This window comes from Zonotrichia leucophrys, chromosome 3 (genome assembly GCF_028769735.1).
Source record: "Zonotrichia leucophrys gambelii isolate GWCS_2022_RI chromosome 3, RI_Zleu_2.0, whole genome shotgun sequence".
NCBI lineage: Eukaryota > Metazoa > Chordata > Aves > Passeriformes > Passerellidae > Zonotrichia > Zonotrichia leucophrys.
Window position 1 is genome coordinate 112,946,754 of NC_088172.1, and position 263,588 is coordinate 113,210,341.

Genomic DNA, 263,588 nt, shown 5'->3' on the forward strand with positions numbered 1-263,588 from the left:
CAGCCTCAGACACTCCAGTCTGAGGCTCTCCAGCCTCAGGGGCTGCCTGTCCTGGGCTTTTCAACCCCAGGTCCTGCCTTGGCACCTCCGTGCCCCCGCCAGGCACAGTCCCAAGCCCTGCCTGCTGCTCCAGTGGGGGCTGTCCTGGGGGACCCTTGTCCTGGCCAGGCAAGGGCACCTCGGGGGGGTCCAGCAGCTCGGAGGGGTCCAGCAGCCCGTCCCCATTGAGGTCCTGCCTCGCCAGAGCTTTGTCCACCAGCGCAGCCACCTGCAGGGATGGGGATCAGATGAGGGCTGGGCCCAGGGCTCAGGGGGGTGTGAGGAGCCATCCCTTGGCACCCACCGTGTCAGGGTCTGGCTGCCCCCCAGCCTGTGCCAGCACCGTGCCAAGCAACTGCAGCAGCTCCAGCCCGTCCAGGCGCCTGCTCTGGTCGTGGTCGTGGAGCACAAAGAGGTAGAGCAGGGCTGTGGGGCACGGGGGGCTGTGGGGCCGGGCTCCCTGGCCCTACCAGCCCCTCAGCCCCCATCACACCCCCGTGGCCTTACCCTGCTCCCGTGTCATGGCCTGCACGTCCTGCTCCGGGGGCCCCAGGCTCTGCACGGCGCTCCAGAGCAGCCTGGGGGAGCAGGGCTGGGCTGGGGAGCACGGCAGGGCAGGCTGGGCACAGTCCCTGCCACCCCCGGGCTGTGCCCCCAGCCCCACGCTCAGCCCCGGGCCGGGGTGGGGGTCCCTGGGGCAGGGACTCACAGCAGGACAGGGATTAACACCAGGGCAGGAAATCACACTCACAGCAGGGCAGGCACTCACACTCACACTCACACTCACAGCAGGGCAGGCACTCACACTCACAGCAATGCAGGCACTCACACTCACAGCAGGACAGGCACTCACACTCACAGCAGGGCAGGCACTCACACTCACACTCATAGCAGGGCAGGGCAGGCACTCACACTAGGGCAAGCACTCACACTCACAGCAGGGCAGGGCAGGCACTCACACTCACACTCACACTCACAGCAGGACAGGCACTCACACTCACACTCACAGCAGGGCAGGCACTCACACTCACAGCAGGGCAGGACAGGCACTCACACTCACAGCAATGCAGGCACTCACACTCACACTCACACTAGGGCAGGCACTCACACTCACAGCAGGGCAGGCACTCACACTCACACTCACAGCAGGACAGGCACTCACACTCACAGCAGGACAGGAAATCACATTCACAGCAGGACAGGCACTCACACTAGGGCAGGCACTCACACTCACACTCACACTCACAGCAGGGCAGGGCAGGCACTCACACTCACACTCACAGCAGGACAGGCACTCACACTCACACTAGGGCAGGCACTCACACTCACAGCAGGCACTCACACTCACACTAGGGCAGGCACTCACACTCACAGCAGAGCAGGCACTCACACTCACACTCAGGGTAGGGCAGGCACTCACACTCACACTCACAGCAGGACAGGCACTCACACTCACAGCAATGCAGGCACTCACACTCACACTCACAGCAGGCACTCACACTCACAGCAGGACAGGCACTCACACTCACAGCAATGGAGGCACTCACACTCACACAGCAGGGTAGGGCAGGCACTCACACTCACACTCACAGCAGGCACTCACACTCACAGCAGGACAGGCACTCACACTCACAGCAATGCAGGCACTCACACTCACAGCAGGGCAGGGCAGGCACTCACACTCACAGCAGGACAGGCACTCACACTCACAGCAGGGCAGGACAGGCACTCACACTCACACTCACAGCAGGACAGGCACACTCACAGCAGGACAGGCACTCACACTCACACTCACAGCAGGCACTCACACACTCACAGCAGGACAGGCACTCACACTCACAGCAGGGCAGGCACTCACACTCACAGCAGGACAGGCACTCACACTCACAGCAGGGCAGGCACTCACACTCACAGCAATGCAGGCACTCACACTCACAGCAGGACAGGCACTCACACTCACAGCAATGCAGGCACTCACACTCACACTCATAGCAGGCACTCACACTCACAGCAGGACAGGCACTCACACTCACAGCAATGCAGGCACTCACACTCACACTCACAGCAGGGCAGGCACTCACACTCACACTCACAGCAGGCACTCACACTCACAGCAGGACAGGCACTCACACTCACAGCAATGCAGGCACTCACACTCACACTCACAGCAGGACAGGCACTCACACTCACACTCACAGCAGGGCAGGCACTCACACTCACAGCAATGCAGGCACTCACACTCACAGCAGGGCAGGCACTCACACTCACACTCACAGCAGGCACTCACACTCACAGCAGGCACTCACACTCACACTCACAGCAATGCAGGCACTCACACTCACACTCAGGGCAGGGCAGGCACTCACACTCACAGCAGGGCAGGCACTCACACTCACACTCACAGCAGGACAGGCACTCACAGCAGTGCAGGCGGCTCCGGGCTCAGCGGGTCGGGATGGGGATCCACGGCTGTGGCCACGGGGGGCTCAGGCCTGGCCGAGAGACAGGGGCTTGGTTACCTGTGCCCTGGGGGCTGCCCACCAGGCCTGACACCCCCCACCCACGGCTCCTGCAGATCCAGGGGTGCCAGCCCTCGCTGTGCAGCTCGGGCTCCTGTGCTTGCCCCTGCCATGGCCACCCTGAGCTCCCCCTGCACCTGCGCCCCTGCAGCCATGAAAACACCACGGTTCTGCCTTCCCTTAACTATCTGCCACAGCTCTGCCTTCCCTTGTACCCCCACAGCTCTGCCCTTCCCTGTGCCCCACAGCTCTGCTCTCACTCAGCTGTGCCCCACAGCTCTGCCTTCCCTTCCCTGTGCCCCACAGCTCTGCCTTCCCTGTGCCCCACAGCTCTGCCTTCCCTGTGCCCCACAGCTCTGCCTTCCCTGCATCCCACAGCTCTGCTCTCACTCAGCTGTGCCCCCACAGCTCTGCCTTCCCTGTGCCCCACAGCTCTGCCTTCCCTGCATCCCACAGCTCTGCCTCCCCTGGCTGTGTCCCGGTACCTGTAGGTGCCCGCCCTGGGGGCAGCCCACGCCGCTGGCCCCAGCACCAGGAGCAGGAGCAGCATCCCCGGCTCGTTCCTCATCCCACGGCCCCGGGCTGCGGCGGGACGAGAACAGCGGACTCGACAACAGCGGGCTGGGGCTGGCGCTGCCGGGGGTCGGGCCCGTAGGAACCCGGCAGAGGGGCGGGGGCTCCGGGAGCTGCTCCGGTTCCCGCACGGCCGCGGGGACGCGCTCGCACGGCCGGGAGGGTGCGCAGGGCACGGAGAGCGCGTGGGACCGGCAGGCGCTGCTCACCCAGCGCAGCCCCCGGTACGCACTCAGCCCAGCCCGGTACCGTCGGTGCCCCCGGTACGCACTCAGAGCGCACAGCCCAGCCCGGTACCGCCGGTGCCCCCGGTATGCACTCAGCCCAGCCCGGTACCGCCGGTGCCCCCGGTACACACTCAGAGCGCACAGCCCAGCCCGGTACCACCCCTGCCCCCGGTACGCACTCAGCCCAGCCCGGTACCGTCGGTGCCCCCGGTACGCACTCAGAGCGCGCAGCCCAACCCGGTACCGCCGGTGCCCCCGGTACGCACTCAGAGCGCACAGCCCGGTACCGTCGGTGCCCCCGGTACGCACTCAGAGCGCACAGCCCAGCCCGGTACCGCCGGTGCCCCCGGTACGCACTCAGCCCAGCCCGGTACCGCCGGTGCCCCCGGTACGCATTCAGAGCGCACAGCCCAGCCCGGTACCGTCGGTGCCCCCGGTACGCACTCAGAGCGCGCAGCCCAACCCGGTACCGCCGGTGCCCCCGGTACGCACTCAGCCCAGCCCGGTACCGCCGGTGCCCCCGGTACGCACTCAGAGCGCACAGCCCAGCCCGGTACCGCCGGTGCCCCCGGTACGCACTCAGAGCGCACAGCCCAGCCCGGTACCGTCGGTGCCCCCCCGTGCCCACTCACCCAGCCCCGTTCGCGTGTCGGTGCCGCCCGCCCCGCCCCGGGGCCACGTAGCCGACACGTCCCGGCGCTGCCACCGCGGCCGGGAGCCGCCCCGCCCGGCCCGGCCCTGCCGGGACTCAGCCGCACGCAGGTGCCCCGGGGCAGCGCCGGGATAACCGGGACCTGGCCCCTCCAAACGGGCCCGGGATCGGTGCTCACAGCAGGGACGGGGCCAGCCGGTGGGTGAGACCCCCCCAAAGACTCCCACGGTACCGGGCAGAGCCGGGCCAGCCCAGCGGCACCGAGCCCCAGTGCGGCAGCAGCACGGTCGAGAGCCTGGGTCAGCCCGTGCCAGTACACACGGCCCCGCCGGCCCCGGGAGCCCCGGACAGCCAGCCCCCGTGCCAGACCGGCCCCGGAGCACGATGGGCAGCCGACCCCCCGTGCCACCCTGCCCAGAGCATGGTGCCCTCAGCCCCAGGCGCGCTCCCCCAGCACACGCGGACAGCACTGCCTTCATGCTCCAGTTTATTGGCAGCAGCAGGGCAGGGGCCAGCAGGACCCTCCTGTCCCGGGTTAGGAGATGGCCCTGTCCCGGGCCAGCCCTGCCCTGCTGCCAGCACGGTCCCACAGGGACAGCGCCCTGCGTGCCTCCCTGACCCGCGCCTGCTCCCCGAGCGCCAGCGGGGACAGCGGGGCCAGGGCTGGTCCCTCGTGTGCTTCACAGTCTGTGTGGGGTGGGGGGAGGCTGGGGGGTCCCTCCCGGTGCCAGGGGGTCCCTCCTGGTGCCAGGGGGCTACAGGAAGCCCGGGAAGGCGAGCTGCAGCAGCAGGATGGCGGCCACGATGAGCCCGGCACAGAGCAGCAGCAGCAGCCAGACAGGGAGGGAGCCTGTGGGACAGGACGGGTCAGAGCAGGCTGCAGCCCCCAGTGCAGAGGGGTCAGAGCAGGCTGCAGTGCAGTGCAGCCCCCCTGCACGGAGGAGCAGAGGAGCCCCAGGGGCAGCCCCAGACGTACGGCGGGTGGGCAGCAGGTGCAGCTTGCAGCGGCTGTCCACGGCCACGCTGAGCAGGGCGGCCTCGTGGCCCCCCAGCAGCTCCCGCCCGGGCCGGCTCTCGGGGACGAAGGCCACGTCTGTCACCACGATGCCGTGGGCCTCCTTCACGTAGTACAGCCTCTGGGGGCACACGGGAGGTGAGGGGCTGTGGGGGGCCGTGGGGCTGCCCCCCAGCCCTGCCCCACTCACCTGCAGCGAGAAGGCAATGTGGATGGCCACGGAGCCCGTCACCGTGCCCAGCCCCAGGAACGTGCCCGAGTCACTGCGGGGGGAGGACAGTGAGCGGGGCTGCCACGGCCCCCAGCCCGCACCCACCGGCCCCGGGCTACCTGATGGAGAGGCAGGAGACCACCTCGGAGCCGCAGGGCCGCGTCAGCAGCGGCAGGAAGCTCTTCCCATCCCACTTGGTCAGGTAGCAGGGCGGGGGGCGGCGCTCCCGCTTGTGGGGCACCTGTACCGTGTAGAGCCGCAGGGCCCCGGCACTGCCCTCCACGGCCCCAAACCTGCCACAGGGAGATGGGCATGGGGGGCACGTGGGGTGCAGCCCCTCATCAGCATCACTGTCCCAATCCCCACATCGCCCCAGCCCCTCCACAGCCCCAAACCTGCCACAGGGAGAGGGGCACGGGGGGCATATGGGGTGCAGCCCCTCACCAGCATCACTGTCCCAGTCCAAACCTGGCCTCAGCCCCTCCACGGCCCCAAACCTGCCACAGGGAGAGGGGCACGGGGGGAATGGGGCACGTGGGGTGCAGCCCCTCACTACCATCACTGTCCCAATTCACACCTAGCCCCAGCCCCCTCCCCCTACAGCTGCCAGCAGAGCCCAGGAGACCCCTTCCCACAGATCCAGTAGGAACAGTGACAGGGCAGGGCAGCAGCCAGGGGTGGACCGTTCCCAGCCCCATAGCTCCTCCCCACCTCCTGCCCCATGACCCAGCCCCAGCCCTGATGCCCACGGCCCCAGGCCCCTGCCCAGTCCCATGCCCTGTTGCCCTGCCCAGCCCCAGTGCCCAGCCCTACCCCTCTGAGCTGTCCCCAGCTCTAGCTGCAGCTACCCAGCCCCATGCCCAGCTCCAACACCCCTGCCCTGTCCCCCTGCCCAGCCCCACTGCCCAGCCCCGTGCCCAGCCCTCACCGGCATGCCTGGTAGCGATAGGCCTTGTCGGGGATGCCGGGCAGGTTCTCATGCCAGCGCAGCCCTGTCACCAGCTGGTCCTGCTGCCACACGCAGCACTGGAAGTCCCTGCCCGCCGTCACCACCTGCTGCACACAGCACAGGGGTCTGAGGCCCCTCTCCTGCGGGCCCAGGGAGCTGGGGAGACCCTGACACCCACCTTGTTGTCAGGGCCCAGAGCGATGTCCTCAATTTCCCCGTCGTGGGCTCTGAACTCCAACGTCTTCTTCATGCTGGGGAACTGCAGGGGCAGAGCTGGTGTGGGTGCTGGGCAAGGGCCAGGCCCCGCCACGGTACCAGGCAGGTGTGGGGAGCAGTGTTAGGTCCTGCCCAACGCCTGCTGCCATCAGCACGGCAACGGCAGCCACTGCTCTTCTGGGTCTGTCCCAGCTCCCCCTGCCCAGCCTGGTCCCTGTGCCCAGCCTGGCTCCCCATGCCTGGCTTTCAACCCACTGTGCCCACATCCATTCCCCCATGCCCCTTCTTTGCCCCCCCACATCCCCCCAGCTCCCTGCGCCCACCCTGGCTCCCCATGCCTGCCCTTCAACCCACTGTGCCCACAGCCATTCCCCTACATCCCCCCACCTTGCCATGTCCTCCCAGCTCACTGTGCCCACCCTGGCTCAGCACGCTCCCCTCCGACCTGCTGTGCCCCCAGCCCCGCTGCCCAGCCCGTGTCCCCACGGTGGCAGGCCGTGTCCCAGCCCCGCCGTGCCCCAGCCCCGCCGTGCCCACCTCCCAGAGGCGCAGGAAGCCGTCGGCGCCGCCGGTGGCCAGCAGGGCTCCGTCGGCGCTGAAGCGCACGGCCTTCTGCAGCGCGTCGGGGCTGAAGTCGGTGCGCACCCGCTGCAGGCTCTCCACCCTCACCTCGCGGGCCCGGCCCTGCGCGCCCTGGGCCCCGCCGCCGCCGCTGCCGCTGCCGCCCCGCCGCCGCCGCGGGCCCTTGTCCCCGCTGCCTGCGGGGCACACGGCTGGCACCGGCCTGACAGGGCTGCCCTCCCCAGAGCGCCCTGCAGCACCCACAGCCTGCCCCACAGTACCCATGGCTCCCCACACCCTGCCCCACGGCCCCACAGCTCCTCCCCGCACCCTGCCCCATGGCTCTCCATGCCCTGCCCCACGGCACCCACGGCTCCCCACACCCTGCCCCACAGCCCCATGGCTCCCCAGGTCCTGCCCCACAACACCCTGGCTCCCCACAGCACCCCGGGCAGGCACAGGGGGCAGGTCCATGACAGTGATGGAGGGGTTCAGGGCAATGCCCATCCCCAAGCCACCCCACAGACCCTCCCAGCTCCCCCCCACTCACTGCCCTCCAGCACCCAGGGCAGGCACAGGGTGGGCATGGGAGGTCCACAGCTGTGCCCCGGCCCCCAAGCACCCCACAGCCCCCCACACTCTGGCCATAGCATCCAGCGATGGGGGGCACAGGGGAGCCCCAGGGCACTGTCCCATCCCCAAAGCTCACCATGGTACCCACGGCAAGCACAGAGAAGGTTCAGGACAGGCAGGCAGAGGTTCAAGGCAGTGCCCCATCCCCAAGCCACCCAACAGACCCCACATCCTGCCCCATGGCACCCAAGGGGAGGAGATTCAGGGCAGGCACAGAGGAGACCCAGGGTGGGCACGGGGTTGTTCACAGAATGCCTTATCTCCACAACACCCTTCATCCCTCCCCACAGCATGCAAGGCAGACAGGAAGGGAGTTCAGGGCCATCCCCAAGGCACAGCACAGCCCCGGGGCACGCACTTCACACGGAGCAATGTCTCACCGTCCTTGCCGGCCGCGCCCGGAGCCTCGGGCTCCTGCAGGCTGAAGCGCAGGATGTGGCAGCTGTTGTCCTGCCCGGCGGCAATGACGTCCCCGGCCAGCGCCATGGTCATGGTGGCGCGGGTTTCGGTGTCGTGGCAGTGCAGCAGCGAGGCGCTGAGCTGCCCGCCGATCTGCTCCAGCTGCAGGAAGTGCTGCGGGCCGGGAGGAGGCGGCGGGAGCAGCGGTCACGGCCCGGCCGCGGGGGCTGCCCGGGGACACCTACGCCTCCGCACCGCACAGCGCGGCCCGCACACCGCAAACCCCCCAGGCCCGCCGTGTCACACCCGTCCCCGAACCCCTCCGCACCCCGCACAGCACAAACCCCTCAGAACCTCCCCGCGTCAGACCCCCACACACACACCCGCACCCCGCATCCCGCAGGCCCCGCCGTGTCAGACGCCCCCACACACCCGGGCCCCTCCGCCCCCTGAGCCCCCCGCAACCCTGTCCCCACAGCCCCGTCCCGCTCCCCGCACCACGCCATTGCGGATGCCGGTCTTGGCGGCGCCGCCGCCGCCGGCGGTGATGGCGAGCGGGCGCCGCGGGTGCAGGCGCACGGTGTAGAGCGGGAACGGCGCCCGGTACAGCTCGGCGGGACGCCGGGGCGCCATGGCACGGACGTGGCGTCAGCGCGCCGTGACGTCACGCGCAGGTGCGTCACGCCCCGGCACCAGCCGGGGGTGTGGCTAACAGGGAGGGGGGCGTGGCCACGAGGGCACGGGGGGCGGGGACAGCGGGGCTGGGTTGGGGGGCAAGGACCGGGAAATCCCGGGGGGACAGCGGGGACAGCCCGGGACTGGGGTGGGACACGGACCGGGGAATCCCGGGGGGACAGCGGGGACAGCCCGGGACTGGAGTGGGACACGGACCGGGGAATCCCGGGGGAATAGCGGGGACACTCCGGGACTGGGGTGGGACACGGACCGGGGAATCCCGGGGGGACAGGGCCCGAGGGATCCCGGGGAGAACCCGGTGCCGGGGGAGGACACAGACCGGGGGGACACGGGGGACAGCCCGGTGCCGGGGGAAATGGCGGCTCCTGGGGGGCAGTGGGACCCCCAAACCTGGGGAGACAGCGGTGCTGTGGCCCCATAGGGACCCCAGTGACTGTAAAAACGGGGCTCCTGTGGGGGACGGTGGGATCCCCCCGTGTTTGGGGACACGGCAGTCTCGGGCTCTTCCTTGGCACCCCACAACGCCTGTGCCCCAGAACCATTTATTGGGGAACACCGAACACAAAGACAGGTGCCAGGGCTCGAGGGCACACAGCCCCGGCCCCGGAGCGGTGTGTAAGGCACGCGGCTGGCCCGGGGGCACCACACAACGTCCCGGCCTGCACAGGGCGGGGGGCACCGCTCCGACCCCCGGCCGTGGTCCCAGAGCCCCGGGCGGGGCAGCCCAGCAGCGTCCCGCCGTTCCTCGGCACCGCGGGCATGTCCCGAGGCGGTGCTCCAAGGGGGTGCCAGGACCCCCGGCTGTGTGAGGATGCCCGGAGGGCAGGGGGCGCCAGGACCCCCGTGCCGGGCTGTCAGAAGGAGGTTTCCTGCACGGCGTAGAGCGGGGCGCCGGCGCTGCGCACGTAGCCCTGTCCCCCGTCCCCTTGCAGCTCGGGGCCGGGGGCGGACAGCCCGTTGGGCACCCCGTGGCTCTTCTCCGAGCTGTCCCCATGGCCGGGGGCCTGTGGGGACACAGGGGGGCACAGGGGGGCAGCAAGGGCAGGGGGAGCACAGGGGGGCACAGGGGCAGGGGGGACAGCAGGGGCACAGGGTACCCCCATGTCCCCCCTTCCCCCGGGGTGCTGGGGGGGGTCTCTCCCTCACCTGGGCAGGGTCGGCTGCCCCACAGCAGAGCCAGTGGCGGACTTTGGGGGGCAGGCAGCAGAGCAGCCAGGGCAGCACGGGGGAGATGGTGCGGGGGTCCAGGGCCGCGGCCGGCGTGGGGCCTGGGGGTGCAGGGCCGTGAGTGGGGCGGGGGCACCAGGGCAGCCCCCCAGCACCCCGCACTCACCGGTGAGCAGGCTGACCAGCACCCCCACCACGATGACGGTGGTGGAGTTGTGGGCACTGTACCACATGTAGGACAGGCTGTAGAAACGCTGCAGCCCCGTGGGGCTGGGGGACACGGTGTGAGCAGGAGGGGTGGAGCAGCCCTCTGAGACCCTGCACACCCACCTGAGACCCTGCACACCCACCTGAGACACTTCACACCCACCTGAGACCCTGCACACCCTGCACACCACCCCACACACGCCACATACCCTGCACACCCACCCTGCACACCCACCCAGCACCCACCCTGCACACCCAGCACTCACCTCGGGGGCGGTGCTGAGGTGGGGGGCAGCAGCGTGGTTGCCAGCACAGTGCTGAGGTTGCCCACGGTGGGGAGCGCTGTGCTGTTGGCCGGGGGCGCCCCGCTGGCCCGTGCTGTGCTCTGCAGGAAGCTGCCAATGCCCACCCAGAAGGCCATGGCCAGCCCGGCCAGCAGCCCCACCACGGCTCCCTGTGACAGGGACAGACAAGGGCACTGGGGTGCCCCACAGCTCCCCACACAGCCATGCAGGGCTGGGGAGGCTGGCCAGGTGGGGATACTCACCGTGGGGTTGGCGCAGGGGAAGAACATGCCCAGGCAGAAGAGCCCCAAGAGCGGGCCCCCCACCATGCCGAAGATGCTGATGGCTGCCTGTGGGGACACGACCTCAGCACCAGCCCCGTGCCCTGGATACCCCGGGGGTCCCTCGCCCCTCTGGGGTGCCAGGGCCGGGGTCCCTCACCCCTCTGGGGTGCCACAGCCCGTGCCTACCTGCAGCACGGGTCCCAGCATGGAGGACACGTACGCCATGCCCAGGCAGAGCAGCCCATAGCCGAGAGCTGGGGAGGGGAGGGGGCTGTCAGGGCAGTGCTGGGGACCCCCACAGCACGCCAGCCCCGCGGCTGCCCCCCGGCACCCCCCATCGCTCACCCAGCAGCTTGGAGAGCAGCGTGGCCCGCGACTCCGAGAGCCCGGGGAGGTGCGGCCGCACCAGGTCCTCCATGGTCACCGTGGCCAGCGAGTTGAAGGCGGAGGAGATGGTGCTGGGGGGGAGAGGGAGCAGGAGGGGGCTCGGCCGGGACCCCTGAGCACACTGAGCAGAGCTGAGCCCCGCCCAGGGCCGGCACTCACCTGAGGGCGCCGCTGAACAGGCAGGCCACAAAGAGCCCGGGCAGCCCCGGCAGGTCCCGCAGCACGTCCATGACGAAGAACAGCACCAGCTGTGGCAGGAGGGGAGCTCAGTGCAGGGCTCGGGGCAGCGGGGGACACGCGAGGGGCTCTCAGCTCACCTGGTCAGAGGAGGCAGGGCGCTGGCCGGGCGCCAGCGGGTGCTCCAGGTCGTACACGAACATGACGAGGCCCGTGAGGCAGCTGAGGCACAGCACGATCTGCTGGCAGGGGAACACGGCGTAGCAGGAGCTGCGGGGCCGTGGGGCCGTCAGACAGGGCACTGGCGGGGCCCATCCCGGCTGGGGGAGCCCGGCCCAGCCCCACTGACAGCTCGGCCCAGCCCCACTCACAGCCCAGCCCCACTCACAGCCCAGCCACACTGACAGCTCTGCACAGCCCCACTCACAGCCCAGCCACACTGACAGCTCAGCCCAGCCCCACTCACAGCCAGCCCAGCCAGCCCACTCACGGCCCAGCCCCACTGACAGCTCGGCCCAGCCCCACTCACAGCCCAGCCCAGCCCAGCCCCACTCACAGCTCGGCACAGCCACACTGACAGCTCGGCCCAGCCCCACTCACAGCCCGGCCCAGCCCCACTCACAGCTCGGCCCAGCCCCACTCACAGCCCAGCCACACTGACAGCTCGGCACAGCCCCACTCACAGCTCGGCCCAGCCTGGCACAGCCCAACCCAGCCCAGCCCCACTCACAGCCCAGCCACACTGACAGCTCGGCCCAGCCCCACTCACAGCCCAGCCACACTGACAGCTCGGCACAGCCACACTCACAGCCTGGCCCAGCCTGGCACAGCCCAGCCCAGCTCCATTCACTCACAGCTTGGCCTCGCGCTCGCTGCGGGCGCACAGGTAGCGCTGCACCTGCGCCTGGTTCACCCCGTACAGCGACAGCATCATGAAGATCCCGCCCACGGACAGCGACCAGAAGGTGTGCCGCTCCAGGGGGTTGGGGTCCAGGCTGTGGGGAGCACGGGGGGGGTCATGCTGAGGGTCCTCACTTCCTCCCCATACCCCACGGGAAAGAGGGTAACAGGGGTGGGCAACACCAGCATTGTAGGGTCCCATTCCCCCAGCCCAGCTGCCCCAGGTGTCCCAGAGCAGCCGAGGGCTCCCAGACCAGCCCAGGTGCCCCAGGGGTCCCAGACCAGCCCAGGTGTCCCCAGAACAGCCCAGGGCTCCCAGACCAGCCCAGGTGTCCCAGACCAGCCCAGGTCTCCCAGACCAGCCCAGGTGCCCCAGGGTCCTAGACCAGCCAGGTGTCCCCAGACAGCCAGGGTCCTAGACCAGCCCAGGTGTCCCCAGACCAGCCAGGTGTCCCAGAGCAGCCCAGGTGCCCCAGGGGTCCCAGACCAGCCCAGGTGTCCCCAGAACAGCCCAGGGGTCCTAGACCAGCCCAGGTGTCCCAGACCAGCCCAGGTGCCCAAGGGGTCCCAGAGCAGCCCAGGTGTCCCCAGACCAGCCCAGGGGTCCCAGACCAGCCCAGGTGCTCCCAGACCAGCCCAGGTGTCCCAGACCAGCCCAGGTGCCCCAGGGGTCCCAGAGCAGCCCAGGGGTCCCAGACCAGCCCAGGTGCCCCCAGACCAGCCCAGGTGTCCCAGACCAGCCCAGGGTCCCGGGGATGGCTCACTCAATGCCGGCGATCTTGCCATGCTGCTCGGCCACGCGCCACACTCGGGCCATGCCCCCCACCCGCCAGGCGCCCACCACGATGACGGCCACCTGCCCCGCCAGCATCACCAGCGTCTGGAACACGTCTGTCCAGATGACAGCCTTGAGGCCACCCTGTGGGGACACAGGAGCCGTCAGCACGGGGTGCAGCGCTCACCTGGCATGGCATGGCATGGCACAGGGAGCAGGGACTCACCAGTGTGGTGTAGAGGGTGCAGACCAGCCCCATGGTGAGCACGGCGCTCCAGAGGTCAAAGCCCGTCACTGGAGGTGCAGAGGACATTATTGGGGTGAGGGGCAGCACCCCCAGCACAGCCCCACACCTGTCCCCATCATACCTGCATTGAGGGCCAGGGCAGGAGCGTAGAGAACCACCCCCATGTAGATGACCTGTGGGGAGGGAGAGCAGTGCTGAGCTGTGCCCAGCGCCCCAGACCCTGCAGCCCCACGGCCCCGGCCCCACTGACCATCTGGAAGATGAAGGTGATGGTGCCAAACATCCGCACGGTCTTGTTGAAACGCAGCTCCAGGTACTGCCAGGAGAGAGGTCAGGGCACCTGACTGCAGAGTGCTCTGTGCTCCCGAGTCCCCTCTGCCCTCCCACGTCACCTCTGTCCCCCCATGTCCTCTGTGCCCTCCCCGTGTTCCCACCTGCGCTCCCATGTCACCTGCCCTCCCTGCGTCCCTCTGCTCGCATCATGTGCCCTGTGCCCTCCCGTGTCCCTCTGCCCTTCCTGCATCCCCCCTGCCCAGCTGCATCCCCTCAGCCCTCCTCATGTCCCCCTGTCCCCTCCCATGTCCCCTGTCACAGCCCGTGTCCCTGCCCACCTCGTAGGTGCTGGTGATGCGCAGGCGGTAGAAGACGGGGATGAAGATGTGCGCGGGGATGAGCAGCCCCAGCAGGTAGGAGCAGCCCAGGAACCAGTACTCGGTGCCGAAGTTAAAGATCTCGGCGGGCACGCCCAGGATGGCCACGGCCGACTGGAAGGAGGCGAGCAGGGACAGGGCCACGGGCAGGCAGCCCATGTCACGGTTGGCCAGCAGGAACTCCTGCACCGTGCGCTGCCGGTCGCCGCTCAGCGCGTAGAAGAGCCCGATGGCGGAGGAGAGCACGAGGAGCAGCGCGAAGATGCTGTAGTCGATGGCCGTGAACTCCATGCCGAGCGCGTCCCCGCTGTGTCCCCGTCCCGCCGCTGTCCCGCCGCTGTCCCGCCGGCCGCATGGGCGCACCGGAGCCCGCAGCGCGTCCCGAGCGGCACCGGCGCGGCGCTGCCAGCTGCGGGAGCGCCGTGTCAGTGCTGCGGGACCTTGGCTCGCTCTGCTGAGCCCCAAGGAGCCAGAGCGGGGAAAACGCCCGTCCCTCCTCCTCTTCCTCCTCCCCCCTCTGGGCCGGGCTCGTCCCCCCGGGCCACCCCACCTGCCCCGCCGAAGGAAACTGGAGAGTCTTCAAAGAGCACCGAGACAATGGCTGCACAAACAGTCCCACCCGGACCCCCGCAGCACCGGCACCGCCGGTCCCGGCGGAACGGGCCAAGCCCAACACGGCCGCCTCCGGTGCGGGACAGCCCCGGTGCCAGCGAGCCAAAGGCAACAGGACCACCCCCGGAGCCGAACAGCCTGGAGCCCGCAGCGCCGCTCCCAGCGCGCCAAACCCAGCCTGGCCCAACCACCGAGCCCTGCACGGCCCCACCAAACCCGGCAGCACCGGTCCCACCGGCAGCCAAGGAACCCAGCCCAACCGCTCCAGCAGGGCCCCGTCAGAGCTGCCCCGGCACAGAGGGACGGACAGGGGGCGGCTGGCACGGACAGACGGACAGGGGGTGGCTGGCACAGACAGACAGGGGGCAGCTGGCACGGACAGACGGACAGGAGGCAGCTGGCACAGACAGACAGGGGGCAGCTGGCACGGACAGACGGGCAGGGGGCGGCTGGCACGGACAGACGGACAGGGGGCGGCTGGCACGGACAGACGGACAGGGGGCGGCTGGCACGGACAGACGGACAGGGGGCGGCTGGCACGGACAGACGGGCAGGGGGCAGCTGGCACAGACAGACGGGGCAGCTGGCACGGACAGGGGGCGGCTGGCACAGACAGACAGGGGGCAGCTGGCACGGACAGACGGACAGGGGGCGGCTGGCACGGACAGACGGACAGGGGGCGGCTGGCACGGACAGACGGACAGGGGGTGGCTGGCACGGACAGACGGACAGGGGGCGGCTGGCAGCCTTAGGGCAGCAGCCAGGTGGGGCAGACACCTGAGCATCCACCCTGAGCCCTCTGACAGGGATCCATCCCCCAGAGCCCCCTGTGCTCTGCCCCCGGCCTGGCTCCTGAGGAACAGGAGGGCACATGCTGTCCCTGCCTGCCCCCGCACCCAGAGGGCACCCAGAGGGCACCTGGGAGCAGCAGGTGCCACACGGCTGTGGCAGGATACCCCCTGTCCTGGCCTGGGAGGGGGCGCAGGCTGAGGGGACCCTCTGTCCCAGCAGGGCAGCCTTGGGGGCACAGGGAGGACAAGCCTGGAGCGGGGGCGGCAGCCAGGGAGTGGCACGGTGCCCACCGTGTGCCATGGTGATCCCTGCAGGAATGCTCGCCTGGGGAATGCTTGGTGGGATTAGGCTGAGCCCCTCCTGGCAGCCCTGGCACAGCCTGCCCGGGCCTGCCCGCCCCACAGGGCCGGGGGCAGCGGCGCTGGCACGGGGCTGGCACGGCGCTCGGAGCGCCAGCAGTGCCAGGGTGGGGAATGGGGTGAGAGGGCAGCGCCTGTGCCGCCACCAGCGCCGGCCTGTCCCTGACAGCACAGGGACAGCTCATGTCCCTGACACACGTGTGGCAGCTCATGGCCAGGGTCCAAGGTCGCTCCCCGCATTCCCCGTGCAGACTAAACATGGGCCGGAGGTCACGGCACAGCCCAGCCCAAGGCTCGGTGCCCCACAGACCCCTCGGTGCCGCCCGCAGCCCCGGTGCCCCCACACCCCCTCCGGGGTGACCCCCAGCCCTGCTGCCCCTCATCCAGAGTGTGCCCCACAAACGCAGCAGTGCCAGCCCAGGCCCCGCTCTCCCGGCCCCAGGGTGTCCCCAGGGTGTCCCCAGGGTGTCCCCAGGGTGTCCCCGCGTGGTGAGCCCGCTGCCCTGTCCCTGCCGTGCCCAGCCCGCCTGCCCCGGTGCCCCGCTCCCCACGCTCCATCACAGCTTCCCTGTCACCCCGTGCCACCTGCGCTGTCCCCGGTGCCCTCATCCCGGGGCTCTCAGGGGCTCTCCTCGCCTTCCCCGGTGTCCCCGGTGTCCCTAACACGGGGCTCCGCTCCCCGTCCCCGGTGCCCCCATCCCGGGGCTCTGCTCCCCCTCTCCGGTGTGCCCGGTGGCCGCAGCCGGGGGCTCTGCTCCTCGCCTCCAGCGCTCCTAACCCGGGGCTCTGCTCTCCATCCCCGGTGTCCCCATCCCGGGGCTCCGCTCCCCGTCCCCATCCCGGGAGCCCCGGTCCCCGCCGCCCGCAGAGCGCCCGGTGCCGGTGGCGGGAGGCGGCGGTGACCTTGTCCCGGCGGCCCCGGTGCGACACTCACCGGCGGCGGCAGCACTCTCCACATGTGCCGCCGCAGCCGGGGCGCGCCGGGATGACGCCGGGGCAGGCGGGGCCGCTCCCGCCGCCGCTTCCGCCGCTGACGGCATCACCGCGGGCCCGCGGGGCTCCGCTCCCGGTCCCCATCCCCATCCCGGCCCATCCCCGCCCTCAGGCGGTCACCGCGCCCCGGTGCCCGCGCTGCCGGCGCCTGGCTCGGGTCCAGAGGGCGCCCGGGCCGTGCCGGTGGGGCGGGAACGGGCACGGAGCCGCCGCCGCCCCCGCTCGGGGTGCCCGGTGCGCGGGGATGAACGGGGCCGTGCGCGGGTTCGCGCTGCTGCCGCTGCTGCTGCTGCTGCTGCTGCCCCGGGCCGCCCGCGGGGCCGCGGTGAGCACCGGGAGCGGGGCCACGGAAACCGGGGAGGGCCGGAAACGGGGGCTCCGGTGGGCACAGGATGCCAGGGATCAGGGGTGCCCAGGGGTCAGGGAGTGCCCGGTTCGGGAGGTGCCGGGGGAACCGAGGGTCGGTGAGTCCCCGGTCGGGGCTGTCCTGAGGCCGGGGGTGCCCGGTTTGGAGGTGCCCGGTGTCGGGGAAGCCGTGGGTCGCCCTAAGGGGATGTTCTCCGGGGAGCGCCGGTACCGGGGGTCGGGCCACGCCCGGGGACCGGGGATGGCCGGGGGTGGCGGGATGCTCGGGATTCGAGGGATGCTGCCCGTGCCCCCTGCACCCAGGGGATGTTCCCCATGTCCCCTGAACCTCCCCAGGTGTGCGGGCTCTGCCCGGGGCCGCCGCGGAACGGCTCCATCGTGTCCCGGTTCTGTGAGTCCCGGCGGGACACCGAGAGCGACGGGCGCTGCTGCCGGGAGCGGGGCCCGGCCCCGGGGCGGCTGCTGGGGTACGGGGGGACGGGGAGGGCGGGGACGCACAGGCTGGGGGGATCCGGGTGCTGGGGGGTCGGGGGCTGCATGGAGGGGGATGGAGGGCGCCGGGATGGGTCTGGGGCTCGCAGCGGTGCCAGGGGAGTGGCGGGGCTGGGCAATGCCCGGTGGGGCATCCTGGGTGGTGGTGCGGGGGGATCGGGTGCAGACCGGGGCTGAGATGGTGCTGGGGGTCACAGGGGCCTCAGGGGAGGTGTGGGGGACAGGCACTGCTGCTGTGTCCCCAAGCACTGCCCCTTCCCAGGCTGGACCTGAGCAACTGCTCCCTGCAGAGCGTTCCCCCGGGACTGGCCGAGGCCGCCGCTGCCTTCGTCCTGTGAGTTCCTCCTGCCCTGCAAGGCGCTGGGCTGGGCTGGCACAGGGCTTGGGACATTGCTGTGGGCCCAGCCCAGCACAGGGCTTGGGGCAGGTTTGGTGGGACATTGCTGTGAGCCCAGCACAGCACAGGGCTTGGGGCAGGTTTGGTGGGACATTGCTGTGGGCCCAGCACAGCACAGGGGTTGGGGCAGGTTTGGTGGGACATTGCTGTGGGCCCAGCCCAGCACAGGGCTTGGGGCAGGTTTGGTGGGACATTGCTGTGGGCCCAGCACAGCACAGGGCTTGGGGCAGGTTTGGTGGGACATTGCCATGAGCCCAGCACAGCACAGGGCTTGGGGCAGGTTTGGTGGGACATTGCTGTGGGCCCAGCACAGGGGTTGGGGCAGGTTTGGTGGGACATTGCCGTGAGCCCAGCACAGCACAGGGCTTGGGGCAGGTTTGGTGGGACATTGCTGTGGGCCCAGCACAGGGGTTGGGGCAGGTTTGGTGGGACATTGCTGTGGGCCCAGCACAGCACAGGAGTTGGGGCAGGTTTGGTGGGGCATTGCGTGGGCCCAGCCAGCACAGGGGTTGGGGCAGGTTTGGTGGGACATTGCTGTGGGCCCAGCACAGCACAGGGGTTGGGGCAGGTTTGGTGGGACATTGCTGTGGGCCCAGCCCAGCACAGGGCTTGGGGCAGGTTTGGTGGGACATTGCCATGAGCCCAGCCCAGCACAGGGCTTGGGGCAGGTTTGGTGGGACATTCTGCTGGTCCCAGGGGCACTGGCTCTCCCTGTCCTCGTGGCTGCCAGTGACAGTGCACAGGGTGTGACCAAACAGAAACCACCCCCGTTTCTGAACAGGGAGCCCTGGGACCTGTCTGCCCAGGCAGCCTCAGGGGCAGCAGGGCACAAATCCTTCTGGAGCTGGAGTGGTGCACACTGTCACAGGACAGCCAGGGGGGCCATTCTGGCACATTAGATGAGCCACATGGTCACACCTTGGCTTTTGCCACAGTCCCACGGTGTCCTCATCCCCGGGCTGGGGAGACAGCAGTCAGGGAGCTGCCACGTCCAGGGCTCAGTGTCCAGATGAGCCCAGTGAGCCGTGCTGGCCCTCAGGTCACCGTGACACCTCGGCTTGGCAGGGTATTTGTTAATGGCCAAGCACCGTGACACCTCAGCTTATCACTGTTTTTGTTAATGACCAAGCACCGTGACACCTCGGCTTATCAGTGATTTGGTTAATGACCAAGCGCTCCCTCAGCAGCTCTGCAGAGACCTTTGAGCCCTGTGGGGCTGCAGGGCTGCACTCCCAGGGCCTCGGGCGGGCAGGGGGTGCTGGGGGCATGGGCACCGCCTGAGTTCAGTGCGGTGCCAGGGGTACTGTGGTACAGGATGGCACTGAGGCTCCGTGTGCTCGCAGGGACCTGACAGAGAACCCGCTGACAGCCGTCCCCAGTGCTTCCTTCAGGGGCTTCACCCGCCTGCAGAGCCTGTGAGTGCTGGGGGAGCGGGGCTGGGGAGCACCGTGGTGCCCGTGCTGGGCTGTGCCCGTGCTGGGCTGTGCCCACACTGAGCTGTGCCCACACTGAGCTGTGCCCACAGCACGGTGCCGCCAGCGCTGGAGTGCCCGGGTGGGAGTGATGCCTGGCAGGACGTGACAGTGGACAGGAGCAGCCGGCTGTGCCAGGGACAGAGGAACGCCTGCAACAGCTCTGAGCAGCTTGGTATGGTGCGGGGCTGGCACTGGGTGTGTGGGGCTGGCACTGGGGCCTGGCATTGGCCCTGATCCCCTGCTCTGCTCTGCCAGCCTGGCCATGTCCTGAAAACTCCGTGTGTGCCCCCGACGGCCCCGGCCTCGTCCAGTGCCTCTGTGAGGGTCCCTTCCATGGCTACAGGTGCCTGCGAGAGGTGAGTGCTGTGGCAGTGCCCTGCCCCTTCCTGTGTGAGGTGAGTGCTGTGGCACTGCCCCTGCCCCTGGCTGTGTGGGGTGAGTGCTGTGGCACTGCCCCTGGCTGTGTGGGTGCTGTGGCACTGCCCCTTCCTGTGTGGGGTGAGCGCTGTGGCACTGCCCCTGGCTGTGTGGGGTGAGTGCTGTGGCACTGCCCCTTCCTGTGTGGGGTGAGTGCTGTGGCACTGCCCCTGGCTGTGTGGGGTGAGTGCTGTGGCACTGCCCCTTCCTGTGTGGGTGCTGTGGCACTGCCCCTGGCTGTGTGGGGTGAGTGCTGTGGCACTGCCCCTGGCTGTGTGAGGGCACTGCCCGGCTGTGTGGGGTGAGCGCTGTGGCACTGCCCCTTCCTGTGTGGGTGCTGTGGCACTGCCCCTTCCTGTGTGAGGTGAGTGCTGTGGCACTGCCCCTTCCTGTGTGGGGTGAGTGCTGTGGCACTGCCCCTGGCCCTGGCTGTGTGAGGGCACTGCCCTGGCTGTGTGGGTGCTGTGGCACTGCCCCTGGCTGTGTGGGGTGAGTGCTGTGGCACTGCCCCTGCCCCTGGCTGTGTGAGGGCACTGCCCTGGCTGTGTGAGTGCTGTGGCACTGCCCCTGCCCCTGCCCTTGCTGGCCCTGCCTGCAGCAGCAGGGCAGCCCTGGTGCTCACTCCTGTCCTGGCAGGGCACGTTCCCGATGCTTCTCTTCGGAGGAATCCTGGGCACCGCCACCGTGTCGCTGTCGCTGCTGCTGTGGGGCACGCAGCGGAGGAAGGCCAAGAGCCCCTGAGCAGGGCAGGGCGCCGTGCCTGGCCTGGAGGCTCTGGGCACCAATAAAGCTGCAGGTCCTCGCTGTGTGTCCGTCTGCTTCCTTCCCAGGGGATGGGTGTGGGGTGGAACCCACGGGAGGGGGACTGTGCAAATTCCCACAATGGGTTTGTATGGGCAGTGTTAAAGTAACTTTGTGATATAGTTTTTACTTCTGTTAATAATTAAGCTTAGACATAGTAGTGCAATAGCTGATATCAGTGTGGTTGTGTTCAAACGCCTGCGGGGATAGGATAACATCCGATGAACACAGGATGAGCACACCTGACACAGATCTGCCAACCATCAGCACTCACCGTCTGAGGACACCATGGACCGAAGCCCAAACTGAAGGAGATAAGAAGGAGCCAAAAGCACAGCCAAGAAACACACACGCTCTAGAAAGGCAGATCAAAGGAGAGGCATGTAAAATAGTTCCTGGAAAATGGAAACTCGTTTATGGATATGCATAAGGGCCATGAATATTCAACAGGCTGATGTAATTAAAAGGTATTTCCGGGATATCCCCGAAGATAACAGGGTGCTCTTGGCTGAGTGCAACCATGCACCTGGCTGTATTAACCTTTGCTCCGCGGTCCTCGTCTCCCACTGTCCTTTATGAAACTTTTTAAATTTTCACAGGGAGTGAACGTGCGTTCCACAGCTCGCTCCCCACGCTGGCTGCGCGCTCGGGGCTCGGGTCAGAACGGGGGGGAGCGGGAGGAGCGTCTGCACTGGGAGGTGCCGGCTACGGCCGTGGGGAAGGGGGGATGGCCGGGAGCCGGGGGGGCTCCAAGAGCCAGCAAGGTAAGGAATTGAGCGACCGGAACATACGCTGTGTTCATTAATAGATTAAATCTGTTATTAACCAAAATGACCAGGGGAGAGCGCGAACGCAGTCCCCCACTACCACAAATTATGCAGTCGAGTTTCCCGCATTTGGGGAAATCGCAGGGGTCAGCACACCCGGAGTGCAAGGGATGAGCCTCGCCCTGGGAAAACCACCTGCTTGATCATGGTGTCTCCCCTGCCAGGTAAGTATGCCCGACCAGCCCCACACACCGCCTGCCCCGCCCCACGCACGCCCGCCCAGCACACGCCCGGCCCGGCCCGGCCCCGACCCCGCCCGGCCCTGCCGCGCTGCGGCCCGGCCCGCACGGCCCGGCACGGCCCGGCCCGCGCCAAGCCCGCGGACGCGCCGGGACAGCGCGGGCTTGGCGCGGGATCGGGCCCGGCATGCCGCGCGGCGGGCATCTCATTTGCATGGACACGCCCACGACTCCCCGCTGGCCCCGCCCCCTGCCCGGGGCTCGGGGCCGCCTCTCCCGCTGCCGGAGCTCCCTCTCCCCGGCGCTGCCGGTGCTGCCGCGCCCCTCCCGGTGCCCCCGCTCCTCCCGGGGCTCTCCGCTCCCTCGGGCACGACCGGGCGGGCGAGCGGCGTTCGGGGCGCGAAAAATGCGGAGTTTATGGTTGGCTTTTCGCAAACATTCAAATGAATATTGTATGTCTTATATTAGAAAGTTACGTTGTATTGATTTTCTTAAGTAGTGTGTTAAATCTAGTTTTAGGTTATAACATAATGTTAAAATAGAAACTATGCTATTTAAGATACTTTTTTTAAAGAAAGGACTCGCAGTGAGATAGCAGCCACAGGACACCCGAATCTTTCAGAGAAAGAGAATTTATTGCTCCCTTATCAGAACAAACGAACTTCTTCCTGCCTTGCTCAGCCCTGGTGACACCGTCAGGATTCAGAGGAAGAAGCTGACACTGCCCAGACAGAATCCTGTGTTTGAATGGAATTTATGCATCATGGATGAGCTGTATGAATATGCAACAGGCTATGGCTTTTAAGGGTTAATCCTCTGTGAACGTGGGTCCTTTTTCGGGCTTATTTTGCCCAGAAAAGGTACCTGGACCATCCATAACTCTTTGTTTTTATTGTCTCATATTATCCTAATTCAAATTGTCCAAATTATTATTACTCTAATTGTATTGCTATTTTTATAACCATTTTATTACTATTAAACTTTTAAAATGTTAAAACAACTGATTGGCGTTTTTCTCATCAGCAAACCCAGAGTTTATGTGTAAAAACAAATCTCATTTTCCATCCATCAATCAGCACAATCCTTCCCAGCGTTTGCTCTGGCTCTGCCCCCGTGCCCTGCCCCGTCCATCCCTGGGGGGATTGGGGGAAACTGGGGCTGGCAATGCCCCAAACTGCCCCAAAGAGCCTTTCCAGGGGTAAATTTGGGCTGGCAGTGCCCCAAACTGCACCAAAGAGCCTTTCCAGGGGTAAATTGGGGCTGGCAATGCCCCAAACTGCACCAAAGAGCCTTTCCAGGGGTAAATTGGGGCTGGCAGTGCCCCAAACTGCCCCAAAGAGCCTTTCCAGGGGTAAATTTGGGGTAAATTGGGGCTGGCAGTGCCCCAAACTGCAGCAAAGAGCCTTTCCAGGGGTAAATTTGGGGTAAATTGGGGCTGGCAATGCCCCAAACTGCAGCAAAGAGCCTTTCCAGGGGTAAATTTGGGGTAAATTGGGGCTGGCAGTGCCCCAAACTGCACCAAAGAGCCTTTCCAGGGGTAAATTGGGGCTGGCAGTGCCCAAACTGCACCAAAGGCCTTTCCAGGGGAAAAACTGGGGCTGGCAATGCCCAAACGCACCAAGAGCCGTTCCAGGGGTTAATTTGGGTAAATTGGGCTGGCAGTGCCCCAAACTGCAGCAAAGAGCCTTTCCAGGGGTAAATTTGGGGCAAATTGGGGCTGGCAGTGCCCCAAACTGCACCAAAGAGCCTTTCCAGGGGTAAATTGGGGCTGGCAGTGCCCCAAACTGCAGCAAAGAGCCTTTCCAGGGGTAAATTTGGGGTAAATTGGGGCTGGCAGTGCCCCAAACTGCCCCAAAGAGCCTTTCCAGGGGTAAATTTGGGGTAAATTGGGGCTGGCAGTGCCCCAAACTGCACCAAAGAGCCTTTCCAGGGGTAAATTGGGGCTGGCAGTGCCCCAAACTGCACCAAAGAGCCTTTCCAGGGGTAAATTTGGGGTAAATTGGGGCTGGCAATGCCCCAAACTGCACCAAAGAGCCTTTCCAGGGGTAAATTGGGGCTGGCAATGCCCCAAACTGCACCAAAGAGCCTTTCCAGGGGTAAATTGGGGCTGGCAATGCCCCAAACTGCAGCAAAGAGCCTTTCCAGGGGTAAATTTGGGGTAAATTGGGGCTGGCAATGCCCCAAACTGCAGCAAAGAGCCTTTCCAGGGGTAAATTTGGGGTAAATTGGGGCTGGCAATGCCCCAAACTGCAGCAAAGAGCGTTTCCACCCTGCCAGGCTGTGGAACCCAGGGAATCCTCTGCAGGGCTCCAGACCCTGCCCAGGGGGCTCAGGGACCCTGGCACAGAGCCCCAGACCCTGGGCCTTTGATTGAGCCCTTGGAAAAACAATCACCAACCTTTATAGGGGGGATTACAAGCCACGACAGGTTAAATAGAATGGCAGTGGATTTATCACAGGGTGAAAAATAGATTTTGGGGTTTTAGAATGGGGGTTCAGGGGCAAGATGGAGGAATCTGGGCATGTCCTGTCCTTTCTCCTTCTTCTTCTTCTTCTTGGCCAAAGGGTCCCCAGAGCCCAAACCGGAGCTGTGAGGGCACCCAAAGGTGGGAATGGGCTCTCTGTTGAGGGAGGGATTAAATCATTCTGTGTCTGTTCAAAAAGGCAAAAAGCCCAGAAGATTCTCTCCCCACTTTGGTAAACAGACACCTCACAGGACCTTCAAGACTTCACCTCAAACCTAAGGTTACCTAATTAGACTCAGGCTAAAAAGTCTCAGGTGATTCACTAGAAAAAGAAGAGAACAAAGGAAATAATCGCTTTTGTGGGGTGTTTTAGTAGGAGTAAGAACATCTTGCCCCTGGCTCGGTTTTTCTCTATAAGAGCTTTGTTATTTTGCCCTTTATTAAACCTTTTTCTGTTTCCAAGAGTACCTCAGAAGCCATCCTGCTGATTTTATGCCATTTAGAGTACTAAACTACCTCAAGTATAATAAGTTCTCTGAGAGCTCCTAAGACCTCACTCAAAGAGAAACCCTAAAACTTTCCTGGGTGAATGGGCAGAGCTGCCCTTTCCATCCATTTCCAGGGGAATATGCAAACAGAGTCCTTTGGGAACTGTTAATTGTGCATTTACTTTGGACAAGTTAATTGTGCATTTTGCACAGCAAACCCTGCCCCAGCAGTGGCAAAGGGCACTCGGGCACGTGGAGAAAGCGATGGGGTCATTCTGCATTCCCAGACCCGAATTCCATGGGATGTCCGAGGGATTTCCTGCCCGGAGGGATTTCCTTCCCTGAGGATTTCCTGCCCCGAGGGATTTCCTCCCGCTGCAGGAACAACAACAATGCCCCGTTACTCCAAGGTCCCTCACAGCCAGTAACTACAGACCAGGATATTCCAGCGTCCACTATAAAATCCACGGCTCCATTCCCGGCTCGAGCGGCCCCAAAGGGCTCAGGGAGACGGGAGATGCCCGTGGTCCCCTCCAGCCCAGCCCTGATGCTTCCTCTCCTGCTCTTCCCTCGTGTCCGTGCCCAGCCCGAGCTGCCCGCAGCCCCCACTGTGATATTTGGGAGGTGTCAATGCCAGCCCAGGAGCTGCCCCTGCACAGGGCTCGCCGTCTGCCTGTGCGCTGCCCTGGCACAGGTTTGGGCATTGCTGTCCCGGGCACAGATTTGGGCATTGCTGCCCCGGGCACAGATTTCGGCATTTCTGTCCCTGACACAGATTTGGTCATTTCTGCCCTGGCAGAGATTTGGGCATTTCTGCCCCTGGCACAATTTGGTCATTCCTGCCCTGACACAGATTTGGTCATTCCTGTCCTGACACAGATTTCGGCATTCCTTGTGTCTCTTCTCCTCCCCTGGAGCTCCCTCCCGTGTCTTGGGCACCCCCTGGGCACTGCCCATCCTCTGTGCCCCCCGTGTCCTTCCCGGAGTTCCCATCCCAGAGCTGGCACCGAGTGCGAGCAGCGCCGTGTGAGAGAGACAGCGCCGTGTGAGACAGCTCCGGGCCTGCTGCCCGTGCCGGGTCTGGGACCCTTCGGGGACTGGTTCTGCTCTGGATCTGACTCCGTTCCGGGTCCGGTTCCGTTCGGGAGGATCGGGACGCGCCCGGGCCGGGCGGGGGTGGCTCCGCCGCGCCGCCAGGGGGCGCCAACACGAGAGCGAGACACGAGGCGGGGCTGGGGAGGGGCGTGGCCATGCAAATCACAGCGGGGCAGAGGGCGGTGCCAGGATGCGGTACCAGTGAGGGGGCGTGTCCATGCAAATGAGATGCCCGCCGCGCGGCATGCCGGGCCCGATCCCGCGCCAAGCCCGCGCTGTCCCGGCGCGTCCGCGGGCTTGGCGCGGACCGGGCCGTGCCGGGCCGTGCGGGCCAGGCCGCAGCGCGGCAGGGCCGGGCGGGGTCGGGGCCGGGCCGGGCCGGGCGTGTGCTGGGCGGGCGTGCGTGGGGCGGGGCAGGCGGTGCGTGGGGCTGGTCGGGCATACTTACCTGGCAGGGGAGACACCATGATCAAGCAGGTGGTTTTCCCAGGGCGAGGCTCATCCCTTGCACTCCGGGTGTGCTGACCCCTGCGATTTCCCCAAATGCGGGAAACTCGACTGCATAATTTGTGGTAGTGGGGGACTGCGTTCGCGCTCTCCCCTGGTCTTTGTGGTTAATGATAGAATGAATACTATTACTACTGAATAATTACGTACTTACATAAATTTCGACAGCCTCACCTGTCGCGGTAATTTGGGATACTCAAGCTGTCTCCCGCCTGTCCCAGCCCGTCGCTGTCCCGTCCGTGCCGAACCCCCAGCAATCCGCAGCCCCTCGGGAGCTGTTCCGGCTCTCGCCTCTCTCGCTCCCCGCTCGGCTCGGCTTTAGGGCGCACCCCGCACCCCGCTGCCATCGCTGGCACGGATGGCAGCAGAGATTCCGTCCGGATCGGCTTTGGGCATTGACACCCAGAAATCAAATGGAGAACCGCAGCGCCTTTGGGTGCTCGTTGAGCAGGAATTGTTCATTACGGCATGCCAGGCGCAGGAGGAATAACTCCTGCCTTTCGTGCAGGCCTTGGTCATGAGAGGAAAGATGTGTGGAAATGTCTTTACAATTTTATGGGTGAAGCTATATGGGGTGTTAACGTCCCTGAAATGGCTCCGAATGCCTCTGCTGACCTTGGGCAGCAGGTTTGCTGCAGAGCCCAGGGAGTTTGGCTCCTGAAGGACACAAGGGTCTGCACGAGGCTGAGCTTCTGAGCTCTGGGGTAAAATGACGGTGCAAGGGGGGAAGATGTGGGAGGTGGGGCGGGAGGGCTGCGCCTTCCTGGAGCCTCTGTCAGTGGGGAAAGGAAGAGGGCAAGGTGCAGCTGGGAGCTGGGATAAAAGGAGGCTGCACCCTCCAAAACCCGAGAGAGAAGCCCCCACAGACTCTGCCTTTATTCGAATAAAGCTGAAGAACTCCTCTATTGGAATATTACCAATATTGTGAATGGGACGTGCCTTGGCTTGTCTGGCCCTTGGTGCTGAACCAAATAGGGACAACTGCGCTGTTTCACCCCACAGACACTTTGGGCTGTGGGTGTGTGGTGTTTCACCCCAGGGACACTTTGGGCTGGCTGGGTGCTGCACTGGGCCCGTGGGGACAAGGTCAGGCCTGCCGGGACTGCCGTGGTGCTGGGATGGAACTTCCCCCATGGAGGAAGGTCTTCAGGTTTCCCTCTGGCAGAGAAGCTTTAAGGGGATGGTGAAGGAAAGGAGTCGGTTCTGATGGAGGGTTTGGATGCAGAGCTTTATTCTGGCCCACAGGCCTCTGAATGCAGCACCAGCTCCAGCAGAACTCCCTGAGCCCGTGGTTGCTGCTCCTTTAACCCCGGGAGAGGGGCAGGGAAGGGGCAGGGAGCCACCAAGCAGGGACAGGAGGGACAAAGGGACAAAGGACACCTGGATGGGCCAGTGCCCCCCAGGGGTAGAGGGCATCCTTTGGATCTGCCAATCACTCGAGGCCCTTCTGGAATGGCAGGACTGACAGACAGCGCTGGGAGGGGAAAGGAGAGGGGACTGACACACCTGGGAGGGAATCTTCAGGGGAGAAACCCGGGGTTCTGGGGTGACCTCTGAGATCACAACGCAGGTGACTGTGCAGGTGCCACCCTGTCAGTGTGCGGTCCTGGCCTGCCCTGAGCCCGGCACAAACCGTTACACCCAGCGCGGTCCCGCGCAGCCCCGCTGCCCCGCCGGTCTCTCGCAGCCCCGTGTCCCTTTCCCCGGGCCCGGCGCTGCCCCCGGCTCCGCTCCCGCTGCCGCTCCCTTGCTGGCCGCGCTCTGCTGTGGCTGCGGCTCCGCTGCGCTCTGACACCGAGTCCCGGCAGCGTCACGGCACCGGCACCGGGACCTGGAACGGGACCAGGACCGGGAACGGGACCAGGACTCGGCAGCCGGTTCCGGTCGGCGAGGGGGCGGGGCCTGGAGTGGCCGGGTGAGGGGGCGGGGCATTAGCGGCGCGGTACCGGTGAGGGGGCGTGTCCATGCAAATGAGATGCCCGCCGCGCGGCATGCCGGGCCCGATCCCGCGCCAAGCCCGCGCTGTCCCGGCGCGTCCGCGGGCTTGGCGCGGGCCGGGCCGTGCCGGGCCGTGCGGGCCGGGCCGCAGCGCGGCAGGGCCGGGCGGGGTCGGGGCCGGGCCGGGCCGGGCGTGTGCTGGGCGGGCGTGCGTGGGGCGGGGCAGGCGGTGTGCGGGGCTGGTCGGGCATACTTACCTGGCAGGGGAGACACCATGATCAAGCAGGTGGTTTTCCCAGGGCGAGGCTCATCCCTTGCACTCCGGGTGTGCTGACCCCTGCGATTTCCCCAAATGCGGGAAACTCGACTGCATAATTTGTGGTAGTGGGGGACTGCGTTCGCGCTCTCCCCTGGCTTTCCTGGTTAATGACAGAATCAATGTAACAACTTTTGCAAGCGTACCGAATTTCGTTAGCTTGTTTTCTTGCGGTTACTTTGTTCTCATTTGCTCTTCCGCTCGCCCTTTTCAGACCGGGTTTTTGTGTATTTGCAGCTAAAAGCCTCCTTTGCTGCGCCATTCCGTTTGTTACGGTTCAGCACTCTCGGGGGTCTCTCTGGTCATGATGACCCCGAGATGTCTCAGGGAGTCCCTTTTCCCAGCCCGGCAGCCGAAGAAGGAGTCAGCATTCTTCTGTTCTCGTTCCAAAGTTGTTTATTATTTCTTATCTATAACATTCTTTCTCTGACCCGCCGAGGTCTCTCTGGCAGGTCGGGTTCAGGCACAGTGACCACCTTCAGGGCAGTGTTATCTTTGCTATTGTCATGGTTTGAGCCTGGCACAGAGCCAGTGCCCCCCATGAAAATGCCTCACCCTGGTGTCTGCTGTGAGATGTGACCAGGAATAAGCAAAACAGGCTCTAACTTAAACATAAAGACCACTTTATTACTTAAACTACAGGGAAATAGGGAGAGACTATAAAGAAAAGAAAAAAAAATTGAAAACCTTACAAAACCACTTTTCCTCCTCCCCACTCCCTGACTTTCCCAATCCAATACATTCTCTCAAAAATACCAACTGCCCAGCCCGGCACGACACTTTAGTATACTCAAACTGCAGTTCATGAAGAGGAAAAGGAGTCCTTCTTGTTCCATAGGCTTCTGGAAACACACTGAAATCCCGGATGCTTCCTTGTCACTTCGGCACCGCCCGGAAAGTCCATTTGCCGCTTGTGACATGTTCCCTCCATGCTCAGTGCTCTCACCACCGAGACATGGCCAGAGCTGCTTTTAGGGTGGTCTTTCAAGGATGCCTTGTCTCACTCCAAAAAGGCACAGTCTCTGCTTTTGGGACAACTGTCCCCCCCATATTTTTCCAACCCCCTGGGGCCGGGGGGTCCTCACAAATGAACCCTCCTGGTTTTGAGGCACTGCCTCCCCCTAAATGCAGTCTGTGTCACAGGAACAACTGAGTCCATGGCTACAAGAAAAAGTCCAGCCAAAAGGCCACTCCAAATCATCTCTCCCCATCCAATCATCTCCACAATCTCCGGGCCAAAGTCCTTATCTCATCTCATCTCCCTTCTTATTCAGCTTCGAGGAGGATTAGCATTTTTGTAAGGCCCCAATCATGAAAGGAAAGGGTTAAAAGTTTTCAGTCTCTGTCTGTCGGTCCCGGAACGGCTCCCACGGGAACGGCTCCCACGCACGCTGCCCACACGCTGCCGCTGCGGCCGGGCAGTCTTCCTCCCCCCTCTCGCTGGCTGCTCTCCTGGGGGGGGAGGGGGGGGGAAAAGGGGGGGGCTGGCTGCCCGAGGGCTGACTCTCTGGGACCTTCCACCCTTTCATCCTCGAAGCCCCCTCAACACCATCTCTGTCCAGGCCCCAGGCCTTACCGCATGGCTGGCCCCTCCCCCGCCCAGCAGCAGCGGGCCGGGCGGGGGAGAGATCTGAACTCCTCGCCCGACGAGGTCCAAAGAGGAAGTGCCAGGGCAGTGCCCTGCTTTTAACCCCTGTGTATTCTCGGAGGTGTGTCCAAACCCCACTGGCTACACCAGGTGTCAGTATGAAACCCAAAACCTTCATTGGTTTGACCACAGCTTCCCAGAATTCCCAACTTCTTCCTGGTCAAACCATGACAGATATTAAAAACTACGTGTACATTATTTACAATAATTTCCCCATACCTATCACCTATGTTAGACAGTCTGTCTCTGCCCTGAACCAATCGAAAAGTGCCACCATCACAGCAGAAGACGGAGGCCAAGAAGAAGGAGAAAGACTGGACATGCCCAAATTCCTCCATCTTGCCTCCTGACCCCCCTTCTAAAAACTCCAAAATTCTGTATTTCACCCTGTGATAAACTATCATTCTACTTAAACTTTCGTAAAGGCTTGTGAATCCTCATACAAGGTTGGCAATTGGTTTTTCCAAGAGCTAAAATCGAAAGCACGGGTGCTTTTGACTCCGTGTCAAGGTCTCCGAGCCCCCTGTCAGGGTCTCGATTCCTCCAGGTTAGCCAGAGGAATTTCCTGCGTTCCGACAAAGCACAACATTGTACGCAGTTTGTTCTATTCAGCAAGAAAGGGGTTGAATTCCCTTTTATATCAACTCTCGTGGTTCACAAGGACAAGTTCCCGTCGCTGGAAGTGCGGCAGCACTCGCGGACCCGATCGGTGTGGCCGGGACAGCGATCACCGAGCGGAACCGGCATCTCTGCGCCTCCTGCCCGGCTCGGACCGCTCGGACCCGCTCGGAGCCGCTCTCCGCCGGGTGTTCCCCTGGGCCCGCAGGTCGGGGTGGGACCGGCCCGGATCATCCCGGCTCCAGACTCGGCATTCCTGACCCCCTCGGGAGCCGCTCTCCAATTCCAGCGGGGAATAACCGGGGCTCCGGCAGCGCTCGTTTGCAGAGGGCACGGCAGCGGACCGTAGGACGACAAGGTCCATATAATACGGGGACAAGAAATGACATGGGCGCCGCTCAGCCACGATTGACTGACATCTTTTTTTTAACCAGTAATACCAGGGGAGAGCGCGAACGCAGTCCCCCACTACCACAAATTATGCAGTCGAGTTTCCCGCATTTGGGGAAATCGCAGGGGTCAGCACACCCGGAGTGCAAGGGATGAGCCTCGCCCTGGGAAAACCACCTGCTTGATCATGGTGTCTCCCCTGCCAGGTAAGTATGCCCGACCAGCCCCACGCACCGCCTGCCCCGCCCCACGCACGCCCGCCCAGCACACGCCCGGCCCGGCCCGGCCCCGACCCCGCCCGGCCCTGCCGCGCTGCGGCCCGGCCCGCACGGCCCGGCACGGCCCGGCCCGCGCCAAGCCCGCGGACGCGCCGGGACAGCGCGGGCTTGGCGCGGGATCGGGCCCGGCATGCCGCGCGGCGGGCATCTCATTTGCATGGACACGCCTACTCATCGGTACCGCGCCGCTTCTGCCGCGCGCTCCCACTGCCTCGCCCCCCCCACCCGGCCACTCCAGGTCCCGCCCCCTCGCCGACCGAACCGGCTGCCGTTCCTGGTCCGGGTCCGGTTCCTGGTCCCGGTGCCGGTGCCGTGACGCTGCCGGGACTCGGTGTCAGAGCGCAGCGGAGCCGCAGCCGCAGCAGAGCGCGGCCAGCACGGGAGCGGCAGCGGGAACGGAGCCGCGGGGCAGCGCCGGGCCCGGGGGTGACCGGGGCTGTGTCCGGGACACCGAGAGCTCCGCCGGTGGTTGGGCCTGCCCGGGGAAAGGGACACGGGGCTGCGAGAGACCGGCGGGGCTGCGGGACCGACCCGGGGCGGCAGCGCTCGGCAGGGCCCGGCAAACGAGGGACCGGCCCCGGCAGGGAGAGTGTGAAAAATGGTTTTTTGTGATTCGTGTCAATGGGCAATGGAATCAGCAAATGCTTGTATCTGCTGCAGATAAAGTTATCCCAGTCCCCTGGGGTAACTACAAAGAACGGTTTTGAAACTTTCTGAACAAATAAAGCATTGAACAAAAAAAAATAGAAGTATAGTAAAGAGATGAGGAAGCAGATTGATGTTTTGAATAAAATAGAGGAAGTGGTGGTTAAGCTAAGGGATATTGCAACAAAGCAATGAAATGCTTGTGAATAATAAAAAGCTTGATGCCCTGGTACCAGACAAAAATTCTGAAGGGGACACCGGTGAAATGCCCCCCTTCAGCTGCCACAAGGACAGGGAGCCAACAACTGCTCGGAAAGACGATGAAATGGCCGATGCCAGCTCATTGATATTTGCTGGTTCGGACTAACCAAGCACACGGAAAATGCGTTGTAGCCTTGGAAACAGCTCACACCCCTGGTGAACTTGTGAGCGGCGCCGTGAGGGGAGCGGTGACTGCCCGGCCGCCCAGCGCTGCTCGCCTGCTTTCTTTAAAATGAAGAAACAGAGAAATGAAATTCGGTTTGGCTGTTACATTTCGTATCAAGAGGCAGCGCTGGAGCCGTCCGGGTGCCCCTCCCGCGGGTCCGGCGGGCGCGGAGCGGCTGGGGCGTGTCCATGCAAATGAGATGCCCGCCGCGCGGCATGCCGGGCCCGATCCCGCGCCAAGCCCGCGCTGTCCCGGCGCGTCCGCGGGCTTGGCGCGGGCCGGGCCGTGCCGGGCCGTGCGGGCCGGGCCGCAGCGCGGCAGGGCCGGGCGGGGTCGGGGCCGGGCCGGGCCGGGCGTGTGCTGGGCGGGCGTGCGTGGGGCGGGGCAGGCGGTGCGTGGGGCTGGTCGGGCATACTTACCTGGCAGGGGAGACACCATGATCAAGCAGGTGGTTTTCCCAGGGCGAGGCTCATCCCTTGCACTCCGGGTGTGCTGACCCCTGCGATTTCCCCAAATGCGGGAAACTCGACTGCATAATTTGTGGTAGTGGGGGACTGCGTTCGCGCTCTCCCCTGGTATTACTGGTTAATGATAGAATGAATACATGGCATGAGACGTTATCCGCGGCTCTACTTGCCCGCTCCTTTCTATTCGGGAGTCGTTCTTGCGGTCCAGGACCGCGAATTCCCTATCCAGCCTTGTGCCTGCCGTGATACCGGTGGAGCTCCGGTGCTCGCCTGTACCAGCATCTCCAGCCGTGCCCATCCAACCGGCTGTCAGGCCCTGGCTCGATGCTTCCCGCCATCGCCGGTGCTCCAGGTGCCGCCGCCGTCCCGCCCCGGGGGCGGTGCCGCTGCCGCCCCGCCCCGGATCCTCCCGCCGCCGCTGCAGCCGGGCGGGCTCTCCCTGCTCGGTGGCCGCCGCGGAGTCCCGGAGCGGAGCGCACGTGGCGGCGCCATGGCCCGGCTGGTGCTGCAGGACGGCTCGGTGCTGCCCGGCCGCCCCTTCGGGGCCGTCGGGGCCGCGGCCGCGGGGGAAGTCGGTGAGTGTGGCCGGGGGCCGGGATGCCGTGGGGCGGCGCGGGAGCGGGAAGGAGCGGGAAGGAGCGGATCCGGCCGGGCCCGGTGCCTCCCTCCTCTCGGGGCCCGCCGTGGGGCCTGTCCGGGGCGCGGGGCCGGGATCGGTGCCCCCATCACCCCGTGCCCATCCCCGCAGTGTTCCAGACCGGCATGGTGGGGTACCCCGAGGCCCTGACCGACCCCTCGTACAAGGCGCAGATCCTGGTGCTCACCTACCCGCTGGTCGGTAACTACGGCGTGCCCCGCGACGAGCCCGACGCCTTCGGCCTCAGCAGGGTGAGCAGCGGGGCTGCGCGTCCCGCCCGCTGCCGCTGTGGCGGTGGCACTACGGGACGCTGCAGGGTGGCACGGGTGCCAGGGCGGGACGGTGCCAGGGCACAGCGAGCGGCACATGGTGGCACGGAGAAGTTTGGCTCCGACGTGCAGGGCTGCAGTGGGGTCTGACATGGGGAGGGCCGGGGCTGGGCAGGGGAGAGCCCCGAGCGCTGGGGTCGGGGTGCCCTGGCAGCCCGTGGGGTGCTCTGGGCCGTGTGTGGGGTGCGGGCTGTGTCCCTGTCCCTGGCAGCCCGTGGGGTGCGGGCTGTGTGTCCATTTCAGCCCATGGGACAGGCTGTGTGTCCCTGTGTGTCCCTGGCAGCCCATGGGACAGGCTGTGTGTCCCTGTGTGTCCATTTCAGCCCATGGGACAGGCTGTGTGTCCCTGTGTGTCCCTGGCAGCCCGTGGGGTGCGGGCTCTGTGTTTCCTCATCAGGACTCTGTGGCAGGGTGGGAATCTCGAGCCCCTGTGCCAGAGGGGCTGCTCAGGCCCCAGCCCCCTCCAGCCCCTTGGCCTCCACGCTGTCCGTGCTGGGGCAGAGTCCAGCGCTGCTGCAGCCGTGCCCCGCCGGCCTCCCCACGCCCACCCTGCGGGGTCTCGTGTCAGCAGCCCTCCCTGGGCCGTGCTGGGTGGGTGCCAGTGCCCTGATCCCATGGCACGGGACATACCGGTGTGGTCGGTGGCAGTGGTGCTTCCCCACAGGCTTGGTTTGTGCTGCAGCTGTGCCAAGCTGAGGGCTCCCATGGCATGGACCATATGGGCAGTGTGCTGCAGTCCAGCATTGCTGTAGGAGCCTGAACAACCCATTCTTGAGCTCCCTGATCCAGAGGGACTTGGCTGGACTAAGGCTCAGCCTCGCTGCATAGGTGTGGGCAAGGTGGAGGCAGGTGCAGCCCAGCAGTGGGAGGGCTGGTCCTGCGCTCTGGGAACGGGGTCTGTGTTCCATGGGGTTCTCCTGGGCTGGTGACCCTCTGCCTCTGTCCCTGCAGTGGTTTGAGTCCAGCAAGATCCACGTGGCCGCGCTGGTGGTGGGCGAGTGCTCAGAGACCCCGAGCCACTGGAGCGCATCCCAGTCCCTGGACCAGTGGCTGAAGGAGCAGAACATCCCCGGGCTGGAAGGTGGGACTGGGGAGACGGCAGGGTGGGGTGGGGGCTGTGGGTCAGCACGTTCTGAAAGCAGACCCGTCTCTGTTGAGCTTTGCCCACCTGGGGCTGGAGCCTCTGTTGGGATTTGGGGCGATGGCGCTGCTGGGGCGGGCCGGGGCCGCGGGGCCGTGTCTCACAGCCCCTCGCAGGGGTGGACACCCGGGCGCTCACCAAGAAGATCCGCGAGAAGGGCACGCTGCTGGGGAAGCTGGTGCCGGACGGGACCCCCGAGGGCAGCGTCGCCTTTGAGGACCCCAACACGGAGCACCTGGTGCGGGAGGTGTCGCTGAAGGTGTGCGGGGCTCCGAGCGGGGCCGGGGGCTGCGGAGGGGCTGTGCAGCCCCGGCTGTGGGGCTGCCCCAGCAGCGGCCCCGCTGATCGCTCCCCTCCCGCAGGCTCCGCGAGTGTTCAACGCGGGCGGCTCCCTGCGTGTCACCGCCCTCGACTGCGGCCTGAAGAACAACCAGATCCGCTGCCTGTGCCGGCGGGGAGCGGCCGTCACTGTGGTGCCCTGGGACCACCCGCTGGACCCTGCAGGTGAGGTGGCAGTGCCTGGGGACAGGCTGGGGTCCCACAGGGCAGGTGGGGGGAGTGGGATCTGGCACTGTCTGCGTGTTTGGTGCTGGGGACAGCAGGCACCTGTGTCCTGCTCAGTGCTGTGCGCTAGGGAGCCTTGGTGCCATCATTCCTGGGTGGCTCGGGCCCTCAGTGTGGCACCTCAGGAGCAGGGCATGGGCTCGGGAAGTCTTGCTGTGGTTGGCATGGGGGACTCTGGGCTGTGGTATTGGTGAGGCTTGGGGCACCACAGGGGACTGGCAGGGCCTCGCTGGCACCTGAATGGTGCTGTGGGCTCAGAACACCTTGGCTGTAACCCTGCTGGGTGTCTGGGGAGCCACAGGCTCAGGGTGCTGCTCTGCCAGGAGTGCCTGCAGTGAGCCTGTGGGCACCTTGGGAGCCCCTCTGTAATGCTGAGGGGCTGGGGGCCCCGCTCTGACCCTGCTGCTCTCTGGACACAGCCTTTGACGGGCTGTTCATCAGCAATGGCCCTGGGGACCCACAGCTCTGCCAGGAGACAGTGTCCAGCCTACGCCAGCTGCTGGATGCGCCCCAGCCCAAGCCCATCTTTGGCATCTGCCTGGGCCACCAGCTGCTCGCCCTGGCCCTCGGTGCCTCGACCTACAAGATGAAGTGAGTGGGTGTGGTGGTACATTTTAGTTAAATGGTTTGCTCTGTCTCATCCCTCGAAAATGTACGGTTTATTCCAAGCCTGTGATCCTCCCCTGCAGTATCATGGATCTGTAACCCCATTGGCCCAAATCTTATTCCGTGCCCACTTTGAATCTTCCTGTTGGGCTGTGCTGGAGGGACCAGGATCTCTCTTGGCCTTTCCCTCTCTTGGCCCTTTTCCCCCAGGCTCTCCCTCTCTCCCCCTTCTCCCTCAGAAACCATGCTGCTCCCGGGGCTGGGACCCCCAATAATTAGCATCCTCATCTAATGAGCACCCTCAGAAGCCGTGTGGAGTCTTTGCCTGCCTGCTGCTACCAGCGAACACACAGCTTGGGGACCCCCAAACCAACTGCAACAAGTGTGGGTCCAGAGCTGGCGCAGGGCTTCTGGCTGTGGGGCTGGCTGACAGCTGTGTGTGTGCCTTTGTGATGGTGTTCACAGGGGTCCCAGGATGAGGGAAGAGAATCTGACTTCGGGTTTCAGAAGGCTTGATTTATTATTTTATGATATATATTATATTAAAACTATACTAAAAGAATAGAAGAAAGGATTTCATCAGAAGGCTAGCTAAGAATAGAAAAAGAATGATCACAAAGGTTTGTGTCTGACCAAGACAGTCCAGACAGCTGGGCTGTGATTGGACATTAATTAGAAACAACCGCATGAGACCAGATGCACCTGTTGCATCCCACAGCAGCAGATAACCATTGTTTACGTGTTGTTCCTGAGGCCTCTCAGCTCCTCAGGAGCAGAAACCCTAAGGAAAGGATTTTTCAGAGAATGTCACAGCTGCATACCCTGCCAGGTACGGGAACCGCGGGCACAACCAGCCGTGCGTGCACGAGGACTCGCGGCGCTGCTTCATCACGGCGCAGAACCACGGCTTTGCGGTGCAGGCGGGCAGCCTCCCGCCCGGCTGGCTGCCGCTCTTCACCAACGCCAACGACGCCTCCAACGAGGGCCTGGTGCACCAGAGCAAGCCCTTCTTCAGGTGGGCCTGGGGCTGTGGGGCTGGGGGGCTGTGGGGCTGTGGGGCGTGGGGTGTGCCCTGCCTGACCCTCTCCACAGTGTCCAGTTCCACCCCGAGCACTGCGCCGGCCCCACGGACCTGGAGGGTCTCTTTGATGTCTTCGTGGAGGCGGCACGGGACCTGCGGGACGGGCAGGGCGGCGCCCGCACAGGTGGGTGTGAGGGTGAGGGGCAGCCGGGACCCTGGGCCGAGGGCTGCAGGACGGGGCCGTGCGTGTCCCCAGCCCTGTCCCCAGCGTGCCACATCCCCCCCACAGTGCGGGAGCGCCTGCAGGAGTGGCTGACCTACAGCAAGGCACCAACAGGGGACTCGGAGGCAGCCCGGCCCCGCAAGGTGCTGATCCTGGGCTCCGGGGGCCTTTCCATCGGGCAGGCAGGCGAGTTCGATTACTCGGGGTCACAGGTGAGTGCCAGTCCCAGGGCAGGGGGGTGGTAGTGGCCTCAGGGGCCCAGGGCCACCAGCAGTGACCCCTCTGCTCCCCATGAGGCCATCAAAGCGCTGAAGGAGGAGAACATCCAGACGGTGCTGATCAACCCCAACATCGCCACCGTGCAGACCTCCAAGGGACTGGCAGACAAGGTGTACTTCCTGCCCATCACCCCGGAGTACGTCACCCAGGTGAGCACCGGGATGCTGGCTGGGAGAGGGCGATTTGGGAATGCAGGGGTGGCAGAGCTGGGGGATCAGAGTGGGGCTGGGCTGGGGCATGGCCCAGAGCCTGGTGCAGTGGGGCTGGGTGGGGTTGGAAGGCACCTGGGGGGCAGCACAGGTGAGGAGGCAGCTGGAAAGCACAGGACCCACCGTGGCCTCTGTCCCCCTCGCCGTGCCCCAGGTGATCCGGAACGAGCGGCCCGATGGGGTGCTGCTGACCTTCGGGGGACAGACAGCCCTCAACTGCGGCGTGGAGCTGACCAAGGCGGGCGTCCTGGAGCGGTACCGCGTGCGGGTGCTGGGCACCCCCGTGGCCTCCATTGAGATGACGGAGGATCGCAAGGTCTTCGTGGAGAAGATGGAGGAGATCGGGGAGCACGTGGCGCCCAGCGAGGCTGCTGCCTCCCTGGAGCAGGTCTGGGGGCTATGGGGTAGGGTCCTGTCCCTGCTGTTCCTGACCCTTCCTGTTCCTGCCCTTCTCTTCCTGACCCCTTTGCTCCCTGCAGGCACAGGCAGCAGCTGAGCGCTTGGGGTACCCGGTGCTGGTGCGCTCTGCCTATGCCCTGGGAGGGCTGGGCTCTGGCTTCGCCAACAACAGGGAGGAGCTGGTGGCTCTGGTGAGCCAGGCCTTCACCCACACCTCCCAGGTGCTGGTGGACAAGTCCCTGAAGGGCTGGAAGGAGATTGAGTACGAGGTGGTGCGGGATGCCTACAACAACTGCATCACGGTACGGGATGGAGGAGGCCCTGGGCTGCTGCAGGGGGATGGATGTGGGGCAGGGGATGGGGGCTCGTGCTGCTCCTTGTCCCCAGGGAGGGCTCCCCAGTGCCTCTGGTGGGGCTGGCACAGCTGCTGTGTGCCACTGGGAGCTGCACCCTGTGAACAGAGCCCTGCACCCTATGCCGGGATGCCCACCCCGTGTATTCCAGTCCTGACTGGGCAGGGGAGGATGTGCTGGGAACTGGGAGGAACGCACCACGGACAGCACGTGGAGCAGTGACCCCTCTGCTGCCAGGTGTGCAACATGGAGAACCTGGACCCGCTGGGGATCCACACGGGCGAGTCCATCGTGGTGGCACCCAGCCAGACCCTCAATGACACCGAGTACTTCATGCTGAGGCGCACAGCCATCAAGGTGGTGCAGCACCTGGGCATCGTGGGCGAGTGCAACATCCAGTTTGCCCTCAACCCCGAGTCAGAGCAGGTACTTGCAGCCCCCTGTGGGGATTCTGCCAATCCCCAGCCTGGGGGATCTGGCTCCTGCCCCAGCTGTCCCACGAGGCTGTGCCACAGCAGGCCCCGTGCTGCAGCATCCCTGGGACACTGTGGGCCTGGCCGTGTCACCGTGTCCCTGTCTTGGCCTGTTCCATGGCCCCCCTGACCCTGCCCGCCTGCTGCCCACAGTACTACATCATCGAGGTGAACGCGCGGCTGTCCCGCAGCTCGGCCCTGGCCAGCAAGGCCACTGGCTATCCACTGGCTTATGTGGCTGCCAAACTGGCCTTGGGCATCCCCCTGCCCCTGCTCAGGTGAGGTACCACCAGTGTGGGACAGGGTGCTGCCCTGGTGGGACGGCCCCAGCCGCTGACCCCGTCACCTCCTCAGGAACTCCGTCACCAACTCCACCACGGCCAGCTTTGAGCCCAGCCTGGACTACTGCGTGGTGAAGATCCCGCGCTGGGACCTCAGCAAGTTCGTGCGTGTCAGCACCAAGATCGGCAGCTCCATGAAGAGCGTGGGTGAGCACAGAGGGACGGCACTGCTGGGCACGTGGCGGGCACGGGACCCGCCTGCTCACCCCACCTTCTGCAGGGGAGGTCATGGCCATTGGGAGGAACTTTGAGGAGGCATTCCAGAAGGCTCTGAGGATGGTGGACGAGAACTGCGTGGGCTTTGATCACACGGTGAAGCCGGTCTCAGACATGGTGAGCGCTGGTGCTGGCTGTGCCATTCTGGGGGCAGAGGTGCCCACCTGCATCCCTCGGCCACCCTCACCCCTTGGCCTGGCAGGAGCTGGAGACGCCAACGGACAAGCGGATCTTCGTGCTGGCGGCGGCGCTGCGGGCCGGCTACTGCATCGAGCGTCTCTATGAGCTGACCAAGATTGACCGCTGGTTCCTGCACAAGATGAAGAACATCACGGACCACGCGGTGCTGCTGGAGTCCTACCGCGGCCAGCAGGGCACCATGCCGCCCGCCGTGCTCCAGCGCGCCAAGCAGCTCGGCTTCTCCGACAAGCAGGTGGCCCTGGCCGTGCTCAGGTGAGGCGGGGAGGGGACGGCCCTGCTCTGCTCCCTGCCCGGCTCCCGGCGCTCACCCCGCTCTGTGCAGCACCGAGCTGGCCGTGCGGAAGATGCGGCGCGACCTGAAGATCCTGCCGGTGGTGAAGCAGATCGACACCGTGGCCGCGGAGTGGCCAGCCCAAACCAACTACCTGTACCTGACCTACAACGGCTCTGAGCACGACCTGGCCTTCCGTGAGCCCCACGTCATGGTCATCGGCTCCGGCGTCTACCGCATCGGCAGCAGCGTGGAGTTTGACTGGTGTGCTGTGGGCTGCATCCAGGAGCTCCGCAAGGTCAGGCGGGCCCCAGCTCCCTGTGCAGGGAGGGGTGGGTGTTCCTGCTCCGAGGATGAGGCTGGGTAGTGTTGGGGCTCTGCGCTCACCTGGTGCCACCTCCACCCCATGGAGTGAGGGGTGGGTGTCCCTGCTCCGAGGATGAGGCTGGGTAGTGTTGGGGCTCTGCGCTCACCTTGTGCCACCTCCACCTTGTGGAGTGAGGGGTGGGTGTCCCTGCTCCGAGGGTGAGGCTGGGTAGAGTTGGGGCTCTGGGCTCACCTTGTGCCACCTCCACCTTGTGGAGTGAGGGGTGGGTGTCCCTGCTCAGAGGATGAGGCTGGGTACGGGCTGGGGGCTCTGCGCTCACCTTGTCCCACCCCCACCCATGGAGTGAGGGTGGGTGTCCTGCTCAGAGGTGAGGCTGGGTAGGGCTGGGGCTCTGCGCTCACCTTGTCCACCTCCACCCTATGGGAGTGAGGGCTGGGTGTCCTGCTCAGAGGTGAGGCTGGGTAGGGTGGGGCTCTGGGCTCACCTTGTCCCACCTCCCCATATGGGTCAGGACAGTTGGTGTCACCCTGCTCCTGAGGGTGCATGAGGTTCTTTACGGGCTGGTGCGGCTGTGCTCAGCTTGTCCCACCTCCACCCCAGGTGTGAGGTGGGTGTCCTGACTCCAAGAGTGGAGACCGGGTAGGTTGGGGCTCTGCGCTCACCTTGTGCCACCTCCACCTTGTGGAGTGAGGGGTGGGTGTCCCTGCTCTGAGGGTGAGGGTTGGTTACGGGCTGGGGGCTCTGCGCTCACCTTGTCCCACCTCCACCCCATGGAGTGAGGGGTGGGTGTCCCTGCTCCAAGGATGAGGCTGGGTAGAGTTGGGGCTCTGGGCTCACCTTGTCCCACCCCCAATAGATGGGCTTCAAGACAATCATGGTGAACTACAACCCTGAGACAGTGAGCACCGATTATGACATGTGTGATCGCCTCTACTTCGATGAGATTTCCTTTGAGGTGAGGGGCTGGGGCCTGCCAGCTGCGGGGCTGGGTGGGGGCTGCCATGGCTCCGTCCCAGCCCTGCCCCTGCCCCACACCGTGCTGCAGGTGGTGATGGACATCTACGAGCTGGAGAACCCTGAGGGTGTGATCCTGTCCATGGGCGGGCAGCTGCCCAACAACATCGCCATGGCCCTGCACCGGCAGCAGTGCCGCATCCTGGGCACCTCCCCGGAGGCCATCGACTCCGCCGAGAACCGCTTCAAGTTCTCCCGCCTGCTGGACTCCATCGGCATCAGCCAGCCCCTCTGGAAGGAGCTCTCCAACATGGAGGTGGGCCCAGCGAACAGGACAGGGCTGCCCCAGGGTGGCTGTGTGTGTGTGTGTGTGTGCTGAGTTCCTTCTGTCCACAGTCAGCCAAGCACTTCTGCTGCAAGGTGGGCTACCCGTGTGTCGTGCGCCCCTCCTACGTGCTGAGCGGGGCTGCCATGAACGTGGCCTACTCGGACAGCGACCTGGAGAAGTTCCTGAGCAACGCTGTGGCTGTGTCCAAGGAGCAGCCTGTTGTCATTTCCAAGTTCATCCAGGAGGCCAAGGTCCGTGCAGGAGGCTGCTCCAGCCCTGGGGTGCCCCCTGAAAGCCCCAGCCCCCAGCCCAGGGACAGGCTGTGACCGTGCTCTGCTCACAGGAGATCGACGTGGACGCGGTGGCCTGTGACGGCGTGGTGGTGGCCATCGCCATCTCGGAGCACGTGGAGAACGCTGGGGTGCACTCGGGGGATGCCACGCTGGTGACACCCCCCCAGGACATCACCCCCAAGACGCTGGAGCGCATCAAGGCCATTGTGCACGCCATTGGGCAGGAGCTGCAGGTCACAGGGCCCTTCAACCTGCAGCTCATCGCCAAGGTGCCTGGGACTGGGACTGCACGGCCAGGGGAGAGCAGCCCACACCCCCAGCCCTGCCTCATCCTGTCCCCTCTCTCCAGGACGACCAGCTGAAGGTGATAGAGTGCAATGTTCGTGTCTCCCGCTCCTTCCCCTTCGTCTCCAAGACCCTGGGCGTGGACTTGGTGGCTCTGGCCAGCCAGGTGATCATGGGTGAGGATGTGGAGCCCGTGGGGCTGATGACGGGCACGGGCATCGTTGGTGTCAAGGTGAGTGGGGGCTGTGGGGCCGGGCTGGGGTGCAGGGCCGGGCAGCCCCTGAGCATCCCCTTGCCCTCAGGTGCCCCAGTTCTCCTTCTCTCGCCTGGCGGGCGCTGACGTGGTGCTGGGTGTGGAGATGACGAGCACGGGCGAGGTTGCCTGCTTCGGGGAGAACCGCTGCGAGGCGTACCTGAAGGCCATGCTCAGCACCGGCTTCAAGATCCCCAAGAAGAACATTCTGCTGACCATCGGCAGCTACAAGGTGCGTGGGGTCAGGCTGCTGCGAGGCCGGGGGTCCCTCTGTGCCCTCTGACCAGCCCCGCTTGGTTCCAGAACAAGAGCGAGCTGCTGCCCACGGTGCGGACGCTGGAGAGCCTCGGCTACAACCTCTATGCCAGCCTTGGCACCGCCGACTTCTACACCGAGCACGGCATCAAGGTCAGGGCTGGGGCCTCCCTGCGGGGCCGGTCACTGCCGGGGCGCTGCAGGGCCCTGACGGGGTCACTGCCCACAGGTGAAGGCCGTGGACTGGCACTTCGAGGAGGCTGACAGCAGCGAGGCCGGTGCCCGGGAGAGCCAGCGCAGCATCCTGGACTACCTGGCCGAGAACCACTTTGAGATGGTCATTAACCTGTCCATGCGCAACTCGGGCGGCCGCCGCCTCTCCTCCTTCGTCACCAAGGGCTACCGCACCCGGCGCCTGGCCGTCGACTACTCCGTGCCCCTCATCATCGACATCAAGTGCACAAAGCTCTTCGTCGAGGTGGGCTGGGGCGCCTGGGGACCGCGGGTGCGAGCAAAGGGAGCAGAGCAGGGCTGCAGAAGCTCTGCTGTGGGTGCTGTGGGGCAGGCTCTGTGTGTGGGTGCCGCTGTGCAGGGGTTGGTTTTGGGGGGCACCTAGACAGGCATCATCCCCTGGCCCCTGCCCCTGCTCCTGCCTCACGGCTGCTCTTTCTGCAGGCACTGGGCCAGATTGGGGCAGCGCCCCCAATGAAGATGCACGTGGACTGCATGACCTCCCAGAAGCTCATCCGTCTGCCAGGTGGGTGTTCAGTGGCCCCAGGGCACAGCACAAGAATGGGCACAGTGCTGGTAGCCAGGCTGGGCACATCTGGAGGTGCTGCAGAGATGTTTCCATGCTGCACTGGGGGGATGGCCTTGTCCCTCGTGTCCCTGTGGCCAGCAGCTGCCAGTGCTGACACTGACACTCCCCAGGCCTGATCGATGTCCACGTGCACCTCCGTGAGCCGGGTGGCACCCACAAGGAGGACTTTGCATCAGGCACAGCAGCTGCCCTGGCCGGGGGTGTCACCATGGTGTGTGCCATGCCCAACACCAGCCCTGCTGTCACCGATGCCACCTCTTTCGCCTTGGCACAGAAGGTGAGGAGCTGCTGCCAGCCTGGTGCTCCCATCCCCTCCTGTAAGAGCCATGGTGGGCTCACATCCATGGTGGGCTCACATCCATGGTGGGCTCACTGCCCATGGTGGGCTCACTGCCCATGGTGGGCTCACTGTCCACAGTGGGCTCACATCCATGGTGGGCTCACATCCATGGTGGGCTCACTGCCCATGGTGGGCTCACTGCCCATGGTGGGCTCACTGTCCATGGTGGGCTCACATCCATGGTGGGCTCACATCCGTGGTGGGCTCACATCCATGGTGGGCTCACTGCCCATGGTGGGCTCACTGCCCATGGTGGGCTCACTGTCCACAGTGGGCTCACATCCATGGTGGGCTCACTGTCCATGGTGGGCTCACATCCATGGTGGGCTCACATCCATGGTGGGCTCGCTGTCCACAGCGGGCTCGTTGCTGGTGGCAGGACTGGTCCCACCGCAGCACCCACTGCCTCTTGTCGTGCAGCTGGCTGAGGCTGGGGCCCGCTGTGATTTTGCTCTCTTCCTGGGGGCTTCCGTGGACAACGCTGGCACTCTGGGCCCCCTGGCTGGGGCAGCCGCCGGGCTCAAGATGTACCTGAACGACACCTTCTCCAGCCTGCGGATGGACGACGTGTCGCTGTGGATGGAGGTGAGCAGGGTGGCCGGGGCTGGCAGGGGCTGGCACGGGCAGGTGGCTCCTGGCCCCGGTGCCCACCAGCTCTGTGCCCCCAGCACCTGGAGCAGTGGCCGCGGCACCTGCCCATCGTGGCGCACGCCGAGCGGCAGACGGTGGCCGCCGTGCTGATGGTGGCCCAGCTGTACCAGCGCCCCGTCCACATCTGCCACGTGGCCCGCAGGGAGGAGGTGAGCAGGGCGAGCTCTGGGCTCCAGGGATGGAGCACGGGGCCCTCTGGGTTCCCCACCTATTGGAATATTACCAATATTGCCAGATGGGACGAGCCTTGGCTTGTCTGGCTCTGCACTTGGACCAAATAGTGGCACTGTGGTGTTTCACCCCACAGACACTTTTGGCCAGCTGGGTGTGTGGTGTTTCACCCCACAGACACTTTGGGCTGGCTGGGTGTGTGGTGTTTCACCCCACAGACACTTTTGGCTGGCTGGGTGTGTGGTGTTTCACCCCACAGACACTTTTGGCTGCCTGGGTGTGTGGTGTTTCACCCCACAGACACTTTGGGCTGTGGGTGTGTGGTGTTTCACCCCACAGACACCTTTGGCAGCGGGTGTGTGGTGTTTCACCCCACAGACACTTGGCTGTGGCTTGTGGTGTTTCACCCCACACACACTTTGGCTGTGGGTTGTGTGGTGTTTCACCCCACAGACACCTTGGCCAGCTGGGTGTGTGGTGTTTCACCCCACAGACACTTTTGGCCAGCTGGGTGGGTGGTGTTTCACCCCACAGACACTTTGGGCTGCCCGGGTGCTGCACTGGGCCCGTGGGAACAAGTCCAGGCCTGCAGGAGCTCTGGCGGTGCTGGGATGGAGCTTCCCCCCATAACAGGGACTGCTCCTCAGGTTCCCCTCTGTGGAGAAGCTTTAAGGCGATGGTGAAGGAAAGGAGTCGGTTCTGATGGAGGGTTTGGATGCAGAGCTTTATTCTGGCCCACAGGCCTCTGAATGCAGCACCAGCTCCAACAGAACTCCCTGAGCCTGTGGTTGCTGCTCCTTTGAACCCCAGGGAGAGGGCAGGGAGGGGGTAGGGAGCCACCAAGCAGGGACAGGAGGGACAAAGGGACAAAGGACACCTGGATAGGCCAGTGCCCCCCAGGGGTAGAGGGCATCCTTTGGATCTGCCAATCACTCGAGGCCCTTCTGGAATGGCGGGACTGACAGACAGCGCTGGGAGGGGAAAGGAGAGGGGACTGACACACCTGGGAGGGAATGATCATGGGAGGAACCCGGGTTCTGGGGTAAACCCTGAAATCACAGCAGAGCACCCACTAACCCGGGCTGCCCCAGATCCTGCTCATCAAGGCGGCCAAGCAGAGAGGGGTGCCGGTGACGTGCGAGGTGGCCCCGCACCACCTGTTCCTGAGCCAGGACGACCTGGGCCGCCTGGGGAAGGGCCGTGCGGCCGTGCGGCCCGAGCTGGGCACCCGCCAGGACGTGCAGGCGCTCTGGGAGAACATGGACATCATCGACTGCTTTGCCACTGACCACGGTTAGTGCCCAGGGGTGGTGGCCGTGGGGAAAGCAGTGGGGACAGCCCCGGTGAGCAGCCCCGTCCTGCAGCTCCTCACACGCTGGAGGAGAAGCAGGGGCCGGAGCCGCCCCCTGGGTACCCTGGCCTGGAGACCATGCTGCCTCTGCTGCTGACGGCCGTCTCTGAGGGGAGGCTCAGCGTGGAGGACATCGTGCAGCGCCTCTATGAGAACCCTCGCAAGATCTTTGGGCTGCCTGCTCAGGAGGACACCTATGTGGAGGTGTGTCCTTGCCCTCCCGCCCCAGGTGCAGCCCCCACCCTTCTGCCTCTGACCCGCTGTCCTGGCAGGTGGACCTGGAGCAGGAGTGGATCATCCCCAGCAGCACAGTGTTCTCCAAGGCCCGTTGGACCCCCTTTGAGGGCATGCAGGTCAAGGGCACGGTGCGCAGGGTGGTCCTGCGTGGGGAGGTTGCCTACATCGATGGGCAGGTAAGGTCCTGGCTCCTTTCCTTCCTGTACTGAGGGTGCCCCCATCACAGAGGGGGTCTCCCAGTGCTGACCCCATTTCCCTACTCCCATCCCTGCCGTGGCTGCAGGTGCTGGTGCCCCCTGGCTATGGACAGGATGTGAGGAAGTGGACTGCAGGAGCTGCACTGCTGCCACATGTGGCCCCCACCAAGGAGACTGTGAAGGTACCGGGGTGCACAGCTCTAGCAGGGGGGTCCCTCATGCCCTGGCTCCAGCCTGGTCTCTGTTGCAGCCCCCTGAGCAGTCCCGGCCTGTGGCTGGTGACATGCTGAGACTGTGAAGGTACCGGGGTGCACAGATCTGGCAGGGGTCCCTCTGTGCTCCATTCTGGTCTCTGTTGCAGCCCCCCGAGCAGTCCCGGCCCGTGGCTGGGGACGCGCTGCGTGGACGGGCGCCCAGCCCGCGCCGGCCCGGCCCCGCGGGGGACACGCGCTTCCACCTCCCGCCCCGCATCCACCGAGCCTCGGACCCCGAGCTGCCAGGTACGGGCTGGGCGGGCGGCGGGCGCGCTCCGGGGCCGGGTGGGACCGTGGCTGGGCGCCCCGCTGACGCCAGCCCTTGTGTCCCGTTCAGCGTTCCGGAGGCTGGGAGCCGCGCACCGCCCGGGCGCCCGAGGCACCGGTAATGTCGGGGGGCTCAGTGCTGGCATCACGTGCAGCCCATGAGTGCATCCCCTCCCCCAGGTGCCCTGCAGGCCCCGGGCTGCCTGCATGCCCCCCGAGGGCCCCTTGTGGCACCCAGCACCAGGGCTGGGTGCTGTAGGACAGGGCACGGCCGTGCCGCCCGCTCCCTCCCGCCCCAGCCTGCGTGGCACCTCGGGGACCCTCACTGCCAGTGTGACCTGGGGGTGGCCAGCTGGGAGCTGCGGGGCGAGCAGGGAGAGGGTCACAGCACAGCGTGGGGCTCGGACTGCCTGTCTCTGGGTCACCATCACCCTGGCGTCACGCCCATCTTGGTTTCACCTGGTGTTGCCACGTGCCCGCAGGGCTGTGCCACACTGGCGGCACGCTGGGACAGGAGCAGGGCCTGGGGTGCCACATCCCTAACACCCCTGCTCCCCTCTCCCACCCAGCTGAGGACACTCGAGAGAAGGGCGGCAGGAAGGCAGCGGAACCAGGTGAGTGCAGCAGGGGCCCACAGTGGGGATGCAGGCTCTGTGCCTGGTGGCTGGGCCCCTCGGGGCACCCCCGTGGGCTGACTGGCTGCTCTCGGTGCCACAGATTCGGCAGCGATCCAGGACAGCCACTTCCACCCGCTGGGCCCTGTCCCGCGCCAGACGTCCCCCCAGCGCGCCCCCCACTTCCAGACCTCGCCGCTGCTGCACCCCCTGGTCGGGCAGCACGTGCTCTCTGTGCGGCAGTTCTCCAAGGAGCAGGTGCCCGGCCGGGCGGGCAGGGGGCTCTGGGGGCTGTGGTGCCTCCTGTGCCCCCGCTGAGCCCCGGGTGCCGCCTGTGCCCGCAGCTGTCCCACCTGTTCAACGTGGCACACACCCTGCGCATGCTGGTGCAGAAGGAGCGCAGCCTGGACATCCTCAAGGTGAGCTGTGCCCGGAGCACCCACCTGTGCCCTGGGCACCCCGAGGAGCCCCATGCACCCCAAGGGGGCTCCGGGCACCCCGAGGAGCCCCATGTATCCCAAGGGGGCCCTGTCCCATGCACCCCAAAGAGTCCCATGCACCCCAAGGGAGCCCCGTGCACCCTGAGGGAGTCCTGTGCACCCCGAGGAGTCCCATGTATCCCAAGGGAGCCCCGTGCACCCCGAGGGAGCCCTGGGAACCCCGAGGAGTCCCATGCACCCCAAGGGATCCCCCGGCACCCCGAGGAGTCCCATGCACTCCGAGGGAGCCCCATGCACTCCGAGGGCTCCCTCGGGGTGCATGGGACTCCTCGGGTGCCGGGGATCCCTTCCACTCCGAGGGAACCCCGTGCACCCCAAGGGACCCCCATGTCGGGCGGGGTGCCAGGGCTCCCCGAGCTGACAGCCCGGCCCTGCAGGGGAAGGTGATGGCCAGCATGTTCTACGAGGTGAGCACACGGACCAGCAGCTCCTTCGCGGCAGCCATGAGCCGGCTGGGGGGCTCCGTGCTGTCCTTCTGCGAGGCCACCTCCTCGGTGCAGAAGGGCGAGTCGCTGGCTGACTCTGTGCAGACCATGTGCTGCTACGCTGATGTGCTGGTGCTGCGGCACCCCCAGCCCGGCGCTGTCGAGGTGAGAGGCTCAGGGCAGCTGCCTCCTGCTCTGGGGGCACCGGGGACTGCCCCGAGGGCTGAGCCGGGCTGGGCTCCCCTGCCCTGGGGCCATGGGAATTGTGTCCTGCCTGCCCTCACCTGCCCTGCCTTGCCCAGCTGGCCGCCAGGCACTGCCGCAAGCCGGTGATCAACGCGGGGGACGGCGTGGGCGAGCACCCCACGCAGGCACTGCTGGACATCTTCACCATCCGCGAGGAGCTGGGCACGGTCAATGGCATGACGGTGAGCTGGGGGGCAGAGCCACGGCCGGGGGCTCAGGGGGCCCCGGGCAGGCCGGGCTGACCGCTGTCCCCAGATCACCATGGTGGGGGACCTGAAGCACGGGCGCACGGTGCACTCCCTGGCGCGCCTGCTCACGCTGTACCGCGTGCACCTGCGCTACGTCACCCCGCCCGAGCTCCGCATGCCCGCCGACATCACCAGCTTCGTGGCCTCCAGGGGCATCCAGCAGGTGAGGGGCACGCCGGGGGGTGGCCCCCCACACATTCCAGCCCTGTGTCCCCCCCAACCTCACGGTGCCGTGCAGGAGGAGTTCGGGAGCATCGAGGAGGCGCTGCCGGACACAGACGTGCTGTACGTGACCCGCATCCAGAAGGAGCGCTTCCAGCGGGCCGAGGACTACGAGGCTGTGAGTGAGGGGAGCCTGGCTCCTGCTGCCCTCGGGGGGCCTGGGCACTCCCCTGCCCTGCTCAGGGTCCTGTCTGTTCCCTCAGTGCTTCGGGAAGTTCATCCTCACACCCCACATCATGACCCGGGCCAAGGAGAGGATGGTGGTGATGCACCCCCTGCCCCGTGTCAACGAGATCAGGTGGGGAGGGGGCAACGGGGCTGGGGAGGGTGCTGGGGGCCAGGGGAGGTGTGGAGGGGGTGTCTGGGAGAACAGGTAATGAAATATACAGGGCAGAAGGGGTGTGCACAGGGCATGGGGGCTGTGGGAGGGCACTGGGGTCCCTGGGGCAGTGGTGCTGCTGGGGCACCGGTGTCACTGGGGTAGTGGGGTCGCTGGGACACTGGCAGGGCCATGGGAGCTGCGGTGTGCTGAGGGTGTCTGGGAAGGCACCGGGGATCAGGGCTGGGAGGACTGCGGTGTGCCGGGCAGGGCTGGGGAGAGCTCGGAGCCGCGGGGGCTGCACTTGTTGGGCTTGGGGGAGCCAACCCTCGTTGAGCAGTGGCTGCCGGGTCCGGGGGGTGTCAGGACATTCGCGTGGGTCTGGGGGGTCTTGAGAGTCCCAGGGGGGTGCCAGAGGCCCCGGGGCGGGCGGGCTCGGGGACCCCGGGAGGGTTTGCTCAGGAACCTCGGGGCGGGCGGGCTCGTTCGGGGGTCCCGGGCCTGGCTCGGGGGCCAGGGCCGGGTTTCTCGGGGGCCCGGGGCGGCGCACGCTGATGCCGCGTTTCCGCAGCGTGGAGGTGGACTCGGACCCGCGCGCCGCGTACTTCCGGCAGGCGGAGAACGGCATGTACATGCGGATGGCGCTGCTGGCCACGGTGCTGGGCCGCTACTGACCAATAAACGCCCTGGGTCGCGACACGGCATCGCGCCGCGACACGCGTCACCGCGCCGCGACACGCGGGGCCATGGCGGCGCTCTGGAGGGGCTGCGGGCGGCTGCTGGCGCGGCGGCCCGGGGCGGCGCAGGCGCTCACGGCCGGTAAGGGACGGGCCCGGCCCCCGCGCCCTCAGACCCCCGGCCCAGCACACGGACCCCCGGAACACTGCCCGTACCGCCCTCCCGGCACATAGCCCCTGCCCTGCCCCGGCACACAGCCTGCGCCGGAACACTGCCCCTGCCCCGGGGCACAGACTGCCCGGGAGCATTGCCCATACCCCGCCCCCGGAACACTGCCGGTACCCGGCTCCCGGTACAGCCGGCCCCGGCACACAGCCCCTGCCCTGCCCTGGCACACAGCCCCCCGGAACACTGCCGGTACCCGGCTCCCGGTACCGCCTGCCGCGGCACACAGCCCCTGCCCTGGCACACAGCCCTCCGGAACACTGCCGGTACCCGGCTCCCGGTACAGCCGGCCCCGGCACACAACCCCTGCCCTGCCCTGGCACACAGCCCCCGGGAACACTGCCGGTACCCGGCTCCCGGTACAGCCTGCCCCGGCACACAGCCCCTGCCCTGGCACACAGCCCTCCGGAACACTGCCGGTACCCGGCTCCCGGTACCGCCTGCCCCGCACACAGCCCCTGCCCTGCCCCAACACACAGCCCCTGTCCTGCCCTGCTCCTGGCACACAGCCCCTGCCCCGCACACAGCCCCTGCCCTGCCCTGGGCACACAGCCCCTGCCCTGGCACACAGCCCCTGCCCTGCCCCGCTCCTGGCACACAGCCCCTGCCCTGCCCTGGGCACACAGCCCCTGCCCCACTCATGCCCCTCCTGGCTGCCCCTCCTTGCCACAGCCACAGCCTGCCCTGGCACACACCCCTCGCCCTGCTGTGCAGGCACCGTCATGGTGCAGGAGGCAGGGGGTCTTCAGTGCCTCAGGGGTCTGTCTTAGGGAGAGGAGGTGCTGCCATGGCCCGGGCTCAGCAGGGACCCTGTGTGTCACACCAGGGAAGGGCCGTGGCCCACTGCTGGCTCTGGAGATCTGTGCCAGGGCTCTGTGCTGGAGCTTCCAGCTCAGGACAGCTCTGTCAGGGCTCTGTGCTGGAGCTTCAGACTCAAGACAGCTCTGTCAGGGCTCTGTGCTGGAGCCAGAGTGCTCGTGGGGACTGTCAGGAGGCGCAGCCCTCACACCCAGACCTGGGGGGACACTGTCCCAGGGGGACACTCACCCCCAGACCCGGAGGAACTGTCCCAGGCCTCCCTTACCTGGAGGGATGGATGCTGAGCTGCAGCCCTGGGCAGTCACAAGGGCTCAGCTCTTTGTGCTTGCCAGCACTCAGCAGTGAAGGCACAGAGCTGCTGCTGCTGCTGCTGCTGCTGAGGAGAGGGCTCTGCACAGGCCATTGAATGTCCCTAACGCTGCTGCTGCTTGCAGAGCTGTGGGGTGCCAGGAATCTGCCCCTCGTGGCTCTGCTGCTCCAAGGATTTGTAGCCCTGGGGCGCCAGGCAGCTCTGTCCCTGCTCTGCTCCCTCTCCCCGGCGCACCTGAGGCTGAGCCTGGGTGGGGGGAGAGCGTGTCCTGCTTGTTCCGTGTGCCCTGGGGGCTGAGCAGGGGCTGTGCTGTGGGTGGGTGGGAGCTGGGGGTCCCTGCGTGCTCCTTGCTGCCCCCCCTGTCACCCCTGCCCTGCCCCTGCTGAACTGGGGGTGCCCTGCTGAGCTGGAGAGGGGGCTCTGGGGTGCCCTGCTGAGCTGGGGGCTCTGGGGTGCCCATCCTGAGCTGGGGGCTCCCCTCCCTGTGCAGCCCCTGGCTCTCAGCCCTGATGGCAGCAGGGGGGTGGCACGGTGCCCCCCATGCCTGGGGCGCTGCCAGGCCGCTTAGCTGTTCCTGCTGTTATTTTTATCGGCTGTCACGGAGCCGATTGCTGGCAGCACGGCCCGCTGTGCTTGGCGAGAGGCCGGGGCAGAGCTGGGAGGGGCTGGCCCTGCCCTCGCCTCCCCTGCCGGCCTGGCTCCGGCCTCGGCTGTGCTCTGCCTGCTGCTGCTTCACTGGGAGCTGTGGCACAGCCCTGCCTAGGGCTCTGCCAGCCTGCAGGGCTGGGCACGGCCTCTGTGCGTGCTGGGCTGCTGCTGGACATGGCTGCACCAGCCTCGGGCTGGGCTCTGCCTGCTCGGCTCTCCCTGCTCCAGCCAGGAGGGCAGGGACGCTCCTGCTCCCCTCGCTCCTGCTCCCCTCGCTCCTGCTCTCCTTCCTTCAGCTCTCCCTCTCCTGCTCCCCTCACTCCTGCTCCCCTTCCTCCTGCTCCCCTCACTCCTGCTCCCCTCACTCCTGCTCCCCTCGCTCCTGCTCCCCTCGCTCCTGCTCCCCTCGCTCCTGCTCCCCTCGCTCCTGCTCTCCTTCCTCCAGCTCTCCCTCTCCTGCTCCCCTCGCTCCTGCTCCCCTCACTCCTGCTCCCCTCGCTCCTGCTCTCCTTCCTCCTGCTCTCCTCTCTCCTGCTCTCCTTCCTCCAGCTCTCCCTCTCCTGCTCCCCTCGCTCCTGCTCCCCTCGCTCCTGCTCTCCTCACTCCTGCTCTCCTTGCTCCAGCTCTCCCTCTCCTGCTCCCCTCACCCCTGCTCCCCTCGCTCCTGCTCTCCTGGGAGCTCCCACAGGTGATCCCCACCACGGCCAGGCTCAGCCCCTCACCTGCTGCCTGTGCAGTGTCCGTGCAGCTATCCATGCCCTGTGCCAGCTCCATCCCAGCCTCCTGCCTTGTCCTGCTGCTCCCAGGGACCCCCGTGCTGCCAGCTGGGGCCAGGCCAGGGCGCTGCTGGCAGCTGGCCATGCCCTCTGTGCCCGGGCACCCTTGCTGGCCACGCTGCTGTCCCAGGGCTGGGGGTCAGCAGGGCTCTGCCTCCTGCATGCTGGGCCTGGGCCAGGCTGCCAGCAGGGCCTGCACACAGTGGGCAGCAGCAGCACGTGCCTGCAGCCGTGACCTGCTGTCCCCTGCCTGTGGAGAGCAGTGCCCGCCCTGCTCCTGCCAGGGCACTGCCAGGGCCAAGGAGATGGAGGTGCCCTACTTAGGTCTGGGCCCCGTTCAGAGTCCTCTGGTCACAAGAACATCGACCTGGGGGTCGGCTTGGCACCCTGGGCATGGGGTTAGGCTGGGATGAAGGCTCCAGCCCCACAGGAGCTGTGCTTGGGCAGTGCTGGTGGCACCCTAGGCACGGAGTGAGGCTGGGATGAAGGCTCCAGCCCCACAGGAGCTGTGCTTGGGCAGTGCTGGTGGCACCCTGGGCAGGCACTGCTGCCAAAGTCTTTGCAGAGGGCTGGATCTGGCTGCATCCCCAGCCCCAGGAAGGGATGCACAGACAACTCCGTCCCTCCCCACAGCCTCAATCACTTGTGGGCACTGTACCCGGAGCCTTCGGCGCTGGATGAGTAACAGCAGTGCCTGCTGTGGTCTCCATGAGTGCTGTGCCCCTGCTCCTGGGAGTGCAGCTCCATGGAATGCAGCTCCAGGCAGTGCAGCTCTGGGGAATGCAGCTCCAGGGAATGCAGCTCCAGGCAGTGCAGCTCCAGGGAATGCAGCTCCAGGCAGTGCAGCTCCATGGAATGCAGCTCCAGGCAGTGCAGCTCCATGGAATGCAGCTCCAGACAGTGCTGCTCCAAGGAATGCAGCTCCGGGCAGTGCAGCTCTGGGGAATGCAGCTCCAGGCAGTGCAGCTCCAGGGAATGCAGCTCCAGGGAATGCAGCTCCAGGCAGTGCAGCTCCAGGCAGTGCTGCTCCAAGGAATGCAGCTCCAGGCAGTGCAGCTCCAGGGAATGCAGCTCCCGGGAGTGCTGCTCCAGCAGTGCAGCTCCAGGGATGCAGTCAGGCAGTGCTGCTCCAAGGAATGCAGCTCCAGGCAGTGCTGCTCCAAGGAATGCAGCTCCAGGCAGTGCAGCTCCAGGGAATGCAGCTCCCGGGAGTGCTGCCGTGCAACCACCGGTGCTCTGGCTGTGCTGGCCTGGAGTCCCATGCCTGCCTCCATCCCCTGCCCGGTGCCGTTGTGGCCCCGGAGCTGGAGGGGCTGCTCTGCCGTCATGGGGGGTGCGGGGGACAGACCCCCAGATCCTGGGGCTGGTCGGGGCTGGGACATGGAGCCTGTGAAGCAGCAGTGGTGCTCTGTGGGGCTGCAGAGCCCGGGCTGGCACTGCCGGTGAGCTTCAGGGACCACCTGGCATGGTGTGGGGACAAGGAGCTGGGCCCTTGTCCGTGAGGAACTGCTGACCAAGTCCCTGGAGCAGGGCTGGTACCACAACCCTGGGGCTGTCAGGCTGGGGCTGCACCCCTCAGACCGAGGGTTTGCTGGGCCCAGGGCTCCCGAGGACGGAGCAGAGCGGCAGCGGGACTGGAGACCTGCCAGGGAACCGTCCCGGGGGAGTGGGGAGAGGGAGCAGGAGCCGCCGGGGCCGGGGAGCAGCTGCAGGGGCAGCACCGGGCCAGCTGAGTTGCGTCGAAGGGGTCAGGGGTGTGGGATGGAGCAGGAGCTGCCAGAGCCCCAGCCGGGCAGCGCCCCACCAGGACACTGATCAGGAACGGGGCCAGGAGCTGTGCCAGCTGCCGGCTGTGGCGAGGGGCTGGGGCAGCGGGGAGCACACACTCTGCCCAGCCCGGCTGGTGGGGCGGGGGACACGGGCAGGGAGGGGATCGCAGTGGGCAGAGCCTGCCTGGGTCTGCAGAGAGGGATCGCAGTGGGCAGAGCCTGCCCGGTGCCCAGGGAGAGGCTGCGGTGGAGAACATGGGCAGCAGCTGGGCAGGCTCTGCTCTGAGAGCACCGTGGAGCCTGGCTGATGGGTCAGCCCCATGTCCAGGTGCAGCTGGACACGGTTTTGAGCAGAGATGCTGCGGTGAGAGCCCTGAGGCACTTGGCAGGGTGGGACTCCTGTGCCATGGGGTTTGGTTAGGCCATGGAGCTGCAGCTGGGACAGCCCCACCAGGGCTGAGCAGGCTCAGGCAGCCTGGGCAGGGGGCACACGGGGGCCTGGCCTGCCTGAGTGGGCCGTGCTGGTTGCAGGGGCCCTGATGGGAGCTGGGGATGTGATTGCACAGCAGCTGGTGGAGCAGCAGGGGCTGCACGGGCACCAGTGCCCCCGCACCCTGAAAATGATGGGCATTGGCTTCTGCTTTGTGGTGAGTGGGGATGGATGGGGTGGGGTTATGGCATGGGATCATGGCATGGGAGGGCTCCTTCAACAGGGTGGGACTGTGGTGGTGGGCTGTGAGTTGGGCCATCCTGGTGCCACCTCCAGGGCCAGTTCCATGGAGCAGGAGCAGCATAGGATGAGCTTGCTTTGTGGTCCAGAGCTGGAGCAGGGCCATGTAACCAGCCCTGGAGGCCCCAGCCCTGACCCCTGAGGACAGAGGCTGCTCCTCACCCCCTGGCTCCTGCAGGGCCCTGTTGTGGGCAGCTGGTACAGGATCCTGGACTGGCTCGTCCCAGGGAACACAAAAGTTGTGGCTGTGAAGAAGGTGATCCTGGACCAGGTTGGTGTGACATGGCGAGGGTGCTGTGTGGGGCTGGGCAGTGGGCACAGGACAGACCTGTGCCAGGTGTCCAGCCTGCTCTGGGAGCCCAGTGCCTGAGCTGGGCCCAGCCCAGTGCCATGGAGGGCTGGGTGGGCATTTTCTCAGAGGCTGCCCGTGGCCAGCCTGGCTCCAAGCACCACAAGCTCCTCATTCATGGGCCCGGGCTCCTCTCTGGCAGGGGGGCTTCGCTCCGTGCTTCCTTGGCTGCTTCCTGGCTGTCACAGGGGCCACCAACGGGCTCTCACTGCAGGAGAACTGGGCCAAGATCCAGCAGGTGAGTGCAGCTGCTGCTGCTGCCCTGGGCACTGTGGGGCCCTGGCAGCTCCTCCTGGGCTGGCCCTGCTGGCTGCCCCCGTTTGTGTCCGTGCCCAGGCATGGGACCCACGGCCCTGGGGTGGTGGGTGCCCAGTGCTGCCAGTCCAAGTGCTGGTGCCAGGGCCAGTTCCTCTGGCACGGGTGTCCTGTGGGCGAGTGCTGGGTCCCACCTGGGCCAGACACGGGTGCCACGGGCGTGCTGTCCAGCCCTGCTCTGGCTGGGGCTCCGGAGCAATTACCGAGATGACTCCCCATTAACGGTAATTGCTGGAAAGCGGTGTGGACACTGAGTCAGCGTGTGCAGGGTGAGTCACTGGGGAGTGGGTGCCCACCTGCCACAGGATGAGGCACCGTGGGGTGGTCGTGTGGCTGCCAGGACAGCCACACCAGCCTCTCTCACTGGGGCTGCCTGTGAACGGCCCAGCCTGGCTGGAGCTCTGCCTGGGTTCATTCCTCTGCATTGGATGCGCCTGGACTGCCAGCATGTGCCCCTCATCCTGCCCCAGAGTGCAGGAGACAGATCGCGGGGCAGGATCACATCAGCTCTGCTTTCCTCAGGCTCTGTGCAAGCCACAGCCAGGGCATGGGGTGCTCTGAGCTCCCTGAGGGCACACATGAACAGATCATGGGCACAGGCAGCGCTCTGAGCGCTCCATCCATCTTGCCCTGCTGATCCTGACCAGCTCATGCCATGGATCTTGACATGCATGAGCACTCCATGAACACTCCATCCATCTTCCCTGCTCATCCTGACCAGCTGATGCCTTGGATCTTGCCTTGCCTTCCCCAGGGCATCCTGCTGTGGCTGGTGGTTGGTGCAGGCTGTGGCCCTGGGATCCCTGGCCAGGACGGGGGTGCTGGCTGGGCTGGAGCAGCGCTGGCAGCACCCTCAGCCCTGGCTGGGGCCGCATCCGCCTGTCCCCACGCAGAGGAAGCGTCAGCAGAGCATCCATCACCCCAGCTGGGCTGCTGCCAGCGCCTCCAGGAGCCTGCCCTGCCGGCTGAGTCACGGCCAGGCTGCCCGGGGCTCATCCTGTTGTCCTGGGACAGCGCTGGGACACGGCTGGGACACGGCTGTGGCTGCCCAGGGACAGGGCTGTGGCACCAGGACACCGCAGCACCCTGGGCTCCCAGGCAGTGCCCAGCTCAGTGCCCTGCTCCATCTCTGCTGCCCAGGAGGGGCCTGGGGAGCACTGAGCTGGGAGGGGGCTCACAGCCCACCCTGGGGGACAAGCCGTGTGCCCTGGCTGTGGCACAAAGGGCTCTCGGGGGGGATGGCTCTGGTCACGCTCAGGGCTGTGGAGGGCATGGCCAGGGCTGCAGGGGCTCCGTGCCCAGCAGCGGAGCTGGGCACCAGTGGCAGGGATGGGGCACTCTGAGTGCTCACACCTCCTTTCTCTTCCAGGACTACATGGATGCCCTGGTGACCAATTACTGTGTGAGTGCTGGCACGTCCCTGCCCCTGTCCCTGTCCCTGTCCCGTGGGGCTGCCGTGGGCTCTGTGGGGCACCCTGAGTGCCAGGCAGGGCTGGGTGTGGGACGGGAACCCTGGCAGGGCTCCTCACCTCTCCCCTTCTCTGCCCAGATCTGGCCACCCGTGCAAATTGCCAACTTCTACTTTGTACCTCTGCAGCACAGGTAGGGTTGTGGCCCTGGTGCCCAGTCCCTGCCCCCTGAGCTGGCAGCTGCAGACCCTGTCCCCTGTGTCCCCTCTGTGCCCAGGCTGGCTGTTGTCCAGTGTGTTGCCATCGTCTGGAACTGCTACCTGTCCTGGAAGGCGAATCGGATGTGAGGCAGGAGCTGAGTCCCGTGGCAGTGCCCAGCTGTGCCCTGCCTGATCCACAGGAGCCCTGAGCCCTGGCAGTGCCCAGCCCGTACCCTGGCATTGCCCAGCTGTGCCCTGCCTGATCCACTGGAGCCCTGAGCCCTGGCAGTGCCCAGCCTGAGCCCTGCCTGATCCCACAGGAGCCCTGAGCCCTGGCAGTGCCCAGCTGAGCCCTGGCAGTGGGCACACATGGCATGGGCAGGCCGGGGCACACAGGGTCCTGCAGCAGCCCCCCTGCTCCTCTCTCAGGGGAGCACCATCCCCTGTGGGCACAGCTGCCCCGGGCAGGGGATGGTGCCAGGAATGCCAGGACAGGCCTGGCTCTGCTCTCGATGCTCTTCTCCACCTGTGCTCAGCCCTTTCCCAGCCCTGCCCACAGCGTGCTCCTGCCCCGAGTGTCGCTCTGACCTTCTCCATGGCTCATCCCGAGGGAAGAGAGGAGTGCAAGTGGGGCAGGGCTGGCCCTGGCTGTGCCAGGGGCACAGAGCTGGGCACTGCAGGCTGGGCATGCTCCCCCTGAATGCAGCGTTTGCTGTGCCTCTGCTGTGGGCAGGCAAAGCATCAATAAACAGAACCTTCACTTCTGATTGCCACGGCCCTTGTGGCCCAGCGTGTCCCCAGGCCCTGAAGGTGCTGTTCCAGAGCAGCTGTGCTGTTCTGTTCTGGATCAACAGCTCCTCTCTGCCTCATCTCGAGACACCCAGCATGGGCAGGGGGCTGCAGGCTGCTGGGGTGGGCTGCCCGGGGGCTGGAGAGGGGAGGGGGCTCTGGCAAAGGGGGGAATGGTGCTTTGGGGGTCATCAGATCCTGCTGGAGCTGTTCCACGGGCTGTGATGGTGCCTCCACAGCTGCAGAGCAGTGAAATGAGGTCCATGGAGCCAAGTGATGCTGGGTACAGAGTTCCCCCAGGGTCAGGGCTCGCCTGATGCAGGGCTGTGCATCCAGGGAGGGTTCAGGAAGGGTGAGGGTAGGGCTGGAGCTGGGTCTGGGCCAGGGCCACAACCCACCTGTGCCATGAATGAGATACCCTGCCTGTAGTGCCTGAGAGAATCCCCACGGGGCTGCTGCTGCTGCCTGCTGCCCCTGGAGTGTGTGTAGCCGTACACTGGGATGTGTGTCCATGTCTGGGATGTGTGTCCATGCCCTGGGATGTGTGTCCATGTTTGGGGATGTGTGTCCATGTCTGGGATGTGTGTCCGTGTCTGGGATGTGTGTCCATGTCTGGGATGTGTGTCCATGTCTGGGATGTGTGTCCATGTCTGGGATGTGTGTCCATGTTTGGGGATGTGTGTCCATGTCTGGGATGTGTGTCCATGCCCTGGGATGTGTGTCCATGTGTGGGATGTGTGTCCATGTCTGGGGATGTGTGTCCATGTTTGGGATGTGTGTCCATGTCTGGGGATGTGTGTCCATGTTTGGGATGTGTGTCCATGTCTGGGATGTGTGTCCATGTCTGGGATGTGTGTCCATGCCCTGGGATGTGTGTCCATGTCTGGGATGTGTGTCCATGTTTGGGATGTGTGTCCATGTCCTGGGTTGTGTGTCCATGTCTGGGATGTGTGTCCATGCCCTGGGATGTGTGTCCATGTCTGGGGATGTGTGTCCGTGTCTGGGATGTGTGTCCATGTCTGGGGATGTGTGTCCATGTTTGGGATGTGTGTCCATGTCTGGGATGTGTGTCCATGCCCTGGGATGTGTGTCCATGTCTGGGGATGTGTGTCCGTGTCTGGGATGTGTGTCCATGTTTGGGATGTGTGTCCATGTTTGGGATGTGTGTCCATGTCTGGGGATGTGTGTCCATGTTTGGGATGTGTGTCCATGCCCTGGGATGTGTGTCCATGTCTGGGATGTGTGTCCGTGTCTGGGATGTGTGTCCATGTCTGGGATGTGTGTCCGTGTCTGGGATGTGTGTCCATGTCTGGGATGTGTGTCCATGCCCTGGGATGTGTGTCCATGCCCTGGGATGTGTGTCCATGTTTGGGATGTGTGTCCATGTCTGGGATGTGTGTCCGTGTTTGGGATGTGTGTCCATGTCTGGGATGTGTGTCCATGTTTGGGATGTGTGTCCATGTCTGGGATGTGTGTCCATGTCTGGGATGTGTGTCCATGTTTGGGGATGTGTGTCCATGCCAGGGGATGTGTGTCCATGTCTGGGGATGTGTGTCCATGTGTGGGATGTGTGTCCATGTCTGGGGATGTGTGTCCATGTTTGGGGATGTGTGTCCATGCCTGGGATGTGTGTCCATGTCTGGGATGTGTGTCCATGCCATGGGATGTGTGTCCATGTGTGGGATGTGTGTCCATGTCTGGGATGTGTGTCCATGTCTGGGATGTGTGTCCATGCCCTGGGATGTGTGTCCATGCCCTGGGATGTGTGTCCATATCTGGGGATGTGTGTCCATGTCTGGGATGTGTGTCCATGTCTGGGATGTGTGTCCATGTCTGGGGATGTGTGTCCGTGCCAGGGGATGTGTGTCCGTGTCTGGGATGTGTGTCCATGTCTGGGATGTGTGTCCATGTGGGATGTGTGTCCATGTTTGGGATGTGTGTCCATGCCCTGGGATGTGTGTCCATGTCTGGGATGTGTGTCCATGTTTGGGGATGTGTGTCCATGTCTGGGATGTATGTCCATGCCCTGGGATGTGTGTCCATGCCCTGGGATGTGTGTCCATGTTTGGGGATGTGTGTCCATGTTTGGGGATGTGTCCCTGGGAATGCTCACCCTACAGTGGCAGCAAGCACACACCGTGTCCCATACAGTGTCCAGCTCCCACAGTGTCCCTGCCCAGCATATCCAGGGCCTCCAAGTGGATCTGGTGGCCCCACGATGGAGCTGGTGGCACCACGGTGGATCTGATGGCACCACGGTGCATCTGGTGGCACCACGGTGGATCTGATGGCACCACAGTGCATCTGGTGGCACCACGGTGGGTCTGGTGGCACCATGGTGGATCTGATGGCACCATGGTGGATCTGGTGGCACCATGGTGATTCCTCCCAGCTCTCTGCAGCCCTGGCCCCCTCACCTGCACTGCTGCAGCCCCACACAGCTGGACAGAGCCATCCCCATGCTGCAGCACCCCCTGGGCTCTGCCAGCGTGGCCTTCAGGAGGGTATTCACCATCTGCCCTCCTCCCTCCTCATCCTCCCCACAGTCTGGTTCTGTGCTGAGCCAGCTTTGGGGCTGCTCCAGCCAGGTGGGTACAGCCTGGCACACAGAGGGGGCAAACCCTGCCCAGGCCTGGGGGGTGAGGCAGGGACAGGAGGGGCTGCAGCCCTGTCCCCCCCAGCAGTGCCTGGTGCAGCAGCACAGGGCTGGGGCTGTGTGTCACACAGGGATGGGCGCCAGTGCCTGCGGGCCCGGTTCTCTGTGGGGCTCAGGCTCTCTGCAGCCAGCGGGGCGGGTGCTGGGGGCGGCAGGGATTTGCAGCTCTGAGCGCTGATCCTCTTGCAGCTCCCTCTGATCGTGCAGGGGGCTCTCTGTCAGCAGAGAGAGCGCTGCGAGCACGGCAGGAGCCACGTGGAACGGGCCACTTGTCCCCAGGGCAGCGGGCACAGCACGGGGCTGCTGCGGGGGCTCGGGGTGAGCCCGGCCCCTGCCGAGGGCTCTGCCCGCCGCCGCGGGAGCGGGGCCGGTGCCAGCCCTCGGTGCCAGCCTTCGTGCCGGATCGCGTCACGGGGCACGGCACCGTGTGCTGCTCGCTGCGGGCGGGGCCGTGCCCGCCACCCCCGTGCCCCGGGTGGGACACACCGTGCCAGGGCCGGGTGAGCCGGGTGAGCCGGGTGAGCCCCCGTGCCCGGCTCTGCCCCGCTGATCCGGGCTCTGCCCCATTGATCCGGGCTCTGCCCCGCTGATCCGGGCTCTGCCCCGCTGATCCGGGCTCTGCGAGCTGATCCGGCCCCTGCAGCACCGGCGCTGGGTGTCAGCTCGGCTGCGCTCAGCGGGCACCATGCCGGGCACTCGGGGGGCTGTGGGCACCATGCGGGGCAATCCGAGGGGCTGCGGGCAGGGGTATGGATCACTCGGGGGGAATGCCAGCACTGTGGTGCACTCGGGGGGCTGCTGGCACCATGCGGGGCCCTCGGGGGCAGTGCCAGCAGTGCGGTGCACTCGGGGGGCTGCCAACAGGAGTGAGGAGCCCCAGCAGCCACCTCACCGTTTGGCAGCGGTGCCGGTGCCCCGACGGAACACCCTGCATCGAGCGCGGCGCTGCCAGCTCCGGTGCCTCCATCCTATGACTCACAGGACTTGGCCGGTGCCGCCGCTGCGCTCGGGGCGTCTGCGGCCCCGGCCCCGCGCTCTGACCTCGGCACCGGCGGCCCTGCCCGGACACCGAGCCGCGACCGGGTTGGGGGTCCCGCCGTGACCGCCCCGTCCCGGAGCTGCCGGTGCTCGGGGCGTCCCCGCTTCCGCCCCGGGATCCCCCCGCCGTCCCGGCCCCGGTGCCGCCCCTGCTCGGCGCGGCCGTTCCGCCCGGGAACGCGAGGGCTCCACGCCGAGAAGCCGCGGCTCAGCCCGGTACAGCTCACCGGGGGCTCACCGGCCCCGGTGCCCCAGCGCGTCCCGGCCGTTCAGCACCGCGGACAGCGGCGGAGAACGAGGCTGGAGATGCGGCAGAGCCGCGAGAGGGTTCGGGGGGACCGGGGAAACCGGAGCACCGGGGAAGCGAGGGTTAGCACGGCCCGAGGCACCTGCTCTCACCGGCCCCGGCCCCGCCGTGCCTCTTTGGTGGGCGGCAGAGCAGAACCGGAGCGGCGGCTCCCGCCACCGAGGAGAGCGGGCTGTGCCGCTCACCCCCGTCCCCCAGCCCGTCCCGCCGCCGGGGGCCCGCTCCCCGCCGCTCCGGTGCCCCCCGGTCCCCCGCCCCCGCCGCCCGGTGCGTGCCCGGCGCTGACGTCAGCCCGGGAGCCCGGGCCCATATAACCCCGGGCCGCGCCGCCGGCTCAGCTCCCGCGGGACCCATCGCGCTCTCCGCGCCGCCGGCACCGGCACCGGCACCGGCAGGAACAGGGCACAGCGCACCGGGTACGGGCCGGGGCTCGGGAACCGGGCAGGGGCGGCACCGGGGCCGGGGCGCGCGGAGGGGCCGGGACGGGGCGGCCGGGAACGGAGGGGCCGCGGTCCCCGTCGGGCCTCCGCCGCCGCCCCGGTCTCTGCCGCGGCGCTGAGCCCCTGCCCCGCAGGTGCGGAGGGACCGAGGATGCGGCGGGCACTGCTCACCCTCCTGCTGCTGCTCGCCCGCCCGCCGCCCGCCGCCGCCCGCCCCGCCAGCACCGACGGCTCCGTCCCGGCGGCTGGGACCGGGGACCAGGACCCGCCGCTGTGGCCGCCGCTGGCGCCGCCGCCCCCGGGGCCGTGGCGAGGGCGGCGGGACGAGCCGCCGCTCTCCATCGACCTCACGTTCCACCTCCTGCGGCACCTCCTGCTGCTCGCCCGCGCCCAGAGCCAGCGCGCCCGCGCCGACTCCAACCGCCGCATCCTCGACGCCGTGGGGCGCTGAGACCGGGACACCCCGGGACACCCCGAACCCTCCGGGACACCCCGGACACCCCCCCGGGACACCCCGAAACCCCCCCGGACCCCGGGGCTGCGCCGCCTCCAGCCGCCGCCTCGGCCTCCGCGCTGTGAGCGCTCGGCACCGAAACCGGCACGGGCCGAACCCGCCGCTGCCCCGGCGCCGGGGCGAGCGGGAGCGGAACCGGGAGCGGAACCGGGACCGGCCCGCAGCGGTTTTGTAATAAAACGTGGTGGAAACCGAGGCGTGAGCGAGTGCGGGGCAGCTGGGGCTGTGCAGGGCCAGGGACTGGGCAAACTGGGAACGGGCTCACCGGGAATGGGGAATAGGGAATGGGATCAGTGGGAATGGGGAATGGGGAAATGGGCTCAGTGGGAATGGGGGAATAGGCTCAGTGGGAATGGGGAATAGGCTCAGTGGGAATGAGGGAGTGGGGTCACCAGGAACTGGGAATGGGCCAATTGGGAATGAAGAAGGGGCTCTCCAGGGATGGGGAAACAGCTCACTGTGAGTGGTGGAATGGGTTTACTGGTAAGGGACAAACACTGGGAACAGGGAAAGGGCTCACTGGGAAGGGACCGAGGGCTCAGGACAGGGTGAGCTGGGCCAGGGCTGGGCCAGCAGCACAAAGCCCCCCAGGCCGTGTGTGCTGTGGGCCAGGAGTGACACACGGCGTCCTTCGGGGGCAGGAGATGCTCACAGCCCCCGGTGTGGGAGCAGAGGGAAGCAAACGGGGCAGAGGGATGGGAACAAGGGGTCCTCAACCCTCCCCTGAGCCAGGCACAGGGGGCTGCACCCACTGCCCACAGGTGGGACACGAGCAGGGAAGCAATCCCTCCCCAGGACGGGGGAGCTGCAGGAGGGACAGACAGACAGACACAGGCCCTTTGTGGGGGGACGTGGCCAAACCCACGTGGGAGCTCCAGGAGTGGGGGGAAGCCCTGAGGGACCCTCGGTGCTGCTGGGTGGGTCAGGGCTGGAGTTGTGGGTGGGACGGGGGCCCTGTGGTGGGCTCTGGCTCTTGAGGACAGGGATGAAGATTCTGAGGCAGCTGGGGGAGGTTCAGGCTCCTGCTGGGAGCCCTGGCCCTCACCGGGGTCTCCAGCTTGGCCTGTGGAGCTGTCCCTGCCTGTGGCCGTGGATGGGACTGGATGTCCCCACCCAAACCAGGCAGAAATTCCTTGATGACATCCCAGCACCTGCAGGAAGGGCAGCAGGGCTGGGGCTGGTGGGGATGCGGCCCCATCACCTTCTCTGCATCCAGAGTGTCCTCTGGCACCGCTGGGGAGGGATCTGCTGTGCCAGCTGTGCCAGCTGTGCCAGCTGTGCAGGTGTTTACTGACAGAATGGAGATGGGAAATGGGGGCACACTGTGGGCACTGGAAAACAATCCACTGCCTCCAGAAAACCAGACTGGGAGCTCTCACTTGGGCCCTGCCATTGGGCTGAGGACAGGAAGAGATATTAAAAAAATAAAAATAAAAATAAAAATAAAAATAATTAAACATGAAAACAAAAACTAAAACTAAAACTAAAACTAAAACTAAAACTAAAACTAAAAATAAAAATAAAAATAAAAATAAAAATAAAAATAATTAAACATAAAAACAAAAACTAAAACTAAAACCAAAACTAAAACTAAAACTAAAACTAAAACTAAAAATAAAACTAAAACTAAAACTAAAAATAAAAATAAAAATAAAAATAAAAATAAAAATAAAAATAAAAATAAAAATAAAAATAAAAATAAAAAATAAAAATATTTATACCAACTCAAAACCTGCCTTTGACACAGCCCATGCTCGTGGAACAGTTTGGGACCAGCAAGGAGCTTTGACCTCACAGGGAAGCTCAGAAAAATTTGTAGCTGAAATTCCAAAGACAGGGAAAGCAGTTATTCAGGCAAAGAGCATCACAATAACGCACTACAGAGCCCCCCAGAGAAAGAATCCAAATATTGAAAAGGGAAACAGAAGAGCAGATCCAGCAGTGGAAGAAGCTGCATTGAGGAAGCCAAATTGTGAAGGAGCTTTGGTTCCACAAACCTGTGTGGATTCACCTCCAAGAAATTGTACCACAGGAGAGAAACAAAGAGGGGAACAGCTTGACTGTACTAGAAATAAAGAGGGGTGGTGGAAAACACCTGGAAAGCAGCTCCTGGAGATAATGGAAACCCAGCTTAAAAGGCTGCATCAAGAGACACACGCAGGAGCAGATGCATCCCTGCTTTCAGCCAAACATATTTTGGATGCAAGATGTGAAATTTTGCACACAAGAGTAGTTAAAAATTTATCCTTTGCTGTGTTAATCACCCCAAAACAAGAGAGAAAATACAGGGAGGAAGCACAAAGCAAGGAATAACCCCTGAGAAACATTGGAAAATGGATTTTACAGAATCACCCAGCTGTAATTAATGCAAACATTTATTGGTGTTCATCAGGCACTTTTCTGGTTGGCTGGTGTTGCCAAACATTTCATATTCCTGAAAAAAAAGCTTTGGGGGCCCAAGTCTGTCTGTTGGATAGAGCAGCCTCAAGCTGCACCAGGGGAAATACGGGTTGGATACCAGGAAAAAGTTCTTTACAGAAAGGGCAATGAAGTGTCGGGACCCAGGACATTCCTTGGCTGCCCTGGGTGAGTCCAAACCCTTGGCACGGAGTCACAGACACCAAAACCACCTGTGCATTGATTTTAACCATGGAAACAATTCCCAGCTTTGTGTGAGGAGTTACAGGCCACAAGGGTTTGAGTAGGATAATAGTTGATTTGTCGCAAGGTGAAAATGTAGAATTTTGGGGGTTTAGAATGGGGGTTCAAGAGGCAAGAGGGAGGAATCTGGGTGTGTCCTGTCCTTCCTCCTCCTCCTTCTTGTCCTCCATCTTCTGCTGTGATGGTGGCACTTCTGGATTGGTTTAGAGTAGAGACAGACTGTCTGACATAGGTGATAGGTATTGGAAATTATTGTAAATAAAGTACAGGTAGATTTTAGTATAAAAAAACGAACACCACACCAAGGGCAGGGACTGTGCCACAACCCAACCTGCAGGACAGATCTCAGCAGGTCAGAGAAATAATGGAGAGATAAGAGAAAATAAACAACCCTGAGAACCAGAGCCGAGGAATCCTGACTTCTTAATTGAGTGTGGGGCTGGGAAAAAAAGACTCTTTAATGCCTGGGGAGCCATTTCAGCAGCAACAAACCCGAGAATAAAGTTCTGGAATGTTCTGCCCGGGGAGGTGGTGGAGTCCCCACCTCTGGGTGTGTTTAACAGAGCCTGGATGTGGCACTGGGTGTGCCAGGGTTGGGCTGAGGGGCTGGGGATGGGTGGGACTCGATGGAATTGGAGGTCTCTTCCAACCCAGTGATTCTGTGAATTCTGTGAAATCTGTGAATTCTGTGAAATCTGTGAATTCTGTGATCCTGTGAATTCTGTGAAATCTGCTGCAGAGTCCTGAACCTGGAGCAAAAAGATAAGAGATGTGGACAGTGCAGGACGAGTTTGGGATGCAGAATCCATCCCTGAGCAGGCGCCCTCAGCCAAGAGGGGCTGCAGGAGACTCTGGAGAGAGCTGAGGGCAAATCCTGCATGGATGGGAGCAGCTCTGGGCGAGGTGGGAGCTGCTGCAAGGCAGGAATGCAGCACTGACTGCCCTAGAGCAGCAATGCATCGCTGGCTGCCCCAAAGCAGGAATGCAGCGCTGGCTCAGCATGGGGATAGCATTGCTAGCTCAATGTGGCTCTGCAGGATTAGGCAGAGCTCTGACCCCAGCGTGGGCTCAGAGAGCAGAGCTGGAGGCTCTGACAGAGCCCTGGATTCCTGTAAATGGATGTGATAGCAAAAAATTTTAAAATCACAGAAATTTTCAGGGAGCTAGAAAGAAAGTCAGGCTTAGTGGGCCCTGGGAAATGTCAGTCCTTGTACCATGTGAAACTGCACCCGTGGAGTCAGTACATGATAAATTATACAATTGTTAGATGTGATTAAATATAATTATTGTTTAAAGAATCATGAGGAACTATGTTAGGGGTTTGAGAGGGATCATGAGAAACCCATGCCTGGATGAAATCAATGTATACAATAGAACAGTGTCAGTTTAATAATTAATATGTAAGTTAAATATCAATAGAATATAAAAACATGCTTGGCTGGAAACCATGGTGGGTCAGATTTGGGTCTGTGCACCCCTGACACCCAGAGCCCTTCAATAAAAGCACCTGCATAGAATCATTCTGTGATTATGTGTTCCTGATGCTGACAGAGGGGTTGGCTCCAGGTGTGCTCTGGGAATCCCTGAATGGATGGGCTGGCTCCAGGTGTGCTCTGGGAATGCTGTGAATGGATGGGCTGGCTCCAGGTGTGCTCTGGAATGCTGTGAATGGATGGGCTGGCTCCAGGTGTGCTCTGGGATCCCTGAATGGATGGGCTGGCTCCAGGTGTGCTCTGGAATGCTGTGAATGGATGGGCTGGCTCCAGGTGTGCTCCAGGTGTGCTCTGGAATGCTGTGAATGGATGGGCTGGCTCCAGGTGTGCTCTGGAATCCCTGAATGGATGGGCTGGCTCCAGGTGCGCTCCAGGTGTGCAGAGGCAGTGCTCTGTGCCTGTGGAGCCCTTTGGAAGGAGAGAGAGGGCTGTGAGCCCCTCAGGGATCCCCCAGGAACATGGACAGGTGTCCTGGATTGCAAGGAATGTGTGTGTTCAATTCCCATCTGTCAGAGATGGGGCAGTTACCCTCTGCTCATGGGGCAGTTTTCTTTATCCCTTCCACACCAATCCTCCCTCCAGAAGATCTCTTCCGTCCATGAGCCATTAATTATTAATTATCTTTTGTTAATGGGCCATTAATTATTAATTATCTGCTGTCCATGGCCAGTGAGTGTCCCTGCATGGATCATCCAATCCCAGCATCCCATGGGGAGATGCTCCGCCCAGGGGAGGAGCCAAGCATTCCTACCTGGATCCAATCTGAGCTTTGGGACACCTCAGCAGCCTTTGCCCATTGCAGTCCCAGAGGAGCAGCTTTATTATATATTTATATATATTATATATATTATATATATTATATATATATTATATATATAATATATATATATATTATATATATTATATATTATATATATTATATATATCATATATGTTATATATATTATATATATTATATATATATATATATATATCATATATATATGATATATATCATATATATTATATATATTATATATATTATATATATCTTATATATATATAGATATATCATTATATATATATAATATCTCTCTTATATATCTCTCTCTTTTTTATTATATATATTGCATGTTTTTTCCCCTAATTAAGAACTGTTTTTATTTATTCCCTAATAAATAACTATTATTCCTGCTCCCATATCTTTCCCTGAGAGCGTCTTAATTTCAAAGCTATAATAATTCAGACGGAGGGGATTTACATTTTCTGTTTCAGGGGAGGCTCCTGCCTCAGAAAGTGGCAATAATGCAATGCAAAGCTCATCCACTCAGAGAACCCCAGTGAATATTGGAAAAGGCCTGGCTGACAATGAGAGAAAGTGGCAAATTTAGGTCCTGAAAACAGCCCTGGAGGGTGGTGGATTGCATCCAGCAAACAGGTGACAATTCCCCAACACCTGATGAGGAAAATGGGAGAGGAGAACACAGGGGAGCTCGCTGGGAAATGGAGTCTCTGGCAGAAGCATGGAGGTTTTCAGAGTAAAAATAATATTTCAAGTTTTGAGTGTAAAAATAACAGTTATCATAAAAAGCAGCATTAAAAACTGCCTTTAAACTCTTCTTGTTTAAAGTTTATTAAACTTATGGTTTAAAGAACAACACACATCAAATCAGAGGGGCCACACCCAGGGCTGTCAGGAAAGGCAGCTGTGACTGAGTCCTCTGCTCCCTTATTAATTTATATTAATGATTAATATGCACTAGCCAACATCTCAGCTTTGGGAGCAGGGATTGTGTGTCAGAACAAAGGATGATAAGAGAAGTTCCTTATGACCCCACCACACGTTTTAAATACTCTCAAGGAGAAAAGATTCATCAGAATATCTGGAACCACACCAAAATAATTTTCTCAGAAATTTCTCAGTAATTTCCTCAGAAATCATTAGCATACATGTTTGTATTCAGGAGCTGTGATGAATATTGTTAGTTTCAGGAATATAACCTGGTCTGTGGGGTTACTGGGCATGCTTTGGGGAGAATCCCCCCTGCATCCAGCACTCCTAATAAAGCTGTGTTAGCTTTCCACCCTGGAAAATTGGTTGGAGAGTTTATTTCCCAATTTTGTATGACACCAGGGCTCTCCCCATTGCACCAACCAGGGCAGAGAATGATCAGGGTTTGTTAAAAGAAACAATTCCCAGGTTGGGTGTCCCAGAAGGAATTTCTGCAGATGGTGAACCCAGTTTACAGCAGAAATGGTGCAGGAAATATAAAATTTTCACTGTTTATTTGGAAACCGCATCCCTCACGGGTCCTACAGTCCAGTGGAAGGCAGGAAGGATGAACCTGAGGGGCAAAGGGGCAAATATCAAATTACAGCAAGGGCAAATATCCAAATTACAATAAAGGGGCAAATATCCAAATTACAGCAAAGGGGCAAATACCCAAATTACAGCAAAGGGGCAAATATCCAAATTACAACGAAGATGGGAAGGTGGGAAGGTGCTTTCCCAGGAGAGCTCAGGGTGTGCACTGCAGGGAAAAGGGAGAAGGACAGGAACCAACCCCTGGATCCATGGCACGTGTGAAAAACATCCCTGAGCCTGGACAGGATCCATGGAATTCACACCAAACTGGAGACCTGAAGTTCCATTCAGACACAGAAGCGTGTTCTTTAATTTTTTAATCTGATGATGCAAATTAATTTTGCAAGTGAAGTATTTATATAATATGTTGCTACTTTATGGTGATCCACTATATAATACATTGTTATTTTATGGTGATCCACTGTATAATATATTGTTATTTTATGGTGATCCGCTATATAATATATTGTTATTTTATGGTGATCCATTATATAATATATTGTTACTTTATGGTGATCCACTATATAATATATTGTTATTTTATAGTGATCCACTATATAATATATTGTTACTTTATGGAGATCCACTATATAATATACCCTATGGTGGTCCATTATATAACATATTGTTACCTAATGGTGGTGCATTCATTATATTGCTACTTTATGGTCATCTATTGTATCATATATTGTTATTTTATGGTCATCTATTATATCATATATTGTTATTTTATGGTGATCCACTATATAATATATTGTTATTTTTTGGTGATACATTATATATTGTTATTTTATAGTGATCCACTATATAATATATTTTTATTTTATGGTGATCCATTATATAATATATTGTTACTTTATGGAGATCCACTACATAATATATTGTTACTTTATGGTGGTCCATTATATAATAGATTGTTATTTTATGATAACTCTCTATATAATAGATTTTTACTTTACAGCTTGTCCAAAGGATCAAGAAAACTCCAACTCCAGCAGTAAAACTGATGGATTTCCCAGTGTCACAATCAGTCCTTTGGATTGGGGAATTTTAATTTCAGATTTAAATCTGACATTGCTCCTTAGTCCCAAATCCCTGTGAGGATTTTCCCTGGGGTCTAACCTAAGCCATGAGGAAGGTAATTGGCATTACAGGCGTGATGGATTGACCATGGCTGGACACCAGGTGCCCACCAGAGCTGCTCCATCCCTCCCCCTCACTTGGACAGGGAAGAGAAAATACAAGAAAATCTCATGGCTCAGGATAAGGACAGAGAAAGTTCACCCATCACTGTCCTGGGGAAAACAGACTTGATTCGGAAAAATTATTGAATTTATTTTAATATAGTTTAATTGATTATCAATCACATCAGAGTAGGGTAACAAAAAGTAAAATAAATTCTAAAAAAAAAAAATTAAAAAAATTGAAAAGTAAAATAAAAATAAATTCTAAAAATACTGGGTTTTAGTTCCTCTCACCCCAGGCTCAGCTTTACTCCCTGCTCTGCCCCCGTCCCTCCCAGGAGTGCAGTGGGGCAGGGTTGGGGTCACACTCGGGCCCCTCGGGGCTCCTGCTCCTGCTGAGGGAGAGCAGAGCAGAGGAGTGATGAGCATCGGCTCCACCACTGCAGGGGGCTCATCAACCCCTCCATCCTCCTGAGCCATTCTATCCTACCAGGAAAACCCATCCCCCTGGCAGACAGACACCACACACACGTGGGTCCAACTAGATTGGATCCAATCAAAGAATCCAAACACCCTCTCCAGAGTCCAGTTAGGGATTTACCCTTTGACAAACGATCTCCATAACACATTCCACATGGGCACAACAGCAGGTGCAGCAAGGGGAGATAGACAAGAAGAGAGATAAGAATTGTTTCTCCCTATCTCTGAGCTTTCTCCCAGCTTCCCAGATGGCAGAATCCTGGGCAGAGCCGTGTCTCTGTTCAGAGGATGTGTGATTGCACGGGAGAGCAGCCCCTGCCCTGCTCAGGTGTGGGACAGGCACAGCCCTGTGCCGGCTGCTCCCTGCCACGGGCTGGGCCCCTCTCAGGCTGTGTGTGCCCTCCATGGGGACAGTCCCTCAGGGGCTGCTGCAGCCTGAGCCCCCACAGGGCCACAGATCCTGCCAGGACCCTGCCAGGACCCTGCCAGGACCTGCTCCTGCATGGGCTGGTCCTGCCAGGACCCTGCTGCAGCCTGAGACTCCCACAGGGCCACAGATCCTGCCAGGACCTGCTCCTGCATGGGCTCCTCTCCCCACAGTCCCTGCCAGGACCCTGCTCCAGCCTGAGACCCCCACAGGGCCACAGATCCTGCCAGGACCCTGCCAGGACCTGCTCCTGCATGGACTCCCCTCCCCATGGATCCCTGCCAGGACCCTGCTCCAGCCTGGACCCCCACAGGGTCACAGATCCTGCCAGGACCCTGCCAGGACCTGCTCCTGCATGGGCTGGTCCTGCCAGGACCCTGCTGCAGCCTGAGACTCCCACAGGGCCACAGATCCTGCCAGGACCCTGCCAGGACCCTGCCAGGACCTGCTCCTGCATGGGCTCCTCTCCCCATGGATCCCTGCCAGGACCCTGCTCCAGCCTGAGACTCCCACAGGTCCTGTCAGGACCCTGGGGGGGTCCTTGCTGCCCCAGGCACCCCAGGCTGTGGGGAATCCCTGCTCCAGCTCTTGGATCACCCCCTCTCGTTCCTGCTGCCCTGCCCTGCCCTGCCCTGCCCTGGGGGCTGCAGGGCTGCTGCTCTCTCGTGCCATCATTGCTCTCTGCTGCACTTCCCTCCACACCAGGGCTCTTCTTTCCTCCCTAAAATCATTGTCCCTGATAATGCACAATTGTCAGAGCGTCGGGAGATAGGACAGTGGGGACGGACGGAGACGAGAGATCTCTAAAGCCAGGGCTGGGATTTGGGGTTCATTGCAGAGGGCCTGGGTGCAGGGCCCTGCTGGGATTTGGGGTTCATTGCACAGGGCCTGGGTGCAGGGCCCTGCTGGGATTTGGGGTTCATTGCACAGGGCCTGGGTGCAGGGCCCTGCTGGAGCTGCAGCCACAGCTGGGGCAGGACTGACAAGAGAGGGGCAGAGAGGATGGGAGGGTGAGAGAGTAAAAGCACAAAGAGTAAAAGGGTAAGAGAGTAAAAGGCAAGAGCTAAGAGGCAAGAGGGGGAAGAGCTAAGAGCTAAGAGAGTGAGGTCCCATTACAATACAACAAATCTTCTGTGTTGAATACTCTGATTCTCACTAACCAATCTAGTACAAGATACAAATCCTCCAGCATTTACATACAGCCTATAAGAATCACTACATTACCATCCTGTGTTACATTTTTAACCCTAAAAGCTCCTCTTTGGGCCTTTCTGCCAAGCTGTAGGGTCTGCTCTGACCCCTGGGCCTGTCTGCAAGCAGAGGGTGTTGTTTCATCAAAAGGGGATCACCTTCAGCTGGCCACACCATTGTTTTCCCTTTGTTCAGTAACTGAGGGATCTCAAAGCTTGCTTTCATTTCAATCTCGCTTATAGTTTCCATATTCTCAAAACCTTTTGCCAGACAATCATATTGATAGTTTCTGTCAGCTCCTCACAGAGGCTGCCCCGCCATCTCCCCACCACCAAAACCTTGCACACAAACCCCATACAAACCCAACTAAATGGACAATATTCCACAAATGGGACGTGTAGCTGGGTAAGCGACCACAGCAGGGGGACAACCCACCTGCGTTTGTGGGGGAAAGTGAAAAGGTGTTCTTCAGGAATGTTAGCATTATGCTCCTTATGGAGAAAATAGCCTCTGGAAGCACAGTTATGGAGAATGATAAAGAGAAATAATTGTGCTTCTTGTCCCTTGAACAGCAGCTGGAGCAGGCTGCTTGCTGGAATATGCTAGAATGTGTTAGAATCCATGCTCAGTGCAGAGATTTCATTCCTAGGATCTCAGGAGGGGCTGGACTTTAACTGGACGAGCAGAAGAGTCAGCAAATCCCAGGGGTTTTGGGAGGGCAGTGACAGGGCCTGAGCATCTGGACACAAAGCATAAGGGAGAAAACTGCCCAAAACAGAAGAGAACCGGGCCGGGGCTCTCCTGAGACCTCTCAGGCTCTGGGGAGGCACCCGTGGCACCCAGCTGGGGGGCTCTGAGTGCTGGGGTCCCTCTCAAGCTGGGGGGCTCTGAGTGCTGGGGTCCCTCTCAAGCTGAGGGGCTCTGAGGGCTGGGGGTCCCTCTCGGTCACCTCTGCAGGGTCACAGCCACAAGGGAACATCCCTGAGCAGGGGGGGAGGTAAATGCTGCATCCAGGAAGGGCTGGGGAGGGCACGGGGCAGCCACAGCCCCTCCAGCTCCCCGGGATTGCCCGAGCCCACCCGGGCACGGTCCTGGTGGGTACAGGAGCAGCCGGGCTGGGGCTGGGCTTGGGGTGACAGCTGGGGGACACGGAGAGAGAAATGTCCCGTCTGCCGCCTCGGGGACACACAGAGAGCAGAGCTGTCCCCTCTGCAGCTCGGGGACACAGAGAGCAGAGCTGTCCCCTGTGCCACCCTCGCCCCGCCTCTGGCCGCAGTCTGGGTGTCCGCAGGTCTCAGCCGTCGCTGTCCCCAGGCTGGGCACGGTGTGGCTGCGGGGACCTGGCCAGGGGAGCACAGCCAGGGGACCCCCATGGCCCGGGACCACTTGGCCATGAGCATCATCATCTCAGACCCCTGGCCATGAGCATCATCACTCTGGACCCCTGGCCATGAGCATCATCCCGGACCCCTGGCCATGTGCATCATCATCCCAGACCCCTGGCCATGTGCATCATCCCGGACCCCTGGCCATGTGCATCATCCCAGACCCCTGGCCACGTGCATCACCAGCCCAGGACCCCTGGCCATGTGCATCATCACTCTGGACCCCTGGCCATGTGCATCATCCCAGACCCCTGGCCATGTGCATCACCAGCCCAGGACCCCTGGCCATGAGCATCATCCTGGACCCCTGGCCATGAGCATCATCATCTCGGGACCCCTGGCCATGTGCATCATCACTCTGGACCCCTGGCCATGAGCATCATCCCGGACCCCTGGCCATGTGCATCATCACTCCGGACCCCTGGCCATGTGCATCATCATCTCGGGACCCCTGGCCATGTGCATCACCAGCCCGGACCCCTGGCCATGTGCATCATCCCAGACCCCTGGCCATGTGCATCATCATCTCAGGACCCCTGGCCATGTGCATCATCCCGGACCCCTGGCCATGTGCATCACCACTCTGGACCCCTGGCCATGAGCATCATCATCCCGGACCCCTGGCCATGTGCATCATCACTCTGGACCCCTGGCCATGTGCATCATCACTCTGGACCCCTGGCCATGAGCATCATCATCCCGGACCCCTGGCCATGTGCATCATCACTCAGGACCCTGGCCATGTGCATCATCATCTCAGGACCCTGGCCATGTGCATCATCATCCCGGACCCCTGGCCATGTGCATCATCATCTCGGGACCCCTGGCCATGAGCATCATCATCCCAGACCCCTGACCATGTGCATCATCCCAGACCCTGGCCATGTGCATCATCACTCGGGACCCCTGGCCATGTGCATCATCAGCCCGGACCCCTGGCCATGTGCATCATCATCCCGGACCCCTGGCCATGTGCATCACCAGCCCGGACCCCTGGCCATGAGCATCACCGGCTGCGCTGCCGCCTCGGCTCCGGGCCGGCGGTGACGCAGCCGCGGCTCCCGGGGGAGCGGCCCCGGGCAGCGCTGCGGTGGCTCCGTGTGTACCCAGCCCATCCCTGCCGTGTGTACCCAGCCGGCTCATCCTGCCCGTGTCTGCTCCGGGCCCATCCCGGCCGTGTCTGCTCCCATCCCATCCCATCCCATCCCATCCCCTTATCCCATCCCCTTATCCCATCCCGCCCGTGTCTGCTCCGCGCTCCCGGCCCATCCCGGCTCCCGGGGCTGCCGCGGGCACCGGGCGGGGCAGTGGGATGAAGCACCGGAGGGTCGCCGCCCCCCGGCAGGGGCTGTGGGCAGGGCAGAGCCGCTCACCGGGCCCGGGGCTCAAAGCCCGCCTTGCACCGGGGCTCGGGGGTCTCAGCGCCCCGCCCGAGGCCCGGGGGCACTGCTGGGTGATGGGGCAGGGGCTGCGCCGGGCCAGATCCTGAGAGCGGCCCTGGCTTCCATCCCACCCACGCAGCGCACGGCACAACGGGTCCTCACACACTTTTAATGTTGGAGAGAGACAGCGCCCATCGGGGCAATTCCAGCAGCAGGGATGGAGAGTGCGGGATGGCCACAGCCAGGGACAGGGATAGCCGGGTGTGACAGGGACAGGCAGAGCTGAGGGCATGCCGGCCTTACCCCAAGGCCTCACTTCAGTGCTGACCTGTGCAGAAAAGCAGCCTGAGCCCTGTGACCCCGGGATCCCCTTCCCACCCCCTGCAGCAGGGACACAGGGATGGCCTGGGGGAGCCTGGGGTGTGACCTGGCCCTGCACGCCCCCATCCCCACTCCCAGGGGGTCTCCTCTGCCCCACAACCCCCCGTGGCCGTGCCCATCTCACTCCCCACGGGGGTCTCACCATGGGGAGAGCTCGCTGGCTTCTGCCTCGGCCCCACATCTGCGGAGGGAGAGAGGGACAAGGTCGAGGCAGGGATGTCCCAGCACCCTGAAGGAGCCTGCTGCCCCACGGGGAGCATGGACACTGCCCTGGGCAGTCATGGCAGACACTCACCTTCAGCAGCCTCGGGCACCTCCAGGCTGTCCAGCCGCTCCTCGTCTGCTGCAGCCTCGCTGCCATCCCCAGGTGCATCCCCCTCATCCTCGCCCAGGGGCTCTGTGTGCAGGGAGAGCTCAGGTGGGACCTTCCCGCATCATGGGACACCCCAGGACACTCCAGGGTGTTCCCAGAGGAATGTGACCAGCCCAGTGCGGGAACCAGGGAGAGCCTGGGGCAGGGCTGACCCTGGGTGGGGCTGCAGGTGGGGGTCACATCCTCAGACAGGGCATGTGGTGAGGGGGCTCTGCCTGGGGCCCTGGCAGCCCTGGCAGCCCCAGTGCCCCTGGGGCAGCACAGCCATTTGCCCAGGGCAGGCACCTGTCTGGAACTCGATGGTCCTCAGCATCTCAGCCACGTAGTCCACGTTGATGGAGAAGTGGTCCATGTTCTCGTAGCCGGGCTCAGGGCGGCTGCTCATTGATGCCTTGGACATGTCTGTGATCCTGCAGGGCAGAGGCACCCCGGGGGCTGCAGGGCCTTTTCCAGCCAAGAGCCTTTTCCCCCCATTGTCCCCACTCACTTTTTCAGGAGTTCCTTGGAGTGCTGTGAAGGAAAACGAGGGGGGATCAGTGTTTCCCGGACATCACCCCCAGCACAGGTGCACCCCTGCACATCCAGGGGCACCCACAGATCCTTTTGGGTGAGCACAGCCCCTGTGAGCAGCCCCCTGCCCCTCAGGGCGCCACGGCCCCACCACCCTGCCCCCGGGCTGCCCCAGCCCCCGATCCCCGGCAGCACCTGCAGGTACACGGCCATCTGGGGCTCCTCCATGGCCTGGATGGCCGACTCCACCAGCTTGGAGGAGGCCTCCAGGTGGTCTCCGTACTGGCGGATGAGCCCGCGGACCCGCTGCAGCTTGGCCTCCTGCTCGGCGGCGATGCTCTGCAGCAGCTCCTTCTTGCGCTCCTCCAGGATGCCGTAGAGCGCATCGAAGCGCAGCCCCAGGTGCTGCTTCTGCCGCCTGCCGTTCTCCTGCGGGACGGGACGGGACGGGCCGGGGCTGCTCGGTGTGCCCGGCACGGCCCCGGGGATGGGCATTCCCAGTGCCACCGGAGCTGGCACTGCCCGGCTGCAGGGCTGCTCCGTGTGCCCGGCACACCCCTCCATCTCGGCCCGGCTGCAGGGCTGCTCCGTGTGCCCGGCACGGCCCCGGGGCTGGGCATTCTCAGTGCCACCACATCCTTCAGCTGGCACAGCCCGAAGGCAGGGCTGTTCCGTGTGCCCAGCACAGCCCCAGGGATGGGCACTCCCAGTGTCACCGGAGCTGGCACTGCCCGGCTGCAGGGCTGCTCCGTGTGCCCGGCACGGCCCCGGGGGTGGGCAATCCCAGTGCCACCACATCCCTCAGCTGGCACTGCTGCAGGGCTGCTCCGTGTGCCCAGCACATCCCTCAGCTGGCACTGCTGCAGGGCTGCTCCGTGTGCCCCAGCAGAGTGCCGGGGCTGGGCACTCCCAGTGCCACCCCCTCCCTCCGCTGCATCCCTCGGTGCCCACCTCGATGGTGTGGCAGATCTCCTCCATCTGCGTGATGATGGCCTGGATGCGGTCGTTCCCCGCCACCAGCATGGCGATGCCGTCGCTGAGCTCGCTCTGGGGGTGAGGGTGGGTGTGAGGGTGGCTCTGGGGGTACCCCCGGCCCCCCGAGAACCCCAGGGCCGCCCCTTCTACCTTCTGTCGCTGGTAGACGGCGGGCAGCGGGGCCACCTCGCAGTCCTTGTGCGCCCCGAACACCTTGCACAGCGAGCAGGTGGGCGCCTCGCAGCGCAGGCAGTAGATGTTGATGCGCTCGTCCTCGTGCTCCTCGCACATGAGGTGCTGCTCAGCCTTGGCGTGAAGGGGTCTGCAGGGGTTGGGGGCGTCAGGGAGGCACCCCGGCCCCAGAGACACCCCGGCCCCAGAGACACCCCGGCCCCAGAGACACCCCGGCCCCAGAGACACCCCAGCTTCAGAGACACCCCGGCCCCAGAGACACCCCGGCTTCAGAGACACACCCCAGCTTCAGAGCCAGCGCCAGCCCCGGGTCCTGCCCAGCCCTGAGACACCTCCGGCTCCCCGGGACCCTTCAGCCCCAGGGACACTGCTGGCACCAGAAACGCCTCTGTCCCCGGAGACAGCCGCGGCCCCAGGGATATTCCCTGGCCCTGCACGGCCCCCATGACTCCCCAGGTCCTGTCGCGATCCCACCCCAGCCCTCTCGTGGGCTCGCTGCCCCCCGCAGGTACGGCCACCCCGCCCCGCCCCGGGGTCCCCGCGCCTCCGGACCGGGCCGACTCCTGCTTGTAGATGTCGATGATGTTCTCCACGAGCAGGTTCCGCTGCAGTCCGTACACCCCGTGCCGGTCCAGCACCACCTCGTGCCGGCACGACGGGCACCGGAACCGCCCGCCCGACGGCACCGCGCTGGAGCCCCGCGACTGCCACAGCGGGTTGGAGGCCTGGGGGGGACGCGGGGGGTCACGGCGGCGGCACCCCCGGTACCCCCGCACCCCCGGTGCCTCCCGCCCCCCCCGGATCTCCGCTCCACAGCCCCCGGCACGGACCCGAGCGCGGCCACGGGCACGGAGACAGAGATGGAGACAAGAGCACGGCCACGGGTGTGGGCACAAACCGGGGCTCGGACACGGCCCCTGCTCCCCGTTCACCGTCCCCTGCCAGCGGCTGCTCCCGGGGCCGGGATTCCCGGCGCCAGCGCCAGACCAGGCCCCCGTGAAGAGGATCCCGGTGCTCCTGGTGCCGCCCGCCCCTCGGCCCCGCTGGCCGGGGATCGCGGGATAACGGGGCCAGCCCCGCCGGGCTGGGGTCCCAGGGACCGAGCTCCCGGTGCCTCCCCCCGCCCCACCGCGGCTCCCACCTGGAAAACGTCGTTGGCGCACTTGCGGCAGAGGTTGTGCTGGCAGGGCAGGATGACAACGGGCTTGGAGAACATCTCCAGGCAGATGGGGCAGATGAGCTGCTTCTCCAGGCTCTCCATGCTCCGCGCCTCCGCCAGAAGCGGCTTCAGCCCCACGGCGAAGTTCATGGCCGCGGTCCCGGCCCGGCCCGGCCCGGCTCTGTCCCGCCGCTCCGCTCCGGCCGCCCGCTGCCCGCTTTGTTTCGGCCCCGGCCCCGGCCCCCCGCGCTAATTTTAGCCGCCCCCGCCCCGCCGGGGCCGCAGCTGTCGGCGGCGTCGGGTGACACTGAGTCACCGCTCCTGCCCTCCCTCGGGACCGGCCGGGCCCGGCACCGGACACCGGCTGCGTTCCGGACCCGCGGATCCCTGCCCGGGAGGAGCGGCCGGGGTTCGGGGGAGCAGGGCCGGCTCGTGCAGGGGCTGCAGGGTTGGTGCAGGGGCTGCAGGGCTGGGGCTGCAGGGCTGGTGCAGGGGCTGCAGGGCTGGTGCAGGGGCTGCAGGACCGGCAGGACTGGTGCAGGGGCTGCAAAGTTGGTGCAGGGGCTGCAGGGTTGGTGCAGGGGCTGCAGGGCTGGTGCAGGGGCTGCAGGGCCGGTGCAGGGGCTGCAGGGCTGGTGCAGGGGCTGCAGGGCTGGTGCAGGGGCTGCAGGGCTGGCCGGTGCAGGGGCTGCAGGGCTGGTGCAGGGGCTGCAGGGCCGGCAGTCACGCTGAGGACAATGTGCCCCGCTGTGCAGGCAGCAGGGCTGCGCGAGGCTGGGGTCCCGCTGATCCCACCGTGCCAGCCCCCCTGAAGGGCAGAGCAGAGGGGCTGGTGCCAGGACACTCCATCCCCACTCGCCCTGGCACCCTGGCTATATTTAGGGAGTGAGGCAGAGCCCATGCAGCCGCGGGCAGAGGCAGTGACCGACCAGAGATGGGAAGAACGAGCAAGCGGCTCCCCGTGTCCCTCGGTGCCACCCCTTGGTGCCGGCCCTCCGCAGGGAGCTCCACAGGGAGGGGGGCAGGAGCAGGGGCAGGAGCAGGGGCAGGAGCAGGGGGCAGGAGCAGGGGGCAGGAGCAGGGGGGCAGGAGCAGGGGGCAGGAGCAGGGGGCGGGAGCAGGGGCAGGAGCAGGGGGCAGGAGCAGGGGGCAGGAGCAGAGGGCAGGAGCAGGGGGCAGGAGCACGGCTCTGAGACTGCAGCAGCAGGAGTGGGGAGAGCAGAGCTGCAGAAGCAGCAGCAGGGCACAGAGAGTGGCACCGGGTGGGGGACAGGACACAGGACACAGGTGGCATTCACTCCATTCCACACCCCGGTTAGTCCAGCACCCGCAGGATCCATGAGCACAGCCCCAGCATGGAAACACCGGGCAGAGGCACATCCTGCTGCCCTGGACAGAGCCCAGGCACACACACACACATGCTCCCCTCCCGTCGGCCTTTAATGGTGCCCACAAAACCCAGACAATCCCAGAGGGCAGAGAGAAGGGGCACACGCAGGAGCACCCCAAGCCCACAGCAGCGTTTGGCACCCAGCACCCGTCGGGAGGGCTGCAGAGGGGCGGGCTCAGCCCAGCCCCGAGGTTACAGTGCTAATGGTCTCACAGAGCTACAGAGCTCGGCCCGGAGCATCTCTGCTCGTGCCCGGGGCTCGGTGCCCGACCTGGGCACGGGCAAGGCACTCGAGGGGCCACGGCAGCACGGGCTCCAGGCCACTGCCACCACCACTGCTGGACACGGGGGCATTGCCCTGGAGTTCGAGCAGGGGCCCGGCAGCCTGTGCATTGATGCTGGCCAAATTAACCTGAGATTCTATCCCTCCGAGGCCGATGAGGCAGCCCGGGGGCGGGACCGTGGTCCCGGAAAGTGACAGTCCCAAGGGAGGAGGATCCTGCCCAGCGCTGGGAGCCGGCGGGGTGGGGCCGGCCTCAGGCATCGCTCCTGGCGCTGGCTGGCAGCGGCTCCGTGCTGGCAGGCGGGGGCTGCGCTACCACAGGGCCCGGAGGATCTGCAAAGGAAAGCTCACATCAGTGCCTCAGCCCCAGCTGGAGGTGCCAGGGAGCAGGAATGCCACAGCACTGCCTCCCACAGCCCAAAGCCCCCACAGCCCTGGCCAGTGCAGAGTGCCCCGACCCCAAGGGAAGCTGCAGGAGCCACCCAGCCCCACTGACACCCGTATGGCCAGTGCCAGGAACACAGCTGCTCTTCCCGTGCTCTGTGCCCCAAAGGGTCTCTAAGCTTCAGGCCTGTTCAGGGGGCCTTTGTCCAGAGAGAAGGAGAAGGTGCACCCACGGCCCATGCAGGGGCTCCCTCTGCCACTGCCACCAACCCTGGCCCACGCAGGAAACACCAAGGGCTGTCTGGAAGTAAGAGCTGTGGCTAAAGCCAAACCAAGGCCTGAGCAAGAACTCTGTCCCCACACGAGATGGGACACGGGAGACCCCAGAGCCCCCACAAAGCAAACACAGGCGCTCCCAGCTGCCGGGCTCCCGCCTGACTCACCGCTGTCCTCTGCCCGCATCTGCGCCTCCAGGTCCTTGGGGTCCACGTACTTGTAGGACTCATCCTCCTTGGGCTGGCAGCACTTCCCACAGCAGAAGAAGCAGCAGCAGCAGCAGCAGCAGCAGGTGAGGGCCCCGCAGCACAGCACCAGTGCCTGCATCAGGGACAGACGTGCTGTGAGCCCACCCGAGCCCCTGACCCATCACACCAGTCCTGAGAGCCCAGTCCAACACCAGCCTGGCAGCAGGGCAAAGCCCTGAGCTCACCCAGCCCACCAGCCCCACCAGGCAGCCCCAGGGACACCGGGCTCACCTGGAACCACCACTTGGACATGAGGAAGTAGTGCCGGACAGCATCGTCGCCGAACTGCTCGGCCACGTAGAGGCCGAGGGAGCCGTACTGGTCGTACAGGCGGCGCTTGTCCACATCGCTGAGCGTGGCGTGGGCGCTGTTGATCTCCTTGAAGCGCTCGGCAGCCGCTGGATCATCGGGGTTCTTGTCGGGGTGGTACTTGAGGGCCAGCTTCCTGCGGGTGCAGCGGGGGGACCCCCGGCATGGGCTCACAGTCCTGCTGCCCAGGATACCCCCACAGGACCCCCGGCATGGGCTCACAGCCCCGCTGCCCAGGACACCCCCACAGGACCCCCGGCATGGGCCCACAGCTCTGCTGCCCGGGCAGCCCTCAGCCCCTGCATGGAGCCGTGACCCCCGGCACAGGGTCACAGCCCCACTGCCGGGACAGCCCACAGCCCCGCATGGAGCCAGGATCCCCGGTACGGGCTCACAGCCTCACTGCCTGGGACAGCCCACACCCCACAGGACTCCCGGTATGGGCCCACAGCCCTGCAGGACCCCCGGTATGGGCCCACAGCTCTGCTGCCCAGGCAGTCCTCAGCCCCTGCATGGAGCCGTGACCCCCGGCACAGGGTCACAGCCCCACTGCCGGGACAGCCCACAGCCCCGCGATGGAGCCGGGACCCCCGGTATGGGCCCACAGCCCCGCAGGACCCCCGGCACGGGCTCACAGCCCCGCTGCCCGGGACAGCCCACACCCTGCAGGGCCCCCGGTATCGCGTCACAGCCTCACTTCCCGGAACAGACCCTGGCCGCCGGGACGGGACCGGGACCGTCCGGACGGGATCCCGGCCGCGCTGGCGGGACGGCCCCTCGTGCCGGGGCTCCCAGACCGGCCCCGCCGGACCCCCCCGTACCGATAGGCCTTCTTGATCTCCTCGGGGGAGCTGCCCTTCTGCAGCCCCAGCACGCGGTACAGGCTCTCCCCGACCCGGGACAGCTTCCGCTGCGGCCGCGGGGGCTCCGCCATGGCCGCCCGAGGCTCGCGGGGTCGCACGGGACGCGGCAGCGACCGCCACGGGCCTGCCCCGCCGCTACGGGCCTGCCCGCCGCCGCTTCCGCCGCCGCTCTGCGCAGGCGCCGCCCGCGACCCGGTACAGGGCACGGCCCGGCCAGGCGACACTCGGCATAGGGCCCGGCCCGCCCGGAGACACCCGGTACAGAGTACAGCCCGGCCCGGCGACACCCAGTACAGGGCACGGCCCAGCCTGGTGACACCCGGGGCACGGCCCGTCCCGGCGACATCCGGTACAGGGCACGGCCCAGCCCGGTGACAGCCGGCACAGGGCACGGCCCGTCCCGGCGACATCCGGTACAGGGCACGGCCCAGCCCGGCCCCACCGCCCGCCCCGGTCCGGCGGCAGCAGGAGGCGGCACACGGGCATCGCGCTGCTCCTTTATTGGTACAAAACGGCGGCGAGGGGGGGACGGCGGCATGGCCGGGCCCGGGACAGAGCCCCGGACCTTCCTGCTGCCGCCGGTGGCGGGGCGAGGGGGACAAGGCTGCCGCTGCCCTTTGGAAAAAGAACCTGAGCAACAAGGGCAGCACCGGGGACACCTCAGCGCTCCCCGGGCACCAGCAGCACCGGGAAGGCAGCCAGCCCCATGCCGGCCCCCAGCTCCTGGGGCCATGGATGGAGTGTGGATTGCAGGGACGGGGTGGATCCGCGAGGCCCAGTCCCTGATGTCAGAGGGTCCCGCTGGAGCCGGGGGCTGCCCACAATAAATACAAATAAATACGGATTCCAGGCATGGAGCTGGCCTGGACTGCACCGTTCCCCTGGGCAGAAGGTGAGCACCCCTCAGGCACAGCCGCGGGGAGGCCACCTCTCCCTCTGCAGGCACGGCTGGCCCAGCCCCAGAGCCAGGGCTCTGGGAGCAAGGAATGTCCCTAAATATCCCCTCTCCGTGGTCCCAGGAGAGGCCATCCCTCTCTTGTCCTCCTCCCTGGGGAGGATTGGTCCTTGGGGGCAGAGCGAGACCAGCAGCAGGGCCTTGTCGTGCAGGTCTGGAGAGCTGGGGCTGGCAGGTGGGCACGGCTGCAGCTCAGGGCCTCTCCTGGGGGCAGGGATGGAGCCAGCCCTGCAGCCAGCCCTGCAGCCAGCCCAGCCCCCGGTCCTGAGGCCAGCCAGTTCAGCAGTCCACGCTGTCGCTGTCACACCAGGCCGAGGGGCCGTCGGTGCCAAAGTATCTGTCTCCAAAGTTACCTGGCAGGAAGACAAAGGGACAAAGTGAGGGGCAGCAGTGCCAGCCCCACCGGCGTCCCTCTGGTGTGGCTGCAGGGCTGCCCCCAGGGCTGCTGGCCCCAGGCAGAGGCGCAGCACACCCCGGCCCCTCACCGATGCCCGGGATGATGTGGAACTCCTCGTTGACCCGCTTGTCCACGGCGGTGGTGATGATGCGGACGCGGGGAAAGGCGTAGGCCACCGAGTGCACGCCCATCTCCGCCATCAGCAGCGAGAGCAGGAAGATCCTGTCCTCCTGCACGTCGTGGTCCTGCGGCACAGGGGGCTGTGAGAGCCCGGCGGGGCACAGGATCCCTGCCCCAGCCCCAGCCCCAGCCCCAGGCCGGGCCTCACCAGCAGCACGCGCACGGCCATCATGGCCGCGGCCCCCGTGGACACCGTGCTGTCCATGAGGATCACGTAGTCCTCGCTGATCTCCTTGGGCAGGCGCAGGTAGTGCAGCTGGCGAGGGAAGGAAGGGTTGGTGGCGTGCCAGCAGGGCACGGCTGTGCGTGCCAGGCTGCAGCAGGACTCACCTCGGGCTCCCCCGTGTCCAGGTTGGTCTGGATGAGGATCTTGCCCAGGCGGATGTCCTTGCACACGGCGGTCAGGGCCTGCTCCATGGTCTCACCTGCCCGCAGGATGGACACGCCCGTGATCTGGGAAAGGGCAGGGACACGTGCTGGGTGCTCCTGGTGCCTGCTGGGCCAGGAGCAGTGCTCCCACGGGAGCAGGAGCTGGGGTCGTGCCTCACCCGCTGCCTGTGGAACCGCTTCCCCTCGTACGTGGTGCCCTGCGGCGTCTCCACCGTGACCGACTGCAGGAGGGGAGCACAGAGTGGGGGCAGCCAGAGCCGTCAGGGGCACCCAGAGGGGAGCTGGGCTGGGGCTGGGGCTGCCCCCAGCAGTGGGCACTCACCTTCAGGGGCAGGAAGGACAAGGCATGCTCGATCAGCAGCCGCATCAGGCGCTTGGAGTAGAAGATAAACTCGTCCCTGGTCGTGTCCTTGTTCCTGGGAGGGATGACACAGGTGAGGTGGGAACAGAGCTCCTGCCATCCCTTGCAGACCACACGTGGGGCTCCAGGGGCCAACCAGCATGGGCAGCAGCCCCGGGCTGTGGGAGCCAGAGCACTCCTGGAGTGACAGTCAGTGACCACCAGCACTGTGGGGCTCACTGACACCTCAGCTTCTGTCCTAGACAGGACTACAGAGGCAAGAGAGTGGCTTAGCTACCCTGGAGGGAGGTGCAACACCACTCAGAGCCATCAGAGAGAGCAGGGAGAGAACGGGGAGTAGGGACAGGTCAGGCAGGACCATCAGGGGCAGCACAAACTCAGGAGCAGTGGGTGAGGGCTGGGGAGCCCGGGGTGGAACAGGAGCAGAGCCAGGATAGGATAGGACCCTGCTGTGGAAGGGGACATAGTGCACCATGGCTGAGCACGCTGGGTGACAGAAAAGAGTTGCACATGTCCCCAGCTCCCCCCTCTATGTCCCGAGTCAGAGATAAAGCACTGCTAAGAACCAGGTGACTCTGAAATACCCATGGTGTGCCCTTCTCACAGCTCTGATGCACTGAAGGCACCGAGATGTAAAACAGACACAAACCAGAACAAAGCTGCCATGGGGCTGCACTGCCCAGGAAACCTCTGCCCTCGCCCAGGAGGGGTAAGCCAGCCCTGCATGCAGGGCACTAACCCCACAGCAGAGGGAAAGTAGATGACTGCTCCTACTAGGAGTACCCTGGCCACCAGCCTCGTGGGGAACACGAGGACAAAGAAGTCTCACAGACACCTGCCCGTTCCCAGATGGAAGAAGTGGAGCTGGCAACACTCCTGAAGAGGCAGAAGGATATTGAATATTTTTACTCTGTATTTTAAGACATCATCTGCCGTTTCTTACACCTCGGTGGATGACAGACAGCCCCGCTGAGGCGTGTGGAGGAGGACGAGCAGTCACTGCTGTCCTCGTGTGCTCCTGCAGCCATTCCAGGGTCACTCACAGCTGAGCATCTGCAGTGACCATGGCACACAGACACCCCCAAACCCCTGGGCACAGCCAGCACCCCAAAGAAAGGCAAATAAAACAGCTCTGGTCTGGAAGAGCCTGCCTACGGCTCCCAGTGTGAGCTGTCAGCAAGCACTCACGGGTGGGCTGCACCCACACATCCACCCACAGCAGCCTGGGAGCAGCACGAGCCAGAGCCTCCCCTGCAGCCTGTCCTGTCCCAGCTGTGCCCACTGGGACCCAGCCAGCTGTGCTGGGAGCAGCACGGGCCACAGCCTCCCCTGCAGCCTCCCCTGCAGCCTCCCCTGCAGCCTCCCCTGCAGCCTGTCCCAGCTGTGCCCACTGGCACCCAGCCAGCTGTGCTGGCCCCTGCCTGGCTGGGACAGGCCCCACACTGCTCCTGCAGAGATTCCTCTGTATGGAGGGGCTCAAACCCTGATGACATCTCACATCCAACCTAACAGTGACACCTCTGGGGATGGGGAACCCCAGCGCAGACACAACCATGAAGCTTCTCCCTGCCCAGGGCACAAGCAGGGCAGGGGAAGGGCTGTGCCAGGGAGGGCAGCCCCCACACACTGGGCAGCAGCAGGTGACCAGGACCCCCGTCCCACCCAAACCACTGCGTGATGTTGAACTTCACATGTTGAGAATTTTAAATTTTCTGTGCTAAAAGGCACAGACGCGTAAGAGAGTGCTGTATTTGACTTGAGGTTGTGGAGAAGACTTTTAAAATTAATTAATAGCACTAGGATTATGAGTGTGTAGTTGGTTAGAAGTGTGTAATATAACAGGGTGAAAAACAGAATTTAGGGTTTTAGAATATAGAAATTAAATATGAAGATGGAGGTTTTAGGGCAGAAGTAAGTTGTTCTTTTTTACCTTTTTCTTCTTTTTCACAGGTTTGGGTGATGCTTTGTAATTAGACAGAAAAGTCTACATTGTAAGCTTTGAGAGAGTTACTAGGTTAAAAGGGAAAATAATCTCAGTATTATTTTTTAATTAGATAATTTAGTCTTAAAAGGCTTTGTAACAAAAGACAGCTAGCTATTTTGTGTTTTGCTAATGAAAGACTGTAGAACTCACAGTTGCGAGGTTGTTTCACTGATAAAAAATAATAAAACACATGAGTCTAAACATGAAATACATTAATAAAGACACGACACAGATCTGCTAAGATGCAATAACTAACTGCACACGGAGGTGCAGCAAATGCGGCTCACGGATTAAGGTCACCAAGCACTTGTGCTACCAAGGTGGAGCCACAGCCCAGGGGAGGGACAGGGCACTGGCACAGGGCTCTGCCTGGCACACCTGAGGTGCCACATCACCGCTCCTACTGCCAGGACCTGCCCTGGGGCCTGTGCTTCCACAGGAGGAAGGAGTCAGGAGAAGGAAAGGAGGTGTCCAGCCTGGATGTGGCCATGAGCATCAGAACACCATAAATTGGGTTGGAAAAGCCCTTTGAGATCCAGCTCAGCTGCTCCCCAGCACTGCCAAGGCCACCACCAGCCCACACCCTCAAGTGCCACTTCCACAGGGTTTCTGAATTCCATCAGGGATGGGGACTCCATCACCACCTGGAGCAGCTGTGCTGAGGCTGGAAAACTCTTCCCATGAAGAAACTGCTCCCAATATCCAACCTAAATCTCCTCTGGGGCAGCCTGAGGCAGCTTCCTCTTGTCCTGTCCCTTTCTCCATGGAGCATAGCCTGACCCTCACCTGGCTGCATCCTCCTGTCAGGAAGCTATAGAGAACAAGAAGGTCTCCCTTGAACCTCCTTTTCTCCAGCCTGAGCCACTTCCCAGCTCCCTCAGCCCCTCCTGGGGCTCCATTCCCTGCCCTGGACACGCTCCCTCAATGTCTCCTTTATCAGGAGGGGCCCAGAGCTGTCCCCAAGCCTGGAGGTGCCCCAGCAGTGCCCAGCTGGCACAGCCCAGGTGCCAACGGCCTCTTGCCCACCTGGGCTCATGTTGAGCCACTGTCCACCATTGGCCCCATGGCCGTTCCAGCCCCTCTGCCCCAGCCTGAAGTGCTTCATGGGGCTGCTGTGACCAAGGGCAGGGCCTGGCACTTGGCCTTGGTGACCCTGACCCTGCTGGTCTCAGCACATCAATCCAGAGTGCCCCAACCCCTCTGCAGAGCCCTCCTGCTCCCCAGCAGATCCACATCCCACCCCACCTGGTATCCTCTGCAAGCTTACTCAAAGTGCACTCAGTCCTGTCCAGGTCCCTCACAAACCCATGAGCTGACACCTTCCAAACCAAGACAAAGGTGCCATAGGAGGACCTGACTGAGCTCAACATGCCCTCTCTGCCGTGGGGAAACACGCCTGGGGCTGCCAGGCTCTGCAGCTGCAAAAACAATGAACCTCTCCATGGTCCCAAAGGCCTCAGCCCTTGAGCCTTCACTAACTGATGCTACTGTCACCTGGAAAAAGGAGCACCAGAAGGGAAAGAAAAGATCAGGAGTGGTGAAGCCACAGAAGCAGCTGCCCAGATCCCTTCTCTAAGCCAGCACTAAACCAAGTGCCCTGGGAGAGGGGCAAGGGGTACCCTGCTCCATGCCACCAGCTGCTCTACCTGTGCCCCAGTGAGCAAAGAGCCAACCAGTCCCCTCCCACTGCAGGAAAGGCCTGTCTGTGGCTCAGGAACCACCCAAAGCAGAAGGGCAGAGCTCTGGTCACCAGAGAAGAGCCCATGGGGCCAGGGCCAGCTCCATTCAGCCATTCTGCTCCAACCATCCAGCTCCATTCAGCCATTCTGCTCCAGGCCAACCCCAGGACTGCAGCCCCAGGGCAGAGGGCAGACACTCACGCCAGGCCCTGTGGTGTGCCAGGGCAGGGGCTGGCAGGGATGTACCTGATGATGGTGTGCATGCCCCGCACCTGCGGCGTGCTCTCCAGGACACTCAGCGTCTTGGGCAGGGGCTGTCCTTGGTGGGCCGAGGCCAGGGCTGCCCTGCAGGGAGGAAGGGGCTCAGAGCTGTGCAGCACACACACACCCACAGCCCTGGGCCACCCTGCCAAAGGAAGGCTCCAGAAACACCCCTCTGAAAGGTCAGCACCGTGCTTGGCCTTCCCTGGATCCTGAGCAACACCCCAAGTCTGGTAGCAGGCATGAGACCCCAGAGCTGGACTGCCCAAAAACATTGGGGTGAACCTCCCAGAGCACACCCACAGCTGCTGCAGCCTCTGACCGGGCTGTCACCACAAGGGACAAGGGCTGTCCTGCCCAAAGGGAACATGAAGTGCCAGGAACAGGGACCATGCAGGGCACTTCTCCCACAGAAGTGAGCAGCCCAGGGTAAGTCAGCAGCCAGGAGAGGAGCCCTGCTCCAGACAGGGACAGGAGCAGGGCAGGCAGCTGGCCACAGGCAGCAGCCACAGTGTGGGGTGTGTCACACAGAGCCCAGGGCTGCAGCCAGACAGGCCCTGAGGAGCTGAGCACAGCCCTGGGGAGGAGCAGCTATGCTCAGGCACCTCAGCAAACCTCTGCCAGCAGGAACACAGAGCCCAGTGGGTGCCAGCAGCCCCCCAGCCCAGAACAGGCTCCTGTGCAGCCCTGGATCCCACGTACCTGACTGTGATCTCCCGCTGGTGGTGCAGAGGTCACGGCGCAGCGCAGGGGAACAGGAAGGACAGACACCCTGTCAGTCACTCACAGGCCAGCACAGCCACCCCAACAGCCCAGCTACCCACCCTCCTCCCCAGTGCCCACTGCACCGATCTGCTCCCCCAAGCTCCATGCCGGGGCCTCTTGAGAAGAGAGAGGTGACGCCAACACCCCCCAGGTGCTCCCAGAGCACAGGTCTGTGTGCAGCCACATCCTGCCCTCCGCATGCAGGACCCCTCCCCTCCTCAGCCCCAGCTCACCTTTTCCAGCTGGCTGTGCACGTGCTGCACAATGAGGTCCAGTGCCACGGAGTTCTCCCCACCTGCGGGTGGAGCAGAGGAGGCAGGTGGGGCGGGCGCTGACCCACCTGCCCCACAGCACCCGCTCCCCATGCCAGGCTCAGCTCGGGCCTCACCCCTGGGCACCACGATGTCGGCCACCTGCACGGTGGGCTCGATGTACTGCTCGAAGGCTGGCTTCACAAACTTGTTGTACTGCTTGATGACGCCCGCCACGTCGCGCCCGCGCTCCATGATGTCGCGCTGCAGCCGCCGCACCAGCCGGATGTCCGAGTCCGTGTCCACAAACACTTTCATGTCCAGCAGCTGGAAAACTGGGAGGGGTGAGCACCCCCTATGCAGCTCCCATCACACCTGCGTTAGTCCCTCCACCACCCCGCAGCGGCACCCAGCATCACCTCCCGAGGCCTCTGTCAGCAAGGGCGGTGAGCTCTCCCTCCACAGCCCCACTGCTGTGGCACCCAGGGCCGGTGCCTGCCCTGCTGCAGCACAGCATCCCCTCGGGCCAGCGGCCACCTGAGGCAGCGATACCTTGAGCAGCTCCTTGTTGGCGAAGGCCAGGATCCCTTCAAACACGATGACGTTGGCCCCATACACTGTTTTCTGCAGGCAGACAGCAGCTGGGTTTGTCCTGTTTCTCTCACATGCCACAGCAGCACCAACACTGACACAGGGCTCTGACCCCCCTGGGGTCTCACCACTCTGCTGGGGCTCCCCATAACCATCCTGCAGCACCCAATGCCTTGGAGCTGTAGTCAATCCCTGTGCATGATGCTCCAGGCCAGGACGGACCCCGAACCTTGCTCCAGATCCCAAGCCTCTGCTCAGTGCCATCCTCCCAGCACCTCTGCCCACCGAGTCCCTCCCTCATATCTGCACCGGCCTGTTGGCACATCTCCCCACAGTCTCCCATGAATGAGTCCCCCATTCCTGATGACCCCAGCCACCCCCTCCCTTTGGCCCTCCGGACCCTGCAAGGCCCAGAGGCGTTCCCCGTTCCCGGGACCCTGCCAGCCAGACTGAGCCCGGCCCCCGGCACCCACCCACTCGCGGCGCCGGCTGTGTGTGGTGAAGTCGTACACCGGCACCTTCACGCTCTTGCCCTTCTTGAGCTTGCGCAGGACATTGACGAGCAGCTCGAAGTCAAAGGCATCGGGGTGGTCGAAGTTGTAGTCGCTGCGGGCTGCCAGCGCCTGCTGCCCCTCATCCAGCACCTGCAGGCACCGGCACTGCTCAGGGCCGTGCCGGATCCCGGCATCCACCGGCACCCCAGCCCTGCTCAGTGCCGCACCCGATCCCCGCAGCCCGAGCACCGGCACCGCTGAGCGCCGTGCCGGATCCCGGCATCCACCGCACCCGATCCCCGCAGCCCGATCCCCGGCAGCACCCAGCGGTACACTGGAACCGGCGTGTCGGCCCGGCTCGGCGCTGCCCGGGGCCCGTCCCGCACCTTGTAGAAGGAGTCCATGGAGAGCAGCACGACCCAGGGCACGTCCAGCGCCTCGATGATCCGCGTCGCCACCGTGGTCTTGCCGGAGGCGCTGCCGCCGCACAGGCCTGCGGGGAGCGGCGGGGGCACCGCCCCGGCCCGGATCCGTCACGGGCCCGGATCCAGATCCGGCTCCGGCTCCGGCCCGGTCCCAGCCCCTCCCTCGGGGCCTCGTTCCCCGATTCCCGACCGCAGCCCGACCCCGGCCCCGGTCCGGCCTCCATCCCTTCCACAGCCCGCTCTCGGCTCCATCTCCTTGCTGATCCGGCTCCATCCCCTCCCCGGCCCCGTCCCACCGCTCACCGATGACAAAGGCCTCATCTACGGGCGCGCCGGTCTCGCTGTACCACGGCGGCCGCCCGGCCGTGTAGATAGTGCGCTTGCTGGTGCGCAGCAGCGGCGGCTCCGGCTTGCACTGGCTGGCGGTGCGGCGCCGTGGGGCCGGGGCGGGCGCCAGCGGCAGGCGGCTGAGCAGCGAGCCCAGCGGGCCGGGGCCGGGAGCGGAGCTGTGGGCGCGCTCCGGCCCCGCCGCCCCCCGCCGCTCCTCAGCGCCCGCCGCCGCCATCGCCGCGCGGGCCGCGGGGGCTGCCGGGACAGGACGGGCTGCGCACGGCACGGGGAACAGGCCCCGCCCCTGAATGGGGGCCGCCCCTGAGTGAAGCCACGCCCCGATCGAGGCCCGTCCTGTGATAAGTCCCGCCCCTGAACGAAGCCCCGCCCCCATCGAGGCTCCGCCCCGACTGGTGCCCCTCTTCCTAGTGTGACCCTGGCTGAGGCCCCGCCCCTTACCGAGGCCCCGCCCCAGACGCCCCGGGAGAGCGGGGCTCACCGGCAGACTGGGGCTGTCACACCGGGGCTCACCTGCACAGCCCTCCCTGGGGCTGTCACACCAGGGCTCACCTGCACAGCCCTCCCTCTGGCAGGTCAGAGCCGCTCCAGCCCTGCAGCATCACGGGCTGCTCGGGGCTGTCCCCAGCCTGTCCCTGCCCCTGTCCCAGGTGTCCTGGGTACCCAGCGCTGGGCCCGGCGTCGCGGAGCGGTGTCCAGGACACGCCAAGGGTGCGTTGTTGGTTCGCGGTCTGCCGGGTGTCTCCCGGGATCCCTGGAGCCTTTTCCCAGCCGGCTGCCCCTGCCCGTCCTGAGGTTGTTCCTGCCCGGTCAGGACCAGCCCTGCCCAGGCTCCCGCCCCGGCTCCGCAGCCCATCCCGAGTCTCTCCGCAGCACGGAGCAGCACGTTCGGTGTCATTTGTCGCCGCGCTGAGGGGGCTCTGCCTGGCCGCAGTCGGGGCCGGACTCAGCGCCGAGCCCGGGCTGCGCCGGTGGTTCCCGGGCGCTGAACGCCCTGCTCTGGGCTCGGCCATGCCGGTGCAGCCCCTCCGGCTCAGCCGGCCCGCGCTCCCGCCGCTTCTCTCGGAGGATCGCGGGGGGACAGCGCCAAAACCCTTCCTGCAGCCCGGGCAGACGCTGTGCCCTGCGCTGCCCTGTGCACCGGCTCCGGCACCGCGGCAGGCGATCCCCGCGGTCAGGCACGATCCCCGCCGGTGCCCGCTGCTCCCCAGCTCCCCTCGTGTCCCTCCCGTGCTCAGACGGATCCCAGGGTCAGTTCTGTCATCGCCCGCCGGGGACAAGAGGAGCCGCCGAGCCCTGGCCCCGAGCAGCTTCTCCCGCGAAAGCAGCGCCCTTACACGCATCTCCGGTGTATTCTCCCGCAGATCCGCGGGTCCGCAGCACCCGCACCCGCCGGGCCGCCCCCGCCCCGAGCCCGGAGCGGCGGCACCGGGGCGGGACCGCCCCGCCACCCGCGTGTGGGCGGGACCGGGGGCGGAGTCACGGCAGGGGCGGGGCTCGGCGGTGCCGGTGCCCGCGGTGCCGGTGCCCGCGGCGCCGCTCGCTCCCGGGATGGAGCCCCCGACCGGCACCGAGAGCGCCCGCCTGGTCAGCCCGCGGGGTGGCGGCGCCGACGGCAGCCTGCGCCTCAAGAGGTACCGCCGGCACCGGCAATCATCACCCCGGCATTCCATCACCGGTACCCATCACCGGCACCCATCACCGGCATCCCATCACCGGCATCTCATCACCGGCACCCATCACCCCGGCATCCCCACCACCGCCAGCACAACTCCATCACCGGCGCCTCCGGCACCGACGGCGCTCCCATCACCGGCATCCCCGACACTCCGGTCACCACCGGCACACCATCGTCCCGACAGCCCCATTACCGGCGCTAGCACGTCCATCACCGGCACTCCGATCACCCCGTCACCTCCAGGCTCCCCGGCAATTCCTCGCACCGTCACCCCCATTATCTCCCGCATCTGCAACCCCCGGTCCTCCCGCACCCGCTCGCCCATCACCCCCGGCACCTCCATCGCCCCCATCGCCCTCGGCTCCTCGGGCACCCCCGCAAGCCCCCGGCACGTCGCGCAGCTCCCACCGCCGACACCGGCACCCCCGGCACGTCCCTCCCCGGCCGCCCCCGTGCCTTCATCCATCCGAGCGGACACCGGCACCTCCGCAGTCCCCGCGCCAGCGCTGCCCGCCCGCCGCCTGCGCCGCCACCCCGCCACCGGCACGCTCAGCCGCCGCCGGCACCTCCGCTCGAGCGGAACCGGCCCCGCGTGCGCCAGCCCCGCTCCCCGCTCGGGTGTCCGTCCCGCACCTATCGGCGCCCGAACGTCACCCACGCACACCGGTACCATCCATCCATCCATCCATCCATCCATCCATCCATCCATCCATCCATCCATCCATCACCCGCCCACACCGGCGCCGTTCATCCCTTAGCCCCCGTCCCGGTGGGCTGCCCGTCCCCGCTCCCGCACTGCTGCCCCACGCACGGGGACCGGGACCCTGCCCCCGCCGTCCCTTCCCCACACCCCGCGTCTCCGCACCGCTGGCCGGTCTCGCAGCCTTGAGTGCAACACCTCGCTCCCAGCCGCGCCTCCCCGCGGTACCCGCGCCAGTTTTCGGTTCCGGCGGGAGCCCCGTGCCACCGTCTCCGGCTGCTGCCGCCGGTCCGTGGCTGCTCGTCCCACCGGGAGCGGGGGTTCCGCCGGTGCCCGACGTGGCCGCATAGCAGGGGGCGGCAGCAGGACCCTCGGGGGGCCTGGGCAGGAGCCCCCAGCCGGCGCTGCCGGCAGTGACCCCCTGCCCCAGTCTCTTCACAGGCTCTGGAGATCCCTCAGCACCGGCGGCCCCAGATCCGCGCTGCCGCTGCAGCCCCCCGAGCCCCAGCCCCGGGCAGGGCCGGCTCCAGGCCCGCCGGCAGCTGAGCGTCGCCTGCGCCGTCTGCTGCCTCTTCATGGTCGGGGAGGTGATAGGTAACACCTGTCCCCCAGGCGGGCCCCGGGGTGCCAGCAGGGCGCGGGGTGCCAGCAGGGCACGGGGTGCCAGCTGCTCTGTGCCCGCAGGCGGATACCTGGCACACAGCCTGGCCATCATGACGGACGCAGCCCACCTGCTGACGGACGTGGGCAGCATGTCCGTCAGCCTCTTCTCCCTCTGGGTGTCCAGCCGCCCGCCCACCAAGACCATGACCTTCGGCTGGCACCGCTCGGGTGAGCCCAGGGCGCGGCCCTGCGGGCTCCGGGGACCCCAGGCCGGGTGGGCGCTGATGGGTGTCACCCCGCAGAGACGCTGGGTGCGCTGGCCTCCGTGCTCTCCATCTGGGTTGTGACCGCGGCCCTGGTCTACCTGGCGGCCGCCCGCATCATCAGCAACGACTACGAGATCGAGGCGCGAGCCATGCTGGCCACGTCGGCCTGTGCCGTTGGTGTCAATCTGGTGTATGTGCCATGTGTGCAGCCGTGCTCCCCATCATCAGCTGAGTTCTGCCCCCTGCGACCCCGACTGTGCCCCCAGGTCACTTTGTGCCCCTGTGCACCAGCCGTGTGTCCCCAGGCGCTGCCACCGCCACTTCCTTGTCCCTCATACACTCAGGGCTTCCAGTCCATGTGCCCACGTCCCCACTCCCCACACTCCGGGTCCCTCAAGCAGCGCCTCCCAAGCCCTGTCACAGGCCCAGGACCAAACCCCTGCCCTGTTCCTGCACACCTCCCAGCCCTGCTGCACCTCCAGCCCCACTCCTCCCACTGTCCCCAGCCCCAGGTGTGACACCTGTGCCCCCTCTGCCCAAGCAGGGCCCCCCCACAGGCCCTGTCAGTGTGGCACTGAGCCATCCTGCTCCTTGCAGCATGGCCTACATCTTGCACCAGTCCCCTGCTGGCCATGGCCATGGCACAGGAGCCTACGAGCAGCTGGAGAGCTCAGTGTGCTGCCAGCCCAGCCCCGTGCCCGGCAGCACCAGCGTGCGGGCAGCCTTCGTGCACGTGGTGGGTGACCTGCTGCAGAGCGTCAGCGTCCTCGTGGCTGCCACCATCATCTACTTCAAGGTGCCCGGGCTGGGCCCCAGGGCTGCCCATAGGAGCAGGGTGCCACGTGGGCTCTGCCCCCAGCCTCACAGAGACCCCTCTCTGCAGCCCCAGTGCAAGATCGCAGACCCCATCAGCACCCTCTTCTTCTCCGTCTTCGTCCTCGGCTCCACCATCACCATCCTCAGAGACGTCTTCATGGTCCTCATGGAAGGTGAGCAGTGGGTGAGAGGGGAGTGAGACCCGGGCACAGGGTGGGCACAGGAGCTCCTGGAGCTCCATCTGCCGCAGCACTTTGCCATGAGGCAGCTCCCCTCCTCTGTGCCTCCCCCTGCCCTACCTGAATGCTCCCAGTTCCTCCTCTCCAGCCAGCCAGGTGCATTGGCCCCAAGGTGAGGCCTGTGTCACCCCAAAGCCACCGTGCCCAGCCTGGCAGCCCTGGGGGAGCCCCCAGCCCCAGCCAGGTGGGTGCTGTGTCTGGGGGCCGAGGGGGGCCCGTGTGACCGGGGGTGCTGCTGGCAGGGGCCCCGCGGGGGCTGCACTTTGACACGGTGAAGGAGGCGCTGCTGGGAGCCCGCGGCGTGCGGGGCGTCCACGACCTGCACCTCTGGGCGCTGACGCTGAACCACGCCGCCGTGTCGGTGCACGTGGCCGTGGGTGAGTGACCTGCACGGGGCACGGCTGGGGGGTCCCATGGCTGTGCCAGGAACGAGCCCCTGCCCTGCTGGGCTCCCATGGCCACACCAGGAACGAGCCCCTTCCCTGCTGGGCTCCCATGGCTGTGCCAGGAACGAGCCCCTGCCCTGCTGGTCTCCATGGCCACACCAGGAATGAGCCCCTGCCCTGCTGGGGTCCCATGGCTGGGGTCCCATGGCCGTGCCAGGAACGAGCCCCTGCCCTGCTGGGGTCCCATGGCCATGCCAGGAACGAGCCCCTGCCCTGCTGGGGTCCCATGGCCACACCAGGAACGAGCCCCTGCCCTGCTGGGCTCCCATGGCTGGGGTCCCATGGCCGTGCCAGGAACGAGCCCCTTCCCTGCTGGGCTCCCATGGCCACACCAGGAACGAGCCCCTGCCCTGCTGGGGTCCCATGGCTGTGCCAGGAACGAGCCCCTTCCCTGCTGGGCTCCCATGGCTGTGCCAGGAACGAGCCCCTGCCCTGCTGGGGTCCCATGGCTGTGCCAGGAACGAGCCCCTTCCCTGCTGGGGTCCCATGGCCACACCAAGAACGAGCCCCTGCCCTGCTGGGGTCCCATGGCTGTGCCAGGAACGAGCCCCTTCCCTGCTGGGGTCCCATGGCCACACCAGGAACGAGCCCCTTCCCTGCTGGGCTCCCATGGCCGTGCCAGGAACGAGCCCCTTCCCTGCTGGGCTCCCATGGCTGGGGTCCCATAGCTGTGCCAGGAACGAGCCCCTGCCCTGCTGGGGTCCCATGGCTGGGGTCCCATGGCCGTGCCAGGAACGAGCCCCTGCCCTGCTGCTCCTAGATGCCGGCGCTGACACGGAGATGGTGCTGCAGGAGGTCACTGCCCGGCTCCAGAGCAGGTTTGGCTTTGCCCTGTGCACGGTACAGGTGGAGCAGCACCAGGAGGAGTCAGCAGGCTGTCCCCACTGCCAGGACCCCCGAACCTGAGACCCCCACCCACTGCTACGTTGGGCCAGACGCGGCCCTGGCCCCAGCTCCTTGTGCTAGAGCAGGGCAGCGCTTGAGATCCCATCTCCCCTCTACCCACCCCACTGCTGCTGCAGAGCCCTGGGGTGGGACAGTGACTCCAGTGTGGTGTCCTGGGGGGAAGGACACAAGGCCTGGCCTGTGGAGCACAGGGGCTCCCTGGAACCTTCACTCCCCGAGGAGGTGGAATCCTGCCCCACCACGCGGCCCCCAGGGAGCCTGTCTGTCCTGGCAGGAAGGGACATCTCCCATGGGGGCCCTCAGACCTGGCCTTGGCCCCAGCCCCCCGTGCTGCTGCCTGGGCTCTGTCTGAACCCTCCTGTGCCTGGCCCTGACCCATTCCCTCTGCTGAGTCGTGCCTGTGCCCCTGGTGTCCATCTGTCCATCTGTGCCAGCAGCGGTGCCAGCGCTGCCAATAAATGTGTTGGAGCAGCAGCAGCAGCAGCAGTGCAGCAGACAGAGGGGCACGGGGAGGGAAATGGTGGAGTTGGGGGTGGGCCCCTACAGCCACACCTGCCCTGGCGCCGGCATCAGCACAGCCATACAAAACCAACCACGTTTATTGTGCACAGCTGAACACAGCTCAATGTGAGCGACTCCACGGCTCCCGGCCCTCCCCGCCCTCACTGGGCACTCCCTGGGGATGGAGGCGAGCACAAGCACAGCTCCAGCTGGTGGAGCCCAGGGGCTTCACAGGGTCACAGCTCAGCCCTGCCCAGCTCAGACCAAACGGTGCAGACAGACCCTTCCAGGCCCAGAGCACGCCAGGGAACGGCTGGGAGCAGCTGTCCCCCTGCAGCAGACACCCATCAGGAAAGCAGCACCACCAGAGAGGGCCCACAGCCCCATGCCAGCACAGCTGGCCCAGCCCCAAGCCCCAAGCCCTGCCCAGGGTGAGCACATGGCAGCAGCATGGTGAGGCACTGACGCCCTACTCCCCTGGCAGCAGGGAGGGCTCAGGGGGACCAGGGCTGCTGTGTGTGTCCCCATAGAGGACGCTGAAGCGGGCCTGGCACTCTGGGAGCAGCTGGCGGCCCACGGAGGCCAGCCCTGCCAGGCAGTGTGCCCGCACGATGCCCGCCTGCCCGCCCGACAGCAGCCAGCCCTGCGAGTCCAGGTTGGGGCTGAAGCGCACCTGTGGAGAGAGGAGCCCCTGAGGGACAGGGCTGGCTGCTGGGACTCGGCCCCAGGGCAGAGCAGAGCCAGCTGAGCGCTGGGCTGGGCTCACACCGTGCCACCCACCTTGTGGAGGGCCTCCAGCTGCAGGCGGTCCAGGCTCAGCTCTGCCTTCAGCTCCTGCACGTGCATGCGCCGCATGGGCTCCCGGCTCGGCAGGTTCTGGAAGCTGCGCTGCAAGGGGGGCACCACCTTGGGCTGCGGGCCCAGGCAGGAGCAGGGCATGCACTGTGCCCTCAGCCCTGCCCCAGCAGCATGTCCAGCCCTGCCACAGCCCCCCAGCCCTGCCCCAGCAGCATCTCCCACCCTGCCCAGCCACAGCCCCCAGCCCTGCTCATGCCCAGACCCTGCCCAGCCACAGCCCCACCATTCCTGCTCAGGGTCAGACCCTGCCACCTCCTGCCCAGCCACAGCCCCCCAAGCCCTGCCCCAGCAGCATCTCCCACCCTGCCACCCTCTGCCCAGCCACAGCCCCACCATTCCTGCTCATGCCCAGCCACAGCCCCACCATTCCTGCTCATGCCCAGACCCTGCCCAGCCACAGCCCCACCATTCCTGCTCATGCCCAGACCCTGCCCAGCCACAGCCCCCAGTCCTGCTCATGCCCAGACCCTGCCCAGCCACAGCCCCCGTTCCTGCTCGTGCCCAGAGCCCGGCTGCCCCAGCCTCCCGTACCAGGTCGGTGTCCTGGAAGCGCAGGTAGCTCCTGGCTGCCATCTCGCTGTAGCGATGGGTCCGGGGCAGGCCCTGCTCGCTGCCCTGGGGCCCCTCAGGGCTGCACGGCAGCAGGTCAGCTTTGTACACGGGCTGTGGGGAGAGGCGGCTCAGGGCAGGGCGGGCACAGATCCTGCTGCTGCTCTGCACACAGGCACCCCCAGGCTCCGGTGGGATGGGGGTTCAGGACACGTCTCCTGTGGTCCCCTGTCCCCGCTGGCCCTGTGTGCTGGGCTGGGCCCCCCGAGAGGAATGGTCTCTTACAAATCTGCGGTCCGAGGAGCGCTTGACGTTGAGGGGGTTGACAGCCAGGTCAGGCAGCACGGCCGCCACCAGCTCGCCGGTGATGTCACCTGCAGCCACCGTGTTCAGCCAGTCCGAGCCAGAGATGCTCTGCAGGGACAGAGGGCTGGAGGGCACGGGGCTCCCGCCACCAGCCCTGGGCCCAGCTGGGCCTGACCTGGCCACGGGGACAGAACAGCCCTGCCCTGGCCCTTACCCACACAGTGCCCTTGCGAGGGGCCACAAAATAGGCCTTGAAGCCCAGGTACCCCGCGTCGATGTAGTGGATGCCACAGAGCCCGTACCTGTGGGAAGGCACAGAATGAGGCCTGGGTGCCTGACTGCTGTCACCAGGGGTGTGAGAGCCAGGCACAGCCACCTCCCACAGAACTGGCCCAGGGTGACGGGGCTGTTCCTGCTCCAGCAGCATGGCACAGAGTCCAGAGCAAGCACAGGCAAGGCAGCTCCCAGAGGCCAAGGACTCACTGAGCTCCCAAACCCCTTTAGCAGCACACCTGTTGCCCAGTCCATGCCCTGCCCACCCTGCCGGTGCCTAGGGTGGCATGGCAGAGGGGATGCCACGCTTTGCTGCTGCAGTGTGACACAAAACAGGCAGAGCCTGCCCCTGCCACGGCACAGCTGCACAGCCCCAGGGAGGGGGAGGCTGGAGCAGGCCTGGCAGCACTCACGGGGCGTAGCAGTTGTCCTGGGCCACGGTGATGCCGTTGTAGGGCAGCAGCCAGGCCACCTCGGTGCTCAGGAAGCGCTTGATGCTGTTGATGGGCTCGTAGAGCCGCCGCAGGTCCCAGAACTTGATCTTGCGGTCGCTGCCCACCGTCACCAGGAAGTTGCTGAGGAGCAGCAGCACAAAGGCAGCGCTGAGAGCCCAGCACGGAGCTGTGCCCTGGCCCAGCACAGGGCCCAGGTGGCCCCAGCCTGGCAGCGGCTCCGCTGCCCTCACCCTGCAAAGCCAAACCCCTCTGGTGCTGCCATTGGCACCACGGCCTCTCAGGCCCCTCTTGACAAAAGAGCTGCTCCTGCAGGAGGAAGCTGCTCTCCTGGCAGCACCTGCGGCTGCTCCTGCCCTCACCTGTCAGCCTTGCACCACTCAATGCTCCGGACTGCCTGGTCATGGGCCAGGAAGCAGCGGAAAGGGTAGAGCTTGAGGGAGGCGTCGGGCTGGTGCACGCACTGCAGCAGGGATTTGGTGAGCAGGTTCCACACTGCCACGGTGCCTGTGGAGAGACTGTGTCCATGAGGCACTGCCAGTGGCACGGGTGCTTCAGCAAGGGACCAGCAGCAGCACAGGCAGAGCTGGGGGAGCTGCAGAGCACAGGGGCCAGGCTGGAGCTGGGGCTGGGGCTGAGAGTGGGACAGGGCAGAGGGAGGACACAGGGGCCAGGCTGGAGCTGGGGCTCCAAGCAGACATCATGGCAACAGGTCCTGACAACACAGCACAGAGCTGTGGATCACTGCAAGCCCAGCAGAAAACTCCACGCAGGCAAGTTCAACAGATGTGGACAAGCCAAGAGCCACAGACAGGGATGACCAGTGACCAGCCTGGAGGTGTGTCAGAATGACAACAGCCAGCCCAGAGGAGCCTCCCCCTGAGCAGGGCTGGGCAGAGGTTCCAGCACCAGCTGAGGCTGCAGTGCCTCTGCCAGGGCAAGGGCTGCTCCCCGAGTGCTGCTGCAGGGCACAGAGAGAGACTCACCGTCATAAAAGCCTGCTGCCAGGTGATGGTGGGGCTTGGAAGGCATCCAGGAGAGGCTGAAGCACTGCCCACACTCAGGGGCGTGACCTGCCTGGACGGAGCCCACCTGCAGCGTGGCGATGCACTGCACCTGGGGGCCAAGGAGAGCCCTGGGTCACAGCCCTGCACGGTGCCAGCCGTGCCCAGGGCCTGGGGTGGGCACGGCACTGCTGTGCCCCTCCAACGCTGGGCAGGTGCCTCGGCTCCCCAGGCTCTGCCACCTGCACGCTGGGGAAGCTGGCAGGGATCACCATGGCAGGAACACTGACCTTGCAGATAAGGTGCTTGTGGAGGGACCCATCTAGAAGAGAGCAGAAGGGGGTCAGGGCAGGCTTTGGCTGTCCTGGGAGCTCCCTGCCTGGAGCCTGGATGGCAGCTCCTCATGGCCCTGGCCAGGGCTCCCAGCCCCTGTCCCACCATTCCCCTGAGCAGTGCCCCAGCACAGCAGGAGCCGAAGCACAGGGAGGAGCAAACAGGTGGCACAGGCCCCAGGAGCCAGGCCTGCCTCTGTGCTGGAGGAAGCACCCCCTGAAACACCCTCAGGCAGAGATGATAGGCTCCTGCTCCACCATGGCTGCACTGAAGCTGAGGTGACACGGCGACACACAGGGGCCAGACCTGACTCTGGGCACTGCAGGGAGGCAGCACAGAGCAGCTGTGCAGGGCATCTCTCCATGGCTGACAGCACTGCAGCAGCCAGGCAGCACTGCAGGGCAGGGCAGGCTGCAGAGACCCCACACCCAACAGCTCAGGGCAGGACACCCATAGGAGCACCACGCACCTGTCTGCCAGAGAATCCTGCCCCTCAATGAGAGGGGAGCTGTGGGGACCTGTCCCACATCCATCGGGCCCGGGGTCCCTGACCCCCAGTGTGGGGCTGTCCCCAGCACAGTGACAGGCACGTCACAGCCTGGAGCCTGGCAGCCATGAGGAGGGACACAGAGGAGCTGTGCATGCTCCTGGGCACAGCTGTGACAGCCAGGATGCAGCACAGAGACCAGCCCCAGCTCTGCCCCGCAGGAACGCAGAGATGGGGGTCCCCAGTTCCAAAGGGACAGCACAGGGATGGGGGTCCCAGTGCCACAGGGATGGGGATCCCAGTGCCACAGGGACAGCCAGCACAGTCTGGGAGCCCCCAGCAGGGCCTGTCAGCACAGCCTGGCACTGCTGCTGTGGCTGGAGAGCAGCCCTGAGCACAAGGAGTGTGCGTGCAGCCGCAGCCAGTGATGGGGGGGCCCTGCACGACGTGCCCCGGGGGCTGCGGCAGCGCCTGGCACCCGCAGCAGCGCGGGCACAGCCAGCTCGGGGGGCACAGGGAGCCATTCCCACTGCCAGGGGGAGAGTGCTGCCTGCTGGTCACAGCTCAGTGCCCACAGCAGCTCGGGGGGGCACAGGGAGCCGTTCCTCACTGCCAGAGTGGGAGTGCTGCGTGCTGGTCACAGCTCAGTGCCCACCGCCAGCACGCGCCGGCCATCAATCCCGCCCAGCCCGGCACAGTCATTACAGGCACCATTAGCCTGAGCTGGCCCAGCACTCCCTGTCCTGTCCTCACACACACGGAGCAGGCTGGAGGGAGCAGCAGGGAGATGGGGAATGGCTGGGGACACGGTTTGTGGCTGCAGTGCCACACCCTGCACTCACAGTGATGCTGCTGAGAGCCCCCTGGCAGTGCCCAGCTCCATCCCAGCCAGGCTGCTGCAGTGCCCCTGAGACAGAACCAGAGCAGCCCTCGGCACGTGGCCTCCTCTCACACAGGCTCTGAGCCCTTCTGGATGAGCCCCAGGTGAGGCTGGAGCCCTCCTCCCCTGGAATTCCACAATGGAATAGTGAAAGCTGCGGGAAGCAAGGCTTTGGCACTGGGGCTTGGATCTCTGGGCACAAGGGTACTCAAAGCAGCCCCCAGCACCAAAAAGCAGCCTGGGATCCCACACTATGCCTGTGGCAGATGCCAGCTTGGATCCCACACTATGCCTGTGGCAGATGCCAGCCTGGATCGCACACTATCCCTGTGGCAGATGCCAGGGTCCCAGCCCAGGGATCAGGTGGGCCCATTCCCCACCATCAAGCCCCCAGACTGGGCACAGCCCCCTGGCACAGCAGGCTCCTGTGGGCAGAGGTGCCCAGCCAGGGATCAGGTGGGTTCATTCCCCACCATGCAGCCCCCAGACTGGGCACAGCTCCCTGGCACAGCAGGCTCCTATGGGCAGAGTGCCCAGCCCGGGGCTGGCAGTCCCACCCTGGCACGGGTGGAGGAGGGCCAGGACGCCCCTCTCAGCAGTGTGGCTCTTCCTACCTTTTACCTGGGTTGCCTTGGCGTGGAGCAGGGCCTCGGGGTGGGGCAGGGCGTACACCACCACCCTGCCGTCCGAGAAGGCAGCGGCCAGCAGGCCCAGCCGGCTCATCTCCGGGTGCTGGGGATGGACAGACGGCTCAGACATGGATGGGGGCACTGAGCAGCACCCCCGGGGCAGCCCTGAGCAGCACTCACCACACGGGCTGCAGTGGGTGGCTCCCAGGCACCGCTGGGGCAGAACTTCATGTCCCACACACAGCCGTGGTCAGCAGCGATGGCATAGGCCAGCCTGGCCTTGCTGGGAGAGCTGTGGGAGTGAGTTTGGCCATGAGCAACACGGCAGCTGGTGCCCAGCAGCTCCAATACCCTCCAGGGCACACCAAAAGCAGGGCTGGCCAGCAGCACAGCCCCCTTGGGGCTCAGGCTGGGGCTGGTGGCTCTGGAGAGGACCAGGCTCACCACCCACACAGCCATGGAGGGACACAAACCGAGGCAGGGCCCAGCCCCGGGCCTGGCCACTCACCCCTGCTCCGTCTGCAGCGTGCCCAGGTCCCAGAGCTGCAGGAGGGCAGGCCCTGAGTGCAGCCCAGACACGCTGTGGGTCTCCTCCATGCTCCTGTGGCAGGACACGGCCACGAGCTGCGGGGCTGCGGAGCCCTCGGGCGTCGGGCACCACGCCATGGCCCACACCGGGCCGCCCACGAAGAACGAGACATCGCGGCGCTCGGGGTGGGGCTGCAGGGAGCTGAACCTGGGGGGCACAGGGGGGAAAAGCTTCTGAGAGCTGAACCTGGGGGCACAGGGGGAAAGGAGCTGAGAGCTGAACCTGGGGGGCACAGGGGGAAAGGAGCTGAGAGCTGAACCTGGGGGCAGAGGGGTGAGGGCTGCTGAGAGCTGGGCCAGGGGCTGGTGGCACCCCAGGGCACAGAACGGGCTGGCTGCCCAACCCATGGGATCAGCCCTAGGGTAACCCCTGGTCCAGACAGGCCCGGGGACACCGGACAGCCACTATCCCTCTGGGCCTGGGGACAGCCTGACAGGCACTGCCACGCCAGGCAGGGGACAGCCTGACAGGCACTGTCCCTCTGGGCCTGGGGACACCTGACAGGCACTGCCATGCCAGGCAGGGGACAGCCTGCCAGGCCACAAGCAGCCTGCTGTCCTGGGACACCCCGTCACACACCTGTTCAGCCTGTACAAGGCACCGTCGTCCTTGATGCCCTCGCGCTGGATGGAGAACAGGGGAGACTCCTCCTCTGCGGGCAGGTACGGGGCAGCCTCGCTGTGCAGGCACAAGTGAGAGCAGCTCTGCCACCCCTGCCAGCCACCCAGCACAGCCCCGGGCCCCAGCACCACGCCAGCCCCCACACAGCCCCGCTGCTGGCCGTGTTCCTCCACAGCCAAACCCGAGACCCCAAAGCCCACAGCAGACACACAGAGGGGTGTGGGAGCACAGGCCACCCGTCCCCTTGCTCACCCCAGCCACTTTTCCCTTGGCCCTGCTCCCTCCCTGCTCCCAGGGTACCTGTCAGAGAGACACGTCCACCTGTGTGCCACTGGGATCCAGTCAGGGAACTCCCACTGCGAGTGCTTCTGCTCCCGCCTGCAGGGCACGGCACTGGTCAGCCATGGCCCTGCACGGGCATATCCAGCACCCTGCTCACAGCCCCTGCTCACAGCCCTGCCCAGGCACGAGCAGCACCCCTGCCTGCATGCTGGGCACAGCCTCCCCTCCTGCAGCACAGCCCCTGCCCTTGGCAGCCCTCTCATCCCAGCAGAGCAACGACATTCCCGAGGCAGGTGCTCCTTCACCCTTGTACCTGTGCCAGGGTGGCACCAGGGCACACACACTGCCCCTGCCGCCCCCCTGAGCCTCGAGCACCCCGAGTTCCCACTCACAGGCTGCAGGTAAGGCTGGAGCTCTTCTCCACTGGGGCCATGATGGAGTTGTGGAAGCCGTTGGGGGCGAGGCCTCGGCACTGGGGCTTGGATCTCTGGGCACAAGAGCACACTCAGAGCAAGCCCTGGGGGACCACCTGTCCCAGAGGGAACCACCACAGCCCCCGGGAACAGAGCCCTGCCCAGCCACTGCCAGCATGCCACACTGGGCTGCAGACACACAGCACCTGGGGGGACTCCCAGGAGGCCAGGAGCCCTCAGGACCTGCCTCCACCTCCCCCTGCTCCCTCCCCCAGAGCTCCTGTCCCTGCTCCCACCACCCAGGGCTGCCACTGCCCTTGTGCCTCCCCCTGTGCCACCCCTGTCCCTGGCAGCAGGGCCCCTGTGGGACAGCAGGGTCATGTGGAGCTGTGGGTGCAGGGACACAAACAGGGGACAGCAGGGCCATTGCAGCTGTGGCAGCAGGGCCCCTGTGGGACAGCAGGGTCATGTGGAGCTGTGGGTGCAGGGACACAAACAGGGACAGCAGGGCCATTGCAGCTGTGCAGCAGGGACCCCTGTGGGACAGCAGGGTCACGTGGCTGTGTGGGTGCAGGACACAAACAGGGACCCTGTGGGACAGCAGGGCCACTGGAGCTGTGGATGCAGGGCCCCTGTGGACAGCAGGCCATGTGGAGCTGTGGGTGCAGGGACACAAACAGGGACAGCAGGCCATGTGGAGCTGTGGTGCAGGGACACAAACAGGGACAGCAGGGTCTGTGGAGCTGGGGTGCAGGGACACAAACAGGGACAGCAGGGTCATGTGGAGCTGTGGGTGCAGGGACACAAACAGGGACCCTGTGGGACAGCAGGGCCATTGCAGCTGTGGGTGCAGGGACACAAACAGGGACAGCAGGGTCATGTGGAGCTGTGGGTGCAGGGACACAAACAGGGACAGCAGGGCCATTGCAGCTGTGGGTGCAGGGACACAAACAGGGACAGCAGGGTCATGTGGAGCTGTGGGTGCAGGGACACAAACAGGGGACAGCAGGACCATTGCAGCTGTGGCAGCAGGGACCCTGTGGGACAGCAGGGCCATTGCAGCTGTGGGTGCAGGGACACAAACAGGGACAGCAGGGCCATTGCAGCTGTGGCTGCAGGGACACAAACAGGGACAGCAGGGTCATGTGGAGCTGTGGGTGCAGGGACAAACACGGACCCAGGAGAGCCCCAGCCTTGCCCTCACCCCCGTGGCCGCCGTCCTCCCGCCGTGCCCTCGGGGTGCCTCCAGCTCTGGCTCCGATGCCTCGCTGTTGAGCGTGTCGCTGCCCTCCTCCTCCTCCTCCTCGGCCTGCAGCCCCTCCTGCGAGGGCACGAAGTCAGCGTCGCGGGCGGGGTCGTCGCTGTCCGTGTCCTCCTCCCTCCTCCTCCTCCTGCGGCGTTTGCCCGGGCCGCGCTCGGGCTCCTCGGCGGGGGCAGCGGGCTGGCACGCCGGCATCAGCTCCTCGGCCAGCTCCTGCAGGTACAGCAGGGCCCTGCATGCCAGGGCAGCGCCTGCAGGTGAGCACGGCCCGGCTCGGCACGGGCGGGCCAGCCCTGCCTCCCCCGGGCCGTGCTCGGGGCAATGAGCAATGAGCCTGCTCTGAGCACCGGCCTCCCCCTCCCTGAGCTCGCCCTGCTACCACCAACAACTCCTCCTGCTCTGTCAGGAAGCAAGGAAATTCCTCCTGCCACAGGCAGCTGCTGCGCCCTGCCAGGGGCTCCCGGATCCAAACACATTCCCTAAAGTGGGGAAGGATTGGTCTGTGAGGAATCAGTAAATCCCACCAGCAGGGGACAAAGTGCTACAGGGCAGACACTGAGACCCTCTGGGGACACAGATCCTTGAATCATGGAATCAGGCAATGGCTTGGGGTGGGAGACACCCTAAAGCTCATCCAGTTCCACCCCCTGCCATGGGCCGGGACATCTCCCACCAGCCCAGGCTGCTCCAAGCCCCATTCAACCTGGCCTTGAACACTCCCAGGGACGGGGCAGCCACAGCTTCTCTGGACAGCCTGTGCCAGGGCCTGCCCACCCCAAAAGGTGGGATTTATTCCCAATGTCCCACCTAACCCTGGCAGTGGGGAGCCATTCCCTGTGTTCTGTCCCTACAGCCCTTATCCAAAGCCCCTCTCCAATTATTCTGTGCCCTTCGGGCACCGGCAGAGGCTCTGAGCTCTCCCTGGAGCCTTTCCTTATGCAGCCGGAGCACTCCCTGCTCTCCCACCAGAGCACAGGGGCCCCCGGGCCACCCGCACTCACACTTTGGCCGCCCTCCTCTTGGGCCGCCCGCCCCGCGGGCTCTCGGCGCCGTTCCCGTCCTCGCCGCCGCCCAGCGCCTTGTCCGCCCGGAGGGGCTCCGGTGCCCGGGACAGCTCCAGCAGCAGCACCTCGGCCTTGCCCTTCCTGCCGCGCCGCCCGCCGGCCCGCGGCGCCGCCACTGCCCCGTTGGCGGAGCTCTCGCCGCGCCGCTCCGCCGCGCCGTGGGCACCGGCTCGGGGCCGCCCCGGTTTCCTCGGGGATTTCGCTGCTGCTCCATCCTCACCGTGCAGGGCTCCCGCCGGCAGCTCCTCCCCTGCCCAAAACACCGCGGTTAGCGCAGCACGCAGCAAGGCCCCGCGGCACGTCCCGCAGCACCGGGCACGGCGGCAGCCCCTCGCACCCCGGGGAGCGCCCCCGCCTCGCTCCGCCCGCCCCCGGTACATACGGAGCGCTCTCTGTTCACCCTCCCGCTCCCCACTACGGCTCCGGCTCCGCCCGGCAGAACCCGATCGTCGTCCCGGCCGCTCCCGGCCGCTCCGCTCCCGGCACGGCGGCCCGCGGGCGGCGCCTGACGCCATCGGGGGCTCCCAGAGCCACGGCCCCGGTGCGGGCCGCGCCGACAGCACCGAACCGGAACCGGGGACGGCCAGTTGATGACGTCAAAAGGACGCGCCGAGTGTGGGCTGAGCCCGTCAATGAGCCAGCCCTTACAGGGCGTGTCCATGCAAATGAGATGCCCGCCGCGCGGCATGCCGGGCCCGATCCCGCGCCAAACCCGCGCTGTCCCGGCGCGTCCGCGGGCTTGGCGCGGGCCGGGCCGTGCCGGGCCGTGCGGGCCGGGCCGCAGCGCGGCAGGGCCGGGCGGGGTCGGGGCCGGGCCGGGCCGGGCGTGTGCTGGGCGGGCGTGCGTGGGGCGGGGCAGGCGGTGTGTGGGGCTGGTCGGGCATACTTACCTGGCAGGGGAGACACCATGATCAAGCAGGTGGTTTTCCCAGGGCGAGGCTCATCCTTTGCACTCCGGGTGTGCTGACCCCTGCGATTTCCCCAAATGCGGGAAACTCGACTGCATAATTTGTGGTAGTGGGGGACTGCGTTCGCGCTCTCCCCTGGTATTCCGGTTCAAAAACAGAAATAGCTTACGTTGGGTCACTCAGGACAGTTACAAGCTCTTTAACGCTGCCAATGTCGGCCCCTCAGCGGCCGCGGTCCGGCGCGCAGATGCGTTCAGCGGACGGGGCACATCTCGATCGCAGCTTCCCCGTCCCGTCCCCGGTAGGTGGCTCAGGGATAGCCGCGGGTCCTGAAGGGTCCGCGGGTCCGCAAACGAGCGCTGCCGGAGCCCCGGTTATTCCCCGCTGGAATTGGAGAGCGGCTCCCGAGGGGGGTCAGGAATGCCGAGTCTGGAGCCGGGATGATCCGGGCCGGTCCCACCCCGACCTGCGGGCCCAGGGGAACACCCGGCGGAGAGCGGCTCCGAGCGGATCCGAGCGGGTCCGAGCCGTTCCGAGCCGGTCCGAGCCGGTCCGAGCCGTTCCGAGCCGGGCAGGAGGCGCAGGGATGCCGGTCCCGCTCGGTGATCGCTGTCCCGGCCACACCGATCGGGTCCGCGAGTGCTGCCGCACTTCCAGCGACGGGAACTTGTCCTTGTGAACGACGAGAGTTGATATAAAAGGGAATTCAACCCCTTTCTTGCTGAATAGAACAAACTGCGTACAATGTTGTGCTTTGTCGGAACGCAGGAAATTCCTCTGGCTAACCTGGAGGAATCGAGACCCTGACAGGGGGCTCGGAGACCTTGACACGGAGTCAAAACCACCCGTGCTTTCGATTTTAGCTCTTGGAAAAACCAATTGCCAACCTTGTATGAGGATTCACAAGCCTTTACGAAAGTTTAAGTAGAATGATAGTTTATCACAGGGTGAAATTTAGAATTTTGGGGTTTTTAGAATGGGGGCTCAGGAGGCAAGATGGAGGAATTTGGGCATGTCCAGTCATTTTCCTTCTTCTTCTTGGCCTCCGTCTTCTGCTGTGATGGTGGCACTTTTCGATTGGTTCAGGGCAGAGACAGGCTGACTAACATAGGTGATAGGTATGGGGAAATTATTGTAAATAATGTACACGTAGTTTATTGTATAAAAGATAAAGCCGCCACTGAAGGTGGTCACTGTGCCTGAACCCGACCTGCCAGAGAGACCTCGGCGGGTCAGAGAAAGAATGTTATAGATAAGAAATAATAAACATCTTTGGAACGAGAACAGAAGAATGCTGACTCCTTCTTCGGCTGCCGGGCTGGGAAAAGGGACTCCCTGAGACATCTCGGGGTCATCATGACCAGAGAGACCCCCGAGAGTGCTGAACCGTAACAAACGGAATGGCGCAGCAAAAGAGGCTTTTAGCTGCAAATACGCAAAAACCCGGTCTGAAAAGGGCGAGCGGAAGAGAAAATGAGAACAAAGTAACCGCAAGAAAACAAGGTTATGAAATTCAGTACGCTTTCGGAAGTTGCTACATTGATTCTGTCGTTTACCGGGAAAACCAGGGGAGAGCGCGAACGCAGTCCCCCACTACCACAAATTATGCAGTCGAGTTTCCCGCATTTGGGGAAATCGCAGGGGTCAGCACACCCGGAGTGCAAGGGATGAGCCTCGCCCTGGGAAAACCACCTGCTTGATCATGGTGTCTCCCCTGCCAGGTAAGTATGCCCGACCAGCCCCACACACCGCCTGCCCCGCCCCACGCACGCCCGCCCAGCACACGCCCGGCCCGGCCCGGCCCCGACCCCGCCCGGCCCTGCCGCGCTGCGGCCCGGCCCGCACGGCCCGGCACGGCCCGGCCCGCGCCAAGCCCGCGGACGCGCCGGGACAGCGCGGGCTTGGCGCGGGATCGGGCCCGGCATGCCGCGCGGCGGGCATCTCATTTGCATGGACACGCCCCCAGCCGCTCCGCGCCCGCCGGACCCGCGGGAGGGGCACCCGGACGGCTCCAGCGCTGCCTCTTGATACGAAATGTAACAGCCAAACCGGATTTTATTTCTCTGTTTCTTCATTTTAAAGAAAGCAGGCGAGCAGCGCTGGGTGGCCGGGCAGTCACCGCTCCCCTCACGGCGCCGCTCACAAGTTCACCAGGGGGTATGAGCTGTTTTCAAGGCTACAACGCATTTTCCGTGTGCTTGGTTAGTCCGAATCAGCAAATATCAATGAGCTGGCATCAGCCATTTCATCGTCTTTCCAAGCAGTTGTTGGCTCCCTGTCCTTGTGGCAGCTGAAGGGGGGCATTTCACCGGGGTCTCCTGCAGAATTTTTGTCTGGTACCAGGGCATCAAGCTTTTTATTATACACAAGCATTTCATTGCTTTGTTGCAATATCCCTTAGCTTAACCACCACTTCCTCTATTTTATTCTAAGCATCAATCTGTTTCCTCATCTCTTTACTTCTATTTTTTTTTGTTCAATGCTTTATTTGTTCAGAAAGTTTCAAAACCGTTCTTTGTAGTTACCCCAGGGGACTGGGATAACTTTATCTGCAGCAGACACAAGCATTTGCTGATTCCATTGCCCATTGACACGAATCACAAAAATCATTTTTCACACTCTCCCTGCCGGGGCCGGTGCCTCGTTTGCCGGGCCCTGCCGAGCGCTGACGCCCCGGTCCGTCCCGCAGCCCCGCCGGTCTCTCGCAGCCCCGTGTCCCTTTCCCCGGGCAGGCCCAACCACCGGCGGAGCTCTCGGTGTCCCGGACACAGCCCCGGTCACCCCCGGGCCCGCCGCTGCCCCCGGCTCCGTTCCCGCTGCCGCTCCCGTGCTGGCCGCGCTCTGCTGCGGCTGCGGCTCCGCTGCGCTCTGACAGCGAGTCCCGGCAGCGTCACGGCACCGGCACCGGGACCAGGAACAGGACCAGGACCAGGAACCGGACCCGGACCAGGAACGGCAGCCGGTTCGGTCGGCGAGGGAGCGGGACCTGGAGTGGCCGGGTGGGGGGGCGAGGCAATGGGAGCGCGCGGCAGAAGCGGCGCGGTACCGATGAGTGGGCGTGTCCATGCAAATGAGATGCCCGCCGCGCTGCATGCCGGGCCCGGTCCCGCGCCAAGCCCGCGCTGTCCCGGCGCGTCCGCGGGCTTGGCGCGGGCCGGGCCGTGCCGGGCCGTGCGGGCCGGGCCGCAGCGCGGCAGGGCCGGGCGGGGTCGGGGCCGGGCCGGGCCGGGCGTGTGCTGGGCGGGCGTGCGTGGGGCGGGGCAGGCGGTGTGCGGGGCTGGTCGGGCATACTTACCTGGCAGGGGAGACACCATGATCAAGCAGGTGGTTTTCCCAGGGCGAGGCTCATCCCTTGCACTCCGGGTGTGCTGACCCCTGCGATTTCCCCAAATGCGGGAAACTCGACTGCATAATTTGTGGTAGTGGGGGACTGCGTTCGCGCTCTCCCCTGATAACGTGGTTAATGACAGATATGAAAAACAGTGAGTGGTATGTTTTGTTCTTTTACTTCATCTGTATTTAGTGCGAGCCTTGAGCCGCGGGCGCCGCTCGCCGTGGTTGGTGACCGGGCAGTGTACACCGGGCCCTGCATTCAGGATGGGGCGAGGGACACCGGAGCCGTGGGATCCGGGACCCGCGAGGGGTCTGGGATTCCCCGGCAGGACGGGAAAGCAGCGAGGGCAGCCCGGTCCGGTGGCGCTCTCGGTGTGCGGTTCGAGGATTGCGGTGGCTTCAGGGGCATCCCAGGGCGCTCTCCGAACAGGCCGTGCCGGTGCCCAGGAGACAGATCCCATTCCCGGCAGTACTTGGCAGCAGATCCCTAAAGGGGGTCCAAGGACTGCTGCCATCGAAGGGGGCATGATCCCGGCCTGTCCCACGTCGTGTCTGCAGGAGCAGGGAAACACCCCGGTCAACGGGGTGCTGTTCGGTGAGCACCGTCTGGCTCACACCCGGCCCAGTCTGCGAGTTCAGCCGGACTTACAGACAGTGGGAATTTGGTGCACCCCGAGTCGGACCAAGTCTCTGCCCGTTTGTCCCTCCCGCGAGGTCGGAGGGCTGGCTGGGATGCCAGCCCGAGTCTTGCCGTCCCACCGAGCGCTCTGTGGGGCCGCTGGCGCTTCTGGAACCGCAGGCCGGAGCCTGGAGAGAGCCTGGGACATTTAAGCAGAGATGGAGATGGGGCAGGGACTGGACACTGAGGCCCCGTGCAGTCGGGCTTGCAACACTGCTGCTGTACAGACTGCTGCTGCGTCTGTAAACGATCCCTGCGGCTGCAATTGGGAATACCAACAAACAACGTGTGCACACTACCTGTAGCTAGCCAGCCCTGATTTCAACTCTCCCTCCAAACAAGGATATCAGAGACTACCAGCACCATCTCCTCTAACACAAATTATGCAGTCACGCTGCAGTGGTGATGTCGCACAGGCCAGCACACTCGGACTGCAGCAATCTGCCCGGTGTAATTCCTTCCGTGCGCTGTGAGCCCGCAGCTCCCGCACGGCCCGGCCCGGCCCGCACGGGCGAGGGCAGCGGGGTCCCTGAGCGGGCTGTGTCCCGTCATGCCGCGCGGCGGGGCCTCATTTGCATGGACACGCCCCATGAGGGCGCTGCTGGCCCTGCCAGAGCAGCGGTGCGATTTGCATGGCCCCGCCCCCGGAGGCAGGCCCCGCCCCCAGTGGTCTGGGAGCCCCGCGCCGGTGCCGGTCCCGCTTCCCCGCTCGGGCACCGCCGGTCCCGCTTCCCTGTCCCGGGCACCGCCGGTCCCGCTCGGGTCCCGGGCTCTCCCCTGCCAGCCCAGCTCGGGGTCTGCCAGAAGCACAGCCCGAGAGCCACCAGATCTCCGAGGAAAGTAAGCCAGGGGCCATCACCACACTGTCATCGCTTCCCCACAGGAGGAGCCTAGGGACAGGGAAGACCCGTCTATGCTGCAGCCTGGAGTGGGAGGACAGGCACCAAGGAAGGTGCAGAGCTGTGCCAGCTCTGGATGACTTGGATGACACGGGTGCCAGGGCTCTGCCACACCACAGATGGCACACACAGAGTACTGGGGCCTGGTTTATTAGTGTCCATGCAGCTGCTCCGACTACTGATCCACGTTCTTCACACGCAGGACCACAGGCACTGAGGTGCAGGGGATCATGCCCAAGTCTGTGATGACCAAATCCACCAGGTCTGGGGGCGTCACATCATAGACCAGGTTAAGCAGGCGCAGGGACTTGTTCTCTGCCCAGCCCCCAAGCTGGGCCTGGCCCTTCCGGAGCACAATCAGGTCATCAGGGTCATCTGCAGAGAGTGGAGAAGCCATCAGGATCAGGGGGGGACAGCACCTCTCCATCCTGCCCCTGGAGCAGCACACACCACCCCTGCCTGCAAGGGGTGCCCAGGAGGAGGGATGGCAGGGCCGAGCAGCCTGTCATGGTCCACAGCAGGGACCGGGAGAGAAGGTGCCAGGTGGGGGAAAGGGACAGAAGGCGTACCCAGCTCGTTGGAGACAAAGGAATCTGTCTGCACCCGCTCGCAGAACTTGTACGTCTCGCAGCAGACGAGGACGGGCACGTTGTAGGCCTTGGAGACCAGCGCGATCTGCGAGGTCCCCACGCGGGACATGACAGAGCCATTGGCCAGCAGGGCGTGGGCGCCCAGCAGCACCTTGGACACCTGCCGGGGAAACACAGGCTCTGTCACACCTTTGGTCACGCTGCAGCCTCCCCTGTCACCGTGGTATCAACTGAAAAATCCCTTTGCCAGGATTTCTTCTCCTGGGAAGCTTCAGCTCCTCCCTGTTTTGCTGCTTTGGAATGTGATTTGGAGACTGTTCATCCAGCATGCAAATTGTTTTAATTTAATGACCAATCATGGCCCAGCAGTGTCGAGGCTCTGAGGAGTCACGGGGTTTTATTATTCATTCTTGGTATGCCTTCTGATGTATCCTTTCTCTTTCTTCAGTATAGTTTTAGTATAGCATAAGATGTGATATGATATGATATGATATGATATGAGCCTTCTGAGAACTTGGAGTCAGATTCTCATCTCTCACCTTGTCCTGGGGTGTGACCATGTTCACAAGGGTATTAGAATGAGGGAAGAGATGAAGATCTGACTCTATGTTTCAGAAGGCTTGATTTATTATTTTATGATATATATTATATTAAAACTATACTCAAAGAATAGAAGAAAAGATTTCTTCTAAGAAATCCTTAAGATAAGAATAGAAAAGAATAGAAAGAAAGAATAGAAAGAAAGAATAGAAAAAGAAAGAACGACAACAAAAGCTTGTGGCTCGGACTCTCTGTCCGAGCCAGCTGATTGTGATTGGCCATTAATTAGAAACAACTAACATGGGCCAATCACAGATGCACCTGTTGTATTCCACAGCAGCAGATAACCATTGTTTACATTTTGTTCCTGAGGCCTCTCAGCTTCTCAGGAGGAAAAACCCTAAGGAAAGGATTTTTCATAGCAGATGTCTGTGACACTGTGGGCCCTGACAGACGCCCCCTCCCCAGCCCATGGCAGCCCCTCACCTCGGGCAGCACGTAGGAGATGGCGTTGATCATGACGTAGGTGCAGTGGATGCCGTGCCGCACCAGGCGCCGCAGCGTCTCGCGGCCCTCCAGGCGCGGCCGGCTGTCCACCACGATCACGCGGAACGCGCGGCCCTGCTTGGCGTGGGCGTCGCACAGCGTGCGGTTCACCAGCGACGAGCTGCAGCAGAGCGCCGCCTGTCAGGGGCTGCCCTCCTCCGGAGCAGGCTCCCGCCGGGCCACGATGCCATCCTCATGCTCAATAACCACCCTCAATGGCCACCCTCATCCCCAACGCCCACCCTCATCCTCAACGCCCACCCTCATCCTCAATAACCACCCTCAATGCCCACCCTCATCCACGCCCACCTCATGCTCAACGCCCACCTCATCCCAACGCCCTCCTCATCCTCAATAACCACCTCAATGCCACCTCATCCCCAACGCCCACCTCATGCTCATAACCCCTCATCATCAATAACACCCTCATGCTCAATAACACCCTCAATGCTCACCCTCATCCCAACGCCACCCTCATCCTCAACGCCCACCCTCATCCTCAACGCCCACCCTCATGCTCAATAACCACCCTCAATGGCCACCCTCATCCTCAATAACCACCCTCATCATCAATAACCACCCTCAATGCCCACCCTCATCCCCAACGCCCACCCTCATCCCCAACGCCCACCCTCATCTTCAATAACCACCCTCACCCTCAATGCCCACCCTCATCCCCAACGCCCACCCTCATCCTCAATAACCACCCTCACCCTCAGCACCCACCCTCATCCCCAACGCCCACCCTCATCCTCAATAACCACCCTCAATGCCCACCCTCATCCCCAACGCCCACCCTCATCATCAATAACCACCCTCAATGCCCACCCTCATCCCCAACGCCCACCCTCATCCCCAACGCCCACCCTCATCCTCAACGCCCACCCTCATCTTCAATACCACCCTCACCTCAATGCCCACCCTCATCCCCAACGCCCACCTCATCATCAATAACACCCAATGCCACCCTCATCCTCAACGCCACCCTCATCATCAATAACCACCCTCAATGGCCACCTATCCAACGCCATCTCATACTCACGCCCACCCTCACATAAATAACCACCCTCATGCTCAATAACCACCTCAATGCCCACCCTCATCCAACGCCCATCCTCATACTCAATAACCACCCTCACCCTCAGTACCCCCCTCATCATCAACGCCCACCCTCATCCCCAACGCCACTCTCATCATCAATAACCACCCTCAATGCCCACCCTCATCCTCAACGCCCACCCTCATGCTCAATAACCACCCTCACCCTCAACGCCCACCCTCATCCCCAACGCCCACCCTCACCCTGGTGAGCGCTGCCCCTCCAGAGCCCTCCTGCCACGACGGCTCCCAGGGCACAATGTCTCCCTGTCCTCGCACAAGGACACACCCTGGGAAAGGTCTCAGCCCTCCCTGGAAGCAGCACTGAGCTCCCTGTCTGTGACAGCACAAGGGACTCTGCCACCCCACAGCCTCTCACCAACTCCTGCCCTGCACTGGCCTCCTGCCCCTGCTCCTTGCTCTGCCCAGCACACCCAGACTCCTGCTGCACCAATCTCTGGTTCTTTTCCCCACCTCTACTTCTTGGGATGCAAACTGCTGTATTTTTGCTTCCTGGCATTTGACTTTGTTGCAGTTTGTTTAAAATCCACTGAACAGCCCTGGTTTCTCTGTAAGTGCCCTGGGTGGAGGGAGCTGCGGCTTTGGGGTTCTTGGAATCCAACTTCACACCAGGCAGGACCAGCACAGCCTCACCTCCCACGCTGCTCCATTCCCTCCTCCTACCCACAGGATGTGCTCCGTGCTCACCATCCATACACCAGGATCACGTCGTGGTCATTGATCTTCTCAAAGGCAGACCTTGAGATGGCCTCAGCTGCCAGGACAATCTTCTCTCGCAGGTATTTGTCGATCACGTCCTGGAGCTTCTCCTTTGCCTGGGGAGAGACATCACATGCAGACTTTCTTGCTCTCAGCCCCTCCCTGATTTGAGCCAGGTTGGCATCAGGCTCTTCCCCCTAGTAACAAGCTTTCAATTCCACCGTTCTGAGTCTGCATCCCATCCCTGCTCAGCTCCTTCACCCAGGGCCTGGAGCCTGCCACGGAGCGAGGCCACTCACCTCATCCTCTCTCAGGGTGTCAGGCAGGCACGATATCTCCTTCTTGAGGAACTTGATGGCATTGCCCATGCTGGCTGAGAGAGGCCGGCACTGGTTCAGGAAGCTGCACAAGAAAGGGGCTTAGCTCCAAAGCAGCCTGGAGGGCCAAGGCAGGGAGAGGGACGGTGGGCAGGAAGGCAGCAGCCTAGGAAAGTCAGCCAAAGTTTGGGTGGACACCGACCCAGAGATGTGAACAATGGACCACACTCTGCGGAGCTTTGGTCCCTCTGCTCTGGCACTGGGAGCCCTCACCTGATGTGTGGCTTCAGCTTGGCCACCAGGTCCCGCGACAGCTCCTCATTGGGGGGAGTGGAGTAATCCCGGATCAGCTGGGACGAGAAGAAAGGGAGTGTGATCTCAGGGCACAGGTGTCGGGGCACACACGTCCTGCACAGCCTGACACGCTGCCTGGAGGGGCAGGGGCTGCTCCAGGCACACAAACAGCAGCGGCAGCGCCACACAATTCCCTGCCGTGCACGACCCAAAGGAGGAGGCTGAGGACAACTGACCACAGACACAGCCCCAGCAGTGAGGGTACAGAACACACTCCTGCACGCAGCACAGAGCCCCTGCTGCCAGGTGGCTGCTCAGGTACCTGTTTGAAGACCTCGAGCAGCGCGATGCAGCGGGCGTTGGAGCCGTTGATGATGCCCTGCGAGTACTGCAGGCCCAGGCGCATCACTGCGGGGTGGATCACTGTGGAGGGGATGCTGCAGGGACCAGGGGAGGGAGCTGTCAGCACCTCTGCGGCCCAGAACACCCAACATTTATGAGCCCCAGCCCAACAACCCAAGGGACAGCCCAGGAAGGGGGCTGGCAGTAACCTGAGGAGCCAGGCTCACCCCACAGCCCCTTCTCCTGTGGCTCTGCACTCTCCCCATAAGAAAGATACTGGGCTGTCCCTACTGCCAGTCCCCAAAGCAAGCAAAATGTCCCCCACCACTCCAACAGGCATATCCCACATGCAGGACTATGACAGCCCTCGTGCAGAGCCATTCTGCAGCCAGGCCAGCCAGAGCAGAGCCCTGGGCTGGGGAGGCCCTGTACCTCATCTGCTGCGTCAGTGGCTTCTTGCGGCTGTACTGGTGGAGGTGGGAGAACAGGTTCACCTTGGTGCCATAGTCCTGCCTCAGAGGTACCTGCAGGCAAGTGTGGTGATGGCTCACCCTGTGCTCTGCTCGTTCCAGGGCCACCGGTCACACCCAGCACTTGCTCAGGGCACGCAAAGTTCCCCTGTGCCCTTCAGAGAGCAGGCTCTGGTCCCACCATGTGCCCCCCCAGGCCCTCTGCAGCACAGCTGCCCCAGTGTGCAGCCTGCCACCCAGTCCTCCTCCTACCTGCTGCCTCTCCAGCTTCTTGGCCAGTTTCCTCTGGGCAGCAGGGTCATCCACCTGCACATGCTCTGGCAGCCGCTTCACCACTGCAAGGATGGCTGGCATGAGACCAAGCTGCTTTGGTGCCCCCCAAATTCAGGGAAGGCAGGGCAGCACCCTGGGACAGGCAGAACCCAGAGCACGGATGGATGACACGGGCATCCCTCGCCCGAGCCCACAGCAGACCCTCCCGTCCTGCTCGCCCGCCCTCTGCTCCCCACACCGTGGTGCTGACAGCCTTACTGGACTGCGGCTCGGTGGGGCTCTGCCGGGGCTTGGCCGCCGTGGCTGCCTGGCTCAGCTCTGCCTTCCTGGCCAGCTTCTGGGCCCGCTCAGCCTCCTGCTTAGCCCGGCGCTCCGCTCGCAGCTCCGCTTTGCTCTTGCCCCCCGCGGGTTTCTCGCCGTCACCGGGGCCATCAGCGGGGGCAGGGGGGGACGTGGGCTGAGCAGCTGCTGCGGGGAGGAAAGGGGAGCCTGTGCCCAGCCTGGCCGGGAGATGCAGCCCAGTGCGAGGGGCAGCCCGCGGCAGGGAGAGCCCTCCGGGCCCTAAGGGGCTCCAGGCCCTCGGCACGGCGCAGCTGACTCGGCACGCCGGGGGCACGGCACGGCACGGCACGGCACGGCACGGCACACCGGGGCAGCCCCGCGCTCCCGGAGCAGGGGACTGGGCTCTCTGTACTGCAGTCCCCACGGCAACACGGCCGGCCGAGGGCCCGAACCGGGGCACGGACCGGGTCTACACCCCAGGGGTCCCGCTGTAAGACCCTGCGGGCTCCGGGCGCTGCCAGCCCGGCGCTGCTCACCCCGCGGCTGCCCCGCTTCGGGGGGCGCCCCCAGCTCTGCGGGCTCGGCCGACGGCCCCTTCTCGCTCCTCTTCTTCTTCTTCTGCTGCTTCTTCTCCTTCCGCAGCTGCAGCTTCTCCTCCCGGGAGAGCTCCGGCGCCTGTGGGCACACAGCGTCAGCGGCCCGGCCCCGCTCCGCAGCCCCGGCCTCACACCGGCCCCGGCCCCGCTCACCTGCGGTCCCGCCGCCACTGGCGCAGCTCCCTCGGGGTTCGCACCTAGAATGACGGGAGTGTGAGCGCGGCCGGGTCTCGTCCCGGTGCCGGTGTCCCGGAGCCGGTCCCCGTGTCCGGTCCCGCACTCACCCTCACGCTCACGCTCCGCCATGGCGCCGCCCTCAGCGCCTCCTGCCGGCCAGCCGGCGCCACGTGACCGCGCACGTCCGCCGCTCTCCGTGACGCGGTGACGTCACCCCCGGTGCGGGCCGGTCCGTTCCCGGGGCTCCCTCCGGGCCCCGCCCCCCGGTCCCGTCCCGCCGCGGGCACGCGCTGCGGGCGCGCCTGCAGCCCCGGCGGGGCCGCTCGGGGCGGGGCGGGCACGGCACGGCGGGGCGGCCCCGGGGCGGGCGGAGCGGGGCCAAGCGGGGCGGGCGGAGAGCGACGGCCCCGGGCGGGGCGGAGCGGGGCGGCCCTGGGGCGGGCGGTGCTGCCGGCCGCGCCATCGCGGGGAGTGCTGGCCCGAGATGGCGGCGGCGGGAGGCGGGTAGCGGGGGCGCGCTCGGCCCGGCCATGCACTTCTCCATTCCCGAGACCGAGACCCGCGCCGGGGACGGCGGCGCCCCCGCCTACGTGGTGAGCGAGGCCGAGGGAGCGGAGCTGTCCCGCAGCACGGAGCCGCCCCGCAGAACGGAGCCGAGTGGGTGGCGCGGCTCCTCGGCCCGGGTGCGGTGCGGCCCCGCTGGGGCCGTGCGGGTCCGCAGCCCCGGCGCGGTGGCGGGTCGGGATCAGGACCGGGACCGGGACGGGGGCCGGGCGAGGCGGGCAGGTCCCGGCCCGCCGCCATCCCCGGCCGGCGCCCTGTGCCAGGGCCGAGCAGGGATCGGGCCCCGCCGCCCCCGCGGCTCCGGATGGGGCGCGGGAGGTCCCGGAGCAGCCCCGGGTGTCCGGACCTTGCCCTGCCCGGTGCCGCGGGCGGGGGCGGGCAGCCCGCGCGGGCCCCGTCCGGTCCCATCCCAGCCCCGGCTCATCCTGGCCCGCCCGTCCGTCCGTTTGTCCCGGCTTCCTGTTTTGGTCCGTGCGCCGTGAGCGCCTCCGGAGCGGGGCCGGGACTCCGAGTGCCCGGAGCCCTTCCCGGGGCCGGCAGAGCCCCCAGGCTGGCGCAGGGTCCGGATCGCTGCTCGCTCTCGGGGGGAGGGTGGGCAGCCCTGCGCTCCAACACCCACGCTTGCCCCGGTGCCGAGATCGCTCTCCGGGGATGCCCCGGGACCCGCGGTGGGGCACGGTCCCGATGGAGCAGCCCGGTCCCGGTGTGAGCGGCGATGCAGAGCCCCGGCCATCCGCGGGAGCTGCAGTTGCTCACGGGCCGCAGGAGCGGGCAGCCCTCGAGGCATTTCGTCCTTGTGACCCCCCTGCCCTTTGCCCTCCGCCGCTGCCGGGGCTCCTCGGGCCTGGGGCAGAGCCCGGGGCTGGGCAGGAGCCGCGGCTGATGGAGAGCCCTGATGTGGGCAGGTGCGGGGCTGCCCGTCCCTCCCGGTGCCCCGCAGCAGCCCCGAGGCGCCGGGCTGGTTTGGGTGGCGAGGTGCCCGTGTGAGCCCCGGCCTGGCTGGGCGGTGCCCAGGAGCAGGAGGGCACTGGGGGCATCCCTGGAGGCTGGGCTGGGCTGCCGTGGCTGGCTGCGGGCTCATGGCCATCCTCTCGCCCTCCCAAACGGTGCTGTGGGGGCGGCAGGACACCGCTGTCCTTGAAGGAACTCTGTGTGTAGGGTGAGGTGCTGGGAGCTGGACCATGGGGGTGCCAGGTGTTCCCTGTGTGCTCAGCCAGGTGTTCCCTGTGCTCTGCACTCCCAGCTGTGCTCAGCCAGGTGTTCCTGTGTGTGCTGCACTCCCAGCTGTGCTCAGCCAGGTGTTCCTGTGCGTTCTGCACTCCCAGCTGTGCTCAGCCAGGTGTTCCTGTGTGTGCTGCACTCCCAGCTGTGCTCTGCCAGGTGTTCCCTGTGCGTTCTGCACTCCCAGCTGTGCTCAGCCAGGTGTTCCCTGTGTGTGCTGCACTCACAGCTGTGCTCTGCCAGGTGTTCCCTGTGTGCTCAGCCAGGTGTTCCTGTGTGTGCTGCACTCCCAGCTGTGCTCAGCCAGGTGTTCCCTGTGCGTTCTGCACTCCCAGCTGTGCTCTGCCAGGTGTTCCCTGTGTGTGCTGCACTCCCAGCTGTGCTCAGCCAGGTGTTCCCTGTGCGTTCTGCACTCCCAGCTGTGCTCAGCCAGGTGTTCCCTGTGCTCTGCACTCCCAGCTGTGCTCAGCCAGGTGTTCCCTGTGCGTTCTGCACTCCCAGCTGTGCTCAGCCAGGTGTTCCCTGTGTGCTCAGCCAGGTGTTCCCTGTGTGCTCTGCACTCCCAGCTGTGCTCAGCCAGGTGTTCCTGTGCGTTCTGCACTCCCAGCTGTGCTCTGCCAGGTGTTCCTGTGTGTGCTGCACTCCCAGCTGTGCTCTGCCAGGTGTTCCCTGTGCTCTGCACTCCCAGCTGTGCTCAGCCTGTGGCATCAGCAGGGTTTGAGCCAGAGCTCAGCCAGGACCTGTTCCTTGTGAAGCCCTGGCAGTGGGGAGGGCTGTCCCTGTCCGTGGGGCTGCAGCGTGGCTCTGTGCTCCCCAGGGCTGGGCACACAGGGTCAGACCTTCCTGCTGTCCAGTGGCACATCTCCTGGGTGTGCTCATATTCCTGAACCATTCTGCCCTCGGGCAGGGTGCTCAGGGATGTTGCCTTTTCCTGGGGGCTCCCTGGGCATCTCCTGGGGGGCTCCTGCAGCTGGCAGTGCTGGCTCTGAGCGGCCTCTCTCCCTGCAGGCCTACAACATCCACGTGAACGGGGTGCTGCACTGCCGGGTGCGCTACAGCCAGCTCCTGGGCCTGCACGAGCAGGTACGGGGACACCGGGGCAGAGCTCGTGCTCCTCACCTTCCTGCGGGGCTCAGGGTGCTGGGAGCTCTCTGCTCCCCTCGCTGGCCCTGGGGGTCAGCGAGGGTGGGGATGCTGCAGCAGCACTCTGTCCTCGTCCCAGCTAAGGAAGGAGTATGGTGCCAACGTGGTCCCAGCCTTCCCCCCAAAGAAGATCTTCACGCTCACCCCAGCAGAGGTAGAGCAGCGCCGAGAGCAGCTGGAGAAGTACATGCAGGCTGGTAAGCTGTCCTCCCTGCCCTGCTCCGTTCCCTGCGGTGCCGCTTGCACCTCCCAGGGCAGCCCTGGCGTTTGATGGCCTTGTCCCCTGGGTGCCAGCTCCTGTGCCAGCCCCTGCCCTGCTCTGGCACAGTGGGGCTGTGCAGGGGGGTTCCTGGCTGGCCCCAGGCAGTGCTGTGTGTCCCTGTCCCTTCCCGCGGGATCCCTGACCGCTCGTGCCCCTCCTGCAGTGCGGCAGGACCCGACGCTGGGCGGCAGCGAGACCTTCAACAGCTTCCTGCGCAAGGCCCAGCAGGTGAGGGCACACCTGGGGCAGCTCTGTGCCCCCGGGCTGTGTGAGGGGCTGGGTGCCAGTGCTGTTCTCTGTGCAGGAGGGGCTGGGTGCCAGTGCTGTTCTCTGTGCAGGAGGGGCTGGGTGCCAGTGCTGTTCTCTGTGCAGGAGGGGCTGGGTGCCAGTGCTGTCCCTCTGTGCACGAGGGGCTGGGTGCCAGTGCTGTCCCTCTGTGCAGGAGGGGCTGGGTGCCAGTGCTGTCCCTCTGTGCAGGAGGGGCTGGGTGCCAGTGCTGTCCCTCTGTGCAGGAGGGGCTGGGTGCCAGTGCTGTTCTCTGTGCAGGAGGGGCTGGGTGCCAGTGCTGTCCCTCTGTGCAGGAGGGGCTGGGTGCCAGTGCTGTTCTCTGTGCAGGAGGGGCTGGGTGCCAGTGCTGTCCCTCTGTGCAGGAGGGGCTGGGTGCCAGTGCTGTTCTCTGTGCAGGAGGGGCTGGGTGCCAGTGCTGTTCTCTGTGCAGGAGACGCAGCAGATCCCCACGGAGGAGGTGCTGCTGGAGGTGCTGCTCTCCAACGGGCAGAAGGTCAAGGTCACCATCCTGACGTCGGACCAGACAGAGGATGTCCTCGAGGTGCCACAGCTGTCCTGCTGGCTGGGACCAGCCCCTCTTGCTGCCTCCTGGGCTTTCCCACATGGCTGGGGCTCTCTCAGCCTGGTAGCCCCCCTGCCCTCCCCTGCCATCTGCCCACCCTGGAGCAGGGCTGACCTGGTGGGGCTGAGAGCTGGGAGCTGGAATGGGTGTGCTGCAGGGTGTGTCTGGGTCCAGACTGGTGTTTGGGGTCCCCTCGCTGTTTCCTGGTTGCCAGGAGCCCAGGCCTGGCTCAGGGCAGCAGAGGTGCTGCCTTCCTGCTGTTGGGAGGATGCACATGGGCTGGGTCTGGCCACCATGTTGGGACTCTATTGGGACTATCCTGCTCTTCCTCCCAGGCTGTGGCCTCCAAGCTGGATCTGCCAGATGACCTGGTTGGCTACTTCAGCCTCTTCCTAGTGAGGGAGACCAAGGATGGAGCTTTCTCCTGTGAGTGGAGCCCGCTGTGGGTGGGACACGTGCTGTGCCCCTGCCTGGAGTGAGGGCTGTGTGCTTGGGCCCTGCCCTGGCTGGGGGCACAGCTGTGCTCCTGGGGGCACCCTGGTGTGGGGCCAAGGGGCTCCTGCTGCCCAGAGGGGCTGCTGAGCTGCTGTTTCCCCGCAGTTGTGAGGAAGCTGCAGGAGTTTGAGCTGCCCTACGTGTCAGTGACCAGCCTGCACAACCCCGAGTTCCAGATCATCCTGCGCAAGAGGTGAGCGGGGCTCTGGGGCAGCACTGGGGTGGTGCCCAGGGCTCCTGGATCCACACAGGGACCCTCCCCTGCTGCCATTGCTGCCCACACAGGGACCCTCCCCTGCTGCCATTGCTGCCCACTGGTGCTTTGGCCCCCAGGAACGCACCTGAGCATCCCTGACCATGACACTGGAGCAGGAGCTGCCCTGCTGTGCTCAGCTCATTCCTGCCTTCCCATGGCAGCTGGTTTAGATGGGGAGCAGGGCACGGTGACTGATGGCTACCAGCCCACAGGAGGGTGATTTTCTCCTCACTGCTGGAGCAGGCTAACCCCTGTGGTTCCCTTCCAGCTACTGGGACTCGGCCTATGACGACGATGTGATGGAGCACCGTGTGGGGCTGAACTTGCTGTATGCACAGGTGAGGGTTGGTGTGGCACAGCCAGGTGAGGACAGACACTGTGCAGGGGCTGGGGGGCTCCGGTCCCAGGCGCTCACCAGCCTCTGCTGCCTGCAGACGGTGTCAGACATCGAACACGGGTGGATCCTTGTCAACAAGGAGCAGCACCGGCAGCTGAAGTCCCTGCAGGAGAAGGTCTCCAAGAAGGAGGTAGGAAAGGGAACAGTGCCACCACGACCGGGGCAGCTCTGGCTCTGCACCAGCCTCTCTCCTGTGTGGTACCGGGTTGGTGCCCTGTTGCTGAGCACCCCTGCCCTGCCCGCAGTTCATCCGCCTGGCGCAGACCCTCAAGTACTACGGCTATCTCAAGTTCGACCCCTGTGTCACGGATTTCCCCGAGAAGGGCTGCCACGTCGTGGTCAGCGCCGGCAACAACGAGCTCAACTTCCAGGTGCGGCTGCCCAACGAGCAGATCAAGGAGGGCAGCTTCAAGGTCACTCGCATGCGGTGCTGGCGGGTCACATCCTCGGTGAGTGACGCCTGGGGAGCAGGGAGGGCGCTGGGGGGCACCTCTTCCTAGGAAAGGTGCTGGCTCTGACTCCAGCCTCTGGCCCAGCAGGCCTGGAGAGGGTCTGAGTCATGCCTTGGGGCTGAGGGGATCATTGGTGTGCTGGAGGGGACCTGACAGTGGCAGAGGACTGGTGGGCACTGGGCAGGTGTCCCACACTTGGCTCGGTGCTGCACTGGTGTCTGGGGAGCTGCTCCTTCCCCTCTGGAGGCTCCCAGCCTTGGTGTGTGTCCGTGCAGGTGCCCATGAACAATGGCCCTTCGGGGAGCAGCCCAGGGAAGTCCGAGGTGAAGCTGGAGCTGGCTTTTGAGTACCTGATGAGCAAGGACCGGCTGCAGTGGGTCACCATCACCAGCCCACAGGTAGAGCTGCCTGCATGGCGGGCTGGGGGTGGCTGTCAGGGGAAGGGCTGGGCCCTGCACAGGGTGTGGGAGGGCTGTGGGGTGCACAGAGCCCCTTGACACTTCTCCCTTGCAGGCCATCATGCTGAGTATCTGCTTGCAGTCCATGGTGGATGAGCTGATGGTGAAAAAATCTGGAGGCAGCATCCGCAAGGTGAGGGCTGGGGCTGGATGATGGCTCTGGAGTGGGACCCCAGCCTGGCCCTGTGACTTCCTAGGGCCTGGGCTGGGTCCTGAGTGCTCCCCTCGGGATGGGGCCAGCATCCCAGGGCTGCTTTGGGCGCTGGGGCTGAGCTGAGCTGCTCTGCAGATGTTCCGGCGGCGGGTGAACGGGGCCCTGCGGCGCTCGGACAGCCAGCAAGCCGTGAAGTCACCCCCGCTGCTGGTGAGTGTGACCCTGAGCCGTGGGCAGGGGACACGTGCAGTCGGTGCTGACGGGTTGTGAACCAGAACTCACTGCCTCCAGAGGAGGCACTGCCCCGGGGCAGGGCTGGGGCAAGCCCAGAGGACAGCAGGGCTGTGGTGCCCTGCTTCCAGAGCCCTGGGATGGGAAAGAGGCCCTGCAGTGAGCCAGACTCCCTGGGGATGGAGAGGGGCAGGTGGAAGGAGGGGTGGGTGTTGTGTCCCATGTGCTGCCCAGCTGTGCTGCCCTCACAGGACTCACCTGACGCCTCCTGGGAGCCCATGGCCAAACTCTCGGTGAGTTGTGTGCGGGTGCAGCAGACACCTCAGGCTAAGTGGGTAGGGGAGCTAGGGCTGTCCTCCCTAACGTCTCCCTTCTCCACAGAGCAAGCTCACTTCTGTCAGCCTGCGTGGGATCAGCCACTCCAGCTCTGCTAACGACGTGGGCGCTAACGACTTCCACGGCAATTACGCCTTCGAGGGCATTGGCGATGAGGATCTGTAGTGCCCCCTGCCCAGGACAGCCCCGGCCTGAGCGAGGGCCTTCGCTGAGGAATGTACGACCTGCAGCCAGGTTGCAATCGACGTGCCTCTCACCTGCTCCATCCACCTTTCCCTGCTCCCCGGGGCTGGGAGCTGCCCCCAGCCCGCCACTGCCTTGGGGCGGGGGCAGCTGAACTCCTCCCGCTGCTGGCTCCAGCTGGGAGAGGGCTCGTTTGACCTGAACAGTTGGCCCGGGCAGAGCCCTGGAGCTGCAGTGCAGGGCCCGGCCCGGCCTGGGGGCAGAGCCAGGCAGGCTCCATAATGCCAAATTAGCATTTAGGTTCGTGCTCCGAGACAGAGTGCAGTAAGCTGTCTCGGGGGCTCCGCGCAGAGTCCCCTCTAACCCGCTCATAGACGCCAGCATAATCTAGGCTTGTAACCACGTATCTCCTGCTGCTCAGCCCGACAGAGCATTAATGGACAGTAACTGATGTTTACACACTGCAACAATGATTAAAACGGATCCTGATTGGTACCAGGCTGTCTGTTGGGGGGGGCTGCTGTCCCTCCCCTCTCCGTGCCAGCCCCGTGCCCTCCTCAGTAGCAGAACAAGGCCCCCAGGGTGAAGAGCCGATAACAAAACCAACTGTTTAATGCTTTTATACACAATATAAATTACACCGACCAGCACGGCGACCGCCATGGAACCAGTCCTGTTCCCCCCTCCCCCCTTGTCCCCAAACGCCGGCAGAGGAAGGCTCCGGCAGGCAGAATCAGGCAGCTGGCGTGGCTGGGGACATGGCCGTGCTGCCACACGGGCAGGGCTCAGAGCCGCCGGTCGTCGCTTCACCCTGCCCAGGCAGGACAGGGCTGCCGAGGCCCCAGCGTGCCTCTGGGCCTGCTGCAAGGCAGCCCTGAGCCCCCTGGGGGTGCCCGCCTGTCCTCCCTCCCCCAGGGAGGGCAGGCACCCCAGGCCCCCGCCGGGCTAAGTGCTGTCTCAGGGCAGGGCCGTGCCCACGGCTGGGGGGGCCAGGAGGGCTTTGGCATTGCGCGGGTTCACCCAGCTCTCGGCCGTGTGGCCGTGGATCTTCTGGTGGCGCTTGTAGTTGTCCCAGTGCCCGGTGGTGTAGGAGCAGTCCCGGCACTGGAAGGGCTTCTCGCCCGTGTGCCGCAGCATGTGCCGCTTCAGGTTCATGCTCTGGTTGCAGCTGTAGCTGCAGAGGCTGCACTGGAAGGGCTTGTCGCCTGAGTGGATGCGCCCGTGACGCTTGAGGTTGGCCAGGTTGCCGCAGGCGTAGTCGCAGAGCTGGCACTTGTAGGGCTTCTCGCCCGTGTGCACGCGCTGGTGCCGCTTCAGGTTGTCCAGGTGCGCGGAGGCGTAGGGGCAGAGCGGGCAGGCGAAGGGCTTCTCCCCGCTGTGCGTCTTCATGTGCCGCGCCAGGTGGTTGGGGTAGTGCGTGACGAAGGGGCACAGGCTGCAGGCGAAGCCCTTGTCCCCGGCGCCCTTGCGGGGGCTGGCACCCGGCTCGGTGCCCAGCACCGCCAGGCTGCAGCGCCCGCACACCTGCTCGGCCAGGCCCTCGTCCTGCGCGAAGCCGTCGTCCAGCACCAGCCCGCACATGCGGCACGTGAAGGGGAAGAGCAGCTCGGGCAGCGCGGCCGCCTCCTCGCCCCGCAGCCGGGCACAGCCGGGCAGGAAGGGGCCGCTGCCGCTGCCCACGTGCAGGCTCAGCTCTGGCAGCAGCGGCTCTGCGGGACAAAGAGACGGGGCTGTGAGCTGGGCGGCACAGTGCCAGCGAGGACTGGCTCTGTGAGCCCCAGTGCCAGCGAGGACTGGCTCTGTGATGGGCCCCAGTGCCAGCGAGGACTGGCTCTGTGAGCCCCAGTGCCAGTGAGGACTGGCTCTGTGAGCCCCAGTGCCAGCGAGGACTGGCTCTGTGAGCCCCAGTGCCAGCGAGGACTGGCTCTGTGAGCCCCAGTGCCAGCGAGGATTGGCTCTGTGAGCCCCAGTGCCAGTGAGCACTGGCTCAGTGATGAGCCCCAGTGCCAGCGAGGACTGGCTCTGTGAGCCCCAGTGCCAGCGAGGACTGGCTGTGAACCCCAGTGCCAGTGAGGACTGGCTCTCTGAGCCCCAGTGCCAGCGAGGACTGGCTGTGAGCCCCAGTGCCAGCGAGGACTGGCTCTGTGAGCCCCAGTGCCAGGAGGATTGGCTCTGTGTGGGCCCCAGTGCCAGCAAGGACTGGCTCAGTGAGCCCCATGCCAGTGAGGACTGGCTCATGACAGCCCCAGTGCCAGCGAGGATTGGCTCTGTGAGCCCCAGTGCCAGCGAGGATTGGCTCTGTGAGCCCCAGTGCCAGCGAGGACTGGCTCAGTGAGCCCCAGTGCCAGCGAGGACTGGCTCAGTGACGAGCCCCAGTGCCCCGGTGAGCCTGGCAGTAACATGACTTAGGGTCAGTGGCAGGATCCGTGCCCTGCACCAGCCCCAGAGCCCCCCACGGTAGCTCTCCCCACATCCCCACACCCTCCCACCTTTACCTGGGTCCTTGTCCCGCCGGTGCGGCCCCTCGCCCTCGGGCAGGCGGTGGCTGAGCATGTGCCGCTTCAGGTTGCGGCTCTGGTTGCAGCGGTAGTCGCAGGCGGCGCACTGGAAGGGCTTGTCCTGGCTGTGGACGCGCTCGTGGCGTTTGAGGTTGCCCAGGCTGCTGCAGGCGAAGCTGCAGCCCGTGCAGCGGTACGGCTTCTCGCCGGTGTGCGTGCGCAGGTGCCGCGTCAGGTTCACCAGCTGGGCGGAGGCGTAGGCGCACTGCGGGCAGGCGAAGGGCTTCTCCCCGTTGTGTGTCTTCATGTGGCGCTTGAGGTGGCTGGAGTAGTGCGAGGCGAAGGGGCAGAGCTGGCAGGAGTAGACGATGCGCTGGCTGCGGCCGCCCTCGGCGCCGGCGCACTGCAGGCAGCTCTGGCCCAGGCTGGCAGCCAGCTGCAGCCCGCACTGGCGGCAGGGCAGCGCCGCGGGGCCCGGCTCGCCGCCCTCCTCGGGGTCGCTCTCCACGCTCAGCTGCTGGTACCCGGACGAGCAGTCGTCGTCGCTCAGGGCGTACGCTGGGATAGCGATCTTCCCCACCAGGGTGTCTGCTGAGAACACCGCGGGCACGGGGCGGCGTCAGCCAGGCTGGCCGGGGCACTGCCCCTGTGCCTGCACCCCCCGGGGCACTGCCCCTGTGCCACCCCTGGGCCTGCCCCGTGTGCCCCCCGGGGCACTGCCCTCGCTGCCCCCCTGTACCCCCTGGGCACTGCCCCTGTGCCTGCCCCCCCGTGCCACCCAGGGGGCACAGCCCAGCTGCCCCACGCCCGCGGGCACCTGGTGCCTGTGCCCACTTCCTGGGAGGCCCCGCCCCGGGTGGGCCCCTCATCCCCGGCCGCGGGCACTGCCCCTGTGCCTGTGCCACCCCGGGGCACTGCCCCTGTGCCACCCTGGGGCACTGCCCCTGTGCCTGTGCCACCCCGGGGCCCTGCCCCTGTGCCACCCCGGGGCACTGCCCCTGTGCCCCTGCACCCCCCCGGGCACTGTGCCTGTGCCACCCCGGGGCACTGCCCCTCAGCCTGCGCCCCCTGTGCCACCCCGGGGCCCTGCCCCTGTGCCTGCACCCCCCGTGCCACCCAGGAGGAGCCCCACAGCCACAGGCTGCCCCAACGCCCTGCTGAGGCCTGCTCTGGGTGTCTCGGGAAACCCTGACACTTGTGCATGGCTGGGCAGGACCCCGGCACCAGCAAGGGTGGGAGGACAGCTGGGTCCATCATCCACACTGGCACTGCTGGGCCTGGGGGGTAGAGGGTGGTGGGCACAGCCCGGCCCAGGCTGGAGAAAGGGGTGCCCTTAAAGCTGCTCTGTGCCCCTCTCACTGTGGCACTGCCCCAGCCCCGGGGTGGCAGCTGGTCACACTGGCATGGCTGGCACAGGGAGCTCCAACACCAGCCCTTTCCACCCTGCAGGAAACATTCCCCTGCCCCCACAGAGCCACTGTCCAGTGGCAGCAGGGAAGGCTGTGCCAGGCTCTCAAAGGCACAGACTCAGCCTGCTGCAACCCCTGGGCTCCACAAGTGCCCCAGGCTGGTGCTTGGGGCTGCAGGGGCAGCTCACCAGGACCAGCTGAGAGCCGTGCCCTGCTGGCCCCATTCTGTGCCAGGGCAGCTCACCAGGACCAGCTGAGAGCTGTGCCCTGCTGGCCCCGTTCTGTGCCAGGGCAGCTCACCAGGACCAGCTGAGAGGGGCCCCGTGCCCACTGTGCCGGGCCCATCATATCTGTGCCCTGTGCAGGGCAGCTCACCAGGACCAGCTGAGAGCCGTGCCCTGCTGGCCCCTTCTGTGCCAGGGCAGCTCACCAGGACCAGCTGAGACTTGGGTGTTCTGTGCCAGGGCAGCTCACCAGGACCAGCTGAGAGCTGTGCCCTGCTGGCCCTGTTCTGTGCCAGGCACTCACCAGCTGAGAGCCGTGCCTGCTGCCCATTCGTGCCAGGGCAGCTCACCAGGACCACTGGAGCTGTGCCCTGCTGCCCGTTCTGTGCCAGCCCGGCCTCCGACCGTGAGGCTGTGCCCCTGCTGGCCCTGTGACTGTGCCTGTGGCAGCTGCACCCCTGGCTCAGCAGCTGCCACCCTCTGGACCCCTGCAGTCCCCACTGCTGGAAACACAGACACCAGAAAAGGGCATCCTGCCAAGGCCTGGCTCTTACGGGGGAGCTCCTGGCCCTGCCCCAAGCCCTCTGCCAAGGGAGCCCCTTTCTCCTCAGCTGAGCCCCAGGCACACCAAGGGAACCCCTGTCCCCTCGGGCCAGCAGTGCCCCAGCATCCCCAGAGCAGTGTCCCCTAAAGGGCCATCAGTGCCCACATGGCACAGCGTGTCTGTCCTGCCTGGGTCAGTGGGCTGAGCTCCTGATCCTGCTCCCGGGCTGGGGCTGAATGGGAGGGCAGGAATTGCTGGTGGAATTTGGAATGAGAGAAATTCCCGGTGGAATTTGGGAAGGACAGGAATTCCTGGTGGAATTTGGGAAGGACAGGAATTCCTGGTGGAATTTAGGGAAGACAGGTATTGTAGAATTTGGGAAGGACAGGAATTCCCGGTGGAATTTAGGGAAGACAGGTATTGTAGAATTTGGGAAGGACAGGAATTGTGGAATTTGGGAAGGACAGGAATTGTAGAATTTGGGAAGGACAGGAATTCCCAGTGGAATGTGCCCCCAGACCCCCGGCAGGCTCCCAGCAGCCGTTCCGGGGCAGGGAAGCAGAGCCCTCGAGCAGCCCCATCCATCCCTCGGTGCCAGAGCAGGACACGGCACAGCCCAGGCGAGCACACGGAGCAGGGCACGGCCCCGGGGGCAGCGGGGGACGGGCACGGGGCCGGACAGTCCGTGCCCTCCTCTCTGGCCGTTCCGTTCCCGCGGTGCCCGGGGCGGGGAGCGCCTCCCGCCAGTCCCGTGGGCAGCTCCCGGAGCTGAGCAGCGCTCGCTGCTCCGGCTGCCTCGGCCGGGGCTGACCCAGGCTCGGCAGCCGCGGCGGGACAGGCGCTGCCCGCGGCACCGGGGCTGAGCGCGCTCGGTTCGGCCCGCAGCGCCGAGGGGAGCGGTGGAACGGGACCGCGGTGGAACGGGACCCGGGGCTGAGCGCTGCGCTGGCTCTGGGATGAGCCCGGCCGCGGGGCGCGGCCCCCCGGCGGGAAGGGGCGTTCGGGGATCGGTGCCGGGGGTCGATGCCGGGCGGGCGGAACCCACCCCGGGGCCCCGTCGGGGGCCGGGCCTCCCCCGCGAGAGGAAGCTCGGCCGGAGCCCGAGCCGGGCGGGCCCGTGGCAGGGCGGGCCCGGCCGGATGCGCCGAGCGCGGGCCCGGTACGGCCCGGCCGGGCCGCGTCGCCGCCGGCGGGGCTGCCGGAGAGGGGCGGCGTCCCCGCGGGGCCGCACGCACCTGGCGGTCCCTTCTCGGAGGCCGGGCCACGGCCCAGCAGCAGGTCCCCGGGCAGCACCACCGCCGCTCTTGCCGTCTCCTCGGTGCCATCCTCGGCGTCCGCTGCAGCGCTCCGAGCGCCGCGGGTCCCCGCCGGGCCGCCGCCGCCGCCCCCCGGGCCCGCCGCGCACTCACCCTTCACCGGCTGCGGGTGGCTCTGCTTCCGCCGGGGCATCGTGGCGGGCCCCGGCGCCGGCCCGGCCCCGCCGCCCGCCCGCCCGCGGCCCGCCAGCCGCCCCCGCCAGCCCGGGGCGGCCGCCGCCGCCCCGCCTCGACCGGACACTTCCGCTTCCGCTTCCCCCGGGCGCGCGGGGGCTGGCCCGGAAGCGCCCGCGCGACCCGGAAGCGGGGCGTGCGCGTGCGCAGAGGCGGCCCCGCCCCCGGCCCCGCCCTCCCGCGGCCGCGGCATGAACGGAGCGGGCCCGGGCCCGGCGGGGGCGTGCGGCCGGAACGGGACGGGACCGAGCACGGCGCTCGGGACAGGCGGGCAGCGCCCGGGGCTCGGGCGGGGCGGGACAGCAGCGGCTCCGCCCCTTCCGGCCGGCGGGAGGCGGTGGCACCGGCGGCACCGGGGCCGCTGCCGGTCGCTACCGGTCTCTGTGCCCCGTCAGGGGCGGCTGCGGCTCTTCCCCCGGTGCCCTCTGGGTCCGGCCCCGCCGAGCAGCGGCGCGGAGGGCAGGCCCCGGTGAGTCCCCGCCGGTGTCCCCGCGCGGTCACACCGGGCACACCCGGGGCTGGGCCCGAGCGCCGCTGCCCGACCGGTCCCGCCGGGCTCTGGCCGGTACCGCCGCTGCCCGGCCGGGCCCGCAGGTGGCCGGTGCAGCCCGGCCGTGTCCCCGGGCTGTGCCGTCCCCACCCGCTCCCTCGCGGGGCTCTCCCGGTGGCTCCGCTCCGTGTCCGGGCTGCGTGAGCCGCGCTCGGGCCCGTCACGGATCGCCGCTGTCCCTCCGCAGGTGCCGCGGGCGCTGCGGGTGCCGGGCTGGGCCGTCCCGGGGGAGCCGTGGCGGTGCCGTGCTGCCGGCGATGATTCCCCGCTGACAGGTACGGCCCGGGCCGTGTGCCCATCCCCGGTCACCGCGGAAATTCCCCGCTGCCCGGCTGCCTCTGGCCTCTCCCTGGGAATTGCCGTGTCCCCTGTGGGACGCAGAGCCCCCGTGCCCGGCCCAGCAGAGCAGCTGTGCTGGGGCTCCCCAGCCTCACCCGAGTGTCGCTGGTCCTGCCCCTGGCACGGGAGAGCTCCGTGGGCTGTGGCAGTGCAGGAGGGCAGGGGGCAGCTCTGGGGGGGACAGAGGGAGGGACCACGGGGACAGGGTGTGCTGTGGCCATGGATTGGTGAGCTCTAAGCGAGGGAAACGGACAGATTGACCCCGCTGCAGGAATCGCCTGGCTCCTGGGCACTGAATGAGCTGGGTCTGGGGTCCCTGCAGTGAAAGGAGCTTTAGCCTTGTGTCACCCTGGGGAGGGGCTGGGTGTGAGTGTCACCCTGCCCTGTCCCCCTGGATGCGCACTGGGGCAGGGACAGGCCTGGGACAGGCTGGGATGGATGCACACTGGGACAGGCCTGGGCTGGCCGTGCCGGTGTTGCCGCTCTCTTCCCCACACTGGGGGTTTGGGACCTCTGTGGTCCTGGATCTGTAACGTGGAGCTGAAGGAGGCAGGATGGGGCAGAACAGGCTCGGGGGTTGTTGTAGACACAGACTGGCTCTCAGGGGCTGTCCCAGGGCACAGACGCTGTCCCGGCACAGGCCGGCTCTCAGTTCTCTCTCTCTGCTCTCCGCAGGCCGAGCGGCACCGCCTGCCCCTGTCCCCGGGCATGGCTCCGTTACCGCCCGCCCTGAGGCCGGCTAGGAGCCGGGCCATGGGGGCCGCAGCCGGGCCAGCTGCTCCCCGCTGCCCTCGGTAGCTCACGGCAGCGCCCCGGGGCACCATGGAGCAGCCCACGCGTGTGCCCGGGCCCCGCCGCCTCCTGGGCTGCTTCAGGAGGAAGCCTCGGCCCGCCGCGGGGGAGACACCGCCGGAACCGGAGCCCGCGGAGCCCGCGGAGCCGCGGGTGGCGCTGGCCCTGGGCGAGGCGCTGCAGGAGTGCCCGCTGTGCCTGCTGCCGCAGCCCCCCGAGGCGTTCCCCGCGCTGGGCTGCTGCTCGCACCGCTCCTGCCGCGGCTGCCTGCAGCAGTACCTGCGCCTGGCCGTCACCGAGAGCCGCGTGCCCGTGGCCTGCCCGCACTGCCCCGCCGCCATCCCGCCCCACGACGTGCACCGGCTGCTCCCCGAGCCCGCCCTCCGCGACAAGTACGAGGAGTTCCTGCTGCGGCGGCTGCTGGTGGCGGACCCCGGCACCCGCTGGTGCCCTGCCCCTGACTGCAGGTACCGCGGCCCGGGCGGGAATGCGGGGCGGGGCGGCAGCAGCAGCAGCAGCAGGCTGTGCCCGTGTCCTGTGAGCCCCTCCTGCAGCAGCAGCAGCAGCAGCAGGCTGTGCCCGTGTCCCGTGAGCCCCTCCTGCAGCAGCAGCAGGCTGTGCCCGTGTCCTGTGAGCCCCTCCTGCAGCAGCAGCAGCAGCAGCAGCAGGCTGTGCCCGTGCCCCGTGAGCCCTTCCCAGGCCGGGCTCCCATCGCTGTGTCCTGCCTTGGGCCGGCTGTGCCCAGGGAGGTGTCCAGTCCTGGTCTGGCTGTAGAGCCTGTGCAGCTCTTGTCTCCTTGGCTGTGCAGCTCTGTCTGCCAGGGCCAGTGCCCTTGGCTGTGCTGGGTACTCTGTGAGCCCCAGGGCTGCTGGACAGGGGCGGGTCCCAGCTGAGGGGGGTCCCAGCTCAGGGTGGGTCCCAGCTCTCCTGAGCCGGGGCTGTGGCTCCAGCTCAGTGCAGGACCAGGGCTGGCACGGCCTGGCCTGGCTGTGTGGGGAGGGGTGCCCTGCTGTCCCCCAGCCCCAGCTGGTTCCCTGCTGTCCCCCAGCCCCAGCTGGTGCCCTGCTGTCCCCCAGCCCCAGCTGCTGCCCTCTCCCCACAGCTACGCCGTCCTCGCCCATGGCTGTGCCGAGTGTCCCCGCCTCACCTGCGCCCGCGAGGGCTGTGGCACCGAGTTCTGCTACCACTGCCGGCAGCCCTGGCACCCCGAGGGTCCCTGCGCTCCACCGACCCCCGGCCTGGCCACGCCCTCAGCACAGCCCGAGGAGCCCGCCCACGGTGAGGCAAACCTGGGCAGGGGTGGGAGCTGTGGGGCTGGGGCTTGGCACAGCCCTGTGCCTCTCTGTGCCTCTCTGTGCCCCTGTGCCTGCTGCCTGGGGGGCTGCTCCAGCCAGGATCCAGCCAGAGCTCCCTCTGCTGCATCTCACAGCCCCTGTGCCACTTGGCCCAGGGTGTGCAGAGGGCCCTCGGCTCCCCCCATGGTTCCTATGGGGTGGGGAAGGCTGGCATGGATGCACACAGGGACAGGGACAGGCTGGCATGGATGCACACAGGGACAGGGACAGGCTGGCATGGATGCACACAGGGACAGGGACAGGCTGGGATGGATGCACACTGGGACAGGCTGGCATGGATGCACACTGGACAGGCTGGCATGGATGCACACGGGGACAGGGACAGGCTGGCATGGGTGCACACAGGGACAGGGACAGGCTGGCATGGATGCACACTGGACAGGCTGGCATGGGTGCACACTGGACAGGCTGGGATGGGTGCACACTGGACAGGCTGGCATGGATGCGGACAGGGACAGGCTGGCATGGATGCACACTGGGACAGGGACAGGCTGGCATGGGTGCACACAGGGACAGGCTGGCATGGATGCACACTGCTCTGTCCTGCTCCCCCATCCCATCTTGTCTCCCCCCAGCTGAGGCCGAGGACATCAAGGTCTGTCCTCGCTGCAGCGCCTTCATCATGAAGATCAACGATGGCAGCTGCAACCGCATGAACTGCACCGTGTGTGGCTGCCTCTTCTGCTGGCTCTGCCTGCAGGAGATCTCTGACGTGCACTTCCTGAGGTCAGTGTGGGGCCTTGGGGCTGGGGGCTCTGACAGGAGCTGGGGCTCTGTGGGACTGCCCTGGCCGAGGCTGGGGGCTCTGACAGGATGGGGAGCTGGCATGGGGGCAGGCAGGCCCTGCCCCAGGTTTGGGGTTAGCCAGGGGAGCAGGGTGCTCTGTGCTGCTGGCTCTGGCAGGGCTGGGGCTGCTGCTGGCAGCCCATGGGAGGCAGCTGGAGCTCGGGGTTGGGGATTCTGGCTGCCTGCCCTCAGGTGGGCTCGTGGGTGTCTCTGACATGGGGCCAGGCTGTGCTGGCCTCTGCTGCCACCTTGGCTCTGTGCCCACAGCCCCTCTGGCTGCACCTTCTGGGGGAAGAGGCCGTGGTCCCGGACCCGCAGGATCCTGTGGCAGCTGGGCATGGTGCTGGGAGCGCCCATGGTCATCTCCCTTGCTGCAGGCGTTGCTGTCCCTGTCATCACCATTGGGATCCCCATCTACATGGGTAGGAAGGTACTGGCAGCTGTGGTCCTGCTCCCTGCTGAGCCTGGGAGCCCGTGGCTCTTGGCCTGCAGTGCTCCTTGCTGCTCACAGCACGTCCCTGTGCCACCCTGACTGCCCTCAGCACATCCCAGTGCCACCCCTGAGTACCCTCAGCACATCCCTGTGCCACCCCTGAGTACCCTCAGCACATTCCTGTGCCACCCCTGAGTACCCTCAGCACATCCCTGTGCCACTCTGGACTATCCTCAGCACATCCCTGTGCCACCCTGACCACCCTCAACACATCCCTTGCCGCCCTGACTGCCCTGTGCCACCCCGACTGCCCACAGCACGTCCCTGTGCCACCCCTGGCTGCCCAGTCCTGCCTTGCCAGGACCTCCTGCTGCCCCCAGCAGCCCCTGCCAGTGCAGGTGTGCCCAGCCTGGGGAGTGGGGTCAGGGTGGGGGAAAGGAGGAGGGGTCCTAGGGGGGCTCTCCAGGGACACCTGTGCTGTGGTGGCAATGCTGGGGTGGCACTGTCCCTGTGGTGGCAGTGCTGTGGGGTGGCAATGCTGTGGGGGCAGTGCTGGGATGGCAGTGCTGTGGTGGCACTGTCCCTGAGGTGGCACTGTCCCTGTGGTGGCAGTGCTTGGTGGCAGTGCTTGGTGGCAGTGCTTGGTGGCACTGTCCCTGTGGTGGCACTGTCCCTGTGGTGGCACTGTCCCTGTGGTGGCAGTGCTTGGTGGCACTGTCCCTGTGGTGGCACTGTCCCTGTGATGGCAGTGCTGTGGGGCAGTGCTGTGGGGTGGCAATGCTGTGGTGGCAGTGCTGTGGTGGCACTGTCCCTGTGGTGGCAGTGCTTGGTGGCAGTGCTTGGTGGCACTGTCCCTGAGGTGGCACTGTCCCTGTGGTGGCACTGTCCCTGTGGTGGCACTGTCCCTGAGGTGGCACTGTCCCTGAGGTGGCACTGTCCCTGTGGTGGCACTGTCCCTGGGGTGGCAGTGCTGGGATGGCAGTGCTGTGGTGGCAGTGCTTGGTGGCAGTGCTTGGTGGCAGTGTCCCTGGGGACAGGGAGGGTGTCTGGGTGCCTGTGGCTGGAGCTCTGCCGGGCTGTCCCCTGTCTGTGTCCCTGGGGCTGTGCCGAGGCCCCTGCAGAGCCTTCACCGTTGTGTTTGTCCCCGAGGTGCTGGGCCAGAGCCGGCGGAGCAGCCTGTCCGGGTGCCAGCAGTGCCTCTCTGTCACCAGCAGCGTCCTCCTGTCCCTCTTTGTGTCCCCCATCATCACAGCTCTCACTGTGGGTGAGTGCCGAGGGCTGGGTGGCACCGAGGGCACGTCTGGGGCTGGCAGTGACCCTGGGTGCCCCCGCAGGTGTCGGCGTGCCCCTGGTGCTCACCTACGTGTACGGGACCGTGGTGCTGTCGCTGTGCCGGAGCCGCTGGGGCTGCAGGGGCGGCCGCGCCCCCGGCGACCTGGGCGTGGTGGAGCTGGACAACCTGGCCAAGCGTGGGTGCCTGGGAGCTGGCAGGGCCGGGCTGTGCCCCGTGTGCCGCGGGCAGGCTGTGCAACGGCGTGTTCTCTCTGTCTGCAGTGAACGAGCTGTGGTCGGCGCTGCCCAGCCCCAGAGCGGCCGAGGACGGAGCTCCGGACGCCGCCGCCTCCCTGTCCCTGCCCAGCAGCGGCCGCAGCCAGCGCCCGGCACGGCCACAGCGGGACAGCCAGTCTGCCAGCACGGTGGCCCTGGCTGGGAGCATGCTGAGCGAGGGCCAGGACGCCTCCGACAGGTAGGCAGGGTGCCGAGGGGCTGGCACATCCCTTCAAACAGCTGTGCTGGGCAGGGACGGGCTGTTCCCCTTGGGGCCGCTGCCCTCAGGCCCATGTCTGTCTGTCTGTCTGTCTGTCTGTCTGCAGGGAAGGTGTCACCATCGAGGTGGAGGTGTCGGTGGAAGCAGTGCCACGTTCTGCCCGGCAGCAGAGCCTCAGCAGTGCCCTGAGTGGGCAGAGCCTCTCTGGGGACTCCCTGGGCGCCACCAGTGACAGGGGCAGCTCCGTGGGTGTCCCTGTGGAGTGATGGGGGCCTGAGGGGGGGTCCTGACCCACACACGGGCCCTGTGCCCTCTGGGTGCCAGCTGCACCCAGCACTGCTGCACCCTGCACTAGCCCTGCCCACCCTTCCCAGAGGCACCACTAGGAAATAAAGCTGCTCTGCTTTCTTTTCACTAGGAAATAAAGCTGCTCTGTCTCCTGTGGCAAAACTCCCCCCTGGCAGCTCACTGGTGTGCACAAGAGGCATCACATCTGACCTGGGTGAGGAAGAGGCCCCCCAGGCCATGCTGGGTTATCTGTGTGGCCTCTGCCCTGCCTGTACCAGCCGATCTGCCCCAGAGCAGGCTGCAGGGTCAGGGGAGGGCAGCAGCCCCCAGCTCCCATCTCTGCTCTGGTACCCTCGGGGATCCATCCTGCAGCCAGGCCGGTGTGCAGGGAGCACCTTGGGCTGAAGGGAACCCAGTGCCAGGTGGGATGCATAGGCTCAGGCCCTGGGATCCTTGCCACTGACTGCACTGCAGCATCGTGGGGAAAAGAAGCTGCTGCTTCTGAATGCTTTGCTGCTCCTGAATGTTTTGCTGCTCCAAGGTGGGCAGTCACAGAGTGAGTAAAGGATTTGGGTTGGCAGGGAACTTAAAGCCATGGGCAGGGACATCTTCCACGAGACCAGGCTGCTCCAAGCTTCATCCAACCTAGCCTTGAACACTTGCAGGGATGGGGCAGCCACAGCTTCTCTGTGCCAGGGCCTCACTAGGGAAGGATTTCTTCCCAATATTCCATCTAACCCTGCTCTCTGGCAGTGGGAAGCCATTTCCCCTTGCCCGTCCCTCCAGGCCCTTGGCCAAAGCCCCTCCATGTTTCTTGGAGCCCCTTAGGCCCTGTGACTCTCAGGTCTCCCTGGGTCCTGCTCTTCCCCAGGCTGAGCATCCCCAGCTGTCCCAGCCTGTCCCACAGCAGGTGAGCTTTGTGAGCTGTCCCACCTGCGCAGCCTCCTCCAGCTGCTCTGGGACTCCCATGTGATGGGGCTGTGCCTTTGACAGTGCTTGCACTACAGATCTTCCCTTTCCCAGGATGAACTCCACCCCTCTGGTCCCGGGCTGCTCTCTTGGCGTCTGCAGTTCAGGCTGTCCCTCCCCAGCCCAGCTGCTGCCTCTCCTGGCACCTTTCACCCTTCCCTGGCACCCCAAGCCACAGCTCCCCACCCTGCCTGGTGGCTCTGCAGTGAATTGTCCAGCCCTGGCCTGCTGTGGTGTCTGCAGTGTCCAGCTGGATGTGCTGCTCGGGCTGTTTGCACGTTCCCCTGGAATGGGGCTGCCTTTTCTCCTTTGCAAAATGGGTTTGTTCTCAGCACAACTCCCACTTGCTGATGCTGGGTTTATCTCGGGGTCACTCTGGGAAGGGACCTCACACTTCCTCCCTGCTATCAACATCCTGCTCAAGGCTACTCCAGATTCTGAGCAAACAGAATGAACAGTCACAGGGACAAGCAGCCCTGAAGTATTAGTTATTTCTGCAGTCCCTGAGAGCCTGAGCTGAGGCAGCTTTGCTTGGTGACATTAAAACCAGTTTGCCTCAATTGCCATGTGCTGTCATCCCATTCCAGCTGCCAGGCATCCATCTCCAGAGGGTTTGGTTTTAAACTTTGTTCCTGGTCATCAAGGTTTGTGATGCAGTCTCCAGTCTCTGTGCAGTCCCCAAAATGGCTCTGATTCGTGGTGACCTCACATTAGTCACCACGATGACCATTTCCTGTGTGCTCCGTTGATGTTTTACCATGCTGATTTTGCTCAGAACGCTCTGTGGTGTGTCCTGTGCCACAGCAAAGGCCCTCAGAGCTGCAGGTGTGTGCCTTGCCTTGCTGCAGCTGCTCAGGGCGCAGGGGTGCTGTGCCTCCCTGGCAGGCCCAGTGCTGGCAGCTCACCAGGCAAGGGGAGCACAGGGAGCTGGGGCTGGGCAGGGAGGTGCCCTGGTCACCTCCAGTGTGGCTCTGGCTGGCACAGGGGCCCAGGATGGTCAGACAGGGGCTCCCTGCAATCCTGGGGCACGTGGGACAGCTCCAAGCTCCAGGCTGTGGGGAAAGGAGGGACTGGGCGAAAGAACAAGTGTGGGAAATGCACATGAAAGGCACCAGCTGTGTGTGTGTGACAAGGAAAGAAATAATGCACCACCACAGAGTGCTCAGTGGGCTCTGTGTGGCACACAGGGAGAGCCCACCTGCATGGCCCACACCCTTCCATCAGGGGTTCACAGCCCACGGCTTCGCTCCTGCAGGTACTGAACCCCCCTGTCCGAGTGTGCATCGGAGGAGCTGCCTCCTGACACACCTGGACAGAAGGTGCAGCTCTGGGGGTGCTGTGGGCAGGGGAGCTCAAGGCCTGCCTGGTGCCCCAGCCCTTGAGCAGACACAGACTTTCTCCAGAGGCTCAGGTCCACTCTGTGAGACACCTCAGAAGAGCCAGCCTGGGGAAACTGGGAGCCACAGGCCAAAACCCTACACTCATCCAAGACCACAGGGACAAACGTTCTCCTGCCCACCCACCCTCCTCACCCTCCTCCAGGAAAGAACCAAGGACCGAGACCACACCTGTATTTTCTGGTCTTTTAGTTTGAAAAAAGTATTGATTGAAAGTGTACAACTGAACACGGTGTGGCCGCAGCACCACCGCCAGATTGTTTCACAAAAAAAACCAGAAAGGGCCTTAAATAATCGGGTGCAGATTAAAAAAACCTCAACAGTGAAAAAGTTCTTCCCTCCAAACAGAAATTCACAGGCACAGAAATGGCAACAACCACATGGAGACAATGGGGGGACATCTCCTCCTGCTCCTCGGCGCGGCGCTCCCGGGCGCGGCTCATCCCGGCTCCCTCTTTGGAATGGTTACGGATGAACAGTGGACATGCCCTCGCTAACCAGACCCGCCCACCCCCCACCAGGACACGGACAAACAAGGCCTCTGCTAAGGCTAAAAAAGGGACAAGACCTGCAGTCTTGAGTTCAGCATGGGTAAGAAACGAGAGTCTGGTGAGCACAGCCCAGTCCCCAGGCGGGCCCTGCTACTCCAGCTTGGCCTTCTTGGTGCTGTCCCCACCGTTCTCCTCTGCTGGTGCCGCTGCCTCGCCCAGTTTCCGCTTCCCGCTCTCGGCAGGCGGGTGTGTGTTGCGGGGCTTGAAGCTGATAATGATGCACGTCATGTTATCGCAGCCGGTGCCGTCCCCCGAGGTGTCCGGAGCCAAGCACTGATCCAGCAGCTGGGGAGGGACAGGGCAAGTGAGGACAGAGAGCAGACACACACTGGGACACCACCCTGAGGCACCGGGCCCGCTCCAGACCTGACAGTGGCCGGGGGGCCAGGCCAGACCTGTGCAGATGGAGCCCAATGCTGTTCCCACCGGATAAGCTTTGAGATGGGCTTGGCAGCCCCAGGTTTGTGAATGTGGGCACAAACTCCCTGGGCTGCACAGCACCCCTGGGTCAGACACTGGCTGGAGTGCCCAGGGAACCCTCTGAGGGAGTGGGAGGGCAGAGCCAGCACAGAGCAGGGATGCAGGGATGCAGGAATGCCACATTGCTCCCCCCTTACCTCTTCTACAATGGAGGAGAGTGGCCGCAGGACTCCATTCTCATCCTTCTGGGTGATCTTGGACTGGATGAAATCCACCACTTCCTGGCTGCTCATCACGTTCCTGCAGAGCAGACAGGTCAGGAAGGCAGGCAAAGGGAGCACACGTGCCACAGGGTCCAACAGGCCTTCCTCAGGCTCAGCTCTGCAGCAAGGCTGGAGCAGTGATGCCCCCGAGGCCCCACTCACCAGATTCCATCACAGGCAATGACCATGAAGTCGTGGTCATCGTTTATTGTCAGCACTTTGATGTCAGGCAAGGCAGAGATCATCTGCTCCTCTGGAGGCAGGTTCTTGTTCCGCTTGTAGAAGTGATCCCCTGTGGTGGGGAGGAAGATGTCTGGGCACAGGCAGTGTGTGCCCGGCCACAGGGCATTCCCAGTGGGATCAGAGGTGCTCCCACAACCTGGCATCAGGCTGTGGGCCACCAAGCAGAGGAGCCACTGCAGGTTCCAGGTGTAAGCTCTGGCAAGCCCAGCCAAGAGGGGTCTTGGCCAGCTCAGCCTGTCTTTACTCCAAACCAAGTGTCCCTTCCCCTGCTCCTGGGGCCAAGAGCACACAGCCCCTGTCCCCTCTGCAGGGGCTGGGGCTGCCCCATCCCTGCAGGCGTGTAAGGCCAGCCTGGATGGGGCCTGGAACAACCTGCTCTGATGAAGGTGTCCCTGCCCGCGGCTGTGGCTGGAATTGGTTGAGCTTTAAGGTCCCTGTTCCCACCCAAACCATTCCAGGGTTCATTGTATGATTCAAAGTTCCCTTGAGAAAACTGGCCCTCAGCTCTGACTAGCAGCTTATCAGGAATCATCCTATGAAGGGATTTCCAGGGCCACCACAAAATAGCAGGTAGGAGTGCCAGTGTCTCCCTAGATAAACTCCTTATTTCCATCCTAGAGGTTTTATATCTTTTACACTGAGAGAATGATTTCAGTGGTTTGGGTCCTTCTGTACACACTCAGACAAATAAATGGGCTCAAACTGCCATGAAGCCAGGTCCCCAGGAAGCAGCACACCAAGATTCCTCAACAACCCAGTAGGCAGGAAAGGTCCTGCTCCAGAGGCAGCAGTCTGGTTTTGGGACAATTTACACGAGGTGGTTTTTGACAACCCAGCTGCTGGCACAGCAGCCTGGGATGTGTCAGATGCTGCTTTCCACTGGTGTCCAACTGCTTCACGGCCGTTATCTCCAATTAGACTAAATCTCCCATCAAACACTGAAGAGGTTTCACTATCTCATTAAATATTGTCCCACAGCCTCGGAGGCTGGCAGTGCTGCCAGCACTGTGGCTCTGCCGAGGCCAGCCCTGCCAGCACCCCCTCCTGCTCACCGATGGCCCTGGAGAGGTTGAGGCCGCCGTTCACCCTCCCGTCCATGGTGACCTTGCCACCAGCGTTCTTTATCCTGGCCAGCTCCACCTCGTCCTCCGGCTTGTGGTCGTAGGACATGTCCACGGCCTTGCCGCCCTCGGACACGACGCAGCGCGAGTCGCCGGCGTTGGCCACGATCAGCTGCTTGCCGCGGATCAGCGCCACCACCGCCGTGGTCCCGCTGTCTGAGCCAGGCTGGACAGAGGAGAGAGGTCTGGTCACATTTATTTCTCTGTCTCCCTGCCAGGTCATTAGGGACACCAGCAGCAGCTGCACAGCCCCAGCAGTGTCCCAGATCCAGGGTAAGGTGCTTGCCCCGGATGAGCCCCACCACTGCCATGGTCCCGCTGTCTGAGCCAGGCTGCAGAGACAATTCTGGTCACATTTATTTCTCTGTCTCCCTGCCAGGTCATTAGGGACACCAGCAGCAGCTGCACAGCCCCAGCAGTGTCCCAGATCCCAGGGTAAGCAATGGAGAAGGCCCAAGGGATTGGGAAACACCAGGAGTGTGTTCAGCGAGGGGCAGGGGTAGGCAGCACCTCTATCCCAGTCCCATGCAGCGTGCTGGGCCAGGATTCTGTGGCGTTCCACAGGTCTGTACCCTCTGCTCTGATGTGCCAATTCCAACCCCAGCCCAACTTGAGCACATCCTCATTTCAGGTCAGGACATTTCCCCAAAGGGAGAAATTGGCACCTTTGGGAGCCACGTCCCCTTTTGCTGACCCCTGGCTCCCTGGTCTGCCCGGCTGCACCATCGTGGGCTGAAGAGCCACAGCCCTGCCCGGTGAGCAGCTGTGCTGTGCCCTGGAGCAGAGGTGCCAGCAGAGCCCTCCTGCTCTTGCCCACGCTCTCCCTCCACAGTGCTTTCCAAGCCCCTCACACCCAGCAGCAGGATCAGCCTCTGGTCTCAACCTGCCGTCCAGACCCAGGCCCATCCCTCAGCTTCTGCACAAACCCAGGCTGCCAGCAGCTCCCCCAGCCCCAGGAGAGTGCACAGGGTGTTCTGTCCCCACCTGAACAAGAATAACCCCTAGCTGAGTCTCCCAAGTGCCCCTGGCTCCACGCTAAGCTGCAGAACACAAAACCAGGGTCTGCACCTCCTCTTTCCCCTCCATGCCCGGTAACAACATTTCCTCCTCTTCATCCTCATCCTCCTCTGCTTCTTCAGTGTCATCTTCATCATCTTCATTCTCTGCCTCTTCGCTGCTGTAACCGTCCTCATCCTCACTACATTCCTACAAGAAAGGAGAGACACCACAGGAGTCACACAGGCCCCTTGGTGCTGTCCCCCCTGGTCCCTCCATCCTGGGGACCAATGCTCAGTCCCCCAGGGGTGTGAGGTGACCTGCCACGTGTCCCCCACACCGATGGCTACAACCAGGGCAGCTGGTACCACTACAGCAGTGGATGAAGGGATGGTGCATGCAGCAGGACCAGGGGCTATCAGCTATGGCTGCTGCAGGATGAGGGCGTGTCCTTCGGGGTTAGCTCAACAATCCCAAACATTCCCACGGGATGGCCTCAAGGGATCAGCCTGAAACACCTGCTCCTAGGAACACACCTAGGAAGAGCCAGAGGCTCGTCTCAAGTACCGCCATAAGCAATGCATTCTGCCCAGCCACAAGGCCACTCTGTTCCAGTGCTGTTTCCTACCTCACTGTCTTCCTCCTCTTCCTCAACCTCATCTGACTCATCCTCACTGTCCTCAAAAAATTTGGATTTGGTTGTGCGCTGGGGCTTTCCCGTGGAGGAGCAGGAGGGCCCGGCCTCCCCAGTGGAAGAGGTGACGGCCTCGTCACCTTTGCCTAGGTCAGGCTTCTGCAGAGCAGGGCTGTTGCCTCCAGCGCTGGCTTTGTCTGAGGTGGAGGAAATACCCGTGACTTCTTCGTCTGGCTTCCCGTTCTTCCTCTCCTTGTGGTCGGGAAGCTCCCCTGGGTCAGCCTCTCCATTCATATTTGACTCCCCATCATGCTGCTTGCCTGTCCCCTCCACAGCGCCATCCCCAGCTGCAGCTACAGACTTGGCTTTGAGGCTCTTGCTGCAGTTTTGTCCATAGCGTGTGAGAAGCTCCTCGATGGTCATTGTGGCTTCTTCGTGCAGGAGAGCAGCTTCCTCATTGTCCACTGCAAACGGAGGAGGGAGGGGACAAGGACAGGGAGGGTGAGAGAGCAGGACCCCAGCACGCTGGGTGCTGTGCTGAGCTGCCCCAGCTGAGGCTGCTGCCCAGGCTGGCTCTGAGCACACAGGCAGGCTGTGCCCTCCCACAGCTCCAGGAACGCAGGATGGAGCAGTTCTGAGCACAGCACAGCCTGACAGAGCCCCAGAGCCGTGCTCCTGGCCCACTGACAGCACCACAGAGTGTTTGCATCAGGCAGGTGAGCAGGATGGAACAGTTCTGCGCACAGCACAGCCTGACAGAGCCCCAGTGCCCCAGAGCCGTGCTCCTGGCCCACTGACAGCACCACAGAGTGTTTGCATCAGGCAGGTGAGCAGGATGGAACAGTTCTGAGCACAGCACAGCCTGACAGAGCCCCAGAGCTGTGCTCCTGGCCCACTGACAGCACCACAGAGTGTTTGCATCAGGCAGGTGAGCAGGATGGAGCAGTTCTGAGCACAGCACAGCCTGACAGAGCCCCAGAGCTGTGCTCCTGGCCCACTGACAGCACCACAGAGTGTTTGCATCAGCCATCACGGGGCTGGTGGGAGCACAGTGTGCACATCAGGTGTGAGCCCACGGGGCACAGCCGCACTTGCCCAAGCCCAAGCTCCTTGGGAGCTGCAGGGAAGCAGAGCCACCACTGCCATGTGCAGGTTTGGTCATTATTGCTGCAGCTAGGAACAAGAGAACAGCTCAAACACCCAGGGATCCCCACCAGCTGTCATTTGGACAGGTACAGCAGGTGAGAGCACAGCTTTGGCCATCTCCCAGGTGGGACTGGACAGAAAGTGGGATGACTTTCCCCAGTGCCCATGGGCCAAACACCACTGCTCCCTACTGACATCCCCTTGCATATGGTCTGCTTTGCTATTTAATCCCAAAAGGAAAACAAATACAGATATCCCAAATGCTCCTGAAAATACAGAACAAAAAGAAAACCCAACCACACATTTCATCTCTGTCAGCTGGAGAAAAAAAAAACCCAACAAATTCAGCATTTCCAGACTGACATATTGTTCCAGGTGACAGGATCACCTTGCATCTGTCTCAAGGCTGGTCACAAGGTACCCAGTGGGAGCAGCACAGGATTCCACCCCAGGAAGCACCTCCTGGGCTGGCAGCCACTTGCTGGTGGACCACTTGCTTCTTTGTGGGAAGAAGAGCTGCTGAAAAACCAAGCTCTGCTTCAATCCTGTCTGCACTTGGTGGCTGCCACCAGCCAGGGGGAGCTGAGCACTGCACACCACATCATTCCCCTTCCACATCTGAGGCCAGCTCAGAATTCCTGACATACCCTGGAACCCTGCAACCCATGGAGGAAGCTCTGTAGCAAATGGGGACAGGCTGTTTTGTTATCCATAGCATCAAGCTTGGAAATGGATAAAGGTTCCCCCCCTAGCCACGGCCAATGCTAAGGGGCAGTAGCTCAAGTGAGCCAAAACTTAACTGAGAAACTGGGACAGAAAACCTTGTGCCCAAGGAGACTTGACCCTGCTGCTCTACATCCCTGTCCTGGAGCTGCAGCCTTGTCTGTGCACTGGCATCTGACTTACCATCATCTTCATCAGCAACCTTCTCCTTCTCATCTTCATCGTCCTGCGGCCGCCCAGCCATTTGAGAGAGCTCCTTAATCACCTCCTCTGTGGTCAGCTTGGCATCAATGGCCAAGAATGCATCTTCCAGGGCCTGTGTGTGAGCAAAGGCACGAGTGGGCAGCTGCCCTTCCCCACAGGATGCCATGTGCACGATGCAGTCTCTTCAGCTTGCACACTGTAACTAACCACAGCCCTGCTGCAGCCAGCAGGGACCCAGGGCTTCTCCTGCTCCAGCAGGGACACCCAGGACCCTGCCCAGCTCCAGGAATGGAGACTCCATAACTCCCTGGAGAACCCACACCCAGCTGGGGACTGACACAGGGGCTTTCCTCTGCGCTGGCACTCAGTGCAGGGCACAGCTGGCTCCTCACCTTTTGCAATTTGCCTTCCTTGTAGGCCTTCTGGTCTTTGATGATCTCAGGGAGGTACTTGGCACAGTACAGGGCAACTTCTTCTCCTGAAAAAGAGCAGAAACTATTTAAAGAGGCTGCTCCTTCCCTTGAGCAGCTGAACTGCTGAGGCAAATCCTGGGACAGAAGGCAGAGCTGCCCCAGACACAGCAGTGACACAGCAGCTGAGTGTGGGGATCAGGGGACACCTCCCCGGTGGGATGTGCAGATGGCCCTGGCACACACATCCAAAACACCAGTTCTGGCCAATGCTGTGACTTTCTGAGAGGGAGCTTAGGCTGACTCTGTATGTCCAGCCTACCTGGAAATCTTTAATTTCACATGCCAGTGGAAGCAGAAGGAAAGGGAAGCTTTTGCTCACCGTAGACTCTATTGGAGCATTACCAGTGTGCAGTGAGCACATAAAAATGTTCTGTCTCTGTCACAGACACCTTTTCATAAAAATCCTTTCTTTAGGATTTTTCTCCCTTATGAGAAGCTGTGGCCACAGCAACAACATGTAAGCAATGGTTATCTGCTGCTGTGGAATGCAACAGGTGGATCCGTGATTGGTCTCCTGGGGATGTTTGGATTTACTGACCACTCACGGCAGAGCTGCTGCTGAGACACAGAACTTTGTTATTCATTCTTTTCTCTTCTTAGCTTAGCTAGCCTTCTGAGAACTTTCCTTATATTTCTTTTTAGTACAGTTATAATGTAATATATATCATAAAATGATATATCAAACCTTCTGAACATGAAGTCAACATTCTCGTCTCTCTCTCTCACCCCGAAGACCCTTGTGACCACTGTCACATGTCTCCTAGTGTGTGCTCCAGAGCAAGGGCAGTGAGATCCCAGACTGAGATGAACCTCTCAGGGACAGGGCAGTCCCTTGGTACAGGAGAGAGCACAGCGAGACAAACAGCAGCCAGAACACTGCTGAGAGCACAGGGCTAACAGTGCTGAGAGAGCTCCAGTGCTCATCTAGAGCAGCTGAGAGATTCTGAAAAGCCACAAACTCCCCCAGCTTGGTAAGTAATGGTGTCAGGTATGGAATAGGGCATGGGGGGCATTTGTTTAGATCCTGAGGGTGCTATTAAGAGAGAAGGAAGAGTAAACATTGAGGGATGATGAATTTCTGTAGTTTATCTTGAACAGGGCAAGAAAGAGTAGTGTGAGTTGTAAGAGACCACACTTCACCAAGGTTTTTACATGAGCAAAGAACAGTGTAGGACACAGGAATGTGGACGTGGCTCACGTCTCACAAAGAGGAAAAATTAGAGGCAGAAACTGAGAAACAAATGAAATGACTGCACAGAGAGAGGGAGAGGAGCAGGGCAAGCTGCAGGGTCCAGGAACATCCTGAGGCTGTGCTGGACCAACCATTCCCTGTGACAGTGCCAAGAAGCAGCAGGGTGGGTGGCAGGGCACAGCAGGGCAGAGCCTGCCTGCACCTGGGCCTTTCCTGCGGGTACCACCAGAGCCTGGGGGCTCCTCTCCTTGGGGCTACAGGGGGTTTGTGACAGGATGGACCAGCCACTCAACTCCTGATCCTCCTGCTGCACATCCCCACCTCCCTGCCCTGCTCTGAGCCCAGCAGGGACCGCATGGGCAGCTGGGCATTGGGAGGAGCTGTGCAGGCAGGAGCAAGGCAATGAGAGGAAAGCAGCAACCAACCATCAGCTCAGCAAAGGGAACATAGTGGGAAGCAGAGGAGCGGGGAGATTTGGGAGAAAGATAGACAAGGGACTTTTCCAATGCACCTGCAGAGAAGGGATCAAGTGGCCACTGACAGAGAACAGGAACAGCTGAGTGGCTGCTGCTACCCAGTGCTGCAAAGCATTCCATGGCACAGGGAACAGAGAGACTGGCTCTGACCTGGGGACACTGGAGAGCGCCTCTGACAAGGGGAATGGCTCCACACTGACAGAGGGCAGTGCTAGAGGGGATGTTAGGCACAAACTCTGGCCAGTGAGGGTTGCGAGGCCTTGGCCATTCCTTGTTTTCTCCAAAAACACCTCTTGGAGGGAGGTGAACAATTGTTAGTTGTCTCCATGAGATAGAAGCTGAAGGACAGTGATGTGCTCAGTGCAGAGCCCAGGTGCCAGCTGAGGCTCAAGGTCAGTGTTTGAATAACAGATCTTGAATAACAGACAACAATGACAACTTGGTCAAACACCACTAATCACTGCAGAGCCCAGCAAAGAGCAGGAACCAACAGCAGCCTCTGACAGGCACAGCACAGAACAGAGCGTGGTGTGGGTCAGGTAAAGTGACCTTGGGCACACCAACCCAGCACAGTGACCTGCAGCTGTGACAGACACAAACCCCTCTGGCCCTTGGGAACACGGAACCAGCACAGTGACCTGCAGCTGTGACAGACACAAACCCCTCTGGCCATTGGGAACACCAACCCAGCACAGTGACCTGCAGCTGTGACAGACACAAACCCCTCTGGCTCTGGGGAACATGGAACCAGCACAGTGACCTGCAGCTGTGACAGACACAAACCCCTCTGGCCATTTGGAACATGGAACCAGCACGGTGACCTGCAGCTGTGACAGACACAAACCCCTCTGGCCTTGGGAACATGGAACCAGCACAGTGACCTGCAGCTGTGACAGACACAAACCCCTCTGGCCCTTGGGAACATGGAACCAGCACAGTGACCTGCAGCTGTGACAGACACAAACCCCTCTGGCCATTGGGAACATGGAACCAGCACAGTGACCTGCAGCTGTGACAGACACAGACCCCTCTGGCCATTGGGAACATGGAACCAGCACAGTGACCTGCAGCTGTGACAGACACAAACCCCTCTGGCTCTGGGAACACCAACCCAGCACAGTGACCTGCAGCTGTGACAGACACAAACCCCTCTGGCTCTGGGAACATGGAACCAGCACAGTGACCTGCAGCTGTGACAGACACAAACCCCTCTGGCTCTGGGAACACAACCAGCACAGTGACCTGCAGGTGTGACAGACACAGACCCCTCTGGCCATTGGGAACATGCAACCAGCACAGTGACCTGCAGCTGTGACAGACACAAACCCCTCTGGCCCTTGGGAACATGGAACCAGCACAGTGACCTGCAGTGTGACAGACACAAACCAGCAGGACCCGCAGGTGTGACAGACACAAACCCCTCTGGCCATTGGGAACATGGAACCAGCACAGTGACCTGCAGCTGTGACAGACACAAACCCCTCTGGCCATTGGGAACATGGAACCAGCACAGTGACCTGCAGCTGTGACAGACACAAACCCCTCTGGCCATTGGGAACACCAACCCAGCACAGTGACCTGCAGCTGTGACAGACACAGACCCCTCTGGCCATTGGGAACATGGAACCAGCACAGTGACCTGCAGCTGTGACAGACACAAACCCCTCTGGCCATTGGGAACATGGAACCAGCACAGTGACCTGCAGCTGTGACAGACACAAACCCCTCTGGCCCTTGGGAACATGGAACCAGCACAGTGACCTGCAGCTGTGACAGACACAAACCCCTCTGGCCCTTGGGGAACATGGAACCAGCACAGTGACCTGCAGCTGTGACAGACACAAACCCCTCTGGCTCTGGGAACATGGAACCAGCACAGTGACCTGCAGCTGTGACAGACACAAACCCCTCTGGCTCTGGGAACATGGAACCAGCACAGTGACCTGCAGCTGTGACAGACACAAACCCCTCTGGCCATTGGGAACACCAACCCAGCACAGTGACCTGCAGCTGTGACAGACACAAACCCCTCTGGCCATTGGGAACATGGAACCAGCACAGTGACCTGCAGCTGTGACAGACACAAACCCCTCTGCCTTGCTCTGTCCAAAGCTGCTCCACCCTTCCAGCCCCACGGTGGGGGCCAAGCAAGGATTGCTGGGGTTTGCCCATCTCTCAGGGAACTGGGGAATGGGCTGGAAGAGTAAAAGGGAGGAAGCCCTTGAGTCCAGAGAAGTTTAAAACAATAATTTTTTAAAAATAGTGAAAAGGCAAATAGCAAAGAGAGAGAAATAAACCTCAAGACAGACAAGCAATGCAAGATGCCTGTCAGTGAAGACACATTATTAAAATAAAGGCTAAAGCACAAGCAGACAGCAATAGGGACTGAGCAAACACTGCCTGCCCTCCACCCAAGGGGCACAGTGCCCAAATATCACCCTCCACAATCTGGGGGCAGGGAGGCCACAGCACATCAAAAAGGAGCTGGGGAAGGCAAAAAATTGGCCCAGCAGCATCCTTCAAACACTGGAAGGCTTGCCCACAAGAGGGAAACATGAGAGAAAAACTGATCAATGAAATGGAAAATGCTAACATGTAAAAAAACCCCCAAACTCACCCTTTTTCAAGTAAGACAGTAATAAAAACTTTTCCCAAGCTATCTGGAGCAGGAAGCTCACTGGAGTGTTCCAGGCTGAGAGATGAGCAAGGTAGATAAGAGAAGCTAAATTCAGTTTCTGCTCTGCCAGCTAACAAAGCTTAGCAAGGTTCCCACCCAAAACCCTACTCTCACATGGGACAGACCTGAGAAATTGCTTCAAACTTAAGAACTAATGCATCAATAAAATCACACAATAGTAGGGGGTGGGCAAAAGCTGTCTTCTAATTCAGATTCAACTATATCCATGACATAGTTGAATCTACATACATCTATCTATGAATATAATGAATCTATCTACATATATCTATGTCCTTCCTGATACAGCTTGTCCAGGGAGAGCTGTACAGATTCAATCACTAAAAATCTAAAATACGAGTTAGAAACTCATGCCAGTGCTTTGCCATCCCATGTCTATCTCAGATCTTCCCTATTGTATTTAAGAACCCCAAACACAATAGTTAATGTCCTGTCCAAAGCCTCTGTAAAACCCAGCACGTGGTGTAAGACCTTGGCAGCTGAGAAACCAACGCTGAGCTCAGAGGAGAGCAGATGGTTTCATACTCCTCATTCCTGACCCCTTTCTGGTAGATGCTCCTTGTCTTTAGTTCTGCCTGACACACACACAGAGTTTCTGAGGGGAGTGGCTCCTGATCCCTACATCCCATTTGCCTCTCAGCACCAACTCATCATCCCCACGCTCTCAAAGAGACCCCTCAGGACACCAGAGACTGCTCCACAAGGGTCTCTGCACACTCTAAGGCGAAGTTCAGGAAAAAAGTAATTTCAGGATATGAAATACACTCTTCAGAGTGGGGTGACCTCTTTGGAAGAGCTGCTTGCTGCATCCCAGCAGTGACAGTCACAAACTGGGCACTGTCACAGAGCCAATGAACAGGAGGAAACAGGCAGCTCAGTTCTGCACACAGATTTCCAAACAGCCTTCAAATAAACCATCAAACGTTTTCCATACTAAGCTGCCACAAGAAAAGCAGGGAGGACAGATAGGAGCAGTTTTCACAATGAGGCATGGCCACTGGGAGAGCTCCTTGGAAAGCTATGGTGTTCAACATCTACATAAACTAGCAGGAAAAGAGGTCAGGAAATCATGATGGATCACTCAGGATGATCAAAATGAAAATAAGTTGCAAGATTTAACAGCAGGATCTTGAGCTCTTACATTATACTGGCAGAGCAAATTCTGTAATAATATCAGCAATAATACTTAACAGCAATATTCAGTATACAAGCAAAGAGAAGCTGTGGACTCCTCTTGACTGGAAAAAAAAGGACACAGAATTCAAAAGTAAAGTGAAAAGTATTAGCAGAGTGATTATTCACTCACTCCTTGTGTCATGGATACTGCAGTGAAATTATCAGGCAGCAGATTTAACCATATCTTTATCAAATAATGATTCTATGCAAAATGCACAGTGTAAACAATCACCAAACACAGACCCGTCTTAAAATGCAATCAGACAAATCTGTGAAGAGTTAGCTCATCCAGAAGACTCCACCATGTCTCCAGGATGGAATGGCTGCAATCTCCAGTTTAAGGAACCCTTACAGGAATGGATCTGCCCATCTGTTTTGATTTTCACTCTTTCCTTGGGGAACCACTAGAACACACTGCTAGAGTCAATCTCAGGTGATTTTTCTTACCACTTTTCCTTCTGTGACTCTCCTGCCCAGCTTATCCACAATAGAACCAGCCATTCTCAAAAGGTATAAAAGATGGAACACAAATCTGATTCCAATTTCAGATCAAACCCTGACCTTCCTCCCAGGACCCCTAAGAGTTCAGACCCTCCACTGATGGTATCCATGAAAGAAGATGCTTCCATTGAGGAGCAGAGCTCCTAACACCAGATGGGTGCCCCAGGGTCCCACAGAAGGACAGACAGACAGAGTGGTGCAGTTACCTCCGTGTCCATCGTAGACAGAGAACATGGCTGTCTCACTGTCCAGCTCGGGAATGCAGTTGTGGGCATCCTGAAAGAGAGAGCAAAGGGATTGCATTAGACCCACAGGAAATCAGGGCAACACAGATTTGTTTGGGTTGGAAAGGCCCTCTGAGCCCAACCATTGCCCCAGCACTGCCAACCCAAAGTGCCACATCCACACTGCTTTTAAACCCCTCTAGGGATGGGGACTCCATCCCTGCCCTGGCCAGCCTGTGCCAGGGCTGGACAAACCTTCCCATGAAGGAATTGCTCACAGCAGTCAACCTGAACCTGCCCTGGCACATTTGGGACTGCTTCCTCTTCTCCTGTCCATGATCCCCACCTGGCTGCACCCTCCTGTCAAGGAGTCACAGAGAGTGGGAAGGTCCCCCTGATCCTCCTTTTCCCCAGGCTGAACCTTCCCCAGGCTCCAAACCCTTCCCCAGCTCCGTTCCCACCTCTGGGCAAAGCTCAAGGCTCAACACCCCCACAAGCCATGGCCAGAGCACAGCCCTTCTCTCCATAAGGGCTCTGTGGAGCAGCCAGCTTTGAGGGAGGCACCCCTGTGATTTTTACAGCCTGAGCCCCTTCCCCTACGGGCAGGCAAACCCACCTGGGCTATTGCAGAGCTGGAACAGATGGCCAGGCTGAGCCTCCTCCCAGGCCCTTCCCCTGCCCAGCTAACCCCAGACATTCCTTCAATCCCTCCCCGCCTGACACATCCCACACTCCTGGTCAGGGAGAACACGGGTCCTGTAATATGTTCAACAATGGGATCTCTTCTGTGCTTCATCACCCTCAATGTGCTCCAATTGCCCCACAACACTGGGCTTGCACCAAGACAGCGGTCTCAAATATCTGGACACGTCCATGCTGCCAGCAATATTCCAAAATTTACGCACACACACACAGACAGAACTAGATCACAGCCCAGCAACCACTGAGCTCTACTGCTTTTTTAGGTATGACTCCTTGGACAAGGTCTCCTCACTCCCCAGAGTTGCAGTTTTCTGTAAAAAGAGAACTTTGTTCCTTGCTCAGGAAACAGGAAGAGCGAGGTTCTGGGTTTGTGCAGCACTCTTTGCAATGGAGCTTCTGAACAGGCCAGCGACCATCTGAGCTCAAAACCAGTAATGACTGAAAGGACCTGCAGGAAATCTCCCCAACCCTCACTGGAGAGCAAATCAAAACAGAGACAAACCAAGCAGCAGCATTTTAGTGCTCACTTTTCTGAGCACTCACAGAAGCCACTGAGACAGAGAGTGAAACCCCAACACCAGAACTGGGATAAACCCCAGGTGACCAAACAGCAGTGTCATTAAAGAGATGCAAATGCTGCTGCTGCAGAGGAAACCCAGCACTGGCACCAAACCCAGCCCGTGCTGCCCTCGCTGAGCCCCGCGGGGCCTGTCCTGATGTGTCCCCTCAGCGAGGGCACACGGGCAGGACTGGCACACGGGCAGGCCTCAGGCCACAGCACCGGGGGCACAGCCAGGTCTCCTGGCACTGCCAAGGCCACCAGCAGGGCTCTGAAGGCTCCAGGTGCTGCCAGAGCAGCCAGCCCTGCCCAGGGAGCTGCAGGCACTGACTGCCCTCTCATTTGGAGCTCCCAGAGGCTCCAAAGGCAGCTCCTGCACCCTGGGATCCCTCACTCTGTGACACTGGTGAAAAACTGTCTGAAACATCAAACACCCAATTCAGCTGAAATGAGCAAGCCAATTAATAAATTAACCTGAGCGCTCATTTAACAAATCTCCACATTTTGAACCAAACTCTGTCAGTTTTTGCCCTGAGCCTGGGAAAGGAGTGAAGCTGCAAACTGGGGCCGCTGGTGTCTCACTGGGGGGGTACAGGCAAAGCAGGGGCAGAGTTTGGAAAAGCCCAGCCAAGCACATCCCCTGCCTCCCACTGTATCCCAGAGCACTGCTCTGCACCATAAACTTGACTTCAGCCCTTTTCTCTGTTGCCCCTTTGATACAATTTGTTCTTGCACCCTTATCCTTGGGGGCCCTCACTGCCCCAAACATTTCCTCACTCCCAAAGCGACCTCTCTGGACTCAGCTAGAGGGTTTCCTCAGAGCCCTGTGCACCCACCTCACTCGAAGGCTCCTAAAACCCAAGGACAAGGTGACAAAAGCTCCTTTACACCCAAACACCTGTGTCTCACCAGGTGCACACTGACTGACCTCACCAACACACAGAACCACAGCAATGAGCACAAACATCAGCTCAGGGCTTTCTCCAAGCCTGGTAAAGAGCAAAACAGAACAGGAAGAGAATGACAAAACAAAACAAGGTAAGACAGAGTGCTGGAATGCAAGAAAACTGACTGCTCAGCTGTGTGTACAACACACATTTCTCTCCCAGAAATTCCCATTTCCCTCAGGCTCAGAAGCAATCTGCAGCAGGTTCATCGACTGCCATCTGCTTCTTTCTTGGGATAACTCAACTAAACCAGGGCCACACTGATGGCCTCAGAGCTGCCTGTGCCAGCAGGGATGACCCAGAGGTGTTGGGGAGTGCAGAATCCCCTGCAGCTGGGGCCGTGCCCAGCCTCTGCTCAGGGACAGCCCTGGGCAGTGAGGGCGCAGCCCTGGCCCAGCTGGGGGAGGGCTGGGTGACCCCAGCACACCATAAACCAGGGTCAGTCTGCTCCCCCTCACCCCAGCCGGGCCCCCGAGACACCCCAGCTCTGAGCACAGGGGTGCTGGGTCCCCATCACACACCCCAGCTCTGAGCACAGGGGTGCTGGGTCCCCATCACACACCCAGCTCTGAGCACAGGGGTGCTGGGTCCATCACACACCCCAGCTCTGAGCACAGGGGTGCTGGGTCACCCTGACACCCCAGCTCTGAGCACAGGGGTGCTGGGTCCCCATCACACACCCCAGCTCTGAGCACAGGGTGCTGGGTCCCTGGGACACCCCAGCTCTGAGCACAGGGGTGCTGGGTCCCCATCACACACCCCAGCTCTGAGCACAGGGGTGCTGGGTCCCCATCACACACCCCAGCTCTGAGCACAGGGGTGCTGGGTCCCCATCACACCCCAGCTCTGAGCACAGGGGTGCTGGGTCCCCATCACACACCCCAGCTCTGAGCACAGGGGTGCTGGGTCCATCACACACCCCAGCTCTGAGCACAGGGGTGCTGGGTCACTGGGACACCCCAGCTCTGAGCACAGGGGTGCTGGGTCCCCATCACACCCCAGCTCTGAGCACAGGGGTGCTGGGTCCCCATCACACACCCCAGCTCTGAGCACAGGGGTGCTGGGTCCATCACACACCCCAGCTCTGAGCACAGGGGTGCTGGGTCCCCATCACACCCCAGCTCTGAGCACAGGGGTGCTGGGTCACTGGGACACCCCAGCTCTGAGCACAGGGGTGCTGGGTCCATCACACACCCCAGCTCTGAGCACAGGGGTGCTGGGTCCCCATCACACACCCCAGCTCTGAGCACAGGGGTGCTGGGTCCCCATCACACACCCCAGCTCTGAGCACAGGGGTGCTGGGTCCATCACACACCCCAGCTCTGAGCACAGGGGTGCTGGGTCCATCACACACCCCAGCTCTGAGCACAGGGTTGCCAGGGCTGCTCACACACACATTAACCCCTTGGAGGTCACACTCAGTGCCCCAGCAATGTCCCTGTGCCACTGGACACACTCAGACCCTGCCAGCCAGCCCCACACACACCCTCTGAGGGAATCTCAGGAGCACAGGCACCTGAGTGTGCATCTCAGCACCAGTTCTGCATCTTCTACCCAAAAACCAGAGCCCAGGGCTGCACACACAGGAGGAGGGAGCACCTCTGGTCACTGATTTGTCACCTGTGTGGCTGGTCTTGCACTCCAAGACGCAGAGAATATCTGACAAAATGGCTTATGGACCAAGATCAGCAAAAATTCAATGTCTCACAGCCCGAATGGGACATCCTCTCCAAACCAGCCACAGGGCTAGGAAGCAAACACAGAGATGCCCCTGGGGTGGCTGCTGGGATTAATCCTTACTGAATTCAGCTGTGAGCTGGCCGCCCCAAAGGGAAAACAAAGCAGCACATTACTGGTACTCACATTGGGTCTGAGGCTCACAGAGCTGCAGGGCCAGCAGCCCCACACTGCCCTCAACCAACCGAGAGCTTTAAGGGCAGTTCCTGCAGCCTCCTACACTGGGGAATGCAGGAAAGCACCTGGATCCTCAGCCAGGTGTGGGTCTGGGGCAGCTCCTCTGCCCACAACGAGCCCAGCAAAGCCAGGAGACTGAGAGCAGCCAGGAGAATCCTTCCTACAGATTTCCCTATAAATAAATAAAAGCAGGGAGGAAGCACAGCAAGGTTTCATTTCAGGGGACAAAACCAGGCATTTCCCCTGAGAATTTCCCACTGCTTTCACTCAATCGCTCCCTCCCTTCGTTTTTTTGCCCCGAATTCCTAATTTTCGCAGGGATTCCCCCCGCCGCACGTGTCCCCCAGCACTCGGGGGACTCTCCGGGCAGGGGCCGGAACACGCGGCTGCCGTGCGGGATTCGGGAAGGGCAGGGGCGGCCCCAGGAGCGCCAAAGTGCCCCCGCCGGCCTCGCGAGGGAGGCACGGCGTGACCGAGAGCCCCGGACCGGGCGCCGGTGGGGGCAGGAGCCCGAGGAGCGCCGGGCGCAGACGCCGCCGCCCCGGCAGCCTCACCCCCTCACCTCCATGGAGACGCGCCATCCCTGCATGGCGCTGAACCCGAAGTGCAGCGGGCGCGGCCCGAGCCCGGCGCCGTCCCCGGAGCTCTTCACCGTGTTGGGCTGCGACAAGTAGGCGCCCATTGCGGCCGCGGCGGCCTCGGTCGGCGGCGACCGGACCGGACCGGGGGGCGCGGGCGGACTGCGGAGGCGGCGGGACCTCGCACCGGCGGGCGGCGACCGGAAGTCGCGCGGCCGGAAGCTCGGCGGCCGGAAGCGCCGACCATAGAGGCGCGGCTAGAGCGGCACCGCGGCCCGCTCCGCCCCGGGACTACCTACACAGCCCGCAGGCGGCTTCGACCTGCCCTGAGGCTCCTCCGTGGGAACAGCGCACTCGGGACCGGCGATGCCGCTGCCAGCCGGTGCCGCGGGCGGCCGCTCGCACAGATAAAACCGCGCAGACTCACAACTAGGGGAATAATTGCCCAGCCCCTCTATATGAGAGGCCTTTGCGCACACAGCGCCTTATATAGGCTGAGTCACGCCCACCGGCCAATCAGCGACCCTGAGGGCCCGCTCTCGCTATCTCATTGGCTGTTTCACGGGGTTGCCCCGCCCCATTCACGACCCTTCACGGCCCTTCGCGCAGGGCGCCCCCTGCCGTGACGCAGCTCAGGGCCCCGCCCGCCGGCCATTGGCGGGTGCTGACGCGCCGCTCGCGGCGCTGATTGGCTGCGGCGGAGGCCCCACCCCGCTCGGCGCGTTACGCAGCGCGGCGGTTGCGGCGGGGCCGTGCTCGGGACCGGGAGGCGCTGCGGGCCCGGTAAGTGCGCGGCTCCCACCCCTCGGCCCCCGCCTCGCCCCGGGACCAGCCGGGTCGGCCGCCGCTGGCAGGCCCGGGGCGCGGCCCCGGCTGACAGGCCCGACGGGCGCGGCCCTGTCCGGCCCGCTGGGCCCGGCCCGGCCCGGCCCGGCCCGGCGCCTCACGGAGCGCGGCTCTCCCGCAGGGTGTGCGACCGCAGCATGTCGGAGGGCGAGTCCAAGCAGGTGCCCAGCAGCGGCTCCGACCCCAAGCCGGAGCCCGCCTCGTCTGGCCCGGGGATGACCTCGGTGTCTGCGCCGGTGACTTCCGCGGCGCCCCCAGAGGAGGAGGAGGAGGAGAGCGAGGACGAGTCCGAGATCCTGGAGGAGTCGCCGTGCGGCCGCTGGCAGAAGCGGCGCGAGGAGGTCAGTGCCCGGAGCCGGTTCCCGGAGCTGTGGGGAGCCCGGGCGGGGCCCGGCGGGCGCAGTCCCACCTTCCCCCCGATCCCCGGTCCTCCTGCCGCTGTTCGGGACAGCCCGGCCCCGCAGCGGAGCCCGCCGCGCTCCCGGCGGCGGGGAGGGGATGCGGGGCCCAGCTCCTGCCGTTCCTCGGCCCGGAGCGTGCGGCTGGAGCGCGGCCAGGGATGCGTGCCCTGCCGCAGGCCGCTGTCACGGCAGCTGCTGGGAGCGGGGAGTGGCTCCGGCCCTCCCGGTGCAAGATTCACCGATCTGTCTCTCCGGGAGTGGCGAGGAGCGGTGGCTGGACAGCCCTGGGTGTTCTCTGGGAGTGGGTGTACCTGCTGCCGGTTCTCGAGCCGGCTCCTCGGCTCTGAGAGCTCGCTTTGCTCTGTGGTCTGCAGCCAGGATGCAGCACAGTGAGCTCGCACAGCCAAGTTCCTCGGCCTGTGCTGGCAGCGTGCTGTGTCAGGGCACGCGGAGATCACACCTTGGTGTTTGGGACCTCTCCTGTTCTCCGCTCCTCGCTGGGCTCTGTTTTCCTTCCTGGGGGCTGTCTGCACGGACTGGTTCTGCTCTGTGCTGGCACGGTGCCTCTCCCTGGCTGGGCAGGCTGTGCAGCCCTGGCAGGTGCTGACAGCCACACAACCAAGTGCTGATGGGGCTTTTCTCAGCTGGCTCGGGCTGAGCGCAGGGGTTTGTCTGCTTTGTCCACCACTGCGAAAAGGGCAGTGCAAAGCCCGGGGGTGGTGAGAGAGGCGTTTGTTCTGATGTAAATTTGGAGGTCAGAGTAAGGTCAGGGATTCCCTGCAGTTCTTCACCTTTGCTTGCTGAGGGCTGTCATGGTTTGGTTTAATGTGAGCCAAACGCTGGCTTGGGGTGCTCAGGATGTGCCTGTTCTGATGTGGCTCTGCAGATTGGTTACAAATGTAGCTTTAACAGGAAAAAAAAAGTTTCCTTTTTCTCTTTTTTTAGAGAAGTGTGAATGTCTGGCTGTGTCCTTCACAGTATATTCCATACCTGAAGTGCTTTATCTCTTGCTCTGCACTGAAGGGGCACGTGCTGGAGAACAAAGCTGGCTTGTTTGTGTTGTCTTTTCAATGTGTTTTATTTAGTACTGATCATTTTGATGCAAAGAGACACAGGGTTTTCTGTGCTCTCCTACACCTCAAGTAACATCTGGGAGGCTGTAACATCTGGGAGGCTCTAGTGTTTGTTTTCTTTGGTTTTCAGTAGGCCCTCAGCAGGCAAATGAAATTCATTGACATTTCGGCGTGGCTAAATGATTGTCTTACAGCTTCAGGTTGCCACTGTGGAGGCCAGAGCTCTGCTGTACCCCCAGAGGCTGAGGGGTGGGTGTCAGGGCTGCAGAACTCATCATTGTTGGGTGATCTGGGTGAGCTCAGGGCTGCTGCTGCTGCTGGAGCCTTCACTCAGCTCAGACTGGGAGCAGCCCCAGCTTGTGGAGAGGCTTTTGTTGCCTGAGCTGCATGGCAGCACTCTCTTTGCTGTCACAATCATTTGGGCTGCTCTGCTCTCTGGAGCAAACTGTGGCACTGCAGCTGTCCTGACCTGGGGTTTATTTGGTGTAGCAGCTTTGCTGCCTGTCCCAGAGCAGAGTGCCCTTTTTCCCCTGTCCACACTGGTTATTCCTGTCTGTGCAGTGTGCTAACAGGCTCTTACTCACTGCCGCTCTCAGGGAGATGGTGTCACTGTGGAAAAAGCGTTTGCCGACCTTTTCCCAGTGATGCAATCCCGATCTTTTATTGTGTCAGTGTCTGCTGGATGTGGGATGAGCTGGCACCGTGGAAACAATGAGACATGATAATCTGGAGAGGAATGGGTGCACACAGGGTTGAGACAGCGTGTTCTGCCTCTGCTCTGGTACTTCCTATGTGTGACATCCTTTCCTGCTTGCTCCGAGTGCCGTGCTCCGGCTATAGGTTTTGTAATGTAATGGCCTCGCCTTTATATTTATTTATTTTTTAAAAGATAGTTTTAGCATCCATGAGCGATGCGATGCGCTCGCTGCAGCAGAGGTGGAGCTGTGCAGACAGTGCAGGGAGGGGCAGGCTGGCTGTGCGCCGGGGCTGTCGGTGCCAGCTTACCGGAACGCGCAGCTCTGGGCGGGACGGTGCCCGCGCCGCCGGTCCCGGCACGGTGCCGGGGCCAGGACGGCCCGCGCTGGCCGTGCCGGCCCCGCACGCCCGGGCTGCCGCTCCCGGTTCGGGGAAAGCGGCCTCGGGCCCTCGCTAGCGCCCGCGGCCCGTCCGGAACCGGGATCGGGATTGGGACCGGTACCGGGACCAGGGCCGGTCCCGGGGCAGCGCGGGGCGGGGCCAGGGCGGGGCCCCCGGGTCCGCCTCGCCAGCCAATGGCAGGCGGCGCGGAGCCTTACATCACCGCCGGCCCCGTCCATTGGCTGCGGCTCGCTCTGGCCACGCCCCGGGGCGGCCACACCCTCGGGGCTGCGCCGGGTTCGGGGAGGGGAGCGGGACCGAGCGGGGCCGAACCGAACCGTGCCCGCTAACGGAAACACACCGGCTCACGAGGGGAAATGATGCGGGGAACAGGGCTGAGCGGGACCGAGCGGGGCCGAACCGAACCGTGCCCGCTAACGGAAACACACCGGCTCACAAGGGGAAATGATGCGGGGAACAGGGCTGAGCGGGACTGAGCGGGGCCGAACCGAACCGTGCCCGCTAACGGAAACACACAGGGGGAAATGCTGCGGGGAACGGGGCTGAACCGTGCCCGCTAACGGAAACCCACAAGGGGAAATGCTGCGGGGAACGGGGCTGAGCCGTGCCCGCTAACGGAAACACACAGGGGGAAATGCTGCGGAACGGGGCTGAACCGTGCCCGCTAACGGAAACACACAGGGGGAAATGCTGCGGGGAACGGGGCTGAACCGTGCCCGCTAACGGAAACCCACAAGGGGAAATGCTGCGGGGAACGGGGCTGAACCGTGCCCGCTAACGGAAACCCACAAGGGGAAATGCTGCGGGGAACGGGGCTGAGCGGGGCAGGAGCGGATGGAGCGCAGCCCTGCAGAAAGGAACCACAGGGATCGGTCCTGGGTGGCAGCAGCTCGGCTGGAGCGAGCGTGTGCCCTGGCATCGAGAGGGCAAACCTCGTGGGACGGCACAGAACCCCATCCTGGGGCTGTTACACACAGCAGAGCCAGATGTTCATGAGAGGGGATGCTCCCTGTATAGATCTTCTCCCTGGGATCCAGGGCAGGACACCAGGGAACAGCTCCAAGCTTCATCTGGGGAGGCTCAGGCTGGACAAGAGGGAGCATTTCCTTACGAGGGGTCACACCTGCCCCAGGCTTGTCCGTGTTTGGGGCATTTGGACAATGCCTCAACATTGCTGTGACATGGGCCAGCCCTGATTGGGTTCAACAGTGGAACCAGGAAATCTGTGGAGCTCCCTTCCAGCTGGCTATTCTGTATTCTATTCCTGCTTAAATTTCAGATATAAAAAAGGATTGAGTGTTGAGTTCATTGATTGTAATTCTTCCTTTAAACAGGGAGCTTCTGTAGTGCAAAGAATGTAGTTCCCATGAAAGTTCAGAGAAGTTTTAATAAAATCAAATGCATCTGTGACATTTTTAACTAGGAACCCTTTTTAACAAGATAGAAAATGCTTGTGTTCCCCAAATTCCATTTTTTGTGGAACATGTGGTTTCTGCAGTGTTGTGGAGTGGGCTGCTTTCCTCCCAGAGCTGAATCTGGCTCTGGACTGTGCCACATCCCTGGATTCTCTCCTGACCAGCGCACAGGTGAGGCTTTACAGAGTGTCTTGTGCTGTGGCTGGAGCAGAGGGCAGGGTGGTCACAGGGCTGGTGGGGTCTCCAGCCTGGGCTCACCTGGCTCTCTTGTGCTTGCTGTCCATGAAAACCTCTGTTCGTGCTGCCCTGCTGTGCCAGGACATTTCCATTTCTATTTCCTCCTTGCAGTCAGCATGATCATAGCTTGCTTTTCTTGGGTTGTCCGAGTATCTCGAGAATCATCTGCTGTGCCTCCTAGGAATAGAAACTCCCTAATGGAGCAGGCATGCAGCACCACGTTGGCAGGTCAGGTTTAGCTCCTGACACAGAGCTGGGTGCCTGTGTCCCTGCTGGCAGCTCCGTGGGTGACACACGGCTGCAGGAAGAGCTGGGCACCGCTGCAGCACAGCCTTCATTAGCCAGGGTTAATGGCGTTGGGCTTGGCAGGCTCGTGTGAGTGGGAGAGGCTCAGCCCCTCCTCGATGGCCCTGTCCTTGGCTTTGCTGTGTGTCAGGGCTGCCTCTTGAGCAAGGTTCTTCTGTACGTGTTGTGGGGAGGAGAACGCCGTGTGACTGTGTGAGCCGAGGCTTTATGAGAAGTACTTTGTTGGCATCTTTGTGGTGTGCTTTGGAGAGAAAGAGTGTGTGCCACGTGTGTGTGGGCACAAGCAGGTCCCCTTCCGGGGTGTGTGAGTGTGTCTGTCAGGGTGAGGAGGGCAGAGCTGGGCCTGGCTGCCTGTCTGTCATTTGGATTGGCACTCCTCAGCTGTTGGTGGCTGGATGTTACAGCTGGATTTCAGTGATCTATGCTGGAACTATCCCATGTTAAGAAAAGAGCTGTGACTCATGAGGACCTGAGCTCAGAGAGACAGGAACTGAAACACTGGGTCTGCTGCATCTTTATCTCTTTGTTGTCTTCTCACTTCTAGGGGGAGTCTCAGTTGCATGAATAATTTTTCATTTGAAGGCAGTTGGTGACTTTTGTACCTCTGGATTTCTTCAAGAGGACAGAGTGCAGGATTCTTGGAGAAAAAATGCTAATAGACTGAGTGTTTGGATTGTGGGATGCTGGAGCCTGATTTTCTCAGCCTTTGTTGTGACTGGAAAGAAACTTGCTGAGGCAGTAAAAGATAAGCACCAGTCCTCCAAGCAGGCTGGCACTTACAGGGCTGCCAGCTCCCTGACAGGCTTTGACAATGGCTCTGTTCTTTTTCCAGTTGGTGCAGAAAACGAATGCCATGCTGTAGTTTTTACAGCATTCCTTGCCCACAGGGAAGGTATTAAGAAGAAGGGAGTTTGTGAAGCCTTTTAACATTTTTATTGGCTCATGTGGGGCTTCCTGACAGAAATGGGAAGTGCCAGAAATGGCTGAGGGGCAGCTGAGGGTGCAGAGCATTTGTCACAGCCCCGTTGTGTCGGTGCTCACAGGCTGTGACGGACAGCTGGCACTCATCCTTGCAGCATGCCTGGAGCAGGGCTGGCTGCTCCTGGGGCTGGGCTGAGCCACGGAGCTCCCTCTGCCTTCCTCACAGAGCTGTTCCAAAAATGCCCTGGTCTGCAGCAGCGCCAAAGCCTGCCCTGGCCAGCCCTGTGTGTTGGGAAGGACACGTCCCATGGTGTCCTGACAGCTGCCCTGACATCCCTGATCTGCAGCAGCGCCAAAGCCTGCCCTGGCCAGCCCTGTGTGCTGGGAAGGACACATCCCATGGTGTCCTGACAGCTGCCCTGGGATCCCTGATCTGCAGCAGCGCCAAGCCTGCCCTGGCCAGCCCTGTGTGTTGGGAAGGACACATCCCATGGTGTCCTGACAGCTGCCCTGACATCCCTGATCTGCAGCAGCGCCAAGCCTGCCCTGGCCAGCCCTGTGTGTTGGGAAGGACACATCCCACGGTGTCCTGACAGCTGCCCTGAGATCCCTGATCTGCAGCAGCGCCAAAGCCTGCCCTGGCCAGCCCTGTGTGTTGGGAAGGACACATCCCATGGTGTCCTGACAGCTGCCCTGACATCCCTGATCTGCAGCAGCGCCAAGCCTGCCCTGGCCAGCCCTCTGTGCTGGGTGCCCAGGCAGCCATCGTGGTGTCGTGCCAGCTGCCACAGCTCTGGGGGAGCTTGGGCTGCCTGGGGAGAGGCTTCCTGCCTGCTGGGCCAGCACAGGGAGCAGAATAACAATAAACAGCAAAATAAACAAGGGAGCAGAGAGGCTGTGTGGGGCTCTGGCTGCAGGTCCTGCCGGCAGGAAGGGCCTGGCAAATCCTGATGGACAGAGGCACAGCCAGACCTGGGGTAGCCTGAAAGCGTGGGGATCTTCAGGCGTCCCATGGTGACATGGATGGCAGGACAGCTGCCCCCTGTTTCTCTTGACCGGTGCTGAGGAGAAATCCCAGCTCAGGTGTGTGGTATCTCCCTCCCAGGCCCTCTTTCTCTGCAGAACCCAACCCCGAGAGCTGTTGTCCCAGCTCTGGCTCATGTGGTGTGAAGGTTGCTTGCAGATGTGTGCTTGCCTGTGCACACGCACAGACATTGAGAAGCACATTGGCACAGACAATGGTTTGAAAAATAGTTTAACATAAGGACAGTACAGGTGATGGTGACAAGGCTGAGGGCTTGGCTTGACACTTGTCTTGATTGTTCTTGTTGTGTACTTTTGGAAGTTCCCTCAAACATCCCATGAACAGTGTACCCAAATACAATTATTCCATTTCAGAATTACTGATAATCTCACCTTGCAGCCGTTTTTACTTCTGACACCTTATGGCAGTCAGCTTTGCCATTTAGAGATGCGTGTCAAGATCAGGTGGTCATGGTCCTGTTTAAAATATGATGTTTGCTCCCCTCATTGCCTGCTTTCTCCAGTATTATCAGAAAACATGAAATAATAGCTTTTCAGGGATTGTTTCCAAGACTGGTGCTTCCACAGCATACCAATTTTTATGGCATTTTCTGTTCAGAGTACTGATCTTTCAGCCCCTCCTGCATGGCTGATGCTGTTCAGAGTTACCTGCAGTGATTTGAAGGTCTCTCTGCCAATGAAAGTGTCACAGAAGAACAGGATGGGCTACAGCAGACTGGGGGTTTGTCCTGTCTGGTTTTCCCTCTCTCCTTGGAGTGTCACACTGCTGGCACTCTTTCCCAGTGCAGTTACAGAACCTTCCTGATGAACTGTCTGAATGGGCTTATTCACAGATATTGGGGTTTCTTCCACACTCCCTTGTTTATTTTGCTGTTTCTGTTTCCCCTTGGGAGTTAGGGATGAGGAATCATTGCCTCTTCCTCTTGTCACAGACCAGCTCAGTGTGGCTGAGCTCTTGGACTCCATTGGATTCCTTGTTTGTTGTGAAGCACCGAGTGAAACTGAGCACTCCTCCCTTTGGTCTTGCAGTTTGTATTAATTTCTGGTATCCATTAAATAGGTGGAATGATGCTTCTTTCCCTCTGGGATACTTGGCACTGATGGGGCTGCACCTCAGATTCTGGGCCTCTCCCAGCAAGAGAGATATTGAGGGGCTGGAGAGTGCCCAGAGCAGGGAATGGGGCTGGAGAGTGCCCAGAGCAGGGAATGGGGCTGGAGAGTGCCCAGAGCAGGGAATGGGGCTGGAGAGTGCCCAGAGGAGGGAATGGGGCTGGAGAGTGTCCAGAGCAGGGAATGGGGCTGGAGAGTGCCCAGAGCAGGGAACACTGAGGGGCTGGAGCACGTCCAGAGAAGAGAACAGAGCTGGGGAGGGAATGGAGCCCCAGGAGAGGCTGAGGGAGCTGGGAAGGGAATGGAGCCCCAGGAGGGGCTGAGGGAGCTGGGGAGGGAATGGAGCCCCAGGAGAGGCTGAGGGAGCTGGGAAGGGGCTCAGCCTGGAGAAAAGGAGGCTCAGGGGGGACCTTGTGGCTCTGCACAAGTCCCTGACAGGAGGGGACAGCCAGGGAACAGGGACAGGACAAGGGGAAATGGCCTCAGGCTGGGCCAGGGCAGGCTCAGGGTGGCTGTTAAGGAAAACTCCTTCCTTTAAGCCATGTCCAGCCTTGGCCCAGGCTGAGCAGGGCAGGGTGCAGTCCCCATCCCTGCAGGGATTTAAAAGCAGAGTTCCCCATCCCTGCAGGGATTTAAAAGCAGTGTGGATGCCCTGGCACTGTGCAGGATGGGTTAGTGGTGGCCTTGGCAGTGCTGGGGGAGTGCCTGGACTCGATGATCTGAGGCTGCTTTTCCAATCTCAGTGGCTGTATCCAGAGGAGGGCTGTTTCTATTCCGAGTATCTTGACTCCTGGCATAGTTCTGTGCTTTTGTAAACTGCTGATGTGCTGCCTGGGGAGTTTCCTGGTGGGAGTTTGTGGTTAGGTCTGTCCTGCAGTGAGGTGTAAGCCAGAACTGTCAGAGTGCTTTTGGAGAGGCTGGATGGCCACTGGGTGACAGCCTGCAGAACGGTCGTGTGACATGTAGGGGGACACAATGTGGGTAAATGAAGGTAATGTAGAATGTAATTATCCCCCAATGAGTTGCAACTGGACCCTATTGCAAAAGATTAGGATGGTAACAGGCAGCACCTGTAGCAAATAAGAGCTAGTGGTATAAAAGAGTGGATTGGTGGGAAGAGAAGTCAGATGGCTGCTGCACGGACCAAGAACAGTCAGTCCTAGAGGAGGTATGAAACTGAGGATATGAAATCCTTGCACCATAATGGTAATAGAAGTGTTGTGATGTATAAGACAGCAGTGACACCGTGCAGGGGTTCCAAACCTGTCCCTTTCCTGTAGAGCAGCTGCAGCCCTGGCTGGCGGGAGGGCTCCGTGCAGGGTGTCCAAGGTAATAATCAATACCATCCTTTCCTTGCTGCTGTTCAATTACACTGGTTATTTTCATTTTCTTGTTGAATTAAAGCCTTTCAGCTTTTCACTACTGTAATTGCCAAGGCCAACGTGTCAGTTTAATTAAAACATGAAGTAGAGCTGTTTCTTTGCTTTGTTGGATTTCTTTTGCCTTTGCCTGCAGTGGACCTGACATTCTTTATTGTGTTACATTCTGGATTAGCCTCAGATGCTAGAGAGCCCTTTTTGTTCAATTTCTGTTGGTAAATCTGCTGCTTTTAGTTTCCCCACAGGTCACAGAGAAGCTGAGCGGCTCATGGCCCAGCTGCTGGCTCTGGGGGTCTGTAATCTCTAGTCCCAGCCATTTCCCAGGTGGTTGGACAGAGCTTTCACCTTTTTCTGGCTTAAACTGGGTAACACATTCATGCTGCTCTGAACCAGGTCTGGGGCTTCTTGTGAGAGTGGAGCCTGGTGTGCTGCCTCTCCCCAGCTCTTTTTCAATGTGCAAGTCCATTCTGTACTGACACCCTAGTTATTGTGATCTTCTCCCCAGTTTTTATACCTTTTATCCCTAGATTGTAAATCATCACTGTGACTTGTGATTTAGGCTGGTTTTTTTAATGGACAGATCATGTGAACTGCAGAATGTCTCTCCAAAGGTCTGTGCTCTTTCAGCAACAGATACACAGATGTTTGAGAGCTATAGAAAAAATATGCATTGGACAATGGAATAACTTTCCAAAGGGAAATTTAACTTCCAGGCTTTTTCCCCCTTGGAGCTATTGTGCCACTTCACCCATACTCCTTTAAGTATTTAATATTCTCGCTGAGTTTCCTTGCCTTTTGCTTACGTGGACTCAGAGCTGTGTCTGCTCTTCTGCAGTGCTGTGCTGCAGAAATTGGGCTAAGCAGGGCTCAGATCACTTCCTCCCTCAGGGTGTAGGAGCTGCCTGCTCTGGGACAAACACCAGAGTGATAAATTATCCCAGTGCTTTCACGAGGGCTCAGGATTCTGCCTTGCCGAGCACGGGAGGGGATGTGCAGAAGGGATTTGGCAGGCAGCAGGAGTCTGCTGTTGCCTTTCAGCTGTCTGCCTGCATTTTCCCCTTTTGCTCTTCTCCCCAGGCTGTTGAATCTCCTGAGGAACAGAATTGCCATGGGTGATGTCAGCTGGGTTTGGTGTCCTGAGTCATATCTGGAGCTCTGGGATATTGCCTATGAGTCATGGAAATCATTCACGTTTGGGCAGCTGGGCCACAAGTGGGAGATGTGGCAGGTCCACGGCCCCAGCTGCATCACTGGGGCAGAATTTCAGCAGTTGCTGGTGCCTGAGGATTTACTCAATGCAGTAAAGCTGGATGCCTTTGAGCAGAGGGCCTTTAGCTGTTGGACTCCATCACTTATTTAGGTGTTGCTGTGAGCAGGCAGCAGGTGGGATGAAGAGGGAGAATCCAAAGAGATGCCCTGGGTGTCAGTGCTGTCACCTTGTCCTTGCACTGCTCACACACCTCAGCTTTCCCCTTGTTCCTCTCTGCTTTTATGGAGTTTCAGGTGTCATCACCTTTCAGAGGATTCCTTCACAAAGTTGTATCTGTGTTATTGAGACATTTCTGCTGCCTTGGGCTTCTTTAACCTTCCCTGAAGCTAAAGCCTTTTGCCATTCAGCTTTAGTAATTGCGCTGGGTGATCTTACGCAGTTGTCATCCCCAAGATATTTGTTATTCTAAAATTTGAAGGAATAAATCTTCTATCCTTAATTACTTTTATTCCTTCAGCTTTCTTTAATGGTGAAACATAACAGGCCTGGCCTGTTGGTATCAGTGTGTTTATATACACATATATACATTTAAAAAATCAAGATTTTAGGATCAATATGAACGCCTTCCTAAACCAAACCTCAGTCCTTTCACCCCTCAGTTGTGTAGGCAGCTCAGGTGGAAGGAGGTGGGGTGGTTCATGCTGGGCTGTCACCTCCTGTGCTGATTTTCCATAGCTGTCCTCTGTACTCAGCTCTCCCGGTGTAATTGTGGCCTGTACCCCTATTCCTGCCCGTGCCACACCTTGCAGCTTGTGTCATTCTCCTTTACTGCTGAGTTTCCTGCCAGAGAACTCTGTATCACTCTGATTTTGCTGTGCCTGGCACCCTTTGTCCCTGCAGTGTCACCTGCAGTGCCAGAGCGTTAAATGTCATTGGGCCTGTTCAGAGTCCCTTGGGAGGTCATAAAGAACCCCACCTGTGTTGGTGGGCTGTCCCTGTGTGTGCTCAGGCTATGGAGGGAGCAGGATGGAATGGAGTAACTCAGCTGGAATGATGGAATTGGGTGAATTTGGTCAGGTGAAAGTGGCTGCCGAGGGAGAGGGGTTTTTTGAGGGAGCCCTTGTATAAGGTGAGAAGTTTCCAGCAATGGGATGCTGATGGGGTCCTCAGTGAGGGAAGAGAAGGTGACACAATATGAGAAGGAGGAGCTCTGAAGTGTGTGGAGGTGATAAAGATGAGTCTGGATTTGCCAGGCAGATCTGTGGAAGCCGGGTCAGCTGGAAGCTGCCAGGCCTGGTGATGAGCACCAGCCCTGCCTGGGTTCAGGGGTGCTGGGACAGTGCCTTAGACACAGGGGGCATTCCTGGGGCTGTCCTGTGCAGGACAGAGCCTGACTGCAGCGATCCTTGGGGATCGCTTTGAATCCCGTGCAGTGGGATATCCGCTGTGGCTGCTGTGTGCCTGTGAAGCTGCCTGCAAAGGCATTGCAGTAAATGCCATGGATGCTGGATCGAAGAGACCATGTTCATCTGGAACGCTGCTGCATATCTGAAGAACAATGTTATAGAAAGCTTTGCTGCTGGGAGCAGGGTTCACCCCTGATCTCTGCAGCTCTTTCAGCCTTATGTCCTCCCACAGCCCTTGCCATCCCTGTGCTGGGCTCCAAACTCTCAACCCCTCCCCTTACCTTGCTGCTTTCTGAGTGCTCATCTGTGTCTTTAATGTTCAGTGTGGATGTACTTGTGCTGGGTCAATGTTTACAATTATTAACTAAAGAAATTACTCTCGTGGTTTCCCTTGTGTCATTGGTTCCCACCTCTGAAGCTTCAGCTTTCCCCTTGTTCCTCTCTGCTTTGGTTGAGTTTCAGGTGTCATCACCTTTCAGAGGATTCCTTCACAAAGTTGTATCTGAGTTACTGAGACATTTCTGTATCCCTCTTGTATTGTTGGAGTGGTTTTTTTGTGCTGGAATGAGCTGCAGGTGTCCTGAACCATGAGAATCTAATATATTGTTGGTGGAAGGCAGCTTTGCTGCAGCACAGCGTTTGTGCACACGAGGTTTCCCCACCAGTGTGCTCAGGACTGGCTGCTCACATGCTCTGCAGCGACTCATGTTGGGGATATGCCCTGCTCCATGTGCAGATCCTGTCCTGGAATCCTCGTTAATTAAAGTTAATGAGCAGAGTTGATGGTTTTCCAGTGGTGCTGCATGGCAGTGGTCAGGTGTGGCTCACAGGTGTCTCCGCCTTCCCTGCAGGTGAACCAGCGCAATGTCCCGGGCATCGACAGCGCCTACCTGGCCATGGACACCGAGGAGGGCGTGGAGGTTGTGTGGAATGAAGTGCAGTTCTCTGAGAGGAAGAACTTCAAGCTTCAGGAAGTGAGTTGATGTGTCTCCCAACAGGATGTGAGGAGCACGCCCTGCCCTGCGGTGGGATTATGGATGCTTTTTGTGTTGATTATTGCCTGGGTTTGGAAGGCTGTGCTGTCCAATGTAGCAAATGTGGCTCAAGCCTGGCCTGTATAGGAAATGTCCTGGAAGACTGTTGGGCTATTTCCATGAGCCCTTGTGTTCAGTTAGACTTGGCCCTCAAACCACACTCTGTGAGATGCAGTGCAGAAGGAAATGGATCCTGCCTGTTCTTAGCACAGGGGCTTTACATCTATGTTAGTGTTTGAGGGGACCAAGAGCCAAGAAGAGAGAAGGATATTTGGTGTAGTCTCTGATATGACATGTTTTTGTCTTTCTGATGTTAAGGAAAAAGTTAAAGCAGTGTTTGACAACTTGATTCAGCTGGATCATCTCAACATTGTGAAGTTCCACAAATACTGGGCTGATGTCAAAGAGAACAAGGCCAGGGTGAGTGCAGCCATCAGGCTGTTGGGTTCTCATTGTTGGGTAATTAACAAGGTGGAGGGTAACGTGTCCTGCTGCCCCACAGGTGATCTTCATCACTGAGTACATGTCTTCAGGGAGCTTGAAACAGTTCCTGAAGAAGACAAAGAAAAACCACAAAACCATGAATGAAAAGGTAACTCTTGTTTTCTGTGTGACCATAACTCTTTAGAGCCATCAGCCCCTGGAAAGCCCTTTCAGCAGAGGATCCCAGAGAGAGCTGGTGATAACACCTTGCTGCAGCTGCCCTGTGTCCCTGTGGCTGAGGTCAGCTGCAGGTTCTGTGGGACAGCAGCTCCGTGCTGGGTGCTGTACTGCCAGCAGCTCTGCGGCGCCTCAGGTGTGCTGTGGTGGGCGTGGCCCTGTCCGGGTGTGGCGGGCGTGGCCCCGTCCGGGTGTGACAGGCATGGCCCGGTTCAGGTGTGACTGGCATGGCCCGGTCCAGGGGCCTCACAGGGAGGGGGGAAGGTGTCTGTACACAGGAGACTGGAGCCCAGGTGTGTTCCTGGACCCATGGGAGTCCTGATTCCTTACACCTGCACTGAGTAAAAGCTGGGGCAGGTATTGCTTCCTGCGAGTGGGCTGTGAATCACAGAACTACAGCTTAGCTCCTTGTGGATGACTTTCTCCTTTTCCTCTTGTACCTGCAGGCATGGAAGCGGTGGTGTACCCAGATCCTCTCTGCTCTCAGGTACGTGGGGCGCTGACCTTGAGGTCCCAGCCATTGGGACTGATGTGGCAGTTAAGTATTAGTGAGGTCTCCAGAGTATCCAGCTTTATAACCTGTGTGTCTCCTTGGTTAGGAGGATGTTGCAGAGACGACAGGGAATTCAAGTTCCACGTGAGGGGGCTTAGGAAAACTTCCACGGTGTTGGCAGGCTGCAGGCCTGGTACAGGCAGTGGATTCATAGCTGTTGAGGCTTGGTGTTGTGAGATATGTGTGCACATTTCTTGATGGTGCAGCCCTTCTGCAGCCATCTTTGTGCAGTACAGCTGGGTAGAATGTGGTGTGCGTTTTAAAAACTTTTCCACCTGGGCTAGAGTTGGTGAGAATCTAATTAGAACCTTAGAAAAACAACAGCCTGGATGACAGAGCGTGGCTTGCACTCCATAGAGGAAACTCTGGTGCCTCTTGGCTAAGTTACAGCTATTGGTGAATAGCTTGGGTTCTAATAAGCCTCTGGGAGCTGACTGTCCTCATTTGTGCTAGCTGCTAACATAAACCCCAGCAGAGTGAGATGCAAAACCAGAGTGTACCTGGAACCCAGCACTGAAAAGCTTTATTTGTGCCTGCTGACAAACGTGCCCAGTTGTGTGTGTATAGCACTAAGTGCCCCTTTGAGTAGGGACAGACTATTTTTGGTATAAAAATAAAATTGGAACCCTTTTAGAATGCACTCAGCAGTACTGGGTTGGATGAAATCGTGTCTTTACCTCTGGTACCCTGAGTTTCTTGGGAACTGATGGGAGAAATCTTTCTCTTCCCCTCTGCCATGTTCTGGAGATTCATTAGAGGCAATCCCTGTTTGGTTCTCAGCCAGAGGCTGATATACACTCATGGAATTGTATCTCCCAGCTGCTGTAAATCCCTGGCATGTGCCCTTTGCTCTTCTGATGTTTCTTGACGTGGGAGGGTGTGAAGGGAGGGGTTCAAGGCCTTGACCAGTGCTCTGTTCTGCATCTGCAGCTACCTCCACTCCTGTGATCCTCCCATCATCCATGGCAACCTGACCTGTGACACCATCTTCATCCAGCACAACGGGCTGATCAAAATCGGGTCAGGTAATGCTTGCTGGGGTGCCCCTGCCTTGCCAGAGACTGCCCACACAGAGAGAGGCACTGCTCCTTCCCAGGCTCCCTGGCACCAGAGGCGTGTGTGTGCAGGTGCTTCTCCACCTCCACATCAGCTGTGCCAGACACTGGGAGCAGGATTCGCTGGTGATTGGACCCCTGTCAGTGCAGGAGGGACTCTTCTCTAGCCTCTTCTTTAGCTTTTTGTCTCAAGGGGATGGCACAGGAAATGATGCTGAAACCTGGAGGTTTTGTAAGCACATAATCTGTGGGTTCATCTGCTCTGCAGGTTTTCATGTTGATGCACAGAGTTCTTCTCCCAGCCCTGTGGAGCTTTGGGAGCTGTGTTCGTGCAGCCACAAGAGTGCTGCTGGTAGCAGCCCATGTTTATAATAAAGTGCACAGACTGGCAGCATCCAGTGGCTTATCCAGCATGCCATTATCCCATGGGACAATGGAGCTGCCTCAGGCTGCTGAGCTGCCCTCAGCCTGCTTGGCACCCACGTGCCCTGCTGGAGCAGCCACCCTGTGCCAGAATGGTTTATTTCATGAGTGAGCAGTGATGCTCCTGGCAGTGCAGAGCATCCTGGCATGCTCTGGTTTTTCCTGCTGTTCCCGTGTCTCTAAAGATCTGTCTGCAGTCAGGATGCATTATTTCACACCTTGACACGACCTTTCAAGGGACAGCTTTGCTACCTGTTGTTCAACTTCGGCAAGTATTCTCAGTCTGGGAATAGGTTTCTGCTTTCCTGGAGCTGTTTATTGTCTGTGTGAGTTCTGCTTTGATGTGGAGCGTACAGGGAGGATGCTCTGCATCTCCTGTCATCCAGAAATAGCCTCTCCATCAGCTGCAGACCTGTGGCTTTTCTTCCCATCAAAGAACTCCCGTGTTGTTGTGTTGTCCCAGGACTGGGGTAGCAGGTTTGTGCTTGTACCAGGGAGACAGGATTGTGGCAGAAGGAGCCACTTTACTGCTCCTGGCTGCCTGTAAACCTGGGGACTTGCTCTTCACACAAGCTCATGTCACCATGTCATCACACAGACTGTATTGTGTTTTCCTGACTTTGTCCAAGTGGGACAGATTTCCAAGAGTGAGCACATCCAGTACCTGTATGCTGGCAAACTCCCTGGCATTCAGTTCAGACTGATGGGAAAACTTGAGTACTCCAGAAATGCCCTTTTTCAGTTTAGTTTCAAGGTACCATGCAGCTGCCATGTTTCTGCAGGGCAGCCAGTGCTGTCTGTAAAAGCAAACCCATGGAGCTGGCATTGCTTTCACCCCAGGGAGATGGTGCAGCTCCTCAGCCCTGCCATTCCCAGAGTGTGCAGCTCCAGGGCTGCTGCTCCCAGGCTCTTCAGCTGTGGGAGAATGGTGGCTCCCCTCAGTTCCACACAGCTTTGCTGCTGTCAGGTGCAGCACAGGGACGTGTGTGTGCTCATGCCAGGAGAGGTGGGTGGCCGTGCTGTTCCAGCTGCAGGATGTGCTGCAGTGTGGCTGCAGCTGCAGTGCTCGTGTGCAGCTGTTCCTGCACAACTGTGGGCTGCCTGCCTCACCTCACATTCAGGAGTCAAGTAATTCATCTAAAAGATTCTGGTCCTTTCCTAAATAAAAAAAGGAAACGATTGCAAGTGGGCTTGTGGTCAAAAGAGGAATCCCCCAGATGGGAAAGCTGTGGCTCCAGTGCAGGCTGGAATTGGAGTTGGCAGTGTTGCAGGATGTATTCCTGTTCCTGCAGTGCCAACCAGAGAAGGCAAAGCTGCATCCCCAGGACTGCTGGTTGTGCTGGAGCTGGAGCCTTTCTCCCTGGCCCTGCTGCCTCTGCATTTCCGTGGGCTGGGTTTGAGTTCTGGGCCTGGAACAGCAGCTGCTCCAGGGCCACTAACAATGCCAGGCCCATGTTTGCTGCTCCTGTCCTTGTTCTGTACAGCTGGCTGGTGTCTGAGCACTTCCCTGTGTCTACTTAAAGCAGCAGGACAGCAATTCCTGTGGATTTATGGGGAACAAGGATTCAGTGCACTGTGAGCTGTGCTTTGGTGCTGTCTCTGTCCCCAGTGCTGTGCTGGATGCTGCTCCCCAAGCTCCTCTCCCTGTGGCTTTGGCAAAGAGAATACTTGCTGAATGTGGGGCAGAAGCCAGGCTAGGGCAGCTGCTGGGTGCACTGCAGGACATCCTGCTGTCTGCTGGGTGTGCCAGGGAGCAGCAGCACCCTGGAAATGCCTGGTGGTGTCCCTGTGACACTGGTTCAGGGTGGGAACAGCCCTGTGCTCCCTGCTGCTCCCTCAGAGGCAGGAGCACCTGCCCTGGCTGCACTGGGCACTGGCTCTCTGTTCAGCCTGTGAATCTGTGTGCTGGGGTCAGCTGTGGGAGAAAAAGGGACTGGGAAGGAGGAAAGGTTTTGCATAATGCTTAAATGCAAAAGCCATCCATAATCCATTCATTTGCTCATGTTTTATTCCCCAGTTCCATAAAGTGCAGAGGTTATAGATTTAAGGAGAATGTTTCAAGTGAGTGGAGAGCTTCAGAGAACTTGTGATGAGGACAGGAAAGACACTTACAGCTCTTAACCTTGCCACTGAGAGACTGGACTGTCCCACCTGCTCTGTGGGGCTGTGGTCAGGTGAAAGCATTCCCTGTGATAAGCCCAAGTTGTGCCCTGTGCACTGTTCCAGAGCCCAGGGGCAGCACAGTGCTGCCTCCGTGGGTGTCTGTGCTGCTGACAGGGCTGTTCTGGGGCTGCAGCTGCTCTCGGTGTGGGAAGGACAGCGTGTACACACAGTGTGTACAGCAGGGTGTACACTCACACAGGGTGCCTGGTGCTGCTGCCTGCTCCTGGTGGCCTTGCTGGCAGCTGTTCCTGGAACTCCAGCTGGCAGCCTAAGAACCATCCACAGGTGGAAAGAAGTGATGTGTTTGAATTAAATCCCTTTTGGGCAGCTCTGGGAGTGCCCCAGCAGAAGGGAGGCCTCGGGCTGGGGGTCTCAGTGTCCTCTGGTGCTCCTGAGACGTGGCAATGTGTCAGCCTCTGCTGAGTGAGACCTCGATGGAGCGCAGAGGAGGCTCGGGGAGTGCAGTGCAGGTTGTGCCTCAGGCATTGCTGCTGTGTGTGTCTGTCCTGGCTGCACCACCCCTGACTGAGCCTCAGTCTGTTTAATTGTGTCTGCCCAGGGTCTGCCCTCCATCCCAGGCCATGGGGCAGGACTCTATGGGTGTTAGCTCTGCTGTTTATCGTGTGGCCAGGTGTGAAAGTGTGGGTTCTCCTGCTGAGATCGGTGGCCAGAAGCTGCTGGGATTAGAGAAAGGGAATTCTCTGCTGCAGGGTGGGGTGGGTGGGACTGTAGGACACTCACAGAAGAACAGAATTTCTGGCTTCTTGGTCTCAGTCAGCCATTATCATCTGCTTGGTCAGAGCTGCCTTGTGTCCCCTGCCCAGCCTGGTTCTCAGGTAGAAGCCCTGATGTTCCCTAGGTAGATTTGTTTGAAGGGGTGGCTGAGGCAGGGCCCGGTGCTCAGTCCTGTCCCTGTGTGCCCTGACTCTGACCCAGCTGTCTCTATGGATGTAAGTGCTTTGCTGTTCACCAACTCATTGACTTTATCTCGTTTTACTTCCCGCTCACGGGCTGCTCTGTTACAACAGTCTTTCATAGGATATTTGCTAATGGTGAGCAAACTTCTCCGCTCCTGTGATGTGACTCCACTTATGTCATGTACATGATTTTACCTCCGTGTGTATCTGTATATATATATTTATATATATATGTGTGTGTATCTATATTTGTAACACACAGACATACACACTGATGTATTTACAGTGTTCCCTTGCTATAAGGCTGTGTGTAAAACTGTTTGGCTTAGGTGCATCCTGCTTGGAGAGCTCCTGTTGTGTGCTGGGATGCCAACAGTTCCTCGTGCTCTTGGCCAGAGCCTTACAGAGAGGGAGCACTGCCCTTTGTGAAGTCTCCTGGTTGTTAGTTTTCTCCCTCTCCGTGTTCTTAGCGTGTGCTAGTCCACGGGCCCCGTGCATGCCAGCTCCTGCATGTCAACAAGCCATGCCTTGTTCTGAGCTCTTCCCAGCTGAACTTCCCACGTCCATCAGGCTCTTCCCTGCTGCTGCTCTGCTGCCCTTGGCTGGGGCCCAGCCCTGGACTAGCCCCCACTGTGTGCTTGGCTATCCGATTGCTTGCTTGTAGTTTGAACTCCTTAGATGTGTTGGTTTAAGATGAATGTTTCAGTGAATGTGTCTGGCTCCTGATGGCCAGATCCCTCCTGCCCCAAATGAGTCCCTGGATTGAAGTAAGCTTGGCTATTGCCGTTTCCCCAGACAGATCTCTGGTTTTGGGGAGATGTGTGCATATGAGGACGGAGTTGGGTTGGTGGGAGCCAGAGAAGGATTCGAGTGCTGCAGTTTGTAACCCTGTTGCATAGAACACCGTGTTTACATTTAAAATAATTATTTTATTTTTTACCATCAGGGTTATTCTCGATGGTTAGAGTTTGTTTCTACTGAGTTGGGAACCTACCAACCATCAGCTGAAGTGGTGGAAAAGGCAAGGGCCTGACCAGACAGGCTCTGTGCCTTCCAGGCTGGCAGGAGGATGTGCTGTGCCCCTTTCCAGCGGGGCAGAGGCTCCTGGAAACTCAGCCTGGGATCTGGAGTGGCTGAGGGCATGGGGATGTGGTCAGGGCTGGAGTCTGGAGTGGCTGAGGGGATGGACGGGGATGTGGTCAGGGCTGGAGGCCTGAGGAGCAGGGCAGGTGTCATTGGTGATGGCTGCAGGGTGGCAGAGCAGCAGCCAGCGAACTGGGCCAGGAACGAGCCCACAGAGTGGGGACCGGACTGGGGCTGGGCCCGGGGCTGGGCCCGAGGCCCGGGGCTGGGCCCGAGGCCCGGGGCTGGGCCCGAGGCCCGGGGCTGGGCCCGAGGCCCGGGGCTGAGCCTGAGCCTGGGGCTGAGCCTGAGGCCTGGGGCTGAGTCTGAGCCCGGCCTGAGGGCAGCAAGGCTGAGGGCTGGCCAGCCCCTCCTCCAGAATCAGGCACCCCTGTGAGCAGAACCAAGGGCCCTGGTTCTGGAAGGGCAGGAGAAGCCTGGACAAGCACTCTGCAGGCACAAGGAGATGCTGTGGTGCCTCACCTGTGCTGGAACAGCATCAGATGGCTTTGGAACACTGAGCTTTCTTGGACTGTGAACTTGTTCTAACACGTTGTACCAGGAGGTGCTGTTGATATGAGAGCTGGGCATCTTGAGCAATGATTTGGGTTTGAAAACACTGAATCTTGAGCAGTGATTTGAGTTTGAAAACACTGAATCTAGGGTGTAAGGCTCCTGTTTTGCTTGAGCATTGAGCTGGTGAGGCTGTGAGTGACATGCTTTCATAACTAATCTTATTTTAGTCATCACTTCACTCCCTTGGATTTTGTTGCCTGATCTTTAAATACCATGCTGATTTCCACATTCTTAACAGACACCTGAGGAGATGCAGAAATAAGAGGTTAGTAGGATATCTTGGATCTGGCTTTTTTGTTTTTTCAATTATGGCAGGTGTAGTTTTAAAAGGAAAATAATGGATAATTTAAGTCATCAGACATTAAAAAAATCTGCCATAAAAATGGTATGTTAGCATTGATTTAGGAAATGTAACATGAATAGATGTAGTTTAGCTTTTCTAACTGTACAGTTTTATGTGTGAGTTGAGCACATTGTCTATCAAGCCAAACATTTTTGGTTCCTTAGAAACTTGGCAAAACTAAGGCAGAAATTCATAATAAGATTTTTCTGTGACTACACGTGCTGCTGGGAAAGAGATTGGGCAAGGAAGTCGTTTTGAGTGGAACTTTTATATAGCAGAAAGTTCAAGGTTGAATCTAGGCTAGTTTTTTGAGGGGGCTGGATTTCCTTTTAGAGGTTTGACTGCCATGGGTCTGTGTTGTGTATGAAACTCTTGGTGTAAAAGCCTGTCTCCAAGTGAAGGCACTTCTCATTTGGCTCGTTCATGAGGAGCTGTTGGACAGGCTGGGTCGAACAGCACGAGGTTGATTTTGATGGTGCTGGTACAATGCAATGCTGCAGTGCTGTGGCTGCTGCTGTGGTTACCAGAGAGGCAGAAACTGCTCCAGAGAGTTGCCCTGGGTTTTCCTGTGAGCACAGAGTTAGAGCAGGAGCAGCAGCCATGGAGAGTGCCATCCATGGGTTCTGTGCTGCTGGAGGCTCCAGCACTCCTGCTGGCCCTGTGTTCAGTGTCTGGGGGAGGCTGGTGGCATTTTTAATGTCCACTTTAGTGGGAGGAACTGGTCACCTTGGTGGCCTTGTGGCAAAGATTCTCCTCCTTGTGTGCTGTGATAGTAATAAACTCATTTTGTTTTGTAGAAGGTTTAAAAGCCAGCTCTTGCTCCTAGTTCCTATTTCCCTAACTCAGAGTACTCTGTGTGCTGCTGGGACTGGCCTCATCCATGCAAACACCAGAAAACTATGGTCACCTAGACTGGTTGTTGTTTTCAGTTAAGTAAGATATTTTAAAAGGTTTAAATGTCTCTGTTTAGTGCTCCAGGTTGTAGAACATCCATTTTCTGAGGTCATTGTTATTTCTGTGTTGCACTGAAGCATTGCTGCTTCAGTTTTGTTCAGCTCTGTTTTTTCTCCGCTTTTATGTGACACTCCCAGTGGGTGTGGGGATGTGAATTGTAGTCATCCAGGTCCCCATTCACCCATTCTCATATTAGACAGCAGTTGCAGGTGTCTGTTCCTTCCAGGGCCCTTGGGTTGAAGGCTTTGTGAGCCTCAGCAGTTCAGGGAGCTCCTTTGTGCCATTGTGAAAGGATCACTGAGGCGCCCACAGGCAGGGGCAGCCTGCGGTGCTGGCTGTGCCTAAGCAGGCTGGGCTGTGCTCTCCAGAGCTCCCTCACAGCCTGGACAGGTGTGTGGGCACTCTGGCACTGCTCCCAGGCTGAGCTGTGCCCTCCAGAGCTCCCTCACAGCCTGGACAGGTGTGTGGGCACTCTGGCACTGCTCCCAGGCTGGGCTGTGCTCTCCAGAGCTCCCTCACGGCCTGGACAGGTGTGTGGGCACTCTGGCACCTGCTCCCAGGCTGAGCTGTGCTCTCCAGAGCTCCCTCCCAGCTCTGTGGGCACTCTGGCACTGCTCCCAGGCTGAGCTGTGCTCTCCAGAGCTCCCTCCCAGCTCTGTGGGCACTCTGGCACCTGCTCCCAGGCTGGGCTGTGCTCTCCAGAGCTCCCTCACAGCCTGGACAGGTGTGTGGGCACTCTGGCACTGCTCCCAGGCTGAGCTGTGCTGCGGGTTAAACCTCCCCAGCTCCCTTGGCACGTTATGGAACAATGATTCTCAAAGATGAGGAGTTGGAAATTTGGGAAAGTTGTACTTGAAATTCTTCATCTTGTGGGCCCCAATTGCATTTTAGAGTGTACATTTACATTGGTTCAGTCCCTGCTTCTGTTAGGCAGAGCTGCTCACAGCAGAAGATGATCCTCACAGTGGTGTTTCTGACGGGTTGTTTTCCAGTGCACATCTGTCCTCTGGGAGCAGATGGCTCCTCCAGAGTAGCTCAGTCTGTAGCATTCAGTGAGTGTCTGTTCTTGGTTTTTCTGATTGCATGCAATTCTTGCACTGTGATGTGAACATGTACATTTTCTTCATAGCAATATTGCATTGGTGCAGCCCAAGCAGGGTTTGTTTGCATGGTCAGTGAAACCTTCATTCTTCTGGTCTAGAATGTGGAACTTGGTTTTGGGTGCAGATTGCAGATCTCCCAACACACTTTGTTAGGGATGAAGTTGTTTGTATAATGAATTCTTCCAGCTAAAGTGCCAATAAGCTTCTAAGTCACTGTTTGAGAGCCTGCATGCAGCCAGGATTGACAGGTACTAATCTCACAGCTCTTTTTTATCTGTTCTTGTTTTTCCTGCTCTGCCTACTTCTACTTTCTGCTTCCATGTAATGCATGTGGTCAGACACGTCAGCTTAGAGCTCTTAAGTAATCTTTTAAATGTAAAAATACTACTTGCTGCTTCATGAGCAACGTGGCACAGTGTGATCCTGTCCCTCTGAGGCTCCCTGACAGGAGTGTGTGCCGTGGCCCTGGGAGCCAGTAGCTGATGATGCCCTGGGCTGCATTAGGCAGAACTTTGCCAGAGGAGGGAGGGGATGGTCCTGGCCCTGTGCTCAGTGCAGCCCCCCATAGATCGGGGACAGGCACAGCCCCGAGCAGCCTGTGATGGGACAGGGACAGGCTGGGGACAGCCCCCAGCAGCCCCCCAGGGTGGGGATCACCTGCAGGTGAGGCAGGGACAGGAGCACAGGCTGGGGCCCAGGTGGTCCCTCTGGAGCTGGGCATTCTCAGGGTGGTGTGGCACAAGCGCAGGTTGCCCAAGGCTGGGATGGAGTCTCCATTCTGGAGTTTCCCACCCAGACATGGTGCTGGGCAGCCAGCTCTGGGTGTCCCTGCTGGAGCAGGGTGTTGGACAGGGTGACCTGGGCAGGTCTCTCCCCACAAGAGCCATGCCATGACTTTGATTCTGTGTTAATTTCTTTGCCTTCTCCAGTTTTGTGTGACATTGCCTCTCCCTTGCCAGTGCCACGGGTGCTGCTCCAGCAGTGTTTTCTCTGGAGGGAGCCATGGGCAGTGCTTTGGCAGAGGTTGGTTTCCTGCTGGAAGCCATGTCAGTGCATGTGTGCAAATGTGTGTAAGCTTCACCTGCACTGGGAACAGTGTGTGGTGAACTTTTCATACTCTGAATCTGCTTGCTCCCTCAGCTAACAATACTCAACTGCCAGAAATAATAAAATCCTGTTCCTTCTGGTGACTCAGTGTTGCAAACATTTTGCAAATACTGTTTGCAGTCCCTGATACAGATCTGAGGGCTGTAGGGAGCTTTTACTCTGTGATCAGCATAAATATGACACTTCTTCCTGTTTGACTCCTTGTTTAATGGCTGTATGCTTCTTTTTAGGCCAAATAACTTCCTAGTTCCTTATTTTCTAGGCCTTGCTCTCCCTAATAAAAGAGCTTTTGTCATGGCTGTGTGCAGAGAAAGGAAACTGTAGCGCTGTGGGTTTGTGCAGCCTTGTGCCCTTTTGCAGGAGTGGAAGTGCTGGGGATGAGTGCAGGGGATGGATGATCGTGTGGCCTCACAGCTCTCCTGGCCCTGTGCTCGCCCCCTCACAGTGCAGAGGGTGGTCTTGGCTCAGATGATAATTTTTAGGTCCCTGGTGGAACAATCCCATTGCTGGGTTGCACAGCAAGCCCGGGACAATCTGAGAGATCAGCTGTTGATCCTTTCACTGACACTGCTTCCCCTGCTTTCTGCTGGCCAGGCACTGCCCTTGGCTGAGAGGGCAGTCCAGATCTGCTCTGTGTGCTCTCAAGAGCCCAAATAGCCCGGGGGTGCTGCAGGAGGTGAGCAGGGCTGTGGGACAGGAGGTCTTGGCTGCCTGCAAGGGGAAGCTCTGAGTGCAGGATAGAGGCAGAGATGGGCTGTGAGATGGACACTGCACAGGAGGGAGGTGTCCTCTGCAGCATGGAGGGTTCCAGAGCAGGGCCGGGTGCCCAGGCAGCCCTGCTGAACCTGCCAAGGGCACGGCTGGAAGGAATGCCACCATTGCCTCCTGGGCTGGCTCTGCTAGCACCCAGGGGGCACACAGGCTGCCCACTTACCCTGGCCACCTCCTTTTGCACATTCCTGAGGGTTTGAGAAGCCTGACCAGCTACAGCATGTTCCTGTAGGAGTGCCTGTTGAGTGCCCAGATTGAGTTCAGCTGGTCAAGGACAGGTTGCTTGCCCTACCCTCTGCTGTGCTTCACACCTCTTCCTTCCACCCGTCCTGCTCAGACACTGGATTTGGCTGAACCTTTTTCTAAAATTCATCTCTGATGGTGATTGTCCAGGGGGTGACCAGGTGGGACATGGGACTGGCACTGGGCACATTCCAGTGTGACAGCAGAGCTTCTAATGGCTGGTGGCTCTGTGCTCCCTGCTCTCCTCAGTGTTTCTCCCTGGCAGACAGCTGCTTAGTTTCAGAGTTGTTTGCAGTCTCTGCAGAGGTGGCTGTCCCAAAGGCTTATCTTTCATGGGGGTCCATAATTATGCCCTGCTCACTGTTCTTGTGGCTGCAAGTTATTTCCTCCCCACAGCTGGGAGTGGTTTGTGGAGCTGCTGGGAGGTTCTGCTGTCTGGGTCGTCACCTCCCTTCCCTCAGCAGCTTGGCCTGATTCTTGTCTGGAGGTGCTTTGGCACCAGCATCCTCCTGAAACGTGCAAGAGTTGTGTGGTAGGTCCATCCTCCCTGAGCTGTGACCAGCTGCAGTGGCACCTCAGGCTGCTGCTCTGAATGAGTGACTTGCTGGTGACAAATGCTGTGGATCTGTTTGAAGTCAGGCATTTGTGCTGGGAGTTGTTCCCACCTTGTCCTGCTGGCAGCAGCAGTTGTGGTCTCCAGGTTTGCCCTTGGAGAGTGGTGCCAAGCTGCCAAGGAAACAGTGTTGGGATGGGATGTGTTGTGTCGGGGCAGGTGACAAGAGATGAAGGCTGTACCTTAATGCCACACTCTGCCCCCTTGGGTACCACGGGCCTGGAGCTGCAGGCGTTCCCTGGGATCTCATCAGGGATGGGGTGTGGTTTCTGTATCCCAAGCATTCCTGGTTCTCTTCTAGTGGCGCCAGACACCATTAACAACCACGTGAAGACCTGTCGTGAGGAGCAGAAGAACCTGCACTTCTTTGCCCCAGAGTATGGAGGTATGCTGTGCCTGCAAGCCTGGGCATTTTTTGGCCTCGCTGATGCTTCCAAGCTGCACCTTGTTCTCAGTTCCAGGCTCCTGACAGATGCCACATTAACAGTCCTGAGCCATTTGCCTGCTGAAGTGCTTCAGCTCCTCTGTTCTGTGGTAGCAGAGGAGGGAGAAGCTGCAGGACTGTCCCAGCCTGGTGCAGGGTGGTGCTGCTGCGTGCAGAGCTGACTGATAACAATATTGTTTCTGTGTTACAGAAGTTGCCAATGTCACCACTGCTGTGGACATCTACTCCTTTGGGATGTGTGCACTGGAGGTGAGTGTCAGACACGGGCTTTGGGACAGAGATGATGAATCTGAGGAGAGAGAGAACTCTGCAAGGGCTGTGGCCATGGGTGGGTTTGCTCAGTGACAAATGTGTTTTGTTCTCAGAGCCAAGTGCACTTTGCCTTGGAGGGATCCCTATGGAGGCTCCCCCAAGTGCCTCACTAAGGAGGAAATGGCTCAGGGATTTGCAGTTCTTCCCAAATTCCTAAAGGGTAATGAATTAGTGGGTCTTGGCCAGTCCTGAGGTCAGACTCCCTGGCTGGAGGGAATAGTCCCTGCTGCAGACTGTTATGTAATGTCCATGTGTGTGACAGTGCCTGGGCTGTTTGGGGCAGGGGACAGCTGCAGTCTGTCACTCTGTCTGGGCCAGCCTGTGCCATCTGAGGGAGGTTGCAGTCAATGTGAGTCTGACACACCTGGTCATAGCAGCTTTGTGCTTCCTCTGTCCTTGCAGTCAGTAGGTCCAAGTCCAGGTAATGGGAGCTGTGGTTAGGAGTATTTTCTGAGAAGAATTGTCAGAAAGAGCCAGCACAAGAAACCCTCAACCTGTGCTGCACATTCCATTAGTGAAGCAGGAAGAGAACTGTGGAAAGACACAACTTGTAGGAAACAAAACTGAAGCTGAATGCAGAGACACTCTCTGCAATATTTTCCAGCCTTTCCTAGCTGGGAATGAGTGTCTGTGTGGTTGGCTGGAGCCCACTCTTGATGTGTTGTGTGCTTGCTCTTGTTGTGCGATGCAGAGCTATTCACACCGCCAGAAGGGACCCTGTCAGGTCCTGGCAGTGATCCAGTCGTGCTTCATTATGGAATTGCCAAACAGAGTAACAGGCCAATGGATTGTGAGGTTCAAAATGGAGACACTTGCTGTCCAGGTTGTTGCTGGCAGAGCTCCCAGGGCTCCCTGGCAGTCTCGGGTACCAGGAGCAAGCTGTTGTAATGAGGCAGCCATTCTCTCTGTCTCTCCCAATGTGACCTTAAGTTCCCCCAGGCAGCTTGGCTGTGCTGATCTCATGCTTGGCAGTGGTCTGGTGGAGCCTGTGGGCCCTGCAGTCTGTCACTGCCAGGGGAGGCTGAGGCTGTGCCCTGTGTTTGCAGATGGCAGTGCTGGAGATCCAGGGGAACGGGGAGTCCTCCTACGTGCCGCAGGAAGCCATCAACAGTGCCATCCAGCTGCTGGAGGATCCCCTGCAGCGGGTGAGCGCGGCCTCGGGCTCTGCATGCGCTGCTGCTGCTGCTGCTGCTGCTGCTGCTCGTGGTCTCACGCAGGTTCCTCTGCAGGAGTTCATCCAGAAGTGTCTGGAGCAGGACCCGGGCCGGCGCCCCACGGCGCGGGAGCTGCTCTTCCACCCGGCGCTGTTCGAGGTGCCCTCGCTGAAGCTGCTGGCTGCTCACTGCATCGTCGGGCACCAGCGTGAGTACCAGACACGTGGCCAGGGCTCTGCAGAGCTGGCAGTGCTCCTCAGAGAGCTAGCACCCTGGGAACGCCCTCCCCATGCCCTGCTGCCCTGCGGGTTCCTGCCTGTCGGACACAGGGCTGGGAGGGCTGTGGTGTCCCACCTGCTCTGAGAGCCTCTCCGCGCTTTTCATTGCTTTTCTAAGGCTGGAGAGGAGCTGCATTGCTGCAAGTTACTCCTTTTCTTTTTAATAGATATGATTCCTGAAAATGCTTTAGAAGAAATGACCAAAAACCTTGACATGAACGCAGTGTTGGCAGAGATCAACCACGAGGACAGGGAAGGAGTCAAGATGATGTGAGTGCCCACGGTGTGCCCAGGGGAGCAGTGCTGGGGCCCTGGTGTGGGCACTGGGGCGCTGCCCATCACCTCAGAGTTGGTGTTTCCCCCTGACTGGGTGCCAGTGGGAGCTGGAGGGGAAGGAGCAGTCCCTGTGTGGGCACACACACTTCTGGGCAGGGCTGTTCCTGGGTGGAAGGAGACCTTGCACCTGTTCCCTGCGAGTGGATTCTGTGCAGCTGAGATGAATTGTTCCCCAAATGGACAGATTAAATGAACAGTGTAGTAGTACAATGCGCTGTAGTTGGAGCAGACACCAGCAAAACGTGGCTGAACAGTTTGGGAAAGTGCTCTGACCAATCACAAACTGGTCAGATGGAGTCACTTTGTCACTTCAGAGAAAGGGTTCCTCAGTGTTCTCCTAATGGAGCACCTTACTCACACTGTGCACAGGGAGAGGCAGCTGGCAGTGCCACACAGCACTGCTGGCACTGGAGGGGTGGCCCCTAAGGGAGCAAGGCTTTGCTATCCAAAAAAGTGATGTACATTTTGGATAACAAAGCCTTGGCCAGTCAAGGGATTAGACTAAGATGTGAATACTGTGTTCCCAGGAAGCCTAGGGTGCTTCCAGGGAGCCCAGAGTTCTGGGATGCCCAGGCTGCTGAACAAGAGTAAGGTGACAAGGAAGAACAGCTCTCTGAGCCACAGAGACCCTTCCAAAAGCTGACATTCCAGTTGTCCTGGTGCTAGGAAATGTGGTGTGAAATTCCCTTTGGAATGTTCTTGATACATGGAGGACACAAGTGAAGGACCAGAGCTGTAAGGAGAGCTCCTCACACACACACACGGGATGTCAGCCTCTGAGGCGTGGCTGTCCAGGGGTGCCAGCCTGGAACTTTCCTTTTGGTGGTGCCATACCTCAGAGGTGCTGGACAAGGGAGAGAAAGCAGCAATCACTTGAAATGTCAGCATCATTTCTGGATGGTTCATCAGACTGCCATGCAGACTAATCTGCTAGAGAAAAGTTGGAAGTTTTTGTTGGAACCTGCTGCTGTGTCAGAGGAAAGGATGATCCCAGCTGCTGGGGCTGGAGGGTGGTCTGGGAGCTGGGGCAGGTGTGCAGCCCATAAAGCTCTTGAGGACATCCTGTCAGGCTTCAGCAGTTGTGCAGTCCTTACCTCATCTCTGGAATGCCTCAGAGCAGCCCTGAGACACGGGTTTGGCTGCCCCAAGTGTTTGCTGCAGCCAGGGACCTGGCATGGCAGGTATTTGTGAAACAGCTCACCAGGGGCAGTGTCACTGGGCCCCCCTCCAGATGACTGCACTGCACAGGTGTGGGGCTGTGGGGCTGGCTCTGCCACAGCTGCTGCCTCACCTCAGCTCACACAGCTGGTTATGTCCTGGAGGGAAGAGAAGAGCTGCCTGTCCATGCCCATCCTGCCTGTGGACACAGCCCAGCACATGGGGATGTGAAACTGCACCCCAGCTGACCCCAGTGGATGGTACTGTGAGACAATTTCTCATCTCAGGACATTTTGTTTTCCAGCTTCTCACAATCTCCAGCGCTGGAGCTGGACAAGTTCCTGGAGGATGTGAGGTAAGAGGGATTTTTTAAGATACCTTCCATCGTGTGTGAGACTGGAAACGTTCTGGAGAGGTATAACTGAGATGCTGCTCCTTCCTTGCAGGAATGGCATCTATCCCCTCACGGCCTTTGGGATGCCCCGGCCCCAGCAGCCCCAGCAGGTGGTGGTGAAATCTCCCATTGCTCCCCCGTCGGTGAAAACCCCAACTCCAGAGCCCGCCGAGGTGGAGACCCGCAAGGTGAGGGCTCAGCCTGGCTGGGGGGCTCAGCCCCGCTGCCGTGGCCAGGCAGGGCTGCGGGGCAGCTGCTGAGGGCTCTGTGCCTCTGTTGCAGGTGGTGCTGATGCAGTGCAACATCGAGTCCGTGGAGGAGGGCGTGAAGCACCACGTAGGTTTCTGTGGCTGGGCAGGGGGAGTCGCTGCTCTGTGCAGGGCTCGTGGCTCTGATGCACTGCTGGGGCCTGGGGTAGCCCTGCAGGGCTGCAGCTGCCACCAGAGAGCCTGTGCCAGGCCTGTGCCTGCAGGCCCTGCATGGGGCTGGCAGCTGCAGCTCAGGGTGGAGCTGGCTGTGGCTGTTCTGTCAGATCCCCGAGGGGCTCTGCAGGGCTGGTTCCCATCCCAAGGGGCATTGCTAGGGCTGCTTTAGGCTTGCCATGGCAGCTTGCAGCACCGCAATTCCTCATGAGAATTTCTTTGCCCTGCAGCTGACACTGCTGCTGAAACTGGAAGACAAGTTGAATCGACACTTGAGCTGTGACCTTCAGCCCAGTGAGTACCTTCTGCCCCTGCCAGGGGCACTGGGCCAGCAGCAGGCTGGAGCAAGGACTGACTCCTTTCCTTGTGTTACAGATGACAACATCCAGGAGCTGGCAGCTGAACTGGTCCAGCTTGGGTTCATCAGCGAGGTGAGCAGGGACTCGGGTAGGGCCGTGGGCCTGTGTTCCTTCCTCAGAGTTCAATGGTTTGTGCCCTTTTCGGGCAGGAGGAATAAGCCAGGTCCCTGCCCCGGGGGTCTCCAGCCATGCTCTCAGCTCTGAGTGGACGGGGCTGACCCCTCACTGTCCTTGTTCTGCCCAGGCTGACCAGAGCAGACTCACCTGTTTACTTGAAGAGGCGTTTAGCAAGTTCTACTACACTCGGAACGGAGCCCTGACGGCCGTGACTGTGTCATCTTAGCCCCGAGGCTCCGGGCAGCCAGCGTGGCCTCGCTGCCTGCGACCATGTGTGTCTGCCCTCGCTGTCGGGCGCCGCAAGGCCCCAGCTGCAGTGCTTGGAAGCTCATCCTGCATGTGCCGTGGCTGGGCTCATGACAGTCCTCCCTGCCCGCCTCCTCAAGGGGACTTTGCGCATCAGTATTATTTCCAGCCCTGTTTTTGTTGGGATTTGCCAGGTTGTGCTGCGGAGCTGAGGCCTGGCTTGGGGCATTCTGCAGCCCCACTCATGTGCATGGAGTTTGTTCTGTTTGAATTGTACAAAGTGTCTTTTGCACAGCACAGAAATGGGTTTTTTCTTTCCTTTTTGTTTTCTTTTTTTTTTTTTTTTTTAATTTAAAGGTAAGCAGGGGTGAGCCCCTAAGCCCTGCACCCCCGGTCACTCCCCCCCATTGCCGCGCCACGGGCCCGGGGGCGGCCGAGCTCGTCCCCGCTCCCCGCCCGGCGCTTCGCTCCCGCCGCCGGCTGCACTTTGTTTACTGTTCGCACCGCCGGGGTCACGGCGTGTGCTGGCCCCGGCCGCGGCCCCCGGCCCTTACCGGGGCTCCCGGGGCTGCAGCGGCCCCGGGCTCCGGTGTCGTCCTGGCCCGCGGCGGGGCCGAGCCGCGGCTCCTGCATCTCATTTCTATCATTTCCTATTTTTAATAAACTGTTTTGTACAGACGCGAGTGCCGCCTCTTGCGGGCCGGGGCGGGGCGGGCCGGGGGCCGGGCCGAGCCGCCCGTGCCTGCCCCGGGGCGGTGCGAGCGGCGGCGGCGCTGGCGGCCATGGCCGGGGGGCGGCGGGCGGCGGGAGCGCTGGCGGAGCCGCGGCGCCTCATGCGCACCGGGCTGGGGCTCATCGTGCTGGGCCACGGCAGCCTCGTGCTGGGCGCCATCGTGCACGGCTCGGTGCTGCGGCACGTGGCGGGCGCCCGCCGCGCCGGCACCCCCGAGTACGCGGCGGCCAACGTGGTGTCGGTGTGCTCGGGGCTGCTGGTGAGCGCCGCGGGCCGGGCCGGGGCGGGGCGGGGGGCGGCGGGCCCGGGCCGGCCCCGCTGAGCGCAGCTCTCCCCGCAGAGCATCGCCGCGGGCATCGTGGCCATCCTGGTGTCGCACAACCTGTCCCGGGCGGTCCTGGTGAGTGCGGGGCTGTGGGGGGGCCTGGGCGCTGCCGGCAGCCGCTGCCCTGGACCTTGGCCCCGCGGCTCCTTCCGCCTCGGCTGCCGGCGCTCGGTGCCGCCTGGCCCCGCTCGGCCGTTTCTCGGGCGGGAGCGCCGTTCTCGGGCAGAGGGGCTTCGGGGCCGAGGCTGCGGCCGGGCCGGGGGTCCCGGGGGGCTCGCAGGGCGGGCGCTGGGCTGGGGGCTCCCGGACCCCGGCCCAGCCTGCCTGGGGGTCCCCACGGAGCCCGAGCCAAGGGGCGCTGGCGGTACCGGGGGTGCAGGGATGCGAAAGGTGCGAGAGCCTCACCCGAGGGCGCGGCTGAGCCCTCCTGGCCGGGGCGGGAGGTCCCGGGTGCCCCTCGGGGCAGCGGCCCCAGCGCTTGGCCGAGCTCCTGCCATCCCGCTCGCATTCTTGCCGCCTGCAGCACTGGACCCTGCTGGGCGTCTCGCTGCTCAACTGCCTGCTCTCCACGGCGTGCAGCGTGGGGCTGGCGCTCGCCTTCGCCCTCACGGTGCACAGCCGGGGCACGCACCTGGTGCGGGGCTGCGACAGCTCCGCGCTGCCCCTGGACGCCCGTGAAAACATCGCGACCAACGACTGTCCCTTCAACACCACGCGCATCTACGTGAGTCGCTGCGCAGCCCCGCTCCTCCCAGCAGCTCCTTCCTGCTGCCTCTCGTCTTTTCTCTCTCACTCTCCCTCTCCCCCTTCTTTCCCCTGCTGCCCGCACAGTCTCTGCTGAGTGTGTTCAGCCAGCCTGGTGCGGTGCCCACGGTCTGTGACCCCCTGTCCCACAGGACACGGCCCTGGCGCTCTGGTTCCTCTCCCTGCTGCTGGCAGCTGCGGAAGCCGTGCTCTCGGGCAGGAGCTGCCTGGTGGCTCTGGTGTTCCGGGGCATCGGGCCCTGTGCACACGGCTATGGCAGAGAGCAGGTACAGCTCTCCCTGTCTCCCCTGTGACCGCTGCCTTTGTGAGGTGCTGGGTTCTGCTGGAGCAGGGGGGATGCTGACTTGGAACCTCTTGTAGCCAGCCTCAGTGCCAGACCAGCACCCCTTCATGGGGAGTTGCAGAGGGACCCTCTTCTTCATCCCCCGGTAGCCAGGCCTGTTCTTTGTTTGTGAGAACACTGCCCATCATGTGTCCTTGCCACCCTAACTTCTTTGTGTCTTTATTTTCCTCTCTAGCTGGCCAGGCCAAGTACAGCAATGGAGAAGCCACTCCGCGAGAGGCAGCAGCTCCTGGCAGGAATTTCTGACTCTGCAGTGTAGCTGGAGAGGTGAGTGCCCCACGTGGGCCCACGCCCACAGCAGCCCCCAGAACACCTTTTCCTAGGACCATGGGCAGAGGGGTCAGTGATGCTGGGCCCTGCAGCACAGCCTGGCACTGACACTGCTCCTCTGCTCCCAGGTGGTGCTGCAGGAGCGCTGTGACCCAGCCAGGTGGGGGCCAAGGTGGTGTCACAGCTCCTGCAGGGGGCTCGGGGTGTGCCCTGCCCCCTGCCCCCAGCTCCACCAGCCCCCTGGCACCGACCCTGCAGGCCAGCAGGTGCTGCTGCTCTCCCATCCTCGCCCCGAGCTGCTGGGCCCGTCCTGGTGTGCTGCAGGTTCTTGGTTTCTGGCAGCAGTGGTGGCGGTGGACAGTCCTGGTGCCACTGCAGGCATGGCAGCTGGCTGTGCCTGTGCTCAGATGTCTCAGGGAACAGAAGGGGAAGAATCCCTTTGGTGTAGGTCTCTAGTTTTCTTGAATAAACTTTTCCTTTCTACACTGGCTGTTCTAAGTGGCTCTGCCAGGTGAGTGCTGGTTGGGAACAAGGCATGCCAAGGGAAGGGAAGTGCAGCTGCTCTGTGAGCCTGTCCCTGTGCCTGCCACTGCCCAAGCACAGGAATGGTGGCAGAGCTGTGGCCCCAGTGTGGCACTCACCCACGGACACGGGGATTACAGCTCTGGGCCCAGCATCCCCTGGCAAACAGGAGCACTGCAGGGCTCAGATAACACGTTTATTGCATGTGGAAGGTGCTGAGGAACAGGCCTGAAAGCTGCCCTAGTCCTGCTCACTGGAAGGAGAAGCTGGTGCTTGGGAGTCCCCCACACCACCGTCGGAGGAACTCGATCACATCCTGGCCTGCTGGGCTGTGGGATGTCTGCAGAGAGAGACGGCCCTTGGCACAGGAAGGGACTGCACCCCTGTGCCCCTGCTGAAGGCAGGGCTGGCTCTGGTGATGCCCAGCAAGCAGCGCTGCCAGTGCAGTGAATGCCCTGGCACCATCACTCCCCCAAGGGTGCTGCACTGCCAGCACGAGGGGCTGAGCCCACCCACAGCCTGTCCCTGCCTGGGGGCTCTGGCTCACCTTGACAGCCATCACGAATTTGTACCACGCATCCTTCTTCACTTCTCGGCCTGGCCTCAACTCAATCTTGTTTCCCAGCACTGGGTACCCTGGGCACAAAGCGACACGTTCAGAACCAGCTGAGCCCCACAGCAAGCATACCCCCACCTGGTGCACTGCCCCCCGGCACAGTGTGTAGGGGGAATAATGCTGCCTTGCTCTCTAGGAGACCAAAATGGAGAAGGGCTGTTCAAAGTGGGGGGATCAAATGAAGATTAAGGCTGAACTGCCCTTGGGCAATGACACCCAAGTGTGTAGGTCCAACAATGGCACCCAGCTTCTGACTCTCAGGCCACAGTCCTGTTCCTGGTGACCCTCTCCTGCTCCCCCTTCTCTGACCCTTTTTTAGTCCTTTTTTAGTCTTGCACTAGAGAGCAGGGCCAGGTGCTGCCCATTCTTGGCTGTGCTGTGCCAGCCTGAGCCATCCCTGAACCACAGAGTGTCTGAGCTCCGAACTGCTCTGGGCTCTGCATGGTTCAACCTCCTGTCCAGGCAGGGCCACACAGCCCAGGGCTGTGTCCAGACAGCTTCTGTCTCCAAGGATGGCGATCTCACACCTTCTGTGCAACCTGTTCCAGTGCTCACCCACCCCACAGTAAAAATGCCCAATCTCCTGCAGCAGAGCTGGCTCCCCACAGCCACACAGTCCCTGCACTGCTCTGGGAGCACAGCCCAGGCCCACCCTGCAGCTCCCACTCCCTGCACTGTGTCATCTCCTGTCTGAGCTGTCCCCGAGCTCACCTGTGAGCAGGCAGGGCAGGGAGGCCACCCCTGTCCCCGCTGCCACCAGCGAGGCCTCGTAGGTGCCGCGCTCGTCCTGGGGCAGCGCCTGCTGCAGCCGCTGGTCCATGGACACCGTCAGCACCCAGTCCCGCGCCTCCTCCCGCTGCTCCTCCTGCGGGCAAAGCCAGGGCCGGGCTCAGCCGGTGCCGGGCTCAGCTGGGCGGCTGCTGCTGCTGCTGCTGCCCCAGGGCTGCCCCACAGCAGCGGGAGCACAGGGGAGAGCAGGACGGGCATGCGTGATGTGCACACAGCACACACTGCATGGTGCACGGCGGGGCTTGAGTGGGGGGATGTGTGTGTGCTGGGGAGAGAGAGAGGGAGAGTGAGTGTGTGTGTGTTTGTGTACAGGCATGTGTGTGTGTGCTGGGGAGCACGAGAGAGAGAGAGAGAGAGAGAGTGTGTGTGTGTGTGTGTGTGTGTGTACAGGTGTGTGTGTGTGTGTGTGTGTGTGTGTGTATTTGCATACAGGTGTGTGTGTGTGTGTGTGTGTGTACAGGTATGTGTGTGTGTCCTGGGGAGCACGAGAGAGAGAGATAGAGAGAGATAAAGAGAGTGTGTGTGTGTGTGTGTGTGTGTGTGTGTGTGTGTGTGTGTCTGCGTGTGTGACTGTGTGTGTACACAGGTGTGGGTGTGCACACAGGTGTGTTTTTGTGTGTGTGTATGTGTGCTCTCAGTGGAGGGACAGGCAGCAGGTGCCTGTGTGTGTGTGTGTGTGTGTGTCTGTGTGTCTGTGTGTGTGTGTCTGTGTGTGTACACAGGTGTGGGTGTGCACACAGGTGTGTTTTTGTCTGTCTGTCTGTCTGTCTGTCTGTGTGCTCTCAGTGCAGGGACAGGCAGCAGGGGCCAGTTCTGGGTCCGTTTCCATCCCTGCAGTCCCAGCTTTACCCCAGTCCCCGTTCAGAGCCCTGCAGTGCAGCACTGCAGAAGGGGACAGGTGACACTCACAGGCACGTGCTGCTGGGCTGGAAGGGGCACCTCGAAGGGAATGTCTGTCTGCTGAAAATCAGAGTGGTCCAGGGAGTCCAGGTTCCCTTCCTCGATGGCCTGCAGAGAAGGGCAGAGCAGTGGGCAGTGCCAGCTGCAGCGCTCACAGCACAGCTCACGGCCAGCATGGCACTGCCCGTTGGTGCCCAGGCCCTCCTGCCCCCCATGAGCACACTCTGCAGTGTCTCAGGCTCTGCCCTGTGCAGGTGGCCTTGGAGAAGGGAAAGGTGTAATTGGGTGCTTTTGTTTTCCCCCAGCTGCTGCTGACAGCACCTCAGAGTGGGGCACAGTGAGGTGTCAGCCCCTTGGATTTGGGGTTTCTGGTGGCCAGCCTGCTGCACAAGAAGGGACTGAGGGGACTCCTGAGTCCTGCATCACAGGGGACAAAGCACTGGGCCATGGCCTCCACCTCCCAGGTAGCTTTTCTTCCCTTGGAACAACTTGAGTGATCACCCTGAACGCTGTAATGGCATCTGCAGCCATGAGGATTTCAGGCCTAGATTGCCAATGTGCTCTTTGCTGCCACGTGCCCGGTGGCACTGGCACGCCCAGGTGATGTGGACAGGGCATGGCAGGGCCCCCCACAGGCAGTGTGGGGGTGCCCCCTGGTCCAGGCACACGCTGGGTGGGTCTGGGGGCTCTCCCCATCTCTCCAAGCTCCAGTGTGCTGCCCTGCAGGAGCCTCAGGTGAGCCTTGGCCAGCCTGGGGTCTGCAGTAGCCCTGTGGCAGCAATGGCAATGGCACTGTCCCCTCAGAGAGCCAGCCCTGCCTGCCCCACAGAGCATACTCACATCTGACAGGTCCAGGAAGCGGTTCAGGAACACAAATGCCATGTTCTCCCAGCTGACTGCCTGGTATGGAGAGGAGCCCTGGGTGAGAGTGGGCAGCTCATCCTTGAAGTAGTTTTTTGTAGTACTTTGAAGTAGTTTTGTTTTGTATCCCAATATTTTTCCCAAATGGTTTATCCCAGACTGTACTCCCCTCCCTTTACCTGTGTTATCCCTCTCCCTGGAAGAGATCATCCCCAAATCCCCACCCTGGCTCTCTGTCCACCAGTCAGCATCCCATCCCTCCATCTAGAAGCTTCAGTCCAGGATGTGGAGTGATCAGCCAGAGGCCAGGGGTCAGCCCCCCAAACCTTGCCCCATACGCTGTCCTAAATGTCCATCCCCCAGTACCCATCCCTCAGGGTCACTTATTGGTCAGTAAAATGTTATCTGCTTTGGGTTTCCACCTCCCTTTAAATGCAACCTTGGCACACATCCTCACAGCCAGCTCTTCTCCCAGAGCCAGGGCTGGGAAGGATGTGGCTCTGTTTGTGCCACAGTGCCCACCCAGCCCATCTCCACAGAGTGCAGACTGGCATTATGGCCAGGCTGGATGGGGCCTGGAGCAGCCTGGGATCATGGAAGGTCCTTGCCCATGGCAGGGGATGGAACAAGAAGAGCTTTAAGGTCCCTTCCCACCCAAACCATTCCATGATTCTATCACTGCAGGCAGTGAGGACATGCTGCTGTCCCTGCCATGTGTCACAGGTGCCAGGCACACTGTCAGACACCTGGGTGATGCAGAGCAGCCTCACATCCCCACTGACAGAGCCACAGCATGGCCTCTGTCCAGCCCTGGGCCTGTAGGTCCCATCTGCTCACTGCCTGGGCTCTGGCCAGCTGCCTGAGGAGCAGCCTCCAGGGAGAGCCCAGGATTTGGGCAGGTAAAGCTGAGGGGTCCTGTGTTGTTCCCTGGTGCAGAGGCAGCTCCTACCCTGGCAGCCATGCCAGCCTCATGGAGAGCCTTGTCTGCAGGGAGCAGCCCTTACCTTGGCAGCCATGCCAGCCTCGTAGAAAGCCTTGTCTGCAGGGAGCAGCCCTTACCTTGGCAGCCATGCCAGCCTCGTAGAAAGCCTTGTCTGCAGGGAGCAGATCCGTGTGGCGCAGCAGGGAGATGGACAGCTGGGCAGCCATGGTGTCCTGGGCACAGAGACACAGAACTCAGCAAAGAGAAAACAGCCTGGAGGGGATCTCAGGAGATCCCCCACACTCACAGCAAGGGCTCTGCACCCACACAGGCCTCACAGGTAAAAAAGGTCAAACCCCTCAGTCCTGACCCTGAGTTCCCTCACTACAGCCCACATGGGACTGTCACCTGAGGGTGAAATTCCTCTGCTTTAGAAGCCTTGCTATTTTCCACCCAAACACCCCCATCTGAGTCACAGAACAGGTTGGAAGGCACAGCTGGCTTGACATTGCTGGCAGTTCCCAGTGCTGCCCCCAGCCCCAGTCACAGCAGAGGCAGCTGCAGGCCTGGTTCAGGAACATGCCTGCTCAGGTTCTGACCATCTCGAGGAATGGAGACTCTCCAGCCCCTCCACAAAACAATTCCAGCCACAGTCTCAATGCATTTTTTCTTGTATGCATTTATGTAAGAATTTTGGAGCAGGGGTGAGGAACTGAAGGGTAATTTCACTTTTCTGCTGCCAGACACCCATTGTCACACAAGAACTGTCAAGGCCACTCCTTCTTCATGGTCCCAAACAGGCTGCCCAGCCCAACACTGCACAGCTGTGGAGATCTGTACAGGTCTCCAAGACATCAGACTTGGCTCTTGCTGTCTGATGTCTCTGGACCCCCAGCATCCACACACACAGCCATGAGGCTTCCCTGTGGCTTTCACTGGGGTTCTTTTCCTTTTCCCAGCCTTCTCCATCACAACTCTAGTGCCACATCCATCCAGAGCTCTAGAACAATTCCACAATCCCACAGGGATCAGGACTTCAGCAGGGAGGCCAAGAACAAATCCCAGCACACAGAGATCACAGGGCCTTGTGATGCCCCCAGAGAGGCCCATGAGCTCCCAAAGCCCCCCAAGGCCCAGCACACAGCACCAGTGCCTGCTGCAGCCCTGGGCAGAGGATCTGCTCTGCAGCCCACCTGTGAAGCCCAGCAGCTCTCAGAGCCCAGGAGAGCAGAGAGGAAGCCATCCCTCTTTTGGGAACATCAGAGTTTTTGTGATTCCTAATTTTCTACTGGCACCTCTGCTCTCACAAGTCACACCAAGCACAAGGATGAGCTCCTGCCATGGTTTACAGCTCAGCCACAGAGGCTGGGATGGTACCCATGGTAAGTAGAAAACACCACCCACAGTTCCACCTGTCGTGGTGGGTGCCAGGTTACTGCAGTTCCATTCTATGCATCCATGATGGGTGACTTATGGTAATAGTGACCCATGAACAGCCCCAAACCTGCAGGTGCCCATGGGTTTCCCCTCTAGGAGGTGAGCTGGTGCTTTATGGCAATAGTGACCCATAACCTGCAGATACCCATGGGTTCCCCTGCTCTGTGAGGTGACCTGGTGATTTATGGCAATAGTGACCCAAACCTGCAGACACCCATGGGTTCCCCCTCTGGGAGGTGAGCTGGTGCTTTATGGCAATAGTGACCCATAACCTGCAGACACCCATGGGTTCCCCCTCTGGGAGGTGAGCTGTGGCAACAGTGACCCATGAACAGCCCCAAACCTGCAGACACCCATGGGCTCCCCTGCTCTGTGAGGTGACCTGGTGCTTTATGGCAATAGTGACCCATAACCTGCAGACACCCATGGGTCCCTCTCTGGGAGGGCCTGGGATTTAGGGCAATCAGTGACCCCTACCTGCAGACGCCCATGGGTCCCCCCCTCTGGAGCTGCCTGGTGATTTATGGCAATAGTGACCCAAACCTGCAGACACCCATGGGCTCCCCTGCTCTGTGAGGTGACCTGGTGATTTATGGCAATAGTGACCCATAACCTGCAGACACCCATGGGTCCCCTCTCTGGGAGGTGCCTGGTGGTTTATGGCAATAGTGACCCATGAACAGCCCAAACCTGCAGACACCCATGGGTTCCCCTCTGTGAGGCCCTGGCAGAGCAGCCCCAGCCTCACCAGCTGTGGCAGGCCCTGCGCGGCGGCGCGGGCGGCGCAGTAGTGGCAGATAAGCAGCATCCTCTCAAACTCCTCCTGGGCTGCAGGCTCTGCCTCGCTGCTCTTCGCCAGGTTCTCACACTGAGAAGAGAAAATGAGAGGAACTGAGGGCAGGAAAGCACAAGGGCACTTACTGCACATGAGACGGGGAAGTCAGCAGAGAGAAGGATCTGGAATATCCAGACACCTCTGGGACTCTGGAGGCATGCTGCAGGAAGGAGGCTGTGGGAGCCAGGGGCAGTCACCAGCACTGCAACAACAGCCAGCACTGCGAGCAGGGGTGAGCCTGCACGGACAAAGGGAGGATTTTCTGATTTTGCTTATGTTTGCAGTAAGGACAGAAACAGAGATAAGGCAATTGTGGCTCTGGCTGAGATGTTCTGGACAGGAATGAGGAGCAGAAGGCTCTCAGCCTCCATGGGGAGAATTCATATTTTCCAGGCTCAGCAGCTCTGTGCTTTCCCCATGCAGGCTGCTGATTTTGGGGTAGGATCAGAAGAGATGTCACGACAGCTCCCATGTCACAGTGACACCTGGAGCTCTGCAAGGGCCAGGGGCCACACCACTCCCAGGATCTGGCCTGGAGCAAGGGGCAGGGTCCAAACCCACTCCCAGGATCTGGCCTGGAGCACAGGGTCTCCTTTCTGCCTTCTCCAGCTCAGCCACATCCACTTGCCAGGATCCTGTTTTCCTGCTGTCCACACTGCCAGCTCTCTACCCTTAGCTTGTGCCCTACAAACACCGTCCCTGTCACCTGTGGAGGGGCTGGCTCCTCTGCCACGGGGCTGGGCAGGCAGGGGAGGCAGGGCACACTCACCAGAGCCAGGAGCACGTCCCGCAGCTCAGCCCAGCCCGCGTACGCCTCGGCACAGTTCCTGCCAGGAGCGTTCACCATCTCCACAAACAGGCGCTTGTAGATGTTGAAATTCTGCCACAAAAAGGACACAAGTGTGGAAGGAGACAGGTGAGGGGCCAGCAGAGCTCTCCTGCTGCCAAGCACAGGCCAAGAAAAGGGCTGCAGAGGGGCAGTGCTGCAGGAAGGGGGCTGGGGACAAGGCAGGCAAACAGGGAGGGATGCAGGGATGCTTCCTGCAGCCAATGCTCTCAGAGAAGCAAATGGCTCCTTCTCTTCTGAACTCGGTGCTCAAAACAAACACAAACACTCAACTTCCCCTGCTCCTTCCCATGGAGAACAAGCTGGGATATTCCAGCCCTCTGAAGAACCCCTGCAGGGCTGGGCATGCTGAACTGGAGGCAATCCCAGCTCAGGTGGGAGCCTGGCCCTGCAGCAGACCCTGCAGCAGATCCTGCAGCACAGGGACAGCCCTGCTGGGCACCCTCCTCACCTGGGGGTTGGCAGGGGCTCCGTGCTGGCTGTACAGGTGCAGGGCTCTGTCCCAGCAGCCCTCACAGATCAGGTGTGTTGCATACAGAGCCACGTACTTGTGCAGCACCTGGTAGCTCTGCAGGAGACACAGAAAGCAGCAGCATGAGGCTCATGGTGGGTATGGATGTACCATTCTTGCTGTGTAATCACTGGAGAGCAGCTGAGTCAGTGATTATATTCTGCCCTGGCTATGGAAAAGGATCATGCCAAGGCTCTCTTGGAGGCACGAGCAGACACCAAGATCTTCCCAGACTCAGTGTGGCCTTGTGGTGCCCAACACAAAAAACTGAGCCTTCCCCATTAAATGGAGTGCGCAGTTATTCTCTGGCTCCTGATGAGTAGAGCATCAATAGGGAAGCCTCCCAAAGAACACTGATTCAACAGAGACCATCTGCATCACAGAGGAGCCCAAGTCTGAGAGACACCAAGTCCACTCTATAGAATCCAAAGGTAGGTTATTGGAACCAAAGTTATAAACCACAGTCCCAGACATTCCCAGAGCTTTTCCAAGGCTCCAGCTGGCCTGAGTGACAGGCTGTGATGTCCCTGTGATAGCTCACTCCAAAGAACTGCTTGCCCTTGGTTACCTCCATGACCAACAACCATTTAACCAATAACTGTTTAACAGCCAATCACCAATCAATAACCATCCCTCAAAGTACATCCTGATAATAGAGAGCTGTCTTCTCCTGCTACTCCCTTGAAAGAACACTGTAAAACAGTTTCATTTTGCTTTTCTCCATTTTATTACTCTGCTGAGGTAATTTTGTTAGTTTCAGGTCAGTAAAACTGAAAAAATGTCAGATTTGCTTTCCTGACTAGGATGCCTCATCCTGACTGACACCACTGCTCCCAAGAACACAGAGAAAGAAGGCTTTCTTCTACAGATCCCTGTTTCCATGGCACCAATTACTTCCAGCCCAAACAACTCATTTAGCTTCTTCCAGTGCTCCATTAATCACAAAATTCAAACACAATATGCTTCCAGGTTCTAGCACTTCCCCACTCAGCCTCCCTGGCCACGGTGGGACAGAGGTGTGGAGCACCCCAGGTGCAGTGCTGCCCACCCATGCAGGCTCCAGGAGCCCAGGTGTGTCCCTGAGGGCTCCCACGGGCACTCACCTGCTTGGCTGCCACCTCCAGGCACTTCTCCCACTGCCCCTGCTTTGCGTATATATCCAGAGCTGCCATGACATCAATTCCCACCAGCTGAGGATGGAAACAGCCATGAATTCATTGTGCAGGCCAGGCCCCCTGCTCACATGCACACAAGCACCAGGTCAGCCATGTCCTTTTTGCCCAGACACAGAGTCTCTTCCCCTCCACAGCATGAACCCACAGAGCCTGTGTGACCCATCTGCCACCAGAGGGACCTGCTCAGGCTCAGGAGGTTGGCCCAAGTGAGGTCAACAAGTGACAGGAGCTGCACCTGGGTCAGAGCAGCCCCAAACACAGAGGCAGCCTGGGGGGAGAATGGAGGGCAGTGCAGAGGAGAAGGACTTGGGGGTGTTGGTGGGCACCAAACTGGACATGAGCTAGCAGTGTGTGCTTGGAGCAACCCACTCTAGTGCCAGGTGTCTGCCCAAGGCAGGAGGTGCACTGAGATGAGCTTGAGGTGAGCTCTAAGGTCCTTTCCCAGCCAAACCCCTCTGTGGTTCTGTGCTCTGGCGTGCAGCAGCCATGGCTCACAGGCACACACAGACTCCTCACTCGTACCCACAGTCAGGCAAAAGGATCTGCACAGGCCCTGACACCCCTGCCCTGCCTGCAGGCATCCCACATACCGAATCCACCTTTCCTTGTTTCTTTAAATACTCCTTGTAACGCTGGTCCACGTACTCCTCTGACCTGCGGGCACAAAGAACCCCAAAAGGCAGCAAGACTCATGGCTTGCAGCAGTGCAGGGGCTGGACTCAGCTCTGGAACCAGCACTCTTGCAGCTGTGCTGTGTCCTGCCAGCAGGCTGCTGGAGCACAGATGGACGGGGAAGGAAAGGGTCCAAGCAGCTCTTCACAGCAGAATATGTGAGGAGAACAAGGGATCACAGGGCTTCAGAAGGAAGGGCATGCACTGAGTCATGGCAAGGGAAAGGGAGGTAGGGATGGGGGTGAAACCAAAGGGGAAAACAGTTTCTGTGGGATGTGTGGCAATAGGAAAGTGCCAGAATGTGAAATGGCTTGGGAAGGGTGGAGAATGGACCCTGTTGAACATGGGAAAGAAAGCCACTGTGGGGAGAATCCAGGAAACCCAGGACAGGACAGGACAGGACAGGGGAGCAGCTGGGGGTGGCAGGGGGAACAGGAAGGGTGTAGTTTGCAAAGCTCAGGGCATACCTGGGGTCGAACTCCTTGGCTGTGTGCTTGGCTTTGCTCCACTCCTCCCCCTCAATTAAGGCATCAATGGCTTCTCGGATGAGGTCCAGGTTCAGGTAGAGCTCAGCTGCCTGCAGGGCCAGAGACACTCCCATGGGAGGCAAAACCCCACGGGTTCCCTGTGCCCCAGGCTGAAGCTGGTGCTGGAGCAGCACACAGACACCACAGAAAGTCTCTTCCCAAAAGATAAACCTCTCCTCTGCTTCCTGCCTTCTCCCAAGGCCTAGCTCTCTCACACTCTTCCAGGACTTGATTAATTCCCCTCTTTCATCCTCCTTGAAGATTCTGCACAGCCTACCTCTAGATGAGGCCACCCATCCAGCCATCACCCCAGGATGTGACCTGACCTCCTGCCCTGGGACAGAGCTCTCCCTTCCCATGTCACTGCTCCTTGAGCAGCCCTGGGACAGCAGCCACTGCTCACCAAGCTGTATTTCTTCATGGCCACCAGCTGAGGAGCCACAGTCCGTGTCACCTCCATGCTCTGTGACTGATCCAAGAATTTCACAGCCAACTCAGCAGCCTGTGAAGAGAAACTGTCAGCGGCTCAATTGATGGAAATGGTGGGAGGGTGGGATGAAGCTGCAAGTGCTCAGTCTACAAGACTGACAGTTGGAAGCACTTGAATGATGGAGGAAGTGGAGCAATGGCAAGTCAGAGGAGAAAGGCCCAGCCACCTTCACCCACGGGAGAAGATCAGACAAGGACACAACTGTAGCTGAAGGTGGTACAAGGACATGGGTGTGGTGAGAAGCATGAGCAAGAGCACAGCACAAAGGCTGGTGGCAGGGAGCACAGGAAGGTGCCCCTCCAGCAAGAGCTGAATCACAGAGTGCAGCAGCTCAGCAGTGCAGGGAGCCGTGGGCACACAGACACGGGCCTGGCACAGGCACAGGTGCCAGAGCAAGGGAGGCAGCGGCATGCAGGACAAGCACAGCCTGTCATGGCTCAAGAGAGCAGCTGTGAAGGCTCTCAGCCCTGCAGGCTCTCCTGAGCCCTGCAGTGACACACATCCCTGAGGGCACTCACGATGTGGAAGAGCTCCCAGGCAGAAGGGCAGTGAAGGGAATCCCAGCCCCTGACAGTACCTTCAGCAAGCACTTCTCCACCAGGACACTGTTGCTGGGGTCCCGCACCTTCAGGTAGCAGTCCACGGCCCTGGCGTGCTCCCCGGCCTGCTCCCACTCGCGGGCCTGCTCCAGCAGCCCCTCAGGCCCACTGCAGGAGGAACGCAGGCTGTGAGCAGCAGGGGCATGCTGCACACATCCTGAGACAGGGGTGGGCACGGGTGCACACGGCAGGCAAGCAGGGAGCTCAGACAGAGAACAGGGACAGGGCTGAGGAAAGAACTGACCAAGGACCCTGGGGAGATGCAATGGCAGTACAGGAGACCATGGAGATTTGGAAGTGGGGCAAAATGCCATCTGGGAGACCTTGGATGGCAGAAATAAGACTCCCAGAGAAATAAGGAAGGATGATAGGAAACCTATGCAGTAAGAAGTCTGGAGTCCTCAAGAAGGAAACAAGTGGATGTCAGGGGTCCCATCAGGCTGTCTCTGTAAGGCATCAGCAAAATGGCCATGGGGAAGAGCTTCCAGGCTATTTCCTGCAGCCTGACCACAGCACTCCTTACCTGGAGCCTTTCTTGCCAGCCTCCCTGCCACACTCCTCCTGCAGCTCTGCCAGCCGCCCGGGCAGGTATTCCTTGCAGATCCGCAGGGCCTCGCTCCACATGCCGGCCTCCTGCACAGGCACAGCGGGGAGAAACTCTCACCAGGATCCCCCAGGCTCCTGCTATCACACAACACACCCATCCCCTCCTCTTCATCTTGCCAGAGAACTGACTAGAAGAAACAACCACAGCAGCACCACCCAATTCTTTCCTCCCCTGTGTCTGTCCACCTGCCCCAACGTGCTCATTCATCCATTCCAGCCACCTCAGTGGAATGGGCACTCCAGCCTCCCAATGCACCCACTTGTGCTACCCCAAGGACCACCCATCCTCCAGAACCATGAGAGAGCAAAGCTATGACATGAAATCCACTGGCTCAGTCCTCAGACCAGAATGCAGTTCCTCCAGAAAGCCTGAGTAAATGGTTTAAACCTCTTTGGCTGCTAAGCTGACAGGGGGAGCTGGGAGGTGAATTTCACTCCTTCATCTAAATTGGGATCTTGTCCAGTGAGGAAGGCAATGATGCTGCTACAGGCTGCACTCACCTTATAGTACTTGATGGCCAGCTCAGGTCTCTGCGCTCGCAGGAGGAAGGCCTCTGCCTTCTGGAACTCTCTCTGCTCAAAGGCAAACTGTGCCTGCCCAACCAGCACGTCAGCCACGCTGTCTGGATCGTGAGCCTCAGCCACACGCTGTGCAGCGTCCCAGTTCTGGTTGTGCACAAACCTGGGGATGAGAGGGACACCAGGTGGGACAACAGGGATAACAAGGAGCAGCCCAGCGCTGGAGAGGCAACCGGGCTGGCACTGCATGGAGAGAGCACACACAGCAGGATGGGGAGGACACACACATCAGCACAGCTTCCTTGGGCTTCCCAGCTTTAATGAACTCTCCTTCAGCCTCTTCAAACTTGCCCTAGAGGAGAAGAAGGGATTTGTTTGCACACCTTCCTGTTCTGGCATCACCACATGCCCTCCTCTACCCATCCAAGGCAGCGTTTATGGAACACAGGTGTGTGGAGCTTGGCACTGTCATCATGGAGCCCTTTGGGAATGCAGGGACTGCTGCAGCAGCCCAGGGACAGCTGCTCAGGTACCTGAGGGACTGGAGGACCTGCACCTGTTCCAGGGGGAAAATTACCTCATCTTCTAGGAACATGGCATACTTCAGGTGGATGTCTGGCATCTTCTGCTTCATGGAGAGGCGGGCCAGCTCAAAAGCAAATTCAAAGACCCTGCAATGAGAGAGAGAAGGACTGAGCTGTGAGTGTGTGCCTTCATCAAGAACAAGACATCAAGTAGAGCACAAGACACTGGGAGAGGAGAGAGGGGAATACAGGGGGCTCCAAGTGAATTAGCACGGTCTGTTCCTCCTGCTCCTGACCAGGAGCTTTTGGAGTCCCTACTAAGGAAATCTGGCTCCTTCCCACCTGCTGTTAGAGCCCAAGGCAGGAGCCAAGAGATGTGGGAGCCTCGGGAAGAGCAGCAATGAGTGGCCATGCAGGCAGACACCTGGCCAGCTGCAGAGCAGGGCCAGAGCTCTTGTGGCACACAGTTACTCATGGTGACATGAGGAGCACCCCCTCATGCTCAGAGGCTCTCACAAGCCTTCCCCTGCAGAGGACAATCTGCATTTGCCTGCCAGCTCAGACCTGGCATTTGAGAGACTGACACAAAGAAGAGAAGTGGGACGTGCCAAGGGTGTGGAAGGCCTGTGTGAAGCACGGTGGGATGGAAGACATGTCATTTTCTGGACCTGCAGCTGCCATGTGCACAGGTTATCTTGGCCCACACGCTTTTCTTGGCTGGCAGAGGGGAGGGAGGTCCTGGGCACCTGCATACCCACTGTCTGTTGCATGGTCAATGGCCATCTCCAGAAGTCCAAATTTGCTGAGGAGTTTCACAGCTGCCTCTCCACCCAGGCTCTTTGCCCACAGATAGGCCACATGCTTGTGGGAGTTTGCACCCCCGTATGCCTTGGCCACCTGTCCAAAGGAAAGGAAATGGAAAAACCCAGTGTATGTTCCACCTTCAGCAGACTGAGCCCCTCTAACGTGCTGCCTGCCAGCAGGAGGGAGCCCCAGAACCATCTGTTCCCTCCCAACAAACCCTTCTGCAGGCACCACTGCCCTGGGGAGGGGACAGTAAGGCAATGGCCCACAGGGTGCTGCAGAGCAGCCTCAGCACAGCCACATCCCTGCTGGGACACAAGGAGGGAACCCTGCGTTCCTGAGCAGAGCCACATCCCTGCTGGGACAGCAGGAGGGAACCCTGCCTTCCTGAGCAGAGCCACATCCCTGCTGGGACAGCAAAGGGAGCCCAGCATTCCATGGGGCAGTTTCAGGCTGGGTAGGGCACACCAAGTGTTCTGATCTTGCAGTGAACACAGACAAAGCAGTTTCCATCAGGATCCCACAGCCAGAAGCTGACCCCTGTGAGTGATTATTACCCTGTATGCCTCTTCCCACATGTCATTCATTCTGTACATGTTCACCGTGGTCTTCCAGTCTTTGGCTTCCAGGTAATGATACTCAGCCTCCTGCAGGCGCCCCTCTGCCTCCAGCTCCTGCAGGCAGAGCAATGAGGCAGTGACACTCGTGTGGACATTTGTGCATTCCCCCTTTCTTCACAGGCTGCAGTGTGAGCTGTGAAATGCTTGTCAGCCCTCGGCCTTGACAGCACCACCTGGGCTCAGCTCTTCCCGAGCTTATCAGAAACACTGCCTTGCTCCAAGGAACTGCTCCTGTTTAATGAGCTTCTGTTTTCTTTATGATATGCCCGCCTCGGAAAATGTTCCTCTTGCCTGAAAAGCACAACACTCCTGTTCTCACACCTTCAAAGAAAATGCCAACCCAAACTCTGGCCAGGCTGAAGCACTGCTATGACTGAAGCCCTTGTGATCCTATAAACAGCAGTCCAAAATGAGACCCTTTGGAGCTGTCCTGGCACCACAGTGGGCACCACAGCAACCTCCCTCTGTGGGGGCACCTGTCAGAGCCAGCAAACCCCCAGGCTTGCTGTTGGAGGACTGCCAAACACAATGTGTGCTGGGCCAATAGCTCACTCCTTCGGGCCTGATCCTTCACCCACGGGAGATGCAAAGGCCTCCAAAGTGAGGATTTCACTGACCTCTGGGGGGAATTTTTCACAGGTACCTTGTAGGCACTGACTGTTTCTGTCTGGGTGCATAAAGATGCATGTATGCTATGGCAAATCTGTGGGAAATGTGGTTTTCTTAAATGTTTCAGTATCTTGGATATCTAAGTAAGTTAGGCCTGTAAGTAAGGTTAAATTATACTTATAAACTTATTTGAATGCTGCTAAGTGTTGTTCTTTTGCAAAGTTGTTTAACATAAGTTATAAGCTAAGTGTTGCCAAGTGTTACTCTTCTGCTGAGTTGCTAGGTATAACTTCAAAGTTATAAATTAGGCTAAATGCTGTTAAAGTGTTATTCCTCTGTTAGATTGTGAAGGTTAAGCCATAAATTTAATTAGATGTAAGTTAAATGTTTTCCTATGTTAAACTGTTAGTCTTAAGGTGTAAGTTAAATTAAAGTACTCTTATGTTTGAGTGCTGTTAGGCTTTTAGGCTGTGCTCTTTTTTATCTTTGCCCACTGTCTTTTGTCACACCCACCCACCCATCCCCACAGACAGTTCTTAGTTAATTTCTTCTTTGATTGTCTGCACTTTGTTTTGTTTTGTTGTTGCTAGTTTTTCCTTGTTGTGCCTTAGCTGTCCTGTAAGTAGTAGAGTGAATCTCAGCAACAAACTTGTTCTGCTTTGATACTTAATATTAAACCTGACTTTTGCTCACACCCTTGCCACTGATTTTTTAAGCAATCTCAAAACCCTGTCCATAACAACAATCTTGCCCCTGCTTGGTTGAGCTGATCCCCTGCCATGAGATGCACTCACCTTGCCCAGGTGCAGGTGAGTATCTCCAAGTAAGTCCTTGTGGTACTTGGCCACCAGGCAAACCATCTCATCATACATCTTGCACTTCTTGTACATGGTGATGGCCAGATCGGGTTCATTCACAGTGATGTACAGCCTGGCAACACGAGCACATCCGCACAGCTCAGCCAAGGACAAGACTAGTCCCTGAAACCTTCCCACATCCTGAAATACCAGCTTCAGCTCCCCGTGTGTGGAGAAAGCTCCTCTGACCATTCCAAACCCCAGTCCCAAATTCTCCCTCTAACCCAGCAAAGGGCTTCTCCTCACTGCAGCTGATTTTCCAGGGCTCAGTCTTGGGCTGACAGCAGCACTGCAGGAAACTCACCTCTCTGCTTCTTTGTACTTGCCCTGTCTCTCCATCTCCTGGGCCTGGGTTATGTACAGCACTGTCACCTCCTCCTGGCTCATGCACTTGAGTGCCAGCTGCCAAAAGGAATACACAGGGGAGAAATGAACAGCAATTTCCTGACACGTGACGGGAGAAGGGAAAACATATTTCCTTCCCATCTGACAGAGATATCTGTGCTGTATGCTCTGCAAAGAATGGGCAGTCATTTGTCACTGTCACAAAGCACACAGGACCAGCTCTTGGAGAAGGCCATTTGTGCCAGAGGTGCACCCACATGGGGCTGTGAGAGGGACAAGGCCAGGATGGGTCAGGATGGGAACACTGGATTTTTTTCTGGCTACTGGATGTCCCTGTACACGTATTTGGGAAGAGTCCTGGCTGATCAGGTACTGGTGCTCAAGGCACAACCACCTGCTGATGGAAGATCTCACCAAGCAGGGTGAGGCTCACAGAGGCTCTGGCTGCTGCCTCACCTTGTGAGCCTGCTCCCAGAGCCCAGCCTGCGTGTACATGTCAATGGCATCCTTGGTCTGGCCTCCCTTGATGTACAGCTCCTCTGCAACCTGCCAGGAAAGGACCACACTCAGTACAGCCCAGGGACACGCAGAGCACTGGTGACTGTGTCTGTGCCTCACCTGATACTCCTGCAAAGCTGCATAATGCTGGGCAATCTTCAGGTAATATTTGGCTGCTGTCTGTCTGTCCTGCAAGTCCAAAATGTAGATGGCCTTCTTCCACTGCCGGGCTCCCAAAGCTGCCTCGAGGGCCTTAATTGAGCACCTGGCACCAAACCATCAGCCTTTAGAGCCAGGCAGCAGCATCTCCTCCAGCTGCACCGTGCCAGGGAGACTAGAGTGCTCTGCTGCCTGACTCAGCACAAAGCAGCTGAGGAACTGGCAGTGCTGAGGGGCATGAAAGGACTGGGACAGCAGGGAAGAGCAATCAGCACTGTGAGACCTTGGGAGAGATGTGGGGAGCCATCAATGGCTGCTGCACACAGGCAAGTGGGGCACTCTAAGCAGGGTAGTGGGGGCTCACTCAGGCAAAGCCCCTGCAGGTACCAACTCCCTGCCCTGGCAGCACCCTGCAGCTTACCCAGCCTTGCCCTGCTCCCACCTGGCCTCGATGTAGTGGTTGATAGCAGCATCCAGCTGTTTCTGCTGCACCAGATGGTCTCCCCAGGCCTCCTCCAGCTTCACAACCTCTGCAGGAAACGCCAGGCGAGCCAGCTCCACAGCTGCAAGGGGACACGGCAGCTGTAAGGCTGAGGGCAGCAGGCAGCTGTGGGGCAAACATGGGCTTGGAGCTGGCCAGGAGGAGGGCAATGCTGACTGCCTGAGCCACTCCAGCTCCCATGGGCTTCCCAGCAGCCCAGACCCTGTGGAGAGCTGGGCCAGATCCCTGCTGCTGCAGTCAGCATGGCCAAGGGAACAAGACACTCTCCTGGCACTGCATGTGCAAGTACAGCTATGTGAAAATACACTGAATGACAGGATAGGTGGGAGCTGCAGAGCATCCAGGCATCTCCAGGCTCCAGGGCAATATTTCATGCTGCCACCAGGCCAGAGTAGCCAAGCTCCTGCTGGAGATGAGTGGAGGAACACATTGAGCACAGTACCTTTGAGGAAGGCACTGCCCTTGCCATAGCACTCCAGAGCCTTTCGTGTGTTCCCAACCTTCTCCAACAGGTCTCCAGCCTAGGACAGAGACAAGAGCCAGTTTCCAGAGCCACCAACCCCCTGCCATCACACCCCACCAGCTCCATGCCCTCCTGCACCAGCTCTGCCCTCCCAGCTAACCAAGTGCATGGGGAATGATGAACCACCAGGAAAGACAGCCAAGACCACTGAATTTCTGCTGCCTGACCCCAGCACAGCCATCCTGCAAGATCAAAGGCTCATCCCCTTCAGCATTTGAACAGTGCCAACACCACACATCTAAAGAACTGTAAAAACAGAGCAAGTATATACCAGCCTTTCCCCTCTTTGCTCATGTCTGACAACCTGCACAGGAGAAGCTGCCTGACTTTGTTGTGATGCCCTCACATCATTGTATTTAATGGCTTTGGACAGACTCTACCTCCATGATTTGTCTAATAATTCTTGGACTATTTATACTTTTGGTGACAACATCCAGTAGCTGGGAGCTCCAGTTAGTCTTTCAAATGAAAGCTTAAGAAAAGATGACAGGTTTGAAAAAAATACGAAGTTGTCTTGTGTTGAAATGGCCAGAAAATGCTGAAGATAAATTGAGACTAAAGAAACGTAATTTATAAAGGAGACATAAAACAAGCTAACAAAAAGCAGTGGCTTTTTTCACACAACATCTAACTGAACTGGGTAACTCATAGCCAAAATTGTAACTTAAAATCTACATGTGGTTCTAATGGTATCACACTGCAACATGGTTCAAGCAATAATTTGACAAGCTCATAGAAATAAAGTCTATCAAGAGCTCTCAAACACAGAAGTAGAGCTGTTCAGGTACATTACAGGCTTCAAACTGCTGAACCCCTAGTTCAGTTCAGTGAAAACACACTAGAGGAAGTGCCACTCTGTATTTGCCTGCCCTGTTCTTTATTTTTTATGCTTATTTTAAATAAGTGCCTCTAGCAGGGGCTTATTTCTTAAGCACCTGCCAGAGGCCCCTGTTGGCCAGGATGCTGAGCAGTGGGCAGACTCAGCACTGCTTTCCTGCATTAACATGATGTGCTATGGAAAAAACACCCTTTGGTTTTAAAACTGTCACCTCACAATAAGTTACCCATTTTTGGTGTTATTAGACACAGAGAATAATCACATCCCTTCTTTATGCTATTCATGGCTTTACAGACAGTCTTCAACTCCTTTGTTTTCCTTCCTTAACTCCTCCATTTAGACTATCCTTACACCATATTTTATTCTGATATGAGGAAGCACTGACATTTCCACAGTGATATCAAGTTTTCCATTTGATTCACAATTCTGTTCTGTTCCAAATCTTCCTAAGGCCTCCTTAACTATTACTGGCACTATATTCTGGAGACATGTCACCAATCAGATGTGATCTTTTCCTGATTAATAAGAGTAATTCTAGACCTCACCCACGTACAATGGGTACAGTGAGGATTTCCTCATAAATGTTAACTGCAACCTCATCGACCCAGAATTACCTCTGCTACTTTCCAGCTCAGTTCCCCTGTGTCTCACAGGTGCAGAGGATGGGGTAAGAGCCCTGATGCCCCTAAGCTGGAAGCCCAGAGGGAAGGGCTCACACTCACCTGTTCATACAGTCTCACAGGTGACAGGATGGGGTAATGATGCCCCTAAGCTGGAAGCCCAGAGGGAAGGCACTCACCTGCTCATAGAGCTCCCCTCTGATCAGGGCTGAGGAGATCCTGTCGATGACGTCCTCGTTGGTGAGCAGCTCGTCCCTGCTCATGGCCAGCCGTGCTGCTTTGGCTGGCAGCCCTGCCCGCAGGTACAAGCTGATGGCTGCCAGGTAGTCACCCTGGCCCTCCTGCACCTCCCCAGCCTTCTCCTCCTGCTGGGTGTCCAGCAGCCACTGGTAGTAACCCCGGCGCAGCTTCTCCAGCATTGGGTGTCCCTGTGGACAAACACACAACTGGGAGTCCTGGGGAGGATGAGATATTGTCCAGCTCATCCTGCAGGCTCTGAGCTGCTGCTCACAGCACCAGGCCTCTTGTTGTCCAGTTATCAGAAACCACAATGCCAGCTCTGTGTACCAGTGGGCACTACCCATTCTCTTCTGAAGCACAGATACTCCTAAACCAATTTCAGTAGCTTCAGCTAGGTCTGTACTTACACCAGTGCAACCTTCCCTTCTACTGGGAGCCCTTCTGAGCAGAAGCAAGGTAGGGGAGGTGAGAAGAACACAGACCCTGAATCCCTGAATAGCTCCCAACCAGAAGATTTACCAAGCAAGAGCAGCCTACAGCCAGTGCAGCAGCACTCTGTACCTTGGCCTTGGCCACCACAATGCATTCATCCCACATGTGCAGCTCCTGGTACATGTCCATGGCCTCCTCTGGGGCGTTCTGTGTTGGAAAGCAAAGTGTTAACCCCAGCAGACACACTGCCAAGGAGCTCTCACAGCAGGCAGGGTGAGATGTGCAGAAAACACTTGGAAAAGTGTACTGTCTCCATTATTTGGATATACGTCCTCCCTCACACTCTTCCTACACCTCAGGGTAATTGCACACCTCAGAACAAGGAATCCTTTTTCTACTTCATGGGGAAAATTCTTCTGCAAGGAACAAGCAACATCTTCCTTTCCTCTTACAGCAGAGGGCACACACCTCCCCACCCAGCATTAAACAGAACCTTTTCCACTCCTTGTTCCTTTACTCACTTGCTCCAGAAAGATCATCTCTGCCAGCTTGTAGTTCTTGTCCAGCATGGCCAGGCGGGCCCGCACCAGGTAATGGTCTGTGCCATCCCCACCCTGCAGACAACAGCACAAGCTCAGTGTGCTGAGGAAAGAACAGCTCTGGAATGGAACGTTCTAGAGGGCACTGCAGACAGCAGCAAGCTCAGTGTGCTGAGGAAAGAACAGCTCTGGAATGGAACACTCTAGAGGGCACTGCAGCTGGAGGCTGGCTCACTACAGAAACAAAAGACATTGAGAATCACAGCAGTGACAAGCCAGGACAGTATAAAATGGCCAGCCTTGGACAGAAGACAATGCCAGCACTTTCTACATGAACAGATACTGGTCTGCAGCATGACACTGGTGAGCAAGGACACAGAAGATCTTGTGCATGCGAGTGTTTACAGGGAATCTGCTGCTCTGAGGAGCAGGAAAAGTTTCACTTACATGCTCCTGAGCTGCCTGGTCAGCAATGACATTGGTTTCATGCAGAAATCGAGCCTTTGCCATGTTTCCCAGAGCTGCAAAGCACCTGGAAAATGCAAAGCAGTTAGTCAATACCCAGGCTTTGTTGCCCACTTTTGGTCCAAGATAAGGAAATAGAAACCAGGCAGCAGACTCAGCTCAGCAATGGGAGAGGTGGGGCGGCCCTGGTTCACGAGAAGGATTTTGCCAAGACCTATGCTCAGATGTGCCTTCTGGCCCTGCTCCATGGGAGAATCCAGGAACATGACCAAGGCTCACGTTTCACCTCCCCAGGCTTCAGCAGTGCCCCAAGCTTGTTGATTCTGTCAGCTCTGAGAGTCCTTGCTACACACAGCTTTGGGCCAACATCAACAAACATTTATGCTACAGACAGAGGTGTTCCCAGCTCCTGGCACTACCAGCTGGGGTGAAAAGGCAAAACCATGGCCTGGCACAGAGAACAGCTAAGTCTCCAATGCAGGGAATACTCCAGACCATACACAGAGCCACATCTTTAGCTGGACCCTGGTTTCTGGGGTTCAGCAAAGAGCACGTTGAAGCCATGAAGGTGTGATGTACCTCTCTGCAATGTGCAGCTGTCTCGCTTCCAAAGCCAGTCTGCTGAGGGTCTTCCACATGGCTTCTGTCTCTGTGGACATCTCCAGTGTCTCCAAAAATGCAGCAGCCCTTGGGACAGAGATTTGCAGACTTTCAGTGACAGAAGAGCTCTGAAGAAAATCCCAGACTGACACAGGAGCTTCCTAACCAGAGTGGCACTGAAACCAAAGCCAGCTGGGTGCCCAGCTCTGAAGACTGTAACACAGAGCCTGACAGAGCTGGGGGAAATTCAGACATCCAGGTTATTCCTACCTGGGCTAAGGTACTTAGAGGCAATTATCAGCAGAAGGCTGCAGCATTGTGGGACAAATCTAAGGTGTTCTGTCTGACACAAGTCCCCACTGAGAAAGTCTCTGAAGACACAGCAGTGCTATGAACAGGTGAAGTTTTCTTCCCTGGTCACTTTTAAAAGCCCTCTAAGAGAGTCAGCAGTATCCAGGCAGTCAATTTTCACTCTGCACAGCTCCTAGATGTTTCCATGACACTGCTAGCATCCCTGGAAGGGCAGCAGTAAAAGCACCCAAGCACCATTGCACATCTGGCTGCTCTGGAGACTCTTATTCACTGCAATTAATTGACAGCTACCTTCAGCAAAGCCCTGCTGATGTCTGTGGGACCACACTGGCCAGTCTCTCCCTGAGTTTGAAACCATAAAGTTGCAAGGACACAAAAGCTGAAAAATCTCTCCTGAAGGACTCTGGTGTTCATTATAGCCACACGTGGCAGCAACATCATGCTGAGAGTCTGAAGTTCAGCTCTGGAAAGCTGTGCTGCTGCCATTCATGGGTCATTGATTCCCAGGAGCCTGGCATGAGCCACCTGCCACCCCCACTGGCACATCCAGCACTTACCTGTGATAGTCCCCATCATCAATGGCAGTTCCAAACTCTATGAGGCCTTCATCCAGGGTGTAGGGCACAGTGTTCACCCCTTCAGACACTATCACTTCAGTCTTTCCATCATTCCTTTCCAAGCCTACGATATCCCCCTAGAAAGAGGACCAGCTGCCAATACTCCCCAGCTCATATGAAGGGTGAGGGTTTCAGGGGTGTGAGGGCAGCACTGCAACAGCTCTGCCAGTCATGGCTCTTCTGAATGAGAGAGCACTGAGCCATGAAGCAGCTCCTTGCTCCATCTTCTGCCAGAAATATCTGCCACAAAGCTGAGCTTGTATTTTGTCCAGCAGAAACTAACAGTTCCCTTCTGTCTCCCTTCTGCCATACCACCCTTGCTGCTCCCACACACGTGAGGAAGAAGGAACTGCAGGCGGCAACCAAGCCTGCAGAGTTTTACCTTCAGAGGAAACATGGTGACCCGCTCTGGAGCGTCAATGTTGTACCAGATGCAGAGGCTGTTCCTGTTCTGAGCCACCACCACGTCGCTGCCTGGGACCCACTGCACGTAGGAGCAGTAGTTCAGGATGGTGGTCTTGGTGCTGCTCTCGATGTCATAGAGCTGCAGCTGCAGAGGGAGGGAGCACGGGCTCAGCTGGGCTGCAGGCTCACCACAGGACCTGGGCTGAGCAGCTCAGGAAACAGACATCACCCATCAGGAAACAGACCTTTTCCAAGACACACATCCTAAAATCTCATACTTATTTACACACTCCTGTAAGACCTTTCTAAATCCTTGCAGCATTTCAAACTCTTGCCTCCCTGAGAGCTCAGCACAGACACATATCAGCCAGAATATGCCTCATGCTACTTCAGCTGCCTCTCAGCGGCAGAGCTGGAACAGGAAAATGGGCTCTGAAATCCTTAGTGGAAACAAGCTAAGGGACCAAGAAGGGCCTTCCTCTGCAATTTTGGGCTGAACTCTCCATCCCAGGCACAGCCCTGTTGCAATGACCACTACCAATAAGGTGAGAGATCAGTTGTTTGTGGAACACACTGCCCCAAACCAAACACAACGCTTTGGAAGGTGTAACCTGACATACGGCATAACTTTGCTGTATATATGATGTCTTGTGACTGAAAAGTCCCAGACTGTCTCTATTCCTTGTCCTCACCTAGAGAAGATGAGAAACAGAAGAGAGAGCAGTGCTAGTCTCATGAAACACCTATCAAAAGAGAACAAGACTGTCCCTGTTTCAGTCTGTACTAAAATGGCTGGAGAAACCATAGAACCCCAGAATGGTTTGGGTTGGAAGGATCCTTAAAAATCATCTTGTTCCAACCCCCTGCCATAGGATAGGCAGGGACACCTTCCACTAGACCAGGCTGCTCCAGGTCCTGTCCAACCTGGCCTTGAACACTTCCAGGGATGAGGCAGCCACAGCTTCCCTGGGCAGCCTGTGCCAGGCTCTCAGCACCCTCACAGGGGAGAATCTCTCCCCAGTATCCCATCCAACCCTGCCCTCCAGCAGTGGGATGCCATTCCCCCTCATCCTCTCACTCCAGGCTCTTGTCCAAAGCCCCTCTCCAGCTCATTTGGAGCCCTTTGGGCACTGGAAGGGGTTCTAAGTTCTCCCTGGAGCCTTCTGTTCTCCAGGACGAACAACCCCAATTCTTTCAGCCTTTCCTCATAGCAGAGGTGTTCCAGGCCTCTGACCATCTCTGTGGCCTCCTCTGGACTTGCTCCAGCAGCTCCATGTCCGTCCTGAGCTGGGACCCTACATCTGGAAGCAGCAGATGGGGGTCTCACCCAAACAGGGCAGAGGAACAGAGACCACCCTCCCCTGCTGCCCTCACTGTGGGACTGGTCCAGGACACAACCTATGCCTGGCCTTGCTACATCTCATGGGATTCCCATGGGCACAGCTGCGGAGCTGGTCCAGGTTCCTCTGGATGGCCCTGTTCTCCAGGTGTGTCACTGCACCCTCAGCTTGGTGTCACCTGCAGGCTGCTGAGGGTGTACTCAATCTGTACTGGTGTCACCTGCAGGAATGCTGAGGGTGTGCTCAATCTGTACTGGTGTCACCTGCAGGCTGAGGGTGTACTCAATCTGTACTGGTGTCACCTGCAGGAATGCTGAGGGTGTACTCAATCTGTATTTGGTGTCACCTGCAGGCTGCTGAGGGTGTACTCAATCTGTACTGGTGTCACCTGCAGGCTGAGGGTGTGCTCAATCTGTACTGGTGTCACCTGCAGGCTGGCTGAGGGTGTACTCAATCTGTACTGGTGTCACCTGCAGGCTGCTGAGGGTGTACTCAATCTGTACTGGTGTCACCTGCAGGCTGGCTGAGGGTGTGCTCAATCCCTCCATCTGTACCACAATGAGGATATAAAATAGAACTGGCCCACACAGACCCCTGAGGGGCACTGCTTGTCACTGATGTCCACCAGGAGTCTGAGCTGTGACCACTTCCCTCTGGATGTGAATGTTCACCCAACTCCTTATCCAGCAGACAGTCCACCATCAAATCCATCCCTCTCCAGCTGAGAGAGAAGGATGTTGTGGGGGACTGTGTGAAAGGCTTTACAGACACCTAGATAAATGACATCCATGGTCCTTCCCTTGCCCACTGAGGGAGTCTCCCCATCAGAGAAGGCCACTGGGCTGGTCAGGCAGGACTCTCTGTTGGTGAAGCCATGCTGGCTGTCCTGAATGACCTGCCCTGCTTGTCCTGAATCCCCTTCCCATTCCCCATCTGCCATAGCACTTCTTCTAAGGGGATCTGTTCCATGACCTTCCAAGCCCCAGAGGTGAGGCTACCTGGTCTACAGGGTCCTCCTCCCTACTTCTTTTAAAGATAGGTACAATGTTCTCCTTTTCCCAGTCACTGGGGCTTCACCTGACTGACATGATTTTGAACACACAGACATAAGTACTGCAGAAGAACCTATGATTTTCATTGTCAGGTGTGATGAGATGAAGCAAGACATCCAGTAACTAAGTTCAGCATTAGCTAGGACTCAAGAATGCAGCACTGCCAGCTCATGCAATCTGGCCATGGTCAATCTGCCCCAAAGGAGCAGTAACCAAAAATCACGAGTGTCTCAGATGTGCTTCTCATCTCCCTCCCCCCCTTCAGGCATGTCTGTCCCTTCCTCTCCCCACAGACACCATCCTGCCACGTGGCCTGAGGTGGCTGCCTCACCCTCATCTTCTTGTCCCTGAAGAGCAGTTTGTGGCCTGTTTCATTGAGCTCCAGCCAGTCGATCTTGCTGTCATGACTGATGGTGCCAGTGTTGTAGCCACCAACAAGGTCCACTGGGGAAGGAAAGAAAGGAAACAGTGTCAGTACCTGATGTACCTCAAAGTGCTCAGCACCCACAGATGTGCCAGGGGAATCAGGTGCCTGGCACCTGTTTAGGGCAAGACCCTCTGCACAGACACTGTGACATGGACACCAAAAAGCAGTGACATTTTATTCTGATGCCTCCTCAGCAGCAGCAGCTCTCTCCCACTGTCTGTGAGCATGCACAGCTCATGGGCAGTGCAGGCAACACAGAGCCTGGGTCCAGGACACAGTGCCAGCCACCCATGGCTGTGTCCATGACAGGCACCATCCTGCCCAAGGGAGGACAGCCTGGCTTCCAGCGGGCTGCTGCCAGGCAGAGGGAATGCAAAGGGGAACACCAAAAATCTGCTGCCAGGCAGAGGGAATGCAAAGGGGAACTTGAGAATCTGCTGCTTGGTACAGGGAATGCACAGAGGAGCTTCAGGGATGTGCTGCCTGGCACAAAAAATGAAAAGGAATGAGGAAGGCTGGCAAAATACAGGGAAGGGGAAGGAGGGTCACACTCACCTGTTGCTATAGTCTTGATGTCTATCAGGTAAGCCAGCCTCTTGTTCTCATCTACGCCTCGCTGCTGTCTCTCATTGATACGGACACTGTGATTTGAAGGGAATGACTATTACCTTCACTATTCCCAAATTCACATTTGAATTACAGAGCCCCTCCCTGACTTCCCTGCAGTTACCCTGAGCACATGTAGCCTCTGGCAGTTCTCTGACCTGTGGCACTTGCCCAGTAGCTATAGCTGCCTCAAGAGAGAACAAAGCTTTCTGATCCATGGCTTCCCCCCAAAGCTGCCCCTCTGGTTCAGGGGTCCCCAATAACACATTGGTTACATTGCTCTGAGCAGCCCATGATCACCACTTCTCCTGAATCAGAATATGAGGTATAGAATTTTGGAGGGACAGAGGAGGTCCTGCTGGCAACTGAGTCCCTAACAATGCTGCACCAGGAGCAGCTGCATGCAGAGTTGCCTGAGAATATGCACAGGAGGTTCAGCAACAGCCATGCAGGCTGCACCAGGATCAGAGGAAAAGAGGCTCTTGTGCCTCTAACACCTGACAGCCAGTAAGGTGGCACTAAACCCATCAGTGGTCCCTGTGAGAGGTGGGTGTCTGGGGGCTGCATGCTGCACTGTGGGACACCTCCAGTGTTATATATCTGATCTCACTCTACCAACTGCCTGTGCTGCTCACACAGGCAGGTGTAACCCTTACCTGACCAGATGAGGGTTCACAAACTCCGTGCGGACAGACCCCAGGATGTCATTGCTTCCATATTCCACTAGTGTCAGCTCTCCAGCATTGAAAATCATGCAGACCTGATGGTGACAGGGGAATACACTTACAGAGTGAAGCTACAGAAACACACCTACCAGTGAAGGGTGCAGGAAAGAACTCTGCTGCACACAAATCTAAATTTAAATACTCTGGGATGACTAAGGAGCTGTTCTTGTCTTTTTGTTGTGACTGACAGCTTTCCCTTGAGACTGGGGATTTTAATTGTGGGCCTACCAGTCCTGCAGGAGTCAAGCTGCCCCCATGACAGCTGTATTCTGTATCTCTAACACCTTCTATGGCCACTGATCATTTATTGCTTCTCTCTCCTTCAGGGCTATCACTTATATAACTCATCAGTCCACACACTGAGTTTATTCTGTACCTGGCATGTGGAAAAGACAAGTACAGGGAAGCAGCAGATTGGGATCTGCATGAAGCAGCTAAATCCAGAAACTGCTGAGAAACAGGGTTTTCCACAAGTGCAGGTGACACTTTTCTTGCTGATGCACACACCATTCATGGGGAGCACTCTGCCCCATCCTACTCACGTTCTCATTGTCGAAGAAGAACTTCTCGTTGCCCCCGGATCCTTGCCAGGCCACCTGCAAAGCAATGCCAGGGGTGAGGCTGACAGCCCCACCAGCACCAGCCTGCACTTGATGGGCTCCTCTGTCCAGCTTCTGGCTCCCTCAGACAGCATGACTTACACTGCACATGGATCACAACCCATCACTTTAGCCGCCAACACTGCTTTTCAGCCATTCCCAGCTTGCAAATTCCACATGGTCCTCTCCTCTCTTTAGACTCAGCTTCAGACTCCAGCTCTCTTTGTACAGTACATTACTGCCTTCCAAACAAGAGGCCTTTATGGGAACAAGGTACTCCCTCTATCCTATCCTATCCTATCCTATCCTATCCTATCCTATCCTATCCTATCCTATCCTATCCTATCCTACCCTTCACAAACCCTTCTCCACCTTCCCCAGACCAGCTTTATTTAAAAAATCACCCAAACAACTCCTTTGCCTCTGTTAATCACAGCCACAGAATCGCTGCTAACACTTGTGGGAGCAGAATCTCCTCACCACATGTAGCTGAACTCCCTTTTCTGAGAGTCATTCTAGCAATGGCTGATCAGCACAGTGCCAGTGGGGGAAGAACTGACTGGAAATTTGCATAGAGCACTGGATAATACAACAGCTGCTGTGGTAACAACAGACAAGTGACCAGAGGAGCAGAAATCTGAAAGCCAAGGCTACAGCAGTCCTCTTCCCTCACTGAGTGCAAACTCCAACTTATTGCCTCAAAGGAACTCCAGTGAGACAGCAAGAGAGCAAATGGACATCTCCCAGCCTTGCTCTTTCTGAGTATAGCTGTGTAATTGAAAGAAAAACTCAGTGCAGTAAGATGTAGAGAAAGCTGGGAGATTCATTCTGGCCAAATTCTCAGTTGCATTACCAAGTATCAGCATTCTCCAGCACAAACCTCCAGTCAGAGCTCCTGCTCCAAGAGAGATTAATAAGCTCACCATCAGTCTAATTAAAGGTATGTGTTCAACTTGGTGAACAAAGCAAATGTGTCCTTGAGGCCTATTCAATGCTTTTATTAGACATAAGCCTATTGCCCACATTCTCCAGCCTCAGCACTCAGTGCACTGTGACGATCAGGGGATGGATAATTTTGTGTGAATTGTCTGCTACCAGAAATGGCACTGGCATAAGCTGTGGGATGCAGCCATGAACTGTCTTCTGACGATTTTTTATTTTGTTTCTTTTAAACGCACTAAGATTTGTACGTTCACATCTGGAATGTATATATGTAAAAGATCCAGATTTGGGCCCCCATGTACACAAAAGACTGATAAACTGGAGCAAGTTCAGCACACTGCCCATCAAGAGGCACTTACACTGTGAAGAGAGGCTGAAGGAATTTGGCTTCTTCAGCCTGGAGAAGGGAGGGCTTAGGAAACCTCTAATACAGTGATGCCAGGATTTTTTTGGCAGATGCAGAGAGAAAGGATGAAAAATGATGATAAAATAGCAGTCAAAATACCAAGACGACTTAGAAAAATGCTTTCCTCCATGAGTACAGTAAAGCACTGGAATAGAGGACTAAAGCAATTAAATCTGAATTTAATATTGACTTCCCTTAGGGCAGTAAGCTTGATAAGAGACCCCTTCCAACCTGAACTGTTCTATGATTCTTTGGAAAGAGGGATTGTTCCCATGCAGAAATCATATCCTCTGAGTTATGAAGCTAAGCATCTGACACTCCAGAAATGCCACCCATTTTCCAGTACCTCACTGAGCTTGTTGGAGCTGACATCACCCAGCAGCAACGTGTCTGAGGTATAGGCCACCAGGTACCTGTCCTTCCCCAAGATCTTCACCTCATCAATCTCATAACCATACTGGGATTTCAACACAACTCGGGTTCCTGTGGAGAGGTTCTTCACAATGACCTAGTGAAAAGGAGGAAAAGCAATGTGAGGCCATGCACAGAGAACAGCACAGACTTCTTGCCCTGTGGAAGACCAGGCAACAGATGATACTAGGATATTTAGATATCCCCATCATTTCCCTCTGCCTTTTTTACAATCCTTACCATTCCTTTTGCATAGGATGACAGCTGTAGTAGACATGTGGGATTCTTACTTCTGCCATTCACAAGTTACTGGCCTAACCAGAGACCATTCAGGCCCCCAAGGATGAGCCCCCTTTGCAGAGTCCTGTACTCCCTCCCCTGACTGCACAGGGCTGCCCAGGCTGCCAGCTCACCCTTACTGCCACATTCTGAACAGGTCAATTTGGCTGAAATGAAATCACTTTAGAAGTCTGCACCTGACATGGAGGTACCTCACAAAAATTCACAAGGCAGGAAATGAACTCCATGGTCTCTTATGCTATCCAATTCCCACCCAATCTTAGCCCTGTTCCAGGCATATCCCCTATGCCTTTCTCAACAAGTTGGTATGAACAAACTGTAGGTGCAGAACTCCAAACATGCTCAGTTCTGGCAAACATCCCGTTTTCACACCTCATTAGATACTCTCTTACCTGGCTTGGTCCCACATATGTCATTTCAAATTTATTTTTGTAAATGGTTTTGCGAAGGCAGCAGTCAAACTGTTCAACTCCTCCACACAGCGTACCCTGGGGATGAAAACACACAGTCAGTGACCTCTGCTAAGGAGGGAGATTCCAGACCCTGCTTACATGAAGAGGATCAGAGGTCAGACACAACCACACCAGTCCCAGCTGCTCTGGAAAACAAGGTTCAAGCACCCACATGCAGGAGGACCAGCCCTATTTTGACTTTCTTTAGACAACAGAAAGATTGAGCCATTCTCAGAAAAATAAAGATTACCAAATGCTGGCATGAATCTGGGACAGGAGGAGGAGGGGTTAAAAACCACCTTTATCCTCATCTTTCCCATTGTTCTTCTCAGTTTCCCACTTCTCCATCTCCCAGCCTCCCAGCCTTCCTTCCAGAAGAATCCTTTCACCTTTCTTTCTTTCTGTATAACATCCCCCTTCTTTCCATTGATCTCCTATCCCTTAGCCCCTTCCCCTTTTCTGAAAATATTTGTTCACAGTTCAATAATTCTTGGTCTGGAAATATTTCAAGGATTCTTGATTGTTTAACAGAAAACCGTAAAAAACTAATAAAGAAAAGTAATAAATAACATCATTCATAATTTAAGTGTTTGAAGTTAGTCAACTTACTACAGAAAAGATGCAGAAAGATCAATTTAAAGGGATTTAAGGAATAATCTAACTTTAGAGAAAGGCAGATTAAGGCTTGATGGCTAAAGGTCAAAGAAAGAGAAGGCTGAACTGAAAACACAGCACAGAAACACAGAATGTGATGAGCAGGTCAGTTTGTATACTGCTTCTCATGAGTGCCCAGAGGAAAGAAAGCTCCTGAGACTGCTCTGCAGAAGCTGTGCTGACCTCATCAGGCTCCTGAGAAAAGACAAGGGCTGCTGCACCCAGTGAGCCACCACAGCAGCATGCAGGAGGTTCTGCAGCTCCACACTGGCACACCTGACTGCAGCGGGTCCCCAGCACAAGGTCCTGGCCCCAGTGCCCACCCTGTACCCCCGGGTGAGCTGTGCCCACACCAGGATGACCATGTCCAAAGCCTGGGTGAGCTGTGCCCACACCAGGATGACCATGTCCAAAGCCTGGGTGAGCTGTGCCCACACAGGATGGCCATGTCCAAAGCCTCCCCCTGGGTGAGCTGTGCCCACACCAGGATGACCATGTCCAAAGCCTCCCTTTGGGGTGAGCTGTGCCCACACCAGGATGGCCATGTCCAAAGCCTCCCCCTGGGTGAGGTGACCAGGATGACCATGTCCAAAGCCTGGGTGAGCTGTGCCCACACAGGATGACCATGTCCAAAGCCTGGGTGAGCTGTGCCCACACAGGATGACCATGTCCAAAGCCTCCCTTTGGGATGAGCTGTGCCCACACAGGATGACCATGTCCAAAGCCTGGGTGAGCTGTGCCCACACCAGGATGGCCATGTCCAAAGCCTGGGTGAGCTGTGCCCACACCAGGATGGCCATGTCCAAAGCCTCCCCCTGGGGTGAGCTGTGCCCACACAGGATGACCATGTCCAAAGCCTCCCCCTGAGCACACCATGTTGCTCCCATGCACAAACATCCCCCTGGAGGGATCCTGGAGGGCTCAGGCCTCCTGGCTGATGACACAAACCGCACAGATCCGTGAGCCATCCCTCTTCCATGCCAGAGCTGTGATGGTGTACAGGTGAGCTATTTCTTTGGGCTTGCCTTCCTCCCAGGCACTGCGGCGTGGGCTCCAGTTCAGAACCCGTAACCTGGGAGACAGAGGAGATCAGAGTGACATTAAGAACTGGCTATGGCTGCCAAAGGAAGGACTACAAAGAGCAGAATTCTCTGTCAGGTCCATGGTACCTGTCATAGCTGCCCAGGACAATGGACTGGCCGCTGGGACTGGTGGCTGCTGTGGTGAACTCCTTCTCTGACGAGTCCCGGCTGTAGTCGAAGGTTTGGATCACGCTGCCCTCCCTCCCGTAAGCAACAATCTTCTTGTCACAGCCTGCAGCCACAATGCTGCTGGAGGCCCAGGCGAGGGCGTAAGGAGGACAGGGATGCACTGCCAGCTTACCCTACAACAGACAAGAACACCCTCAACACCTGAATGGCCCCAGCTCCCAGCTGGCCTGTGTGCTCAGCTATCCCAGTGGGGACCAGTATGGCACCTTCTGCAAAGCCCAGTCCATGGGGGCAGCTCTGTCTGCCTGCCTAGTCTGTAGGAACACAAACCAGAACTGAGAGATTTATCAACTATTACATTCATCAACTGTGTGTAAAGAAAAATTGTAATGCCAGTAGGAACACTGATACCATTAACTAGACTGAGATTGAACTCCCCACACAAGAGTATAGATGGATCTTCATGACAGCATGGCAGAGAGCAGCCATGCTCAAACTGCTTCAGCTGGAGACACAAGATCTGAGAACAGCATCCCCTTCACCACAGCCTGAGGCACAGAGAGACTCCTGGCACAGAGGAGTGGGAGGCTCAGGAGAAATGCTGGGTGTCCAAGGGCAAAATCTGAGCCTGAGAGTCAACATTAACTGTAGTAACTACACCCTACTAAGCGTGGGGACAACAGCAGGCACTCCATGGAACCCTACCTCTTCAAGCATCATTCTCCTGGGCACTCAAACATCAGATCCTTCCAGACACCTGAACACCCTTATGCCTCATACACAAAAACATGAATTCCCCCCTTAGCACTGCCCTCAGTGTATTCCAAAGCATCTAATCACTGTTCTGCCTCCATCAGTGCTTCCCAAAACCTTTGCTAGCAAGCACAGCCTGCAGTTCCTCTCCAGACTTGCACTCTCTCCACAGCCTGATCCCTTTCCAGAGCTCTGGAGCTGGGAAGCAGGCTGCGCAAATAGGAATTCTGCTCTCTGGGAAGGATCTTTGGTACCTGTGATTCACCTGAGCCCTCATCATCAAAGAAGAAGCGCACAATGGTTCCATCTGCATGGCCAGACAGGATTCCTCTCCCCGACACACTGCAGAAAAACACAGAATGATGCAATGTTGCAGGAACACTTGCACTCTCACACTCATATCCCTGCCCAGAGCAGCCATTCCCAGGGTCATGGCTGATGTTCCTCATCAAAGGAACCTTCCCCAAAGACAAGACAAATATCAAGTACCCGTGCAGTGCCTGTAAAAAGAAAGCAGACAAAAGAACCCAGAGTGGAAAGGAGAGTTACCAGTTAAGAGTCTTTATCATGTAAAATCACAATAAAAAACTTTCTGTATTACTAAAACCCAGAAGCTAGTGGAATTATTCAGTGGAATAATGACTGTGCTCACAAGTGCTTACAGCAATGCACATCAAACAGCTCTTGCACTGGAACTGCTCCAGAAGTGAGGCTGGGTATAATGATACCGGGAATCCCTAAGCGAAACACAATGTAGGCAAAAAACACCTGGGCAAAAACTCCAGGCCCAAGTCCATTTTTTATAGCATTGATCTCTTGTGCTTCTGGGACACAAGCAGGGAGAAGAGAGCAAAGAAAAAGAAACAGGCCAAAAAACTGTTGGTTTTGTACCCGGAGAAACACTTGTACCCAGAGAAACACTTTTTAGTGATTATTAGAAGATTCAAGAACAGAATACAAATTCTATGGACACTGTAGCAATCCAGCAATCATGTACCTGTCACCAGAATGACAGCGTTTAGTGAAAATTCCACTCCTAGGACCGTGACACATCTTAATTTTTAGATAAAGAATACTAAAGTAGTTTAAATGAAATATTATTAATGAAAATAATTTTAAATTGCGCTTTATGGTTATTTTCCTAATTACAGCCTTGTCAAAGGTTTTATCTGGCAGAATGATGATACTTTTTTAGCCCTTAAACATGAGTAATGTTAGTTACTACTTAGATGAAGCTGACAAATGTAATCCTTATAAAGTCACAGATTCAAATACATCAATGAATTATAAGTAAGCTTGTGGAGACTTTCATCCTCTACTGTGTTGGAGAACAACCAGACTGCCCGTGTGGCACAGCCAGTGGGCACAGCCAGTGGCACTGCCCAGGTGGCACAGCCAGGTACCAGGTTTTTAGGAAGGACTTCCTTCTGGAGAGCACAGGATGCTATTATCTTGACAACAAAGTGACAGCAAGAGAACACTGGCAAGCTCCCACCCTGGTCCCTGTTATGCCGAGCCAGCAGCAGGGGTGAGACTGAGCCAAAGCAGGGCAGGCCAAAGCAATGCCACACTCACTTGGAAGTTAGTGAGACCACGTAGGAATCTGTCCCATAGATGGTGGAAGACTTGTTGTTCTTTGTATTTGCTAAACGAACCTGAGAAAGAGAAAATGAGCAGTGCTGCTGTCATCAGTAGAATGTGGATCTCCCCCAGTGTAAGTAATGTTCCCAGTGTAAGTAATTGTTCACTATCAGGGAAAGAAATCACAGGAAGCTCACTGACTCCCAGTATGTTATAGAAGAGGAATAGTTGGAGTCACATTTCTACATTTCCAGAAAAGTTTGGATCCAAAAGATCCAAGAGATCCAGTAGAACCTCCAGGGACTAACTGTGAACCAGAAAATTCAAGTCCACAGTGTAATCCCTCTGCTGCTGTTACTGGGGCACCCAGGGATGGCTCCTACCCCCAGCCCAGCCCCTGGCAGACCCTGACAGCCCCCACAAGGGAAAGAAAGTCACACAAACAACAAGTTTCTCTACCTTTCCTTCAGCAAGACCAAAGACAATGATATTCTCTGCTGGCCACAATAAGCAGGTCACAGCACTCTGCAAAGGAGGAGGCAAAAAGAGAGGTGAGAGCTCCACCCTACCCAGCTCCCTGCCCCACTGCCACCTAAAACAGTTCATGAACAGACACTGTTCAGGCAGGACAGATGGGGCATGTGGACAGGCCTTACACTAGCTGAAGATACTGGACAAACCTCACTTCCTGCTGAAGCTTAAACTAGATAAAAGAGAGCTGGGGCAAAGTAACTGAGCACAGGAGGACTATGGGAGGGCAAGAAAGTTACAGGGATGTGTTCAGTTTGGAGCTCTTTTGTGAGTACAACTTACTGAGCAGTGCTTGGCTTGCCACGTGCTATTGGTGAATGTATAAAATCGTGGCTGTTTTAAAAGGTTTTTTGCAACAAGTATAAAATATAAAAATAATTTCACTGTGACAACTTCTGTAATAGCTATGAGAACACTTGTCCATTGGATCTTTATTTGATGAATAAGAAATAGTGTTTATTTTTTCATTGACGAGTAAGATGGTTATTAGATGCTCCAAGCAGGCCAGGCAGAAACAGGCTCATTAAATCCAAACCAAAGGTATTCTCAAAATCTGAGGAATGAATAAAGCTGACCACAAAACCCAACTGTAAGAGAGGGCCAAGAAAGTTTAGGAAAGCTCTTCACATCTACCCTGCAGAACTTCAGTCAGTAAGAAGGATGGTGTTTGCCACCAGCACCAGCCTCACTGGCTCTCTGTCCCATTTGTGGGACTGCTTAAGATACATTTCAGCATTTATTCATTCCTCATTTTTTATCTCATCTTCCATCCCTGCTCTGATCATTCACATCAGCAAACACAGCTACAATCAGACAACAAAATGTCTCAAGGTAACCAAACTGTTCATAATTTAAATGACCAAGACCCATTTTCATTACTCCTGTTTCCCAGGAATTTGTGTGTTTCCCCCATTTCCACTCTACCACGACAGAAGCTTGGGAACAAGCCTCGCACAGTGGTGATGTGCTCATTGTTTGTCCTCCTGGCCCTTTGCAGGAGGCTTGGCTTGCCAGGGTGAGCACACATCGAGATCACTGTGTGTGAGATGGCCCACAGGCAGGAGAGGGAAAGGGCTCAATAAATGACCTCTCATATTGACTGAACATTTCAAAAATCTGTAAATAACAGTACTTAGTTACAGGAGAAAGCCAGACACGGTGGTAAACCTCCAGACAAACAGCATCAGAAAAAAATAAAGGATTTATTGTGTTACAAATGATAGAAAAGGCATGGGGAAATGAGAAATGAGAGAAAAAAATACTGAATTTCTACATTTAGAATATAAAATCCTGTAGATGTGCCCTGCACAGCATCTGAGTTTGTGAGAGGTGAGCAGACCCCCCTGGGCTGGCAGCTGGAGGGGCAGGCAGCAAGCAGCACACAAGGAAAGAGCTCTGCAGGGAGGCCAAATGTGCCCACACCTGGGATGGCCACCCTGCTCACCAAAGGCACAAATGGACACCAAGGCCCTGTTGCTATCTTTTCCTCATGACACTCTATCCTCATGATCACTCAGTGCAGCAGCTCAACTGCAGACGAAACAGAGGCTGAGCAGCAAGCAGCTTTCCTGCCACAGACACAGAACTCCCCAGGCTCCCTGCAGCTTTCCTGCCACAGACACAGAATTCCCCAGGCTCCCTGCAGCTTTCCTGCCACAGACACAGAATTCCCCAGGCTCCCTGCAGCTTTCCTGCCACAGACACAGAACTCCCCAGGCTCCCTGCAGCTGTCCTGCCACAGCACAGAACTCCCCTGGCTCCTGCAGCTTTCCTGCCACAGACCAGAACCCCTGGCTCCCTGCACTTTCTGCACAGACACGACTTCCAGGCCCCAGCAGCTTCCGCCACCGAACAGATTCCCTGGCAGTCCCTGGAGCTTTCTGCCCAGACAAGAAGATTCCTCCTAGCTCCCTGCAGCTTCCTGCCACAGACACAGATCCAGGCTCATGCAGCTTTCCTGCCCCAGACACAGAATTCCCAGGCTCCTGCAGCTTTCTGCCACAGACAGAACCCCAGGGTCCCTGTTCCGCCAGACACAGAATTCCCAGTCCTGCAGCTTTCCTGCCACAGACACAGAACTCCCCAGGCTCCCTGCAGCAGCCAGAGCCGCCACAGTGGCAGGCCATGACCCAACCCTGAGATGAAAGCTTTCCACCCAGAGGCTGAGGCCACCCTTCACCTGAGAGACAGCTTGAGAAAGCCTGGCACAGACTCCAGCAACTCCACATGGAGCAGCTCTGTCTATGTCTTCTGGGGATTTGGACATGAAGGATGATTCCTCCTACCCTGCAGAGAACTTCCTTGGTGACACAGAGACGATGTGGTGATGGCACTTCCCTGGAAAGCCTGGGGCAGCTGCTGGACTTTTGCCTCTGAAGGCAGAAGCAGTCAGTGCACTGTATTTTCTCACTCTGATGGCTTTCTGTGCAAGGAATTCATAACACCTTTGCCTTTTCCAGCCAGATCTCAGGGCAAGCCTTGGCAAACTCCTACTAGGCAGGCTGCTCTGTGACACAGGCAGGCCAGGCCAGAGCAGCACAACACAGAGGTGGCCAAGGAGCAAACCAGATGGAAATCATAAACCTGAGGCAATTGAGCATGTGGAAATTGCACAGTTTGAATTCTGCACACTTTACATTTTGCTTAATAAGGCATCTTGGAGTTTAGAACTGCAAACCTGGGAAAAATAGTTGGGCTCTGAGTGTCGCATATCTTTCCCTTTCAACTCCCTTAAAACAGTCTGTCCATTGATGCCTAAAGTAGTCCCCAAAGTTTTGTAACTGACTGCATTGATCGTTCAACAATTTACTCGGTTGTACCTAGGCATTAGGACACCTCTGGAGCTTGATGAGCAATACGTGCCTCAGAATTTAGAGATTCTTTAAAGGTCAAGTACAGTTTGGCCAAGTACACGTGTGAGTATGAGCAGAGAGACCCCTCATTGTCTTTTCCTACACATGCTGGAGAAAAGGAAGTCAAACAGAAGTCTGGGTCTCACCGTTTGGATGAACTTGTTGCATATCACCTTCTTGTCACCCCTAGAGAAAAACAGAAACAAAAATTACTATCAGCAACCCTAAACATTCTGATCACCCTACTGTTTGATATTGCCAAACACAGTCCATTGAAATCTTGTGTGCTGCTAGTCTATCACAACTTTAGGCAAAAAACCAAAAAAGACCTCTAGAGTTCATCAGGAGCTTCCAAACTCCTGATGAACTGCCCTTCTGAGTACCGTTAGCACAACTCCTGCCAGCAGATGAGGCTGCAGGGGGCCAGATGTGTGCCATCGCTGCACAGCTGTGACACATGATGGCAACACTGGCTCCAGCTAGCTGCATGCACAGCCCGAGCTCCATAAGGGCCCTGCCGAGGATACCTCACCTGCTGCTCCCCACAGACACCTGTGTGGCTCCCTGGGGCCGGGTGATGGGCACTGCAGCGTGTGCCAGGGTGAGGATCAGGCTAAGAACGGAGCATGCTGGACCTCACCGCACACTCACCACTCCTCGCCGATCCTGTACACATAGACAACGTTGTCCGTCTGCCCGATGGCCAGTTTAGTGGAGTCCGGGGAGAAGGCCATGCCTTTGACCACGTAGCTCTTCCTGCCGTACTGCGGAGAGGCTCGGTGTGACCGTGGGGAGGCCGCCCATGCCAGCCCCAGCGCTGCCCAGCCCATGCCTGGCCCACGCCTGCCCCAGTGCTGCCTGGCCCATGCCCGGCCCATGCCCAGCCCATTCCCAGCCCGGCCCGGACCCGCTCACCTTGGCATCCGCCGGCTTGGTGGAGAACTTGTCGCGCCGCTCGCCCTGCTCGTCGTAGAGCAGCACCACGCGCTCCGCGGTGCACACGGCGAAGCGGGCACTGCTGGCGGACCAGGCCATGCAGGTCACCCGCGCCGTCCCGTCCTGCGGGCACACACGGGACGGCTCAGCGGGCACACAGCGAGCCCCAGCGGGCACACACGGCTCAGCGGGCACACACAGCTTAGCGGGCACACACGGCTCAGCGGGCACACTCGGCTCAGCAGTCACACTACAGCCTCAGCGTCGCCGCTACGCGCCCCAGAGCGGTCAGGGCCGCTCTCCCCGACCCGGCCTGGCCCGGCTCGCTTCCCCGCGGCCCGATCCCCCCCAGCGCGGCCCGGTCCGACCTGCGGGGCCAGCAGGGTCCGCACGTGCCGCAGCTGCATCGCGCCTTCCGCCGGGCCCGGGCCCGGGCCGGTCCCACAGGGTCCCACGGGCCCGCTCCGCCGCCGCCGCCTCGCCCGCCTCGCCCCGCCCCCGCTGCCGTGGCAACCCCGCCGCCTCCGCCGCGCTGACGCGAGCGCGTCGAGCCCGCGGGACCGGCCCCCCGCGCACCGGCAGGGATCGGCTCGGCTCCGCTCGGCTCGGCTCGAGTCCGCGGGACCGGCCCCCGCACACCGGCAGGGATCGGCTCGGCTCGATCCCGGCTCCGCCATGGAGGCGCTGCGGGCGGCGGGGCGCGCCGTGCTGCGGAGCCCGCGCCTCGCCCGGCACGGTCTGGGTCTCCGCCGGCGGCGCAGTGAGTGCGGACGGGTGCGGGTTCGGGGCCGGGGCCGGGCATCGCTCCGGGCGGGGAGCCCGCAGTTCGGCGCAGTCGGGCTCGGAATGCAGCCCCTGCGTGCTGCCGGGCAGTCCGAGGGGGCGGAGCGGCCGTAGGGGCAGTCGGGTTAGTCGGGTTAGGGGAGCGGGGCTCGGGCCGCAGGGGCCGGAGCGCTGCCGCTCCTCGCCGGGCTCTCCCTGCCCCGCTCCCCGGGCTGGCGCCTCCTGCCCCACTTGTGAATCGAGGCCGCCTGCGCCAGGGGCTGACGGGCCTGGGCGGCCGTGCTAGGCGCTGGAACACGCTGCACTGCGCCGGGGAGCTCCTCGGGCCCCTCGGGCTGCCACGCCTGGCTCTGTGCCAGCGTGCCAGGCCAGCCCCTGCTCTCTGCGGCCTGGCAGGGTCCGAGACCGACCCATCACACATCTCTGGAAGCGTTCAAGGCTAGGTTGGACAGGACTTGGAGCAAGCTGGTCTAGTGGAAGGTGTCCTGCCTGCGGGAGTGAAACTGGATGAGCTTTAAGGTCCTTTCCCACCCAAACCGTTCCATTATTCCATGACGCCATGACCCTGCAGGTACCCTGTGGCTCAGCAGGGCTGTGTTTGGCTGTGTCCAGCTGCCCAGGGCTTTGCTGGAGCACCAGCACCTGCCCTGGCAGGCCTGGTATACATGGACTGTCCTCAGAGTTTGGAGTGGCGCAGGGTCCTACTGCCCAGGGTGGAGGTCGCTGGTGCCTGCATGGCACCAGGCAGCCTCCCTGATAGTTGTCACTTGCGGAAGAGTATGCTGTGCAAATAAGGTCTGATTTCCCTGTGGGTTCAGATTATTCCAATTATGAGTTGCACCCTTCTGCAAGTGTGCCAGTAATTCTCAGGGAGCAAATCCCAGGGAAGAGGTGAAAATAACCCTGAAAAGTATTAGCTTAGTGTGAACAGTACATACTTTGGCAATTCCCATCTCTTTCTTAACAAAGCATCTGTGATGCAGTTGCTCCCCAGTCACCCCAGCTGGGACCAAAAGTGCTGACTGAGCTGCCCCTGCCCTGGCATCCAAGTATCCTGCTGCTGCTGCTGAGATGCCAAGGGGTTTGGCTTTGCTTACAGTGGGCCAGCCTGGGGGTTTTGATCTGAGCGTGGCAGTGAATGCTGCTGCTCTTCAGGCGTGCCAGCAACTCAGGTGGCTGAGATGAATGCATTACAGAGAACATTTTGTTTGTAATGAAGCAGGGTAATGAACCCAGGAACGCAAGGTTTTTGCATAGAGCAGTGAGGGCTGCAGCATCCTCAGCCCTGTGCAGATATGCAGGAGCTGTCTGTCAGTGCTGACAGAGCCTGAACTTCCAGGGCTAGAGGACTAAAGCTTCAAGGGTGAACTGCCCACTCCTTCTGTTCCTATTGTGAGAGTGTCACAGAGCCAGGAGTGATCCCGCTGAGGGCAGAAAGCAACACTGCTGCTGGATCCATGGGTGGGGTGGCTCTGGCAGGACTAGCTGTGGGGCTGCTGGCACATGGCTTCTGAGGGCTTTTGTCTTTGCAGAGCTTCCTGAGAGCTGGGCTGATATGCAGGAGCCACTGCTTGAGGGCATGTGCTTCACCCTCAAGTATCTGGGCATGACGCTGGTAGAAAAACCAAAAGGAGAAGACATGGCTGCTGCTGCCATCCGCAGGATCGTGGCCACGGTGAGACCCTGGGGCCCTGGTGTGTGGGGTCAGGGCCCAGCCCCTTCACAGGGAAGTGTCTGTGACCTAGCCCTGAGCTCCAGTGAGGGGCTGTGCCCTTCCCAAGAGGAGGGTGGCATGCAGGAGGCTGCTGGTGTCTGCCTGTGTGCTGTGGGGAAGCTGTCTTCCTGCAGGACAGCCACCTGCTCCCACACCTGGGCCTGGCTGGGAGCAGAGCTGTGCCTGCCACAGCACGGACAGAAGGGTGAAGGACTGGGAGGAGTGGGGTCTGTCCCTCCCTGTGTGTGTGGCAGTAGGGTGAACAGATTTGAAGAGTGTTTTGTGCAGGGCATGTCTGATTGCCAGGCTCTGCTGTCCCATCCTACAGCAGGAGCCTTTGCAGCAAGTATCCAAGTGAGTGATACTGTGCAGAGTCTGTGGGGCTCCTTCCAGCAAGGGGCTGAGGTGAAGACCCTTGCCAGGTTTGCAGAGATTGCTGGTGTTTTTCCACTGCCAGGCACGGGTTGGAGCTCGCAAGTTTCAGAAGGTGATTCTGACAGTGTCTCCAAGGGGCATCTCACTGCAGGATGCAGACACTAAGGAGATGGTGGAGAACATCTCCATCTACAGGTGGGCATGTCACGGGTATGGGCTGGGTGTTCCCCAGCAGCCAGCTGAAGACTGATGGGAATTTGAGAAGCCAGGGAGGGCTGGGCCTTGTGTCAGCAGTACCTTCAAGCTTAGGTCTTTCCTTGGCTCCCTGAGGCCTGTGCCCTCTCTGCTGTGCTCCCAGCACTGCCTGAGGCTGAGTGTAGGCAGGGTTCTGGGTGCTCTTGCGTTCATCAGCCCATCCACCATCTGCCTGTGCCCTGCCTCTCTATTCTGGCATTCAGCAGGATTTTGAGGCTTGTGATTGGAAAGCCCCACAGTTAGGACAGGACTGCATGTCTGCCTCCACTGCCATGGTTCCACACTTCTGGCTGCAGCTAATTAGACAGGCTAAAGGCAGCTGCTGTGAGAACTGATGTTGATTTCTCCTGCTGCCGCTTGTCCTTTGGCTGGGTTGGGTGTCTGTGGGTGCTGAGTGTGAGGGGCAGCGAGTGTGCAGTCTGGTGGCCAAATGGGGAGCAGAGACAGGACATCTCTCTGCCTGGCCCCCAGCTGTGTCCTGGGGGGCAATGGCCCACCCTTCTGTGCTCCTCTTGTCCCAGTGCTTGAATTCACACACTGCATGGAGCTGGCCGTCAGAAAACTGCAGGGCACTCTGGGATGGCACGGAGGGAGTGCCTGTGGATGCAGTGATTTCTTACCTGCTGCAGACCCCAGGCAGCCTCTGGCCCTTGCGGGGGGCTTGGGCTGCCTGGTCAGCTTGGGCAGGTGAAAGCCTCAGGTTGTCAGCAGTGCTTGCTGATGTCCTGGGAGGGCAGCAGATGTGCCATGCCAGCGTCCTGGATTGTCCTGACAGCTCCTCTCTGCCCACAGGATCTCCTACTGCACAACAGACAAGCTGCAGAACAAAGTCTTTGCTTATGTCGCCCAGAGCCAGGAGAGCGGGGCACTGGAGTGCCATGCCTTCCTCTCACCCAAGAAGAAGATTGTAAGCACTCACCTTCTGCGCTTGGCTCCACGAGGTGTGGGTGGGAGCAAGGTCCTGCTTTCTTCCCCTCAGCGAGAGAAGGGGAGACCCTCAGCTGGGTTTGGAGCCAGGGATCAGGTGTGCCCATGTGCTGCACAGGCAGGCAGTGAGCAAAGGGGCTTTCCTGTCCCAGCTCCTGAGGGTCTGCTCTTGGAGGTGCTGGCCCCCAGGGGCAGACAGACACAGAACTGGGCTCTGGCCTTCCATCTGAATGCTATCCTGCATTGAGGGCCCAGGTGGAAGCAGGCATTCCCTCTCTTTCATGTACACAGGCCCAGGCTGTGACTCTGACTGTGGCCCAGGCCTTTCAGATGGCACTGGATCTCTGGGAAGCAGCACATGCAGGTAGGAGGAATTTCTCAGATGTATCTCACTGCATAGCTCTGGAATCAGTGTCTCTCTGGTGAAACACACCAGGCAGGGAGAATGTTGTCCCTGTGGTGGTGTTCTCTGCCATCTTCAGCTGGGCTGGGAGGTGTAGCTGCTCTCTATGCTGAGCTGCTGTGCATGGCCTGAGCTGTAGCCCAGCTCAGGGCTGCTGGTACCTGGCCTGAGCAGTGCCCCCTCACCTTTGTTTGCTCCCTCCTGCCAGCACAGCGGGGATTCCCTGTTCCTCACCCACAGTCCTGCCTGTACATTCCCAGCTGGGCTTTCTGCAGGTTGCAGGCACTAACTCTGCTGCTTTTGCCCCGTGCCAGGCTCTAGGCAGGATCAGCCCCTTCACCCTTCATGTGTCTTGGAGAGCAGTGAGGCCGGCAGAGCCCGTGAGCCGGCCCCCCCAGGGAGAGCTCCCTTCACACACCACTTTGGGGTACAGTATGTGCAAGTCAGGCCCGTGCTGAGGGCTGTCTGCAATTAGGGCAGGGACAGAGTGACCCCTCTGCAGCTCGCTGCTCCTCCCAGAGCCCTGCTGATACCTGCACAGCCCCCGTCACACGTGGCAGCCTGATGTGAGGAGGTGCGCTGTGCTCACACGGGGGCAGTTCCTTGGTTGGTGTCTGTGCTCCAGGAGCTCTGCTGTCAGGCCCAGCACTGCTGCAGCCTCAGCCCTGCTCTGCTGGCCCTGTCACACAGGGACCTGGCACCTGGGCTGCACACTTGGTGTCATGGCTGGGGTGAGAGCTGCCTCTGAAGGAGAGGACCCTTGGATCATCATCCTGCCAGCCTGGGCTTAGGCTCAGGCCAGCCCATCTGCACTGCACCTCCTGCATGGCCACAGCACTTGGAGCATTGTCATACTGGTCTCATTACATCCCTGTCTGGCAACTTCTGGATGCTTGGTCCTTGCCCTCATGCTTCCAGTGTGAGTCCAGCCTGGCAGTGCTTGGGGTTGTAGCTGTGTACAGCCTGCTCCTGGTGGTCTCTGCCTGTTCCTCCAGCTGCAGGGTGTGCCCACCCACCACCCACCACTGTCCCTGGGCAGAGGTGCACTGTATCAGCAGCTCTGTCAGCATGGCCCATGCTCACACCTTCTGTTTGGGGCTTTGCACCTGGAGGGGATGTGGGATGAGCTGTAGCCTGTCTGTCCTTGTTTGCCTGAGCCCAGAGGGTTCTGGCAACCCAGCACTCCAGTCTGTCCCTCACTGCTTGTGGGAAACCTTTGTACTGTGCCTGGGTAGTGACTGTCTTGTGCAGGGGCCCAGCCTCACTCCTGGCAGAGACCTGCCCGTGCAGTGGGATGTCATGGTGGGTTTTTGTTTGTTTGTTTGCCAGGAGGAGGAAGAGGAGGAGGAAGATGATAATGTCAGTGAAACCTTGTCTGGGTAGGTGGTGAGCTGCTGCTTGTATTCAGGGATCTCTCTGATGAAGCCTGTCTTGTCTCCTTCTCTGTGCCCCGTGCAAGGGGAGCTGCTCGGGCTGTGGGCATGGTGGGATCATGGAGGAGAGCTGCATGGAACCAAGGGGGAAGCTTCCTGGTATTTCTCTGCTTCTATCCGCTGAGAGCTCGAGTGAACAGAGGGCTGAGTGGTGGAGGAACAGACCACGCAGTCCTGCTTTTGCAGCAGAGATTTGGGGTACAGATGCCGGCCCCCCGGATGCACCCAGAGATGTTTCTTACTCTGTTTCTGCCAGTCTTTGATGAGGCCAGCCCGTCCATACATGCCTCTCACAGGGGACTCAGTAGTCCCTCTTCTCTCACTGATTTCCCTGGGGGTTGGACCTGGATGGAGGCTGGGTCATGCTGACTTCTGCGTGGGCTGGGGCTGTGGGCTGAGCTTGATGGTGTGTGTGCTGTGCTGGGGAGGAGCTGATGGAACAGTCCAGCAGCAGAGGATTTACCTGCAGCTCTGCAGACATGTGGGTGGTGGGCCTGTGAGGCTCATTCCATCATGGCTGTTCTCCATGTACATGCAGTGGGCACCCAGCTGGGTCTGGCATGTCTGAGCTTGGCTTGAGCCAGTGTCAGCCGGGAGCCAGTGCGTGCACAGGCTGGAGCTGTATGTGTAGCCCAATGAAACACCAGCCCTTTGGACATGGAGCTCCTGATGGGAAGGAGATATGGCTTTGCAATCTCGGGACAGGCTGGCCTGGGAGGAGAGTTTGGTAGCAAGGGGGCTTAGGGCCTTCTGCACCCCCAGTGCCTGCTGCTGCTGTGCCATTCCTGCCGTGCCAGGGCCGTGAGCATGCCGTGTCTCTCAGGAGGCCATGCTTGGGGTATGATGGATGCTGTGTTCTCTTCCAAAGCAGCATGGAGGAGCTGGGGAAGGGACTCCACAGCCCAGCAGGTAAGTTTCTTCAGTGCTGCACTGGCTCATCCCCCAGCATGTCCTCTGTAAGGCAAGGTGGGGCTGATGCTCACCTGGGAACATCTGCTTCCCTTTGCAGGCTGTGCTGGACTCCCAGCTGTACACCTTACAGTGCATGTCTTCCTTTCTCTCCCTTTTCAGGATTAATACCTCTTGTGCCCCCATCAAGCTCTCCTCGGGCACAGCTGCTGTGCTGCCGCCTGGGGCCACCCCCGCACAGCTGGACGGGGCTGGGAGGGGCTGGAGGCTCCCCCAGCACCGGCACCAGGACTGCTGGCCCGAGTGCTCCCCTGGGCTAAGCCAAACCTCTGCAACAACGGACCAGCCACTCAGGATTCACCCTGTGCCTGCACCTGGGCCAGCCAGTGCCTGCCACCGCCCTGGCACCGCCCTGCTGGCACGGGGGCTGCTGGCACTGCTGCCATGGAGTGCACAGCCTGCAGCACCTGCTCCTCGTCCTGTGCCGCCTGCATGAACCGCCTGGAGCTGCAGCTGCTCCCAGCTGGGGCAGGGGAGCCATGCTCCTCGCTCTGCTCACTGCCAGGCCGTGCAGGCCGTCCTGCATGCTCTGAGCCTGCCTGATGCAGGCAGTGTACACCCTCAGGGAGCAAAAGCTCTTGGCCTGGAGCAGTGTGTGATGAAGGCCTTTCCCCTGCAGTTCAGCCCCACACCCTCTCACAAGTGAAATTACCTGGTTTTTAAAGGAAAGCTGCTCTGCCTTTAGAGAGAAATAAACTGAGTTTTTTACTATTGTCATTTGGGTTTGAGTGCTGGATAGGCACCATGCATAAGCATGCAGGGCACTGTGTCTCCTGCACTCCCTGTGGTGAGGGTTGCTGTGCCCCAAGCTCATGGAGCCTGGAACTCCCACATCTTCCTTGGCTGCAAGCCCTGAGGGAGCAGTTCCTCCTTGTACTGAGGGCTGCCAGGGGCCAGGGTGCCTTGTGACTTGGGAAGAGCAGGTTCAGGCTGTGCTGCCCTGGTGTCTTGAGCACCTGTGAATGTCACCTGCAGTGACAGGCGTTGATGCTGACCACACTGAGGTCAGGGCAGGCACAAGCCCTTGTGTGCCAGCTGCTCTGAAGTGTCTCTGCCCTGCTGCACCCCAGCTGTGCTCTACAGAGGCAAGCCACGGGCTTGGTTTCCTTCCCAGATGGCGCAGGGGAGGCTGCAGCATGTCTGGTTTCTTTGGCAAGTGCCAGCTTGCAGCTGTGTTCTGGCCCAGCCCCTCACTGCTGGGTTCCTGTCACATCTCTGCACAGGCTGCTGGCACTGAGAGCTCAGCCCAGCTGGGCACTGCTGGCTGGCTGCAGCTGGGGTGGCAGGGCCAGGCTCCCAGCAAGTGCCATAGGCACTGGGGAGGCCTGGGGTGCCATGGTCCACTCGGGAGCTGTGCATGGTTTTTTTCACTTGAGGTTTTGCATATTTAATGTGGTTTCATGCCTTTCTCCCTCACCTGGGAGTACACAGCAACACGTAACTTGTCAGGGTGAGCAGGTCATTGTCAGGCCCTCAGCTTCCAGCACTTCTTTCTGCACTTCCCTGCCCTCCTGCACAGCCATAGTCTGAGAAGAAGTGGTGAGTTGGGGTTTGGTTTGGGGTTTTTTTGTTTGTTTGTTTTTTGGGTTTTTTAGAGGCAAAGAGCTTTTTCCTCAACAACAAACCCTGATTTTACATTTAATGTCAGAATTGTTTTCCTTGTTTAATTTGGTCAAAACCTCTGCATTTTGATGTTTTTTTGTGCCTGCCCTAGTTCCTCACCTCTGCTACACAGTCTGACCTTTTGTGATTCCTTGTGTGTGCCTCTGGCCTGGCTAAAAAATCTCATGATAGTAGGCATGTCTGCTATGACTTTCCAAGACAGAACTTCTAAACATTTTCCAGGGCACTAGAACATTCTTAAAACTCTTGTATTTCCCTGACAGCCCTAGTTTTTCTAATGTACCTCCTTACTAAAAGCTAGCAGGCAAAACAAGGTGTTCATGTCTCCGGAGCTGTGGCCATGCTCCCTGCAGCCCAGGTCACAGTCCAGCAGCAGCTGCATCCCTCTACCATGGTGCTGTTGCTCCTCAGGTACCCCTCTCCTCACCCGAGCAGGGAGCAGCCTGTCGGGCTCAGACCCTGTCTCCCTTCTCGGCCCTGCTGCTGGGATGTGTCTGCTCTCTGCAGAGAAGCAGCCACGATGTCCCCTCAGTGGGACAGCCTGCAGCTGCTCCAGCAGCACCACAGGGCCCAGCCTGCAGCAGCAGCAGCAGCAGCCTTCTCCCTCGAGGACCAAGGGGTGCGAGGTGACCATGGAGGACCTCCAGCTCTTGCACAGCACTTGTACAAGCATGGACACACACAGAGACCTGAAGCTCTGATGCTGCCTTTGAGCCAGGATGCTTTTATTGAAAAGACCCTGCCACAGGAGTTGCTTATCCTGTCCCTTCCCCACCTAGTCCTGCAGCAGGAGCTGAGCAGCACCTGGAAGGAAAAGTCCTGAAAGTGCTTTTACTGGGAGATTTATTCCTGGAAGACACTGGATCCTGTGATGCTTGAGTCCAGGGCTGCAGAGCCTGTCTGTGGCAGGCTGCAGAGCAGAGCATGGAGGGAGAGCAGCAGCCAGGGCAGCAGGGAGCTTCCTCGTTTCACCCCATTCCCTCCAACTGAGACCTTGCAGGCCTCACCGCTTTGTCTCCTCCAGGCAGCACAGGCACCATGCTGCTCAGAAAATTCTTTGCAGCTCCCCTCAAGCAGCCTGTATGTGCCGGCACCGAGCCCTTGTGGGGACACAGCGCAGCCACAGCCATGCCCGGACAGTGCCCGCTCCCCCTGCCCTGCACTGCCTGCCCTGCTGCGGGCTCTGTGGGCTGCCAGGCACTGTGACAGCACCAGCCCCTCATCGTCCCTCGTGTCTTTGTCCTCTGCAGTAGACAGAGAATTTGAAGGCCCTGCACAGCGGTGACAGGGTACAGCGGAGCCCTGTTCTCCAGCAGCAATCCACTCATCCCCGGAGCTGGCTGGGCCCGGCCCCACAGACAAACCAAGCCCTCCTACAGGCCGCAGCTCTCCCGGCAGTGCTGGGCAGTGCCTGCACCGCCCTGCTCCTGCAGCCCCGGGGCCCTGAGGGGAGCAGCTCTTGCTCTCTGCAGCAGCCCCAAGGCCAAACGGGCAGCTGAGAGCAAGGTCTGCCCCTGTGCCGCGCAGCCATGCAGTGCCTCAGCTGCAGCCCCGACCTTGGCCGAGGCGGTGCACAGGGCCGTGGGCTCCCCTCAGGCCCGTGCCTCAGCCCATCGGCTCCCCCCGGCTCCCTCCCACACATCCTCACGGTCATGCTTCCCCCGGAGGGGAGGAGGGCCGGGTGGGACGGGCAGGGCCACGCTCTGCATGCATGGCTGGGAGCCGGCTCCATGCACATCCGCAGACAGGTGCCCTCAGGAAAGCGGGAGTTCTGGTACGTGGATCGTCGCATGCTGAGTTCCAGGCGGCGCGCCTGGTGCTGCCTCTTCTTCCAAGGCCTGCTGTGGCTCTGGCAGGACACCCGAGATCCCAGACGGCAGAGCTGGTGTTGCACTTACACCTCAATAATATTGACCGAGGGAGATTTCTTCTATGAGAGAAAAATCTGCTTTAAGAACCTGCTTTGCTGCACCCCTGGGATCACACCCGATGTCAGAGCCCCTCAGCCTGCAGCAGGCCTCAAGACCAGCAGACCTCAGCAGAGCAGGGTCAGTTTGGAGTAGGGATCCAAGAGGAGAGATCTCCTAGCAAAGGGTAATCAGCAAGCTGAAAAATCTGGAGGAGGGGAACTGGGGATTTGAAGTCCAAACAGGAAGTTTCTGCTCCTGACATCTGCTGGAAACCAAGATGTGGATTCAGTGGGGCAGTCAGTCAACACAGTGAGGGGAGTTCCCACCCTTGACAGAGGCAGCAGATGAAACACAAGCAAAACCCTAACATATGGTCCCATTAGAGCATTTGGGCTATAAATCACTGTCTTTGGCAGGTAACAAAGGGAGAAATGTCAGGTGCTGAGGGAACAGCCAGACGAAGGTACTGCTCCCTCCCCATCCACAGCCTGCCACAGCACTTCATCAGGGTGAGGAAGGGGCTCTGCAATGACTTGCATGCTGATGACTCAGAGCCAGCTGCAGTGAAGGCAGAAAGGGAGCACTGACAGACCAGTGCAGGAACCATGAGAACAGCTGCCTAGCGTGTCCATTTGTCCGTGTGTGCAGGAGAGGTGCAGCCTTGGAGGGGCATGATGAAGGCTCTGTTACAGTCAGAGGTCAGGTACCACCCTGCCAGTGCAAGAGCCATCCCAGCTGTTACACCTGGTTGTCTCTTCCAATGTTTCTCCTGCAATCACCCATGGGGTACACACACTGCCCCAGAGACCAGGGCTCACTGAACCCTAAAAGTCCTCAGTCTTTGGGGTGAGAGCACAAGCTGGGGCGTTTCCATTCCTGGAGAGAGGCAGACGCTGTGCAGGCTGCAAGCCCCAGCAGACAGGCAGCCCCGTGCCGCCCCTGCTGCCAGCCCTCCCCACTCACCTTGCTCCGCAGCAGCCCTCCGCTTGGCCGCTCTGGCGTGCTGTGCTCTGAGGAGGGCTTTGTCTTCTCCTTGTTGTTGTTGGAGTCATTATCCTTGATGATATCATACTGTCTGCAGAACAGGGCGATCACCGCTGCCCAAAGACACACTGCATGAAGGATCCCTCGCAGTGCCTGCCTGTCTGCCCTCCCCACAGCATCCCAGCTGCAGGGCAGGTGTGCCCAGGGCTGCTTGGGGTGCTGCAAACCCACACCCCCACCTGCATCAGCCTGCACCACCCCAGGTACCTCTGCACGTGTGGCCAGGCCAGCTTCCTTGGGCAGATGGGCACGGATGTGGCTAAGGCCATTGGGCCACACATGAGGTGCTCAGCACTCACTAAAGGCAGATGCTGAGGCACTCAGACAGGGACAGTGAGGTCGGTGGGCAGCTGTGTGGCTTTTGGAGTGCCTCCAGCAAGGCACTAAAGTTACTGAGTTGGTGCTTGTGATCCTCACAAAAGCCAGCCCTTGTCTATGCAAACTGGCTGTGGGCTCAGTCCCTCTGTAATGCTTTCACAGCATGCATCCCAAGCAGCATGTCCCACACCTGGGAACCCTGGGCACAGGAGTCTGGAGCAATGGCCCCAGCGGTGACCATGGTGGACTCACTCACCCCCAGTGTGTGTGTGGTAACACACAGGCACACACAGACCGGGCCTGACTCCTCCCAGCTGGTACACATCAACCTGGGCCAGGTGTAAACTACCAGCAGCCATCTTGCATTTTTTTCCCAGTGCCCTAGGAAAGTGTCAAGGCCAGGGCAACAAGAAATTTCTGCAAGATGCCACTACAAAATCCACATTTACTGGGGAGGGAGCGGGGGATCAATGACTTCCCATTCACAGCAGCTGTATGTGACAAGTCAGGAGCTGACTTACCTCCTAGGCTGCCATGCTCCCAGCCGCTGCCTGCACTGGCTCTCACTGTGCTATACAGGAGCAAAGCACCTACTCTGCAGCTTTAGCAGACTGAGGCACAGCCTCCACCAGCTAGTGCAGTACTGTTATTAGTCACGACATCTAAGGCCCAAGCAACTCAATGGTCACTGTCAGCTGGGATGCTCCCACCTTGTAATTTCAGGTCCCATTCTGTCTCCTGCTCTTCAACATACTCCAGGCCATTACTGCTGAGCAGTGCCTGTGGTTGCTCCTTTTACCCTAGCACCTACAGATTCTCAAGGGACTGATGAGGAAGGGTGCCAGACCCTCAGCAATATGCCTCTGCACTCTTGTGAGCCACATCCTCTCTGTGAACCATGGACTGTAACTTTGCCTCAGCCCGCCAGAACGCTGCTTGTGGCACTCACCTGCCCACATGAGCAGCACAGCCACTATGATGATAATCTCGCCTGTCTGCAGCTGCCGGTCTTTGTCCAGCCCCTCCATGGTGATGTCACCTGCAGAGAACAGACCCCAAGCAGGGCTGGCAGCAGATACCCTCCCACTGTAGTGGGATCTGAGAAACCCCAAAGCAGAGAAGCCCACCTCCCCCAAACAAGGAAGGGTGTGGGACGACACCCTGTATGGGGAGAAGACATGCATCCTGTGGCCCTCCTGGGTCAAATAGAACATCCTTGCTACAAAGGCAGTCAGGGATTCCAAGGCTTGTTTAGGTTCATGTAGGGACCGTGCAATGCCTTAAGGTCTCTCTCTACACAGCAAACAGGGTAGGTCAGGTCAGTTTAACACAGAAGTTCTGAGGAAAGGCAGCCATCTGCTTGCCCTGCCATACTCAGGACCCCTCTCATGGTTACTGCTGGAGACAGACTGCCGTGCCCTCCATGGGGCATCATCTCTCTTGGATTCCTGATGCTCTCTCATGGACCAGCATGCAAGCAACCCCAAGGCAACACAGACATGAGTAGCAAAGGAGACCATGACACTCTGTCATTTGTCCTTGGGCAGCCTGCAGACTGGGAGATCTGAGTGTCTGTTCAGTACTGGTTTCCTACAGGCAGCAGCTGGGCAGGCCCCAGCAGCTGTCCTGGCCAGTCTGCCTAGCTGAACAAGTGCCAAGACCTGAGACAGGAGGGCTGCAAACCACTTGGGGACATTAGCATGGACACATAGTCGACACGACAGCAGCCTGTACAGCCCTGTGTGTCCCCAGCAGCCTGCTGCTCAGTGCAGCACTGGTTGCAGAATCCCTGCCCATCTGCTGTACAGGCCTCCAGGTGTGGCCCCAGCAGCAGCACCTGGTCAGGCTGGAAGGAGGTGCCTCACCTTGGTTGGAGCTGTTGGAAGGCAGGCGGTCGGTCTCCTTCAGGGTGCGGAAGTGGACACGCTTGCTAGCCTGGCTCTCCCCATACAGGCCGATGCTCTGCACCTGGATGATGTAGTCAGCATCCTCTGCCAGGTCCCACAGCACACAGGCACGGTTGGTGGTGTTCACCTCCCGGATGAAGCGCTGCATCTGCCCATCCTGCCTCTGCCAGAGGGAAGAGCTGTCACCCCTGGGAGGCTGCTGCCAGCTGCACCAGGCACAGGCCCCCCAGCTGCAGGGCCGTGCCTCACTCCTCCCTTCCCAGGCAACCATCCAGCCCAGGGTGGGCCAGACTGGCCAGCACTGCCTGTTCAGCATGCCTGCATGGCCTGAGAGCCAGGCACCTCCCTGGAGAAGCCACCATCACCCAGGGCTGCATAGGTGGAGCAAGGGAAGCAAAGAAGGGTTACATCATGGCCAAGGCACCATCCTTACCTAGAGAAATCCCAGGGAAACTATTAGAGGGACTATACCCAATGCAGCCCACAGTCTTCTGCCTTCCACCAGGATGGATGGCTCACGTCGGGCACCCTGGCAAGGGCTGCTCAGCAGCAGAGCTGTCCTCGGGCAGATGCCAGAGGAGCCCCGGAGTGTGGCAAAAGGACTGACATAGGAGCATGCTGGTAATCAGTGTCCCCAGGCCCCTGGGACAGATGCTGGATACCTGCTGGAGGATGGCATAGCCGATGACCACATCTCCTTCTGGTACGTCCCAGGAGACTGTGGCAGAGTTCGCCTTCAGCTGCGTCACAGTCACGTTGACAGGGGACGGTGGCCTGTCTGGGTGAGCCAGGCATGGACCGTGGTGAGGCACAGGAAAGAGGCAAAAGAGGATGTCTCAGAACAGGCACTCGGCCCTGCACATCACCCTGGGGCCTCTCCCACACCTGCCAATGGCAGCACGTTGGCTAGGGCTACAGGGAGACCTTCCCTGGTGAACCCGGCCCCAGGAGATGAGTGGCACGGCAGATGGGGAAGCCTGAGCCCTGCCAGCAGAAACACATGCACAGCACGGTGCTTCCTGGGCTGGCAGGCAGTGCCCACTCTGTGCATGAGGAGTGTGCAGGTGCAGAGCTCTGGGGCTGTCCCACAGATGGGCATGCCACAAATGCCTGGCGCACCACCCAGAACTGCGTAGGAAGCAGCCCTGACACAGGGATGATATATTGATTGTGACAGAAAAATGGGGCACCTTGGAATAGACACACTCTACACTCAATCTAGGCATCTCCTCTGCCCGGAATTACTCCTTGCTCCAGGGCATGGGAGAAGGCCAATGCCAAAGGCAGAGCTGGCTGTCCCAGTAATGCCTGGAAAATAGATCTTCCCAACAACTTTAAGAGTGAATATATAAGCAAACCTTTACTTGAAGGCTTTCAGGCACACAGTGTTGTGAAAATTGCACGTGGTATAGTAATGCTACAATTTTTGTAAGGTTAGTCAATTAGTATACTTATCATATACTGTCCAATTAAAAGGTTAGTTGGTTAGGTAGTAATTCCTGGGGTCCTGCCCCACTGGAAGGAGTCCAGAAGTTTCTCTTGTCCCACTTTTGTTATGCCTGGTCCAGATTGTGGTTGAAAAACACAATGTCCTTGTAGCTGTCTCTCTTCTTGGAATAAGACTAAACAATATTTTTAGGAATGTATTTATAAGGTTAGCTTATTGTTCTTAAATGTGGGGAAGAAAGATAGGAAAAGTACTAGAAGCTACAACCATGCATTAACAATCTACATAGCCACAAAGACATGAAAAATATAAAACCCCAATAATCTTAGGGATCACCAGCAGTGCAGGGCCATTGGCTGCAAAGCTGGCAGCAATGCTTGGCCATTGCTGTTCTATGGCAAGCTGACCCGACTGGCCCATGGTCTGCACCATGGCCACTTTGAGATTTCACAGCACTGAGAGCACAACAGGATCCCACACAGTCCTGCACACAAAGCCAAGCTTTGTCTGGAAGTTAGACACAGGAGCACATGAAAGACACTGAAGCTGCTGTTTGTGGGTTCCAACTCCCCACATCCAAGTCAGTGCCCTTCTACAAGCTGCCAGCATAGCAGCTAGGGCTACAGGGTCAGTGCTGTGATTTATATAGAAAAAGAGTTCCAGGGGGCACCTGAGAACAAGAGAAAGGACAACTGTGACACCAGCAACAACCCCAGTTACAGTGACTGCAAAAAAGGCAATTTTTGCAGGCCAGCTGTTTAAGTGCATTCATTCACATCTGAATATACCCAGCTTTGGATCAAACCAGAGGAAGGTTTGGTTCCCACTCTCAGAAATTCAGGGTTGTGGTCTGCCAGGGGCAATTAAAACAGAGAGGAGAGCCCAGAAAACATGTTCTAAGAGAGACCCTGAAACTGAGTGTGTCTCCAGAAGTTTGACACACCACCAGAAGAGAGGGTTGCCAAAGATAAGGACACCATAGTGTTCTGATTGTCTCCTTCAGAAAACAAGTCTGGAAAACTGGAAAGGATTCAAAGATACACTCAAACATTCTTTATCCCACAAAGAGTGTGTCTGTATAGAGTTTTGCCTGTGGGGATCTGCTTCATCACTAACCTATGAGAGGGAGGGAATCTCCCAGTCTTGTCTGCATGCACACCTTGCTTGCCTACGAGCCAACAGCAGACCAGGCTGAACAAAGCTGGATCCCTGAAAGTGCTCAAGGCCAGGCTGGATGGGGCTTGGAGCACCTCGATGTAGTGGAAGCTGCCATTGCCCATACCAAGGGGGTGGAACGAGATGGGCCTTAAGGTCCCTTCCAAACCACACCATCCCAGGATTCTATGAAATTCAAGATGACACCTCAAAGCTGTTTTAAGGCCTCCAAAGGACAAAGCTTTGTGTATAATTCCCACATTGCATCTAATACTGTTCAGCCTGTTCTGTAGCTGAGATCAGAGCAGTTTTGTGCCAAAGCTGTTGCCATAAAGGTCTGTGAATGCAAGGGCTCCCAAAAGCATTCTGTGAAGCCAACACATCCTGGCTATAAAGTCAAGACGCTGCTGGGCTCTCTGGGCAAAGTGTGCCACTGTTTATCTCAATGCATTAACTGCTAATAATTCTACATCGCTGATAAATGATTCAGCTTCACTTTTTATTAAAGCCATATTACAAAAGGGGGACCCCCACAGAAAGCACAGTCACTAACTTAAGGCCTGGCACAGGTTTTGTGCTGTCTGTACAGCAGCATGCTCCTTTTGGGCCTGATGAAGGGGTGGGAAGAGCTGGGCTGTGTACAGGAGCTAGCAGCACTGCAGCCTGTGCTGGACACTGGAAGGGATGGCCAGAGGGCACTGGGAGAGATGGGTGGTGGGCAGCTGGACATGGGACCAGATATGCCATGCATCCCAGCTCCATGGGTCAGCAAAGGGGCCGGACAGATACCCTTCCCGAGGGATGCTGGCACAAGTGGTGCTGCAGAGGCATGAGGGATGGGGCACGTCTCCACCGGTGCCCTCGCCATCCTGCTGTGATCCAGAGAGCGGGCCACGCTGCCCCCCGGCCCATGCCCTTGGGGCTGCTGCTCAAGGGCACCCAGATGTTTGCCCAACTTACTGCTGCAGCAGGGAGTAAGCACCATACTGCACATCTAAAAATAAGTGGCCCCTTTTTAACACCCCTGACTGCATCTCTTCCTGAATCCGTCAGTACGTGTTTTGCAACACGGCAGAATGTAGCAGAACACGTCCGGTACTCGCGATTCGATTTGCTATCTCAGTGACCTGTCGAGGGGCAAACAGACAGCATGAAGCGGCTGCTGACAGAGGCCACCCCGGCGAGTCAAAGGACACAAGGACAGCGGTACCTCGGGTGCGCGGAGCTCGATGTTCCAGCAAACACCGGCAGCGAGGGACAGGATCCCCGCCACCCGGCCGGCGCCAGCCCGCCGCAGCCCGGAGTGTCCGTGCCCGGGGCAGGAGCTCCCTCGCGGCACAGCGCCCGTTCCCATCCCCGGGAGCCCCGGGAAGGGCGGCGCGGCAGCGGCCGTGCCCCGGGGAGGGGACTCGGAGGCCGCGGGGTGCCCGAGGAGCCCTCGGGGATCGCGGCAAAGGCCATGCCGGGAATGCAGAGAGGCCGGCGGGGGCGTGCGGCGATGACCGCAGCCCCCGGGGTGTCCGGCAGGGTGTCCCCGCCCGGCAGCCCCGGTGCCCTCCCGGCCCGGCCGCACTTACTGGCTCGCACGAAGCACAGGTCGCAGCCGAAGAGCACCAGCACCGGGCTGATCATCGCCGAGACTCGGGCCATGGCGGCGGGGGCTGCGGCCCGGCCGGGCGCGGCCCTGGCACCGGCCCGGCTCCCTGCACCGCGGGACGGAGCGGGGCCGAGCCCCGGCCGCAGCGCGGGGGGGCGGAACGGCCGCCGGGCCCGGCCCGCCCCCGAGCGGCTCCGCAGCGGCTCCGGCACCGCGGCGGCTCCGGCGCCGCCTCTCAGCCGTGCCCCGGAGCGGCCGGCACCGCCCCCAGCCCCCGGCCGTACCCCGGCACCGCCGGTACCGCCCCCACCCTGTCAGCGGAGCCCCGGAACCGCCAGCGCTGCTGCCGGTGTCGTTCTCCGGTAACCCCCAACGCCCCGCCACAGGCTGCACCCCCGGCAGCCCCGAGCGTCCGCTCTCCCCGTGCTGCACCGCCGGCATCCCCGGTGCCGGCTCCTCCCGTGCTGCACCGCCGGCACCCCCGGTGCCGGCTCCTCCCGTGCTGCACCGCCGGCATCCCCGGTGCCGGCTCCTCCCGTGCTGCACCGCCGGCATCCCCGGTGCCGGCTCCTCCCGTGCTGCACCGCCGGCATCCCCGGCACGGGAGGCTCCACAGCGGGCACACAGCACGCGTGTCCTGGCGTGGGCAGCGAGCAGCACCGGTGTCGCCGCTGCTGGTCACCGGCAGATGCCGACATTCGGGCTGGTGCCCCCGGCACTCTCCCACAGCTCCTCTGCACCTGCGGGCGCTCTGACCCTCCGGGGTGCTCCTCTCCGTGTGCCTGAGGACACAGGCATGGGGGCTGCCCCATCCCCAGGAAAGGCAGCACTGGGTGTGCCCAATGAAGCAGTAGAGAAATAAGGAAATGAACCCAAATCATCCTCCATTACCTTGCAGCAGTAACCTACTACTTTCTGTGAGCAATGCAGACTGGAAGGAGGAGTCAAGCCAAGATGGAATCAATGGTTCCAAGGGCTGCTAAGGTGCCTCAGCCTAGCTGTGGTTTTGGGCAGACTTGGGAACTGCTGAGGAAGTCCTCTCCGTCCGGCTGGTGTCCTTGGCTGCAGCTGCATCATCCTGCTGTGTAGCATAGCTGGACCCCAATGACAGCTTAGACCATGCCCTAGATGGGATCAGCCCACAGCAGAAGTACATCAGTGCGGGCAGACATGGGCACAGACATCCATTGTTCTGTGCCCTAGGGCCCCTAAAAGGCTTTACCTGGTCACTTGAAAAGGCCTTTCCTAGTTACAGGAGAACTGGTCTGTGCTTTGGGGAGAGCTGTGGAAGACCAGGGTAGTGATGTTGCCATGTGAATGATTTAATCTGCAGTGCCTGCGTGCAAAAGGCAAGTTCCAGCTAAGTGAAAACTGAAGCTTGTCAGAATTTACGTTATCTGCAGCTGCCTGGCAGGTGAAGTGATCAAAATGGTCCCATCTGGGTTGTTCAATGCTGCTTTTCAAATGCTCTTGGCAGATCAGGACTGCCTCTTTCCTGTGCTGAGCCTCATTGGTGCTGCAGTCCACAGTGCTGAGGAGGAGAGTGAGCCTGATCCTGCTTTCCCAGCAGAGCCCTGTTCCAAAGCTTCTTCTCCCTCTGTCTGTATTATGGGGAAGGAACCTCAGGAAAGCCAAGGGTAGAGCTGGCAACTGTAAAACTGTGACTGCACGTGGTTTTACAGGAACAGTTTGCCAGTTATGTCGTCTCTGCAAGGTCCCTTCTCACTTGGTTGCTGTGAGAAGCACTTGGTTATTGCAGAGCTTGCTGTGGTGTTAATGTTGACTGCTCCATAGCCTGTCTTTGCCACCAGGCAAGGATCCCTGGCTAGCCCAGCACTGCTCTGGCCTGTGCAGGAGTGCTCAGACGGGTTACTTGAAAAGCTCAGTGCTGTCACTGTTAAGTATCAGTGAGCAATGCCATTTTTTTGATAGCAGAAACAGGTGCTCATTATCACTGTGGGACAGTTTATTTTGCATCCTTCCTCCCAAACTACTTAAAAGTCCTTCAGGCTCTATGTCCTTTCCCTGTGCTCCAGGGTGCAGCCCTATGGCTTGTGCAGGGTGAGAATTATGCTGTGATTGGGGAATTTTGTGTCTGATCGCCCAAGGCATCACTGTTGGCTGGCTGGCATTCCCAAGCTTCACATACTTTCTGGATCAGTGCTGGACATGGAAAAGGACATGCTGTGGCACTTAGGACAATCCTGGGAATTCTGGATTGTCTGTGCAAAGGCTGCATGGTCTGCTTTGGGAGCAGTGATGGCATTTACATTTGTGGGTTCAGTCTATAAATAATAAATACTGAGAGTGCAAATTCTCCACACATTTAATTATCACTTGGGTATTTGGGATTTTGGCCAGGCAAAATTCAATTTGCAATCACAAATCAGGAACTAATGCATCTAAATTGTATTATATGCCTTGCAGTGCCTTGTACTTAGAATTCAGTGGGGAAATCCAGCAGCAGCCTCGAGATCTCAGCCTCACCTCTATAGGCTGGCCTGCAGGCTCTGGACTCCCAGCCTGCCCCTAGCAAATCTGAGGTTCTGGGGGTGGTGCTGGCAGCAGGAGAACGCCCTGCCCATGATGCAGGAGCCCCCTGTACCTGCATCACATCAGCCGGCTGTCACCTTCCTCTGCCCACCAGAGGAACACACCAGCCAGGACTCCCAGCACATCAGCAATTGACCTCTGCAGCTGGGAAAGGTTTGGATTGATTCTGCCCGTGCAGAATCTGCCCCATACTTCATACTGTATAAATGTTATTGATAAAATGAAACCCACAAGAGATGTGTGGGGTTTGTGTCCCTAATCTAAGCTTTAGTTAGCTGCTAACTGGTGTGAGGTGAGCATTCACAGATTTAGGAAAGCATGACGTGACCTGCAATATCTGGGTCCTGATCTGGGGGTCCTGGAGCTCTGTAACTACTCCCCTCCTGGGACACAACACTCCTGCAACTCTTTCCCCACATTGTGGCTGCCCTTTTTTCCTGCTCCACAGCATCCCATGGCCAATTGTGAACCAGCTGTGCCTATGGGAGCCGCTGGCAACTGTGGCTGTGATCAGATGGCCTTGTCCTGCTGGGCACTGCCCCTCAGACAGTGCCTGCCCGGCCTTGTCCTTGCCCCTCAAACAGTGGCTCAGTGGCCCTGTCCTTGCCCCTCAGACAGTGCCTGCCTGGCCTTGTCCTTGCCCTCAGACAGTGGCCTTGTCCTGCTGGGCATTGCCCCTCAGACAGTGCCTGCCCGGCCTTGTCCTGCTGGGCATTGCCCCTCAGACAGTGCCTGCCTGGCCTTGTCCTTGCCCCTCAGACAGTGCCTGCCTGGGCTGGAGGAGGGCTGGGCAGGGTGTGGATGCCAGACCTGCCCCTGCACCCCCAGACCCTGTCTCCCAACCAGCCCCATGCCTGCCCACCCTGTCCTCCCTCTCTCCAGGGCTGCCTGGCTGCTGTCTCCATGTTCACTGAAAGGAAATGTCCAAAGTTGCTGTGAGGGTTCATTCCCACTCACTTTGTCAAGTCTGTGTGCTGGCTGCTGTGTCCTCCATTTCTCTCCCATGGAAGTGGGAATGAACACACTGGTTCCCTGTGAGGATAATTACAATGGAGAGCAAACCACAGACATTTTCTATAAGGCTGCTGCAGGGAAGTGCCCTATGGTCCTCAGCCAAGGAACAGGATCAGACCTGTCACCAGTCTGTGGATATCAGCACTTCATAAACACTTCATGAACTTCATTAAATGTGGAAAGTCAATCTGCTAATCATTAATACGCACTGATCATTAATAACTCCTGATCCTCCTTTTGTCTTTGTTTATATATCCTATGATGGCATCTTTTTACCATCTGCTGCATAATTGGATTTGGGGAATTCAGTACTGCCCAAGAACAGACATTTATACGTTCTATCATCACAGGGTATTGTGAAGTCAAGAGTTTTGCTGTGTAATTATGTGCATTGTGAAAAGTAATTTATTCTGTTTCATTCAGACCAGATGCCCAATTACTTCTTCTGGTGCTTCCTAGCTTCTATTGTAAGAAACAAGTAATATCAGTTTGCTGTCTATCTGCACTGCACCATCTGCAGCACAGCAGACCCCGGTCATCTTTCACAACTGATAATTTCTTTTTTACCCTTTTATTATGGGACAACTAGACAGCATATGGTGTTTGAGATGTGGGTTTCCTGTGTGCCAATGTATTCATAATAGTGTTACTACTCAGCCCTTTCCCAGTTCATTTACAGCACATGAAGCCACCAAAGCCTGGTGAAGGTGAAAAGCCAAGTGATCTGACAGGTCTATCAACAGCAAAAGCACTCAGCAGTGTCATGGTCAGTGAGCACACAACTGATTAAAGTCGATGAGCAGCTCTATTAAAGCCCACCCCTAGGAAAGAGTTTATTTGTTATTGCTCAGATAAAAGCACAAAGCGCTGAACGTGAGGCACTTAGCCCTCTTCATCAAGAGAATGGAGGACTGGGCAAACACTGAGCCTCTGCCAAGGCAGAGGCTGCTCTGCAGTGAGCAGCTGCCATACAAAAGGGGGGGTTGTGGCTCTCTGCAATGGACACACAGCCTGCAAGGACCCTGCTCTGGCTCCGTGCCCCATTCCCTGCCTGTTAGTACTGGGATCTCCTCTGGATACCAGTGCCCATCAAAGCTGACCCTGCCCGGATACCAGTGCCCATCAAAGCTGGGCTGACCCTGCCCGGATACCAGCGCCCATCAAAGCTGGGCTCACCCTGCCTGAACACCAGTGCCCATCAAAGCTGGGCTCACCCTGCCTGGGTACCAGTGCCCATCAAAGCTGGGCTCACCCTGCCTGGGTACCAGTGCCCATCAAAGCTGCCCCATCACTCTCCCCCTCAGCTGGGCAGGGAAGAGAAAGTATAATGATACACTCATGGATTGGGATAAGGACAGGGAGAGCTCACTCACCCAGTTACTGTCATGGGCAAAACAGACTCAATTTTGGGAAATTACTTTAATTTATTACCAATCAAGCCAAAGTAGGGCACTGAGTAATAAAACCAAATAATAAAACCACATTCTCATTAACCCTCCTGTCTTGCCCAGCTTAGCTTCACTCCCCATTTCTCTCCCTCCTGCCCCTTAGCAGTGCAGTGGGACAGGGAATGGGATCAATTCATCACAGCATGTCTCTGGCACTGCTTCCTTCTCAGGGGGAGGGTCCTCACACTCTTCCTCTGCTCTCCCATGGCTCCTCCATGGGCTGCGGGTGGGTCTCTGCTCCTGACTGGATCTTTTTGGGCTCTGGGTGGGTCCCTGCTACCCCTGGACCCCAAGGGCTGCAGGGGAATCCCTGCTCCAGAGCCTGGGGCACCTCCTCTCATTCCTGCTGCATGGCCTGGGGCACTGCAGGGCTGTTCTCTCACATACCCTGGCTCCTCTCTCTGGCTGCTGCTGTGCACAGTTTTTCCCTTCTCAAATCCCAGAGGCACTGCCACCACTGCTGATGGGCTCTGCCTTGGCCAACAGCAGGTCTGTCTTGGGGTCAGCTGGCTTTGGCTCTGCTGGACGTGGGGGAAGCTTCTAGAAGGTTCTCACAGAAGCCATCCCTGTAACCCCCTCCTCTACGAAAACCCTGCCGTGCAAACCCAATACAATTCCCTTAAGAGGGAGTTTTGGGCAAAGCAGCTTATGGTGAAAGCCTAAATTAGGCTGAGTTGTTTAGCCTAGAAGTTATGAAACTGAGGGGGATGTGCTGACAGCTTCTCTTTCAATGCCTGACAGCTGCCAAGCATCTCTGTGGCTGCTGCAGAGGCTGGCATGGCCTGTTCCACGTCAGGGGCAGAGCTTCAGTCCCTGCTGGCTTGGCCCACATGGGTCCAGGGCTGATTGTCCTCTCAGGATGAGACTGCAGAATGTGGATTTCATTTCCAGCCACTCCTCCACCTTTTTCTTGCTGCCATTCTCCTGACTCCCTCTCCCTGGCATTGCTTCTGACAGCGCCAAAGTAATTTGCCAGCTGCATCACTGGCACTGGGATCTGCTCCTTGTGTTTGCTTGTGCTGACTGTTCCCGTAATTTGGGAGCAGAGATGAGGTTTGGGAGAAGGGGGAGAGCGTGTGCTTGGCAGCCAGCCTGGCTGTGCCCCCTGTTTGTGCTCAGTGCAGTGCTGAGCCCACCTGCTCTGCTGTGCAGGGCTCCACCAGCCTGGGGCAGAGCCAAGGGGGCAGGAGGGGAACCCTGGGCAATGCCTGTGCCTCCATGGCATGGGACGGGGACATGGGACAGCGAGACAAGGCACTGGCACAGTGACACGGGGCACTGACACAGTGACACAGGGCACTGACACAGTGACACGGGGCCCTGGCACAGTGACACGGCATGGGCACAGTGACACAGGGCACTGACACAGTGACACAGGGCACTGACACAGTGACACGGGGCCCTGGCACAGTGACACAGGGCACTGGGAGCCCCTGTGACTGAGAGCCACTGTGTGCACCAGGCCTGGCAGGGGTGTGGTGCCACAGAATCTCCCTCTCCTGCTCAGAGGCTGCTCGGGGCAATCCTTGCCTCAGGGGCTGGTGATGGAGGTGGCCAGGGACAGGAGAGACTGGACCCAGCCACCCACCCGGGTGCAGATCAGCCCCAGAGCTCTGAGCCAGCCCCTGTGCCAGGGATGTGCCCTGTCCCTGCAGCAGGCAGGGCGTGGGGCAGCAGGTGGAGCTAGGGCACGGGGCTGGAGGTGCCCTCCTGCTTTCCTGTGGAAGTGCCCTCCTGCTCTGCCTGTGGAAGTGCCCTCCTGCTTTCCTGAGGAAGTGCCCTCCTGCTTTCCTGAGGAATTGCCCTCCCTGCTTTCCTGTGGAAGTGCCCTCCCTGCTTTCCTGAGGAAGTGCCCTCCTGCTTTCTTGAGGAAGTGCCCTCCTGCTTTCCTGTGGAAGTGCCCTCCCTGCTTTCCTGTGGAAGTGCTCTCCCTGCTTTCCTGTGGAAGTGCCTCCCTGCTCTGCCTGTGGAAGTGCCCTCCCTGCTTTCCTGTGGAAGTGCCCTCCCTGCTTTCCTGTAGAAGTGCCCTCCTGCTTTCCTGTGGAAGTGCCCTCCTGCTTTCCTGTGGAAGTGCCCTCCTGCTCTGCCTGTGGAAGTGCCCTCCTGCTTTCCTAAGGAAGTGCCCTCCTGCTTTCCTGAGGAATTGCCCTCCTGCTCTGCCTGTGGAAGTGCCCTCCTGCTCTGCCTGGGGAAGTGCCCTCCCTGCTTTCCTGTGGAAGTGCCCTCCTGCTCTGCCTGTGGAAGTGCCCTCCCTGCTTTCCTGTGGAAGTGCCCTCCCTGCTTTCCTGTGGAGGTGCCCTCCCTGCTTGGCCTGTGCTCTGCAGCAGCTCTGGGGCCAGGGTCAGGGTCAGGGTCAGGGTGGCTGCAGTCTGTCCTGAAAGATGGTGTTTGGTGTAGCATGGCAAGATGTTTTGATGAGGAAGGGGGTCAGCAGTGAGATCATGTAGGCTTTCAGGATATCCCCATTTTGATCACCAATGCAAACCATCTTTGGGGGGCTGCAAGGACAATATATAGATGTCATTCGGGCCCTTTTCATTTTGTAATACAGAATTTCATCTGCCATTTCATCTCCCAGCCACTCAGTATTCTAAGATGCTCTAGCCCTTCTTCATGGTTACCTTTTCTTTTTTACTGCCCCATGTAATCCTCAAACCTGACCTTAGTCCCTGCCTGTTTACTTCCTGTGCCATGAGGGAAAGATTTTGGACAGTCCAGTGTTAATGTGGATCCCTGTAGGGCTCCCCCAGTGTCCTCACTCCCCTGAAAATGCCAAATGTCTCATCCAAATGCTTCCTCTAGCCCTTAACAAGACAACCATCCTGCTTAATGCATGGCAGCCTTGCTTTTTAAAGAGGTCCAGGGCCTTGTCAAATGTTTTTGGAAATTCCAGCTGCAGCACAATCAGATTGAAGATATTCAGCCCTGAGGTTCCCAGCATAGGCAGGACCTGGAGCTGCTGGGGTGGGACCAGAGGAGGCCACGGAGCTGCTGCAGGGCTGGGAGAGCTGGGGGGGCTCAGTCTGGGAACAGAAGGATCCAGGGAGAGCTCAGAGCCCCTCAGTGCCCACAGCAATGATGGGCATGGACTATTCAGCAGGGCCTGGTGCAATAGGACAAGGAGCGATGGTTTAAACTGAAGGAGATCAATTTAGAGTAGATGTAAGGAAGTTTTTCACAATGAGTGTGGCCAGAGACACATACAGGCTGCCCAGAGAGGTGGTGAGTGTCCCCATGTTGCAGTAAAACACATGGGATCCAGTTTCTTCATGCAGAAAAAGCCCATTCTCTATTTACAAAGCTCATATTTGTAGTAAATATTAGAAGGTACCATGTTAGAGTTAATTGACTAACAATATACTGATATTTAGTTTATTGGTTGGTGAATGACTGGGATGCATGTTTGTTAAATCTCTCTATTTTTGGTTAGTTCACATATTTTGTTTTTTGATTTTTATGGGACAGATTTCTTGTTTATTACAGGTGCAGGCAGTTTTCTTACTAGAATAGTTTGTTGTGCTAACTGCTTTCATTCTTATGATTTTTTATATGGGAAGTTACAAGCTAACTGCTAGCTTAGCTAGACTGCTAGGGCCTAAACTATATTTTATAAGGTCTTTTTTTTATACTGTCTTTACCTGTATGCAACATCCCATCCCTGGAAGCATTCAAGGTCAGGTTTGAAATAAACAGGGCCAGGTGACTTCTCCTTTAGAATGCCTTTATTAAAGTGATCAGCTCAGGATTGGGCGGCTCGGCAGGGCTGCAGTCCCCGTCGCGTCTCCCAGGGGGACTCAGAGGAGGAGGATATGCGCAGCTCCGTTCACGAGGGGCAGAGCCGGGGATCCAGTCCTCGTGGGAGCTTTTTAGGGCTTGATGTCCCCGTCAGATGTTGCTTCTGAGCCTCAGCGGCCACCCTGGTCCCGGCGTTGGGACCACTCCCTGCTCAGGGCGAGAGGGGCTCCACATCTCTGCAGGCTCAGCCATCGGCTCCTCATGTCCAGACATCACTTTAGTCTCTCAATTCTTATTGTTTTTGGGGTTTTCTCGTTGCATTTCGAGTCGGGGTCCCACAAAGCATTCTGGACTTTGGAGTCACTTTGCATAACCCCCCCCACCCTCTCAGGTGTCTTCCCTATGCTGTAAGACAGCACAGCCTCGGGGGAAGGGTCCACCGCACCCAGCCAGGCTTTTTACTAATACAAAAGAAGAGATAAGCCTCAACGACCCGGTATTACAATAACAAAGCACTAAGTATCCTGGCAGAGACCGACCTGACGGCGTCCCTGCAACTCCCTCCCACAAAAAAAACATTAACTGAATTTTTGTTCATAACAGGTTGGATGGGGTTCTGAGCAACCTGATCTAGTAGAAGACAATCTTGCTCATGGCAGGGCCTTGGCCTGGTTGACACTTAAAGGTGACATTGAAACCTTCCAACCCCAAGCGTTTCATGATTCCATGTGTGGAAACGTCTTCTTTGAGGTTTACCTTTTTACCAAGTACCTGAACCAGACAAAGTCTGTCTCCCATTCACATCCTTTCCCTGCATGTGAGCCCTCCTCCTTCCTGCAGCCCTTACTGAGCACGGGCTGGGCTCAGGTGAGGTGAAGGAGCTGCTGACAAAAACAGCACCACGGGTGCCACCTGTCCTGGCCACCACCCCCGGGTGCCACGGGTGCCACCTGTCCTGCCCGGGGCAGCTCTGCCTGCCCGGGCTGTGCCCAGGGGCAGCCGAGGGACCAGCCCACGCTGCAGGGGCACAGAGGACCAAGAGCCTCCTTGGCCATGGGGAGGAACTGGATAAAAACAGGACTGGCTGTGATTTTCCTAAGCTTTACTTTGGGTCTGCCTCCCCAGGAATCACTGGGACCTGTCTCTGGTTCTGGTCATGGTCCAGTGTCCGAATAACTGCCTGGCTTTTGTTACCTGCTCCGAAGAAAGACAGAGGCTTGCTTCTGAAATGCAACTGCATTCTTTGAAAACAGAAGCCTCCAATTTAGAAGACCTTTGAGCATAACTCAGATGGGTTTTTGGACTCAATCCAGCATGCATAAAAAAGGACACTGTGCTAATTAATGTCTCAGCAGAGCTGTCCAATATAGCCACCGCCCCTCCAATCTCACTCTCATTCCTCTATATTTTAATGAGAAGATTGACCTACTTAATTCTGAAAGCAGCTGGCTCTCAGAGCCAAGCAACACTTGGAGAAATAATGTCATGTTTAGTGCTGGTTTCATTACCCGCATCAGTCCCACAGCACCCCAGGATGACCTTAACCCTCCACTGGCCAGGAAGGGCAGGTCACTGAGCAAGCACCGAGGACCAGACTGCTCCAGAAGGCCATGGCTCTGCTCCCCAACACTGCAGTGGCACAGGGAAACATCTGATCTGTAGGTAAAGCTGCTCCCGGGCCATGGCTCTGCTCCCCAACACTGCAGTGGCACAGGGACACATTTGATCTGTAGTAAAGCTGCTCCAGAAGGCCATGGCTCTGCTCCCCAACACTGCAGTGGCACAGGGAAACATCTGATCTGTAGGTAAAGCTGCTCCCGGGCCACGGCTCTGCTCCCCAACACTGCAGTGGCACAGGGACACATTTGATTCATAGGTAATGTCACTCCAAGGACAGTGAAGCAAAGCAAGAGTGGGCCTGGCACAGGTGTGGTGTCCTCACCAATGGAGAAATGTTAAACTAATGGGATGCACCCCAGGCTGACAGTGAGAGCTGAGTGCACGACTGCAATGATTTCATCCTCACATGCCACGCTCAGCACCAGACTGTTCCACGCAGGCAGGAATGACAAACTGCACTGGGTATCTGTGTGTGCCACACTCAGCACCAGACTGTTCCACGCAGGCAGGAATGACAAACTGCCCTGGGTATCTCTGTGGGAAGTGCACCCCGTGTCAGTTTCCTCTCAACAGAACAGCTCCATTTTTTTGCAACATTATTAAATGGCATTATTAAAAGAGCTTAAATCTTAAAGCTACTGCATTGCATAACTTGCAGGAAGGATGGTAAGTGATCTCATGAAAATTACTGAATTATTAACGACATTTAACAAATCTTGGAACAACGGGGAAATCCTTAAGGATTAAGAAAAACCAAAACAGAACAACTCCCAAACCAAAATATATTCTCTCTCCTCCTCCAAAAAATCCTTCCAGGCCCCCAAAGCAAAACTAAAGTGTGCCAATATTTAAAAAAAGACAAACTGTGTGATGAGTGTAAGCACAGCTTAGTCTCCCAGACACACCAACAACTGACATCCAAGGGCCTCATAAGTAAGACCCAGCCAATGTGGTTTCACAGAGAAGAATTTTCTGTAAATATTATTCTTTAATTAATTACAAGTCCATTTTGGTAAAAGTAGCTGTTGACATCATAAATTTCTCTAAGGCCTTGGTTTTGGCCCCACATGTTATACAAGCATTGGTGGAGTACATTAAATGCTTGATATTAAGTAATTGTAAATAAGGATTTGTCCTAGAGAATCCCATACTCTGCAGTTATTTGACATCTTTATCAAGAATGTTAATGAAATTATATAACAATTGCAAAGAGAATCTGCATATTAAACCCAAGCTTTCTGGAAAAGTTACTGTACAAAATGTAGTTATTAAGGTATCTGCTAGAGTAGTTCTGTGAAATACACCACAATGTTTCAGAATGTGTTCATCATGTGCTGTCTGGCCTTAAACTCTGCTGAGTTTCTAGAAACAAAAGAAATGAGTTCTCAGAGGCATTTGCAGAACAACTGAAAAATGTGCTTAAGAGGGTAAAAGTGAATATTAACAGTGTAGTGAGGGAGCTGAGGACAAGAAGAAGTAGGTGAGAGTAGAGCAAGGTCATCCTCGTATCTTACATAAACCAGACTGTTACAGAACACTGCAGCTGGTTCCTGGTTCATCCCCCTGGACTTAAAAAGTGAAAAATGCACCAACTGATACATGTCACCAAAGAACAATGCACCACAGAGAAAAAAAAAGCTGTTTTGACTGACACTAGCAGGCCTCTTTAGCTCATACAGCAAATTATGTGTGGAGTTAATTATGACTACAAATCAAATATGCAGGAAGAAATTTCTGCTACCCTTAAGCTACTTCTGTTACCAGGACTCAACAGTGTGGGATACAGAGGCTGAAATAAAACAAGTGCCAATGAGAAGACACAGCATTTTTAGTACAATGAACCACTGCAACAAGTACTGAGTGACCAGCCAGTCTCTTTTGTTACTTCTGATTCCTTCAGAACCAGACCTCTTCCCCACACGTACTTGCTCAGTAAATTGGTAACAGCAAGGAGCCGTTTGTGGGCAGTGGGCAGCGCTCCTCCAGGGCCTGCTGCCCATCTGAGCTGTTGGTGCAATTCATCTTCTGGAGGAGAGGGATGGCACCCAGAGAAACCTGGGGAATCCACGGATGGAGAGCAGCCCGGGGACGAGGGATAACAAACCTGGGCCAACACAACGTGGCCGAGCACCGGCAGCGCAGCAACCACCAGGGCCCGGGGCTGCCTCTGCAGCAGG

The 263,588-nt window shown here is 60.1% G+C and overlaps 22 protein-coding genes and 8 non-coding genes across 53 annotated transcripts in view; 15 read left to right on the plus strand and 15 right to left on the minus strand.

Moving 5' to 3' along the window:
• The window catches only part of CGREF1 (cell growth regulator with EF-hand domain 1), a 3,296-nt gene extending 625 nt beyond the window's left edge, over positions 1 to 2,671 (minus strand). The window contains exons 1-5 of the mRNA XM_064707214.1: positions 2,604 to 2,671; positions 2,460 to 2,531; positions 547 to 617; positions 344 to 465; positions 122 to 268 (exon numbers count right to left, since the gene is read on the minus strand). Of these exons, the coding sequence (XP_064563284.1) occupies positions 122 to 268; positions 344 to 465; positions 547 to 617; positions 2,460 to 2,531; positions 2,604 to 2,671 (480 nt within the window). The remainder of the gene's footprint in view (positions 1 to 121; positions 269 to 343; positions 466 to 546; positions 618 to 2,459; positions 2,532 to 2,603) is intronic.
• Positions 2,672 to 4,480: 1,809 nt separating this feature from the next.
• On the minus strand, positions 4,481 to 8,671 carry PREB (prolactin regulatory element binding). 2 transcript variants are annotated; one of them, XM_064710029.1, is made up of 9 exons: positions 8,493 to 8,671; positions 7,976 to 8,168; positions 6,939 to 7,159; positions 6,364 to 6,444; positions 6,165 to 6,289; positions 5,356 to 5,529; positions 5,216 to 5,288; positions 4,987 to 5,146; positions 4,481 to 4,860 (listed from the first exon to the last, which is right to left on the minus strand). In XM_064710029.1, the coding sequence occupies exons 1-9, from the start codon at positions 8,625 to 8,627 to the stop codon at positions 4,766 to 4,768; spliced, it is 1,257 nt and encodes a 418-aa protein (XP_064566099.1). In that variant the 5' UTR covers positions 8,628 to 8,671; the 3' UTR covers positions 4,481 to 4,765. The 2 variants fall into 2 exon arrangements, with proteins under 2 accessions (XP_064566099.1, XP_064566098.1); XM_064710028.1 differs by having other exon boundaries at positions 6,165 to 6,292.
• A 521-nt stretch (positions 8,672 to 9,192) lies between these two features.
• On the minus strand, positions 9,193 to 16,558 carry SLC5A6 (solute carrier family 5 member 6). The gene is made up of 16 exons (XM_064710030.1): positions 16,466 to 16,558; positions 13,730 to 14,177; positions 13,369 to 13,434; positions 13,240 to 13,291; positions 13,098 to 13,165; positions 12,861 to 13,015; positions 12,051 to 12,191; positions 11,337 to 11,466; positions 11,179 to 11,267; positions 10,978 to 11,090; positions 10,819 to 10,886; positions 10,612 to 10,698; positions 10,331 to 10,518; positions 10,024 to 10,127; positions 9,837 to 9,958; positions 9,193 to 9,694 (listed from the first exon to the last, which is right to left on the minus strand). The coding sequence occupies exons 2-16, from the start codon at positions 14,057 to 14,059 to the stop codon at positions 9,545 to 9,547; spliced, it is 1,863 nt and encodes a 620-aa protein (XP_064566100.1). The 5' UTR covers positions 14,060 to 14,177; positions 16,466 to 16,558; the 3' UTR covers positions 9,193 to 9,544.
• On the plus strand, positions 16,502 to 21,032 carry ATRAID (all-trans retinoic acid induced differentiation factor). 2 transcript variants are annotated; one of them, XR_010439714.1, is made up of 8 exons: positions 16,502 to 16,849; positions 17,227 to 17,357; positions 17,645 to 17,716; positions 19,123 to 19,194; positions 19,305 to 19,426; positions 19,510 to 19,610; positions 20,308 to 20,467; positions 20,740 to 21,032. XR_010439714.1 is itself a non-coding variant. In XM_064710031.1 (7 exons), exons 1-7 carry the CDS (start codon positions 16,517 to 16,519, stop codon positions 20,410 to 20,412), a joined length of 936 nt encoding a protein of 311 aa, XP_064566101.1. In that variant the 5' UTR covers positions 16,502 to 16,516; the 3' UTR covers positions 20,413 to 20,473. The 2 variants fall into 2 exon arrangements, 1 of the variants encoding a protein (XP_064566101.1); XM_064710031.1 differs by lacking the exon at positions 20,740 to 21,032 and having other exon boundaries at positions 20,308 to 20,473.
• A 275-nt stretch (positions 21,033 to 21,307) lies between these two features.
• Positions 21,308 to 21,471, minus strand: LOC135446403 (U1 spliceosomal RNA). The gene has a single exon (XR_010439799.1). It is a non-coding gene; the product is annotated as a U1 spliceosomal RNA (small nuclear RNA).
• A 4,495-nt stretch (positions 21,472 to 25,966) lies between these two features.
• Positions 25,967 to 26,130, plus strand: LOC135446404 (U1 spliceosomal RNA). The gene has a single exon (XR_010439800.1). It is a non-coding gene; the product is annotated as a U1 spliceosomal RNA (small nuclear RNA).
• Positions 26,131 to 28,220: 2,090 nt separating this feature from the next.
• Positions 28,221 to 28,384, plus strand: LOC135446384 (U1 spliceosomal RNA). Its single transcript, XR_010439780.1, has one exon. It is a non-coding gene; the product is annotated as a U1 spliceosomal RNA (small nuclear RNA).
• A 2,609-nt stretch (positions 28,385 to 30,993) lies between these two features.
• Positions 30,994 to 31,157, minus strand: LOC135446385 (U1 spliceosomal RNA). The gene has a single exon (XR_010439781.1). It is a non-coding gene; the product is annotated as a U1 spliceosomal RNA (small nuclear RNA).
• A 1,547-nt stretch (positions 31,158 to 32,704) lies between these two features.
• Positions 32,705 to 32,868, plus strand: LOC135446386 (U1 spliceosomal RNA). The gene has a single exon (XR_010439782.1). It is a non-coding gene; the product is annotated as a U1 spliceosomal RNA (small nuclear RNA).
• A 304-nt stretch (positions 32,869 to 33,172) lies between these two features.
• Positions 33,173 to 50,278, plus strand: CAD (carbamoyl-phosphate synthetase 2, aspartate transcarbamylase, and dihydroorotase). 2 transcript variants are annotated; one of them, XM_064710032.1, is made up of 45 exons: positions 33,173 to 33,335; positions 33,509 to 33,648; positions 34,678 to 34,807; positions 34,984 to 35,126; positions 35,230 to 35,371; positions 35,851 to 36,022; positions 36,867 to 37,052; positions 37,130 to 37,242; positions 37,348 to 37,493; positions 37,578 to 37,709; positions 37,924 to 38,157; positions 38,249 to 38,470; positions 38,759 to 38,947; positions 39,148 to 39,272; positions 39,349 to 39,482; positions 39,556 to 39,668; positions 39,754 to 40,004; positions 40,075 to 40,321; positions 41,208 to 41,306; positions 41,397 to 41,621; positions 41,702 to 41,884; positions 41,977 to 42,195; positions 42,276 to 42,443; positions 42,514 to 42,696; positions 42,768 to 42,872; positions 42,949 to 43,197; positions 43,395 to 43,476; positions 43,650 to 43,816; positions 44,300 to 44,464; positions 44,548 to 44,679; positions 45,793 to 45,994; positions 46,066 to 46,256; positions 46,325 to 46,465; positions 46,573 to 46,668; positions 46,848 to 46,986; positions 47,078 to 47,125; positions 47,577 to 47,621; positions 47,725 to 47,879; positions 47,966 to 48,040; positions 48,499 to 48,711; positions 48,849 to 48,974; positions 49,048 to 49,203; positions 49,279 to 49,380; positions 49,466 to 49,560; positions 50,153 to 50,278. In XM_064710032.1, the coding sequence occupies exons 1-45, from the start codon at positions 33,251 to 33,253 to the stop codon at positions 50,253 to 50,255; spliced, it is 6,768 nt and encodes a 2,255-aa protein (XP_064566102.1). In that variant the 5' UTR covers positions 33,173 to 33,250; the 3' UTR covers positions 50,256 to 50,278. The 2 variants fall into 2 exon arrangements, with proteins under 2 accessions (XP_064566102.1, XP_064566103.1); XM_064710033.1 differs by lacking the exon at positions 47,078 to 47,125.
• On the plus strand, positions 50,243 to 58,635 carry MPV17 (mitochondrial inner membrane protein MPV17). Of its 3 annotated transcripts, XR_010439715.1 has the most exons (8): positions 50,243 to 50,400; positions 55,338 to 55,453; positions 55,715 to 55,807; positions 56,028 to 56,123; positions 57,570 to 57,602; positions 57,750 to 57,802; positions 57,887 to 58,068; positions 58,118 to 58,635. XR_010439715.1 is itself a non-coding variant. In XM_064710035.1 (7 exons), the coding sequence occupies exons 1-7, from the start codon at positions 50,328 to 50,330 to the stop codon at positions 57,954 to 57,956; spliced, it is 534 nt and encodes a 177-aa protein (XP_064566105.1). In that variant the 5' UTR covers positions 50,243 to 50,327; the 3' UTR covers positions 57,957 to 58,635. The 3 variants fall into 3 exon arrangements, 2 of the variants coding, with proteins under 2 accessions (XP_064566105.1, XP_064566106.1); XM_064710035.1 differs by having other exon boundaries at positions 57,887 to 58,635; XM_064710036.1 differs by lacking the exon at positions 50,243 to 50,400 and having other exon boundaries at positions 54,179 to 55,453; positions 57,570 to 57,600; positions 57,887 to 58,635.
• Positions 58,636 to 60,973: 2,338 nt separating this feature from the next.
• Positions 60,974 to 63,825, plus strand: UCN (urocortin). The gene is made up of 6 exons (XM_064707215.1): positions 60,974 to 61,102; positions 61,444 to 61,572; positions 61,898 to 62,001; positions 62,157 to 62,619; positions 62,730 to 63,015; positions 63,174 to 63,825. Exons 1-6 carry the CDS (start codon positions 60,974 to 60,976, stop codon positions 63,488 to 63,490), a joined length of 1,428 nt encoding a protein of 475 aa, XP_064563285.1. The 3' UTR covers positions 63,491 to 63,825.
• A 12,437-nt stretch (positions 63,826 to 76,262) lies between these two features.
• On the minus strand, positions 76,263 to 79,855 carry TRIM54 (tripartite motif containing 54). 3 transcript variants are annotated; one of them, XM_064707155.1, is made up of 10 exons: positions 79,673 to 79,855; positions 79,084 to 79,256; positions 78,490 to 78,661; positions 78,316 to 78,411; positions 77,560 to 77,793; positions 77,342 to 77,364; positions 77,140 to 77,264; positions 76,777 to 76,878; positions 76,624 to 76,662; positions 76,263 to 76,428 (listed from the first exon to the last, which is right to left on the minus strand). In XM_064707155.1, the coding sequence occupies exons 1-10, from the start codon at positions 79,838 to 79,840 to the stop codon at positions 76,418 to 76,420; spliced, it is 1,143 nt and encodes a 380-aa protein (XP_064563225.1). In that variant the 5' UTR covers positions 79,841 to 79,855; the 3' UTR covers positions 76,263 to 76,417. The 3 variants fall into 3 exon arrangements, with proteins under 3 accessions (XP_064563225.1, XP_064563223.1, XP_064563224.1); XM_064707153.1 differs by having other exon boundaries at positions 78,316 to 78,661; XM_064707154.1 differs by lacking the exon at positions 76,624 to 76,662 and having other exon boundaries at positions 78,316 to 78,661.
• A 1,257-nt stretch (positions 79,856 to 81,112) lies between these two features.
• DNAJC5G (DnaJ heat shock protein family (Hsp40) member C5 gamma) lies at positions 81,113 to 83,716 on the minus strand. The gene is made up of 4 exons (XM_064710041.1): positions 83,402 to 83,716; positions 82,503 to 82,716; positions 82,191 to 82,344; positions 81,113 to 81,696 (listed from the first exon to the last, which is right to left on the minus strand). The coding sequence occupies exons 1-4, from the start codon at positions 83,512 to 83,514 to the stop codon at positions 81,617 to 81,619; spliced, it is 561 nt and encodes a 186-aa protein (XP_064566111.1). The 5' UTR covers positions 83,515 to 83,716; the 3' UTR covers positions 81,113 to 81,616.
• A 212-nt stretch (positions 83,717 to 83,928) lies between these two features.
• LOC135446280 (uridine-cytidine kinase-like 1) lies at positions 83,929 to 92,761 on the minus strand. Of its 2 annotated transcripts, XM_064710038.1 has the most exons (15): positions 92,480 to 92,761; positions 92,138 to 92,244; positions 91,731 to 91,901; positions 91,219 to 91,290; positions 90,804 to 90,993; positions 90,649 to 90,710; positions 90,353 to 90,369; positions 89,636 to 89,734; positions 85,688 to 85,781; positions 85,524 to 85,586; positions 85,306 to 85,428; positions 85,124 to 85,231; positions 84,884 to 85,040; positions 84,670 to 84,751; positions 83,929 to 84,638 (listed from the first exon to the last, which is right to left on the minus strand). In XM_064710038.1, exons 1-14 carry the CDS (start codon positions 92,739 to 92,741, stop codon positions 84,678 to 84,680), a joined length of 1,599 nt encoding a protein of 532 aa, XP_064566108.1. In that variant the 5' UTR covers positions 92,742 to 92,761; the 3' UTR covers positions 83,929 to 84,638; positions 84,670 to 84,677. The 2 variants fall into 2 exon arrangements, with proteins under 2 accessions (XP_064566108.1, XP_064566107.1); XM_064710037.1 differs by having other exon boundaries at positions 83,929 to 84,751.
• A 1,275-nt stretch (positions 92,762 to 94,036) lies between these two features.
• On the plus strand, positions 94,037 to 98,471 carry SLC30A3 (solute carrier family 30 member 3). 2 transcript variants are annotated; one of them, XM_064710039.1, is made up of 8 exons: positions 94,037 to 94,158; positions 95,291 to 95,496; positions 95,587 to 95,733; positions 95,808 to 95,961; positions 96,369 to 96,567; positions 96,655 to 96,760; positions 97,069 to 97,203; positions 98,033 to 98,471. In XM_064710039.1, the coding sequence occupies exons 1-8, from the start codon at positions 94,076 to 94,078 to the stop codon at positions 98,176 to 98,178; spliced, it is 1,176 nt and encodes a 391-aa protein (XP_064566109.1). In that variant the 5' UTR covers positions 94,037 to 94,075; the 3' UTR covers positions 98,179 to 98,471. The 2 variants fall into 2 exon arrangements, with proteins under 2 accessions (XP_064566109.1, XP_064566110.1); XM_064710040.1 differs by having other exon boundaries at positions 95,333 to 95,496.
• A 288-nt stretch (positions 98,472 to 98,759) lies between these two features.
• On the minus strand, positions 98,760 to 109,258 carry GTF3C2 (general transcription factor IIIC subunit 2). Of its 2 annotated transcripts, none has more exons than XM_064710044.1 (18): positions 109,063 to 109,258; positions 108,618 to 108,930; positions 107,560 to 107,848; positions 106,335 to 106,429; positions 105,961 to 106,038; positions 105,619 to 105,717; positions 104,959 to 105,186; positions 104,631 to 104,742; positions 104,436 to 104,553; positions 102,412 to 102,443; positions 102,104 to 102,233; positions 101,480 to 101,624; positions 101,079 to 101,240; positions 100,607 to 100,694; positions 100,372 to 100,500; positions 100,069 to 100,200; positions 99,460 to 99,567; positions 98,760 to 99,352 (listed from the first exon to the last, which is right to left on the minus strand). In XM_064710044.1, exons 1-18 carry the CDS (start codon positions 109,193 to 109,195, stop codon positions 99,149 to 99,151), a joined length of 2,595 nt encoding a protein of 864 aa, XP_064566114.1. In that variant the 5' UTR covers positions 109,196 to 109,258; the 3' UTR covers positions 98,760 to 99,148. The 2 variants fall into 2 exon arrangements, with proteins under 2 accessions (XP_064566114.1, XP_064566113.1); XM_064710043.1 differs by having other exon boundaries at positions 98,760 to 99,370.
• A 304-nt stretch (positions 109,259 to 109,562) lies between these two features.
• LOC135446389 (U1 spliceosomal RNA) lies at positions 109,563 to 109,726 on the plus strand. The gene has a single exon (XR_010439785.1). It is a non-coding gene; the product is annotated as a U1 spliceosomal RNA (small nuclear RNA).
• A 1,427-nt stretch (positions 109,727 to 111,153) lies between these two features.
• On the minus strand, positions 111,154 to 111,317 carry LOC135446387 (U1 spliceosomal RNA). Its single transcript, XR_010439783.1, has one exon. It is a non-coding gene; the product is annotated as a U1 spliceosomal RNA (small nuclear RNA).
• Positions 111,318 to 112,875: 1,558 nt separating this feature from the next.
• Positions 112,876 to 113,039, plus strand: LOC135446388 (U1 spliceosomal RNA). The gene has a single exon (XR_010439784.1). It is a non-coding gene; the product is annotated as a U1 spliceosomal RNA (small nuclear RNA).
• Positions 113,040 to 114,633: 1,594 nt separating this feature from the next.
• On the minus strand, positions 114,634 to 121,048 carry EIF2B4 (eukaryotic translation initiation factor 2B subunit delta). 2 transcript variants are annotated; one of them, XM_064710046.1, is made up of 13 exons: positions 120,852 to 121,048; positions 120,721 to 120,764; positions 120,508 to 120,646; positions 119,948 to 120,154; positions 119,669 to 119,751; positions 119,379 to 119,470; positions 118,927 to 119,041; positions 118,584 to 118,660; positions 118,293 to 118,395; positions 117,982 to 118,109; positions 116,116 to 116,296; positions 115,069 to 115,249; positions 114,634 to 114,874 (listed from the first exon to the last, which is right to left on the minus strand). In XM_064710046.1, the coding sequence occupies exons 1-13, from the start codon at positions 120,871 to 120,873 to the stop codon at positions 114,675 to 114,677; spliced, it is 1,572 nt and encodes a 523-aa protein (XP_064566116.1). In that variant the 5' UTR covers positions 120,874 to 121,048; the 3' UTR covers positions 114,634 to 114,674. The 2 variants fall into 2 exon arrangements, with proteins under 2 accessions (XP_064566116.1, XP_064566115.1); XM_064710045.1 differs by having other exon boundaries at positions 119,948 to 120,157; positions 120,852 to 121,047.
• Positions 121,049 to 121,151: 103 nt separating this feature from the next.
• SNX17 (sorting nexin 17) lies at positions 121,152 to 128,241 on the plus strand. Its single transcript, XM_064710047.1, has 15 exons — positions 121,152 to 121,337; positions 123,538 to 123,612; positions 123,752 to 123,869; positions 124,098 to 124,162; positions 124,653 to 124,763; positions 125,120 to 125,210; positions 125,385 to 125,472; positions 125,804 to 125,873; positions 125,970 to 126,062; positions 126,178 to 126,381; positions 126,660 to 126,782; positions 126,898 to 126,975; positions 127,132 to 127,206; positions 127,479 to 127,520; positions 127,609 to 128,241. The coding sequence occupies exons 1-15, from the start codon at positions 121,275 to 121,277 to the stop codon at positions 127,726 to 127,728; spliced, it is 1,416 nt and encodes a 471-aa protein (XP_064566117.1). The 5' UTR covers positions 121,152 to 121,274; the 3' UTR covers positions 127,729 to 128,241.
• An 88-nt stretch (positions 128,242 to 128,329) lies between these two features.
• On the minus strand, positions 128,330 to 133,932 carry ZNF513 (zinc finger protein 513). 3 transcript variants are annotated; one of them, XM_064710048.1, is made up of 3 exons: positions 133,831 to 133,932; positions 130,242 to 130,835; positions 128,330 to 129,455 (listed from the first exon to the last, which is right to left on the minus strand). In XM_064710048.1, exons 1-3 carry the CDS (start codon positions 133,868 to 133,870, stop codon positions 128,704 to 128,706), a joined length of 1,386 nt encoding a protein of 461 aa, XP_064566118.1. In that variant the 5' UTR covers positions 133,871 to 133,932; the 3' UTR covers positions 128,330 to 128,703. The 3 variants fall into 3 exon arrangements, with proteins under 3 accessions (XP_064566118.1, XP_064566119.1, XP_064566120.1); XM_064710049.1 differs by having other exon boundaries at positions 130,242 to 130,832; positions 133,831 to 133,885; XM_064710050.1 differs by having other exon boundaries at positions 133,657 to 133,885.
• Positions 133,933 to 134,075: 143 nt separating this feature from the next.
• Positions 134,076 to 140,360, plus strand: LOC135446287 (E3 ubiquitin-protein ligase RNF19B-like). Of its 2 annotated transcripts, XM_064710052.1 has the most exons (10): positions 134,076 to 134,380; positions 134,649 to 134,736; positions 135,476 to 136,059; positions 136,695 to 136,870; positions 137,523 to 137,673; positions 138,001 to 138,163; positions 139,316 to 139,430; positions 139,501 to 139,635; positions 139,721 to 139,913; positions 140,041 to 140,360. In XM_064710052.1, exons 3-10 carry the CDS (start codon positions 135,623 to 135,625, stop codon positions 140,198 to 140,200), a joined length of 1,530 nt encoding a protein of 509 aa, XP_064566122.1. In that variant the 5' UTR covers positions 134,076 to 134,380; positions 134,649 to 134,736; positions 135,476 to 135,622; the 3' UTR covers positions 140,201 to 140,360. The 2 variants fall into 2 exon arrangements, with proteins under 2 accessions (XP_064566122.1, XP_064566123.1); XM_064710053.1 differs by lacking the exon at positions 139,501 to 139,635.
• Positions 140,361 to 142,760: 2,400 nt separating this feature from the next.
• Positions 142,761 to 160,546, minus strand: PPM1G (protein phosphatase, Mg2+/Mn2+ dependent 1G). The gene is made up of 10 exons (XM_064710058.1): positions 160,311 to 160,546; positions 155,609 to 155,678; positions 149,282 to 149,367; positions 148,869 to 149,001; positions 146,811 to 147,280; positions 146,255 to 146,392; positions 145,118 to 145,352; positions 143,985 to 144,114; positions 143,757 to 143,859; positions 142,761 to 143,424 (listed from the first exon to the last, which is right to left on the minus strand). The coding sequence occupies exons 1-10, from the start codon at positions 160,428 to 160,430 to the stop codon at positions 143,230 to 143,232; spliced, it is 1,680 nt and encodes a 559-aa protein (XP_064566128.1). The 5' UTR covers positions 160,431 to 160,546; the 3' UTR covers positions 142,761 to 143,229.
• Positions 160,547 to 160,981: 435 nt separating this feature from the next.
• Positions 160,982 to 191,962, plus strand: NRBP1 (nuclear receptor binding protein 1). 4 transcript variants are annotated; one of them, XM_064710054.1, is made up of 19 exons: positions 160,982 to 161,109; positions 161,294 to 161,513; positions 173,624 to 173,746; positions 174,125 to 174,226; positions 174,309 to 174,398; positions 174,913 to 174,953; positions 175,950 to 176,044; positions 179,689 to 179,712; positions 186,711 to 186,794; positions 187,045 to 187,103; positions 188,213 to 188,311; positions 188,396 to 188,528; positions 188,766 to 188,868; positions 190,397 to 190,447; positions 190,539 to 190,674; positions 190,769 to 190,822; positions 191,139 to 191,202; positions 191,284 to 191,339; positions 191,512 to 191,962. In XM_064710054.1, the coding sequence occupies exons 2-19, from the start codon at positions 161,310 to 161,312 to the stop codon at positions 191,608 to 191,610; spliced, it is 1,617 nt and encodes a 538-aa protein (XP_064566124.1). In that variant the 5' UTR covers positions 160,982 to 161,109; positions 161,294 to 161,309; the 3' UTR covers positions 191,611 to 191,962. The 4 variants fall into 4 exon arrangements, with proteins under 4 accessions (XP_064566124.1, XP_064566125.1, XP_064566127.1 ...); XM_064710055.1 differs by lacking the exon at positions 179,689 to 179,712; XM_064710057.1 differs by lacking the exons at positions 160,982 to 161,109; positions 161,294 to 161,513; positions 179,689 to 179,712 and adding exons at positions 169,903 to 169,945; positions 170,058 to 170,106.
• Positions 191,963 to 192,412: 450 nt separating this feature from the next.
• On the plus strand, positions 192,413 to 194,554 carry KRTCAP3 (keratinocyte associated protein 3). Its single transcript, XM_064710061.1, has 6 exons — positions 192,413 to 192,622; positions 192,704 to 192,763; positions 193,212 to 193,412; positions 193,585 to 193,719; positions 193,972 to 194,063; positions 194,195 to 194,554. Exons 1-5 carry the CDS (start codon positions 192,413 to 192,415, stop codon positions 194,053 to 194,055), a joined length of 690 nt encoding a protein of 229 aa, XP_064566131.1. The 3' UTR covers positions 194,056 to 194,063; positions 194,195 to 194,554.
• Positions 194,555 to 194,725: 171 nt separating this feature from the next.
• On the minus strand, positions 194,726 to 233,669 carry IFT172 (intraflagellar transport 172). Of its 2 annotated transcripts, XM_064710059.1 has the most exons (48): positions 233,550 to 233,669; positions 233,161 to 233,304; positions 232,897 to 233,009; positions 232,392 to 232,431; positions 229,322 to 229,387; positions 228,857 to 228,936; positions 227,536 to 227,623; positions 226,487 to 226,701; positions 226,266 to 226,389; positions 224,604 to 224,699; positions 223,847 to 224,008; positions 222,096 to 222,149; positions 221,485 to 221,588; positions 220,778 to 220,863; positions 220,127 to 220,239; positions 217,381 to 217,548; positions 216,939 to 217,075; positions 216,049 to 216,156; positions 215,452 to 215,536; positions 214,987 to 215,079; positions 214,595 to 214,672; positions 213,973 to 214,221; positions 212,255 to 212,333; positions 211,753 to 211,873; positions 211,272 to 211,416; positions 211,110 to 211,199; positions 210,613 to 210,710; positions 210,246 to 210,381; positions 208,780 to 208,896; positions 208,173 to 208,315; positions 207,472 to 207,565; positions 207,182 to 207,246; positions 206,877 to 207,057; positions 206,293 to 206,402; positions 205,748 to 205,877; positions 205,084 to 205,182; positions 204,621 to 204,730; positions 204,072 to 204,135; positions 203,410 to 203,496; positions 202,247 to 202,363; positions 201,718 to 201,828; positions 200,862 to 200,981; positions 198,814 to 198,909; positions 197,734 to 197,793; positions 196,903 to 197,001; positions 195,916 to 196,069; positions 195,136 to 195,224; positions 194,726 to 194,928 (listed from the first exon to the last, which is right to left on the minus strand). In XM_064710059.1, exons 1-48 carry the CDS (start codon positions 233,586 to 233,588, stop codon positions 194,839 to 194,841), a joined length of 5,247 nt encoding a protein of 1,748 aa, XP_064566129.1. In that variant the 5' UTR covers positions 233,589 to 233,669; the 3' UTR covers positions 194,726 to 194,838. The 2 variants fall into 2 exon arrangements, 1 of the variants encoding a protein (XP_064566129.1); XR_010439716.1 differs by lacking the exons at positions 194,726 to 194,928; positions 195,136 to 195,224 and having other exon boundaries at positions 195,939 to 196,069; positions 200,804 to 200,981.
• A 74-nt stretch (positions 233,670 to 233,743) lies between these two features.
• Positions 233,744 to 240,434, plus strand: LOC135446293 (low density lipoprotein receptor adapter protein 1-like). 5 transcript variants are annotated; one of them, XR_010439717.1, is made up of 9 exons: positions 233,744 to 233,941; positions 235,497 to 235,639; positions 236,136 to 236,248; positions 237,101 to 237,215; positions 237,527 to 237,599; positions 237,953 to 238,065; positions 238,968 to 239,017; positions 239,834 to 239,980; positions 240,143 to 240,201. XR_010439717.1 is itself a non-coding variant. In XM_064710062.1 (9 exons), exons 1-9 carry the CDS (start codon positions 233,857 to 233,859, stop codon positions 240,298 to 240,300), a joined length of 936 nt encoding a protein of 311 aa, XP_064566132.1. In that variant the 5' UTR covers positions 233,744 to 233,856; the 3' UTR covers positions 240,301 to 240,434. The 5 variants fall into 5 exon arrangements, 4 of the variants coding, with proteins under 4 accessions (XP_064566132.1, XP_064566133.1, XP_064566134.1 ...); XM_064710062.1 differs by having other exon boundaries at positions 239,895 to 239,980; positions 240,143 to 240,434; XM_064710063.1 differs by having other exon boundaries at positions 239,940 to 239,980; positions 240,143 to 240,434.
• Positions 240,435 to 242,359: 1,925 nt separating this feature from the next.
• On the minus strand, positions 242,360 to 251,218 carry FNDC4 (fibronectin type III domain containing 4). Of its 2 annotated transcripts, none has more exons than XM_064710067.1 (6): positions 251,022 to 251,218; positions 247,505 to 247,620; positions 246,801 to 247,005; positions 245,885 to 245,974; positions 244,537 to 244,670; positions 242,360 to 243,593 (listed from the first exon to the last, which is right to left on the minus strand). In XM_064710067.1, exons 1-6 carry the CDS (start codon positions 251,092 to 251,094, stop codon positions 243,558 to 243,560), a joined length of 654 nt encoding a protein of 217 aa, XP_064566137.1. In that variant the 5' UTR covers positions 251,095 to 251,218; the 3' UTR covers positions 242,360 to 243,557. The 2 variants fall into 2 exon arrangements, with proteins under 2 accessions (XP_064566137.1, XP_064566136.1); XM_064710066.1 differs by having other exon boundaries at positions 242,360 to 243,590; positions 251,022 to 251,216.
• Positions 251,219 to 263,588: the final 12,370 nt, after the last annotated feature.

Coding starts and splice junctions, on each gene's coding strand:
- PREB (XM_064710028.1), bottom strand. CDS start 8,627: ATGGCGCCCCGGCGTCCCGCCGAGCTGTACCGGGCGCCGTTCCCGCTC. Junction 5,289..5,355: donor GTCTCCTGCCTCTCCATCAG/GTAGCCCGGGGC, acceptor CTCCCCCCGCAG/TGACTCGGGCACGTTCCTGG. Junction 5,147..5,215: donor ACATTGCCTTCTCGCTGCAG/GTGAGTGGGGCA, acceptor GTGTGCCCCCAG/AGGCTGTACTACGTGAAGGA.
- SLC5A6 (XM_064710030.1), bottom strand. CDS start 14,059: ATGGAGTTCACGGCCATCGACTACAGCATCTTCGCGCTGCTCCTCGTG. Junction 13,435..13,729: donor GCATCACCAGCACCTACGAG/GTGGGCAGGGAC, acceptor CTCTCCTGGCAG/TACCTGGAGCTGCGTTTCAA. Junction 13,166..13,239: donor TGCCCTGGCCCTCAATGCAG/GTATGATGGGGA, acceptor CTGCACCTCCAG/TGACGGGCTTTGACCTCTGG.
- ATRAID (XM_064710031.1), top strand. CDS start 16,517: ATGACGCCGGGGCAGGCGGGGCCGCTCCCGCCGCCGCTTCCGCCGCTG. Junction 17,358..17,644: donor GCCCCGGGGCGGCTGCTGGG/GTACGGGGGGAC, acceptor GCCCCTTCCCAG/GCTGGACCTGAGCAACTGCT. Junction 19,195..19,304: donor TTCACCCGCCTGCAGAGCCT/GTGAGTGCTGGG, acceptor CTGTGCCCACAG/CACGGTGCCGCCAGCGCTGG.
- CAD (XM_064710032.1), top strand. CDS start 33,251: ATGGCCCGGCTGGTGCTGCAGGACGGCTCGGTGCTGCCCGGCCGCCCC. Junction 35,372..35,850: donor CCACCCGCTGGACCCTGCAG/GTGAGGTGGCAG, acceptor CTCTGGACACAG/CCTTTGACGGGCTGTTCATC. Junction 45,995..46,065: donor CTGCTTTGCCACTGACCACG/GTTAGTGCCCAG, acceptor CCCGTCCTGCAG/CTCCTCACACGCTGGAGGAG.
- MPV17 (XM_064710035.1), top strand. CDS start 50,328: ATGGCGGCGCTCTGGAGGGGCTGCGGGCGGCTGCTGGCGCGGCGGCCC. Junction 56,124..57,569: donor ACTGGGCCAAGATCCAGCAG/GTGAGTGCAGCT, acceptor TTTCTCTTCCAG/GACTACATGGATGCCCTGGT. Junction 57,603..57,749: donor CCCTGGTGACCAATTACTGT/GTGAGTGCTGGC, acceptor TTCTCTGCCCAG/ATCTGGCCACCCGTGCAAAT.
- UCN (XM_064707215.1), top strand. CDS start 60,974: ATGGTGATTCCTCCCAGCTCTCTGCAGCCCTGGCCCCCTCACCTGCAC. Junction 61,103..61,443: donor CCAGCGTGGCCTTCAGGAGG/GTATTCACCATC, acceptor ATCCTCTTGCAG/CTCCCTCTGATCGTGCAGGG. Junction 61,573..61,897: donor GGCTGCTGCGGGGGCTCGGG/GTGAGCCCGGCC, acceptor CGGCCCCTGCAG/CACCGGCGCTGGGTGTCAGC.
- TRIM54 (XM_064707153.1), bottom strand. CDS start 79,840: ATGAACTTCGCCGTGGGGCTGAAGCCGCTTCTGGCGGAGGCGCGGAGC. Junction 79,257..79,672: donor GCGCCAACGACGTTTTCCAG/GTGGGAGCCGCG, acceptor CGTCCCCCCCAG/GCCTCCAACCCGCTGTGGCA. Junction 77,794..78,315: donor AGATCTGCCACACCATCGAG/GTGGGCACCGAG, acceptor CCCGTCCCGCAG/GAGAACGGCAGGCGGCAGAA.
- DNAJC5G (XM_064710041.1), bottom strand. CDS start 83,514: ATGGCGGAGCCCCCGCGGCCGCAGCGGAAGCTGTCCCGGGTCGGGGAG. Junction 82,717..83,401: donor GAGATCAAGAAGGCCTATCG/GTACGGGGGGGT, acceptor CTGCACCCGCAG/GAAGCTGGCCCTCAAGTACC. Junction 82,345..82,502: donor TGTCCAAGTGGTGGTTCCAG/GTGAGCCCGGTG, acceptor TCCCTGATGCAG/GCACTGGTGCTGTGCTGCGG.
- LOC135446280 (XM_064710038.1), bottom strand. CDS start 92,741: ATGGCGGCGGCGGGCGCTGAGGAGCGGCGGGGGGCGGCGGGGCCGGAG. Junction 85,429..85,523: donor AGCGGTTCCACAGGCAGCGG/GTGAGGCACGAC, acceptor GCCCTTTCCCAG/ATCACGGGCGTGTCCATCCT. Junction 85,232..85,305: donor TGGACACGGGGGAGCCCGAG/GTGAGTCCTGCT, acceptor TTCCCTCGCCAG/CTGCACTACCTGCGCCTGCC.
- SLC30A3 (XM_064710039.1), top strand. CDS start 94,076: ATGGAGCCCCCGACCGGCACCGAGAGCGCCCGCCTGGTCAGCCCGCGG. Junction 96,568..96,654: donor CCACCATCATCTACTTCAAG/GTGCCCGGGCTG, acceptor CCCTCTCTGCAG/CCCCAGTGCAAGATCGCAGA. Junction 96,761..97,068: donor CTTCATGGTCCTCATGGAAG/GTGAGCAGTGGG, acceptor TGCTGCTGGCAG/GGGCCCCGCGGGGGCTGCAC.
- GTF3C2 (XM_064710043.1), bottom strand. CDS start 109,195: ATGGCGTCAGGCGCCGCCCGCGGGCCGCCGTGCCGGGAGCGGAGCGGC. Junction 101,625..102,103: donor GGCAGCAGGCTTTTATGACG/GTGAGTCTCTCT, acceptor GTCTCTCCACAG/GCACCGTGGCAGTGTGGAAC. Junction 101,241..101,479: donor GAGTGGTGCAAGGCTGACAG/GTGAGGGCAGGA, acceptor GCTGCTCCTCAG/CAACTTCCTGGTGACGGTGG.
- EIF2B4 (XM_064710045.1), bottom strand. CDS start 120,873: ATGGCGGAGCGTGAGCGTGAGG. Junction 120,158..120,507: donor CGAAGCGGGGCAGCCGCGGG/GTGAGCAGCGCC, acceptor TCCTCCCCGCAG/CAGCTGCTCAGCCCACGTCC. Junction 119,042..119,378: donor CCACTGACGCAGCAGATGAG/GTACAGGGCCTC, acceptor TGGTCCCTGCAG/CATCCCCTCCACAGTGATCC.
- SNX17 (XM_064710047.1), top strand. CDS start 121,275: ATGCACTTCTCCATTCCCGAGACCGAGACCCGCGCCGGGGACGGCGGC. Junction 121,338..123,537: donor GCGGCGCCCCCGCCTACGTG/GTGAGCGAGGCC, acceptor CTCTCCCTGCAG/GCCTACAACATCCACGTGAA. Junction 126,783..126,897: donor TCACCATCACCAGCCCACAG/GTAGAGCTGCCT, acceptor TCTCCCTTGCAG/GCCATCATGCTGAGTATCTG.
- ZNF513 (XM_064710050.1), bottom strand. CDS start 133,870: ATGCCCCGGCGGAAGCAGAGCCACCCGCAGCCGGTGAAGGGTGAGTGC. Junction 130,836..133,656: donor CTCCGAGAAGGGACCGCCAG/GTGCGTGCGGCC, acceptor CGGTGTTCTCAG/CAGACACCCTGGTGGGGAAG. Junction 129,456..130,241: donor CCGGCGGGACAAGGACCCAG/GTAAAGGTGGGA, acceptor TTTGTCCCGCAG/AGCCGCTGCTGCCAGAGCTG.
- LOC135446287 (XM_064710052.1), top strand. CDS start 135,623: ATGGAGCAGCCCACGCGTGTGCCCGGGCCCCGCCGCCTCCTGGGCTGC. Junction 136,060..136,694: donor TGCCCTGCCCCTGACTGCAG/GTACCGCGGCCC, acceptor CTCTCCCCACAG/CTACGCCGTCCTCGCCCATG. Junction 137,674..138,000: donor TCTGACGTGCACTTCCTGAG/GTCAGTGTGGGG, acceptor CTGTGCCCACAG/CCCCTCTGGCTGCACCTTCT.
- PPM1G (XM_064710058.1), bottom strand. CDS start 160,430: ATGGGCGCCTACTTGTCGCAGCCCAACACGGTGAAGAGCTCCGGGGAC. Junction 146,393..146,810: donor AAGAGGAGGAAGACAGTGAG/GTAGGAAACAGC, acceptor CCTTTCTTGTAG/GAATGTAGTGAGGATGAGGA. Junction 143,425..143,756: donor TCTCCTCCATTGTAGAAGAG/GTAAGGGGGGAG, acceptor GTCCCTCCCCAG/CTGCTGGATCAGTGCTTGGC.
- NRBP1 (XM_064710054.1), top strand. CDS start 161,310: ATGTCGGAGGGCGAGTCCAAGCAGGTGCCCAGCAGCGGCTCCGACCCC. Junction 173,747..174,124: donor AGAACTTCAAGCTTCAGGAA/GTGAGTTGATGT, acceptor TCTGATGTTAAG/GAAAAAGTTAAAGCAGTGTT. Junction 174,954..175,949: donor CAGATCCTCTCTGCTCTCAG/GTACGTGGGGCG, acceptor CTGCATCTGCAG/CTACCTCCACTCCTGTGATC.
- KRTCAP3 (XM_064710061.1), top strand. CDS start 192,413: ATGGCCGGGGGGCGGCGGGCGGCGGGAGCGCTGGCGGAGCCGCGGCGC. Junction 193,413..193,584: donor TCAACACCACGCGCATCTAC/GTGAGTCGCTGC, acceptor CCTGTCCCACAG/GACACGGCCCTGGCGCTCTG. Junction 193,720..193,971: donor ACGGCTATGGCAGAGAGCAG/GTACAGCTCTCC, acceptor TTTCCTCTCTAG/CTGGCCAGGCCAAGTACAGC.
- IFT172 (XM_064710059.1), bottom strand. CDS start 233,588: ATGCAGCTGCGGCACGTGCGGACCCTGCTGGCCCCGCAG. Junction 224,009..224,603: donor CATATGTGGGACCAAGCCAG/GTAAGAGAGTAT, acceptor CCTTTTCACTAG/GTCATTGTGAAGAACCTCTC. Junction 197,794..198,813: donor AGGCTGGCATGGCTGCCAAG/GTAAGGGCTGCT, acceptor TCTCCATACCAG/GCAGTCAGCTGGGAGAACAT.
- LOC135446293 (XM_064710062.1), top strand. CDS start 233,857: ATGGAGGCGCTGCGGGCGGCGGGGCGCGCCGTGCTGCGGAGCCCGCGC. Junction 237,216..237,526: donor TCTCACCCAAGAAGAAGATT/GTAAGCACTCAC, acceptor TCATGTACACAG/GCCCAGGCTGTGACTCTGAC. Junction 239,018..239,894: donor GTCAGTGAAACCTTGTCTGG/GTAGGTGGTGAG, acceptor CGTGTCTCTCAG/GAGGCCATGCTTGGGGTATG.
- FNDC4 (XM_064710067.1), bottom strand. CDS start 251,094: ATGGCCCGAGTCTCGGCGATGATCAGCCCGGTGCTGGTGCTCTTCGGC. Junction 247,006..247,504: donor GCTATGCCATCCTCCAGCAG/GTATCCAGCATC, acceptor TCCCTCTGGCAG/AGGCAGGATGGGCAGATGCA. Junction 243,594..244,536: donor GAGGGCTGCTGCGGAGCAAG/GTGAGTGGGGAG, acceptor TTTCTCTCATAG/AAGAAATCTCCCTCGGTCAA.